Genomic DNA, 288,358 nt, shown 5'->3' on the forward strand with positions numbered 1-288,358 from the left:
TGATATTGCCCCCATCCCCTCCGAAGTTGAGTCAGTTGTTACCAGGTCAACCATGCACTTTATGCTCTAACAAGGGAAGTCCTATGTTTGTCCCTCGGTCCCACTTTTTCCATTATCCCTGGTGTCAGTCCATTAGTCACATTACTATTTTCCATCATGCCTTAGTTGAGGATCCTCATTGCCTCATCTATTGCAGGCCCTATTCTATCGACATCAGCTCATTTATTCCATAAGAATGGCCTAGAGGGCAATGTATCTTGGTTCCAGCTTCCATTCTTGTTCGGAACCTTGGATCGATCAAAGGGACTGATTATTTCCCTTTGACTTGGTTGTTTCATGTTCGTGATTCATACACTTGATGGTCCAGTGATGCAACAGATTGTACCAATGATTCCTAGGTCTGTGTGAGATGTTTCAGACCTCATGAGGGGGTGGCCCTTCAGATAGCCCCCCACATGCCCGGATGCACTCCTATTATGCTACATCCTCAGATGTAGTTCTACAAAGTTGATGGGTTTGGTTCCTACAGATCAGAGTATTCATAGCATGCACGTCTCCTTTAGATGATTCATTCAATTTTTCAGAGCCCTTCCCTGTTCAGCAGGACTTCTTCGGTTGTTTTACCCTCCCTCCCACCCATTTATTAAGGGAAGGGCCTTTGTATCTCATGTACTTAGGTATTATTGTATTCAGTCCTGGCTCATATTTTTCTAGGTGCATTATGTATATGGGACACATTGTATTATTTTATGGCTCTATTATGCCAGCATGTCATGTATCATTCAGTAGGTACTTCATTGCTCAATTTTATTTTTCTGGTCGAACCATTATTTTTGTACTAAGTTATCTCGGCAAGTATGGGTATGCCTCCCCCACCTCATTGAGGTCCAACACCACAACATAAAAGGAGACCTGCATTAGTCTCACCCCCTTTGTCCCTATCCTCTTTCAATTTAGCTTCATTGGTCTCTCTCTCTCTTGGACTCCCCTGTGTTGTCTAATGATTGTGTCTTTACAACGTACTTCGGTCATACGTTTTTCTCCTAACACTCATACGTTGGGGGGAATTTTTTATCACCAAAAAATTCATCATCTAGCCTAATTTATTAGATGGATCGAAGTACACCATGTAAAGCCAATTTTACCATAGTAAAATTGCTTTCACTGTGAGAAATTACTTAATAACCCACCTTTGTTAAGTAATTTATAGTTAAACCCATGAAGAATAATTAAATAAATCATTATTTATTGGATTTTCTTCTAGGAATAATTAATTGAACCATTGTTCAATTATTATTCCTTGTCAATCCCACTTCTTCACCCCTGTGAGCATCACCCGATGCAATGAGTGCTAAGTGAACTATTCAAAAATCATGAGAAATTAGTCACTTTACGACTACCTCTCATGAAATGGTCATACTTTGAATGACTTACTTAACGCAGTTGAATCCCAAAAATGATATCTAATATAATGCACTGCGAAAATACCCCATTCTTAAATAAATAAATCATTAATTATTTTATTTTTCTCTAAGAATAATTAATTAATCACTAATTAATTATTATTGTCTGTCAAATTTGACTAAATCCCTTAGGAATAATTAAATAAATCCTTATTTATTTATTATTCCTTAACTAATTCCTTGAAATGATAAATAAATCATTTATTTATTTCTAAATAAAAGTTTAAATACTTTTTCCCTCCTAAACAAATATAATAAAATATTCCACATGGTTATTCCAAGAATGGGATCAATAATATTTTATTATTTCTCATTATTCGAGGATAACTCAATATTTTGTTATAAATAGAAGGGTTTTCCATTCATTATTCACTTTTGATTATTTTCAATGTTGCACTCACTATTGTAACTTTGATTATTTTCATTGTCACACAACATATTTTTGTTGGGTTTACACAATATAGAGGAGAGAGACTCTACACAAGACGAAGACGTTTGAGAATAGCCAAGAACCCATCCCATAGAGGGGGACTGGTGACATTTATTTGTTCCCTTTATAGGTGTTATAATAAAACAATTCTTTGTATATCTGGTTTCCATTGGATGATTGGAGTTATTACTCTTTCTTTTTGTTGTTTAACTATGATTGTGGCATAGATCCAAACTTTGGCAGGTTTTGTTTCTATCAGTTGCAGCAGATCTACAATGTTTAGGAGCCATTTATATTTTTGAGATTGTTTGTCATCCACAATCTTAAGTGGGTTCTTTTCGTACATCTTTGAGAAGAAAACACTACAACAAAACAACTAATAGCTTTCTTTAGCATGGGTTTGAGAGATTCTTCTCCTAAGTTCAATATTATGGAGAAGCAGACTTATGCATTAGTTAAAGCTTTGAAATATTTTAGATTTTATGTGCTTCAATCACATGTGATTGTTTATGTCCCAAATGTTGTTGTGAAAGACATTTTGACCCAACCTGATCCAGAAGGTAGAAGAACCAGATGAATAGAATTTATTCTTGAGTATGATGTGGAGATCAAGCCTACCAATCTCGTAAAGGGTCAAGGATTGGAAAAACTGATGGATAATTCAAATCTGAATGTTTTGGACATGAACTTTATGGCTATTTTGTCAGATGACAATGATTCAGAACCTTCTCAATAGGTATCTAAAAAAATTATTTCCTCTCCATGGTATGTTGATATAATTTATGTCTTGCAACACTTATAGGCTCCTCGAGGAATGAAAAAAATGAAGGCAAGATTTCTGAAACTAAAGGTTGTGAAATTATTCATAATGAATCAAATTTTGTATTGGAAAGACTCGGGAGGTGTCTTGTTGAATTGTTTACTAGAGGATGAAGCACAGAATGTTATGGAATAATTTCACAAAGGGGATTGTGGAGGCCACCATTTTTGGAAAGCCACAACTAACAAAATTTTGAGGGTTGGTTTTTACTAGCCAACCTTGTTTGTTGATGTTTATAAAAGGGTTTCAAGCTACCATGAATGTCAAATTTTTTAAGGAAGAAAGAAGCTTCTGCCTCTACCTTTGAAACTCATTACAGTTGAAGCACCATTTCAGTGGTGGGGTATGGATTTCATTAGATGAATCCATCCAGCATCTTCATCCTAGAATAAATGGATTTTGATACCCACATACTACTTTACAAAGTGGATATAAGAAATACCAACTAGGCAGGCAACAGACTCAGTCATCATTCAGTTTCTGGAAGGTAATATCATCTCAATATTTGGTAATTTGGTTGTCCCAGCAGAATAATCACTAATAATGTTGTTGTTTTCAAGTCCAAGAAAATGATTGAATTTGTCATAAATATCATATTAAACTCAATAATTCTACTACATATTACCCATGGGGTAATGATTTAGCTAAGTCTTCAAATAAGATTTTGGTGAATATTATAAAGAATTTGCTGAAGAAAATAAGAAAACATGGCACAATAAGTTGATGTATACACTGTGGGTTGATAGAGTGAACACAAAAAATTCAATTGGCATGTCACCTTTCCAATTGGTGTATTGAACAGATGTTGTTTTCCCTTCTTCCTTGGGAATTACAATAATGAAGTTGTTACAGGAAGTAGATGCAAAACCAAATGACTTGCAAAGAAGAATAAATCAAATGATTCAATTGCAGCAAACAAGAGAGGAAGTGTATAACAATACCCAAGCAATCCAAGATAAAATTAAGAAGAATTTTTATCGAAGAACAAAGGCTAAATATTTTCAGGCTGGTGACCTAGTTCTAAAGTGGGATGCTCGAAATGAAGACAAAGGTAAACATGGAAAATTTGAAAATATTTGGAAAGGACCATTCAAGATTGCAACTTTCCATGGGAGTAATGCATATTTGTTGCAGGATTTGACAGGAGAATTCCTTTTTGGAAGGCCTATGAATGGCAGGTTTCTCATGCTTTATTTTACTTAAAATCAATTGGTTTTGATCAGTGCACTGTATATAGCCATCTAAATTTCTAGCATTGTGGATGTGGGTAGTTGTCACAGAATTTGAAGCCCGAGGAGAAGGCCCTAAGATTTTGATGACCTACTGCAAATTTTTCAGAATGTAAATAAGTCATGAGTTAGTCATGAGTCAATCATGATTTAGTCATGACTCAGTTATGTGTGAGGTAAATTTTAAATAAAATACAAGGGATGGGCACATGGTCTATGGTGTTCTTGGCACCTCACAGGGAGGATGCAATCCCCATTGGAGCTAATGTTAGTGTCCTATATTATAGTAATCAAAAGAAAGCTTAGTATTTTCTATTATTTGGTAAATTTGTAAAATATTACCTATGATGTCATAGGGGTCAAGTCTTAGTGTTAGTTTGAGTGGAAAATAAAATCAAGTTGTCAATAGTTTAAAAAGGGTTTGGGTTTAATAAGTTTAGGGAAATATGTAACCCAAAGTCATGAGTAATCCAAAGTCATGGGTCATTATTCTCTCATCATTGAGACAAAATAGTGGTGTCAGTCCAGTCAGTTTTGTTGTCAAATCAAGCCTTTTCTATGACATCACCCTTCATTGCAACGAATATGAGACATATTATGCATCCTCCTTTGTTGCGCTTTCATGATTCAAGTTACAAATCACAATGATGATCCTTGAAGGTGGGTTTAAATCATATGGAGAGCTTAACAACTTGTTTTAGCATCCAAGAAACCAATGATATGCTCCTTTTTCAAATGAAAACATTCAGAATATCAGTTGGAGTTCATTGTGCTAAGTCTGCAGGGGAGTTGTTGCACTCAGGGACTTTCATTGCATTTCTGCAAAATTGAAGGTTCTCTTGTGCCACGATCACTCTCGGGTTCCAAAAATTTCTTCTCTAAGATAATTCATGTTGCATATTATTTATTTCATATTTTGTTATCAAGAAGAACACCCAGAAGAGATTTCATCCCTCATAAACTTGAATGTGGTGTGCTTTCTCATTGCGCCTATGCTTTTGAATTTCCGCTATAGATAAAAACAACAAACTGTTGCATTTTGGGTCTAAGAGTTGAGTTTTTCTTTTTGAATTTGTTAATATAGGGATTATCATTCAAATATTTCCATAATACCTCATCTAAAACCCTAATTCCATAGCTGCTACACTATTGATGTGCTTTCCTTCTGCGCTAGTTGTTAAACATTGTAATTCCATTTTAAAACCCTAGAATTCACCTTTATTGTGAGCCATGATAACTCCAAATAGGAAGAATGTTAGGTCCCTATACTACTAGTGTAGCCCCTTATTGTTATTGTTAGTGTAGCCCCCTTATTTCTATGTTGTTCCCATCTAGTCCCCATATTGTTATTATTGTGTCCCATAGAAGCCCACTATTGTTATTGTTGTACCCTTACATTATTATTGTTATGTAAGCTCTAATTATATTGTGACCCCTTAGACTCCGATATATAGAAAGGAGGTATTGTCATTTGTATCATCCAAGAATTATTTATTTATATAATGTAAAGGAGGTTTCCCCCTCAAAGAGGCTACTTTTTAAGTCGTTGATCTATCTTCTCTTCTATTTTGTGAGCTTGTTGCATAAAATTTGGTATCATAGATTTGGATTCTAAGGTTTCGCTGTTGTAAATAAGTCATCATGGAATTTTCACTATAAAAAAATTTCTATGAAGGTTTAGAAGCTAAAACTTTTACCACAAGGATCCTAAATCCTGATGAACGTCATGTAAAAACTTCATATCTTGGTTCGTTATATTTTCGGAGATATGGTCCAAATAAGTTAGGGTTTTTGCATGCTCTAGAATTTCGTCTCAAATAGGTGATATTGCGAAAATCATCATATCTTCTTCTATGAGAATCGGATTTGAATTTTGTAAAATGTTACCAAAATTTCACAGCCTCGAGTATATGGTATATCATTTTCAGGGCTGAAGATTGAAATAGTGACACGTGGAACTCCATACAATTTAGTTATACTTAACCATTCCATAATCAGGTCATCGTGGGATATTGGACATAAATTTGTCTTGAAGAATCCAAATTTGGTATGACTTGTGGAATAAGGAAGAATACTCATAGGGACCTAATTTCAAACCTTAGAGATCTGAATTTATAGAGATACAACATATTCAATGTCGAGCTCCTACAAATCAAGAAAAAGGTGTGTATTTTTTAAAACAATTGCGTAAGTTTTGTTTGAAGAATCAGTTTGAAGTGATTCGAGGGGCATAGTGAAGCATAAATATTATCATTTGATTCCAAAATGACTCAAAGAAATAAAATGGAAACACCTAGTAAGCAACCATAAATATCTACTATGATGCATGAAGAACAAGAAGAAATGCAACATGATATATCAAAATTACGAGACCAAGTACAACAAATTTCACTCTCGCAAAGGGTAACCAAAAATGAAATGGAATATAATATGGATGGTTTGAATAATGGTTTAAAAGAAACCATGGAAGGTTTGAAGCATGGTTTAAAAGCAAACATGGAAGATTTGAAAGAACATTTGACAAAGTTGCTACAAGAAATCCTTCCTAATGGTGAAAATATAGTAGATGAAACTCATGATGAGAACAAAAAAATGTTAATCATGATTTCATAGACTCTAATGTTGGATTGAAGACCCGCCATATTCCAAATATCGATATGAGGAATTTTTATGGCAAGGATATGGTAACATGGATACTACAGATGTAGTGATATTTTTGTCTCTGTAATGTGCAACACACACAATAGGTACGCATTACAACTTTATATTTAGAACCCAATTAGTTTATATGGTATCGATGGATTTTTTCTCGTAAACCAATTGTCACTTGGTCAATTTTTGTGAAGGAAACTATAGCACATTATGAGGAAACAGAGAGAAACACATTCTTTATCCAATTGATAAATCTCAAATAAAAGGGTTCAATGGTGAAGCACATTGAGGACTTCCGGAAATTGAATATAAGGGTAAATGATATTCCAGAGGAACATAGGATTGATGTCTTCATATGGACTTTAACGGATAACATCTAACATGAGGTTTTCCTTTGGGAACCTGATTCATTGGAGAAGGCATTCAGAGTGGCAAGAAAATTTAAAAGACAAATTAGGGCAACAAGGAAGTCTTCCACTCACAACTATAAAGATGGAAGTGTCATTGCTCCTAGCCTTCCACAACCCACAAGGTTTACACTGTATGTTTTAACCCCATATAGAAATTACCTGCATACAAATTCTAAAAAAAAAAAAAACAATGGCAAGAGCATAAAACATAAAACAGATATACACAGAGATTTTCCCCTGAATCCCAAAACCGAGACTACCATATTTATTTTTCATTATGTTCCTTTCAATGTTACAATACATATATATACATGTCAAAGCATCCATAAACCCAAATCCATTAACCCTAGATTAGAACATAATCGTAGTTCCCTTGACCAGATCTGCAAAATACCATGGATAGAAAACCATCATGCCTAAAACCATGTGTGAAATCCATGCACAAAACCAAAGGTAGGTCCACCCACCTAATATAGGGTCCAAAAAAAAATTCCTGGGGCATTTCCCCAGACCCCATATAGCGGAGCTACTGCCCCCTATGCATGGGGTAGTCATGGAAAGAATATAACACAACCCAACATACACCACAACAATTGGCAAAAAAAAAGAGCAAAAGGGCTTTGTTACATTTGTGATAGCAAATACACTAAAGGTCATAAGTGTGTTGAGAAGAAATTATTTTACATAGATTGTGAAGAGGAGGAAGAGAAGGAACAAGAAACATCAAAAGAGGATATACACCAGGAACCAACCCTAAATAAAGAAGAAATGAATCTAACCATATCTTGTAATGCATTGGCAGGAATTAACACTTCTCAAAATCTCAATATATAAGGACATATCAAGAATAAAAAGGTAATAGTGTTGATTGATTCTAGTAGTACCCATAATTTTATTCATTGTAGGGTAGCCAAGGAATTTAATTGCTTCCTATATCCGGCACTGTTAGTGTCAGTCTTTCCAACCTTCCTCCAGTGATCAAATATGCTCTTACAAAGTGATTTTAAGGTGTCAAGGTCAATTTTGTCATTTCAAAGAGTCTTCAAGCAAAATTTGGTCACTAGGCATTAGGTCTAGGGTTTGTTTTCACTCTTTTCAAAGTTGTCCAAATGGCAGTCCATGTCATCATTCAGCTAAGTGTATCATCATTCAGAGGGTTTTCATCATCATGTCAAGTTCCATTGGGTCATTTTACAGCTTATTCATGCTTCAGTTGTGCCTTGGTAAGGTCCATTTCCCTCTCCTAGGGTTTTGGAGGTAATTTCTCTTGGATGGTCAAATCATCGGCAAAATTTGTATCCTGATGTTCATACACCTTCCCCTATCATTAATGTACCTTATTAAACACTTCCCATCACTGAGATTCCCCAAATTCCTCATTTTTCCACAAACCCTAGTTTCTTGCCACAACTTGGCAATTTTCTAGGCTAGGCCTGTCTTTTTCCCTTTTGGACTCCTTCCCCTCACTCGATCTCTGAGATTCCACTTTCCCCTACTTCCTAACATCCCTCCCTACTTCCCAAAATTTCCCCAAGAATTTAGAATCTCCCTATCCCCTTCATTTCGCTTCATTTCGACAAATCTCTTGTTCCACACATCGGGGTAGGTTTTACTCAAATGATGTCTCTGAGAAATCCAAGATGAATTTGGGAAAAATGAGAGATATTTTTTTCCAAAATAGGCCAATGAAGAAAAACCTCCTTCATTTTTTACACAGGTATAATGGTTTTGGAGAAATGTCAAAAATACAATCGCCTCGGGAGAATTGATGCACCTCTGAAGTGACCTTGGGAAAATCAATTTTTCTCCTAGCTTGGTTGGCCAAATAAATTTCTTGATGAGTCAAAGGATAACTAGACAAAAATATCTTTCCAATGCGTTATCATGAGCTCAATTTGGAGTTGAGGAAGGCATTCAAAAGTTGACTGCAACAGCACTCTGCCTTGAGGCAACCTCATTTGGCACATTTTGACTAGTCTTGGGAGATTTGATTTTTCGCAAAGAAAATGAACTCCAAATTGAAAAATTCGAGCTGTAGTGGAAATTAGACTCAGAGACCTTTCCAACGAGCTATCCTGCACCTGATTTTGACACTGGGAAGGCCTCCAAATGCCTCCTGTAAGGTGTGCGCTATGCACTAGGCCTCATTGGCCAGTGTAAAAATACATAGGCACTACGCACACAGGTGTGCGCTACACGTTGGGTTTGGGCACTATGCACTCAGTCACAGCACCAAAAATTTTTTTGTTAATATGACCAGATCTTGCCAAATCAACTTCAAAGCTTTCAAGTAGGTTTTCGATGGCTGCTCAGTCAATTTTAAAATGTTTGTAGTGTGTTTTAAGGTGGGAAACTTAATGTGTTGGGTGTAGAAAAGTGAAACCCTATGCTTCATACCAAAATCATTCCTTAGGGTTTTAAAGACATTTTGGTGGCTTTGTGAAGATTTTCCCAACTTGTATGGTTGATATAGGTACCTACGCATCTATTGTCAAAGTGTCACTGCCCTCACGCTGCAATTTATCATTTTACCACTGCTGTCATTGCCATTGTAGTACCACTGTCACTTCCACTGTTTCATTATGGTCATTATCATGTTTTTTTCCCATTCTCCATTGATGAAATACAGTCCCATACTCATTTGACAAATTTTAGCCAGCATTACAAAGGCTGCACATTACACTTTTTGCTCATTTGTCAAATTCCCTTGTGATCAAAGCAGTGACTGTTTTATGCCAATCTACTTAAACAGAGCTATTACCACTGTGGCTTGTTTCCTATGATGCTTTGGTACATATGTAACATGTTTAGGTTTTGAGCATACATTGAACTTTTGATTTCACTACACCTATATCAACATACATATTGCAGACATCTTGTTTTCAAAGTCATGTCAGACATAGATTCAGTTTATGAGCAGGAGGTAGAGGCTAACCGAGAGATTTGGCTTGAGAGGGTCAACATCCACTTAGAGAAGTTGCTGGCGAAGGCCAATAGAGACAAAGACATGCTCCGTCACATGAAACATCATTATTGGGCTCGCATGCATGTCGGCAAAGCAAAAATGAAGATTTTGAAAAGGAGGTTGAGCAAAGCACTAAAACGGCGAAAGAGGCTAGATCCACTTCGAGTTTTGGCCGAGGCTTCGCTGGCTGAGCATGACACATGATGGAGGGTCTTCACTCCAAATTTGAGCAAATTCGGAGAAATTTTTGTCATTTTGAAATTTTTGGTCCCAAAAACAGTTTTTTCCGCTCTACGAATAGCGCGTCGGCGCGCTCTCTTTTGATTGGGACACTTGCTGGAGGGAAACTTTGTATTTTTGGGTTTTTCATGGTAATTTATGCTTTCTCAGTTATTTTCGAAGCATTTCATCAAGTTCTGGATGATCAAAAGTCCTAAAAACACCATGAAAACCACCTTGCTGCCACCTTTTGCAACAGCAGGAAGTATTTCTGGGAGAATGCAATTTTGGAGGGGCAAATGAGCTCCAAATTGAAAAATTCCACTTGGGTTGGAAATTAGACATCTAGGGATTTCTAACGAGCTATCATGAGCTCAATTTGGATGCCAGGAAGTGCCCCAAAAATAGGCTGAAAGGTGCGCTATGCATAGAGATCAGGGCGCTACGCATAGAGGTTTTTGGGCAAATTTTCATCCTTCAGCTCAGGAATTCGGCCAGTTTTCACCAGTTTAACTTCTTGATGTGATTTTTGACCCAGATTGATGTAATTTGATGTGTATGAGGTAACTTGGCACTTATTTACCTTATTCTAGATGATTCATTCACAAAATAGCAAAAATTTAATGTAATGAATCAATTTCCTAGCATATAGGGGTTAGTTGTTTGGTCACCTAGATTCTTGCTCCATGTTTAGAATTTGTTCAAACTGCTCCTAGAAGGAGGAGCTCGACCCCTAGAGGTTAGGAAATGAGGTTAGCTTGATCTATATATGTAAATTTTCAGTCAGTAGCACAGGTTGGACTCTTGGGAAGATTTTGGCACACTATTGTACATATTTTTCATATTTTGGCTAAGGAAAGATCAGAGATTTTGCAGCACCTGTTGGGATCCTTGTGGCTTTCAGTTCTTGATGGTGTTATCTCTCAGTTTATTGTAATTTTATTCATGTTTAATGTATTCCATTCCCTTCTTATTCTTATGAAACTAAATGAATGAGTAAATGAGGTTGAATCCATTGTTTGCAGTGCTCTTCCTTTAAATTTGTTTAGTTTTACATGTTTTCGCCAGTTTGGAGAGGATCCATGTTCTCCCTTGCCCTCTTCAGCTCCTTTTCATTCTGGTCCATCCATACACCTGATTAAAGGCATCAAAACTACTGCCTACCTCGCCCCAACTCGAATTCTGCAAAGATCTGGCCTTATCCCCGGACCCAAAATTGTTTTTCCCATTTCTCCAACAAAAACCCAAAAATTTTAAATCAAACTTTCCAATTTCTTTACTAGCCTAAAATCAGTATTAATTTTAAGTCATCTCAGCCCTTTTGAAGACCTTTTGCTGAGATAGACTCGGAGAGAGCCCTCTCCTGTCCTCGTAGGGCTAGCTACGAGGCTGAGCGTGGTTTGATGTGGCCTCAAGTTTTGCCTTCTTCAGCCTGAGGCAAATTTGAGCGCTAACAGGCACTAGAGTGTCAAGTGATGGTTGCAAATGGAGGAACTATAAATTCTCTTGAAAGTGCCATAATATCAATCTAACCATGGGGGACTATGTATTGAATAGTCTAATATTTTCCATTCCAATGGGTGGTGCTAATGTTGTATGAGGAGTCCAATGGTTACAATTTTTGGGTATGATAGATTTTAATTTTCAAGAACTTTTCTTGAATTTTTTTGGGGAAGGAAAGGAAGTTGAAATAAGGGGTATCACAGGGAAACTAGGAAAGATAATCAACTCTAAGCTTCTAAAGAAATAAAAACAAAGTGTAATTGAATAATTATTCTCACTAGAGATTCAAACATCAAAATCATCTATATCTCCAAATATCCAAAAATTCATGTACAATCATTTGAAGGTATTTGAAACTCCCAAAGGCCTCCCACCTATTCATGATCATCATCATGCTATTCATTTGATTTTGGGAAGTGTTCCTCCAGAGATCAGGCCTTATAGATACCCCTATGCCTAAAAGAGTGAAATTGAATGTATTGTTGGAGAAATGATAGAGGTGAATGGAAGAATGATGAATAAGTGTGGATGCTCATTCAAAAGTTGCAGCAAGATCCAAGTACATCTGAGACATTTAGCTAGAAAAATGATTCATTATGGTACAAAGATTTCTTATATATTTGTAAGAATTCCCAACTCAAACAAAATATTATTTTGCAATTGCACACCTCTCCCTTAAGAGGGAACTCGGTATTTGGGAGGGCCTTAAATCTTATATTCAAAAGTTTGTGGTGGAATGTTTACTTTAGCAACAAAATAAATCTTAGACAATTAATACCATAGGTCTGTCACAACCTTTATATATTCCAAGTCAACATTGGGAAGAGGTTTCAATGGATTTTATCACGGGTTTACCCAAGTTCGAAGGAAAGAGTGCATTATGGTCGTAGTTGGTAGACTTGCCAAGTATGCACATTTTTGTACATTATCTCATCCATTTAAAGCTAGTACATTTGCTACTGCATTTATGGAAACAATTCAAAAGCTACATGGAAACCCAAAGATTATTGTAAGCGACATAGATACCAATTTTACTCTGAATTTTTGGATGAAATTGTTTTCTTGTCTGGGTACTCAATTAGCTCATAGATCATCTTATCATCCTCAATCTGATGGGAAAAATGAGACAGTGAACAAATGTTTGGAAGGATATATTTGTTTCTTTTTATTTGATAAACAAACATAATGGGTCAAGTAGTTACCTTGGGTTGAATGGTGGTATAACACTTCCTTCCATACTGCAGCAAAAATGACCCCATTTATGGCACTTTAGGGATATCATCCACCATCCATAAAATCATCTTTAAGAGAAAATTTTAAGGTTTAAGTAGTGGAAGATCACATCGAGCATCAACAAAAAGTTATCCAACTCTTAAATGATAACCTCACTTTGGCACAAAATCGAATGAAACAACAGGCAGATCAGCATTGCAGCGAAAGAAGTTTTGATGTAGGCAACTGGGTATTTTTATGGATACAACCATACAAACAAATGTCCCTCAAGAAAGTTAAGAAAGATAATAAATTATCACCAAAGTACTATGGTGTTGTCTTAGTGGGTCCTGACCCAGGTTCATAGTTAGTTGTGCCAAACAAATCCCTACACTACTAGCCATTTCGGCATCAATCCACAGAACAAAGACTGAAGTCTCACCCAAAGCAATATGGGGGGATGTTGGAACCAAGTTTTTGCACCCAAAGATCAGCGTGATGTCGTTTTGTGTCCTAGATCTACCCTTGCGCAAATCGATAAGCCTTTATGGCTTATCAATGGAACTCCCTTTAATCAGCCTCTAGACCTCCGCGAAGGTCTATGACTCGCTTTTATGGACCCTGAATAGGCTAATCAATGACTTACATGAATCCAAGATTATTCTTAACCCAGTATTTATTCAGATCTGCTTAAGTGTTGGATAACTTTAACATACAATGATATAATCTTCGCGTAAATACTTGACATCAATTGTGTTCACATAAAAATATAGATCTAGTAAATTCGCACATCAATACAACATTATTTCATAAACCCATCATTCATCACAGCATAAAGTGCATTATAACAAAAGTAAAAGGATAAACACAGGAATTTATGTAATAATCTTCTTTATTGATAATCAGTTAAGCTTACATATTCAAGACTTCCATGCGCACTCAACTGCAGGGATCTTCACACTCAGCTATAGACACTACTCTAGGCCTCTGCGTACACAGCTGCAGAGCCTTTCTTCTACCTTCTACACTAACTGAGACTCCTTCTCTCATACCATAGACAACTTCTGTTCTTCTATTATTATTATGCCTTAGACTCTCTAAGACACACCTATTTATACAATCCCATGGTCCGCATACCATGCATAGATCTTCAAAAAGCCAACTTAACTTACATAAAATAGGGTAAAAACCATTTATGACTCTTTACTTAACTACACACTCTGCAACCACTATTTGTGGAGACTCTCCATCCTTTTACATAAAACTTGGGCTTTTGCCCTAAAATTGACCTAGGGGACCCTATCCCAATAGGCCCCCAACACAAAGATCGATGACTCCCCCTCGAGTCACTCAGATGGTGCGGAGATCTTGCTGCGAAGATCCCCTAGCTCTACTTTTGCAACCACTACTTCAGCCGTGCTCTACGTGGATGCCTGCTTCATTTGTTCTACCAGCTGCTCTGTGGTTGGTCTTACGCTATCCTACTTAATATTCTACTGCATACTCTACAAGTTTTCCAACTTTTAATGTATGTTGGCCAACACTACATAGGCTTCATCCAACCAAGGCCCCAACCTGGCCTTAAGGATTGCCTCTTTTTTCTATGCTACTTCCACCTATGTAAGAAGATTCTTAGCCTCATGTAGCTTGGTGAGGCATTATGTTGTAGCAATGGTGTGTGTCGTCACCTTTACTTCGTTGTATTGCTATTGGAGCTTGCGAACCCCTATATTTAATACATGCATGGTGGGATCTTCCTTCAGGGTCATCACTACTTCCATGGCCTACTCAAATAGCACAGTGCAATCCACAACCATGGCATCCACCGTAGCAACTCCTTCCTTAACAGCGGCTTCACACTATTCCCTAACCTATGGCAAGGTTGAAGGTTGTGACTTCAATTCCAGTTCAATGATTTTCATGTTCAGCTCAAACTGAACTCTGGCCACCTCTGTCTTGGCATCACACACACCCGCAGCAAGTTTCCTAATCTTGACCTCTAATAGTGCTTCCTAAGCGAACATCTACTCATTTTTCACTCGATATTTGCTTATGAGGATTAAGGCATGCTGCTCCCCTGCTCTTAACTCTGTCATCACACTTGTTTGCAGCATGTGAAGATACTCATTGGGGAGCACGGTGAGGTTGACACCGATTTTCTTTAGAGAACTCACGATGACCTTGTCATCGGCAACCTCCATGCTCAATGATCCTTCTGGTATCATGACTGCCTGGAGATCCAGTGATCTGACCATCTCTACTACCTGACTAATCTTGGGTTGCAAGCTTGTTGGTGCAATGCTTACTTGCCCTGTGCTGATGTGAATCCTTTTGGCCTGAATCTACAACTTGCGCAGATCCTTTTGGCCTGAATCTACAACTTGTGTAGATCCTTTTGGATAGTACTTAGCACCTGTTGTTTCTGTTGTTCGAACCATTGTAGCAATTTCGTTTTGGTGTCGCACACCTTATCTCTAATCTCATTGAGATCACCTTCTGTTAGTGTGATCGGATCCAGTGATGGCTTTGTCACTTTCGACTTATTCTGGGGCCCCTCCTTCTACTAATCCCTGTACCATTTTATCTGGAAGGGAGTGCTCTGTTCCTCCTGACTGCCACCACCCTGCTCTGACTGCTCCTCTTCCTCTGTCTAGGGCGAAGGGGACTTACCGCTTTGCTTATAGTCATGCACTTCATGTTTGGCCTGTTGCTTCGTAGCGTGCTCCTTTTCTAGTCAGGCCTTCTTCTCAACTTCTTTCCTTCGCTTCTCGACCAACTACTAGACCGCCTTCTTCATTGCTTCCTTCTTTTTCTTCTCCATGGATTTGTTGGTGCTTGTAGCTAGATCAAATGGAGAATGCCAATCTGCCAGCCAGTGGTTGATAGTTTCCTGGATGGTGTCATCTATGGCCAAGTAAGGCAAATCAAACCATTCTTTTTGTGGATCTTTCCACGCTTGGATGTACACATGATGGAAGTCAGCTTTAAACTCCGCGTACTCTAATAATTTTTCAAACACCATTAGAGACCACCATGGATTCTGGTTGATTTCCATGCAAAGGCTCACCTCCATCAACGCCTAAAAAACTTTGGTCTTTGTGATCAGCACGGCATCCTTTGTGGCCCAAAGACAGGCAAACTGGGCAGCCTCCGGCAATCCTTTCTCCAGGGGAGGAAACTGACTATCCTCCAGTAGTTCCCAAGCCACTAGCACGATGGAGAGCAACAACCACACGTAGTGGAAGGTTTTACTCTCATCTTGATCCTCGCAACAACTCACAAGGAACTCGCTACAGAGGTAGGGTGACAAATTGAACTGCACACCCTCCGCCCAATGTGCAGCCAATGAAATTATGGGCACTGGAACCTCATCAGCGCAGCATTTTCTCATGACCTTTCCAACTAAGTTTTGTGTGGAAATTTTCACTGCAGGGTCGGTGATAGAAATGATGGAGTACTTGCATAGCCTTTTAACCAGCTTGAAGTTTTCCTTCATCTTCTCTGCCAAGTCATGCTCACTTGTCTTTCCACCAAACTCCGTGGCCAGATTCAATCTTGAGTGTAGTAATAGCGTGATCTAATGGATCAGCATATTTTTAATTGGGATCAACACGCTTAGCCAAAAACATCTATCATGCACCAGGGATAGCAACTACTTGATACAAATGAGGTTGATGTTGGAGCGGTGGTAGTGGGGCACCCACAACAGGTTCAACAACTCAACTGATTCACTCTGCGAATCCACTCAATTGGCTCCAACGCGGTGACATTGGATTCCTTGTAATATACCCTCTTCATATAATTCTCCGTTACAAGGTGGGGGAACCTCTCGTGGTCCACCAAATCCCAGTCTTCTAGCTTTAAGTGGGGCAACCACGCCAGGTGCAGTCCTTCAAATGTGATGCTGTTAGGTAGCAGAGGCGTGTGAATCAGGAATTTCTATGTGTCTGGGTCTTTGGTTATCTTCACTTTTCCCTTACACGGAGGGATATAATCCGTCCACTTAGAGATAGGCTCCACACCCTTAACATTTATATCCTCTAGCCTCTTCGACCTCCAAATCTACCACTTCCCCTTATCCTCTAGTTGTTTATCTTTCTTCTGGGCCTCAGTAGCAGAGTGCTTCCTTGGTGACTCACGCACTAGCATTGGTCTCTTTTGCTTGTCTTTCTTAGGCTTTGGGGCTTCTCTCACTGGTGTAGGCTTTGGCTGAGGAGACCTCAATGTCATAGGCATAGCAGCTAGAGCCTCCATTATCACAACCTCTGTAGCATCTCCCTCAGAGGTGACAGTTCCTCTAGTGCTTGCAGTTTCACCTAGTTTGTACATCGTGCTGAGAATAAACCCCTGGGTATCCTCAGGTAATTTATCAAATACAGAGCTAGTGACCAAATCTATGAAAACCTAAGGATTCATAAATGATGGACAGCACAGCACAAAAATTCTAAGGATGCAAAGTGTTCTGTGTTGGATGGCCACGCATAATTTTGAATTCAAATTTGATCGTTCCCCATAAAATCTATCCATAAATGTTGATTTGGCGGCAGATCTTCAAAGATTTCATTCCTAAATTCAGCCTTAAATGCCCCCCCCCCCCCCGCTCCTCTTAACTATCTCCTCACTATCAAATCATGAACAATGACTGTAACAGTCATTTTCTAGTTGTGTTGTATGATACCTCCCTTTGTAGCAAAACTCCCTTCGCACCTCTTCTAGTACTGTGACATCTCCCTTTTTCGCGTAGCCCCTCTATCGCGTAGCTCTACAAACCAGGCAATGTAGTTTATAGTCCGATGCTCCCTTGTAGCTACCTGGAGTTCTAAGACTATTCTATCATCATGTAGTCATCGGGCTGAATCCCTAGTGTATGGCTTCAACCGGCTTCTATTTACCCTTCCCGAAAATGGTTCTCCATTCAACTTTGCAAGCTGAACTACACCACCATCTGTAATTTCTTTGACGATATATGGCCCCAGCTAGTTCATCTGAAACTTTCTTAGAAAATTAGCGAACTTGCTATCATATAATAAAACCAAGTCATTTACCTTAAAGGTGCACAGTTTGATGTGCCAATCATGCCAAGATTTTTCACGTTCCTTTTGAAACTATTGATGGAATCCAACCAAAACCCTATTTTCTTCGAGCTCCATTAGTTACGTCAGCCATTCTTCTAAGGCTCTGTGGTCTATCATTCCTATGAAGGCCACTATGTGTAGACTCGAAACAATATATTCCATCAGCATTATAGCCTCTACACCATAAATCAGTCAGAAAGGCATCTAACCTGCTAGATTTTTGCAAGCAGTTCTATAGGGCCACAACACCATTGGTACATGCATGTCCCAATCATTCCACTACGTGTTGAAAATATTCATCAGCACATTCTCTAATATCTTATTAAAATCCTCAACTGTTCCATTATCCTAAGGATGATTGGGTGTACTTTTCTGATGGTAAAATTGGAACTCCTTTGTTAGTGCACTGATCATTTCATTGAGAAAATGTGTACCACGCTCACTCATCAATACCTTCGGGAAACTGAACCTTGTCAACACATATTCAAAAAAAACTTTGATCTGGTTGCCCCTATATAGTCCTTCACAAGCTGTGCCTTCGCCCATCTGGTCAAATATTATATCGCAGTGATGATGTAGCACGCACATGTTTTCTTACCTGGGGTTGAATCAGTCCTATAAAATCAATTGCCCATTTCTCAAATGGTTGCAATGAAACCTACGAATTCAGAGGTAGCTCATCCCTCTGCGATGGTCTGCCTGTTCTCAGAAATGAATCGCATGCCCTATAATATGCTTTAGAATCTTTATGCAACGTCGGCCACCACAACCCAACGCGCAAAACCTTTTGCGTTGTTTCTTTCACTGCATAATGTCCTCCCACATCTCCTCCATGAGCTTCATCGAGGATACTATTTCATTCAAAATCGTGTACATATCATCGAAGTATCTCATCCAATCCCTTCTTATTTAAATGGCCTACAATTACCGAGAAATATGTCACGTGCACTACCAACTCTTTCTTCTACTGACTGGTGTACCCTTCTGGAGTCATTCCTATGGTCAAAAAATGGATAATATCCATGAAGTGGTTATCCGCTATGTGCACAATGAAGAGTTGTGTGTTGGGAAGCCCTTCCTCCAAATTAGTAGGCTCCTCTCCTATCTCAATGTGCGACAGATGGTCAGGTCCTGCATTCAACCTTCCTGGCTTCACAATTACCTCAAAATCATATTCTTGGAATAACAATAGCCACCGGCATATTTCCCCCCCAACACAGGTTTATTGACTAGATACCTCAATGTAGAAAGTTCTATGTACGTCTTGAAATTTCCGCCTAGCAAGTAATGTCTAAATTTCTGGAGCACGTACACAATAGCTAGCCCTTCGCTCTCTGTCATCGAATAGTTCTTTTTAGCCTTCGACAATTTTCTACTCGCAAACGCTATAGGATGGTCCCTCCCCCCTTCACCATCCTGTGTTAGCATTACTCCTAGCACAATACATGAGGCATCCACATGCATGTGGAACTCCTTCTTCCAATCCGGGAATACCAGGATCAGCACGGTGACCATATTTTCTTTCAATATGTCCAGACTGCATTGAAATTCTTCGTTCCAATAGAATGTAGCATCCTTCTTTAGCAACTTTTCCATGGGCATGGTACTCTGAGCATAAGCCTTGATGAACTTTCAATAATACCTAGTATGACCCAGCATTGTGCACAGCTGTTTGACACTTCTTGGCACCTCCAAATTAACTATGACCGTGATCTTAGTAGGGTCCATCATTAATCCTTGCTTTCACACAACATGACCCAACAAAATTCTAAAAGGGACACAAAACAAGCATTTCTTCAGGTTCAGCATGATCTGATACCTTCGGCATGTATCCAAAATCAAGCACAAACTGGCTACATGGTGCTTTACTAGCCCAAACATTGTCCAATCATCAAAATATACCTCCAATAATTTGTGAATAAATTCTTTGAATGTCGCGATGACTACATGCGAGAAAATTGTTAGTGAATTTTTAAGTCCAAATGGCATCACTGTATACTGAAAGCACCCCCATTCTGTCGTGAAGGTGGTCTTACTCTTGTCTTCTGGCACAATCTTAATCTGATGGTACCTAGAGAACCCATTAGTGAATGAGTAGGCCTCTTGCCCTCCAACATTATCCAGTACTTCATCTATGAATGGTGTCAGAAAAGGATCATGAATGAAGGAATTATTAAGCTTCCTAAGATCTATGCAAATTCATATTTATCCCTTCTGTTTCTTTTCCTGGACTAGCATTGGGCTCACCCAATCAGATTCCTCAACTAGTTCAATAATGTTTGCCTCAAACATCTTATCCAACTCCAAGCGAGCCTTTTCTTTATACTTGGGATTAAGGTGATATGGCCTCTACTTAACCACCTTCACATCTGGCTTCAAGGTAATATTCATCATGCCTAAGTCTCCTATGATACCTTTCAGGTATGAAAACTTTGTAGGGATTAAATCCTGATATTTGCGGAGCAACTCAGCGACCTTATCTACTGTGGCATCATCCCAATAATCCCCAATCTTCGCAAACTTTGACTCCACTTCTATGCCAATGTTTACTTGCCTAGTTTTCAGTGGTGCAGTGATGTCTAGATTCTCTATTTGTGGTCCCTCAACTTCGTGGTGGCCTTCTGCTTCTAGGATGTTAATATTTCTTGGATCCTCATCCTCTCCTTTGACAATCACATTATAGCAATCTAGCACATGGCGCAGCTGGGTGCTCCAATCTGGTTGAATCAATTCTAAAGGATCCTGCGATATTCTAAATATTGTTGCCTTAACCTCCTACGACGCTTCGTCGATGCTTTCAAACCCATCCTCAAAGCTAAAGGTCATCAAAAATCCTTCCCTTAAGATATCCCACTTCATGGTGTCGTGGTGGAGCTCCATTTCCAGTTACCAATTCATAAGAATGATGTCCAAATTGTGACAGAATATATGCACCCACTCTAGTTGTGGCTCCATTCCATAAACCTTAGTCCACTTTGCTAAATGATCACGTCGAAAATTTCTCCCATCATATTTCTCAGTTAGCCAAACTTTTGGGTGACCAAACCACAATCTCATCATTCTTTGATACTTACGCCATTCTTCAAAACTATGCTTATCCATACCCCACCATAGTGCAGGCATAGCACGCAGCACCAAATCCAAGGCTTGAAAGCGATGCTTCTCAGGTGCCTCCCTTTCAAATGCATCCAAAAACTTATCTACATCAGTTAGACCATCATAATAAGGTAGATTTCTCACCTCTGATGACACACGGCGCAGTGATTTGGTCATCATATTACAGTGCAGTGTAGATACTTCGTCCAACCTATTCTACCAATGCTCTAATTCTTCATCTAAATCTAAGGTACAGGAGCTTTCGCGGTCCCATGCAATTCATCCATCGGCTATCAAATTAACCCAATCTTGGTCTCACATTGTTATCTTATAGATATGATCAAATCATCGTCACTTTCCTCATAGTCGTGGACCAGTTTAGTATAGCATGGTCCTTCTGTAGGGTCCAATGAGACTACAATGTAGAACAATTTCCTTTCAAATGACATTGTCCGCTTCTTCAAATTAATTACCCCATTCATGTCAATAGCCCAATCAATTCCTAGGAGTGCAGGGTATGGATTGTTATCATCAACAATCTCTATTACTTCAAAATCAACCAGCATGCTCGCACCTTCTATATCTACAATAACCCCTTGCATTCATCCCATAGGGATAAACTTCTACTGTTTTTCCATCCTCAGTTGAATTGGAGACCACTACAATGCAAATCTCCCCATCCTCTCCCAGGTTTTCTTAGGCAATACGTTTGCGTCATACCCCAAATCCAGAATAATCTATTCCATTTATAGTCTCCTATTTGCACAGTAAGCCTCATCTTGTGCCCTGTTCTTGCCTTATGCTTACCGATCTTTCTGACTATGTGTGGTCCATCAGAAGAATTATCCCTACCAGCACATTTGTTGATCAAATCTTGTAGCCCTTTTACAGCCTTATTGTCGCACAATAGTTTCATACAAGTCTCCAAAAAGGTGGTAAGCATAGAGGGGTCAACCTCTGTAGACATCTTATCCTGACTTCCTAAGGTATAGGCTTTAGCAAAGCTTTCCTTTGGTTCCATGAATGTTTCCTTCACATGCTCTAGATCAAACCCAACCTCCTTTTCTAGAGCCTTGCGAACCCACTCAATTTCTTTAGGTTGTTTCCCTTTATCATCACCAGTCATCATTCCACTTCGCAGCACAATATTCAAACTAGGATCCTCTTTGCGGGGCTCGGCCCTCATCATCTATAAATTTTGGGTAGGTTGTTGAGGTTACGCCTTCTTCTCCTACATTTTAGCTATCAATATAGGGAATCCTTCTTAAACTAAGTGTAGTATCAACATGACGGGTGTATCTGGTTTGTACACTTTTGTGCGTAGTATCCTGGCATTCCGCAATTATAGCAAATAACTTTACCTCAACCTCTCCTAGGTCTTCCTCCTCCTCAGCCTTGTCCACGGCCTTGATATACTCTGCGTCCTCTCCCAACACCCTGATCCAGAGCCTGAGTTTATACTTTCATTCAATACATGAGCGTTCTATCCATGATTAATTTGTAGTTGTGGAAATGGGGCTCATCATGGCCCACTAATTTATAGAAATCGTAGAATAATAGTTGTGGTGTCTGCACAAATTTTTGCAACAAGTGGAAATTGTATGTTACATGTTTTCTAGCTACCTAGAAGATAGCACACCATAGCGCAGACCCTGTACTTGGTCCTGCTGGAGCTTCCTACCCCAGAGGCATTGGCCCTCCCCCTATAATATAATTCGCGAAGAAAGGGTAGTGATATTTATCATGCCCCTGGCTTTTACACTTGAGGCACCAAACTTCTTCGCGCACCTCCAACCGAGCTACTTTTTCCTTTTCAAGCTCTACAACTCTAAGAAGAGTTTCTGCAACTCTGCATGAATATGTTGAACTCCAAAAGAAGTGTGCTGGATAGGTGTCTCATGCAATCTCATCGCGATTTCTAGAGCTTCCGCTTGAGTTCCTATCTTTGTTGTGATAAAACAACCCTTAGGTGGGGCAGGAGTGAGGCTACAACCATTCATGGTGCTGACTATTTGTGAGATTCATATTAGCTTCATGGATCTGGCACTTCAATCCTTGATCTAATTCCTAGGGCATTTCACCAGGACTCATCATGATTTCCTTGAATCTAATTACTAATTGCAGTTCAGACTTAGGCTTACCGAATTCTTTTTTCAAAGCAGTTTGAGTGTTTGCTAATGATGCTAGTGGGTTATCAGTGAAGTAATTAATGTACCATGTCAGTACGTGATCCTACAGAGTGGTAACCAACTACGCCTTCTTTATATGATCATTTATTTGTTGTGCTATCCACACAGCCTTCACAACGAACCAAAATTGATCTGGGTCCTCACTTCCCAAGCCCTTGAAAACAGGCAACTTCATGTTATTCGACATGTTGAACAGCAGCAGAGGCAGTGGTGGTATGGACGAAGGTGTATGTTGTGGAGGTGGTGGTGGTGTGGGTAAAGGTGTATGTTGTGGAGGTGAAGGTGGAGGTGGCGTGTGCGGATGAGGTATTCGTGAAAAACACTACCCTACCTTATCAACTGTACAGTGCTTCGCGTTGAGGCTTGTACCGCTCCCTCATCATCACTCAAAGGAGGTTCTATCAATGGGCTATATTCAGGACCTACTTTTAGATCCAAACATCAAAGCAGTGGCATAACCCGCTTTTCACACAAGAGCATTTTAATCCAAGTATTCAAAAATCTCAAATACTTACCTTGTGGTCCTTTGAAGAAGCGTCATTCTACTTCACTGTAGCTGATTGATGTATCGACTGTGAATTTTGTCACAAATCCTCCTATGACTCGATCAAGCCAATGATCAACAGCATGTGCAATATTATCTTTAGAAGCTTCCAACCTTTGCACTAGCTTTGGGGTCCACACTATTGGACCATCAAGCCTCCACCTACCTTGGTTGTCTGCCAATTTAGTGATCCACTAATATAGTTTGATTAGGAAGGTGCAGAAGAAAATCTCGTGTATATATGTGTAAAAATATATGCCCAACCATTGTTCCTTTGTCAGGCACAGGTTTCTGTTTTCTTGCACCACAAATTTGTGGATCTTTCTATCCAACCACTTCTCAATCTCTTTCTTTGTTGGATTCCAGTAATGTGACATCACACATCTCTTTATACAAATCCTAGTCCTGGAAATAGAACCATTTGTTGGCCTAGTGGGTCCTGACCCAGGTTCAGAGTTAGTTGCGCCAAACAAATCCCTACACTACTGGCCCTTTCAGCATCAATCTGCGGAGTGTGGACTGAAGTCTCACCCGAAGCAGTATGGGGGGATGCTGGAACCAAGTTTCCGCACCCAAAGATCAATGTGATTTCATTTTGTGCCCTAGATCTGTCCTCGCACAGATCGATAAGCCTTTATGGCTTATCAATGGAACTCCCTTTAATTAGCCTCTAGACCTCTGCGAAGGTCTACGACTGGCTTTTTCAAACCCTGAACAGGCTAATCAACTACTTACGCACATCCAAGATTATTCTTAACCCAATATTTATTTAGATCTGCTTAAGTGTTGGATAACTTTAACATACAATGATATAATATTCACATAAAGACTTGACATCAATTGTGTTCACATAACAATATAGATCCAATAAATTCACTCATCAATCCAACATTATTTCATAAACCAATCATTCATCACAGCATAAAGCGCATTATAATAGAAGTAAACGGATAAACACAGGAATTTCTGTAATAACCTTCTTTATTGATAATTAGTTAAGCTTACAGACTCAAAACTTCCCTGCGCACTCAGCTGTAGGGGTTCGCACACTCAGCTATAGACACTACTCTAGGCCTCTGCGCACACAGCTGCATAGCCTTTCTTCTACCTTCTGTGCTAACTTAGACTTCTTCTATCATACCCATAGAAAAAATCTATTCTTCTATTATTATTGTGCCTTAGACTCTCTAAGACACACCTATTTATATAATCCCATAGTCCGCGGACCATGGGTAGATCATCAAAAAGCTAACTTAACTTACATAAAAGAGGGTAAAAACTCTTTTTAACTCTTTACTTAACTATGCACTCTGCAACCATAATTTGCGAAGACTTTCCATCTTTTTACATAAAACTTGGGCTTTTTCCCCAAAATTGACCCAGGGGACCCCATCCCAACATATGGTCCTTATAATGAGTTGCAAAAGATTGGTAGTATGGCATACAAATTGGATCTTCCTATATCTTCCCAAGTGCACCTAACTTTTCATATTTCATTCTTAAAGAAGGTTATAGGTGACAAGATTTTGGTTCAAAACAATGTTGCTAGAACCTGATGAGGAAGGGAAAATCATATTGGAACCTAAACAGTCACAGAAACAAGAACCCAATAGCTATGAAATAGATCAATTTCAGGGTATCTCATCAAGTGGAAGAACTTACCCAATGAATATTCCACATGGGAGGATGACAATTTTATACAAAAGCATCCAAAACTACTCAAGCGTTAAGGACAACACTTTTTTAAAGGAGAGGGGCATGTTAGGTCGCTACAATACTAGTGTATCCCCTTATTTTTATTGTTAGTGTAGCCCCCTTATTGTTATTATTGTGCCCATGTAGTCCCCATATTGTTATTATTGTGCCCCATAGAAGCCCATTATTGTTATTGTTGTGCCCTTACATTATTATTGTTATATAAGCTCTGATTATATTGTGGACTCTTGGACTCCTATATATAGAAAGGAGGTCATGTCATTTGTATCATCCAAGAATTATTCATTTATATAATGTAAAGGAGGTTTCCCCCTCAAAGAAGCTAATTTTTAAGTCTTTGACCTATCATTTCTTATATTTTAGGAGCTCATTGCATAACAAAGAAGCATAAACGGGGAGACATAGTTACGTTTGAGCCTCAAGATCTTGCCTTGATAAACATAGATCCAGCAATTAGGTTTGATTTTGAACAAATTGGCTACATCAGGTTTCATGAGAAGATACAGGGTTATAATGTTCAGTTGACCAAAGAGTTTGCTTTGAATTTCACCTAGGTAGATGTTGAGATTGGAGAGTTGAGTTTTCTAGTGTCAGATGTCACCATTTCAACTGCTACAGAAATCCCTCTACAAGGAGAATGGTGGTTCAAGGGCATGCCTCTAGAAATAGTCAACTACAAGTATTTATTAAAGCCAAAGTACAAAAATAAGGAATATGGAGTTATTGGGCCAAGAGAATATCTGCTAGAACTCTACAGCAAACTTCTTATGGTCATTCAAAGATATTTCACTTGTGAAGGCAAATTTAGGAGAGTTTATCAGTATCATTTTAGTATATTATGTTGATCCATTTCACAGGAAAAATCACTTTGAGTCTACGTTTACACTTGTTGAGAAACCTTGGTAAGATGGAAGATAAGGTTTAAGGTAAGCAAAGTCAAGTAGAGCCTAGTCTCTTTCATTTCTCTCTTACTAAATTGTTAGTGGTGGAAAAAATGAGAAAGAAGAATCAGTCATGGCAAGCCTTCCTGGATTCTTCCAAGTTGACAGTTGAGTTTCCAAATAGCCCTTGGATTTAAAAGGATACACCTTCATCTATGGCAAGGGATGTTCAATCAGCAGTGGAGAGCTTAGTGAAAATACCATCAACTTCAGTTTACCCATCAAACAAGAAAAAGGGTAAGAAACTTCGTTTTTCTCCTAAGGTGGTGGAGATTCCTAAGAAACCAATCACAAGAACTATTGAGAATAAATTTCCCATGAAGAATGTTGGGTTGTGTTATATTCTTTCCACGACTAGCCCACATAGTTAACCGGGGGGTTAGAGGGGGGGTAGAGCCCCCCTTCGTTGCGCTGATTGTGTAGCGGGGGGGGTCATAGGGGGTTTGAGGCATACCCGTAACCCCATTTTATGGGGTCTGAGGCAGCGCCCCAGAAAATTTTGGTTTTGGACCCTATGTTAGGTTGGGCGGACCCACCTATGGTTTTGAGCATGATTTTCGCACATGTTTTTGGACGCCATGGTTTTCGGTCCATGGTATTGGACGCAATGGTTTTTGTTCCATGGTATTGGATGCTTCAGCATGTATAAATATGTATTATAACATTGAAAGGAACATAATGAAAAATCAAGGTGGTAGTCCGATTTTGGGATCCAGGGGAAAATCTCTGTGTATATGTGTTTTATGTGTTATTCTCTCGCATTGTTTATTTTCTGTGTTTTAGAATTCGTATGCAGGTAATTTCTGTACAGGGTTGAAACCTACATTTGGTATCAGAGCAGTTTTGGCTTCAAGGGGATGCCTTTGTTGCTGAGGGGTTTCGCTCAGGCGTGTGGTAAACTCTGTTTAGTGAGAGATCTACAAGATCGATTCTAGTGGTAAAAGAAGATGGCAAGCAGTGGAAAGATAGCGATCGAGAAATTTAATGGTCAGAGTTTTGAGTTTTGGAAACTCAAGATGGAGGATCTATTGGTGGATAAAGATCAGTGGATCGTGGTAGATCTAGGTACTAAACCAACGGGAGTGTCTGATGAAGAATGGAAGAAGTTGGATCAGAAGGCAAAGAGCACAATACGATTGTGTGTCTCAGATTCAGTATTGTTGAATGTATCAAGGGAGGCTACGGCGAAGACTTTGTGGGACAAGTTAGGGACTTTGTACCAATCTAAGTCTCTGGTGAATAAACTGTTCCTATGGAAAAAGATGTATAACCTAAGGATGAAAGATGGAGACTCGGTGACAGAACATCTAAACGCATTTAATACTATGGTAAGTCAGTTAGCATCTGTTGATATTAAAATTTCAGATGAAGATAAGTGCATCAGTTTGTTGTGTTCTCTACCAGATTCGTGGGATAGTCTGGTTATTGCAATAGGTAACAATGCAACTACCTTGCATTTTGATGAAATAGTCTCATTCTTTCTGATGGAGGAGATGAGACGGAAAAATATGGAGAGCCAGAATGGTGATGCCTTGTCTGTACAAGGACGATCCCAGAATAGAAACAAAAATAAGTCATCGAGTGGGAGATCTAAATCTAGAGGGAGATCTAAATCTCCAAGAAAACCTGTAAAGGTGGTGTGCTGGAAATGCAGAAAGGAAGGGCACTACAAAAGGGACTGTAAATCTAAAGCTCCTGATAAAGGAAAGGGATCTGATGATGCTCCTTCTGCAGAGGTGAAAACCACCTCAGATGAAAGTGGGGATGTGTACTTGGATTCTTAAAGTACACATGTAGATCATGAGGCATGGTTGATTGACTCAGGTGCATCCTTTCGTTTCACTACCCATAGAGAGTGGTTCTAAGAGTATGAGAAATACAATGGTGGTGATGTCTTCTTAGGGGATGATAGGAAGGCTAGAATCACTGGTCGTGGAAAGGTAAAGTTGAAGTTGCAAGGTGGAAAGGTTAGAACACTTCTGGGTGTTCTGTATATTTTTGCATTGGCCAGAAATCTGATTTCTGTAAGCAAGTTAGATGATGTAGGTGTAAAAACAGTGTTCGAGAAGGATACTTGCAAAATGGTTCAGGGAGCACTGGTATTGATGCGGGGAGTTCGAATTGGAACTCTATACAAGCTGTAAGGTAGCACTATTATTGATGGGTGCAACAATTCTGTAGTTCCTGAAAGTGGAGCAGAAAATCTAGTGGTCTCTGGAGAGAAGACCATGTTGTGGCATCAAAGGCTTGGACATATTGGAGAGAAGGGCCTTTGAATACTTCATGGTAAAGATATGGTAGAAGGCATGAGTAATAGCGCTCTGGATTTTGATTTCTGCGAAAATTGTGTATATGGGAAGCAGAATCGGGTGAGTTTCCCCTCTAGTAGTAAGAGGGTGAAATAGATATTAGAACTTGTGCACAGTGATGTGTTTGGACCTGTGAAGGTTCCATCACTGGGTAAGTCTGTGTACTATGTATCATTTATAGATGACTTCTCAAAGAATACATGGATATATTTCCTTAAGAATAAATCTGAAGCCTTCGACAGGTTTAAAGAGTTTAAGGCTCTCGTGGAAAATCAGACAGAGAAGAAGATAAAGGTGTTGAGGACAGATAATGGTGGAGAGTTTTGTAGCAAGGAATTTGAAGAATTATGTAAGAAGTGTGGTATAGCATGACAAAAGACTACTCCATATACACCTCAGCAAAATGGAGTTGCAGAAAGAATGAATAAGATATTGATGGAAAGGGCAAGAAGCATGCTCAGTGGTGTCAGGTTAGGACAGGAATTCTGGGCAGAGGCAGTGGATACTACATGTTACCTGGTCAACAGGTCACCTTCATCAGCATTGGAGGATAAGACTCCACAAGAGGTATGGACTGGTAAGAAACCCTCTCTTTCACATCTGAGGGTATTTGGATGTGATGCATAGGTACATGTTCCAAAGGAGAAACGAACCAAGTTGGATAGCAAATCTAAAAAGTGCATCTTTATTGGGTATAAGGATGGTTTAAAGGGTTAGAAGCTTTGGAACCGAGTCACACGGAAGGTTGTGTACAGCCGAGATGTGGTGTTCAGAGAGGTAAAAGATGTTATTAAACATGAATTCCAACCAAAGGAACCTAAGAAGATAGAGTTTGAGCTTAAGGAGGAAGAATCAAACTCTACAGCAAAGGAGGAATCAGAAGATGAAGATCCACAAACTCCGGGTGTCAGAAGATCAGTTTGAGAAAGAAGGTAGCCAGAAAGGTATAGTCCATCTGCTTTCTGTTCAAATTTTGCTTTATCTATTACTGCCGATGATCCCAGAACTATGAAGGAAGTAGTAGATTCAGAGGATGGAAAACTCTAGAAAGAGGCCATGGTTGATGAAATGGCATCTTTGCACAAAAAAGAGGCTTGGGATCTGGTGGAGTTGTCGGCTGGAAGGAAATCCATTGGCAGCAAATGGGTGTTCAAGAAGAAAACAAATGCAGAAGGAAAGGTGGAGAAATTCAAAGCTCGGTTGGTAGCAAAAGGTTATTCCCAGGTGTTGGGAATTGATTTTGGTGATATTTTTTCTCCTGTTGCCAAGGTAACTTCTATTAGATTACTTTTATATGTTGCTGCTGCTTTTGATTTTGAGGTAGAACAGATGGATGTGAAGACAACATTTCTTCATGGGGATCTGGAAGAGGAAATATACATGAAGCAACCTGAAGGCTTTGTGGTGAAGGGTAAGAAAGAACTGGTATGCAAGTTAAAGAAGTCTCTGTATGGGTTAAAACAGTCACCAAGGATGTGGTATCAGAAATTTGATACATTTATACGGGGACTTGGCTTCACTAGAAGCAAAGCAGATCACTGTGTGTATTTTAAATTAATTGGTGACCGTGTTATTTATCTGGTCTTGTATGTGGATGATATGTTGCTAGTTGGAAATGACAAAGAAATTATCTAGGATTTGAAGACCCAATTGTCCTCAAAATTTGACATGAAAGATCTTGGTGCTGCAAACTATATTTTGGGCATGGAAATTAACAGGGATCGGGCAAAGAGGAAGTTCTGGTTAAACCAAAGGAAGTATGTTGAGACAATGCTACAGAGGTTTAATATGCAGGATAGTAAACTGGTGAAGGTTCCTATTCCTGTAGGTGTGAGGTTATCTGCTGAACAATGTCCCAAGACACAAGAAGAGGAAGAGGACATGTCCCGTGTTCCATATGCAAGTGCAGTCGATAGCCTAATGTATGTAATGGTCTGTACTAGACTAGACATTGCACATGCAGTGGGAGCATTGAGCAGGTTTATGTCAAAACCAGGGAAGGAGCATTGGACAGCAGTGAAGTGGGTTTTCAGGTATTTGCGTGGCACTAGTGATTATGGTTTGTGCTACCAAGGAAGATCAGGATTGGACAGAATGTTGGATATTCATGGCTTTATTGATGCGGAATATGCTGGAGATCTGGATCAGAGAAGATCTACAAGTGGGTATGTGTTTAACCTATTTGGAGGTGCAGTTAGTTGGATGAGCAAGAAAAAATCTGTAGTGGCACTATCAACTATAGAGGCAGAATACATGGCAACCACTCGTGCAAGCAAGTAAGCAGTTTGGTTGCAAAGATTATGTTCAAGTATGGGGTTAGTACAGGGAGCTATAAGGATAGACTATGACAGCCAAAGTGCAATTTTCTTAGCAAAGAACCCCGCATATCATTCAAAGACAAAGCACATTGATGTTCAGTATCACTTTTTGAGGGATATGATAGAAGACAAAAAGGTGTTGCTAGTAAAGGTGGACACTTTGAAGAATACTGCAGATGCATTGACAAAATCTGTGAGCTCTGAGAAGTTCTCTTGGTGTAGAGAGACAATGGGCATTTCAGGGCTGGAAAAATGACTAAGCTCTCTTATGGTCCCCTGTGGAAAGAAAACAACAAGTGGGAGAATGTTGGGTTGTGTTATATTCTTTCCACAACTAGCCCACATAGTTAACCGGGGGGTTAGAGGGGGGGCGGAGCCCCCCTTCGTTGCGCCGATTGTGTAGTGAGGGGGGGTCACAGGGGGTTTGAGGTGTACCCATAACCCCACTTTATGGGGTCCAGGGCAGCGCCCCAGAAAATTTTGGTTTTGGACCCTATGTTAGGTTGGGCGGGCCCACCTATGGTTTTGTGCATGATTTTTGCACATGTTTTTGGACACGATGGTTTTTGGTCCATGGTATTGGATGCTTTCGCATGTATAAATATGTATTATAACATTGAAAGGAACATAATGAAAAATCAAGCTGGTAGTCCCGATTTTGGGATCCAGGGGAAAATCTCTGTGTATATGTGTTTTATGTGTTATTCTCTCGCATTGTTTATTTTCTATGTTTTAGAATTCGTACGCAGGTAATTTCTATACGGGATTAAAACCTACAGAGAAAACACCTGAACATCAAAATAAAGTTATAAATACCATACCATAGGATGTTGTTTCATATAACAAGGATAAGAAGATTGTAGAATTGTAGGAACAATTAAAAAAGGCTCACTTAGTCATTACCCAACTACAACATGATAATAGGGAGTTGAAGAAGATTGTTTTGGAGAAGACACCTAAGGCTGATGAAGTAGAACCAGTGATGAAAACAACTCCATATTCCACTAAGGCTAAAGGTAAATAAAATACAACAACAGAAAACATTTAAAATCTAGAGACCCCATTAGCAAGAATTCATGTAACTAGATATTTAGCTAGGAAGTTGTAGCTACAAAAGGAAGAGTCAGTGCAAGAAGAGAAGAAGGTCGAGATAGACAAAGGGTAGCATAATTTCCATAGGTTGAGGAAGTAGTTGAATAAATCTCAAAATCAAATCATCAGGCTAAGAAAACAAGATGAAAGGGCAAGATAGAAGATACATGACCATTTGAACATCTGTGAGCTAGCATTGTTTGAGGCCAAGTATATGTTGAAGAGAACTATGCCCTTACATAGACAGCTCAAGAATGTTTTCAAGAAAAATCTCACCTTGAAGAAGGAGATAAGGGCTGCAAAGCAATAGTTGCAGGAGGCATTGTAGGAAAATCAAAAAGAAGAAAGAAGAAATTTGGACTTGCTAGCTAAGGCAGCAAAGGTTTGAATTGGGACAAGAACTTAACACAAATTTTTATTTTTGCCTTTTTGTTTGAATTACATTAGCCTATACAATTCCATACTTGGTTCCTAAAGGAAGGAACTAAGTTTTTTTTATCTATATATGTTGTAATTTTGATTAAGAAAAGGTTTGGTCAAGGTTAGAGAAGGAAGACACTTGTAATGTATATATGAATTAAAGTTTCAATGAATGATGAAGGCTTAAGTCAACGTTTACAAGGAATCATGTGTCAATTGCCTATGGTGATATTTTCTCATGTGTATGTGATTTTCTCTTTTGTTACAATCAAGATTTAAATGTTATGTCTTCTTGTTTAGTTAAGCTACGATTTATTTCAAAATTCATTGTTAAGTGCTTTGTTATAGCTTACTAGACATTCAATGTTTTTCCTCCATTGTGACATCTAGAATTCATCCTCAGTTAGATGCTTTAGATGTTATTATTTACACTACTCCTCTGCTCACTATCTCTACAACGAAATTTGACAAAAAACACCATAAGGATTTCCTATCTTTCCCTTGTCTAATATTTCCTAAATTTCCCATCATATCACTAAAAACTATTAGCTCCATATGAATGTATTCCCAATGGATTTTCCCTCTTCTCTGCCTTCAAACTGTAAAACTTATTCCTTTGATATTAATACCTAGACTAAGACCTAAGTGACTAAATATTCATATAGAGAGAGCCCTCTTTGAAGCTGGAAGGGCTAGATTCTAGTTTTAAAGTGGTTTTTGGTTACCTTTAGGTTCCTCTCCTCATCCTGGAGGAATTACAAAGTGCTAACATAAATAATGTTGAAAATGTATAGAAAAATAAACAGAAAATCAAGCACATGAAACCCCACCCAAAAAGGTTATCAAGCAGCTAAGCAAGAGAAGGAAAACAAGCTACTTAAAGACACATAAATGGCCTAAAATATCTAATATCAAAGGGACTGTGATCTAGAGGCACTAATTTATTGTAAATGGTGCAAAAACATAACAAAAATTAGAGGTAAAAATTCTTCAAAGGATAGGAAAGAATCTCCAAAACCAAGGATACGCAATGGGGTCCTAAGGGGAAAGGAAAACACAAACTCTAGAGGGAGAAAAATGGTGAATAAACCAATCCAAAAGGGTTGTAAATTAATGGATTAGATCCTGAAAAGGTGGAGGTGTACTCTAAACCCTAGGGTGGGTTTTCCTTCCTCAAGGAGAAGAACTAAGAGAATATAGGCCTAGGGGATACTCAAAAAGAGAAAATAAACCCTTCCCAGTCCACACACAGCATTCTTAGCAAATTTGAGAAAATTCTGATTTTTCCCTGAAAAATGCAAAATGCAGGTTCTGACCAGGAATTAGTAGAAAACGTAGTAAACTAGCCAAAAAGGGATTTCTAGAACCCATATATGGGGTTGAAAAGGGTGTTTTTCTCCTAGGAATCTTGGGTTACAAATCTCACACAGATTGTATCGTCTCCTGCTCGGTTGGTACTTGTGACCTGCATAAAAAATTGGAAAACCACTAGAATCCAAAATTTTGATAGAAAAATAGAGGGATAAAAATAGAAATTGAGAGGCTTAAAATAGTTGAAGAAAATACTGAAAACCACTAAAATGACAATCACCAAGGATCTTAATTACTACACGAGTGGATTAGCCATTTTTTGACAATAAATGTAGCTAAAGACCTAGTGGAGTCGTCATTTGATAGTATGAAAACTTTTAGCAAGTGTACCAAAAATATATAACTTAAGTCACTGGCGACGAGTGACCCTAACAACAATATGTGGTTGTTTTCGCTTCAAATCTAAAATAATAAAATGAGAAAACCCTGCAGCAAAAAGATTGTATGTGATTCAAAACAGAAAAAAGGCAAGAAATATCCAATGTAATAACCTAATAGAATAAGACTTGTACATGAAAAATCTCTTATTAAAACACCTTATGAAGGAGATCTACAACAAGGGTCTACAAATCCCCCTCCATGGGATGGGTCCTTTCATGTTCTTGTACTTCAGCTATCTATTCCCTCTCTCAATGTGTGAAAAACCCAAAACAAAGAATGGAACTCAAGTGGGAGATCAAATGGCATGAGATGGTAATGGTGACAATGATAGTGATAGTGATTATGGTGAAGAATGAATGGAAAACCCTCTTATTTATAACAAAGTATTGGGTTGATCTCGAAAATGGAAAATAATAAAATAATATTGACCAAATCAAGATCTAAAATTATATGTTTTGGAGAGGGAAAAGATATTCAAAATGGTCAAATATATTTATTTAGATATAATTAACAAATAAAATGATTTACTACTTATTTTTCAAGGATTAAGAAAGGTGTGAAATTGAAATAATTATTAAATAGTGATTTAATAATTATTCCAAAAATAGAATTAAGGAACAATAAATAAATAGTGATTTAATCAAATGTGACAAGGAATAATTATCAAATAATGATTTAATAATTATTCCTAGGGAAAATTAAATAAATAATAATTTATTCAATTATTCTCATGGGGTTTTTTAATTTTAATCATAAATAATTTAATAAAAATGGTTTACTAAATTATTTCCCATGGTGAAAGTGATTTTACTATGCTAAAATTAATCCTACATGGTGTATTTTGATCCACCTAGTTAGAAATGGCTAGATGATCATTTTTTAGGTGATAACAATTCACATCCTAGCTCTTTTTATTCTTGTCTAACATCCTCTTAATTATTCTTACGAGATTCTTATTTGAGAATTATGCTAGCCCATTACCTTGTGGGTAATAGGTTGTATAATGTACCATTTCAATATCATAATCCTAGCAAAATTATATAATCCTAGATTATTTGAAGGCCTAGGAATTATCTATCATGAGCTTCCTCAAATATCTAAACCTTGAGAGAATGCATCCTTAAGGAATGTCATAATCATCCTTTCATCATCTTTTTGGGTCGGAATTGCTTCTACCCATTTTTTCAAGTAATTGTTGATCGTGAGGACATAGTTGTGTTGATCGCTTGAATTTGGATGTATTTTGTTAGGTTCCAATACCAATAGTAATCATAATTTTGAATGACTAAGGCTAAGCCTTGTAATATTGTACATACCTTTGCTTTCTGCAAATGTTTTCCATATTATTTAAAAATTAAAAAATGTAAAGAGGGTATGTCCTAAAAAAATATCAAAGGACAAAAAGGAAAAGAGAAGGTCAAAAAATGAAAATATATGAACCCCAAGAAACAAAAAGAAACCATGAAAGTGTGCAAGTCTAAATGCCACTACTATTTAATTTATGCATAATAATGATTGTGTGAAACTTGTTATTCATGACACAATTCATGATAATCAAATTGTTTAATCTTGGTTATTTCATGCTTTGAATTTTATGTTTGTAGTTAGAGAATAAAATCTGACCAAACATTTTAATCTTGGTAGATCATTAGATAGGTAGAGAAAATAAAAGGAGCTCATTAGTTTAATCTGAGCCCTTGGATGATATAAGGTTAGAATTAGATAGATTACTTTTCAAAAGAAAAATGGATGATAATGGTTTGCTAGCCTAAATGCACCCAATTAAAATGAAGAAAAAAAGGTAGGGTAAGTGATGGGTAAGTAGAAGAAAGGTTGATGAAGTATAAAGTTGATTGGATCAAAATACATGCATCATGCTTAGACACATATTTCAATATGTATGATCAACTATGGAAGCAAAAACAAAGGTTTGCAAATTAATATGTTTAACTCCCCCTCATTCATTTTTCCCCTTACTTACTAATTTCATATCCACAAATATGTTCTAATACTTTAAATCCTTCAAGTCAAAGAGGCTCAGAGCATTTCTCTAACTTTTGGTGGGACTGGACCCTCGACTTAATGACTTATGGACATCAAGTGTTAGAATCCCCTTCATGAAAGTCATCCACCTTCACTACCCTAATAAAACCCCTTTTCCTAAGGTTAAACTTCATTTGCCTAGGAAAAGAAAAGAAACTCCATGTTAAATCCCTTTTCATTCAAAAAACCCACAAAAACATCTTATCCTAAGTATTGAGTGTATGTAAATAAAGTGCACAAATATTACATTTTACATTATGCTAAGGATATACCCACTCCACCAATTTCATATTAATTTTTAATTTTTATTATATAAATCCCATAATACCTTTTCCCTTATATTAATTAAATCCCCTATGTAATGTCCCAACCCTTAGTTTTAATAAAAACTATACAATTCACACGATATCTCGACAAAACCATCTTAATACATCCCTGCATGATGAACCTAAACTAACTTCATCATTAAACCTCGACCGATCGATTAAACCATGATTAAGTCTTAAATAATCGCAAACCATTGAAGATTAAAGTCCTGGGACCACCCTGACACCTCAGTTCATTTCATCCATGCACCTCCATCGCCTGATTGCCATCTGATCACCATCCCCCACATCCGACAGTCCACAGCCATATCGGCCACGCCCGATGGCCGATCTTTACCCACTCGATAAAGCAGTTTTCCCCGGCCCTCGGACTACTACGTGTTAATCGCTGGAGTAGATCGGGTGACCCCCCCCGCCAATACCGCCTCCTCCACAAAAGCAGTGCGATGGCCTGGGAAATCACCTCCTCGCTCAACCTGATAAACCATCCACTATCCATTTATACAATTCACTGCCAAAAAGTGATCGTTGCTCCATAAAAAGGCTGGGAAGCCCTTTTTCGTCTTTTTTTGCTTGTTTTCTTTGTGAACCTCTGCGAACCAGTGCGACGTGTGCAAACCTAAAAACTACCAGTCAACCCCATTCTAGTCCTCAAAGAAGCTGCAGAGACCACCTACAAAGCTCTCAGAGCCCATTCAACCTTCCGTCGTCGTCCAGAACACCAATTTGAAGTCAATTCACCTAAACTCCAGGTATTTTTGAATGAATTACCAGACCCCCTTTCTAAATTTGAAAAAATTCACTCTTGAAGTATTTTAATTAAGTAAAATTAATTAAAAATTACTTTAAATTTAAAAGCCTACAACCAAACCCTTCTAAAAGTTTCCAGTTTCCATTTAAAAACCCCTGAATAAACCTTTAAAGCCAAATTGAAATCCACAAGAACTGAATTATGGCTGCCCCTGTTGCCATGGATATCAGACCTATCACAACTCCCATCTGGACCTAGACCACCTCCCCTTGGTCGACAGGGATTTCCAAATCAGAGATACCAGTGCATATGAGGTCCTGCTCAAACTTCATTGTTTGAGTAGGGATAGATATTTTAACCATTCTGATGACATTGGTCTTTGGGAATCCAATTTGCCCAAATACCAATTTCCCCAAGTACATGTTTTCCTAGAAATTGTCCATATTTTCCATGCTTGTTACATTCCCAGCCGGAGAGCAATAATGTCTCGAGACCATAAAATCATGTTTACCATCACAACTGAATCAATCAATGAGATGTTACAGCTCCAACCAGGTCCAAACCTAACCCAACTCTCAATTGGGGGTGTGTTAGACCAATACTCCAAATTGAGTTTGTCTAGGTTAGCCCAAATATTCCAAACATTCATTGTAGAAGAGTAGCATATTCCCAAAGATCCCCCTCCATATGTTTTTGCCATTTTCTCTGAAAGGGGCAAGCACATTGTCACTATGATATCATGCATTTTGGGTTGCACCACTGATGAATTTGTCGATGAGATTATCCTAGCCTTGATGTCTATTTACACCCCAGGACAGCCTCCTGTTGTTTTGTATGATTATGCCCAATTCATAGCTGAAAGAATGCATGAACAGTTCACCAGAATGCACAATGAGAGAGTATTTAAATACTCATATGTTCTCTACCATATGTTCCTATACTATCAGCCAGACACATTTCCTTTCACTCTTCAGAAGATGGATACCAGAGGATAGCCCAGGGCTATCATATTTTGGACCCCACTCTTCCACAAGTTTCAATCACCATATACCTATACAGATTTCATTGATTCTTTTGTTCATCTAGTTATGACCATGTTGATAGGAAGCCCTCCACCCAAAATAAGTCAAGAGATCAAAAGGGTGCTTTAGTTGTCTAAACAAAGCAAAGTGGGAGATTGGTACCTTTACCAAAATCACACAAAGATAAGAATCTATGGTTTCCAACTTGCACCATATAAATTTCCCAAATACCTCCCCATGAGGTTATCTACTCTATAGTAATATAGACAAATAATGAACTCTAATGAGATCAATTTTGTCTCAGCTAAGAAAAGATCACAATTTAAAGTCAAAAACCAATTAGGCCCCTTCATTTGCAATTCTAGAGAGGCAGGGGAGGAGGCAGACCAAATTTTGCAGCAAATGAAGTTCCAAAAGAGTTTCATGTGGAGGTATGACCCCCAGGAGTTTATGACCAAATTGAGAAAGAAGGCCAAGTTGGGACCTTATATTCATCACCTCATACCAGAGATAGAAAGATATGCCAATCAATCTGAGTGGGTGGAAAAGACTCTCGTAGACAGGGATAGTACAAAGGAAGATGTATAGAATACCTTGATTGACTTAAAAAGACATATTGATGAGAGCTCATTTCTGCAGGTACCTGAACAGCTAGAAAGGACCATGAGCACCCCTCTTATCATGCAAACTCCTCAAAATGAGGAAAAGAACCCTAAAAGGACTAGAGAGGAGCCCTTAAGTTTAGGAATGGACACATCAAATATACAATATGAGACCAGTCAGAGCAAAAGGCCTAGGCTAAATCTTGTTTCAGAGCAGGAAGACACGGAAGGCTCAATAGAAATAACTGATACTAAGCTAGACAGAAGTAAAGGCACAGCTCCATTTGGGGAAACATAGGGACCATCCACATCACAGACCCAGATTTTGGAAAGGCAGCTAAGTGTAGAAGTATCATCATTGAGTAGGCCTGCCAATAAGGATAAGGATATAAAAGATATATATAAAGAGATCAAGATGAGAAATGAGAAACTAAAGCCCCAAACTTATGCTCAGTATCTTAAACTCTCATCTACCAGTCAGACCAGATTGATGTCAGCTTTCGACATCAAAGAGGGAAAACTACAGTTGTCCTTCATAAAACCAACTGAACAACAGCCAAGGACATTAGCAGATTACAAGAAAATTGATTTTGAAGTGTTGGCAAGGGATACTCATCCCATAGACCAAATTGAGTTTCATAAAGAGGCTGGAGAAATGATTTACTCCACCCTTACAGGTAACACCATAGCTTCCCATCAACTGCAGAATTCATTGACCAACATAACATCTCAATATCAGTTAGAGAAGGCCTCCTCATAGGCCAAAGACACCAAAATTAAGTATTTTGAAGACTTAGTGATTGAATTGGGACATGATCCCAAAGACATCAAAGCCATTGATAAATTAATCAAAATGAAGAATGTTGACATTGCAGCATTTAAAAAACAATTGAAGATACCTCAGCTGCAGCATCCCCAAACACTGGAAGTTTTGGAGAACCAAACTAGACATGAAGAATTGATGGACCTAGTCCTAAAACTAAATGTTCAATTAAGGGAGACAGAGAAGGAATTGGACACTTTAATCCAATTGAATCAAAGTTATATTTCCACTACATCTGCAAATTTCATCCCAACAGTCTCAACAGTAGTCCCTTCCGCATTGCCAGCCTCATTGGCTCCCACAACTCCTATGCCTACAACACAACCAGTTTCCACAGAGTCTACATCAAAAATAGGTGCTTTAGGTGAGGAAGCAGCAAAGTCGGTCAGAGCCATGGAGGAAATGTCCATATAGGCTACAGAGATGAACAAAATGAAAGAAAATGTGTCAAGCTTGGAAACTGATTACAAGCTTTCCAAAATCATGCACAAGGAAGAAGTGCAGAAAGCAGCCAGAATGAATGAAAGATTAAAAGCCATGGAGAAAGATCTGACACTGAAGGAACCCCTTGGGCAAGCCAAGGAACCTCTATGGACCAATATCATTGACTCTGTCAATGATATTTGGCCATCTATTCAAGTAATCTTTGAATAGATAGATCTAATAAAGATGGCTACAGAAGCCATCCAAAAGGTAAAAGAGGAATTGGGAGAGATGCCTGAAGATGCCACCAGAATCATCTAATTCCTTAACAGTAAAAATAGATATGAGCTCTAGGAATTAGATATAGAGGATAGAACAAAAACAATTTTGGAAGTAAGGAAGGTCCTTTCCAAGAGAAACTTGATGTTAAACTTGGAGGACAAATGTCAAAATATGCAGGTAGCAGTTGATAGATTTATGCCAAGTTTCAAATTTTGAGAGAGAAAGGGTCACCCAGACCCTTGGTCATAAATGACAAGCTCATGACACAGCAGGATTATGACAGCAAAATCAGAGATCTAGCTAAAGAATAGGCCAGTACATCATCAATAAAGACATTTCCAATAGGGAAGGTTCTTTACCAAACGTTTGAAAACCTGTTTTTCCTCCAGTATGAGGTAAAACACTTATTCATCACTAAGCCTACTTTTTCTAAGTACACCGAGGAAAATGAAATATATAGAAGGATGTTGAAAATCAAATTACCTGATGCTGAATGGTGGGAAAAATTGACTGATTTACTGTAAGAAAATTGTAGTAAAAAGGTAAAAGCAAAACAGTCAGGTGAAAAGATAAAGACAGGTCAGCGGGGTCAAAGAGTATCAGATGAAAGCCAAAAGTGAATGAAGCTTCCAACATAAATAATCAAATAGCAAAGCGGCACAAAGGGTTAAAAATCAAACCATAAAGGCCAGTAGTACCACAATAAATGGGACAACATGAAATCAATTCAACAGTTGTCTCTATCTTCTTGCAAGAAGATATTTGTGTTTCCTAGATTAAATATCAAGTTAGTTTGAGATATTTTGTAATAATTTTTGTATAAATACTTCACAATTCGAGGTATGTGGGGTGGATTCTTAGACATTTCTATAGACTTCTTTATCAAAAGACTATAAAGCTATTATATCACTGACTAAGCCAGCAAGCTGGATTGATGAATAAAGACAAGATATTTCACAAGATTCATGTGTTAAGTGAAGTGTAGACAAGTATTTTCTTATGTTATCGTTATCTTTCTTAAAGTTTTTCCACAATTTTTAATGTATTTTTGAATCTTAATGCTATAACTGGAACAATATCTTAGAATTTGTTTAATTACACTGTTTTAACAGTTAGGCATATAAATGTTTTCTACTGATGTCTAAGTTAAGAAATTCTTAATTGCATCGTAGTTTAGGTTGTTTCTTGTTAATCTAGATCAAAGGATTCTTGAATGCCCTTTTCTTTCGATTACCCTCTATTCCTTGTTTATATCCTGGTCTGAGAACCCTTAATTTCTCTCTCACCCTGATTAAAATTATTTCACCCCCCTGTTCCAAAGACCTACACTTTACTCTGCTAGCTTGCCCTTTGAACATTCCCTTTAGTGATTTGATCCAGTTCTGTTGCCCTTATGTTGAATCCATAGCCCAATGGTCTGAAGACATCATTCTATCCATCTATTTTAAGGATCCCACCATCCAATATTGAATACAAATAAAAAACCCCCTAAATATTCATAACTAGCCTGAAATCATAGCAAACAAAGCTAAATCATATAGAGAGAGCCCTCTATGAGCCTAGGTTGGCTAAAGCCTATGCTCCAAAGCTAGTTTGTGGTTACTTCGGTCATTTTCTTTCTTCTAATAACTTCTAGAGAAATTTCTGAGTGATAACATAGTGGTGACCATACTGGGGACCATCGAATCCTCAGTCCTAATAAAGCTTTAAAAAAATTCTAAATCTACATTTTGAGCCTCTTAAATTCATTTGTTAGAAGTTATTTTGAAAATTTCTCACAAAAACAATTAAAAATTTTAAAATTTTGGCTTCTAGGAAGACTCATTTTACTAGGGCTAATCCAGATCCAAACCCTACCCCAGTAGTTGATAATCCCAACCTAATTTCAAGAAAATCAAAAAAAAAGGAAAGTTCGGTTAGCCAATTACCATTAGTTAAAGCCAATTCATGTCCTGATGAGTGGTTGGTTTTATAAGAACTCACCTTTGATGTACCATTTGATATTTCATTATTTAAAACAAAATCTGAAAATGCAATCGATGAAACAATTCTAGATCTTAATTTTATTGCAGACCTTGAAATTCAATAGGCCAGCAAATCAATTGATGAATACATTCTGAAATCTCCACAATCATCCATTAATACTACCACTACCCCAAAGCTTTTTGAACAATTGTCCACTACTTTGAGTTCACCATTGTTCCCTTCAAATTCAACAATAAAACCTTCTGAAGTCCATTCTTCACCACCATTTATACCTTCACTCCCTCACCAACCTATCATTACTCATTCATCATCTACTAGCCCTGGTTCTTCATCCACTATTGCATCATCTCCAAGTACCTCAACCCCACATCTCATCCCCTCCCAACTCACAGTAATGGCAAACATACATGCTCCCCTTGTTTTACCTGCCCAACTTCATGTTATGCCTGCAAATTATCAAAGTAAGGTTTTCCTGCTTGATGCTACTGGTCATTACATTGCCTAGCAGCATTTAAACAAGATGTCTGACTTTTTTGAACTACGTGAAATAGATGAAGTTGATGTCCAAATGAGACTCTTTGCCCAAACTTTTACTAGTGATGTCAAGAAGTGGTTTAAAGACCTTCCTGCCAACCACATTGTAGACCTAGAAAATTTGCAAAGGTTGTTTATTGATAGGTGGGAAAAGAAAAAGAATCCCTTACAAATCCTTTCAAAATATGAGAATATTAAAAGAGGACTTAATGAAACTGTTCAAGATTACTGCACCAGATTCAAAAATATATATAACGCTATCCCAGTTAACCTTAGACCCCCACCTGACTTAGAATTAATAAAGTTCCATGATGGTTTTGACACAGATATGGCATACCAACTTAGGGAAAGAAATCCCCCCAACATTAGAATAAATGCAAAGTGTAGCCGTTAGTGTAGAAGCTAATTTGTTTGCTAAAAGGGCTAGAGTTAGAAATGAAAGGAGAGGAACTGTAAAGGATGAAACTTCACCATCTAACATTAAAATAGATAGTTTAGCCAAAAGTATGGAAAGACTAATGGATAGAATAGAGAACATGGAGAGGAAACCTCAATGGGATAACCAACAAGCACCTCCAGTTAGAAACCCAAATTTTAGAAAAAAACCAAAACATTGGGAAAAATGGACCAGATCAAAACATTAGGCCTCCTTTTCAAGAAAATTATGCAGAGACATCCCATCCAAAAGATCCAGAACAAGATACACAAATTAACCTAATGGGAATAAATGATGAGGACACTATTTTTCTAACCCAAGATGAGTAGGAACTATATATGCTGCAACAATTACAAATACGGTCTGGGGAATCATTTGATTATAAAAAGGGATATGATTATGCCATTTTTGAAGTGCATAAACAGTATAATCTAAGAAGCAAAAAGAATGTTGATGTCCCTGACCAAACCAAGAAAACAATACAAAATCAACCCAAGAAAATAAAAGAAGCCCATGTTTCAAAAATCCTCCAAATTCTCCCTAGGGAAAACCCAAAACCTTCTAGCCCCACAATTGTAGACATAACCTCTAATCAACCTTTTGCTGATCAACCATCACCTTCAATTCCACCTAAGGAACCAGTGGACAAAGCTCAAAACATCAGATTTGAAAATCCACATAAGGAGGTCCCCAATAAAGGAAAAGAAGACAAGCCTACTCAAATCCCTGCTGCAAAAATTCAAAACCTTCAAACAAAAAAGGTCTCTTTGCCATTCAATTTGGGAACAGAGATAGAAAAGCTAAAAGTTTTAGTCCTTTTAACATAACTAATCAATAATGAAACTTATAAATCACAGATAACCTAGACCTTAAACATTGCTGAAAATGAGGATTTAGTCAACTTGTTTGATGACCAACCAGAACTCATATTTGGTCCAGATGTTAATGGAAAACCATTAAAAGGAGGAGTTCCACCTTTTTACATTAGCCTTAGTATCCATGACAAAATTCTACACAATGCAATGTTGGATTTTGGGGCCTCCCACAATTTAATGCCCAAATCAGTAATGGAGAAATTAAACCTAGACATTACAAGGCCTTACAAAGACTTATTCTCATTTGACTCCAGTCAGGTAAAGTGTCTAGGATTGATTAAAGACCTGTGTGTCACTTTAGTCCAATATCCTGCCAAAAGCATCCTTATGGATATTGTAGTTGCTAAAATCCTACCAAAGAATGGCATGCTGTTATCTAGATCATGGGGAGCCAAACTTCAGGGATCCTTACAACTAGATATGACATATGCAACAATCTTTGTTTTTGGAGAACCTAAGAAACTATACCGAGAAACCTTAATGAAATATATGGTAGTAGCCAGGATTGGCCTCAAAACAATCCCATCTACTCCATACACTTAGATATCAATTCTTTTATCTTGTATAATGCTGATCAAACCCAAGAAAAAAATTTAGACAGTACTAATACATAACCAAAATAAATTGCATTTTCTACACAAAATGAAACTAACCAGACTACAGAACTGTTCAATGAACAAGACGGTCAAATTGCTATAAATGATGAAAAGTTTGTTGCACCAGATAGTGTAAATATAGATCATGAGATATTATGGCATCTAGAATTTGATGGGTTAGTCAATAGGTTAGGAGCAGGAGCAGGAGTGTGGATATATAATTTGGAAAATAATTACTCAGAAGGCCATGCATTTAGATTGAATTTTAAATGTACCGACAATATGGCTGACTATGAAGCATTAATTTTAGGTCTTAAGTTAGTTAGGAATCTAGGAGCTAAAAGAGTTTCTGTCATGGGAGACTCTGAACTAATTATAAAACATATTGATGTTGTATATATGAAAAAGGACCCTAGATTAAGTTTTTATAAGGGAACTATCGTAGAAATACTTAACACTTTCCTAGAAACAAAGCTTGTATTAATCCCTAGAAAACACAATATGGAAGCCCATAGTTTAGCAATGTTTGCCAGCACCTGCAAATTACCCTTCCAACCTAACCATCAGTACACTGCTAAAGTTAGGCATAGACCTACAATTCTGGATAATTTGAAAAATTGGCAAATATTTCCTAATGGTAAACAGATAAATAACTTTTTAATTTCAGAAGAGGAATTTACCAATAACAATATAGATACGGATACATCAATAGATCCTAACACTAAATATGAGATAGAAATAAATGAGATAGAAGATGATGAAATAGATAGACTCAACCCAACTAAATTTACCAAATTAGATATAGATAACTTGGAGCAAATAGAGATTTATGAAATAATCAGTGAAGAAACCGAAGTAATTAATCTCAAGGATAATTTCTTACCAAAGGGATTAACCCCTCTAGAAGATTTATTTGATTCAAATGATGTTCCTAGGAAACCTAAAATGGAACCTTCAAGATCTGATATAGAGGAAGGTAATATAGGCACCAATGAAAGTCCTAAACTATTCAAACTTTCAAAATCATTACCCCCAACTGAAAAGTGAAATACATTGAGTTGTTCAAAGAATATCAGGATATCTTTGCTTGGAGTTATGAGGACCTCAAATCCTATGACACCAACATCATCCAGCATACAATTCCTATTAATAAAATCAAAAGCTTTTCAAACAAAAACTTAGAAGGATTAATCATTTCTTATTACCCGCAATTGAAAAACGAATTCAAAGAATGTATGATGCCAAAATAATTGCACCAATCAGATTTTCTAACTAAACTCAAACCTGGTGCCAACTAGAAAGAAAACTGGTGAGATCACACTCTGTGTGGATCTCAGAAACCTCAACAAAGTGTCACTAAAAGACAATTACCCTCTCCCCAAAATGGACCACATTTTACAGAGAGTAGTTGGATCAACCAGAATCTCATTATTGGATGGGTTTTCTGGTTATAATCAAATCTTGGTTCATCCAGATGACCAGCCCAAAACTTCCTTTACTACTTGTTTAGGCACGTTTATGTATGTGAAAATGCCTTTTGGGCTAATGAATGCAGGAGCCACTTTCCAAAGGGCTATGGATATAGCCTTCGTTAAAGAAATTCATGATTTCCTTGTGATATATTTAGATGATATTACTGTATTTTCAAAATCTGAAAATCAATATTTGGATCATCTAAGGCAAGTTTTTATTAAATCCAGGAAATTTGGAATCTCCTTAAACCCCAACAAGTCCTTGTTTCAGTTAGAAGAAGTAAAGTTGTTAGGTCACATAATTTCAAAAGATGGTATAAGGATAGACCATGCTAGAATAGAAGCCATCCTACAAATAAAACACCCTAGGAACATTAAAGAGTTACAAGATTTCTTAGGAAAAATTAATTTTTTTAGAAGATTTATATCTAATTTGGCAGAATTAATTAGATCACTAAAGAACATGATGAAAAAGGACTCCACCATAAAATGGACTGTTGAGGCTAAAAAATATTTTGAAGACATTAAACTAGCCTTGACTAAAACACCTGTGTTAATCAATCCTAAATTTGATAGATATTTCATCTTGTTTTCCTTTGCTTCTGAGCACACAATTGTTGCAATTATATTGTAGAAAAATGATGAGGGTTATGAACAACCCATTGATTTCTTCAGCAAAGCCCTGAGAGATTCCCCCTTGAAATATAATATAATGGAAAAACAAGCCTTGGCTTTAGTCAAAGCCATTAAGGACTTTAGGGTATACATCTTATGTTCTCATAGAGTACCCTACGTTCCTAATTCAGTAGTTAAAGATATCCTAACTCAGGATGGTCCTGATGGAAAGAGGGGAAAGTGGATTGCTACTATTTTGGAGTATGATATAGAAATCAAACCTACTAAGTTAATCAAAGGCCAAGCTTTAGCCAAGCTCATAGTTGAATCAAATTGTCAGGCCTTGGATATAAACTTTATTGCAGCAATAGATAATGAAGAGGAGATGGTGACTCCACTGATCAGCCAAGCATTTATTGAATCACCTTGGTATGCTTATATTATTTATGTTTTACTAAATTTACAAGCTCCTCCTGAAGTATCTAGGACTAAAAGCAGGTTTTTGAAGATGAAATCCTTGAAATTTTGTATATTAGACAATGCTCTATTTTGGAGAGATCATGAAGGTATTCTTCTTAATTGCTTATTGAAAGATAAGTCTGACAAGATTTTGCAAGAGTTTCATGTAAGTGACTGTGGAGGACACCTTTACTGGAAGACCACTGCAGATAAAATCCTTAGGGCTGGTTTCTATTGGCCTACCTTATTTTCTGATGTCAAAAAATATGTGACCCATTGGCATCCCTTCCTGCCACTGTAACTCCCTTCTGCCATTTTTTTCATAAATTTGTCCTGCATCCTTTGCAGACTAACATCTCTATCAAATCCCTTTGAAACCACCTCCCCTCCACCCGCATACCACTCCACTGGCTATACGCTAGCTATATGTTGGCACCAACCCACTTGACTTGGCCCTCCACCTTCCCTTGGCATATGTGAATCCGCTCCAGTATAACACTGTCCAAACAGAGCCCAAGTCATTCCCACTATCACCTACCATTGTTGTCGCATTGAGAAATGGCTCTTGAACTGTTTCATACATACGACGGAGCATGTTAAAGCCTTCAGTATTTCTCATCATCTCTCGCATGAGTTTAGGATTTCTTGCTGCATCCAAAGTCTGTCTAAGAGTGCCAAGGTCATTGAGTATGTGTGCAAGGTCTGGGTTCCTGTCAATCATTTTTGGCATCTGTGGATTACTCATAATCAAGTTTCACATTAAATCAGGGTTGTCCATAAGGTTCTGAATGGCAGGCATATTCATCATTTCACCACATAGTTGAGGTAAATATCTTCTCATGTTGCCTGAAATAGCCATGATGCTGCCCATAGCAACTTGTCCGAATATCCACTTGATGCATAGTACTTCTTTGCTACGTTGATACTCTCATCATATAACCCACGATATTGGTCCGTGAATGCAAATAACTACTTTTCATGTTGTAACAAGGTAGAGGAATACGTTGCATTCGATATTGTGAAGGCAATAAAGGTAGTTGCCATTGCAGCTGCAATTTCACTAGCGAGATCAACCACACTATCCCCACATACCACCTTCCATAGTGTGTGTGTCTCTCTAATAACACCTTCCCCACATAATACCTCTATCTTCATATATCAGAATCAAATTTTTTTTAAGAGTAAAATTTTGCAGCAGAAGTATTTTTTTTCCACGGTCCACAGATTTTACAATGCATTCATTAATATCTATTGTGGAAGTGGTTCTCAATGGGAAGGAGAATTATCCTGAATGGTCATGGAAAATCAAACACACTCTCATTTTTAATGAGCTGTGGAAAGGAGTGTATGTTGGAGATGGATACAAAGAGCCAAAACAGCCTACCTCGGACAAAGAATTCGTCATTTGGGAAAATAAGAATAGCAAGGCTTATGCATTGATTGCAGCATAAGTAAATGAAGAGGTGAGTCGCCATATTTCACCATTTTCAAATGCTTTCGAAGCCTTACAAAAACTAAAGGAACTTTATGACTCACACTCTGCACTTGAAGTTGTTCAACTCATGATTAAACTCTTCACCCTTGAATTACAAAATAATGATCCTCTTGCTCTTGCATCAAAAGTAAAATCTATAATGCATGATATCAAAGTCACTAATGTTGAACTGGATATTCCTTCGATAGCTTTTCTCAAGGCATTTTATCCCACTTACTCAAATTATCTTGAGTCATTGCAAGCAAATGGAAACCTCAAAGATATTACCTTTGACTCCCTTGTGAAAAAATTTCCTGAAGGAGAGAAAGCTTTTGGGAAGAAGACAGCTCCTGATTCTTCTGAGGAAGTTGTGTGCCTTGCTCATAGAGAAAATAATCTTGCTCAAGATTCTTCCAGAGGAAGAGGTGGTCGAAGAGGAAGAGGAAGAAATTTCAGAGGCAGGGGGGGTAGACACTCTCAAGGAGAAAAGTTAGATTTTCACTGCATACGCTACAAAAGAGATGGATCACAAGATGCATCCACATGCAAGTTGCCTTGGGACAAAATTGAGTAGGAAAGAAACCAACCCAAAGGTAAAACTAATGACAAAGATAAAGGTAAAGCACCTAAACTTGTTCACTATGTTGTGGCACACTGTAATATTGGAGTAAATGAAGGCTTATTTAATGCTTCACTTGATTCTTGGAAAAATGATTGGTTGCTTGATTCAGAAGCAACTTGCGACATGACTTTTAGAAGAGATTTTTTTTTAATAATTTACTGACAATTTTGATGGAGCAGTATACTTTGCAAACAAATCAAAACTCAAGCCATCAGGGCTTGGCACAATCAGGCTTAAATTGCCTGGTCTTCCAAACTTTCTTCTACATCATGTTCTATATCTGCCACAGCTAAGGAGAAACTTTTTGTCCTTGGTCCACATCCACTAGCAAGGACACTCTATTAATATGTTTGATGGCAAGTTTGAGGTAATAAAAGCATCAGACCACTCACTTGTCATGACGGTTATAGAAGAAGAAACGCTTCTCAAGCTGTAGGGTACCTCTGCTCGTACACAAAATCTCTCATACAATTCTCATTATGAAGAAGGTACATTTCCATCAAGTTTATTATGGCATGTTAGATTTGGACACTTGAACTATGACAACCTCCGCTTGTTGAAGAAAAATGGTGTTACCGGTTTGCCTACAATTCCTAGGAAACTTAAGCAATGTGATGCTTGCATTCTAAGAAAGCATAACAAATAGTCTTTTCATGATTCACATTCAAGAGCACATAGAAAACTTGAACTCATTCATTCAGATTTATGTGGTCCAATGCTTGTTCCTTTTGCAAATGGAAATAAATATATGATGACATTTATTGATGACTACACTAGAATGTGTTGGGTTTATTTATTGAAGAACAAATCTAATGCTTTTCAAACATTCAAGAATTTTCATACATGGATTGAAAATGATGCACAATCTCATATTGGCTCTATTCGCACTGATAATGGAAAAGAATACACTTCAAATGAATTTGAAAAATATCTTTGCCAACATGGGATCAAACATCAAACAAATGTGCCTTATAATCCCCAACAGAACGGAGTAGCTAAAAGAATGAATAGGACAATCTTAAATATGGTACGCTCCATAATGTTTTCCAAAAATGTAAAATTGATGTTTTGGGCTGATGCAGTTCTATGTGATGTATATGTAAAGAATAGATGTCCATCTAATGCTATTAGAAACAAGACTCCTTATGAAATGTGGTATGGGCACATTCCTTCGGTAAAGCATCTCAGGGTCTTTGGTTCCACATGTTATGCCTTGATACCAAAGGTACATAGAAACAAACTTGGTGCAAGAAGTCGTAAGTGTATCTTCCTGGGGTATTCAAACACCTCCAAAGCATACCATCTCTATGATGAAGTCAATAAAAAGTTTGTTGTATCTATAGATGTAATCTTTCTTGAATCATCCAAAACTGACAATGTTGTTGAGCGACAACTTGATCGCTTGGATAGATTCGCAAATGCAAAATCATTTCAAGAATTTGATAATCAGATTCCACATCTTGAAGGGGGGATTCCTATACTAGATCAACCTAGATCAACCTATGGAATCTTCTTTTGAAGCACTCTCTCCCTCGCATGAAACTCCAACAATGGATGATACTTTGAGTGATGTGATTGACAAAATTGGGAGACTCAATCTTGATTCAGTCCCAACTCAATCAATGGAGCAACTTGGACCATCTGAGAAAGGTCCCCCAAAGTGGTTGACAAAGACACTTGAAAGTGTTCATCCTGATGAGGTTGGAAAGATAGGAACTAGAAATTCAAACTGGCAAAATGGAGGTGATGTAGATGACTCTTATTCACCTATTGATATGGATGTTTCTTATGATTTTGAATTGAATTTGTTTACAGATTTTGTAGATTTTAACCCCGTCTAGAAATTACCTGCATACGAATTCTAAAACACAGAAAATAAATAATGTGAGAGCATAACACATAAAACACATATAAACAGAGATTTTCCCCTGGATCCAAAAATCGGGATTACCAGCTTGATTTTTCATTATGTTCCTTTCAATGTTACAATACATATTTATACATGCCGAAGCATCCAATACCATGGACCGAAAACCATAGGTAGGTTCGTCCAAACTAATATAGGGTCCAATGAAAGTTTTCCCGGGGTGCTACCCCGGACCTCGTAGAGGGGGGCTACCCACCCCCCTCAAACCCCCCCACTATGCAATCGGTGCAACAAAGGGGGGGCTCCGCCCTCCCTCTAACCCCATGGTTCACTACATAGGTTATTCGTGGAAAGAATATAACACAACCCAACATTCTCCCACTTGTTTTTTTCTTTCCACACGGGACCACAGGAGAGCTTAGTCATTTTCCCAGCCTTGAAATGCCCATTGTTTCTCTATACCAACAAAACTTCTCAAAGCTCATAGATTTTGTCAATGCATCTATAGTATTCTTCAAAGTGTCCACCTTTACCAGCAACACTTTTTTGTCTTCTATCATATCCCTCAGAAAGTGATACTGAACATCAATGTGCTTTGTCTTTGAATGGTAAGTAGGGTTCTTTGCCAAGAAAATTGCACTTTGGTTGTCACAGTCTATCCTTATAGCTCCCTGTATTAACCCCATACTAGAACACAATCTCTGCAACCAAACTGCTTTCTTGCTTGCATGAGTGGCTACCCTGTATTCTGCCTCTGTAGTTGATAGTGCCACTATAGATTGTTTCTTACTCATCGAACTGACTACACCTCCAAATAGGTTAAACACATACCCACTTGTAGATCTTCTCTGATCTAGATCTCCAGCCCAGTATGCATCAACAAAGCCACGAATATCCAACACTCTGTCTAATCCTGGTCTTCCTTGGTAGCACAAACCATAATCATTAGTGCCACGGAAATACCTAAAAAGCCGCTTCACTATTGTCCAGTGCTCCTTCACTGGTTTTGACATAAACTTGCTCAATACTCCCACTACATGTGCAATGTCTGGTCTAGTACAGACCATTACATACATCAGGCTACCAACTACACTTGCATATGGAACACGGGACATATCCTCTTCCTCTTCTTGTGTCTTGGGACACTGTTCAGCAGATAGCTTTACACCTACAGGAATAGGAACCTTCACTGGTTTACTATCCTGCATATTAAACCTCTGCAGTATTGTCTTGACATACTTCCTCTAGTTTAACCAGAGCTTCCTCTTTGCCCGATCTCTTTTAATTTCCATGCCAAAAATATAGTTTGCAGCACCAAGATATTTCATGTCGAATTTGGAGGACAATTGGGTCTTCAAATCCTAGATAATTTCTTTGTCATTTCCAACCAGCAACATATCATCCACATACAAGACTAGATAAATAACATGGTCACCAATTAATTTAAAATACACATAGTGATCTGCTTTGCTTCTGGTGAAGCCAAGTCCCCGTATAAATGTATCAAATTTCTGATACCACATCCTTGGTGATTGTTTTAACCCATACATAGACTTCTTTAACTTGCATACTAGATCTTTCTTACCCTTCACCGCAAAGCCTTCAAGTTGCTTCATGTAGATCTCTTCTTCCAAATACCCATGAAGAAATGTTGTCTTCACATCCATCTATTCTACCTCAAAATCAAAAGCAACAGCAATAGATAAAAGTAACCTAATAGAAGTTACCTTGGCAATAGGAGAAAAAATATCACCAAAATCAATTCTCGACACCTGGGAATAACTTTTTCTACCAACAGAGCTTTGTATTTCTCCACCTTTCCTTCTACGTTTGTCTTCTTCTTAAACACCCATTTGCTACCAATGGGTTTCCTTCCAGTCGATAACTCCACCAGATCCCAAGCCTCATTTTTGTGCAAAGATGCCATTTCATCAACCATGGCCTCTTTCTAGAGTTTTCCATCCTCTTAATCTACTACTTCCTTCATAGTTTTGGGATCATCATCAGTAATAGATAAAGCAAAATTTGAACAGAAAGCAGATGGACTATACCCTTTTGGTTTCCTTCTTTCTCGAACTGATCTTCTTACACCCGGAGTTTGTGGCTCTTCATCTTCTGATTCCTCCTTTGCTATAGAGTCTAATTCTTCCTCCTTTAGCTCAAAATCTATCTTCTCCGGTTCCTTTGGTTGGACTTCATGTTTAATAACATCTTTCACCTCTCTGAACACCACATCTCGGCTGTACACAACCTTCCTTGTTGCCGGGTTTCAAAGCTTATAACCCTTTAGACCATTCTTATACCCAATAAAGATGCATTTTTCTGATTTACTATCCAACTTGGTTCGTTTCTCCTTTGGAACATGTACATATGCATCACATCCAAATACCTTCAGATGTGAAAGAGAGGGTTTTTTACCAGTCCATACCTCCTGTGGAGTCTTATCCTCCAACGCTGACGAAGGTGATCTGTTGACCAGGTAACATGTTGTCTCCACTGCCTCTGCCCAAAATTCATGTCCTAACCCAGCACCACTGAGCATGCTTCTTGCCCTTTCCATCAACATCTTGTTCATTCTTTCTGCAACTCCATTTTGTTGAGGTGCATATGGAGTAGTCTTCTGCTGTGCTATACCACACTTCTTACAAAATTCTTCAAATTCCTTACTGTAAAACTCTCCACCGTTATTTGTCCTCAACACCTTTATCTTCTTCTCTATCTAGTTTTCCACCAGAACCTTAAATTCTTTAAACCTATCAAAGACTTCAAATTTCTTCTTAAGGAAATATATCCATGTATTCCTTGAGAAGTCATCTATAAATGATACATAGTAGACAAACTTTCCCAGTGATGGAACCTTCACAGGTCCAAACACATCACTGTGCACAAGCTCTAATATCTATTTCACCCTCTTACCACCAGAGAGGAAACGCACCCGATTCTGCTTCCCATATACACAATTTTCACATAAATCAAAATCCAGAGATCTATTACTCATACCTTCTACCATACCTTTATCATGAAGTATTCGAATACCCTTCTCTCCAATATGTCCAAGCCTTTGACGCCACAACATGGTCTTCTCTCCAGAGACCACTAGATTTTCTGCTCCACTTTCAGGAACCACAGAACTGTTGCATCCATCAACGACAGTGCTACCTTGCAGCTTGTACAGAGTTCCAATCCGAACTCCCCGCATCAATACCAGTGTTCCCTGAATCATCTTGTAGGTATCCTTCTAGAACACTGTTTTTACACCTGCACCATCCAACTTGCTTATAGAAATCAGATTTCTGACCAATGCAGGAATATTCAGAACAACCGGAAGTGTTCTAACCCTTCCACCTTGCAACTTCAACTTCACTTTTCCACGACTAATGATTCTATACTTCCTGTCATCCCCCAAGAAGACATCACCACCATCGTATTTCTCATACTCGCAGAACCACTCTCTATGGGGAGTGAAGTGAAAGGATGCACCTGAGTCAATCAACCATGCCTCATGATCTACATGTGTACTTGAAGAATCCAAGTACACATCCTCACCTTCATCTGAGGTGGTTTTTGCCTCTGCAGAAGGAGCATCATCAGATCCCTTTCCTTTATCAAGAGCTTTAGATTTACAGTCCCTTTTGTAGTGCCCTTCCTTTCCGCATTTCCAGCACACCACCTTTACAGGTTTTACTGGAGATTTATATCTCCCTCTAGATTTAGATCTCACACTTGATGACTTATTTTTGTTTCTGTTCTGGGACCATCCTAATATAGACAAGGCATCACCATTCTGGCTCTCCATATTTTTCCGTCTCATCTCCTCCGTCAGCAAGAATGAGACTATTTCATCAAAATGCAAGGTAGTTGCATTGCTACCTATTGCAATAACTAGACTATCCCACAAATCTGGTAGAGAACACAACAAACTGATGCACTTATCTTCATCTGAAATTTTAATATCAACAGATGCTAACTGAATTACCATAGTATTAAATGCATTCAGATGTTCTGTCACCGAGTCTCCATCTTTCATCCTTAGGTTATACATCTTTTTCCATAGGAACAGTTTATTCACCAGAGACTTAGATTGGTACAAAGTCCCTAACTTGTCCCACAAAGCCTTCGCCGTAGCTTCCCCTGATACATTCAGAAATATTGAATTTGAGATACACAATCATATTGTGCTCATTGCCTTCCAATCCAACTTATTCCATTCTTCATTAGACACTCCCATTGGTTTAGTACCTGGATCTACCATGATCCACTGATCTTTATCCACCAACAGATCCTCCATCTTGAGTTTCCACAACTCAAAACTCTGACCATTAAATTTCTCGATCTCTATCTTTCCACCGCTCACCATCTTCTTTCACCACCAGAATCAATCTCGCAGATCTCCCACTGAACAGGATCTACCACAAGCTCGAGCTAAACCCCTCAGCAACAAAGGCATCCCCTTGAAGCCAAAACTGCTCTAATACCAAATGTAGGTTTTAACCCCATACAGAAATTACCTACATACGAATTCTAAAACATAGAAAATAAAAAATGCAAGAGCATAACACATATAACACATATACATAGAGATTTTCCCCTGGATCCCAAAATCGAGACTACCAGCTTGATTTTTCATTATGTTCCTTTCAATGTTACAATACATATTTATACATGCCAAAGAATCCAATACCATGGACCGAAAACCATCGCGTCCAAAACCATGGACTTAAAACCATAGGTAGGTTCGCCCAACCTAATATAGGGTCCAAAAAAAAATTTCTCAGGGTGTTGCCCCAGACCCCGTAGAGGGGGGCTACCCACCCCCCTCAAACCCCCTGTGACCCCCCCACTATGCAATTGGCACAATGAAGGGGGGGCTCTGCCCCCCCTCTAACTCCTCGGTTCACTACGTAGGTTAGTTGTGGAAAGAATATAACACAACCCAACAGATTTTGAACCAACTTCCTTCAAAGAAGCTACTTCTCATCATGAATGGAAAGAAGCGATGCAAAATGAGTATGATGCCCTGATAAAGAATGGCACTTGTAATCTGGTTGATCCTCCATTGGGAACCAAACCAATTGGCTGCAAGTGGGTCTACAAGAACAAGTATAAAGCTGATGGCTCACTTGACAAGCACAAAGCCAAGCTTGTGGCAAAAGGTTTTGCACAGAAGGAAGGGTTTGATTATGAGGAGAATTTTCACCCATAGCAAAATGGGCTACCATCTAGACACTCTTTGCCCTAGTAGCTCAAAATGGTTGGAAAGTCCATCAAATGGATGTAAAAATTGCTTTCTTGAATGGAGATCTAAAGAGAATATTTTTGTGTCCCAGTTGTTCTCACTTAGGTTGTCCCTTGGCTCCTAAGGCATACATCCGAGGTAACCACAAACCAATCTTTGGATTGCAAGTCCTAGCCTACCTGCAATCAAAGAGGGCTCTCTCTTTAAAATTTAGCTTTGTTTTGGGGTGATTTTAGGCTAGTTATGATATGCATGAGTTTGTTTTGAGTTTGGTGGGATGGGTGATGTTTTCAAACAGAGATGGCATGCAAAGTGTGAGAAGTTCAGACCATTGAGCATGGAGTCAATGAATATGAACTGTCGGGTGTGTTTTCTTTGGTAAAAGAGAGGAATACAGAGCAGGATAGCTACACATGGAACAACTTTCAAAGCTAGAATTTAAGATGAAATGGAGGTCAGGGAATGAAAGGCAATTAAGGATCTTTCATTCAGCTAACAGAGGGAAAGTGAATGAATAATATCTAGGAGCAATGAAGGATTCCTAAACAGCATTCAGAAATGAGGGAACTAGCGTAAACATGATCAATGAAGTATACATATTCATGACTAATTCTGAAGAAAACATAGAAAAATCACAGAAATTGAGCACAGAGTACATAGAAGTAGAGTCTGAGCTATTCTTTCTTTCTGCAACTTAGATCATGATACATAGATGATATAGACACATAGAAACTGAAAATAGAGGTAAGAAAGACTTATTGAACCATGAGGAAGCACGAGAATTCCACATTTTGCTCTTCAGCCATTAAAACCACAACCGGCCAGTTCAAAAGCAAACATTCCAGCAATCTTTGATCATAAAAGTTCCCAAGCTTACAGCGCAAGTCTAGAATGACTTAATCAACCAACCAACCCTTATTACATAGCTCAGTGTGATATTTATAAGAAAAATATCTACAAAACAGATCTGATAAAAGATCTGGGGAAATAACTGCGATTAACCTAACTTCTACTGCAAGTAAAGCAAAAATATATATTTTGAGTTGCGCTGGAGACAGCTCCATCGAAACATGAGTTAATATACGTCCTTTTGGCTCTGTGTTGTTCATTCCACAATAACTGCTTCTTGATCTCTGATCCGCTACTCTTAGGTGGCTTTAATGTGCATTAATCTCGATCTGATGAGCCTTTAATGGCTTTAAAATCTCCACTAATACTCTTTGACTTGCTGCGATCTTCTTTAATGCTCATCTGCTTTGGCATTAAGTCTTCCACTGATACTCTTTAACTGATACACTTTTCAGCTATTATGATGCACTTTTTCTTCACTGATACACTTTAACTCTGCAAAATCGCCCTTGCCTACCACTTTATGGCAAAAAGGAACTGTTGCGGTGCTTTCTGCGGACTTTGGGAATGTTTCGGCACTGGCCGATCAAAATATTATCAAAAATCAAGAAATACTGCCTAATGGCGGAGGATTTGTGGACTGGTAGCTTGTGCTGAGGTTGTGCTCATTGTCCAGAGCAAATTTGGGCCAAGGTGATCAAAAATGGTGAAGAAATGACTAAGCTTCCTTTGAACTGGAAGCGCACGTGGGCGCAGATTGGGAAATATGAGGAAACTAGCCTTTTTACCTTTATAAGGCAAAAAACACTTTACATAGGAAATTTGAGCTTTGTGGGGGCGGGAGCGATCACTGTAGCGGAGAATATATCCGGGCCATTGGATCTAGCTAGGGCAGATCCAACGGCGGAGGTTAGATCGCAATATCGCATCGGTAGGGACATGGGAGCGGAGTGTTTTATATACATATGACTTGCGATATAGCGAAAGCGATATCGCATCGGCAATCGCATATCGGAGGAGGAATGGGTGAAGGCCTTTGAACAACAGCGATGAGCGATAGCGAAATGGGGCGATACGATATAATATGAGTCGTTGGATGGGCGGGGTGATCGGACGATGGTCGCGCGATCGCAATATCGCATCGGTGGGAAACAAGGGGTGCGGAGCCTTTACCTATGCGATAGTGATAATGCGATATAGCAATAAATGCATGATTTGCGATAAAAACATGGATTTTGCAGAAAAATGGGTTTTGCGGTAAAATGATAGATTTGCGGTAACCCATGGATTAACGATGAAACGGAGATATATGGAAAAAGCGGAGATTGCGGTAGAAATGGAATGCAATTGCGATATCGCTTCGGATGCGATAGCGATATCGCATCGGAGGATGGATCGGAGATGTGAAAAGGGGCATATATATATTGCGATTTCCGACTTGCGATTGCCGACATGTGAAAATCACATCGGAGGAATGTCATCGAGGCATAAACAAATGGGGCCAACACTTGACTGCTACCTCCGACTTCGATATCTCGTTGGAGTGGGGTTAGGATGGATCGGAGGAAGGTTATATGAATCGGAGAAGGGTTTTTATGCTTTAGAAGGGGTTTAATGCATCGGAAGGGGTCCAAATGCATTGGAAGGGGGTTTTTACTAAGTTTCAGGCAAACTTAGTAATTCCCAAGGCAATATTTATGGTTATATTTCAACCAAAGGAGGGGGTATGTACTTATGGGGATTTTTATCATATTTTTAATATGGGGAGGGAGAATAAGGAGGGATTTATATAATAGAGTTAGAAATTAATATGAATGTTGATCAGAAAGCGCTAAGGATAGAAATCTTAGGCTTTTAAAGGGGAAAAAGGAGTTTAATGGAGAAACCCAGGAGTATTGAGCAGATCTCAATATCCTTGGGGAAATTAGTGAATGATTTGGGGAAAAGGATGAAGGCGAAGTTATTCACGCCTCATTTAAGCTGCTCCAAGGGAATATGCCTTGCACTTGTGATCTGAAGTAAATAAAACACTTTGAAACACAAAATTGATCACAATCCTTCATTCTGCAACCTCAAAATTGCCTACCCTACCTACTTACCTAACATTTTCTCTTCTTTTTGTTTGGGTACACTTAGACAAGCAAACCCAGCTTTTCTTCTTTTCTTTTGGCTATCCTCCTATCTAAATCTATCCTTATTTCTTCCAGGGGCTCAAATTAAGCAGTTGAGCACCGTTGTTTCACTACCTATCTAATGATCTACCAAGATTAAACAGTTTGGACAGATTTTTATTCTCTATCTCTAAAACAAGAAATTTAAACCTAGAGAGGCCAAGATTAAGCTGTTTGGCCTTCCCTTAACTGTGAAATTCTTCAAAAATGGAATAGTAGTGGAATTTGAGCTAGCACACTTTCCTGGCTTCTTGATTGGGGTTCATTTTCTTTTATTTTTCTCTTGGCCAATTCATTCTTTTTCTTGCCCTTTGATTTTTCTTTTAGGGCATACCCTCTTTACATTTTTTTAATTTTTTTGGTTTTCTTGGAAATATGGAACCTTTGCAGCATGAAAAGATGACATTTTTGGAACTTTCACAGTCAATCATGAAATATGAAACCTATTGGTATAGGAGGCTAACAGTGGCTCCACTTGGGGATGGTTTTTCCAGATGAAAAGCCAAGAACAGCAGGTTAGACTACCTTATCCTTCAACTGTTGCTGTAATCTGAAAACTTCCTTCTCTTGGATGCTTTTGACTGAATTCTTGTAAGCTGTTATGCAGTATACTTTTTGAGCTGAATTGCAGAAAAATTACAACTCTGCTTCTTGCCTTCTGAGTGCTTATAAACATATTCAAATCTACCTGAGCACTTTCTTTGAGGTAAGTTCAAAACAGCGATCAGAATGGTGCTTTTCCTTGATCCTTCCTTCAAAATTTGTTGCGTTATTCCTTATCGGACTGCTGTAAATAAAATGCTGAAACTACAAATATTAATGTACAAATATAGATCTGATTTATATACATCAAAAGGGATCAAAGTAATGTTTGAGCATTCGCCCATTGACAGGGCCATTTTTAGCTTCTGTGCCATCCAAACTCTTCAGAAAGTAGGTGTTATTGCCTTGCACAGCTTGAATAATGAATGGGCCTTTCCACAGGAAATCGAATTTGCCATGCTTTCCTCTATCTTCTCTCCTTGAATCCCACCTTAACACCTTATTTCCTATGAAGAAGTCTTCGGCCTTTGTTCTTTTATCAAACATTCTTTTCAGCTTCTCTTGTAAAATCTGTGTTCTCTGATATACTTCCTCCCTTGTCTGCTGCAAGTGAATGGTTTGATTTATCCTCCTTTGGATATCATTAGGCTCAGCTTGAATCTCTTGTAGCAGCTTGATCATAGGGATTCCCAAAGATGAAGGGAATCTTGCCTCCATGCCATAGACTAACTCATATGGGCTTGTTCCAATGGATCTTTTGGTTGTTAATCTATCTGCCCATAGGGCATTCACAAGCTTCTTGTGCCAATTCTTTTTGTTCTCCTCCAAGACTTTCTTGATGATATTAATGAGGCTTTTATTGGATGATTCAGCCAGACCATTACCTTGAGGGTAATAGGCTATGGAGTGGCCTAAGGTAATGTGGTATTTGTGGCAAAAACTGATCATTCTCTTGGATTTAAAGGCAGTGGCATTGTCTGTATGTTGGCAATTTGGCATAGGTATGGCGCTATGGTACAGGTGTCAAAGGGGGAGATTGTTGGCAATTTGGCACAGGTATGGCGCTATGGTACAGGTGTTGTCCTTGATGGCAACTCACTTTGGTGACAGATCTCAGTTCAGGTGCTTAGATTGAAGGAAACTTGTATACGCAGGTACACCTTGCCGAAGACACGCATACACACGGTTTATACGTTCCGAAGTCGCGTATGCGTATACACGCACTTTTATGCACATAAAAGTGCATACATGATGGGAAACTTATTTTTGGTCCGTGGTTGTTAGTCCTTGGAATTTGAACCCATGGTTGTGGACCATTGTATCTCGTCAGAAGAGTTAACCCTAGGTTTTGGGCCCATGGTATTGTTTATTATGGTTTTGGCCCGTGGTATTGTGCAAGGCCTATAACTATAAAAGAGGAAGGAGATCATGTGGCAAGGCATCATTTGATTGATTGAATATCTGATATTGTGATAGATCTGGAACAATGGTGATTGGGTTATGGTGCAGATCTAGATCTGGATAAAGGAGGAACCTGAGCGCAAGAAGGATAAGGACTATTGATGGATCTAAATCTCAAGGCTTGAACAATTGGTATCTCTGTATGATTTTGATCTGTTATATGTGGCGCACTCTTGATCTATAAATCTGGGCTAACTAATGTCTGAATACTTAAAAGAATAAATTATCCTTTATAAGTCTATACGCAGGTTCAGTGAATTGAAGGTGCGTATACACGCGTTTTCTGTGAATGAAATACGCGTATACGCAGGTTTGTTGTGATACAGAAGCGTATACTTGCAGGTTGATGAACAGTAAAGTAGCGTATATATCTTGATTTATGTTCTAGCTGCTTCTGTTTTACTGCTGCAGTGCTCTGGGTTCAGAATTGGTGTATGATTACAGTTACTGTGTTCTGGGTTCAGTGGTCAGAGAAGTGCTTATTTGTTTCAGCTTTTGATTGGTGAAAAGGAGTTTGGGTTATGCAGAAATTCTTGATGTTTGATTGATGTTACTTGTGGATCCAGTCTGAAAATTTATGAAACGAGGTCCCTGAAAGCAAAGAGAAGGTTGCAGCCTTCTGCAGGTAGGAGCCTACGTACTAGTATCTCAAGCTAGTACAAGAACTAAGGGGGTTGGAGCTCCCTTCCAGGAAAGCTGGAAAACGAGAGAGAGCTATAGCTCTCTGCAGGTTGCAGCCTGCGTACTGGTAAAGTCTGCTCTAGTACAAGACATTGTAAGAGAAGTTTCTAATTAAAAAGAAGATAGAGACGAATTGCAGCAGGGGGTTTTCACCCACATTGGGTTTCCTCCTTATATCTTGTGTTCTTGTGTGTGACTGTCTTCTGCTCTATTTCACTGTTTTTGATACTGTTTATGAGCATCTGAATCACAGATTAATAACTGACATCTGAAAGATAATTCAAATTATAAGTCTGCTTGATATACACGGGTTTCTTTATCTGTAGTTGCGTATATACGCGGTTTTTATTAACTGAAGTAGCGTATATCTTCTGGAATTTAAAAAGGAAATAGTCTATTTCCAACAATTGGTATCAGAGCAGGTCCTTCTGAAATAGCTTGATTGCTTGAAGGAAGATCATTCATCATGAGCAACTACGAGAGGGAAGCATCAATCAGGCCACCAATTTTTGATGGGACAAACTTCAATTATTGGAAGGTAAGAGTTACTGCCTATCTTCAATCTCTTGGTACAGAAGTTTGGGATATCATAGATACAGGCTACACTTTTCCTTCAGCTACTCCTACAGATCCGGCTGAGAAGAAGAAATATGAAACAAATGCTAAAGCAGTCAATACTCTATTGGGATGCTTATCTCAAACAGAATTCGTGAAGGTCATGCAATATAAATCCGCAAAATAAATATGGGACAAGATTGTCTTGAGCTACGAAGGAGATGAACAGGTAAAGCGTGCTAAACTTCAAACCCTCAGGATTCAGTATGAGAATCTCAGAATGTATAATGATGAAAGTGTGGCTAACTATTTCCTTCGGGTAGACGAGATTGTTAATTGCATGAAAAACTTGGGTGAAGAAATAAAAGAGGCTATTGTGGTTGAAAAAGTTCTAAGATCATTGTCCCCCAAGTTTGAGTCTAAAGTGTCTGCAATAGAAGAAAAGGAAAATCTACGAACTCTTACTATGTCTCAGCTACACGAAATTCTAACTTCTTATGAAATGAGAAAAGGAGGTCCATCAAACAGGAGAGAAGCTGCTTTCAAGGCTTCAGGCAAAGGAGACTACTATGAAGCAAGTCACGTGCCAGAAGAAGAAGAAGAATCAAATTTTGTCAGAAATCTTCAACGGGGTACTAGAAGGTTCAGAGGTAAGTTACCTTTTAAATGTTTTGCTTGTGGAAGAGTAGGTCATTATGCTGCAAAATGTCCTCATAAGGATAAGATTGACAAAGGAAAGGAACCTGCTAGATGGAACAAGAAACAGAATAAGAAAAGCTACTATACTCATGAAGACAGTGATGGTCTATCAAATAGTGATGAAGATGAACGAGGTAATGACTATAAACTTTTAATGGCATTTGAAGATGATGATTACATGGATGCTATAGATGTGGATAGCTTTTATGAAGAGATTTCTAGACTCAAGACATGTATAGAAGAAAAGAATGTGATCATTGATACTCTACAATTTCAAATTGATGAAAAAGAAAAATTTCTTGAAAAGTTAGAATGTGAAATTGTTGGCCTTAGAAAAGAAATTGAGAAAACAAAGGCTATTAATCTTAAGTTTGTCAAAGGATCTGAAACTCTGGATGAGATCATCAATATACAGCGTTCTCCACTAAACAAGACAGGTCTGGGGTATAATGGAGAAACATCTCAAGCATCCACCTCAAGGAATTATCTTGATGCAGCAAGAAGGAATGAGCAAAAGCACAATGGAGATCACCAGGTAAAGCAGGGACGAATTATATCAAGAACAAACAAGGACTATCAGGTAAACCAGGGGCAATCCATCTTAAGGAACAAAAGCTACAACCAGCCACAGGTAAAATCTTCTCAATTTGCTTCAAGAATGGATGACAATAGAAATTACAATCATTTGGCCGGTAGATTTGATAATCGCAGAAGTTTCTTCAATGGACAATGTTTCTCTTGCCATAACTTTGGTCACAAAGCAGCTCAATGTGTTGCATATAAAACAATCATGACTAGAGAAGCTCAAAAACAAAGAAGTATGACCGGGATTACAAAAAGGACCTATAACAACTTTTCGGCTCTTGAAAATGAAGTTGAATGTTCTATTTGCAATAACTTTGGTCATGAAGATTCTGAATGCAGGAGCAGGTTTTAGCAGACAAAGGAACAAGCCTCAAGCACCAGAACATGGAGAATAAAGGAACCACAAATAGAAAAATGTGGGATAGCATTTTATGCAGAGGGACAGGAAAATCTATGGTACATCGACAGTGGATGTTCTAAGCATATGACAGGTGATAAAGAAAAACTTGAATCATATTCTACTTTAGAAAAGGGAAAGAAAGTTTCCTTTGGAAATGATACTCCTGCAGCTATAAAAGGAAAAGGCACTGCTCAGTTAAAGGAAAAGGTCAAAGCTGGAAATGTTTTGTATGTTGATGGATTGAAGCACAATCTTCTGAGTGTCAGCCAGATGTGTGATCAAGGAACCGAGGTAATATTTAGATCAAATGGATGTCGTGTTTGTGATCTTAATACAGGTGAAACAGTAATCAAAGGTAGAAGAACTCCAAATAATCTATACATATTTGAAGAAGGACAACAACAATGCTATTTGAGCAAGGATGATGAACACTGGTTATGGCACCGGAGGTTGGGGCATCTAAGTTTTTCACAAATAAGGAAAGCATGCAAATATCAGGCAGTTTGTGGTCTTCCAGATATCAAAATTCCAGACAACACCATATGCAAATCATGTCAGTTTGGAAAGCAAACCAGAACTAACTTCCCAGAGAAGGAAGGATCAGCTAGCATGCCTCTTGAGCTAGTCCATACAGATGTATGTGGTCCATTTAGGAAAAGGACACCTCGAGGAGAAGAATACTTGATATTATTCATTGACGATTTCTCCAGGTTTGTTTGGTTAGGACTTATGAAGCACAAAGACGAAGCATTCGAAAAATTCAAATCCTTCAAAGCCTTGGTTGAAAATGAATCAGGTTACAAAATTAAGTGCCTCAGGTCCGACAGAGGTGGGGAGTTTACCTCAAATGAATTTTTCGATTTCTATGAAGAACATGGAATAAGAAGGGAATTCTCTACAGCTAGGACTCCTCAGCAAAATGGAGTGGTGGAAAGAATGAACAGAACAGTCCAACAAATGGCTCGTGCTATGCTTGATGAGTCTGGAACTCCCGCAACTTTCTGGGGTGAAGCTGCATATGCTGCGGTTGTTATTCTTAACAAAACAAATGTCCGAGTGAACAGCACTCAAACTCCTCATGAGCTCTGGTATGGTGAGACTCCTTCGGTAAAGCATTTCAAAATTTTTGGGAGCAAATGCTATATTAAGAATACTGATGAGCAGCTTGGCAAACTTGAACCTAGAGCAGATGAAGGCATTCTTCTTGGTTATTCTCCTTTCAGCAAAGCATATAAGTGTTACAATAAAAGACTTGGAAGAATTGTTGACAGTATTGATGTAGTGGTTGATGAAAAAGGATACATCCCCAGGCAAGTAAATCATGAAAATATCGATGAGGATGAAGACTACTCTCCAAATCAGGCAGATGATGAAGAAGAACCCCAAGAGGCACCAGAGGAACAGATAAGGATAGAAGAGAAGACTCCATCCAGATATGTTCAAAAGAATCATCCAGAATCTCAAATTTTGGGGCAGAAAGAGGCAGGTATACAAACAAGAAGAACAATAGCAGAAGCTTCAAGCTATTTGGCATTGCTCTCTTCCACTGAGCCGCAAAATGTAAAAGAAGCATGCAAAGATGAGTGTTGGGTTAAGGCAATGGATGAAGAGATTGAGCAGATCGAAAAGAACAACACTTGGGAGTTGGTTCCTAGACCAAAAGACAAGAATGTCATAGGAACAAAATGGATTTTCAAGAACAAGTTGAATGAAAATGGGGAAGTTATTAGAAACAAGGCCAGGCTTGTTTGCAAAGGGTATGCTCAACAGGAAGGAATAGATTTTGAAGAAAATTTTGCTCCTGTTGCTAGACTTGAGGCCATCAGAATGTTCCTAGCCCTCTCTAGCTTTCAAAAATTCAAAGTATTTCAAATGGACGTGAAGTCAGCCTTTTTGAATGGAGACTTAGAAGAAGAAGTGTACATTGAGCAACCAGATGGATTTATCCTTGGAAATGATCCAAATCTTGTATGCAGACTTAAAAAGGCTCTCTATGGGCTTAAACAAGCTCCAAGGGCTTGGTACTATCGGTTGGACAAATACCTTCATCAACAAGGTTTTTCAAAAGGATCAGCAGATAGCAATCTATATATAAAAATTGAAAATAACAAATTGCTAATACTTGTTGTGTATGTAGATGATATTATCTTTGGGAGCAATGAAGAAGCTATGAGTCAAAGCTTTGCCTTGGTGATGCAGAAAGAATTCGAAATGTCATTACTTGGAGAATTGACATATTTTCTTGGATTGCAAATCCAACAAAATGAAGGCAGTATTTTCTTATCTCAAACCAAGTACCTCAAGCAGATCTTGAAGAAGTATGGCATGGAAGATTCGAAACCAGTATGTACCCCCATGGTTACAGGATGCAGCCTTAGTGCAAATGATGAATCAATAGCAGTGCATCAACCAACCTATAGATCCATGATTGGGAGTTTGCTTTATTTGACAGGTACCCGACCAGATATTATGCATGCAGTGGGAATAGTTGGAAGGTTTTAGGCAAATCCAAAAGAAACTCATCTTCAGGCAGTGAAGAGAATCTTCAAGTACCTTCAGGGAACTCAAAACTATGGCTTATGGTATCCTAGAGAGACAGATCTTACTCTTCATGCTTACATAGATGAAGATTGGGCCAGAAGCGTGGATGACAGGAAGAGCACAAGTGGCGGTGCATTCTTTATGGGTTCCAGATTAGTATCTTGGTTCAGCAAGAAATAGAGTTCGATTGCTTTATCTACAGCTGAAGCGGAATATGTGGCTACTGCATCTTGTTGCACACAACTCCTTTGGATGATGCAAACCTTGCAGGATTTTCAAATCACTTGTACTCCACCTATCTCTATCTTATGTGATAATACAAGTGTAATAAGCATTTCAAAGAACCCAGTCATGCATTCAAAGACCAAACACATACCGATCAAGTATCACTTTCTCCGGGAACAAGTGTTGGAACAAAAGGTCAAATTGGAGTATGTTCCTTCTAAGGAACAAGTTGCTGATATTCTCACCAAACCACTGCCTAGGGAAACTTTTGAATATCTCAGACATAAGCTAGGAGTAGTTGATGCTTCATCCTGCTGTTGAAGCTTGTCTGTTTCAAAGAAAAGTTTGTGTACGCGTGTTGGTTGAGGGGAATCCACGTACATACGCCAATTTTTCAGCAAGGACAGACTCTGGTTGCAGTAAATCTGATATGGGTCTGTCAGAGACCATCAGGCACAGGTTCAGGGGGAGCAAATAATCTTCTAATAATGCATTGTTGGCACTACCTTAGAAGTTCTTGGTTCGAGTACTCAAGCTGTTTTTGGTTCAGATGGATCAGCTGCAGAAAGAAGATCAGAAGGAGAACATGATTGCTGATAAATACAGTGATTATCAGATGCTGCTGATAGTAGTTATTGGTGATTTGCATAGTCTTGACATTTCGTCTCTATATCTATATATTTTTTTATCAAGGTCATGTAACGACCTATTTTTGGTTTCCCCACTATGCCTGGGATGATTGATGTGATTGGTTGTCATATGTAATTTTCTGATGTATCCCCACTTGGTTGGGTGGATGATCCCCACTTGGTTGGGTGATGGTTGTATGTATTGTCTTTTGGTGATAGGAAGGTCTTTTATGATATGGTTCTTCTTGAAGAACATCTTTTTGCAGATCTTGGGGGAGCATGTTCAGCACAGTAGAGCAGAGAGATCAGCATGTACTCAGGGGGAGCACAGCCCTTTGCCCTTGATGACAAAGGGGGAGAATGACTTTGAGGATCTTGGGGTTGCCATCAAGTCCAAAGGGGGAGATTTTTGGCAATTTGGCACAGGTATGGCGCTATGGTACAGGTGTCAAAGGGGGAGATTGTTGGCAATTTGGCACAGGTATGGCTCTATGGTACAGGTGTTGTCCTTGATGGCAACTCACTTTGGTGACAGATCTCAGTTTAGGTGCTCAGATTGAAGGAAATCTTGTATACATAGGTACACCTTGCCGAAGACGCGTATACACGCGGTTTATACATTCCGAAGTCGCGTATGCGTATACACGCACTTTTATGCACATAAAAGCGCGTACATGATGGGAAACTTATTTTTGGTCCGTGGTTGTTAGTCCTTGGAATTTGAACCCATGGTTGTGGACCATTGTATCTCGTCAGAAGAGTTGACCCCAGGTTTTGGGCCCTTGGTATTGTTTATTATGGTTTTGGCCCGTGGTATTGTGCAAGGCCTATAACTATAAAAGAGGAAGGAGATCATGTGGCAAGGCATCATCTGATTGATTGAATATCTGATATTGTGATAGATCTGGAATACTGGTGATTGGGTTATGGTGCAGATCTAGATCTGAATAAAGGAGGAACCTGAGCGCAAGAAGGATAAGGACTATTGATGGATCTAAATCTCAAGGCTTGAACAATTGGTATCTCTGTATGATTTTGATCTGTTATATGTGGCGCACTCTTGATCTATAAATCTGGGCTAACTAATGTCTGAATACTTAAAAGAATAAATTATTTTTTATAGGTCTGTACGCAGGTTCAGTGAATTGAAGGTGTGTATACACGCATTTTCTGTGAATGAAATACGCGTATACACAGGTTTGTTGTGATACAGAAGCATATACTCACAGGTTGATGAACAGTGAAGTAGCGTATATATCTTGATTTATGTTCTAGCTGCTTCTGTTTTATTGCTGCAGTGCTCTGGGTTCATAATTGGTGTTTGATTACAATTACTGTGTTCTGGGTTCAGTGGTCAGAGAAGTGCTTATTTGTTTCAGCTTTTGATTGGTGAAAAGGAGTTTGGGTTATGCAGAAATTCTTGATGTTTGATTGATATTACTTGTGGATCCAGTCTGAAAATTTATGAAACGAGGTCCCTGAAAGCAAAGAGAAGGTTGCAGCCTTCTGCAGGTAGGAGCCTACGTACTAGTATCTCAAGCTAGTACAAGAACTAAGGGGGTTGGAGCTCCCTTCCAGGAAAGCTGGAAAGAAATAGAGAGCTATAGCTCTCTGTAGGTTGCAGCCTGCGTACTGGTAAAGTCTGCTCTAGTACAAGACATTGTAAGAGAAGTTTCTAATTAAAAAGAAGATAGAGACGAATTGCAGTAGGGGGTTTTCACCCACATTGGGTTTCCTCCTTATATCTTGTGTTCTTATGTGTGACTGTCTTCTGCTCTATTTCACTGTTTCTGATACTGTTTATGAGCATCTGAATCACAGATTAATAACTGACATCTGAAAGATAATTCAAATTATAAGTCTGCTTGATATACGCAGGTTTCTTTATCTGTAGTTGCGTATATACGCGGTTTTTATTAACTGAAGTAGCATATATCTTCTGGAATTCAAAAAGGAAATATTTGGCTTGATAATACTGATTCACCCCCCCCCCCTCTCAGTATTATTTCCAACACTGTAATGATTTTTTCGGGACAGCCAAATCTAGACAGTATGTTGGTTTCAAGGAATTGGATGATGATTGAGTCATTGGCTTGCCTACAAGGGATGGCCTCTATCCACTTGGTAAAGTAATCTGTGGCAGTTAAAATCCATTTGTGCTAGCCTGAGGATGATGGGTGGATCTCTCCAATGAAGTCTAAACCCCACTGTTGGAATGGTTTCTCAGTTGAAATGGGTTTAAGGGGTAAGGGCAGCAGCTTTCTTTTGCCTTCAAAGATCTGGCACTTATGGCATGAAACAACAAATTTCTTCACATCAGCAAACAGAGAGGGCCAATAGTAACCAGCCCTTAGTATCTTATCAGCTATAGATTTCCAATATAAGTGCCCTCCACAGTCCCCTGCATGAAACTCCTTCATAACACTATCAGTTTCATTCAATGTTAGACAATTCAGCAAAATTCCTTCATGATTTTTCCAAAACAAAACATTGTCTAAGATACAAAACTTTGATGCCTTCATTTTTAAAAATCTTTTTTTAGTTCTGGACAACCCTGGAGGAGCATGCAGGTTTAACAATACAAAACAAATGTCGGCATACCAGGGTGATTGTAAAAAGGCTTGATTGATCTGTGGAGTCGCCAGCTCCTGTTCGTTGTCCAGTTCATTAATGTCAAGGGCTTGGAAATTGGTTTCGGTCATCAGTTTGGCTAAACCTTGTCCTTTTATCAGTTTAGTGGGCTTTATCTCAATGTCGTATTCTAGGATATTGGCAATCCATTTGCCCCTTTTGCCTTCAATTCCTTCTTGAGTTAAAATATATTTAACCACTGCATTTGGAACATATGCTATCACATGGGAGTATAAAATGTAAACTTTGAAATCTTTGATAGCTTTTACAAGGGCATATGCTTGTTTCTCCATGATTTGATACTTCAAGGGCACATCTCTAAGGGCTCTACTGAAGAAAGCAATGGGCTTTTCAGATCCCTGATCATCCTTTTGTAATAAGACAGCAGCTATGGCATGTTCAGATGCAAAGGAAAAAATGATGAAATCTTTATCAAATCTCGGGCTTGTGAGGACTGGTGTTTGCGTTAAGGCTATCTTGATGCCCTCAAAGGCTTGTTTGGCTTCTAAAGACCATTTAACTTTAGAATCTTTCTTCAGCATATTGTTTAACAATCTTATCAGCTCGGCCAAATTGGGAATGAATCTTCTCAAGAAATTAATCTTCCCTAGAAAGGCTTGCAGTTCTCTGATGTTTCTCGGATGAGGGACTTGGAGGATAGCTTGAATCCTGTCGGGGTCGATCCTAATACCATCTTTTGAAATGATATGACCTAGAAGTTTGCCTTCCTCTAGGCCAAACAGGGATTTCCTTGGGTTTAAAGATATGCCATATTTTCTACAAGTTAGGAATACTTGCCTTAGATGTTTTAGATGTTCTTGGTCTGATTTTGAAAATGGGGTAAGATCATCAAGGTAGACTACTAAGAAATCATGGATCTCTTTGGAAAAGGCTATATCCATGGCTCTCTGAAAAGTGGCCCCTGCATTTTTTAGTCCGAAAGGCATTTTGACATATTTAAAGGTTCCCCACGGTGTTGTAAAAGTAGTTTTGTCCTGATCGTTTGGGTGAACTAAGATCTGATTGAAACCTGAGAAGCCATCTAACAGTGAAATTCTGGAAGACCCCACTACCCTTTGTAAAATATGATCCATCTTGGGTAATGGGTAGTGGTCTTTAAGAGAGACTTGGTTCAAATTTCTTAAGTCAACACACAATCTAATCTCACCTGTTTTCTTCCTTGTGGGCACTAAGTTGGATACCCATTCTGAAAATCTGATTGGTGCAATAATTCTAGCTTCAAACATTCTCTTCACTTCTTTCTCAATCAAGGGGAGAAGCACAGGATTGATTCTTCTTAGTTTCTATTTGAAAGGTTTTTTATTTGGTTTCAAAGGTATAGTATGTTGGATGACTGAAGTGTCATAGGATTTGAGGTCCTCATAACTCCAGGAAAAAACATCTTGGAACTCTTTAAACAAGTCAACATATTTTGGCTTCTGATCAGCAGGCAATGATTTGGACAGTTTTATCATTTTGGGGTTTTCTGTGGTCCCAATATTACAGTCTTCAATCGCAGCATTTAAGGGTTGTATCTTTGGCTTTTTGGGGATATCATTTGAATCAAATATGTCTTCTAAGGGAGTCAAGCCTGTGGGTAGGAAATTGTCTTTCAGTTCAATAACTTCAGCCTCTGCTTCAGCTATTTCATCCAAATTCATTTGTTTGAGCTCTTGTATATTATTGTTATCAAAAGTGGTTGGGTGCAAAGTTTGTTTTGCTGCTTCAGCTGATATGGTATGCTCATTTTGGCTCATTTGCTATTGTTCATCCATGGCATCTGTATCAATGTTTAAACTTGAAAATTCTTCTTGTAAGGTGAGGAAATTATTGATCTGTGCATCATTTTCAAAGACTTGCCAATTCTTGACATTGTCTGGGACTGCAGGCCTGTTTTTTATCTCGGCTGTGAAATGGTGATTGGGCTCGAATGGCAGCTTGCATGTGCTGGCAAAAGTTGCCAAGCTATGTGCATGTAAGTTATGGCTTCTTGATATTTTAGTAAGTTGGGATTCTATGAAGGTATTGAGTATTTCAGTGGCAGCACTTCTATAGGCTCTCAACCTATTATCATTAGTGACAAAAATGCCTTTCATTTGTTGTATAATCAGGTCAGAGTCTCCTAGAATTGAAACTTTTGTTGCCCCCAATGTTCTGATCAGTTTGAGACCTAACAAAAGGGCTTCATACTCTACCATATTGTTTGTACATCTGAAATTTAGCCTATATGCATGACCCTCAGCATGGTCAGTTTGCATGTTGTGGATCCATACCCCTGCCCCTGCTCCTAGTTTGTTTACTGAGCCATCCAACTCTAAATACCACAAGATTTCATGGTCCTGACTAGCATTGGGAGTTTTAGAGAATTGTACAAGGGGTAGATTTGAATTTTCTGTTTCACGCCGTTTGCCTTGTATGCCGGTTACATCAATTATTTCAACAATTCCTAGGTTTTGGGCAACCGATTCTTCATTTATGCAGATTTTTTGCTCTAAAGCCAAAGTTTTATCATCAGTCGAAGGACACATATCAGCATTAAACAAGATGAATGAACCCATATCAGAATGGATAGAATAGATGGGAAAGTTTTGGGGCTTTTCTTCACTACTGACTACGTATCTCATTAATGTTTCCCTGTATAATCTCTTTGGTTGCCCAAAGACTGAAATAGTGGCATAGAACATGTCTAATTGCAAAGATCCTTGGAGTTTGGCCCCCCAAGATCTTGATAAAAGCATACCATATTTGGGTGGAATATCAGCTACCACCATGTCCATCAGGATTGTTTTTTCTGGATATTGGACTAAGGATACACAAAGGTCTTTGATTAGGCCTAGACACTTGACTTGACTGGAATCAAATGAAAACAAATCTTTGTATGGTCTAGTGATGTCTAGGTTTAGTTTCTCCATTACAGATTTGGGCATTAGGTTGTGTGAAGCTCCTGAATCAAACATTGCATTGTGCAACACTTTATCATGGATGTGTAAACTGACATAAAAGGGTAAAACTCCTCCATTTGCTGTTTTACCATCAACTTCAGGACCAAAAAGCAACTCGGGTTGATCATCTAAAACATTAACATCATCCCTATTCTCTGGCATTTGCAGCGACCTTTTGATTTGCTGTCTATATACATCGTGTTTAGCAAGTTCAGAGAGAGGAATAGATATCTTTAATTTACCAATTTCTACTTCTAAATTGAAGGGTTTCTCTGATTGAGTCTTTGTGTTGTGATTAGCAGATTTTCCTTTTTCAATTGCACTTTCAGCGATTTTCTCTTGGTCTTGAATGTTATCTTGAGGTATTTCTGTTTCGGAAGTATTTTGAGGAGCGCTGTTTAAATTCTCTTTTGAGGAAGGGAATGTAAATGGCTGGTTTTTAAAGGTCTGCATGTCTGATACATCTTCCACAGTCACTTGTTTTAGGTTTGGGTTTGTTCTATCAGAGGGTTCTGTGAAGATAACCTTGTCTTTTATTTTCTTAGGCTGTTTAGCATCCTTTGGTTTGATAGGTTTTGGTTCTCAATTTGTACTGCTTGTGAACCTCATATACTACTGCATCATAGCCTTCTCTAAAGTCAAATGATTCTCCGGACTTGGTTTGGAATTGATTGATATCATGATCATCTTGGTCTTCTTGGGTTAGAAAAATTTGTTGTTCGCTGTTAAAACCCATCAAGTTGATGTGAGAGTCCTCTGTTGGCTCACTAGATGTTGATGCTTCAGCATAGTTTTCTTGAAAAGGAGGTCTTATATCATGGTCGGGACTAGCCCTTCCAACATTTGGGTTTTGATTTTTTCTGAAGTTTGGGTTTCTGATAGTATTACTTTGTTGTCCTTCCCATAATGATTTTCTTTCAATAGTTCCCACTCTATCTCCAATACTGTCCATACCTTTCATTATTGCATCAAGTTTTTGCTCAAAAACTGAAGGTTCATCTTTAAAAGTAGTTCTTCTCTCAGCTCTTGCTCTATTTCACTTGGCAATTAGGTTTGCCTCCACAGTAACAGATATATTTTGCATGTCTACTAGGCTTTGAGGGGCTCTTTCCCTCAATTGATATGCCATGTCGGAATCAAATCCATCAGGGAATTTGTATAAAGCTAGATCAGGTGGAGGTCTAAGGTTTTGTGGAATAGCATTGTAAACATTGTTGAATCTAGCACAATAGTCTAAGACAGCTTCTTGTGGGCCTCTTTTGATAGTGTCATACTCAGATAGAATGTGCAGTGGATCTTTCTTCTTCTCCCATCTGTTAAGAAATGTTTGGTAAAGGGCCTCTGGGTCAGCTATGGAATTTGCAGGAAGAGCTCTAAACCAAGGCCTTACATCTCCAGTCAAACTTTGGACAAAAATCTTCATTCTTACACCATCATCATCTATTTCATAATTCTCAAAATAGTCTTACATTTTCTTGGTATGTTGCAGGGCTGTGTAAGAACCAGTACCATCAAAATATGTGATTTTGGTTTGATAATCCTGAGGCATAGCCCCTAGATTTGCAGGTAACTGTAAAGGTGCATAACGATTCGCCATATTTACAGGGATAAATGGAACAGCAGGAAGAAATGGAACAGCTGGAACAGCTGGGATGGAAGAGGAAATAATAGAAGGAGTATGTGTAGTGGATGAAGGTGTGGAAGAGGTGTTTTGGGAAGTGGATGATGAACTAAAAGAAGTAGGAACAGTGAGAGGATGGAATGAAACTTTAGCAGGGGTTGGAATATAGCTTTGTTGAACTATTTCAGAGCTTGAATCAGCAATATCTTCTTTTCGCTCTTGTTTCCTAAAGGTCTTTGGAATTAAATTAGGATTGTCAAAAATTGCTGGGGGATCTGGGTCTGGATTTGACCTGGTATTGCGAGTTTTCTTCTTTGGAGCCAGCTTCCGAACTTGTTTTTTTTTGGGATTTTCTGAAGATGTTCCCCAGTGGAGTCGCCAATGATGTTATCACTCAGGTTTTCCCTTGGCTCCTAAGGGATACGGCCGAGGTAACCACAAACCAATATTTGGATTGTAGGTCCTAGCCTACCTGCAATCAGAGAGGGCTCTCTCTTTAAAATTTAGCTTTGTTTTGGGGTGATTTTAGGCTAGTTATGATATGCATGAGTTTGTTTTGAGTTTGGTGGGATGGGTGATGTTTTCAAACAGAGATGGCATGAAAAGTGTGAGAAGTTCAAACCATTGGGCATGGAGTCAATGAATATGAACTGTCGGGTGTGTTTTCTTTGGTAAAAGAGAGGAATACAAAGCAGGATAGCTACACATGGAACAACTTTCAAAGCTGGAATTTAAGATGAAATGGAGGTCAGGGAATGAAAGGCAATTAAGGATCTTTCATTCAGCTAACAGAGGGAAAGTGAATGAATAATATCTAGGAGCAATGAAGGATTCCTAAACAGCATTCAGAAATGAGGGAACCAGCGTAAACATGATCAATGAAGTATACATATTCATGACTAATTCTGAAGAAAACATAGAAAAATCACAGAAATTGAGCACAAAGTACATAGAAGTAGAGTCTGAGCTATTCTTTCTTTCTGCAACTTAGATCATGATACATAGATGATATAGACACATAGAAACTGAAAACAGAGGTAAGAAAGACTTATTGAACCATGAGGAAGCACGAGAATTCCACATTTTGCTCTTCAGCCATTAAAACCACAATCGGCCAGTTCAAAAGCAAACATTCCAGCAATCTTTGATCATAAAAGTTCCCAGGCTTACAGCGCAAGTCCAGAATGACTTAATCAACCAACCAACCCTTATTACATAGCTCAAGATGGTATTTATAAGCAAAATATCTACAAAATAGATCTGATAAAAGATCTGGGGAAATAACTGCGATTAACCTAACTTCTACTGCAAGTAAAGCAAAAATATCTATTTTGAGTTGCGCTAGAGGCAGCTCCATCGAAACATGAGTTAATATGCGTCATTTTGGCTCTGTGCTGTTCATTCCGCAATAACTGCTTCTTGATCTCTGATCCGCTGCTCTTAGGTGGCTTTAATGTGCATTAATCTCGATCTGATGAGCCTTTAATGGCTTTAAACTCTCCACTGATACTCTTTGACTTGCTGCGATCTTCTTTAATGCTCATCTGCTTTGGCATTAAGTCTTCCACTGATACTCCTTAACTGATACACTTTTCGGCTGTTCTGATGCACTTTTTCTTCACTGATACACTTTAACTCTGCAAAATCACCCTTTCCTACCACTTTATGGCAAAAAGGAACTGCTGCAGTGCTTTCTGCGGACTTTGGGAATGTTTCGGTGCTAGCCGATCAAAATATTATCAAAAATGAAGAAATACTACCTAATGGCGGAGGATTTGTGGACTGGTAGCTTGTGCTGAGGCCGTGCTCGTTGTCCGGAGCAAATTTGGGCCGAGGTGATAAAAAATGGTGAAGAAATGACTAAGCTTCCTTTGAACTGGAAGCGCGCGCGGGCGCAGATTGAGAAATATGAGGAAAATAGCCTTTTTACCTTTATAAGGAAAAAAACACTTTACACAGGAAATTTGAGCTTTGCGGGGGCGGGAGTGATCACTGTAGCGGAGAATATATCCAGGCCGTTGGATCTAGCGAGGGCAGATCCAATGGTAGAGGTTAGATCGCAATATCGCATCGACGGGGACATGGGGGCAGAGTGTTTTATATACATATGACTTGCGATATAGCGAAAGCGATATCGCATCGGCAATCGCATATCGGGGGAGGAATGGGCGAAGGCCTTTGAACAACAGTGATGAGCGATAGCAAAATGGGGTGATGTGATATAATATGAGCCGTTGGATGGGCGGGGTGATCGGACGGTGGTCACATGATCGCAATATCGCGTCGGCAGGAAACAAGGGGTGCGGAGCCTTTACCTATGCGATAGCGATAATGCGATATAGCGATAAATGCATGATTTGCGATAAAAACATGGATTTTGCGGAAAAATGGATTTTGCAGAAAAATGGGTTTTGCAGTAAAAGGATAGATTTGCAGTAATGCATGGATTAACGATGAACCGGAGATATATGGAAAAAGTGGAGATTGCGGTAGAAATGGAATGCGATTGCGATATCGCTTCGGATGCGATAGCGATATCGCATCGGAGGATGTATCGGAGATGTGAAAAGGGGCATATATATATTGCGATTGCCGACTTGTGATTGCCGACATGCGAAAATCGCATCGGAGGAATGTCATCGGGGCATAAACAAATGGGGCCAACACTTGACTGCTACCTCCGACTGCGATATAGCGTCGGAGGGGGGTTAGGATGGATCGGAGGAAGGTTATATGAATCGGAGAAGGATTTTTATGCTTTAGAAGGGGTTTAATGCATCTGAAGGGGTCCAAATGCATTGGAAGGGGGTTTTTACTAAGTTTCAGGCAAACTTAGTAATTCCCAAGGCAATATTTATGGTTATATTTCAACCAAAGGAGGGGGTATGTACTTATGGGGATTTTTATCATATTTTTAATATGGGGAGGGAGAATAAGGAGGGATTTATATAATAGAGTTAGAAATTAATATGAATGTTGATCAGAAAGCGCTAAGGATAGAAATCTTAGGCTTTTAAAGGGGAAAAAGGAGTTTAATGGAGAAATCCAGGAGTATTGAGCAGATCTCAATATCCTTGGGGAAATTAGTGAATGATTTGGGGAAAAGGATGAAGGGGAAGTTAGTCATGCCTCATTTAAGCTGCTCCAAGGGAATATGCCTTGAACTTGTAATCTGAAGTAAATAAAACACTTTGAAACACAAAATTGATCACAATCCTTCATTCTGCAACCTCAAAACTGCCTACCCTACCTACTTACCTAACATTTTCTCTTCTTTTTGTTTGGGTGCACTTAGACAAGCAAACCCAGCTTTTCTTATTTTCTTTTGGCTATCCTCCTATCTAAATCTATCCTTATTTCTTCCAGGGGCTCAGATTAAGCAGTTGAGCACCGTTGTTTCACTACCTATCTAATGATCTGCCAAGATTAAACAGTTTGGACAGATTTTTATTCTCTATCTCTAAAACAAGAAATTTAAACCTAGAGAGGCGAAGATTAAGCTGTTTGGCCTTCCCTTAACTGTGAAATTCTTCAAAAATGGAATAGTAGTGGCATTTGAGCTAGGACACTTTCCTGGCCTCTTGATTGGGGTTCATTTTCTTTTATTTTTCTCTTGGCCAATTCATTCTTTTTCTTGCCCTTTGATTTTTCTTTTAGGGCATACCCTCTTTACATTTTTTTAATTTTTTTGGTTTTCTTGGAAATATGGAACCTTTGCAGCATGAAAAGATGACATTTTTGGCACTTTCACAGTCAATCATGAAATATGAAACCTATTGGTATAGGAGGCTAACACCAACCTGAAGTATTTGCTGTGAAAGGACATGAACATAAAGTATGCAAACTTGTGAAATCCTTGTATGGCCTCAAACAAGCATTGCGAGCCTGGGATGAAAAACTAACTGAGCATCTTCTAAAACTCAATTTCAAACATTATGATCTTGATGATGCAACTTTCTTTGTCAAGAAGGTTGGAAAAACAGGTGTATATATTGTGGTATATGTAGATGATCTTTTGATGATAGGGAACAATGAAAGCTACATTGCATCCATAAAGAAAGAATTGAGGAAAGGTTTTGAAATGACTGATTTGGGCTATGTTCATTACTATCTTGGTATTGAAGTAACTCAACATCCGAAGTCCATATTCCTTTCTCAAAAGAAGTACATCAGAGATCTGTTGAACAGGTTTAGCATGACTGAATGCAATCCTCTGACTACTCCAATGGAACAAAACTTAAAGCTCACATCCATTGAAGGAAAAGAATTTGATAATGCAACAAAGTATAGACAGCTTGTAGGAAGTCTCAACTACCTAACTACTACCAGACCAGACATTTCGTTTGCTATTGGAATCCTCTCCGGGTTTATGCAAAAGCCTTGTGAGGGACATTGGTCTACTACAAAAAGAGTTCTAAAGTACTTGAAGGGAACTCAAGACTTTGGAATCAAGTATACACAGGTGGGTGACTTCAGCTTGATTGGATACTCTGATTCAGACTTCGATGGAGACAAAGAAATTGGGGTATCTACTTCAAGTTATGCTATGAGTCTTGGATCAGGAACTGTCTCTTGGAGATCACACAAACAATTAGTTCCAACAGATTCCACAACAGAGGCAGAATATGTGGCAGCATGAGGCAACAAAAAAATTGTGTGGATTAGGAAAATTCTTGAATATTTGCAGGTAAAATAAGTACAATCGACTCCACTCATGATTGAAAATAACTCGGCAATAAAGTTGGCCAAGAACCCAAAGTTCCACGATTGAACGAAGCACATCAATACTAAATATCATCTGATTTGACATCATGTTGAGGCCAAAACAATCCATATCCACCATTGTTCCACTAATGAGAAAATTGTAGACATCTTCACCAAAGCGCTTGGAAGAGAAAAGCTTGAAAGATTCAAAACGATGCTTGGACTCACCAACATCCTTTCAGATTAAGGGGGGGAATGTTGACACCTAATCATAGGGATTGGGTGAATAACTATAATTAGTGTAAATAAATAATAGAGAAGATGGAGAGTCACCGGGAGATGAACTGAACAGTGACTCCCTCTTGTATATAATAATGAACAACCCGAATGAATAACATAATTTCATTTAAGGAGTTACCTCCCGGTTTGACATGACCTCCTATCACAAATGTCAAATTTTTTAGGGGAAGAAAAAGCGCTTACCTTTACCCCTCAAGCCAATCTCTGTAGAAATACCTTTTCAACAATGGGGTTTTGACTTCATTGGTGAAATTCACCCACCCTTCTCTTCCCAGCACAAATGGATCCTCACAGCCACAGACTACTTCACAAAATGGATAGAGACCATACCTTCAAGGCAAGCCATAGATATTATTATCATAAACTTCCTTGAAACCAATATTCTATGAAGATTTGGATGTCCAACTAAGCTCATTATTGATAATGCAGCAGCCTTTAAATCCAAAGAATGATAGATTTCTGCAATAAATACCATATCACCCTTGGCCATTCCACAGCATATTACCCTCAAGGTAATGGACTGGTAGAATCCTCAAACAAAATCCTAATAAATATCATCAAGAAGTTACTAGAGGACAATAAGAAAACTTGGAATAAAAATCTAGTAAATGCCTTATGGGCAGACAGATTGACTACTAATAAATCAATTGGTACTTCTCCCTATCAACTAGTTTATGGGATGGAAGCTATCTTTCCATCCTTTTTGGGAGTACCAGTACTAAAGATACTTCAAGAATTACAGGTTGAACCAAATAGTATCCAAAGGAGAATCAACCAAACTATTCATCTGCAACAAACCAGAGAAGAGGTCTATGTCAGGTCTCAAGTTGTGCAGGAAAAGATTAAAAAGATTTTTGACAAGAGAACCAAGGCTGAAGATTTCTACATTAGTGACAAAGTGCTCAAGTGGGATAAGACAAAGGCAAACATGGGAAATTTGATTTCCTATAGAAAGGTCCCTATGTTATTTATGCTTACAGATGAAATAATGCTTTCTCCTTGAGAGAAATTGATGGTACAGATGCAGAAGGTGGGCCAGTGAATAGTCGAATGCTAAAATAGTACTTTGAACCAAGTTACTAATTTTCATTTCCCATTTGTACATACTTTATTCACAAAGTCTAGTTTGGATTGGGTGGTGATCTTTGAAGTTGAAGCCCAAAGAGAAGGCCCTAAGCTTTAAAAGATTTAATGTCATAAGTATCAATAATGCAGATTCACAAAAGGACACTTTGCAAGGTAACATCAACAACAGTTCAAAGGCTACTGGTCTTTAGAGTTCTTGACATTTCACTAGAAAATTCCATCCCCAAGTGGAGCCATTGTTAGGTTCCTATACCAATAGGAGTCATAATTTTGAATGACTAAGGCTAAGCCTTGTAATATTGTACATACCTTTGCTTTCTGCAAATGTTTTCCATATTACTTAAACATTTAAAAATGTAAAGAAGGTATGTCCTAAAAAAATGTCAAATGAAAAAAAGAAAAAGAGAAGGTCAAAAAATGAAAATATATGAACCCCCCCAAAAAGAAGAGGCCATGAAAGTGTGCAAGTCTAAATGCCACTACTACTTACTTTATACATAATAATGATTGCGTGCAGCTTTTTATTCATGCCATAATCCATGATAATCAAACTGTTTAATCTTGGTTATTTCATTCTTTGAATTTTATGTTTATAGTTAGAGAATAAAATCTAACCAAACAATTTAATCTTGGCAGATCATTAGATAGGTACAGAAAATAAAAGGAGCTCATTAGTTTAATCTGAGCCCTTGGATGATATAAGGTTAGAATTAGATAGATTACTTTTCAAAAGAAAAATGGATGATAATGGTTTGCTAGCCTAAATGCACCCAATTAAAATGAAGAAAAAATGGTAGGGTAAGTGATGGGTAAGTAGAAGAAAGGTTGCTGAAGTATAAATTTGATTGGATCAAAACACATGCATCATGCTTAGACACATATTTCAATATGTATGATCAACTATGGAAGCAAAAACAAAGGTTTGCAAGTTAATATGTTTAACTCCCCCTCATTCATTTTTCCCCTTACTTACTAATTTCATATCCACAAATATGTTCTAATACTTTAAATCCTTCAAGTCAAAGAGGCTCAGAGCATTTCTCTAACTTTTGGTGGGACCGAACCCTCAACTTAATGACTTATGGACATCAAGTGTTAGAATCCCCTTCATGAAAGTCATCCCCCTTCACTACCCTAATAAAACCCCTTTTCCTAAGGTTAAACTTCATTTGCCTAAGAAAAGAAAAGAAACTCCATGTTAAATCCCTTTTCATTCAAAAAACCCACAAAAACATCTTATCTTAAGTATTGAGTTTATGTAAATAAAGTGCACAAATATTACATTTTACATTATGCTAAGGATATACCCACTCCGCCAATTTCATATTCATTTTTAATTTTTATTATACAAATTCCATAATACCTTTTCCCTTATATAATTAAATCCCCTATGTAATATCCCAACCCTTAGTTTTAATAAAAACTATACAATTCACCATGTATCCTGATGAAACCCTCTTAATACACCCCCACATGATGAACCTTAACTAACCCCATCATTAAACCCCGCCCGATCGATTAAACCAGTGATTAAGTCTTAAATAATCACAAACTGCCAAAGATTAAAGTCCTGGGCCCCCCCTGACACCTCAGTTCATTTCATCCGTGCACCTACATCACTCGATTGTCGTCCAATCACCATCCCCCACATCCGACGGTCCACAGCCATATCGACCATGCCCGATGGCCGATCATTACCCACACGATAAAGTGGTTTTCCCCAGCCCCCCAACTGCTACATGTCAATTGTTGGAGTAGATCGATGACCCCACCTCAATATCGCCTCCTCCACAAAAGTGGTGTGATGGCTTGGGAAACCGCCTCCCCGCTCAACCCGATAAACCGCCCACTATTCATTCACAAAATTTGCTGCCAAAAAGTGACCGTTGCTCCATAAAAAGGCCGGGAAGCCCTTTTCTGTCTTTTTTCACTCATTTTCACTTGTGAACCTCTGCGAACCAGTGCAATGCCTGCAAACCTGAAAACTACCAAATAACCCCATTCTAGTCCTCAAAGAAGCTGTGGAGACCACATATAAAGCTCTTAGAGCCCATTCAACCTTCCATCGTCGTCCAGAACACTAATTTGAAGTCAATTCACCTAAACTCCAGGTATTTGTGAACGAATTACTAGAACCCCTTTCTAAATTTGAAAACGTTCACTCTTGAAGTATTTTAATTTAGAAAAATTAATTAAAAATTACTTTAAATTTAAAAGCCTGTGACCAAACCCTTCTAAAAGTTTCCAGTTTTCATTTAAAAACCCCTGAATAAACCTTTAAATCCAAATTGAAATCCACAAGAACTGAATTATGGTTGCTCCTGTTTCCATGGATGGTAAACCTATCACAACTCCCCATCTGGACCTAGACCACCTACCCTTAGCGGTCAAGGATTTCCAAATCAAAGATACCAGTGCATATGAGGTCCTGCTCAAACTTCATTGTTTGAGAGGGGATAGATATTTGAACCATTCTGATGACATTGGTCTTTGGGAATCCAATTTGCCCAAATACCAATTTCCCCAAGTACATGTTTTTCCAGAAATTGTCCATATGTGCCATGCCTGTTACATTCCCAGCTAGAGAGCAATAATGTCCCGAGACGAGAAAATCATGTTTACCATCACCGCTGAATCAATCAATGAGATGTTACAGCTCCAACAAGGTCCAAACCTAACCCCACTCTCAATTGGGGGTTTGTTAGACCAGTACTCCAAATTGAGTCTGTCCAAGTTAGCCCAAATATTTCATACATTCATTGTAGAAGAGCAGCATATTCCCAAAGATCTCCCTCCATATGTCTTTGCCATTTTCTCTGAAAGGGGCAAGCACATTGTCACTATGATATCATGCATTTTGGGCTACACCACTGGTGAATTTGTTGATGAGCTTATCCTGGCCTTCATGTCTATTTACACCCCAAAACAGCCTCCTGTTGTTTTGTATGATTATGCCAAGTTCATAGCTGAAAGAATAAATGAACAGTTCACCAGAATGCACAATGAGAGAGTATTTAAATACTCATCTATTCTCTAACATATGTTCCTATACTATTAGCCAAACACATTTCCTTTCACTCTTCAGAGGCTGGATACTAGAGGATAGCCCAGGTGTGTCATATTTTGGACCCCACTCTTCCACAAGTTTTAATCACCATATACCTATACAGATTTCATTGATTCTTTTGTTCATCTAGTCATGACCATGCTGACAGGAAGCCCTCCACCCAGAATAAGTCAAGAGATCAAAAGGGTGCTTCAGATTTCTAAACAAAGCAAAGTGGGAGATTGGTACCTTTACCAAAATCACACAAATATAAGAATCTATGGTTTCCATCTTGCACCATATAAACTGCCCAAATACCTCCCCATGAGGTTATTTTCTCTAGAGTACTATAGACAAATAATGAACTCAAATGAGATCAATTTTGTCTTAGCTAAGAAAAGATCACAATTTAAAGTCAAAAACCAATTAGGCCCCTTCATTTGCAATTCTAGAGAGGCAGGGAAGGAGGCAGATCAAATTTTGTAGCAAATGAAGTTCCAAAAGAGTTTCATGTGGAGGTATGAACCCCAGGATTTTATGACCAAATTGAGAAAGAAGGCTAAGTTGGGACCTTATATTCATCACCCCATACCATAGATAGAAAGATATGCCAATCAATCTGAGTGGGTGGAAAACACTCTTGTAGATAGGGATAGTACAAAGGTAGATGTTGAGAATACCTTGATTGACTTAGAAAGACAGCTTGATGAGAGCTCATTTCTACAGGTACCAGAAGAGCTAGAAAGAACCATGAGCACCCCTCCTATCATGCAGACTCCTCAAAATGAGGAAAATAACCCCAAAATGACTAGAGAGGAACCCTCAAGTTCAGGAATGGACACATCAAATATACAATATGAGACCAGTTAGAGCAAAAGGCCTAGGCTAAATCCTGTTTCAGAGTAGGAAGACACAGAAGGCTCAGTAGAAATAACTAATACTGGGTTGGATAGAAGTAAAGGCACAACTCCATCTGGGGAAACACAGGGACCATCCACATCACAGACCCAAATTTTGGAAAGGTAGCTAACTATAGAAGTATCCTCATTGAGTAGGCCTGCTGATAAGGATAAGAATATAAAAGATAGATATAAAGAGATCAAGATGAGAAATGAGAAACTGAAGGCCCAAACTTATGCTCAGTATCTCAAACTCACACCTACCAATAAGACCAGGTTGATGTCAGCTTTCAACATCAAAGAGGGAAAACTACAGATGTACTTCATAAAACCAATTGCACAATAGCCAAGGACATCAGCAAATTATAAGAAAATTTAATTTTGAAGTGTTGGCAAGGGATATTCATCCCATAGACCAAATTGGGTTTCATAAATAGGCTGGAGAAATGATTTACTCCACCCTTACAGGTAAAGCCATAGTTTCCCATCAACTACAGAATTCATTGACCAACATCTCAGTGCAATATTAGTTAGAGAAGGCCTCCTCATAGGCCAAAGACACTAGAATTAATTCTTTGGAAGACTTTGTGATTGAATTGGGACATGATCCCAAAGACATCAAAGCCACCAAGTAACTAATCAAAAACAATAATGATGAAATTTCAACACTTAAAAAATAATTGAAGATACCTCAATTGCAGCATCCCCAAACACTAGAAGTTTTGGAGAACCGGACTAGACAAGAAGAATTGATGGACCTAGTCCTGAAACTAAATGATCAATTAAGAGAGACAGAGAAGGAATTGCACACTTTAATCCAATTGAAGCAAATTGATATTGCCACTACATCTACAAATGTCATCCCAATAGTCTCAATAGTCGTCCCTTCCACATTGGCAGCCTCATTGGCTCCCATAGCTCCTATGCCTACAGCACAACCAGTTTCCACAGAGTCTACATCAGCAGCAGGTGCTTTAGGTGAGGAAGCAGCAAATTTGGTCAGAGCCATAGAGGAAATGTCCATACAGGCTACAGAGATGAACAAACTGAAAGAAAATGTGTCAAACTTGGAAACTGATTACAAGCTTTCCAAAATCATGCACAAGGAAGAAGTGCAGAAAGAAGCCTGAATGAATGAAAGATTAAAAGCCATGGAGAAAGATCTAACACTGAAGGAACCCCTTGGGCAAGCCAAGGAACTGCTATGGACCAATATCATTGACTCTGTCAATGATATTTGGCCATCTATTCAAGTAATATTTGAGCAGATAGATCTAATAAATATGGCTACAAAAGCCATCCAAAAGATAAAATAGGAATTGGGAGAGATGCCTAAATATGCCACCAGAATCATCCAATTCCTTAACAGTAAAAATAGATATGAGGTCCAGGAATTAGATATAGATGGTATAACAAAAACAATTTTGGAAGGAAGGTCCTTTCCAAGAGAAACTTGATGTTAAACTTGGAGGACAAATGTCAAAATATGCAGGTAGCAGTTGATAGATTTATGGCCAAGTTTCAAATTTTGAGAGAGAAAGGGTTACCCAGTCCCTTGGTCATAAATGACAAGCTCATGACACAGCAGGATTACAACAACAAAATCAGAGAGCTAGCTAAAGAACAAACCAATACATCATCAATAAAGGCATTGCCAACAGGAAAGGTTCTTTACCAAATGTTTGAAAACTTGTTTTTCCTCCAGCATGAGGTAAAACACTTATTCATCACTAAGCCTACTTTTGCTAAGTACACTGAAGTAGATGAAATATATAGAAGGATGTTGAAAATCAAATTACCTGATGTTGAATGGTGGGAAAAATTCACTGATTTACAGTAAGAAAATTACAGTAAAAAGGTAAAAGCAAAACAGCTAGGTGAAAAGATAAAAATAGGTTAGTAGGGTCAAAGAGTATCAATGTCAAAGAGTATCAGATGAAAGCCAGAAGTGAATGAAGCTTCTAGCATAAATAATCAAACAGAAAAGCAGCACAAAGGGCTAAAAATCAAACTATAAAGGCCAGCAGTACCAGAATAAACAGGACAGCATGAAAGTAGTTCAATAGTTGTCTCTATCTTCTTGCAAGAAGATATTTTTATTTCCTAGATTAAATCTCAAGCTAGTTTGAGATATTTTGTAATAATTTTTGTATATACTTCACAATTTGAGGTATGTGGGGTGGATTCTTATACATTTCTATGGACTTCTTGATCAAAAGACTATAAAGCTATTGTATCACTGACTGAGCCAGCAAGCAGGATTGATGAATAAAGACAAGATATTTCATAGGATTCATGTGTTAAGCGAAGTGTAGACAAGTATTTTCTTATGTTATCATTATATTTCTTAAAGTTTTTACACAATCTTTAATGTATTTATGAATCTTAATGCTATAACTGGAATAGTATCTCAAAATTTGTTTAATTACATTCTGTTTTAATAGTTAGGCATATAAATGTTTTCTACTGATATCTAAGTTAAGGAATTCTTAATTGCTCCTTAGTTTAGGTTGTTTCTTTTTAATCCAGATCAAAGGATTCTTGAGCGCCATTTGCTTTCGATTACCCTCTATTCCTCATTTATATCCTAGTCTGAGAACCCTTAATTTCTCTCTCACCCTAATTAAAACTATTTCACCCCCCATTCCAAAGACCTGCACTTTACTCTACTAGCTTGCCCTTTGAACATTCCCTTTAGTGAGTTGATCCAATTCTACTACCCTTTGTTGACTCCATAGCCCAATGGTCTGAAGACATCATTCTATCCATCGGTTTTAAGGATCCCACCATCCAATCTTGAATACAAATCAAAAACCCCCCTGAACATTCATAACTAGCCTGAAATCCAAGCAAACAAAGCTAAATCATATAGAGAGAGCCCTCCCTGAGCCTAGGTTGGCTAGAGCCTATGCTCCAAAGTTGGTTTGTGGTTACCTCGGTCATTTTGTTTCTTCTAATAACTTCTAGAGAAATTTTTGAGTGATAACATATTTCTCCAATGAAATTGAATCCCCATTATTGGAACAAAGATTATACTTCACTAGGATATAGTGGAAGCAGCTTCAACTTTTGCTTTCCCATAAACATTTGGCACACATGACATGATCTTATAGTGGCATTAGTGTCTTTACACAAAGAAGGCAAGTAATATCTAGCTCTCAAAATCTTGCATGTTGTGGCTTTCCATGCTTGATGACCCCACATATTCCATGGTGAAAATATGAGATGACATCCTACATTCAATCTTCAGTAACACAAGTAAGTAGGACACCAGCAAGGTATTTCCAATAAAAACTCCCTCCTATGATACAATACTTGATTTCTTTCAGTTTCAAGGATCTACATTTGGCTTTAGCCATCTCATGGGGGCATTGTAAATTCTCTAGAAGAAATATTATGTCTCGGTATCAGCTAGAATGTTGGAACCTGCCAAGACTTTCTTGAGAGGTTACTTACGCGTCAACTTCTTCCAGTGGGAAATATTCATGTATATTCTCCTATATCAAAGTGGTGTAAATCGACCCATTCATACACATTTCTAATGCCACATAATTTTCTTCAGTAAGCAACCTAGACAATCCTTTACTTTTGACCAACTTTGTGAGTTTGATATCCATATCATACTCTTGGAGCTTGGCTATCCATTTTCCCTGTCTTCCATCACTATTAGGCTAGCGAGGATCTCCTCAACTTCTATTGAAGGAATATATGCAGTCACCTTTGAGTGTAGTACATATTCCCTAAAATACTTAAAAGCTTTCACGGTGATGTATGCTTCTTTATCCAAAATGATATATTTTAGTTCGGCCTCTCTCAATGCATTGATGAAAAATGATATATGTTGCTCATATCCTTCTTGATTTTTCTGTATGATGACAACATTGATTGTATGGTCCAACATGAAAGAAGAAATATGAAATTATTTTGAGAAATCTAGACTTTCCAAGGCCAGAGACACCATGATAGATTTCTTAATCTATTCAAATGTGTGGGCTCTAGGTTTCCATGTCACATCATTTTTGTTTTTTAGCATCCCAGTTATATACTTAAGAATTTCTTTGGAGTTTGTAATAAATCTATGCATGAAATTTATCTTACCCAAAAATGAATGAACTTCTTTCTTGTTCCTAGGTAAGCTAATCTTTGATATGACCTATACCCTTTTTGGATCAATATTAATTCCTTCCTTGGATACTATATGCCCTATAAATTTCTCTTCTTGTAGAGCAAAGGATGATTTCTTGGGATTTAGAAAAAGGTCAAACTTTCTACAATTTAGGAAAACTTGTCTCAAATGATCTAAATGTTCTTCATTTGATTTATAGAACACAATAATTTCATCTAAATAGATAACTATAATTAGTCCCTCTCTCCCAAAAATGTGATACCCATATCCTTTTGTAACGTCACTCCTGCATTCATCAAGCCAAATGGCACTTTATCATACATAAACATTTCCCAATGAGTGGTGAAAGCAATTTTCTTCTTGTCTTTTTCATACATAGAAAACTAATTATATCCATAAAACATGTCCACCATGGATATCCTATATGCTCCTAGCACTTTATAAATAGATGATCCATCTTCGGTAGTGGTTAGTTATATTTCAGCGAGAACCTATTTAAATTTCTGAAATCTATACATAACCTTATATCTCCATTATTTTTTCAATATAGAGACTAAGTTAGCTACCCACTCTAAGTATCTCAAAGGCACAATTATTTTGTCATCCAATATTTTTTTTATCTCTTTCTCTATTATCAAAAACAGAATAGGATTAAATATTTTGAGCTACTACACAAAAGGCTTAGAACCTTCCTTGAAAGGTATTCCATGTTGTATGATAGAAGTATCATATCTTTTCAAATCTTCATAATTCCATGCAAATACATCCTTAAATTACTGAAACAATTTAATGTAGCTTGTTTGGAATCACGATTTTCATTAAACCAAAACCCACAGGTGTTAGTCAACAATCACATCACCAGAGATAAGGATCCATGAGATGTGGTTAGTCCATGTCATGAAGCACATAGGGAGCATTGGTTTATCCAATGTCCAACAATCGCCCCCCCCCCCAATGCAATTCAGGTGTGTATCGAACTCATGACCTACACTCTGATACCACTTGTTGGGAATCACGATTGTCATTAAACCAAAACCCATAGATTTTATTCAATGATCACATCGCTAGAGATAATGATCCATGAGAGGCGGCTATTCCATGTCACTAAACACACGGGGAGCATTGTTTTATACAATTTCCAACATACCTTTGTTTGCATGATGGCTCCAAGTATTTGGCCATCTTGGCCTTCTAAGTATTTGTCTTTGTGCCAAGATTGTGTTCTTCCACGTTCTCAACCACTAGTTGCTGGAAAATGTGCCTGGTGGATATATCATTATGATCAAATATTTCTTCCAATGGGACTAGCCCCTTTTAGATAAAATCTCTTGTTTGGTTGAGAAATATAGGATCGTCTTTATGCGATTCATCTCTTGTTGATCTGTTTCAAGAGCTTGGTCTTCGTGATCTATGTTAATGGATAAAAGTTCTTCCACTAACTCCAGGAATATTTTTAATTGTTCATAATATTTGAAAAATTTCCAGTACTTAATGTTGTTAAGTAATGAAGGCTTGTACCTCATCTCAAATTCATGCTTCACTTTTGGTTTAGGAGGTGGCCTAAAAGTACTAGCAGTTATTTCCAATACATCTACCTACAGGTTGTCTTCCCTACGCAAAGTTGTAATGTTAAAAGCATCAAATTAATTTTCAACAATGTCCCATATTGCATTTTGGTAAGACCGCATCCTTAGACATTCGGTAGTGTATATTTTTCTTACATGTAATGCTACAAGTTTGAAATATCTAAATAATGCTATGTTTTTACTCATATTTTCTTTGTTGTATCAAAACCTAGAATTAATGCCTCATATTCAACAACATTGTTCATTCCATCAAACTCTAGTTTAAGCGACAGGGCTATGTTTTGACCTACATAAGGTATTAAGAGAACTCATTTCCCATCCCTTCTCTAGAGCATGCACCATCAAAGAAAAAATTCCAAATCGAATGTGGATCCTAAGATGACTTGATCTCAGTAGGGGGTTGGCCTACTTTGAGATCATCTTTGGGTTCATGAATAGGCTATAACATTGCATGGTTTCTTCTATGGGATACACAGGTTGATTCTTATACCTTTTAGCATTGCTCACAACATGTATGAGCTTAGATTCTTTGTATAGTCTCCTCTCCTAACCTCTAAAATAGGTATGGTTTATTAGAATAAATTGATCTACAAGGTTCCACCTAATTTTCTAGACCAAGACCTAGAAAGTAACATTTTATAGGTAGTTGGTATGTTAGCTACCATGGTATCCATAACTAGACTCTTACTGGGGATTTGGGTGATATATATCACTAAATATTTTATGAGACTTGGGCATTAGACCCTTCTGGATTCAACCGAATAAAGATCATGACAGGGTTTGGTGATATATAATCCCAACTCTACCGTAATTGACTTAGGCATGAGATTGTGGTACGCACCTAAGTCTAGCATAAACTTGTGAATAAGATTATCATGAACATTAAGGGTAATATAGAAAGAATGGCTAAATATGGAGTTGACAAATCGGAAAAATGGAAGGAGCTCAGGAAACCCTTCCGGCGTTTAGGGTTTCACCCTAGCCGCTCAATCTTTTCTTTGTTTGCATGGATTTTCTATAGATTGTTCAATGGTGAATCCTTGTGATTTAGTGAATAAATATTTTTCTTTTGGTGGTATGGTTGTTAGTCAAGCTAACTCTTCTTTGGTTTCATATAGCTCTATGCTAAATTTTGGTTTTGGTCTTTTGCTGGTGCAAGAAATTTCTTCCCCTAATTTTCCTATGGATGAGGAAGCTTTAGACTGTTAAAAATATTTTTCAGAGAATGGTTTGGTTTGTAGGTTTAATGTGTTCTGGTTGCAGCTGACTGATCTCCATAAAAGGATCTCTGAGACATAGAAGCCCCTTTTGGTGGATGAGTTGAATATTTACCCTATGGAATGAGGTTTCTTCACTATGATTTATGAAAATATTGAAGACAATAAGGCTATTTGTGAAGTTGGGTCACAGTTTTGGGGAGCATTGGCCTCTACATGCAACCCTTTTCTCGCACTTTTGCTCTGGTAATGGCATCAATTTCTACAACCCCAGTTTGGGTAATATTATTGAACCTTCCCTTTCATTTATGGAATCACACATCCCTTTCCTCCTGTTAACACTATGTAGTTTTCCTATGTTGAAAAGGAAACTGTAGAAGTAACAACAAACCACTTTTAAAGTTAGGATCTAGCCCTTCTAGCTTCAGAGAGGGCTCTCTCTGTATGGTTTTAATTTTAATGTTTAGATCTTAGGCTAGCTATGAAAGGTCAAGAAAGATTTTTCCAAATTTTTGGTTGTAGAATGAAAGAAAAGTCCATTGGGCATGGATCCATGAAAATCTTCAGTAATCAATCACAAATAAATAGAGTAGTTTAAGAGGGTGAGGTAGGAAAACTCTTGGATCTCATGAATTATGTGTAGTATGGATAATATGAATATAAGGTGAGAATATATTAAATATAAAGCATACTTAAATGAATTTTATCTTTAATCTCAGAAGGAAAATGTTAATGTTGTTTAAGCAAGCCAGAGCAGAGTATTGTAAGTAAATTCAGCTCGTAATATTCTTGTAACAATCAGGAAAGAACATCCATGTGAAAACTTAGAAATAAAAACACATTGATAGAGAGGAAAACATCACCATTTATTTGACATATGAATCCTAAAACAATACTTACTTTGTATTTCTGAATTGATTACTTCAAAATAAAGTTCACAGCTTACAATCAAAGAAAGATCTTCTGTTTTACATAATCCAACCCTTTCTAATTCATTTTACAAAATACTTATAGAGTTTGTCTTGAACTAATTCAGACTTCAAATAAAATTATTTACAAAATAATATCTACCAAAAAATGTAGATATTTAAAAGATATAACTAAATGATAGCAATCCTGGACTAATTCGAATGTTTTGTTCACACTTTGAGGAGTGTTGTTGTTTATTGTAGCTACATTTCTTATCCTTCTATTTCACTGTGCCTAATCTATAGGATTTTTGTTTGATTTTACTCAACCAGCTCCAACCATTTATCCCATCTTTCTTCACTCAAAATAGATAAATTTACCATATTTTAAAATCTTTCATCCACTTTTGTATATGTTTGAAAATTTGGTTTATTGAGAAAGAGATGATGGATTTCATGTTGAATGAAGAGGTCACATTGTAGGCCTTCCATGAAATCTTCTCCACTTATTATTCCTATCACTTTGGAAAATTTGGATGTATCTGCAGCTATATTACACAATTGGTCCTAGTAGTTCTCTAATGGAATCAATTTGTCATTAGAAGTTCTCAAAGGTAGAATCCCTTTGTCCTACAACAAATTAAATTTTCTATTAAACTTCTTTACTTGTAGTTCTAACTCTTTGCACTTGTTTTCAAGTTGTATCATCAAATTCCTCTTTTTTAGAACTCTTTTCACTTCCATGACTGTGTTTGTTATGTCTTGAATTTGAAGTTCTTCGAGTTCATCCCTAATCTTGGAGTTCAAAATCTTGATAATTTTGTGTGCTTCTGCGGGCCTGGGTTCAATTTCAACTTTGTTCTTTCTACTACTGCTTTGACATTTTGTAATAGTTCCTCCTACTCAAATATAATCTGGAATGATGACCACAGTTCTGTGATATTTTGATTAATGTTATGCCATATTCTTTGCTTGGCCTCTACCAACATTTGTGTTGTTAATGATTGAATTTCATACTTTCTAATCTGTTGAGTAAGCTTGAAATTTTTTTTCACTTCTACTAAATAAGAATTGTCAACATTGATCTTATTTTCCTCCATTATTTTCAATGATGATAACAATCATTCATTTTCTTGGTTGGTTAGTGATAAATCTCCCAGATCTTTCACTAAATTTTCAGAAGAATCTGCAATGGATGTTTTTTCCCTTTCTATTGAGGTCATTGTTGTTGTCTGTTGTATTATTTTCTATGTTGATGCACATGTAGTTGCCAACAATTATTTTTCTTTCAAAATTTCATCGTGTTTGTATCCATTTTTTGAATTTGAATGTTATGTTCGACTATCAACTTGAACAAATTTTCTTTCTCTACCTCTAGCTGAGTGATTTCTTTGGTCTGTGGGTGCTCTGTGGTTGGAATATTGAGCTGCTTTCTTAGAGCTTGAATATCAACATTCTTGTTTTTTATCATCTCTTCATCTACTTTGATGTCACTATGATTGTATCCTAGTTTAATCACCAAATTTTCAAGAGCTTTGGTTCTAGTGTCTTTGGCCAAGGATGACATTCACTCTATCTTTAGTTGTGAATGCATGTTGTTCAGAGAGGCCTATAGCTTGGATGATGCCATGGTTAAACTTGTTAATGTTGAGTATATCATTTCACCAGCCTTTTTATGCAAATCAATCTGATCGATTGCATGAATATTCTTGGTATCGAAAGAAAAGATACAGCCTTTATAGTCTTCTGCAACTTTAGGGACTGGAACTGTAGGTTCTAAGAAGGATAATTGGAATCGTCCCTTCCCTGTGTCAATTGTAGACAGTAATCTGTGTTGAGTAGTAGAAGTCTGCTTCTAAAATTATGAGTATGTTGTAGCCTTAAATGCTTCATTCTTCTTCTTAATCTCTCTATATCTGGAAAAAATATTTTGTTATGTTGTAATCTAGGATGTAGAAGATATAGGTGACTTTGTTGTCTCTTCAATGTGTGAGAAGGAAGTGGTGGGAAAACCTATTAAAATAAATGTAGCTTTCTCTTATGAGCCCTTTTCTTCTTATGATTCTTCTTGAGTATTTTTCTCAATGTCATTTTTAGTGTCAATCTTAGTATTTGTTTGAGGATTTGTCTTCTTTCTTCTCTTGAAAACATGAAAGTCTGAAGCTTGAGAGACTGAATCTATAGGAGACATACTTTCCCTTGATCTCTTAGCTTCTTTATCCTTCGAAATAGGATTCTGCAGAGATGTTTGACTAATAATTTTCTCTTCAGCCTCTTGTAGTGCATTCTTTGTCCACTCCTCTTGTTTGGCACACTACTCTATCTCTGTTCTCGGTGTATGTGCATAAGGTATGGTCTTCTGCTCAACTCTTAATTTTGAAATTATTCCTAATGGATCATAAGACTGTGTGAAATTCAGCTTGAATTTCATCTTCTTTAGTAATTCATCTACTTCCTTTTTTGTTTCTCAGGTGTTGACGATGTAAGGACAAATATGTGCCTTCAATTTAAATTGTGCTTTCTGTTTTCTTGACACAAAATGCAGGTCATCCATATTCAACATTTGCCTTATATATTCCAATGCAAATATTCTTATTGGAATAAAGGCTGGCAACCTGTAGGGAGGGAGTTCACATCCATAATTTCTAATTTTTGTATAATTCTTGTAAAGATACCAGTCTCTAGCCTTGGCTTGTTCTATAAGATGTAAAACTCTTTTGGTTTTTGGTGAAATCCTTGGTATAACATTGCTTCTATGAAGACATAAGGATACATGCAAAAACTAATCTACAAAATTACTAAATGAATAATACCCTATATTATTTATGACCAAGTAAGTCTAGTGAATAATTGATAGTGGTCTTCCCTATACATCCACCTTCTACCACTGAAATTTGATCCTGACTTCTTGATAGAACAACATCAAATACACAAGGACTGACTGGGTTTTGAATGCACCTTCAGCAGTAAACTTTAGAAAATGTTCATGAATAACATTTTATAGATATTTATTGTAGATGATAATAATTTATGGCTTCTAACCAATTGAAAATACTGACAAAAATCCTAACACTACTTCATCTACTCATTGATCTGTGGGATAACCTAATAGGCAAGTAACCATAGAAATAACTTGTTTTAACAGTTCAGGGAAAATAGAAGCAAAATATGGGGAATTATTTATGGGCAACTTAGAATTCTTAGGTAGAAAAGACTCAAAAATAAGGGCTCGTTGAGAAAAAGTAAGCTTCTAGTATATTTCCATGAGTGAATCAGTGGAATATGGATGTGAGGAGCTTGAGGATTAATCTGAAGAGCTCGGCAAATGGCTTCTGGTATAATTGAGAATAAGATTTCATTATTTTTGGTAATTATAGCATGTTGGCTAGGGGGATAACTAAGATGACACCATGTAACAAATTGCTAGAAAACATGAGTCTGGGGAAAAATAAATTGAGGTAAGAATGACTCCCAGATACGCAATTCATCATTGTTATCTAAAAAAATTTGATGTGCCCAGTTATGAAGCTCATATAAGTCAAACTCACATTGGGTTTTCGCTATTCTATACTGTGTTTCGATCAAAGGAAATTCATATAGGTTATGAACAAGAGGTAATATAGGACTTTCAACTACCATTTTCACCTTTCCTTTATGAGATAACATCTTTGATTGTAATGGAGGCTAAGGAAACAGAGTTACCATACTACAATTGATTGATTATAGATGTGAATGGTGTTGTAGAGGGTGTTGGTGCACTTGAAAATATTTGGGTCAAAACTGCACAAATCAAACGAATAGCAAAAGGGATTAATGCAGGGTGATGCGAGGTTTTTAAAATGAGAGGGGGGGATTAACGAAAACATTACCATTTTTTGAGTGTCACATTAAAAGAATTAAACGTTGGCAGGAGTCATTAATGGACAACATCCATATGACTATTGGTGGGAAGATTCAATGATTAATGGTAATATGATGTGGACGGATTAGTGGACAATGGGTGGCATGTCATGAATGGAGTGGAAGCGTCCGGTGTTTTTTGGGGGGGTGCAAACGGTAAGTGGTACAGGAGGGGAGGGCCCCAAAGTGATTGTAGAGCTGCCATGTGGGTTTCGATGGTTTATAAAAAAATGTATTTCGAACCCCCCCCCCCCACCATTCAATAAGTCCCAAAATATCGTGGGTGGGGGGGGACATTGTCCTCTGCCATTGATCCAGGCGTGGACGATCTCGTCCATTTAATCATACAAACATTTTATCAAAAAATGACAAAACATCTCATCCATTTTATTTACAACTTAAACGAAATATATTTCTAATTAAGCAAGATTAACTATAATACTTAAGGCAACATTTTAACTAGCACGCCCCTTTGGAGATTTTTATTTTTATTTATTTTTCACGTGATTTTATTTTATCCCTTTTTATTTTTCTTTTTCTTTCTTTTTTCCATTTTTATGTTTTTTTCTATTTTTATTTCTTTTCTATTTTTTCTTTTCTTTTTGCTCTTTGTCTTCTTTTTTTCTATTTTTTTCTTATTTTTTCTTTTTCAGAAGGATAAAAAACAACTAAAATAAAAATTAAGTTACAACATCCCTTAGGATAAATAGTTTGATAATCATAAAGTTATCACTATATTTATAGGACCCTAACACCTCCATTGGAAACATGCTAGGAAAATTCTATCGTAGTTGTCCTAAAATGGAAAAAAAATCAAGACTACTTATTCCTGCATTTGTGTGGAGATGGACTTCAGTAAGGGTTTTCCCACGAAGATTAATTTGATGGATCCAAACTATGTTTTGGTCCAAAATCTCAACTATGAGAATACCACATTTAGTTTGAATATTTCTATGGTAAGAATTTTGATGATGATGTTGATTCGGAATCTGATCCACAATAGTCATTTTTCTGTCAATTTTTCAATTCTATAACAAGACTCATCGTCAGGACCTTATTTAATTTTAGAGAATGCTATGAAATGGGCCATGTAATTAAAATTTTCCCCAAGAATTCTCAAAATAGCAAAGATAAGAAAAAACCTCAAAGGCCCAAATGGTGGGAAGGGGCACAAGGTGACCACTATATAGTATTCAAAGAAGAAGAACTTTCGAGCAAGAAAGAATCAGAAGACAAGAAGGAAGCAGATTCAATCAAAGAAAATGAAGCCATGGCAACAGAATCTAAGAAGGAAATTTTTCTTTCCAATGTGGATCCTCTGGTTTCGAGGAAGGATTCCCAGGATGTAGCATTAGAACAAAAGCGAAAAACCCTCGTGGAAAACAAATTACCTATGAAACCATTAGGAGTCTTTTTGAAAAGGAAACATCTTAGGAAGATCAAGTGGATGAGTAAGATTTTAAGGAAAATATTGTGCATTTTTCGAAGAAGGACCCACTAGAATTTACAGAAAATGTGGGTTGGATTCAAGTTAGGAAGAAAGGAAAAAGTTTTTTCCCAAGTTATATCAAAATAAAAATATAGTGAAAAATGGAATCTAAATGTGTTTGTATATTGGGGATTTTTTGGTAAATATTTAGTTGGAAAGGGAGTGAAGTATTTGTGTGATGGGGATCTCGTTTAACGATTTGGGTTGAGCCTTTGTGCTCAATCTAAAACCCACAAGGAAGATTGGAATATGTAAAGGTTTTTGCCTTGTAATCCATATTTTTTTAATACAAATCTATACCCATTTTGTTAAAAAATATATAGATAGAAAGGAAAGATATCATCATCATTTTCCTTTACATGTGGTCCACATACACTGGTAGGGTGATCTTCCTGAATATTCAAAGTATCATTATGAGAAGATAAATCTATGAGCTTCATTAACTTTTATATGTGAGACTGATATGTTAGATTTTGAGCTAGTTCTAGCAATGGTACTAGGACCTTTATCTTACACATATATTGTTCTAAGTTACACAATGAGACTATATTCCTTTCATTTTCTTAAGTTAGTTGAAGTCGTGGTTGAAACGGAATGGGATCTTGAGATTTGTTCACTACTTGGCTTTGGTTAGGCTTGGAATCTTGATTTTTATTATTCCTTGAATTTGAGGATCCTTGTGAGTTATTTAAATTTTTTAAAAGGGTGTTGATTATCACTAGGGGATGATTTTGAGTCAAGTGAAGGCATAGCAATTTTAGTCTGGCCTCCCATTTTGGTGAGTCTACCTAGTCTGGGAAATAGGTCATAATTCCTTTGGAATTATTCCATTACTATATATGTGATTCATTGATTGAATAGTGGGAGTATCATAATCATCCTATGAGTCAATTTTTATGATACAAAATCCAGGGTATTGATCTCCTACCAAAGTTATGTCTTCTTCCTAGTTCGGTTCATAAGAGAATTCATCTATTCAGAGATTCAAAACTCTTCTAATAGGGGGTTGGATTGGTTGGTCATGGACCCTATTTTCTTTCTATATTTTTTGTGGGTTGAATAGCATGTGAATTAAATTTGGGCTACGAGGTGGAATAACTTGATTTCTACTTGAACCTTCTGACTCAAGCCTAGCGATCTTATTAGACAAGTTTATTATCAGCCTAGTCATTTCTTCATTCTTTTATTTTGTGGTATCATTACTCTATGTGGAGTAGTTAGGTTTGTCTTTTACTTTATTTTTACATTTTTCGTTCCCGATTCCCTTATCTTGGTCCACTTTATATTTCTCATTCTCAATCTCAATTCTTCTCAACTTTCCTGCAGTGGTTAGATTTCCTTCTATTTCAACTATGTCAAATTCTATGTCTACCAGGCTTGTGGGTTTTATTTCTCTTGACATAACAGAAAAATTGGGTTCAAAGGTTGTAGCATAATTCACCATAGCAGCAATGGGTGTAGGTTTTATCTCATTTGGGATTTTTTTTATACACCTTATCGAACCTTTTAGTAAACTCTTCCATGTTTTATGAATATTTTTTCTTAATTGCTGAAAATTATGTGATGTAATACTGAAAGTCCTTCTTCTTACCCTGTTGCATGTGAAATGTTATTTCCTAGTCATCCCATGAGTTCATAGAGTGAGGGGGAAGGGTACAGAACCATTTTTTCACATCTCCTTCGAGGGTTTGTACAAAGAGTCTCATAAACACATCCTCTTCCTCAACCATGAAGTTATTGGTGAAATCTTAAAAAGCACTGATATGTTCTTCAACTGTTCTTTTATTTTCCCTATTGAATCTGGGTAAGAGTTTCAGATATTGCTTGGGCATGTCAAGTAAGACCTAAGGAAAATCCAAGAGTGCATACTAGGCTACCACCCAGGATAATGGTTGATTTGGAAGTTTTTGTAGGTTACGGGGTTGCCCTTGTCCAGCCATAATATGTTGTAGAATGAGTTCTCTAGCAACAGATGATATTTGGGTTTTGGATTTCTCTATTCCCTCGAGAGTTAGATAGGGTGTGGATGAGAGAGGAGTTCCCAATGTATGAGAATGGATCCGTACTCCAGTATTTTCATGTGTTTGGTACAAGGAAGGTGTATCAATTTGAGGTAATTTTGTGTGACCAAGTTGAGAGATCACGGTGGGAAAATACTAGGGGGAAGAATATGATATGAAAATATCTAAGAGTGTTTCTTATAGAGGCTTATTTTGTTGTTTGTAATGATAAATGAAATGCTCGAGATTGAAAAACAGCAGTGGTAGATTCAGATTTGAAGCACTACTTTGGTTATGTCTCCTCATAGAAGTCAGAATGTAACGTAAAGGATGTGTGTTCATAGATCAAAGAGTATGTGTGAAAAATATGTTGGATTTCAATGTGGAATAATTGTGAGTATGTTGAGGAAAATATAATGGAGTCGCTATGTAGAGAACCACAGTTAATCTATCATGATTTTTCCTACCCATAAAATTTGAGGAATATGTCGTTCTACCCAAGGAAATTTAATTCATAATTTATTTCCCCAGTAACAACGCCAATAGATGTTATGGTCCCAAAGTCAAACTGAGTTGTGAAAATTGCAAAGCCTAGGAAAATCTAAATTTCATGCTCAGAGTTTTCTTAATTTTTATTTTATGTTATTTTGAATTTATTTCATTTGTTTCTTCAAGGGTTTGTCAGATAACACTTGTAACCTTGAAAAGTACTATTGGGTTAATTTATTTTACCTAGTATCAGGTTGATTCACACATACACTTGGGGTTTGACTTACAAACTATGGGTATGTTGGAAATGTAAGAAGATGAATGATATGACAAGAATAATAATTAGGCAATTTAGAACCTAGTCATTTAACAAAGATGTAAAGTAAACTTGCATTTAAATTAAAACTCACATGATAATTCATAAGAACATGAATACTCCATAAATTCTTAGTTCAAATAAAGAAATAAGATGAACATAACATTGATTGAATTCTTCTCATGACATAGAACATACAATTATACATTAAACAACAAAGAGGTACCATCAAAATTTCCATGAACAACTGCATTTGTATTATCTAAAATTTCAAATTCAAATTACATTAGAAATTACAAGATCATAGAAGAAAGTATTTATAGACTATCATGTACTACATAATCCCATCCCTAATCTAAACTCTAGATTATAATCCCATCATAATTTAAAAAAATTGATACATTATCCATACAAAAATTTCCCCTCTTTCTTTTACATCAAAAATTGCATATTTATAGGGACAACCACCCTATGACTTAACCCTAAACCACTAGAGTTTATGGAAAACCACTAGACAACTTACAATAGACAACAAACAGTTTAGTAGTTGACTACTTACTTGAACCTCCAGCTATCAAGATGTGTCCCAGTTCTTTGGATCACCATTTTTTGGGATAGGGTCCCTAGGGTCAGTGTTGGGGTTAGTTTAACCCAATTTTGTAAAAGTTTTGTAAAGAATGTAAAGTCTCCGTGAAATGTGGATGCGAAGCATGCAGCAAGATAGGAGTCAAAGGGGTTTTAGCCCCTTGTTTGGGTAAATAATAGGTTGGTTTTGAGACTCACCCATGGTCCACAGACCATGGTATTGTATTGGAAAAATCTATATATAGCTAAGTCATAGTGAGTCTAGAGGTAGTAGTTAGTAACTTTTGAAGGAATATTGTTGTTTTGGGCAAGTGCTAAGGCAGGAAAGCTCTGTTTCATGTACTTAGGCGAAGGGGGGAGGCTCATGTAGCTGATTGCACACGAGGCCTTGGTAAGTCCGCAGCTAAGTGCACAGACCCTTGCAGTTGAGTGCACAGAGTGGAGAAGTCTGTAAATTGAATGTTGGAACTGAATAAACATTTATTTTGAAGAGATATCTTGCATATGAGTATTATTAATTTTGTTTATGTTATGTTATGTTGCTTAATAATGTGTTTTCTATGAAATAATGTGCAAATACTGCACGAATTTGCCGAATCTATAATATTTATGCATGAATTAAGTGATTATCTATTTTCGCGAAGATAAATGTTGAATCTGGTATGAATTCTAGTGAATTGGGTAGATCTACGTGAAGGAAAATCTAGGTTAATTAACTAGTGCACAAAAGTAGATAGATTGCTTCTTTAGGGTCTATAAATTCTGATCGCCAACCTTTGCGAAGGTCCAGAAGCCGTTTCCTTAGAGTTTTAGTAGCGAGCCCTAGAAGGATATGATCTATGTGAAGGCAGACCTAAGCTACATGAGCTTAAGACCACTTATCACACTGTCTCTAGATGCAGAAACTTGGTTCTAGCATCCCCCAATACTACTTCGGGTGAGACTGCAGCCTGCGTTATGCAGGATGTTGCCGAAAGGGCTAGTAGTTAGCATTTTTTTGGTTGCCGTGAACAACTCTAAACCTAGGTCAGACCCCCTTAAGCCAACAAATGGTTCTATTGCCAAGATCGGGATCTATCTAAGATATGTGCGATAAATGATTCCCTACGAAGAAAGAGATTGACAAGTGGATTAATCAAAACGTGCACGCGTTCGTGACTTAAGAGAACAAGAGCCCTAAATTGTCCAAGGAGCAGCGGTTGGAGATATTTTTGTACACAGACAAGACCGTCGCATTATTTTGTTTCTTCACTGAAGAACTACTGGAGTGGTTGTCTAAATTAGATGATAGTCAAGGGACGTGGAGGCTTAATAGTCCTATAGTGTGGACTCCTGAGCTAGTGCGACATCTGGAAGCATCAGAAAGAAATATCGTGTGAGCTGTGGATCACTGGGTTGGTCGCACATTGGGAAGCTTTGTGACTTATTTCACGATCGATAGGAATATCAGCTATAGCGAAGTGGAATAAAGGCTCTTTATAGGACTGCGAGGTAAGTATTTGAATTCATTAAAGGTTGTGATTAAAATGTTGTTATGTGAAAAGATGGTTATGCAGTTACCTTGATGTTTGGGTCTATGCGAATCAGGAGATTCTTTAGAAGAAACAGAGGATATAGCCCAGAATATAGTCTACTCATTGAACCCACTTCAAGCGATGATGAAGGGATAGTGCTGACTACACCTGAAGTGCAATTCAGTTAATTACACAGGGTATTCTGAGGATACCTCATCTGTCCACTCCACCTCCACCTCCACCCCTGCCTCATACACCTACACCTTCACCCCCCCCCCCCACCTCCATTTCCACTGTTCAACATGGTGAACGCAATGAAGATGTTGATTTTTAAAGGAACAGGGAGCAAAGATCCAGAACATTTTTGGTTTATCATAGGAGTTGTTTGGATAGCAAAACAAATTACGAATGATAATATTAAGAAAGTGTAGCTAGTTAGAGCATTACAAGATCGCACATTAACATGGTATATCAAGTATTCCACTGATAACCCCAACGCAACGTTGGCAGATACCCAGCTAGCTCTGAACCAGGAGTTTAGTAATCCTAAGTCAGAGGCACAGTCAGTAATTAAATTTAAAGAAATTTAACAGAAGATATATGAGACACCTTGGGACTTTGATTAGAGTTTGAAGTGCCTGATCAAGTAGGCCAATATGGTAATCACATATTCCCAGCATCGTGACTTGTTTATAGAATAGCTCTTGCCACATTTAAGAGTACCTCTGTCACAGCAAAATATAGAAATGCAAGCGAAAGCCTTGGAGATCATGATGAGGCTGGATGCCTCGCCCATACAGGATACAAACCTAGGAGTGCAACAAATTCATTCACATCTGGAAAGCCTCCACTTGGAGTTTTAGAGCTTGAAGAAAGAAAAGGAAGCTCAGTCGGAGGTGAGCGCTAAGGTCTGGTATCTAAAGTGTAAGATCCATGGACATGATAAAGATCATTGTCCGGTCTATAAGAACTATATTATAAGGGAAGGGCCTGTTCCCCTGAAACCAGAGAATAATGTTGGGACGAGTGCAAGAGATGCACTATGGTGCATTATTTGTCAGCTTACAGGACAACATTCTACTAATAACTGCCATTTATTGTAAAAATTTGTACAGAACCCTCAGCAGTTGTTTTATAATTTTTGTAAGTCCGTAGGACACGATGAACGCCATTGTAGGAGTTATGAGCTGATGATGGAACCTCCTGGATGCAGGGAGAGAACCAGCCTCGGGATTAGGGCACAGGAGCTGCGCGTGGAGGATTCCAAGGCCAAGAATGAGGAAGAGGCGTTGGACCAGGTTGAGGGCATGGGCAGGTAATCTGCTATAACTATGGCGAAGCAGGGCACTTCGCATGAGATTTTACAAATCCCACACATCCATAATGTCAGTATTGTTGACAAATTTACCGTGTCATAGAGGAATGTCCAGTCCTTATGGAAAAAATGCAAGAAAAGAAGATAAAGCCACAACATCCTATGCAAAACATTCAGATGATGAGGGCTGAACCCCGCAAAGAAGATCATAGCACCAATATTGTGCTGAGAAGTGGCATGTCAACTGGTGTTGATAAAGGTAAGAACCCTGAGGATGAAGGGTGGGTGCGTAAGGCTGCTGAGAAGGAAGTAGACTTTGATCTTAATCGCCCTAAAGAAACCTTCATGGAATCCAAAACAAACTTCACTGAGGCCTCTACCTTAGGAAGTTAAGAGAAAATGCCAACAACTAGTGTGACATAAGAAGTAGATCCTTCAATACTAGCTACTTTCCTAAATACTTGTATGAAGTTATTGCACAATCAGAAAGTAGTATAAGGGTTGCAAGAGTTAATAGACAAGTGCACAAATAAAGAAAAGACTCCCATTGAACAATGCACAGTAAGAAAGATTGGTAAGCATAAGATGTGAACGGGGTGCAAGATGAGGCTAACTACGCAGATAGGTGAAATAGAAATGGACCAGGTGATCTTGGATATAGGGTCTAATGCAAATTTCCTACCTAATAAAACGGGGGAAAGGATGGGGAGACCTACACTGCAGTGGTCTCCTATTTAGTTTTGCACGAAAAATGAATAGAATGTTATTCCCATGGGGCACTTATATTGTGTAACAGTGGACATTGAGAGTGCGAGCATGTTGGCTGATTTTGAGGTCATTGAAATAGTGGATGACAGTAACCCATACCCCGCGTTACTAGGGATTGATTGGGCTATTGATATGAATTGGGTAATTAACTTGAAGAAGTGGAAGATGATGTTTCAGAAGAAGTCACTCAAGGTTGTAGTGCCACTAAACCCTGTAAAAGGATGCGTTCTACTGAACCTGTCTGAAACTATGTAGAAAGTGATGATGATATGGATTAGATATACAAGATAATAGTGTGAGATGAGGATTGGATCAATCCTACAGCAAATGGATGAATTTTGTGGGATAGGGATAGCTCCTACACATCATATTCGAATGAAGAGTTTGAACACTAGCAGAATCAGTAACATGAAGTATCTACGCTCTATTGCAATATCATGACCAAGTCATTGCGGTGTGTCTTGAATGAGGTAAGAAATCTTCTATATTATGATGGTTTGACTAATGTGAAGTTGTTTTTGGATGAATTTGAAAAGGAAGTACTGGAAAAACATCGCTTCCAAGCACTGGAATTGGCGCTGCATGCTATGCCTACCCATTGGTGGGGTACAAAAAAGGAGAACTTTGTTGGATGGAAAGAATACAGATGGATGATGAAATTATGGTTTGGATATGCTAATACTAGAATGTTAGAAAAATAAAGTGGGAAGGATGATCTGCGTGATCATTTGGCATGATGGACTAAGGCCTGGGGAACAGAACCACAACCAGAATGGGTGCAAATTTTTTGTCATACATTAGATACAATCCCAATGAACTGGTATCTGGAGATGGAGCTTCGCCATGGAATGGTTGAATGGGGAATTTTAAGGGAAATATTTCTATTGACCTTCAGCTTCGAGGATGGGTTTGAGAGAATTGATGAGGTTCTACAATAGATAAAAGCAACTATATTCAAAATGCTAAAGGAACCAGTAGAATGGGCTTAGCTAGATTGGAGTACACATCTATGCCATGCGTTTGAATGTTACAATTTGACTGCTGAAGAAAAAGAAGATTATCCATGGAATATTAGCATTCCAGAAATAGAAGGATAGTGTGAAGTCGAAGGATTGAAGGTGGAAAACCCAAATGTATCAGAAACTTTGAAAACTCAACAAGTAAACATAAGCTCTGAAGCCGAGCCTAAGTTCGCAAAGATCGGAGACTTTGGGATGAAGATATGATTAATAAGGTAGCTGAGATATTGCATAAGTACCAGGATTTATTCCCAACAAAATTTTTAGATTTGAAAGGAATCATCGGAAATTTAGGTGTTATGAAGATCACTTTGAAGCTGGATGCGAAGCCCGTTAAGCAGAGGCCTTATTAGCTAAATCCCAAATATAAAGAGAAGGTGTGCCAAGAACTAGATAAGATGTTGGATGTCGGTATTATTAAGCCATTCAAAGAATCAGATTAGGTAAGCCCAATGGTGGTACAAGAAGAGAAACTGAAAGGCGATATTCGTATATGTGTAGATCTAAGAAAGTTGAATGATCTATGCATGTATGATTTGTTTCCAACATCGTTTACTGACGAAGTGTTAGAGAATGTTGGCGGACAGGAGACATATTCGTTCACTGATGAATTTTCAAGATATCATCAAATAAAGATTGCGCCAGAAGATCGAAGCAAAATAACCTTCACAACTGAATGGGGTTTTTTTCAATATACAGTTATGCCATTCAGATTGAAGAACGCACCTATAATATTTTCCCGGGTTGTGATTGTGGCATTCAAAGAGTTTACTCATAAATTATTGGAGGTGTATTTTGATGATTGGACTGTGTTTGGATTAGTGAAGCACCATGTTGTAAGTTTGTGACTTATGCTGGATACATGTCAAAGGTATCAGATCACGCTGAACTTGAAGAAGTGCATATTCTGTGTGTCCTTTTGGATTTTTCTCAGTCATGTCGTATGTAAGCAAGAATTGATGGTGGACCTTGCAAAGATCACTGTAATTGTGAATTTGGAGGCTCCTAGGAGTGTAAAACAAATTTGTGCGACATCGAGGCACACTGGGTATTACCGGAAGTTTATCAAATCATATGCCCAGATAACCACACCAATGGAGAAATTATTAAAGAAATATGTGATGTTTTGTTAGGATGAAGACTATCAGTGCAGTTTAGATGTCTTGAAGGAAAAGATGGTGACAACGCCTATTTTGGTATTTCCAGACTAGAAGAAGGAGTTCCATGTGCATGTAGATGCCTCTTGCATTGTGCTAGGAGCAATATTAACACAGGCAGGTGAGGGATATATTGATCATCTAATAGCTTTTGCGAGAAGAAAGTTTTCCAAAGTTGAGAAGAATTTCTCCACTACAAAGCGCGAAGGGTTGGTGATGTCTACACACTTCAAAAGTTCAGGCATTATTTGTTGGGTGGACACTTTAAAATGTACACAGATCACTCTGTGCTGAAGTATATGTTCAATAATCCTATGTTGGGGGGGAAGATATGCCGATGGTTACTATTGTTCCAGGAATATGACTTTGAACTGATTGTGAAGCCTGGAAGGCTGAATATAGGCCCAGACCATCTATCACAGATTGAAATAAGTGAGGAACCAAGTAGTTTGGAGGAAGGACTGTTGGACGCACATCTCTTTGCGGTACACATCACGGATGATCATTTTTCTGATATCATTCAGTTTTTAACAATGGTAATAGGTCTGGAAGGTTATTCCACTCAGAAAAAGAAGGAGTTGGTAGTTCACACTGTAGATTTTTCGGTGATTGTGAGTCATTTGTATAAGATGGGAATGGATGAGATACTACGAAGGTATGTTCCAAAGTTTGAATGTGCTAGTATCCTAGCTGAAGCCCATGGAGGAGTGGAAGGAGGTCACTATGTAGGGAAATAAACTACGCAGAAGATTTTGCATGCTGAGTTATGGTGGCCGACATTACACAAGGATTCTAAGGCATACGATGCTTGCCAAAGGATAGGGAAGCCTTCACGAAGGGATGAATTTCCTTTAAATCCTTAGGTTTCATTGCAGGTATTTGATAAATGAGCCACTAACTTTATAGGTTCATTACAACCACCAGGTAAGAAGATATGTGCGTGGTACATCATTACTGCAACAGATTATTTAACTAGAGGGGCAGAAGCACAATTAGTGAAGGATTGTACAGCTGCTACTGCTACAAAGTTTTTGTTTGAATATGTCTTAACACAGTTTGGATGCCCTAAGATATTTATGAGTGATAGGGGTACACATTTATTTAATGAAATGATCAGCGTGATTCTTGAAGAATTCCAGGTGTATCATCAAAAGATCATGCCCTATCACTCACAGGTGAATGGAACGATGGAAGATTTTAACAAGATTTTGGAGCATGCATTGACGAAGGCCTGCAACGCACAGAGGAATGACTGGGACATGCGCATACCTGTTGTTTTATGGGATTATAGGATGACCTACAAGAATTTTACAGGCCAAATACCATTTATATTGGTCTATGGGATTGAAGCAGTAATGTCTATGGAGTATATTGTCCCAAGTTTACGTATTGTAGCATTGACAGAGATGGAGATCACGAGAACTTGGAGGAACATCTTGCGCAGATCATGGAGTTAGAAGAAGACCACTTTCTTGCATGATTTCACTAGCAAGTGAAAAAGGAACGCAAGAAGGCATGGCATGATCGGCATATTAATCTGTGCATGTTTAAGGTAGATGATTTAGTGTTGTTATACGACAGCAAGTTCAAGAAATTTCCAGGAAAGTTTCAAATGCACTGGTTGGGGCCATATGTTATTAAGGAGATCACGGATGGTGGTGTAGTTCAACTCGCAAAGCTTAATGGGGAACCATTCCCTGGAAAAGTGAACGAAAGTGGGTTGAAGCTGTACACAGGGGATCCTACCCCTGCGCAATGAATATATGGAAGTAGGATAGTCTTAGTAATCCAGGTAGTTGTAAGGGATTGCGGAACTAGAAACTAGGCTTCCCGACGAAGTGAAAAACGTGGTAGGGAGGCTACGCAACAAACGACAGAGAAGTTGGTAGAGGAAGTGCAGTAGGCCATAGTGCAGAGTTTTGCTGATATCATAGCATTATAGGTTGAGCTAGGTGGTCTCCACAGCAAGATCAAGGTGCCAGCTAAGTGACTCGAGGGTGAGTCACCATATTTGTGTTGGGGTCCTATTGGGATAGGGTCCCTAGGGTCAATTTTGGGGTTAGTTTAACCCAATTTTGTAAAAGTTTTGTAAAGAATGTAAAGTCTCCGCAAAATGTGGATGTGGAGTGCGCAGCTAGATAGGAGTCAAAGGGGTTTTCACCCCTTGTTTGGGTAAATAATAGGTTCGTTTTGTGACTCACCCATGGTTTGAAAACCATGGTATTGTATTTGAAAAATATATATATAGTTGAGTCATAACGAGTCTAGAGGTAGTAGTTAGTAACTTTTGAAGGAAGATTGTTGTTTTGGGAAAGTGCTAAGGTAGGAAAGCTCTGTTTCTTATACTTAAGCGAAAGGGGAAGGCTCTTGTAGCTGAGTGCGTAGGAGGCCTTGGTAAGTCTGCGACTAAGTGCGTGAACCCCTACATCTAAGTGTGTAGGGCGGAGAAGTTTCTTAATTGAATGTTGGAACTGAATAAAGACTGATCTTGAAGAGATATCTTGCATATGAGTATTATCAGTTATGTTTATGTTATGTTATGTCGCTTAATAATGTGTTTTATATGAAATAATGTGCAAATATTGCATGCATCTATTGAATATATAATATTTATGCATGAATTAAGTGATTATTTGTTTTCGTGAAGATAAATGATGAATCTGTTATGATTTCTAGTGAAATGGGTAGATCTACGCAAAGGTAGATCTAGGGTTATTAACTAGTGCGTGAAGTAGATAGACTGCTTCTTGAGGGTCTATAAAGTCTGATCGCCGACCTTCGTGAAGGTCTAGAAACCATTTCCTTAGAGTTTCAGTAGCGATCCCTAAAAGGATATCGATCTGTACAGAAGCAGATTTGCGCTACACAAGCTTAAGACCACTTATCACATTGTCTCTAGATGCAGAAACCTGGTTCTAGCATCCCCCAATACTGCTTCGGGTGAGATTGCAGCATGTGTTATGCAGGTTATTGCCGAAAGGGTGAGCAGTTAGGGTTTTGTTGGTTGGCATGAAAACTCTAGACCTGGTTCAGGCCCCCTTAATCCAACACCATTCTTATTGATCAAATTTTGTGAGTGAATCAACAAAGCTTGTGGATTGTCGATGGGTGTTTTTCTTCCTTGTTTTAGATGTTGATGGCATTAGTTGGATGGAAGTTAATGTTGTTGGCGCTACAGTTTTCTTTAATTGCATTTTATACCATTTCTGGTTTGCAAAATTATGTGATGAGATCAAGATCCAATATTTCATTAAGGGGAACCTGAAATTCAAAGTTGTTTTAATAGCAACAACCTAATCAGTAATTGAGCCATATTTTGGAGGCTTCAATCCCTTAAGAATCTCTTTCACCTTGAACATAATGTAGAATGAAGGTTAAAAATGAATGATGAGCTATTTTGGTTTCTTTGCATCTCCTTCCCTTTCAAATTCCAGGGGTTCATTTTTGGTTACCTCCAACCTAACCCAATAATCTTCCCTTTGTGCAACCTTTCCATCCATGTCTATGAATTTGGGTAGACCTTTTATGAATAATGGCTTGAAGTCTCCTATAATATTCATCAGATGATATGACATTTCCCTTGACTTTTTCTCAATCTCATTTATTAGCTTCAATTTAAAGAAAACCATATTACATTGACGGACCAAGAAAACTTTGTCATGTAGTGATATCTTTACTAGTATTTTTGTTGGGAAAAAGTGAACCAATATTCTGCACTGGTTTGATTTGTTCTCTAGCATTGTTTTGGAATTGTCAGCTTCCTTTCTGGTTTCTATGACAAAAGCCCATTTCTCTTGTAATAATGAAATTTGTTCCTAATTCTCATAATTTGTCGTATATTTTGTAATCTTATCCCAAACGGTGTGAAAAGTCACCTTGAGGTTTTCTTGAGAGGCATGATTCTTCCTCATGGCATCCAATTCCTGGTTGACTTAATCAACCGATCTCTCTCACACTTCAACTCCTTTATTCAAATATTCAATTTTTTTTTTGTTTTTGAGCCAATTATTCATCTTTGATATCCAATAGAGTATTGATCTTATTGACTTAATCATTTACTGACAAATTCTCCACAGGTGCAGCCAAATTGTCTGTTGGGGTATAGATGACAATAGTTTCTACACTAACCTTGGCTTTCATATCAGCCCTTTCTAACTTCAATAATAGGACTTGGTCCTTGTATTGTTGTGATTCTTGGGTGACTACATATAACTTCTTCACCAACTCCTCCTTTTTCTTCTCGACCTCCAATAGCTCCGTTGTCTAAATTAGATAGGCCTCCCAGTTTCCTTCTCTCCTTATGAGCTTAATTTCTTTATTTTTCTATTATAATATCTTATTGAATTCCTAAAACTAACTTTTACAAATAGAAATATTCAAAATTACTTTCTCTAAGGCTTCAATATTTAGAATTCTCACCCCATGTAACACCCTCCTCCCATGTCTACCCAAGCAACCGGCCAACCAGGGTAAACATGCAACGAGAGGCCACTATGACATGATTCAACCTTCTAAGTCACATTAAGGAAGTGGAACTGATAGAAACACACCATACAGAAAATAATTATCAGCTATAGGACACTCATGAGACATGTCAGCCGCTTAGATAGCCTGTCCCTGTGTCCCACTGATGTTCTAGATATCTTAGGCCACATTTTGTCTCATGCTATGGGAAAGGGAGTGACCAAAAACCCTAAGTTGTTATCACAAGCTTGCCTGCCAGCAACCAGAGACCAAAGTTATCAGTGCTATACCAGCAACTCCAGGATTTTAGCCACTTTTTCAGGCCCAAATCCCAAGTCACTACCCAGAATTGAACCATCTCTTCAAATCAGTAAAATACCATGGAAATGATAGTATTAAAGTAGATACTTGTTTAAGACCTTGACTATACCCCTACTAGCCATGACAGGCATTTTGTCAAACATATTACAAATGTGTAATCTACAGGTGTAATTAACAGTTCTGAGCATAGGGGTCTCATACCTAGCTGAGAATTTCTAAGAACCTTTGATGCCTCAAAACATCAACTACCATTCCATCCATTAGGTCATAGATACTTTGATCATTCAATTACAATTAAAAACATGATGAGAGCCACACATGGCTATTGTCATAAAACACATACATAACTAGCATAATGGTAGCAAAAATACTCATGAAAGTACAACCATATAGACCACATGAAATCCATCAAAATGCTCATATAAATACAAGGAGAAATAACATTTCATTAATGATGCAAAATCCAAACCCGAGATGGGACTTCCACATTCCACCCGACTATAGAATGGTTGAGCCAAATATCCACATGACATATTCCAAGAATGAATGTGGGATCTCATAGAACACATCAATCAAAAACCATCCAAGGTTTCCAAATGCCATCCACCTTAACCCATCAAAAATCTATTCCACCTCACAGTCAGACATCACAAAACCATCATCTGATCAACCTCTATTCTAGCCATCCAAGGCTCCAAAGCGTTTGTTCCAACCAAGGCTCCAGGACTAGTAACTCAACCCACCAAGGGCTCCAGAGCATTTTACAACCAAGGCTACAGGACTAGTAACTCAACCCAAGTTGTTACAAGGCTCTAGATCAGTTTTCTAACCAAGGATCCAGGAACTAGAAACTCAACCCAAGCTAAGGAAACATGAGAACCAACCAAAAAGAAATAATGAAAGTAAACCCACAATCACCATGGCTATCCATAAAATAGCAAGTCTATGCAATCCATTATCAATCTAGGCAATCCTCCATGTTGTTGGCTTGAAGGAGCCTAAACCAGGTTTGGAGTTAATTAGCCAAAAAAATCCCTACACTACTAGCCCTTTCAGCAACAGCCTGTGGAGCGCGGATTGAGGTCTCACCTGAAGCAGTATGGGGGGATGATGGAACCAAGTTTCCACACCCTTGAGATGTCTGAGCAGTCAGTTTAGTCCAACTATGAATACCTTCGCATAGGTCACTTCGCGCACTACCCTAACCTGAGAGGCCTTCGCGATCTGTTATAATCGCCTTCGCATAGCCCTAACCAGGGGTTGAGGTGCTTTCACGCTACTAAAGCAGTGATCTACGCTATTTCCCCAAGTTACACCATAGATCTTACTTATCTCCTTATAATTGTTATTTAACTTTGCATAAATAGATATTTTATCGTATATTCACTTAATCACACAATCATATAAGTTTGCGCATCATATAAATAGTGGAATTGCAATTTATACACAATACATTCAATGCACAAAACAGGAAATAAATACATAGGAATAGTATAAAACTTCTCTTTATTAATGCTTCAATCAATTACATACTCAACCTACCCTGCGCACTCAGCTGCAACTGTCCGCGCACTCAGCTGCAGAGCCTTCTCCTACTCTACGACCCAAAGACTCAACTCGACACTTAGATAAGACTCAATTCTTCATCCTTCATTCATGACTATCATTCCATTATTTTCAACTTAGAACCTCGCTCTATTTATACAATCTCATGGTCCACAGACCATGGGTAGATCTCTAAAGCCAACATTACATTACAAAGATGAGGGTGGACAACCTATGACTCATTTACAAGCTCGCGCTCCACACCCACAAAATGCGGAGAATTTACATCGTATTTAGTCAAAATCTGGGTTTTAAGCCCCAAAACTTCCCTTGGAGGATCCCACACCCAACAGGCCCCCAACACAAACATTGTGACTCACCCTCGAGTCACTCTGTCGGTGCGAGATCTTCACAAGGAGACCTCCCAACTCTGCCTGAACTACTGCAAGATCGACAATGCACTGAGCAATTGCCTATTGTATCTCCTGCACACGTTGTGCAGAGACTATTGTATCTAAACTGCTTCCTTGCATCTGCTCCTGTGTTCCTGGCACTTGGTTATAGTCCCATGCCTCCTTTCAACTACCTGGAGTGCTAAGATTGTGCTTTGGTCAGCTAGTCAGATAGTCGAGCCACCCGTGTATGGCTTCAACTGACTGCCATTTACTTTTCCTGGAAAGAGTTCTCCATTTAACTTTACCAACTACACCGCACCTCCATCTGTGACCTCCTTAATAACATACGGTCCCAGCCAATGCATTCTGAATTTTCCCAGGAATTTATCAAACTTACTATGATACAGTAACACCAAGTCGTTCACCTTGAAGGTGCACAACTTAATATGTCGATCATGCCAGGCCTTTTCGCGTCCTTTTGTACCTGTTGATGAAATCCAGCTAGAAATCGTTCTTCCTCAAGTTCCTCCAACTTCGTGAGTCTTTCCTTAAGGGCTCCACTGTCCGTCATACATGTGAGCGCTACTATGTGCAGACTAGGCACGATGTGTTCCATCAGCATTATGGCTTCCACTCCATAGACCAACCAAAAGGTGTCTGTCTCGTCAATTTCTTGCATGTCATCCTATAAGCCCATAATACTGCAGGTACGTGCAGGGCCCAATCACTTCGCTGCACATTGCATACTTTGGTCAGCGCAGTCTCCAGTACTTTGTTAAATGCTTCTACATGGATAACCTTCTCCGCGATCGTTCTTTCCACATTCTGTCATTCCAACTTGAGGGGCCGTTTGTGCAATTACCCCCCCCCCCACCAACACATGCTTATTGACCGTTTCTCCCAACGCAAAGTTCATGTGCATCCACGTAGGTTGTTTTCCATATGTCGGCATCCACCTAGCTAGATGTGCATGCGGTTTATCCTGCCCATTTCATTTATCTGTCAATCGCACTCTAGGCTTCCCAAACCACGTGCGCATCATTCTTCTGCATTCACGCCAGTCCTCAAAGCTCCCTTTGTGCATACCCCACCACCTTGCGGGTGTAGCGCAGTACCCAATTCAAGGCCTAGAAACGTTGCTTTTATGGCACCTCCCTTTCAAACTTATCTAGGAAATTATATACCTCACTTAACCCATCATAAGTAGGAAGATCCCTCACTTTTATTGATACACAACATAATGATCTTGTCATCATATTACAGTTCAGAATGGTTACCTCGTGTAACTGATTTTGCCATCGCTCTATCTCTTCATCAGAATCTAACATACAGGAGCTTTCGCACTCCCATGAGATGCATCTATCCGCAGTGGGATTTACCCAATCTTTCTCTCACACAGTTATCTTGTAGATGCAGTCCAAATCATTGTTTCTTTCATAGTCACGCACCAGAGCTATGTAGCGTAATCCCTCAGTAGGGTTTAAGGGTTTAACTAAATGCAGAGACTTTTTCTCAAAAATCATCTTGTGCTTCTTTAGATTAATCACCTCTTTCATGTCAGTGGCCCAATCAATTCCTAAGAGTGTAGGGTAGGGATTGTTGTCATCAAAAATATCTATTACTTCAAAGTCTGCTAGCGCACTCGCTCCCTCAATATGCACTGTGATTCCCTGCAATCTCCCCATAGGTATTATTTTTTGCTGGTTTCGACATTCGCAGCTAGATAGGAGACCATTACAACATAGGCCTCCCCATGTGCTCCCATGTCTGCTTTGGCAGAACATTCGCATCTAATCCTAAGTCTAGAATTACTTGGTCCATCTCATATTCTCCAATCTGTGCAGTTAGCCTCATTTCTCTCCATGTCCTAGTCTTGTGTTTTCTAATCTTCCAGACTACACGTAGTTCTCCTGGCGTGGTCCCAGTGCATCTGTTAATGAGTTCCTACAATCCTTTTACATCCTTACTGCCACACAGTACCTTCATGCATGTTTCCAGGAATGTCGTAAGCATATATGGGTCCAAGACTAGTAACTCAACCCACCAAGGGCTCCAGAGAATTTTCCAACCAAGGCAACAGGACTAGTAACTCAACCCAAGTTGTTACAAGGCTCTAGATCAGTTTTCTAACCAAGGATCTAGGAACTAGAAACTCAACCCAAGCTAAGGAAACATGAGAACCAACCAAAAAGAAATAATGAAAGTAAACCCACAATCACCATGGCTATCCATAAAATGGAAAGTCTATGCAATCCATTATCAATCCAGGCAATCCTCCATGTTGTTGGCTTGAAGGAGCTTGAACCAGGTTTGGAGTTAATTAGCAAAAAAATCCCTACACTACTGGCCCTTTCGGCAATAGCCTATGGAGCGCGGATTGAGGTCTCACCTGAAGCAGTATGGGGGGATGATGGAACCAAGTTTCCGCACCCTTGAGATGTCTGAGCAGTCAGTTTAGTCCAACTATGAATGCCTTTGTGTAGGTCACTTCGTGCACTACCCTAACCTATGAGGCCTTCGCGATCTGTTATAATCGCCTTCGCACAGCCCTAACCAGGGGTTGAGGTGCTTTCACGCTACTAAAGCAATGAGCTACGCTATTTCCCCAAGTTACACCACAGATATTACTTATCTCCTTATAATTTTTATTTAACTTTGCATAAATAGATACTTTATTGTATATTCACTTAATCACACAATCATATAAGTTTGTGCATCATATAAATAGTGGAATTGCAATTTATACACAATACATTCAATGCACAAAACAGGAAATAAATACATAGGAATGGTATAAAACTTCTCTTTATTAATGCTTCAATCAATTACAGACTCAACCTGCCCTGCGCACTCAGCTACAACTGTGCGCGCACTCAGCTGCAGAGCCTTCTCTTACTCTACGACCCAAAGACTCAACTCGACACTTAGATAAGACTCAATTCTTCATCCTTCATTCATGACTATCATTCCATTATTTTCAACTTAGAGCCTCACTCTATTTATACAATATCATGGTCCACAGACCATGGGTAGATCTCTAAAGCCAACATTACATTACAAAGATGAGGGTGGACAACCCTATGACTCATTTACAAGCTCGCGCTCCACACCCACAAAATGCGGAGAATTTACATCGTATTTAGTCAAAATCTGGGTTTTAAGCCCCAAAACTTCCCTTCGAGGATCCCACACCCAACAGGCCCCCAACACAAACATTGTGACTCGCCCTCAAGTCACTCTGTCGGTGTGGAGATCTTCACAAGGAGACCTCCCAACTCTGCTTGAACTACTGCAAGATCGACAATGCACTGAGCAGTTGCCTATTGTATCTCCTGCACACGTTGTGTAGAGACTATTGTATCTAAACTACTTCCTTGCATCTGCTCCTGTGTTCTTGGCCCTTGGTTATAGTCCCATGCCTCCTTTCAACTACCTGGAGTGCTAAGACTGTGCTTCAGTCAGTTAGTCAGATAGTCGAGCCATCCGTGTATGGCTTCAACCGACTGCCATTTACTTTTCCTGGAAAGAGTTCTCCATTTAACTTTACCAACTGCACCGCACCTTCGTCTGTGACCTCCTTAATAACATACGGTCCTAGCCAATGCATTCTGAATTTTCCCAGGAATTTATCAAACTTACTATGATACAGTAACACCAAATCATTCACCTTGAAGGTGCACAACTTAATATGTCGATCATGCCAGGCCTTTTAGCATCGCTTTTGTACCTGTTGATGAAATCCAGCTAGAAATCGTTCTTGCTCAAGTTCCTCCAACTTCACGAGTCTTTCCTTAAGGGCTCCACGGTCCATCATACCTGTGAGTGCTACTATGTGCAGACTAGGCACGATGTGTTCCATCAGCATTATGGTTTCCACTCCATAGACCAACCAGAAAGGTGTCTGTCTCGTCAATTTCTTGCATGTCATCCTATAAGCCCATAATATTGCAGGTACGTGCAGGGCCCAATCACTTCGCTGCATGTTGCATACTTTGGTCAGCGCAGTCTCCAGTACTTTGTTAAATACTTTTGCGTGGATAACCTTCTCCACAATCGTTCTTTCCACATTCTGTCATTCCAACTTGAGGAGTCGTTTGTGCAATTACCCCCCCCCAAAACATGCTTATTGACCATTTCTCCCAACGCAAAGTTCATGTGCATCCACGTAGGTTGTTTTCCATATGTCGACATCCACCTAGCTAGTTGTGCATGCAATTTATCCTGCCCATTTCATTTATCTATCAATCACACTCTAGGCTTCCAAAACCACGTGCGCATCATTCTTCTGCATTCACGCCAGTCCTTAAAGCTCCCTTTGTGCATACCCCACCACCTTGCGGGTGTAGCGCAGTACCCAATTCAAGGCCTAGAAACGTTGCTTTTATGGCACCTCCCTTTCAAACTTATCTAGGAAATTATATACCTCACTTAACCCATCATAAGTAGGAAGATCCCTCACTTTTATTGATACACAGCATAGTGATCTTGTCATCATATTACAGTTCAGCATGGTTACCTTGTGTAACTGATTTTTCCATCGCTCTATCTCTTCATCAGAATCTAACATACAGGAGCTTTCGCACTCCCATGAGATGCATCTGTCCGCAGTGGGATTTACCCAATCTTTCTCTCACACAGTTATCTTGTACATGCAGTCCAAATCGTTGTTTCTTTCATAGTCATGCACCAGCTCTGTGTAGCGTAATCCCTCAGTAGGGTTTAAGGGTATAACTACATGCAGAGACTTTTTCTCAAAAATCATCTTGTGCTTCTTTAGATTAATCACCTCTTTCATGTCAGTGGCCCAATCAATTCCTAAGAGTGCAGGGTAGGGATTGTTGTCATCAAAAATCTCTATTACTTCAAAGTCTGCTAGCGCGCTCGCTCCCTCAATATGCACTGTGATTCCCTGCAATCTCCCCATAGGTATTATTTTTTGCTGGTTCGCCATTCGCAGCTAGATAGGAGACCATTACAACATAGGCCTCCCCATGTGCTCCCATGTCTGCTTTGGTAGAACGTTCGCATCTGATCCTAAGTCTAGAATTACTTGGTCCATCTCATATTCTCCAATCTATGCAGTTAGCCTCATTTCTCTCCATGTCCTAGTCTTGTGTTTTCTAATCTTCCAGACTACACGTAGTTCTCCTCGCGTGGTCCTAGTGCATCTGTTAATGAGTTCCTGCAATCCTTTTACAGCCTTACTGCCACACAGTAGCTTCATGCATGTTTCTAGGAATGTCGTAAGCATATATGGGTCCATTTCTAGCTCTGGCCTATCTTTGCTTTCTGAAGTGGAGGCATCAACGAAGCTCTTCTTAGCTTCCATGAAGGTTTCCATAGCACGCTCCAAATAAAACTCTGCTTCTTTTGTCAGAGCCTTGCGAACCCAAGTACTATCTTCAAGCTATTTTCCTTTATCATCCCCCATCACGATTCCACTTCAGAGCACAATGTTCACATTTGGATCTTCCTCACGTGGCTCAGACCTCATCATCTATAGGTTTTGAGTCAGGGGAGGTGGTAGCACTCCCTTGTCGCATATCCTAGCTATCAGCGTAGGACAATCCTCCGTCTCATGATCAAACAAGGTACAATACAGACATGATGGATGTGTTGGGTTCATACAATCATGGGCATAATGTCCTGGCCCTCCACAATTATAGCATATCAACTGTCCGCAACCTCATCCAAGTCCTCCTCCACCTCAACCTCGTCTGCGCCCCTGAAATCCAGTTCGCGCCACTCCTACAGTCGGGTCTAGGGGCCGCGTTTCGGCCTGAACTCTATAGGTGGGAGTTCTATCCATCATTAGCTCATAGCTTCTACAATTGCACTCATCATGTCCCACTGACCTACAAAAGTTACAAAAAAATTGTTACGAATTTCGAGTATACTTCTGTAACAAATGGCAGTTGTCCGTAGCATGCTTTCCTCCTATTTCACAAATCGCGCACCACAAAACAGGTGCCACGCTAGGTCCTGCTTGCTCTTCCAGCCTTAACGGCATCGGTCCTCCTCCCGCGAGTTAATTTGCAAACACAGGGTAGTGGTCCTTCTCATGACCCTGACCCTTGCATTTTATGCACCACACCTCTTCGCACACTTCTAGTCAGGCTACCCTGTCCTATTTCAAACTTTGCATCTCAAGGCATAAGTTTTTCAACTCCATGTGGATCTGTTGAACTCCCAAGTTAAAATCCTATATTGGGATCTCATGCAGCCTCATTATAATCTCCAAGGCCTCTACCTAAGTCATTAACCTCTATTGTGATAGCGCACTCCTTAGATGTGGCGTTAGCAATGCTACAAACCATTTGCAGTGTTGTCCATCCGTGAAATTCATATTAGCTTCGTGAATCGTACACTTTAGTCTATGATCCAACTCCCAAGGAGTCTCACCTAGTAGCATTGTGATCTCTTTGAATCCAATGATTGATTGCGCTTTTGACTTCGACCTACTAAATTCTCTGTTTAGCATAATTTGGATATTCGCGATTCCCACATTCGGATTGTCATTAGAATGCTTAATATACCAAGTCAGTGCACGATCCTACAGAGCACTGACCAATGTCGCTTTCTTTATATTATCATATGTAACTCCCTACGCTTCCCATATGGCTCTTATCACGAACCAAAACTGGTCTAGATCTTCATTTCCTACTCCCTTGAACACAGGCAACTTTATCGTGCTTGCCATATTGACTCGCGGTGGTGGCGGAGGTGGTACGGGTGAAGATGGAGGTGAAGGTGGTGAAACTAGTGGCGGTGTGGGTGGGGGTGGTATGTGCAGAATCCTTTGCCTTATTAAATGGATCGCACTTCATGGCAAGACCTTCGCAAGCTCTTCCTCATCCCCTCATTGAGGTGAAATCAAAGGGCTATTCTCTGGTCTCTTACTTCCTTCATTTTTGTAGGTTTTTCTGCTTCGCATGGCTCAGGACATCAAGGTAATTGCATAACCCCGTTTTCACACAATAACATTTTAATCCAAATATTCAAAGACTTTACGTACTTACCTTGTGGTCCTTTGAGAAACCGTCACTCTGCTTCGCTATAGCTGGCTGAAGTATCTACCATGAACTCAGTAATGAATCCTCCTATAATCCGATCTAGCCAGTGATCAATAGCACGCGCAATCTTATCCTCTGATGATTCCAATTTTTGCACCAACTATGGGGTCCACACAATAGGATCATCGAGTTACCACCTTACTTGGCTATATGCTAGCTTCATGATCCACTCATATAACTCAATAGGGAAATATGCGAAAAATATTTCGTGGATCTTGTGTATAAGTAGCAGTCTAACCACTCTTCTTTTGTCAGTCGTTGGTTCCTATTCTCCTACGTCGCGAACTTGTGAATTCTTTTGTCCAACCAACCTTTGATTTCCTTCTTAGTTGGATTCCAATAATACGAAATTAGACATCTCTATGCAAATTCTGGTCCCAACAATGGAACCATTTTATGGCTTGAGGGGGCTTGACCCAAGTTCAGAGTTAATTATCCAAACAAATCCCTACACTACTAGCCCTTTCAGCAACATCCTATGGAGCGCGGACTGAAGTCTCACCCGAAGCAGTATGGGGGGATGCTAGAACCAAGTTTCCACACCATTGAGATGTCTGAGGGGTCGGTTTAGTCCAAATGTGAATACCTTCGCGTAGGTCACTTCGCACACTACCCTGACCTATGAGGCCTTCGCGATCTGTTATAATCACCTTCACATAGCCCTAACCAAGGGCTGAGGTGCTTTCGCGCTGCTAAAGCAGCAATCTGTGCTATTTCCCCAAGTTACACCACAGATCTTACTTATCTCTCTATAATTGTTAGTTAACTTCACATAAATAGATACTTTATCTTATATTCACTTAATCACACAATCATAAGTTCGCGCAGCATATAAATAGTGGAATTTGAATTTATACCCAATACATTCAACGCACAAAACAGGAAATAAATACACAAGAATGGTATAAAAAATCTCTTTATTAATGCTTCAATTAGTTACAAACTCAACCTGCCCTGTACACTCAGCTGTAGGGGCCCACGCACTCAGCTGCGGACTACCAGGCCTTTGCGCACTCAGCTACAGAGCCTTCTCCTACTCTACGACCCAAAGACTCGACTTGACACTTAGATAAGACTCAATTCTTCATCCTTCATTCATGACTATCATTCCGTTATTTTGAACTTAGAGCCTCACTCTAATTATACAATCACATGGTCCACGGACCATGTGGTAGATCTCTAAAGCCAACATTACATTACAAAGATGAGGGCGGACAACCCTATGACTCATTTTCAAGCTCGCACTTTGCACCCACAAAACGTGGAGTCTTTACATCGAATTTAGTCAAAATCTAGGTTTTAAGGCCCAAAACTTCCCTTGGGAGTTCCCACACCCAACACATTCCAATGACATATCAAAACCAAGAAACCATATGCATGTGTTATGCATGCCAAAGCTAGTGAAGGAAGCATACATGCAACTCAGTAGAAGCAAGCAAATTAATGTAGTTGTTGATCCTGATGCCTTCTTGCACTTTCCTGCTCTTCCTTTTCCTTCTTGCTCCAAGAATTCAAGTATTCCACGCCCACCAAGAGTGCTCCAAGAAAAATCTAAGTCTCCAAGAGTATTAGAGAGAGAGAATAATGAGAGAGCTCCAAAAATGAACTGACAAAAGGTTACCAATTGATCCTCATAAGCCTTTTCATGAATGAGGCCTCTATTTTCTTCATTTTCCATTATTTTCCTTCAATTTCATCCTCACATGCAACCTGTGACCTTTCACCTCCCTTTTCTCCTAATTTTCATTATTTTCATAAATAATTGTGCCAAATTTCAATTTTACCTTTCCAAATCCTTAGCCAATGCCTTTTCCAATTTCCTTAGCCATAAACAATCACAAGTGATCCCCATCACTAGTATTTTTCCCAAAATTCAGCTTGGAATAAGTGTCCATCATCTATGGTTATTATTTTGCCTTTATTTACATTTAATCACATGGAATTTTCACCAAGGCTATTACAGAACCCTCCTCCTTTGGGGAACACTGTCCTTGGTGTTCAACAACACCTATAACCACAAAAATGTTGTAAGTAAAATATGTATTGCCGATGGAGCTTTATAACTTAGCTCGATGTAGTATTTACAATGATCACCCTACTGAAGGTAAACCAACATAATAACATAACATCATAACAACATACCGCATAGTGTAGCTTTATAACATAGCTCGTGGTAGTATTTACATCCATATACATATGTACATAAACCAACATCATCAAAACATATACCAAAGCATATACCAAAATACCAAGCCAAAACTGCTTTGTCTCAATTGGAAAACAAGGATACATAGCCCACATCTAATCTTTCATCTCCCATGTAGCTTCATCAAGTCAAAAGTGCTTCCACTACACCTTAACTTGCTCTATTTCTTGGTTCTAGAGCATGAGCACCTTTTTCTATAATATACACTGAGGCGCCGGTTGGTTCTCCATTTAGTTCCACTTGTAATACAGACCATTCAATCACATGATCAGCATCCTTAACATACTTCTTAAGAAAAGATACATGAAAAACATCATGGACTTTCACTGTTGGAGGCAATGCAATTCGATAAGCTACTAGCCCAATCCTATCAATAATGTTGAAGGGTCCATAAAACCGTGGTGCTATAGTGGCACAAGATCCAATCCGCAAGGATCTCTTCTTCGGTTTGATGTGCAAGTACACAGGTTCCTCAACCTGGAACTCCTTGAACAACTTGTTCCTATCTGCATAACTCTTTTCCTATCATGTGTTTCCATTAGATTCTTCTTGATTACCTACATTTCATGTTCCATGTCTGCCAACATATCTGGTCCAATCAACACCTTATTAACCAGATCACTCCAACTGATGGGAGTGTTACAACTCCGCCCATACAATGCCTCAAAAGGACTCATCCTCAATGACTCCTGATAACCATTATTGTACGCGAACTCAACCAGTGGAAGATACTCTTCCAACTTCTGTTGTTGATGCATCACATACATTCTCAACATGTCCTCCAATATCCTGTTGACCCTCTTTTTCTATCCATCAGTCTGCAGATAATAACTTTTGCTGAAGGAAAACTCTGTGCCCAAGCCTGCAAACAACTCCTTCCAAAACTTGGAAGTGAACTTCACATCCCTGTCTAACACAATATTTTTTGGAACACCATGCAATATGACCACATCTCTGATGAATACCTATGCTACATCGCTAGCTAAGAATGTAGACATAACCGGAATGAAGTGTGCAACCTTTGTCAAACTACCCACAATGGCCATGATGGAACCATGTTGTCTCAATATCTTCAGAAAACCTGTAATGAAGTCCATGTAAATTACCTCCCATTTCCACTCTAGAATTGTGATCAGTTGTAGTATTCCACCTGGATGCTTACATTCTTCTTTCACTCGCTGACAATCAAAACATCAAGCCACAAACGTTTCTACATCCCTCTTCAAATTCGGCCAATAATAAAATTTCTTCACTGCAGTTAATGTCTTATGATAACCCAAGTGACCTAAATAAGGTTTCATGTGAAACTCTCTCAATATCACCTTCTTGAGCTCATTGTTATCCAGTACATATATCATGTCTCGGAACCTAACCAACCTATCTCCTGTAAGACAATAATCCATACTATATTCACCTGCGCTTGTACCTGTACCTATTCTTGTACCTATACTTCCACCTATACCTGTACCACTATTTGTACATGTACATGTACCAGCATGATGCTGTAACCTATGCACAAGCTCCATATACCTAATACCTTGTTGACCTACCTGCAAGATCCTATCCTGTAAGTCCATCCCATAAGAGCTCATAGCTACCAATTGATTTACTTGTACCCGTCTGCTAAGAGCATCTACCACCCTTTTCTCTTTAACTTTGATGTACCTCATCTCTAAATCAAACTCACTAATCGTGGCCAACCATCTAGCCTACCTGGCATTCAGATTTGACTGGTCAAACAAATACCTCAATCCAATATGATCACTCATAAGTACAAACCTCCTACCAAGAAGACAGTGTCTGGTGAGTGCCAGTATTGCAGCAATAATGCTGCAACTCCTAGGCTACCAACTTTACTTTTATCAACCCAGTAGTTCATAACAAACTTGGAAGCGTCGGTGCTATATGCACAAGTACTAGTTCTCACTGCAGTTGTCACTTGGTCAGCCAGAGCGAGATCACTAGGAGCTCAAGCCAACTTCTATATATTTCAAAGAAGCTATATGTGTGATGAAAGGAAAGAAAAATTACTCTACATATGCTATTCTAACTGCAGAAAGGAGAAAGATTGGAATGTAAAGCAAAACCTAGTAAACCCTAATTAACAAGCTAATTCTACTTTTGCCAAAAACACTATGAAAACCATGAAATAAATGCCATTACCTACTCAAGGAAGTAAACAACATCTAACCATGCTATTTCTGGAAGTAAATAAGCAAAAAACATATTTTTGGATTTTTATGTGTTTTTATGTGAATTTAACATGCATCTAATTTATTGTGTGTGAGTGTGGCAGCGAACAGGTGGTGTTAGAGGGTGGTTTTGGAGCTTGGGATGATGTAGGATGGTGTGCATGGGTCCTAGGAGGTCTTAGGTGGCCTTCTGGAGGCTTTTCGCACACTCAGCCTTCAAAAGAAATCTTACAGGAAAAACTACAGGAGGACACAGGAAAACTACAAGAGGCCTACAGGAGGAGGATGAGAGAAATTTTCGTTGTTTTTAGGGTGTGAGAGTGGGTGGAAAAGGTGTATGAAGGTTGGAATGAGGTGTTAGGGTACCTAAGGTCTACCATGAATCACCAAGAGAGAGAAATATGATTGGGTTTGCTCAAGGAGAGAGGAAGAAGTTCTATGAAAAATGAAGGAAACTAGGGCAGAATTGAGGTGAGATTTGGGAGACCTATAAGGCATGGATCAGATGGAGGGTGTGATTACTGGTAAGCTGGCCTACTACTGGAAGAGATCTGCTTCATAGAAACTGACAGTCAACCAAAAAAATCAAGCAACCAATGAAATGAGTGCATCTTAGGAAAAACAGAGTTTTGCATTAAAATGGCATAAACTATGATGTGCGGAAGGAAATGTTGGGAAATGTTGTATGAAATGAAAGCATGCAAAAGGACTATTGCAAATTAGGAAGTGAACATGATAAAGAAGATCTAAAGCAAAGCAAAACTGGACTATCAACCTACTAGAGAGCTGCAAACACTAGAAGTCCTAGGAATGAGGAAAATCTATGTTTTTGGGGCAGCAAGAGAGTCTTTGACTCAAATCATGGTCCCAGAGGGAGGAAAAGAGGCCAAGGCACTATTTCTAGCCTTTTGAATCTTCTCTTATCACTGCTTAGCCTACTACAGAAAGCACAAATGGAAGTAAGCTACTAAATCATCAAAAGCAACCTATTCTTAACCATAAGAGAAATACATCTAACAGCAAACTAATCTACAAACTAAAGTAAAGCATACAAATACAAGTAAAGAGAATCTTGGCTACTTGGATTGGGCCCTAACCCAAGAGCTTCAGCCCTCTGAGGTAACTCAGTGCTAGCTCAAAAAGGATTCCATCTTCATTATCAAAAAATAGCAAGATTACATAAAACTGTCATAAAATTGTAAGCTCGAAATTTGAGAAGAGTTTACACAAGAAAAAAAAAGTTGACCCTAGTGAGGCCCTAGGCCTCTCTACTTATACATATGAAGCTACCAACAACTTCCTTAAAATCAGGGAGGCTTGGCTCCCACAACTCGAGATAACTATCAATCATCTTCCACTTACTTGGTTGCCTTCTAATGCATGATTCGACTGCTTGTACTCCGAGCTGAATGAAGGGGAATTTGAAGTGAGGAGAAATAAATGAGGGGGATTCCCTCCTATAAGTCCTCTCCTCTATCTACTTCGAGTTATTTTTGTAGTTTGACCACTAGATCCTTGACTTTGACCTTGAAATCCATCAATAATCTGCATTAAATACATGTTAGACCACATGGCATAATAACTAACTCAACTCACCCTATAAGCATAAATATAATCAGAAAATCATACAATAAGCTAAGAGAATGGTTGATTTGACTAGGTTAGGAGGTAAAATGAGCCCATATAATTACCCATTTATGAGGCTCATCATCACCCCTACTGAAGGTGTTGCTCATCCTCTGAGTAACCTAGTCAATCTCTTGGTCTTTCATGGCCGTGGTGGCCTCCCTAGCATTCTAGGCTTCTGATGTGGTCTGCTCATGTTCTCCATAAAATCCTACCTTTCTGTCTATTTCCTTCCACTACTCCTTCTCTTCTTCTTCTCTTCTACCTTCTAGCATGCCTAATATGAGTGGAGGACTCAATTTGAGGCCAATCTAGTTGACCTTCAGCCTTTGCATGGAGCGCTTGTACATTGGCACTCTTTTCAATGCCTCCTTCAGCCTCATGGGGGAATGGTATTCTCTGATCTAGAAGCTGTGGCGTAGGGTGTTCCATCTTCTCATGCATGCATGCACACATTCATCCACAAGTAGCCTAAGCTTATCTTCAAAGTATGCAATGGCTTGTTCCTAATTGGCTAGATATTTAGGGACGATCTGAGGGTCATTGGCAAGCAGGTTGAGTGTGCTAATGAGTGCCATAGGATCTGATGGATCAGCTCTTATCATCAATGGTTCATTCTACTCTTTTATTAACAATCTTTTCATTTCTGCTACCCTCAATTCTTCATGGTTCATCGATGACGCCATGGTCATTAATTGTAGATCCCCTAGCTTGGCATTGGCATCCCACACATTCAGGTCTGTGAGGGCCATGTTGTGTAGATAGAACTCTGCCATCTTTGCTTTGTCCTCGGAGGTGCTTTTGTCACACAAATCCATGAACTACTTGTAGTCTTGGAAAGGCATTATGTCTCTTTGTGCCACAGTTTTTATTTAGAATTGAAGCCATTGATCCTTCAGATAGAGGCCATAATATTTGGCTGGTGTTCTGCATTATAATGCTTCTATGGATAATCTGGCCATGTATGCCAAATGAGTCTCTTTCTCCTGAAGCTGCCTCCTTAGTAATTCATTCTCATTCTCAAGGTGGCTTCTTGTAATGGCTTCTCTGTCTCTAAGAGCACTCAATTCCCTACCCATTTCCCTGAGTTTGTCTTCCATGTGGCCAATATCCTCAACTCCTTTGGACTTGTCTATCTGCATCCACCTATGCATTCTCACTCTCTCTTTTTCCAATTCGAAAAATAGTGGAATTGCAAATTTCTATGGGATTATCTTACCTCCCTCAAGTAGTCTATAATAGGATTCAAGATTAGGCTAAGGGTCAAGTTCTTGTAGCTCTTTTTCTTTCTCTTTCACCTCTGGCTGTCCCCCTATATTTTCCTCAAGTTTTTGTGTCTCCTGTATTTTGGATAGTGTCTCCTATAAGACTGTTTTAGCCTCTTGTAGATCTAGTTTGGGGTCCTGTAGAATTGCCTTCCCCTTCCATGTAGAATATCTTGTAGTCCTCCTTTCATAGGTTATGGGTGTCTTGGAAGGAGATTCTTTCACCTTGGCAAATGGTGGATCTTCAATGTTAATGGGAGTCTTTGATGAGAGCTGAGGTTTTCCTATTTTAATTCTGGTACTCTTCCTTGCCCTGAAATACATGGAGGTTTTTCTTTTCCTCTTCTGCTTCTCCTTGACTAGTGTACTAAGGGCAGTGAGAGCAGCTGCTACTTCTCTTTCCAAAGTTTCAGTGGACTCTTCTCTTTTCTTTGCCCTCTCTGTTTCCTTTTCTCCCTCTTTTGTCTCTTTTTCCTCCTCCTGCTCTGTCTCTTTTTCTACCTCTTGTTCTGTCTCTTCAACTCTCCCCTCCTGTATTTCTTTTCTTTCCTCCTTCCTCTCTTGCTCTGCTATGTCACCACTGGCTTCATCTTCTCCTCCTTGTTGTTCTCCCTCCTCACTAACAACAGGACTGACATCATAGGTTAATGCCTTGATGTCATCCTCAGCTATCATATTTTTGAAAAATTCCCATGCTATAAGGATTGTAAGGGTATGGAGGAATTCTTCTACTAGGATATTTATTAAGCCATGGTGGGATAGCTGCTATGAATTTCATTCTTGTACCTTGGTGTTGGAGTCAATGAGGGACTGAAGGAGAAAGTAAGGGATACTGAGATTTTGATGTGCTGGGGTATCCATGCCATATCTCAATTCTTGGAGGATTCTGAAATGATATCCATAAACAATATTGTGCCTCCCCTCACAAGAAATGTATTTGATCACTTGGTAGCTAACCTCATCCCAGGGATATGGTACATTATCCCTCTTAATTCCATTTTTTTCTTCAACAAGGGTTTCATTATCTTAGAAAAATTTCCTCTTGGCAGCCTAGCCAATTATTTTCTCATCTTTACTCCAAGGCAACCCAAGAGGAAGGGTAGTGACCCTACTGATGAATTCAGGGGTTATTTCAATGGAGAGGCCTCTAATGGTTACAGTAGCATGAGTTCTTGTGTGAGGGACCAAAGAGAGAGCAATTTCATGGGCAATTTCATCATCAAACCCTCTAAACTTCTCAAAGAAATTCATCTAGTTTTCCCTTGTAAATATTTCCACCACTTGAGGATGTGCATGGAGTCTAGTGGAGTTAGTGGGTGCTTTTCTCATAAACTCCCCAGTCATACTACCTGTAATTCTTTTGAAAAACCAAATATGGAGGTGGAGACAAAGAATTTTGAGTGAAATAGAAAAACAAAGGGGACTGTGTTTTTTTTTAAACAGAAATTTTTTATGTATTTCTACCCTCATAAAGACTCATTTTATCTTCAATTTGAGACCAACTCTTTCACATTTTGATATTCAACAGAGGGAATTCATGAACCCTACCTCTTCAGACTGAAATTCGTGCCAAAAATCACATTTCCTCCCTTCAAAATGACTCATTGTCCCTCCTATAAAAGCCCGTTGTCCCTCCTATATATTTCCTGTAGGTGCTCCTGTAGAAAACCTGTAGGGCTCCTATAGAAGATGCCGAGAACAAAAATATGGAGGAAATCAATGGAGGATGGTGGATACGAGGCTGTGGGGGCATAAGAAGACTGCTATGTGGTTGTGTTACAAGGAGAAACTGAAGAAAAGGTGGTGAGAATGTGCGGGGAGGAGTGCTCATTGCCTTTTATGGTTGTTTTCGGTTATGAGTGTTGAGCTGGCAGGGTGTACGTTGCCTAGATTAGGACCGTTGGTCCCCACCTACTTGGTCATCATGACCCCTCTCGTAATCATCCCCTCATTATTGCATCAAAGTTAACTCTTCCTCCCACTCCCTGTCCTTCGCATATTTTGCTTGAGTTGACTGTGCGCACGTGTGGGTGATATCTCAGTTAAGTGGAGTCAACTAAATGAAGGTGGCCAAGTTAACTGGCCACCTTTACCTCTTTTGATTTCAAACATCTCGTTGCCTTCATATGATTCCTAATTACACAAATGTAGATAGAGGAGTGACTTAGCTACTTACCTGTAATCCAAGTGTATTTGTTGCCATCGACTATGAGGTGTTGTGGCTTTCTCTGCTGCATGCCTTCATTTTCCTTCATGCATGCTGTCTCTACTTGCTGATGTGTTGTTGTGTGTTTTTGCAGGTTCTTCTTTTGCTGGAGCTGAGCTGCATGTGCCTTTTCAACCTTCAAATGTGTTGTCCCTTGCTGCTGGTGCTGGACTTCTATGGGATCAGCTGCTACAGGAATTCCTACAGGAGCTCTTGTAGCTGCTTCTCCCCTTGAAACTTCAGCTATTTCCCTGTGCTTGGAGCTCGAGAATGATGCCAAAGGTGGAGATGAATGATGGAGGGATAGTAGGTAAGCTTCAGATAAAGTTAATGGTGCCTTTTCCTCCTTTTATTTTTGTTTTTTTTCAAAACTGAAAAACTGTTTTTCTGTGTTTTTCCTTTGAAAGGAAAAAAATAATAATAATGATGCTTGGAGTGTGATGCAGGCTTGGAAATGATGACAAGGAGGTTTGAAGATGGTAAGAGGGATTATAGGTTCCTCATGAAGCTTTTCTTATCCCTCAAACTGCCTCCTGTAGACACTTTTGGCTCTCTGTAATTCCTATAGGAGCCTCCTGTAGAAAACACAGTTTTGGAAGAAGAGGTACAGTGGGGTGAAAGAGATGCCAAAAATGATGGAGGAAGGTATGGAGAAGATGAGATGGATGCTGGTATGAATGTTAGGGTCCCCTTGGCACCTTCTTCTACTCCTTGTAGTCCTCCTGCAAACCTGCAATGCAATGAAAATTCATTTTTTCTTTCTTTCTTTTTTCTTTTTTCTTTTTTTTTTTAAACAACTAGGGTGCCTCAGAGAGGTTTTCACCTTAATTACCTGCACTAGGCGCCTCCAAGGGAGGTTTTCACCCAGGGATCTTATTCTTTTCCCTTCTTTTTTTACATCACTAGGCTGCCTCAGAAGAGGTTTTTAACCCAATGATGGGACTCAAACGCCTCATGGAGGCTTTCATTTGAGTCCTTATTTTTTCTCTTTTTTCTTCAATGAGTGGGTGAAGTGGAAGCTAAGACATGCTCCACTACCATCATTGTTCTATTCAAATCTTCAATAAACTCTTGCTTGGAGAGGGGTTTCTTGTAGACTTTCTATCGATGTCCATTGACAAGCATGGGGATGGCTTCATCATCAATGGTTCTGATCAGAATTGAACCATTATCATTGCATTTCTCTATAGTGTAGGGTCTCAGCCATCTTGTCCTCAGCTTGCCTTTGAAATCCTTGTATCTTGAATCATAGAGTAGTGCCCAATCTCCCTCTTGAAATTGCTTCTCCCTGATATTTATGTCATGCCATATCTTTCTCTGAAGCTAAACTACCTCTATATGGACAAGGGCTTGCAATCTGTATTCATCCAAGCCATTGAGCTAAAGCAATCTCTCCTTATGTGCATGGCTGAGGTCTAGGTCTAGTTGAGCTGCCATCCTTAGGGTATTGAATTCAAACTCTATTGACAGCAAAGCCTTCTTCCCATAGACCAGTTCATAGGGTGTGAACTCGGTGGTGGTCTTCCATGTTGTGTTGTAGGCCCAAGTGGCCTCAACTAATCTATCCACCCAGTCTTTTCTGCTACTACTCACTACCTTGGTTAGGATCCCTTCCAATGCTTTGTTAGTGACCTCCGCTTGCCCATTGGTTTGTGGATGGTAAGGGGTGGAAGTCCTCTACTTGATCTTATGATGTGTGAGTAGGTCTTCCCGAATTCCCCTGAGTAGGACCAACTTCAGAGACTCAGGGTCAAGTATACACCTGGCCCTTTTGTAACTGAGCCAGAACCTCTCTTCATAGTCTTCCAAGTACCCATCACTTCCTATGGTCATTCAAAATATTTCTTCTTTGGTATCTTTTGACCTACAATATTCTCGATACTTGTTGTTAAAGGCCTGCCGCATCTGAGCCCCCAAGTTGTGATGATATTGCCAGGTAATCCCATGAACCAACGCAATGTTGCGTCCTTGAGAGTAGAAGGGAACAGTTTCAACTTTTGCTCTTCCTCTGCATAGTCATAAGTTCGCTAGATGAAAACAAACTCGAACAAGAAGGTGTCGGGATCTTCTGTAGTTAGACCATGGAAGTTAGGTAGGGCTGAAGGACTTATATTCTTCATTTTGGTGTCCCCATTGGTCTTCCAAATGGGTAAGGTACCCTTTATTCTCTCTCCATTTCCCCTAGCATTTCTGTTTTCAGCCATTGGCTCCAGAGGAATGTTTTCTTCTTCTTCTTCCCCTATAGGTTCTTCAAATATGTCTGGATGTTCACCTAAGGGTTCTTCTTAATTACAGCCACCAAAGAAGAGAGAAGGTTGGCTATGTGAAGTAGTGAGGGTGTTGGGAAAAAAATTTCCTAAGTTATCTCTACTCCTACGAGGCATGAAAGGAAATATTTTTGGTTGGTTTTTTGTTTCTTTTTCCCCACACTGAAAGTACCTGCAGAAACTGAAATTGTGATTGAACAAAACAAATTGCAACTAGCTAAAATGAACTTGCTAAATGGAAATTTTCAGAATTGAAAAGGAAAGCAAGGAAATGCAAAACTGAAAGAAAAGAAATGACTAGTCTACTTTTGCCGAAATAAACTATTAGCAGAATGTTGCAATAGGAAATAGAAGAAAGTAGTAATCACATAATACTCTGATGCTTCCCCAACAATGGCACCAAAAAGTGGTGAGCATCAGTATTGCAGCAATAATGTTGCAACTCCTGGGCTACCAACTTTGCTTTTATCAACCTAGTAGTTCATAACAAACTTGGAAGCGTTGGTGCTATATGCACAAGTACTAGTTCTCACTGCAGGTTGTCACTTGGTCAGCCGGCGCGAGATCACTAGGAGCTCAAGCCAACTTCTATAGATTTCAAAAGAAGCTCTATGTGTGATGAAAGGAAAGAAATATTACTCTACAGATGCTATTCTAACTGCAGAAAGGAGAAAGACTGGAATGTAAAGCAAAACCTAGTAAACCCTAATTAACAAGCTAATTCTACTTTTGCCAAAAACACTATGAAAACCATGAAAGAAATGCCATTACCTACTCAAGGAAGTAAACAACATCTAACCATGCTATTTTTGGAAGTAAATAAGCAAAAAACATATTTTTGGATTTTTATGTGTTTTTATGTGAATTTAACATGCATCTAATTTATTGTGTGCAAGTGTGGTAGTGAACAGGTGGCATTAGAGGGTGGTTTTGGAGCTTGGGAGGATGTAGGATGGTGTGGATGGGTCCTAGTATGCCTTAGATGGCCTTCTGGGGGCTTTTCCCACACTCGGTTTTCAAAATAAAGCCTACAGGAAAAACTGCAGGAGGACACGGGAAAACTACAGGAGGCCTACAAGAGGAGGCCAAGAGAAATTTTCATTGTTTTGAGGGTGTGAGAGTGGGTGTAAAAGGTGGATGAAGATTGGAATGAGGTGTTAGGGCACCTAAGGTCTACCATGAATCACCAAGAGAGAGAAAGATGATTGGGTTTGCTCAAGGAGAGAGGAAGAAGTTCTATGAAAAATGAAGGAAACTAGGGCAGACCTATAGGGCATGGATCAGATGGAGGGTGTGATTAATGATAAGTTTGCCTACTATTGGAAGAGATCTGCTACATAGAAACTGATAGTCAACCAAGAAAATCAAGCAACAATGAAATGAGTGCATCCTAGGAAAAACAGAGTTTTGCATTAAAATGGCCTAAACTATGATGTATAGAAGGAAATATTGGGAAATGTTGTAAGAAAGGAAAGCATGCAAAAGGAATATTGCAAATCAAGAAGTGAACATGATAAAAAAAATCTAAATCAAAGCAAAACTGGACTATCAACCTACTAGAGAGCTACAAACACTAGAAATCCTAGGAATGAGGAAAATCTGTGTTTTTGGGGCAGCAAGAGAGTCTTTGCCTCAAATCATGGTCCCAGAGGGAGGAAGAGAGGACAAGGCATTGTTTCTAGCCTTTTTAATATTCTTTGATCACTACTTAACCTACTACAGAAAGCACAAATGGAAGCAAGCTACTAAATCATCAAAAGCAACCTATTATTAACCATAAGAGAAATACATCTAACAGCAAACTAATCTACAAACTGAAGTAAAGCATACAAATACAAGTAAAGAGAATCTTGGCTACTTGGATTGGGCCCTAACCCAAGAGCTTCAGCCCTCTGAAGTAACTCAGTGCTAGCTCAAAAAGGATTCCATCTTCATTATCAAAAAATACCAAGATTACATAAAAATGTCATAAAATAGTAAGCTCGAAATTTGAGCAGAGTTTACACAAGCAAGAAAAAGTTGACCCTAGTGAGGCCCTAGGCCTCTCTACTTATACATCTAAAACTACCAACAGCTTCCTTAAAATCAGGGAGGCTTAGCTCCCAAAACTCAAGATAACTATCAATCATCTTCCACTTGCTCGGTTGCCTTCTAGTGCATGATTCGATTGCTTGTACTCCGAGCTAAATGAAGGGGAATTTGAAGTGAGGAGTAATAAATGAGGGGGATTCCCTCCTATAAGTCCTCTCCTCTGTCTACTTTGAGTTATTGCTATAGTTCGACCACTAGATCATTGACTTTGACCTCGAAATCCATCAATAATCTGCATTAAATACATGTTACACCACAAGGCATAATAACTAACTCAACTCGCCCTATAAGCATAAATATAATCAGAAAATCATACAATAAGCTAAGAGAATGGTTGATTTGACTAGGTTAGGAGGTAAAATGAGCCCATATAATTACCCTTTTATGAGGCTCATCAGTGTCTCCACATATTCAATGCATGTATGATCACTACTAACTCAAGATCATGCATGGGATAGTTCTACTCGAGCTCTTTTAGTTTCTGGGACTCATAGCATACCACTTTTCCATCCTACATAAGGACTCTACCAAGTCCTCTCTTACAAGAATATGTGCATGCTACAAATTCTTTATCTAGATCTGAAATTTGTAGTACTAGTGCATGCGTCAACAACTGCTTAAGTTGTTCAAAGCTAGCCTCACACTCCTCAGTCCATTCAAACTTCTTACCTTTCCTCTCCAATGATGTGATAGGATAAGAAATATGTGAGAAGTTGATCCGGATTTAAGTAGGAACGCAATAGATTACAGAGATAACCATAAATACAGAGATGCGATAACCATAAAAATAGAGATGCAGCGGAAATAATACTTCATTTCATTAATGGAGAATACTGAAATATGCTTACAAATAGAAATAACCCAGCTAGGGCGATGGTAGCTTATCTCTGAGAAGAGATGTGTCGGCTACATGCCTCTGAACTGTTTCGAACTGTGTTTACAATGAGGCTCAAAGGCTTATTTATTATTGAGAAACAATGGAAAACCCTTCACATTCCAAAACCTAACCCTAGAAGATGAAACGCCAAATTGTGGGCCCCGTTTTGGGGTGAGTTGGACAGCCAACTTCCTGGGGTCGCGAATTGGTCGTATTATCTCCGTTTGACGTGCATGATAGCCTGTTGGAAAGATCTCTCCAAGGACTACGACAGAAAAGATGATTTTTATCAAAAAAATCACTGGCAGTGGATTTCCCAAAAAACGTCGTTTAGGGCCTCAAAACGGCTCCGGAAGTTTAGGACCCGAAAAACTGCTAAAAATAGTAAACTGTGCTATAATTAAGGAAACAGAAAAACTGAAAGAGACAGTTATGGGGGTCCAAATGGGATAGGTGGGTGGCCACCAACATCCACCTGGATCATTCCTCCCCCCTTAGGAAGCAATGGTCCCATTGCGTTGAGTTCCTCCCTGAGATGAGGAAGCTTCTGCTGAGCTGGGTCTCTGGTGAGCTGTTCTGCAATCTCTGATGTGTCCAGAAATGGTGGGGAGCATGGTCGGTGACGGTCCACATTGAACACTCGGTGCAAGTGAAGGAATGGAGGAATGTTGTACTTCAAAGCATTGTTTCCCGTAGCCTTGTTACTGGTGTAAGGACCATGTCAAAGTGGTCTGAGTTTCTGATGGGTTCTGGTAAGGCGCTCCCTCTGCAAATGTAACCAAGCTTTGTCGCCCACCTGAAACTTGTGTGGTACCCCTCCGGGTAAGGAGAAGTTGTTCCTGTGTTCTGTCATGACTGTATCCCTCTGTTGCTGCTGCTGTGTGGAGGAACCCTTCGCGGGAGTCATGGATGTAGCAACGATCTTCCCCTTACTTTGGGAGCGAACCAGACAGAAAATAAATTTCCTAGTCTGTGAGATGAGCTTGCTGCCTTTCTTAGCAGTGATCAAAGAGGTGGCGGTAGGTGGGGCTACCTCTGGTATCCTGTATAATGAATTATCCAAAGAAATGATGACAGTGCGAGGCCTTGACTCATACACAGCATGTCACCTCCACAAGTATGGTTGGCCTAATAGTACATCACAAACATCTAGAGGTGTAACATCACACAATACCTCGTCTGTGAAGGGCTTGATGCTGTAGGGAAGGCGGCACTGCTGGCGAACTTTGAGATCTCATCCTTCGTGAAGCCAAATGATACTATACAGCTGTGGGTGTGGTGTAGTTAGTAGGCCCAACCGCTTCACGACCTCTGCTGAAATGAGGTTCTTTTGGCTGCCACTGTCGACAATGAATTGCAGCAGCAAACCCTTCACCCACATCTGTGAGTGGAAAAGACGTTCCCCATCCTCTGGATCTTCGAGCTCATTTTTCTGGATCTTGGCAGTAACAACAGTGGCGCTGGGATCCGCATCAATGACCTGCTTCCCCTTGTCATTCCCCTTGTCGGGTTCTGACTCAGAGTCGGAACATGCATCTGATTCGGAAGCCTTCAACTCGGCCACCAGCGACTGCTTGGTCCGACACTCACTTGTGTTATGAGTGGGACTCTTGTGGAACTCACACCACTTTCCTGTGTCCTTCTTCAGCTTCGTGGTGTTGTTCTTTTCTTGCGGCTTCGATGGGTTGTCTTGGGTCACCCCGCCTTGGCTTTGTCCTTTGGGCTTTAGATTTGCAGATCCAAAGTCTCGCTTCTTCTGTTTGAACTTTTGCTCGATTTTGACAGTGTATTGGTATGCTGTGCCGAGTGAGGAGACGTTCAAGAACTCCATCTCTTCCTGGATGTATCTGTGTAGGCAGCCGCGGTATTTGAGTACCAGATGCAGCTCAGAATCTTTGATACCCAATTGTGTGCGAAGGGTATGAAAAATGTTTGTGAACTCCGGCACATCTTGGTCTCGTCCCTGCCGCAGTGTGGTCCATTTGATGTATTTGTCCTCATAGCTTTTGACAGGGTAGTATAGCTCCTTGATGGCATCCCGGAAGTCATTCCAAGTGGGTGCGGCTGAAAACAGTGAGCCTGTACTTTCATCCTTCTGTTCGCAGTAGGTTTCCTACCAGTCCTTGACGTGGGGGGCTGCTTTGAGAAGAGCGAAAACAATCTTTTCCCGACTTGAAAATTCATGAACAGAAAAATACCCATCGAGCAGATTTAACCATTTATCTACGGCATCTGTGTCTATTTGACCCTCGAAGATGGGGATTTCAAAATTAACTTGTACCTTAAACGGTGTGGCGTTTCCATAGTAGTTGTTGGAAGCCGATGCGTCGCCTCTGGGTAGCCGCTGAAGGATCTGCGCAAAGCTATCCATCATCGCGTTCCTTTGCCGCTCAAGGGCTTCTTCAAGCAAGATTCTGATCGGATCTCCTGCCCCCTCATCTTTCTTCTCATCCACCATGGGAGGTCGTCGAGATTTGCGAGGCTGGTCTTGCAAAGGTTCGACCAATTCAAGCCCTAACTCCTTATATCCCAACCTCGTTGGGGACATGCAAAGAAAAACAGAGAAAAAGCAGACCACTCTGATACCACTGATCCGGATTTAAGCAGGAACGCAATAGACTACAGAGATAACCATAAATACAGAGATGCGATAACCATAAAAACAGATATGCAGCGGAAATAATACTTCATTTCATTAATGGAGAATACTGAAATATGCTTACAAATAGAAATAACCCAGCTAGGGCAATGGTAGCTTATCTCTGAGAAGAGATGTGTCGGCTACATGCCTCTGAACTGTTTTGAACTGTGTTTACAATGAGGCTCGAAGGCCTATTTATTATTCAGAAACAATGGAAAACCCTTCACATTCCAAAACCTAACCCTAGAAGATGAAACGCCAAATTGTGGGCCCCATTTTGGGGTGAGTTGGACAGCCAACTTCCCGGGGTCGCGAATTGGTCGTATTATCTCCGTTTGACATGCATGATAGCCCGTTGGAAAGATCTCTCCGAGGACTATGACGGAAAAGACAATTTTTATCAAAAAAATCGCTGGCGGTGGATTTCCCAAAAAACGTCGTTTAGGGCCTCAAAACGGCTCCGGAAGTTTAGGACCCGAAAAACTGCTAAAAATAGTAAACTGTGCTATAATTAAGGAAACAGAAAAACTGAAAGAGACAGTTGTGGGGGTCCAAATGGGATAGGTGGGTGGCCACCAACATCCACCTGGATCAGAAGTTTCTGATGAACCTCCTATAGTAGCCTGCCAAACCCATGAAATATCTCACCTCATCTACATTCTTAGTAGCTACCCACTCCATGATGGCCCTTATCTTTTCTGGATCTACTACAATTCCCTCCTTAGAGACAACATTCCCCAACTAGTGTACCTCAATCTAAAAGAAACTACACTTGTTGAGATTAGCATGCAACTGATTCTCTCTCAACAACCTCAACACTACTGCTAAATGCTCAACTACTCTTCCTCATTTTTAAAATATACCAATATATCATCAATGAACACAATAACAAACTTATTCAAATATGGAAGCAACACGCTATTCACCAAACACATAAATGTAGTGGGAGCATTATTTAATCCAAATGGAACAGCAATGAACTTGTAATGCCCATACTTGGTCTAGAACACAGTCTTGTAAATGTCCTCCTCTTTGATGTGTACGTGATGGTATCCGGATCTCAAATCAATCTTTGAGAACACTGCGGCTCCCTTCAGATGATTGATCAAGTCATCAATCCTCAGAAAAGGGTACCTGTTCTTGATGATCACTTCGTTCAACTATCTGTAGTCAATGCATAATCTAAGAGTACCATCTTTCTTCTTCACAAAAAATACTGGTGCACCCCATGGTGATACACTTGCCCTAATGTACCCCTTGTCAAACATTTCCTTCAACTGCAACTTTAAATCGACCAACTCAGGTGTGCCCATCCTGTAAGGTGATTTTGATGTTGGAGCTTCCCATGGCAGTAACTCAATAGAAAATTATACCTCCCTGTGAGGTGGAAACTCTGTAATGTTCTCCTTGAGCCTTTTCCTACTATATGACCCAAAGACACACTTTACCCTTGCGACTCAATCTCTTAGACTTGTTCTACCATTCCCTTTTCCCTTACACTTAGAGCCTCACTCTATTTATACAATCCCATGGTCCGCAGATCATGGGTAGGTCTATCCAGCTGACATTACATTCCAAAACTAGGGTGGACAACCCTGTGACTCTATCGTACATTTCGCACTTCGCGTCCTCAATTCACTGAGTCTTTACAACAATATTGTGTCAAAACTTGGGCTTTGAGCCTTGGGGGCGATTCCATGCCCAACAGGCCCCAACACAAACATCGTGACGTGCCCTCGAGTCACTCTGTTGGCACGGCGATCTTTGCATGGAGTCCCTCCAACTGTTCTCGAACCATGTGGAGGTCAACAGCACATTGAGCTGCTGCTTGTTGGATTTGCTGCATGTGCTATTCCGAGACCTCTGTGTTTGGGGTGCTTCTCTACATCAATGTGTGCATCCCTGGTATGTGAGAAAGCTTTCCTTCGATGTATGTCGTGATAGTGAAGGCCTAGTTGATCCAAGGCTGGATGTGCACTTTTAGAACTACCTCCTTATGCCGTGCCGCATCCACCTACTCCTTCAGTGCTTTATCTTGCTGCATCCTTGCAAGCCACTAGATGAGGACCACTGTCTGTGCAGTTCCTCAGACACTATCATACTACTGTTGGAGTTCTCGTGCCTCTGTCTCTAAGCGCTGGATGTTGGGATCCTCCTGCAGAGTTGTGAGGACCTCAAGTGCTTCTTCCAACATGTTGGTGCAGTCTCGCACTACATCTCTGATTTCCTCCAATCCCACTGTGATAGCACTAGCACACTGTTCTCTGACTTCCTATGGAGTGGATTTTTGTGCCTTTAACTGCAACTTGGCGATCTGAAGATTCAGCTCTAGTTTAACCTTTGTCATTTCTTCCCTAGCCTCACGGACTCCTGTTGCTAGCCTGTGGATCCGCACTTCCACTGGTATATCTGCTGGGATGGCCAGCTCCAGGACGCTTCGGCAAGCGTCGTCTACCACCTGCACCAACTATTTATTTTGTGACACCAATTTGTCGCGCTGCAAGCTGAGTTGTTCCATATTTATCTTTTTCTCATTGAGGACTTGGATCGCGTGGCTCTCCCTAATGTGCAGCTCTGTCGTTATCCCATCCCACAATAGATATAATGTCTCACGCGGAAGGGTAGATAGATTAACGCTGAGGCCTTTCATCGTGCTAACTGAAAACCTATCGGCCTCATTCGATGTCATTGGATCCCCTTCTGGTAACACTATTTTGTTTTCCATCCGCACACGCAACATCTGCTCTGCTACTGAGGATCCTACTACGAGGTTGGTTGAAAGGGTACCAACCTGAGGGGGGTGCACCTGTAACTCCTGCAACTGTGCTCTAAGGGCCCCCAACACAGTCTGGTGCTCTTGCATAAAATCCTGAAGAGCCTTGTTGGTGACATCATGCACTGTCTCTCTAATGTCATGCATAGCACCCTCAGTTAGGGTGATCGGGTCAATGGACAATTTCAAGGCCTTTACCTTCTTCCTCGATCCTGCTCGCTCTACCAGGTGTTGGTGTTTCAACTGTGTGGACACGATCCGTGGGTCCGCACCTCCTTCTTCTATTTCTACTTCCTCTACTACCTCCCCCTGTGAATGTGTTGCTTGGCCCTCGCCCGCCTTCATGGATTCTTCCTGTGCTACTGCAGCATTTTCCTGCTCAGGTGCCTTCTGTACCGCTTCCTATGTTGCCCACACCTCGGCTACTGCTATTTCCTTCTGCCTTTTCTCGGCCAACTGTGCGATGCGTAGCTTGGCATCATTTTTCTTCTTCTATGCTACCACCCTCTCAAGTTCTACAAGATTTGGGGCACACCATTCCAGAGGCCATGCCTCCAAGACAGTGAAAATGGCGTCGTCAATGGATACAAAGGATAGTTTTGTCCACTACTTCACCGGATCCTTTCGTGCTCAAATGTATATGTTGTGCATGTCTGCCTTAAATTTTGCAAAACTCTATAGACTATTGTACACCGTGAGTGACAAGCGTGGCTTTCGGTTGATCCACATTCGGATGTTCATATCCATGAGCACTTAGAAGATCTTGCTGTCGCGTATCTTGGTAGCATCCTTCATGGCCCAGAGTGAAGCGTACTTCGCGGCCTCTGGTAATTCTTTGTCAATTATAGGGAATTGACTGTCCTCCAGCAATTCCCCTGCTATGAGTACTATGGATAGCAATAGTCACACATAGTGAAAGCTTTTACCTTGCTCCTGGGCTTCGCGGAAATTTTATAAAAATTCTATGCAGAGGAATTCAAACCAGTTAAACTGGACCCCCTCCGTGCACTGTTCGGCCAATGTGACCATCGGCGCAGGTACCTCGTCGGCGCGGCACTTGTGCATAACTTTGCCTGTGAAGATTTGGGTAGCTACATAAACTGCTTTGTCCTTGATGCTAGAGATGGCGTAGCCCCTCTTCTTCTTTTCCAGCTTGTACTTTGTTTTCATGACCTCCGCAATGGCCAAATCACTACCCTTTCCTTTTGATATGGTCATGGGGTCATTTCGTTTGTATGGAAGCTGGGAGACACAATGAATCAGATCTACCATGATGGGGATCGGCTCCTCCAGCACTAAATACCCATCATGTACCAGGCAGAGCAACTGCTTGATGATGAAAATGGTGATTGGGGTGCAGTGGAAATGGGGTACCCATAGTAGGTTCAACAACCTGGCCTTTTCCACATAGCACAACCACTTTCGTGGCTCTAATGTCATCACCACCCTCACAGTGTTCTGCTTCATGAGATTTCCAATCTCAAGGTGAGGGAACTTCTCGCGGTCAATGAGGTCCCAATCTTCAAATTTCAGGCACGTGGCCCATGTGCATGCCTTCAAACATAATGCCATATGAGAGGAGCGGGGTCTGGAGCGAACTCTTGGTCTCGTCTAGGTCTTTAGACACTCTAGCCTTCCCTTTTCATCGAGAGACATAGGCAGGCAGTTTTGTCGTAGAGTGTGTAGGTTGAATATCGACCTCCATGCCTTCGTCTTCTTCCTCTATAATGATAAGGGCCTGCAAATCTTCTTCTTCCTCATTTGTTTCTATCGTGACAGCTTTCCCCTTCTCTTCCATCGATAGTTTGCTGTGCAGCGGGTTCCACGGAGACATGCGTACGGGAGCCATTGCTTGTTTATCCTTCTTGGGTTTTGGCATAGGCAGTGATTTGGGGATCTCTGCCACAACCCCAGCACCTTCTGGAACATCCTCCACAGTTAGCGCCTAAACGGCATCACCGGCGGTCACCTCTTCTACTCCCAGACCATCCTTAGTTGCTTTCATTGTATCTGGGTTGTAATCTGTCACTTGTGAATTCAGGGGCTCAATCGACACTCGGCTCACAATGCTCAGGGCTCTGCTCAATCACTCAATTCGCAAATGAGCAAGTGTTGTTTGTTGGGTAGCCCTTTGTGTTTTATAGCACTTTTTGAATTCGAATTCAACCATTCCCCCCAATTATGGTTCATTAATTCTTTCTTGGTGGTAGATTTTCCCAAATCTTGCCCATAAATCATGTCTTAAATGCCTACCGCCCACTCCATTTGGCCTCAAGTCGAGCATCCCATTGTGAATAGTGACTTCAACGGTCACTTTCTGGCCAACCCACATAGCAGCGCAACCCCCTGTGTGTGGTCGCGGACCTTGTGATTCTCGGCTTTTGCGCGCATTTCCAATATTGTGCAGCTCCTAGGAAGGATAGTTTATAGTCCCACGCTCCCTTCCAACTACCTGGAGCGCTAAGACTATCCTTCCCTTGGCTAGTCAGGTGGTTGCACCACCGTGTAGCGGTCCATCCTGTCCTTTGTCATGGTTCCTGTAGAATCCCCACCTTGGATTGTTATAGTCGGCATCGTGCACTTCACCATTTACAACGTGCCACCCTGGTCACTATGCTTAGCGATATGCAGTCCAATCCAAGGCATCAGACTGATCAATTCACAGCAATCGGCCCTACCCCTATCATTGTGATCACACACCTCCTGTCTTACCATTCTGGTCTTTTTGCCGAGAAAATCTTTCTTTATTTCGTCCTCCATCTTCTTGACTTCTACGTCTATCAAAGCACTTCTCTTCCTTAACCATACCCTTTCTTTTTCAAGTTCGTGGAGTCTAAGGTTTCCCTGTTGGATTTCTTCCTCAAGTCCCATGCATTTTGTTCCTTGTGGTTGTGTGATCTCTCCTTTTCGGGCTTCGCGAACCATCGTATCTATGGGTGCTACTATGCGCAGTCTAGGCTTTGCATGTTCCATAGGGATTACAACATCTGCTTCATACTTCAGCTTTGGAAGTGCCCGTGCAGTCATGGTTTTGCACATGGTCCTATAAGTCCATAAAGCCACTAGTACACACAGGTCCCAGTCAGTTCGTTTCACATGGTGGACCTTGTTTCGTACTTCACATACTTTGTCAAAGGCTTCCATGTGGATAATCTTCAGCAAACTTGGTATTATAATACTTCGTCGTTCGCGCCATTTTCTTGCCCGCTCCTTCTTGTTGGTCATGTTTCCTATTGCAAGGATGGTGTGTGTCCATGCAGGTTGCGCACCATATGCCTGTACCCATCTAGCGAGGTGGGTGCGCAGGTTGTTTCATTTGTCATACCCAACTTTCATTCATATCTGAGGCTTTCCAAACCGCCTGAGCATCGTCCTTCTACATTCGCGCTAGTCCTCAAAACTTCTTTGATGCATACCCCACCATCTTGCGGGCGTATCACACAATGCCCATTTCATAGGGTCAAAACACTGTTGTTTTGGTACTTTGCTTTCAAATTTGTTCAGGAAATCATCCACCTCACTCAACCCATCATACATAAATAGATATCTTGCCTCTGTTGTCATGCAGTGTAGTGACCTTGTCATCATGTTGCAGTTGAGTGTGGTTACCTCATGTAACTGGTTCTGCCATCGTTCTATTTCTTCATCCGAATCTGAGGTGCAGGAGCTTTTGCGCTCCCACAAAATCCTGCCATCCACTGTTGGATTCACCCAGTCCTGGTCCCAAATGGTTATCTTGTAGATACAATCTAGATCGTCGTCGCTCTCATAATTTCACACTAGATCTGTATAGAGCGATCCTTCTGCAGGGTCTAAATGCACCACTATGTGCAATCACTTTTTCTCAAAAGTCATCTTGCACTTCTTTAGATTTATCACTCCATTCAAGTCAATGGCCTAATCTATTCCTAGTAGTGTGGGATAGGGGTTTCTCTCATCAACAATCTCTATCACTTCGAAATCTTCAAGCGTGCTCGCACCTTCGATATCCATCATTATTCTCTACAATCTTCCCATGGGTAGGATCTTTTGTTGGTTTTCCATTCGCAATTGAATCGGAGACCATTACAACGAGGGCTTGCCCATGTGATCCCATATCTGCTTTGACAGGACATTTGCATCCAATCCTAGATCCAAAATCACTTGATCCATTTCATATTCCCCGATTTGTGCAGTCAATCTCATCTCCCTTCTTGTTCACATTGTGTGCTTCCCGAGCTTCCAGACTACACGTGTTTCTCCTGGCATTGTCCCAACACATCTAGCTATGAGTTCTTGCAGTCCCTTCATAGCTTTACTGTCGCGCAGTAGCTTCATGCATGTCTCCAAAAAGGTAGTGAGCATTGATGGGTCCATTTCTAGTTCCAGTTTGTCTTTACTACCTAAAGTGGAGGCCTCCGCGAAGCTCTTCTTAGCTTCCATGAATGTCTCCTTAGCACGCTCCAAATCAAATTCTGGTTCCCTTGTTGGAGCCTTGCGAACCCAGACACTCTCCTAGGGTTGTTTTCCTTTTTTCATCTCCTATCGTAATACCACTTCAGAGCATGATATTTACATGCGAGTCTTCCTTGCGTGGCTCAGACCTCATGATTTGCAAGTTCTGATTTGGGGGAGGTTGGAGCGTTCCTTTATCGCGCAACCTTGCTATCAGCATGGGACAGTCCTCCGTCTCATGATCAACTAGGTACAATATAAGCATGATGGTCTCGTCAGGTTTGTACAATCACGGTCGTAATGCCCTGGCCCTCTGCAATTGTAACAAATCAGCTATCCGCAACCCCTTCCTAGTCCCATTCCACCTCGACCTCTTCTGTGCCCCTGAAATCCAGTGCAATCCATCCCTACATTTTGATCGAGGGCCCATGTTTTGTTCTAAACTCTATAGGTAGGAGTCTGATCCATCATCAGTTCATAACTTCACAAGTGTGCTCAATGTGGCCTATGGACCTACAGAAATTACAAAACAATTGTTGGGAACTCTGCGTATACTTCTGTAATAGATGGAAATTATCTGTAGCATGCTTTCCTCCTATCTGACAAATCGCGCACCATAATGCAGGCACTACGCTCGGCCCTGCTTGTGCCTCTGGTCTCAATGGCATTGGTCCTCCTAACACTAGGTAGTTCATGAATACTAGACAATGGTCCTTGTCATGTCCCTAGCCTTTGCACTTTACACACCATGCCTCCTCACGCGCTTCTGGGCGAGCCGTCCTGTCTTGTTTCAAACTCTGCATTTCAAGGCACAAGTTTTTCAACTGCGCGTGGATATGTTGGACTCCTAGGTTAGGATCTTGTATCAGGGTCTCATGCAGTCTCATTGTGATCTTTGAGGCCTCAGCCTGGGTGGATAAATTTTGCTGTGACAGTGTGTTCCTTAGATGCGGCATTAGTGACACTACAAACCATGCGCAGTGTTTCCCATCTATCAAGATCATATTGGCTTCACGAATCATGCACTTCAGTCTCTAATCTAGCTCCCAGGGGGTCTCACCTGGAAGCATCGCGATCTCCTTAAATCCAGTAATCGACTACATCTCTAATTTTGGCCTGCTAAATTCCTTGTTTAGCGCAGCTTGGATATCTGCGATCCCTACATTTGGATTGTCATTGGAATTCTTAATGTACCACATCAGTGCCTAATCCCTGCATTTGGATTGTCATCAGACTGCTTAACGTACCACATCAGTGCGTGATCCTGCAAGCCACCGACCAACGTTTCTTTCTTTATATTGTCATTTGTAACTCCCTGTGCTTTCCATACAGCCTTTACCACGAACCAAAATTGGTCCAGATTTTCGTTCCCTAATCCTTTGAACACCGGAAACTTTATCACGCTCACCATATTGAACTGTGGTGGTGGCAGAGGTGGTGTGGGCGAAGATGGGGGTGAAGATGGTGAAACTGGTGGGGGTGTAGGTGGGGGTGGTATGTGCGGAATTCGCTGCCCTATCAGACTGATCACACTTCTTGGTGAAACTTTTGCAAGTTCCTCCTCACTTTCCCATGGAGGTGAAATCATGGGACTAGTCTCTAATTCTACGCTACCTTCGTTTACGTCGATCCTCCCACTTCGCGTAGCCCCAAACATCAATTTATTCACATAACCCGCTTTTCACACAGTAGCATCTTCATCCAAGTGTTCAAAGATTTAACATACTTACCTCACGGTCCTTTGAGGAAGCATTGTTCCGCCTCACTATAGTTGACCGAAGTATCTACCGTAAACTCAATGATAAATCCTACTATAATTTAATCGAGCCAATGGTCCACAACGCATGCGATCTTATCTCCTGATGCTTCGAGTCTGCACACCAACTCTGGAGTCCACACAATAGGTTTGTCAAGCCTACACCTTCCTTGATTGTTTGCTAGCTTCGTGATCCACTCGTACAGCTCAAAGGGGAAGGATGCAAAGAAAATTTCATGGATTTCTGTATATAAGTAGCAATCTAACCACTCTTACTTTGATAACTGCATATTCCTATTTTCCTGCGTCGATAACTCGTGAATCTTCCTGTCCAAACACTCTTAAATTTCTTTCTTTGTAGGATTCTAGTGACACGACATCATACATCTCTTATGCAGATCCTAGTCCTGGCAACAGAACCATTTGTTGGCTTATTGGGGCCTAACCCAGGTTCAAAGTTAAGTTATCCAAACAAATCCTGGTACTACTGGCCCTTTCGCAATAGTCTGTGGAGTGCGGACTGAGGTCTCACCCAAAGTCGTATGCGAGGGTGCTAGAACTAGGTTTCCGCACCCTGGAGATTTCTGATGAGTTCAAGTGGTCCACAGTTCGACCCTACACACTCCTCTCTACACGCACTTTCTCGTACCTTGCAACCTGAGATGATACCTTCGCGCAGCCCTACTCGAGGGCCAAATGTTGTTATTACCCCAATCCTTACTAGTATTCTAACATTAGTTGATTATTTTAACCTACTTGCATGATTTTAAGTTATACTTAACAACATAAATCATTCATACAGATGCGCGCAGTAAATAAATAGTATAATTGCAATTTATATCAAACATGCATTAACCCAAGAACAGATATGCAAATTGATAACAAACTTCTCTTTATTAATCCCTTCTTTGGTTACAGACTCGACTCCACCCTGTGCACTTAGCTGCAAGGGTCCACACACTCAGTTGCGGACTACTAGGCCTCTGCGCACTCAGCTGCAGAGCCTTCTCCTACTCTATGACCCAAAGACACACTTTACCCTTGTGACTCAAACTCCTAGACTTGTTCTACCATTCCCTTTTCCTTTACACTTAGAGCCTCACTCTATTTATACAATCCCATGTTCCATGGACCTTGGGTAGGTCTATCCAACCCAATTACATTACAAAACTAGGGTGGACAACCCTATGACTCTATCATACATTTCTCACTTCGCACCCACAATTCGCGGAGTCTTTACAACAATATTGGGTCAAAACTTGGGCTTAAGCCCCAAAACATGCCTTGGGGGGGATTCCATGCCCAACAATACATGTAACCAAGCATACAAGAATGTAGCCAAACACGCAAGAATGTAACCAAGCATAATACAATGATACATGTAAGTGACATAAATCGACATGTAACCAGTCATACACTCACAGTGATGCATTCCTCAACAAAACATCAAGTTTCACTTGATGACATCACTACAACCATGAACAACATTATGCAGATGCAACAAGCACATGGAATGCAAGGGTGATTGTTGGGCGCAAGATCCCCCAAGTGAATTTTTGGGGCTTAGAGCCCAGATTTTGGTCAAAGATTGTAATTCCGATGTAAAGACTCTGCATTTTTTGGGCATGGAGCAGGTAGTTTGTAAAAGATTCATAGGGTTGTCCGCCCTTAATTTTGTTATTGTAATCTCAGTTGTAGAGATCTACCCATGGTCTGCCCTAAGTAGTTAATATATCAATCTAATGATGATAAGGATGAAGAGTTGAGTCATATCTGAAGTGTAAAGTCTAGTTTTGATTCGTAGAGTAGGAGAAGGCTCTGCAGCTAAGTGCGTAGAGGCCTAGTAGTCTGCAGCTGAGTGCGCAGGGTGAGTTGAGTCTGTAACAGTTGGAAGTATTAATAAAGAGAAGTTTCCTATCAGTTCTATGTATTTATTTCCTATTTTATGCATCTATTATCTTGGGTATGAAATTCACTTCTAATACTTATATGATGCATGAATGTGTATAATTGTATTGATTAAGTGAATACAAGATAGAATATCTATTTACACAAAGTTAACTAAGATCTGTTAAGAAGATAAGTAAGATACGTCGTGTAGTTTGGGGAAATAGTGTAGGTCGCTACCATAGCAATGTGAAAGCATCTCAGCCCCTGGTTAGGGCTGCGTGAAAGATGATTATAACAGATCATGAAGGTATTGAAGGTTAGAACAGTGCGTGAAACGACATTCATGAAGGCAGACATAGTTGGACTAAACCAACATCACAGACATCTCAAGGGTGCAGAAACTTGGTTCCAGGATCCCCCCATACTGCTTCTGGTGAGACTTCAGTCCGCGCTCAGTGGGCTGATGCTGAAAGGGCTAGTAGTGTATGTATTTGTTTGGCTAAATAACTCTGAACCTGGATCAGGCCCCCATAAGCCAACAAATGGTTCTGTTGTCAGGACCGGAATATGCATAGAGATGTCTAATGTCGTATCATTGGAATCCAACTAAGAAAGAAATTGAAGGTTGGTTGGACAGAAGAATTCACGAGTTCGTGGCACAGGAGAATAGAAACCCACGACTGTCAAAACAAGAGTGGTTAGACTGCTATTTGTATACAGAGATCCACGAAATATTTATCGTGTCCTTCCTTACTCAACTATACGAGTGGATCGCAAAGCTAGCAGATAGCCAAGGAAAGTGGAAGCTAGACGGTACTATTGTGTGGACCCCAGAGTTAGTGCGAAGGTTGGAAGCATCAGAGGATAAGATCACATGTGTCGTTGATCATTGGCTCGATCGTATTATAGGAGGATTCGTTACTGAGTTCGCGGTTGACACCTCAGTTAGCTACAGCGAGGCAGAGTGATGCTTTCTCAAAGGACCACGAGGTAAGTACGTAAAGTTTTTGAATACTTGGATTAAAATGATATTGTGCGAAAAGAGGGTTATGCAGTTACCTTGATGTTCGGGGCTACACAAAGTGGAAAAGCTTATAGGAATGAAGGAAATAAGGGACCAGAAGCTAGCCCCTTGATTTCACCTCTGCAAGGGGATGAGGAAGAGCTCGCAAAGGTCTCACCGCAAAGTGTGATCCACCTGATAAGATAAATAATTCTGCAAATACCACCTCCACCCACACCACCATCACCTCCATCTTCACCCATACCCACTCCACCACCAGCGCAATTCAATATGGAAAGCACAGTGAAGTTGCTTGTGTTCAAAGGTTTGGGAAATGAGGGTCCGGACCAATTTTGGTTCATGGTAAGGGTTGTATGGGAAGCGTAAGGAGTTACAGATGAAAATATAAAGAAAGTGACACTGGTTAGTGCCCTGTAGGATCACATGCTGACCTGGTATATTAAGCACTCCAATGATAATCCAAATGTGGGAATCACGGATATCCAAACAGCACTAAATAGAGAATTTAGCAGGTTGAAGTCTGAAGCACAGTAGATCATTGGATTCAAAGAGATCACGATGCTACCAAGCGAGACTCCTTGGGAGCTAGATCAAAGGCTGAAATGTACAATTCGTGAAGCTAATATGAATCTGATAGATGGATAGCATTGCAAGTGGTTTGCAGCTTCGCTAATGCCACATTTAAGGAGTGCACTATCACAACAGAAGATAACAACTCAAGCAGAAGCCCTAGAGATTTCCATGAGGCTGCATGAGACCCCAATGCAGGATCCTAACTTAGGAGTTCAGCAAATCCATGCGCAGCTGAAGAATTTATGCCTTGAGATGCAGAGTCTGAAACATGATAGGATAGCTCGATCAGAAGTGCGTGAAGAGGTATGGGACGTAAAATGCAAGGGTCACCATCATGACAAGGACCACTACCCAGTTTTCACAAATTACCTCGCAGGAGGAGGACCAATGCCCTTAACACCGGAAGCACAAGCAAGACCTAGCACGGCACCTACTTTGTGGTGCGTGATTTGTCAAATAACAGGAAAACATGCCACGGACAATTTTCTATTGTTACAGAAGTATACGCAAAATTCGCAACAATTGTTTTGCAACTTTTGTAGGTCAGTGGGACATGATGAGCGCACTTGTGGGTTTTGGCCTGAACGTGGCCCCTTGACCAAAATACAGGAATGGCGCGAACAGGATTTCAAGGGCGCGGACGAGGCCGAGGTGGAGGAGGACCTATAAGAGGTCGCGGACAGTTGATATGCTACAATTGCGGAGGGCCAGGACATTATGCCCATGATTGCATGAATCCAACGCACCCATCATGTTTGTATTGCACCTTGTTTGATCATGAGACAGAATATTGTCCTACATTGATAGCTAGGATACGCGACAAAGGAGCGCTACTGCCTCCCCCGACTTAGAACCTATAGATGATGAGGTATGAGCCGCGTGAGGAAGATTTGAATGTGAACATTATGCTCCGAACTGGAATCGCGACGAGAGATGACAAAGGAAAATAGCCAAAAGATAGTACTTGGCTTCACCAAGATCCGACGAAAGAATCAAAGTTTGATTTGGAGCACACTTAGGAAACCTTCATGGAAGCTAAGAAGAGCTTCATTGATGCCTCCACTTCATGAAGAAAAGATAAACCGGAGCCAGAAATGGACCCATCTATGCTCACAACATTCCTGGAAACATGTATGAAGTTACTGCGCAACAGTAAGGTGGTGAAAGGGTTACAGGAACTCATCAACAGATGCAATGGGACCACACCAGGAAAACCTCACATAGTGGAAGATTGGAAAGCATAAGACAAGGACGGGATGAGAAATGAGGCTAACCATGCAGATCGGAGAATATGAGATGGACCAAGTAATTTTGGATTTGGGATCAGATGCAAATGTTCTATTGAAACAGACATGGGAGAGAATGGGGTGACCCATGCTACAGTGGTCTCCAATTCAGCTAAGGATGGTGAACCAGCAGAAAATAATACCAATGGGGTGATTGCAGGGAATAACAGTGGATATTGAGGGAGCAAACGCGCTGATGGATTTTGAAGTGATAGAGATTGTTGATGATAGAAATCCATACCCTGCACTCTTAGGAATTGACTGGGCCACTGACATGAAAGGGGTAATCAATCTAAAGAAGCATAGAATGATTTTTGAAAAGAAGTCACTGCGCATAATTGTACCCCTGGACCCTGGTGAAGGATCATGCTATACGGAGCCGGTGCACAACTATGAAAGTGATGATGATTTGGACTGCATCTATAAGATAACAGCACGAGACCAGGACTAGGTGAATCCCACCACGGATGGGTGGATTGCATGGGAGCGTGAAAGCTCCTATACTTCAGATTCAGATGACGAAATAGAGCGGTTATAAAATCGGTTACATGAGGTAACTACACTGAATTGTAATATGATGACAAGGTCAATGCACTACGTATCAATAGAAGTAAGAGACCTGCCTACTTATGATGGTTTGAGTGAGGTAGATACCTTCTTGGATAAATTTGAAAGAGAAGTGTAGGAAAAGCAATGATTCCAAGCCTTGGGCTAGGTACTACGCACTACGCCCGCAAGATGGTGGGTATGCACAAAGGGAGCTTTGACGACTGGCGCGAATTTAGGAGAATGATGCGCACACGATTTGGAAAGCCTAGGGTGTGCCTGACAGATAAGTACAATGGACAGGATGGTCCACGTGCACATCTGGATAGGAGGATGCAGACCTATGGAAAAGAGCCCCAACCTGCGCGGATGCACATGTACTCCGTGCTAAAAGACTTAGTCAATAAGCGTGTGTTGGGGGGACAAAGGTGCAAATGGCTTTTAATGTTGGGAAGACATTATACAGGAGGTGTTATCGCACAAAATATTCTACGTGCCAAGGTGCTCAACAAGGTGTGCAATGCACTGACCAAGGTATGCAACGCGCAGCGAAGTGATTGAGACCTACGCATACCTACAGTATTATGGGCTTATAGGATGACATGCAAGAAACTGACGAGACAAACACCTTTTAGGCTTGTCTATGGAGTAGAAGCCATGATGGCCATGGAATACATTGTGCCTAGTCTACACATAGTAGCTCTCACAGGTATGATGGATCACGGAGCCCTGGAGGAGAGGCTCACGCAGTTGGAGGAGCTCGAAGAAGAACGATTTTTGGCTGGATTTCACCAGCAGGTCCAAAAGCAACGCGAAAGGGCTTGGCACAATCGACATATTAAGTTGTGCACCTTAAAGGTGAATGATTTGGTATTTTTGTATGATAGTAAGTTTGATAAATTCCCAAGGAATCTTAGAATGCATTGGCTAGGACTGTATGTTATTAAGGAGATCATGGATGGTGGCGCGGTGCAATTGGTAAAGTTAAATGGAGAACTCTTCCCGGGAAAAGTCACTGGCAGTCCTTTGAAGCCATACACAGGGGGCTCGTCCATCTAACTAGCCAACAGAAGCATAGTATTAGCACTCCATGCAACTGAAAGGAGGCACGGGACTATAAACTACTCTGCCCGAGAGCTATGTGATGTCAGGACTGCGCGCAGTAACGAAGTGTCGCAGGGTCTGCAACAGCACGAGGGTAGCTGCACTGCCATGTGGGTCGGCTAGAAATTGACCGTTATGGTCACTATTCATGATGTGATGCTCAGTTTGAGACCAAATGGAGTAGGTGGTAGGCATTTAAGGTGAACTTTATGGGCTAGATTCTTGAAATTATGCCCCCAATCGAGCATTAATGGACTGAATGTGGGGGGAACGGTCAAATTCAAATTCAAAAGACACTATAAATTACAAGGCTATATAGCAAACAACACTTGGAAATTTGAGAACTGAGTTGTTGTGCACTCAGACATTCATGAACCCAAACTTGTTTGATCTTCTGAAGGTGAATTCGTTGCTTGAGCAATTACCCGAGACATTGAGAGAATTGTGGAATCACACTATGGCAGCACCTGAAGAAGCCATGGATACCAGAGTAGTGACTACCAAGGAAGCTGCGTAGGCCATTACGGAAGTGGACACCCCAAAAAGTGTCGGGATAGTTGCAGAAATCCCTAAATCACCGCACACACCAAGACCCAAGAAAGACAAGAAGGCCATGTTACTGGTGCGTGTATCACCTAGAAAACTGCTGAGGACTAGGTTCACCATGGAATAAAAGAGGAAGGCTATCAATTTTGAGGTCGATGAGGAGGAATAATTTGAAGAAGTCCTGGTAGAGGAGGAGGAAGTAGAAATGGAGGTTGAAACCCAAGGTGCGAACCCTCTTACCAGGCTACTCGCATATGTTCATCCGCGGAAGGGTAAAGAAAAGGTGCCCAAAGATATAAATGAGAGAAAGAGCTCTCCGCAGACTCTGCTGCTCCTTAACAACATTATTTTTGAAGGAGCGCACTTTGGATGAGTGCCTGTACTAAAGTTTGAAGACTGGGATCTTGCATACCATGAGAAGTTCGCACATTTGGCAATCGTGAAACTATTGCACCAGAAGATAGACACATTGGCTAGAATAATAGAGTTGGAGCCGCGCAAATGGCTGAGAGGAGTTGAGAAAGTAGTGTTGCTAAACCTACTCTGGGTGCCGCATTACCATTACACCCCAGTGACCATTTTTGTCATCAGGTAACTACTCTGCCTGGTACATCATGGGCGCTTGTGGCTGGAGGAGCCCATCCCCATCACAGACCATTTGATTCACAAAATTACCTAGCTCCCTTGCAAAGGGGAGGACCCAACAAACATGTCTGAGGGAAAGAGTGATGATTTGGCCATCGCAGAGGCCATGAAGAAGAAGTTTAAGCTAGAGAAGAAGAAGAGAGGGTACACCATTTCTAGCATCAACAACCCTATGGTTAAAGTCGCTACGCAGATATTGGCAGGGAAGGTTATGCGGAAGTGTTGCACAGATCAGGTGCCCACACCAGTGGTTGCCCTAGCAGTGCAATGCGTAGAAGGGGTCTAGTTCAACTAGGAAAACTATTTATGCTAAGAGTTCCTTGAGAACTGCCGAGAGGCACAGGAGCAGGGAAAAAACTTTTCACTATGCATGGCTTTTGTTTTCAATAGTACTGGTCGCATGGGAATTGCCTGAAGATAGCCAGTTCCCAATGATCACGCAAGACCTTTCGAAGATAGTGAAGTACGCCTCGTTGTGGGCAACCAGGGATACACAGAGGTTAAGGAATAGTGCACCACCGCAATCACAACAGCAATAGTGGTGGTCAACAGTGGAGTGACAGACTACACAAAGTTGTTCGAGCAGTCATTCGAGGTCCTCACCACCCTGCAGGAGGACTCAAACATATAGTGCATAGAGATAGAGGTGCATGAGCTATAGCAGAGATATGATGAAGTAAAAGGGACCGCGTAGATGGTTTCCCTTACACAGAGGCTTGCAAGGATGTAGTAGGCTAAAGCGCTCAAGGAGCAGGTGGATGCTACTCGACATAAGGAAGCTATTTTGAAGGTGCGACTACAGCCATGGATCGATGAGGCGTACACCATAATAGCCTCCATTGAATCAAAGCTCACATAGTTGAAAGAAACACAGGAAAGGATCCAGGGCAACAATTCAGACATAGCGATCACTAAACAACATGTCGAGGAAGTACAGCAGGTAGCTGCTCAGTGCGCTACCGAACTTGTAGTGATCCAGTCAGAGTTGGGAGGTCTTCGGGTAAATATCTCGCACCGATAAAGTGACTCGAGGGTGAGTCATGATGTTTGTGTTGGGGGCCTGTTGGACGCGGGATCCCCCAAGGGAAGTTTTGGGGCTTAGAGCCCATATTTTGGTCAAAGATTGTAATTCCGATGTAAAGACTCCACATTTTTTGGGCGCGAAGCGCGTAATTTGTAAAAGAGTCATAGGGTTGTCCGCCCTTAATTTTGTTATTGTAATGTTAGCTATAGAGATCTATCTGTGGTCCATGGACCATGGGATTGTATAAATAGAGTAAGGCTCTAAGTAGTTAAGAAATCAATCTAATGACGATAAGGATGAAGAGTTGAGTCAGATTTGAAGTGTAAAGTCTAGTTTTGAGTCGTAGAGTAGGAGAAGGCTTTGCAGCGGAGTGCATAGAGGCCTAGTAGTCCGCAACTGAGTACGCAAACCCCTGCAACTGAGTGCGTAGGGTGAGTCAAGTCTGTAATAGTTGGAAGTATTAATAAAGAGAAGTTTCCTATTAGTTCTATGTATTTACTTCCTGTTTTATGCATCTATTATCTTGCGTATGAAATTCACTTCTAATACTTATATGATGCGCGAATGTGTATAATTGTATTGATTAAGTGAATACAAGATAGAATATCTATATACGTGAAGTTAACTAAGATCTGTTAAGAAGATAAGTAATATACAGGGTGTAGTTTAGGGAAATAGCATAGGTCGCTACCATAGGAGCGCGAAAGCATCTCAGCCCCTAGTTAGGGCTGCATGAAAGACAATTATAATAGATTGTGAAGGTATTGAAGGTTGGAACAATCCGCGAAATGACCTGCGCAAAGGCAGACATAGTTGGACTAAACCAACATCACAGACATCTCAAGGGTGCAGAAACTTGGTTCCAGCATCCCCCCATACTTCTTCAGGTGAGACTTCAGTCTGCACTCCACAAGCTAATGTTGAAAGGGCCAGTAGTGTAGGGATTTATTTCGCTAAATAACTCCGAACCTGGTTCAGGCCCCCATAAGCCAACAATGATAGACACACATGCAACTGACATGCATGCAAAACCAACACAGAGCCCATCTAGTCCGAGGGGTGAACCATGCTATGTTACCACTCTGTAACACCCTCCTCCCACATCTACCCAATCAATCGATCAACCAAGGTAAACATGCAACGAGAGACCACTATGATATGATTAGACCTCCTAAGTCATGTTAAGGAAGTGGAACCAAAGGAAACACACTATAAAGACATTAATTATCAGCTACATGACCCTCAGGAGACATGTCAGCCACTCATATAGCCTCTCCCTAGGTCCCACTTATGTTTTGGATCTCTTAGACCATAGTCTCTCATGTTGTGGGAAAGGGAGCGACCAGAAACCCAAAGTCACTCTCACAAGCTTTCCTGCCAGTGACCATAGACCAATGTGTCCAGTGTTATGCCAATGACTCCAAGATTTGACTTTTTTAGGCTCAGAGCCCAGGTCATTGCCCAGAGACTGAACCATCTCTTCAAATTAGTAAAATAACATGGAAATGACAGTGTTAAATAAAATACTTGTTTAAGACGTTGACTGGACCCCACTTAGCCATGATAGGAATTTTGTCAAACATATTGCAAATGTGTAATCTACAGGTGTAATTAACAGTTTTGAGCATAGGGGTCTCATACTTAGTTGATAATCACTAAGAACCATTGGTGCCTCAACACATCAACCACTATTCCATCCATTAGGTCATAGATACGTTGATCATTCAATTACAAGTAAAAACATGATGAGAGCCACACATGGCGACTATCATAAAACATATACATAACCAACATAATAGCAGCAGAAATACTCTTGAGAGTATAGCCATATAGACCACATACAATCCATCAAAATTCTCATAGAAATACAAGGAGAAATAACCTTTCATTAATGATGCAAAATGCAAACCCGAGATGGGACTTCCACATTCCACCCAAACGTAGAATGGTTGAGCCAAATCTCTCTTCAACCATTCACCCCCATGCCATATTCCAAGCATGAATGTGGGATCTCATAGAACACATCAATCAAAAACCATCCAAGGCTTCCAGAGGTCATCCACCTCAACCCATCAAATAGTGATTCCACCTCATGGTCGTACATCACAAAACCACCATCTGCTCATTCTTTATCCCAACTATCCAGGGCTCCAGGGTGTTTGTTCCAACCAAGGCTCTATGATTAGTAAATCAACCCACATTTTTCATCGAGCTCCATAGCATTTGTCCAACCAAGGCTCCAGGACTAGTAACTTAACCCACCAAGGGCTCCAGAGCGTTTGTCCAACAAAGGCTACAAGACTAGTAACTCAACCCAAGTTGTTACAAGGCTCCAAAGCATTTGTCCAACCAAGGCTCCAGGAATTAGTAACTCAACCCAAGCTAAGGAAACATGAGAACCAACCAAAAAAAACAATGAAAGTAAACCCACAATCACCATGGTTATCCAAAAAATGGAAAGGCTAGGCAATCCACTATCAATCCAGGAAATCCTCCATGCCAATGACAGATCACAACTAAGAAACCACATGCATGTGCCATGCATGCCAAAAATAGTGAAGGAAGCATACATACAACTCGGTACCTGCAAGAAAATCTAATGTAGTTATTGATCTTGATGCCTTCTTGTGCTTTCTTGATCTTCCTTTGCCTTCTTTCTCTAAGAATACAAGTATGCCACACCCACCAAGAGTGCTCCAAGAAAACTCTAAGTCTCCAAGAGTATGAGAGAGAGAGAGAGAGAATAATGAGACAGAACCAAAACTAAACTAACAAAAGGTTACCAACTGATCCTCGGGACCTGTTTTATGAATGATGTCTCTATTTTCTTCATTTTCCATTATTTTCCTTCAATTTCCTCCTCACATGCAATATGTGACCTTTCACCTCCCTTTTCTCCTAATTTCCATTATTTTCATAAATAATTGTGCCAAAATGCCATTTTGCCTTTCCAAAGCCTTAGCCATTTCCTTTTCCAATTTCCTTAGCCATAAACAATCACAAGTGATACCCATCACTAGCATTTTTCCCAACATTCATCTTGGAATAAGTGTCTCATCATCTGTGGTTATTATTTTTCCTTTATTTATTTTTATTACATCGAACTTTCACCAAGGTTTTTACACCCTAGTTGCCACTTTTTATTTCTTTAAATTTTTCCCTACCCTACTATATTCTTCTCTTAATCTCTTCAAGGGTGAATGGGGCTTCTAGCATTCATTATATATGATGTCATTCAAGGCCTTAGAAATTTTGTAAGTGTCAGGTATAGGTATCTAAGATAGATCAAAAGTGATCTTAGTGGCCTCATAATCTTCAGCAGAGTTAACCCCTTTGCATTTGGTCTTCAGGACCGTCGAATTCAGCTTGTCTCCTTTGTAATCTAGGAAACTTAGAAATTGAGTGTTTGGAATCCTTCCTCTTTCAGTAAGCCAAATATATTTCTTCATTTCCAACTTGAATTCCTTTTTTTTACTCTCAAATTATACCGTGAGGGATGAGGGTTTCCTGCCAATTTAAATATCAGAAGTATCTATGGCCTCTGAAGAAGTCATAGTTGTTGATATGTGTTGCATTATGACTAGCAAGCCTTTAGGTATTATAGGCTTGTTGGATGGACATAAAACAATTCCTACAATTAATTCCAAGGCTTTCTCAATGCCCTCATCATCATCATCATCATATTTAATCTCTATCATCTTGAATCTCTTAGAACAATAATATCTTTCCTCGTCTATATCCATATCATCAGTATAGGTCCTCTTAGTACCAAACAGTTGAGAGGACTGCGATTATGTCAGCAGAATCACTTCTTTAACTTCTTCAAAAGTCATCTCATTTTCCACTTTCTTCAACAGAGGTCATGGTTTATGGCAATGTGCCTCTCTATCTTTGTCCTTCCCCTTATTGTAAATTATGTCCAAAGGATCATAGACCCATTTAGATCCTTGCGGAAAATGAGGATCCTTTAGCATATTTTGGACTATCTCTTGAGCCTTTTTAGTTTTATAAATTAATGGCCCAACTTCATGTGGAAGATGGAATGTTATTACTTGTTTTTTGGATTGAAAACGTAGCCAATGACTAATGAACTTTTGAATTATGAATTTCAGTGAAAAAATATGGGGTGTAAGGAAAATGGGCAACAAGTATGGCTTCTCCTCGAAGCCATAAACTCTGATCATAGTGCAATCTTCTAGGAGATATCAGTCTCCTATCCTCCATATTTCATTCATCTCTCCCAACTTAGAGATGACCCTGGGTAGAGGTTGTTCATGTACTAGTTGGTAAAAAATTGATACAAAGGACTAAAGATAATACAGAATTCCCATTTTTTGTGGGGTTTTTCTTACTGTGAGAATCCACTCAATGGTAGGAAATACATTATTAGTAGATTCAACTAACATTGGGGCTAGGTATTCCAAGGAGTTATACTTCTAGCACATGAAAAGTTATATGATATATGAGTAGTATTTGAAGGAGTTTGTGGAATGAAAGTTTTTGAAGTGGTGATCGATGGCATCTAAAAGATAATGGGGAAAATCAAACAAGGAGTAGGCAGTGGTGTCACGGTGACACAAGGCTACTAAGAAGCCTAGCATAGTCTCATCAACCTTTGAATCTATGTCCATGCAAAGCACTTGAGTGATCATAGAAATGGCTATCTTGGCATGTTTAGAAAAATTCACTATGGTATAAGGTGGGGGCCATGTTGGAGCTACCACTCCTTTAGGGACATGTTTAGCCAACACCTTAGCTTTTTTCTCTTCAGTGAGACCCTTCCAAACCCAAGCAAGGTGGCATCTTCTAGCTTTTATAACCCAACTCAGTCCGGGAAGTATAGCATTGTTGTTATTTCTTCCAAATTCACTGATACAATCACCTTAGATCCTATAAATAAATAAATGGTCATGTTATCAAAATTGTACTGAGGTGAAATCCAGGTAATGATTTCTAGGAAATGATAGATTGAGGGCACCACAGCTTTCACCAAGTTACTTATAAACAATTTGTCCAAATCTAGACCTGTATGCACATTGAAATAAATCTACCAGATGGCAGCATACATGAAATTTGTGTTGAGGACGGGATCATATATTTTAAAATGTGCATCCATGATTTCTTCTTCACGTGGATTTTCCCTTGCTAAAGAAGTCACTAAAGCCACGTAGTGAGACACGTTCACTTGGATTTCTATGAGGTGACTTTAATGAGAGTTCAATCTTGGAGAAACTTCTAGGGCTACTTTCCTCACTAATGTTTCAGGGATAGGGGATAGAGGTTCCCTCCAAATTCCTTTTTTAAATATGTTTCGAAGCTTGGAATTGATAGACGTTGGTAAATTGGGGTTAGATTTTGAATAGATGGTAGAACTAGGTAAATTAGCATAGTTTTTGTAGGCAATTTAGACACACAATGAACTCAATGGGATGGAGGGTGAATGCCAATTAGAAATTGGTAGGTGTTTTATTAGTGGGTCTTGACCTAGGTTTAGAGTTAGTTGTGCCAAACAAATCCCTACACTACTAGCCCTTTCAGCATCAATCCGCAGAGCGCGGATTGAAATCTCACCCGAATCAATATGGGGGGATGCTGGAACTAGTTTCTGCACCCAGAGATCAGCATGATGTCATTTTGTGCCCTAGATCTGCCTTCGCACAGATCGATAAGCCTTTATGGCTTATCAATGTAACTTCCTTTAATCAGCCTCTAGACCTCCACAAAGATATACAACTAGCTTTCGTGGACCCTGAATAGGTAAATCAACTACCTACGCATCCATATAACAATATAGATCAAGTAAAGTCACGCATTAATACATCATTATTTTATAAACCCATCATTAATCACAACATAAAGCACATTTATACATAACATAAGGGGATAGATAAAACACAGGAATTTCTATAACAATATTCTTTATTAATATTCATTTCAGCTTACAGACTTAAGACTTTCCTGTGCACTCAGCTGCAGGGGTCCACTCACACAGCTGCGGACTCTACTCAAGGCCTCTATGCACACAAATGCAGAGCCTTTTCCTCCTCCAAGACTTCTACGATATTCCTTCTATTGACCCATTACATTTGTATTCATCCTCTATGTCCTCTTCCCCTTCTTCTTTAGACTCTCTAAGACACACTTATTTATATAATCCCATGGTCAAAAATCTAAATTACTTACATAAAAGAGGGTAGAACCCTTTTTTACTATTTAACTATCTATGCACTCTGTGACCACAATTTGTGGAGGCTTTACATTCCTTTACATAAAACTTTGGGCTTTTGCCCCAAAATTCACCCAAGGGACCCCATCCCAACAAGCCCCCAACACAAAGATCGTGACTCGCCCTCGATTCACTCGGCTAGCGTGGAGATCTTGTTGCAAAAATCCCCAGCTCTACTTGTGCAAATGCTACTTCAGTCGCGCTCTACATGGTTGCCTACTTGATTTGTTCTATCAGCTGCTTTGTGGCTAGTCCTACACTGTCCTACTTGATCTTCTACTGCGTGCTATGAAAATTTTCCAATTTTTCTTGAATATTGGCAGAGACTATGTAGGCCTCATCCAACCAAGGTCCTAATCTGGGCTTAAGGACTTTCGCTTTCTTCTGTGTTGCTTCCACCTATGTAAGCAGCTTCTTAGCCTCCTATAGCTTGGCAAGGAATTGTGTTTTTGCAATGGTGCACATCCTCAACCTTACTTCATCATATTATTGTTGTAGCTCACGGACTTCTATTTTCAATACCTGTAGGGTGGGATCTTCCTACAGGCTCGTCACTACTTCCATAGCCTACTCAAATAGCACGGTGTAGTCCACCACCGCAGCATCCACCATAGCAACTCCATCCTTGCCAGCGGCTTCGCGTTGTTCCTTACCTCTAGCAGGGTTGACGGTTGTGACTTTAGCTCCAGTTTTGTTATCTTCATGTTCATCTCGAACTAAACTCTGGCCACCTCTGCCTTGGCATCCTGCACACCCGCAGTAAGCTTTCTGATCTTTGCCTCCAACGGTGCCTCCTCAGGGATATGTAATTATGGAACCGTCTTGCATGCTTCTTCCACCACAGTTGCTAACTGAGCGCTCTGTGCCTGGATTATGTATTTTTCTTTCAAGGTCTCCATCTTTTCAGCAAACAACTGCTCGTTCTTCACTTGATACTCATTTATGAGGCTGAGCAGGTGCTGCTCTCATGCTCTTAGCTCCACTATCACACCTGACTACAGTGTGTGAAGGTACTCATTAGGGAGCACAGTCAGGTTGAGTTTGATGTTCCTCAGACAAATTACGATGACCTTGTCATCGACCACCTCTGCGCTCAAGGATCCTTCTAGTAACTTCCTATGGTCTACGCAGATCCTTATTTCTCCTTTCTCCTTCTTTTCCTAGACTACCATTAGGCTCACCAAATCAAATTCCTCCACAGATTCAATAATTCCTACCTTAAGAATCTTATCCAACTCTAAGTGGACCTTTTCCTTGTATTTGGGATTAAGGTGATATGGCCTCTGCTTCACAGGCTTCATGTCTAGCTTCAGAGTTATTTTCACCACTCCTAAATCGCCTATGATGCTTTTCAAGTCCGAAAATTTTGTAGGTAAAAGTTCCTGATATTCATGGAGTAACTCAATGACTTTATCTACTGTAGCATCATCCTAGTAATCCCCAGTCTTTGCAAATTTCAGCTCTGCCTCTGTGCCAATAATTACTTGCCTAGTTTTCAATGGTGCGGTGATGTCTGGATTCCCTATCTGCGATCCCTCTACCTCATGGTGGCCTTCTATTTTTGGAATGTTAATATTCCTTAGATCCTCATCATCTCCTTCAACAGTCACATTATAGCATTACATCGCATGGCATAGTTGGGTTCTCCAATCTAGTTGAATCAATTCCAAAGGATCCTACAGTATTTGAAAGATTGTTGTCTTAACCTCCTACAGCACCTCATCAATGCTTTCGAACCCACCTTCAAACTTGAAGGTCCTCACAAATCCTTCTCTTAAGATATCCCATTCTGTGGTGTCGTGGTGGAGCTCCATCTCTAACTACCAGTTCATAAGGATTATATCTAGAGTGTGACAGAATAAATGTACCCATTCTAGTTGCGGCTCTGTTCCATAAACCTTAATCCATTTTGCTAAATGATCACGTTGATCATTTCTCCCACCATATTTCTTAGTTAGCCAAACTTTTGGGTAACCAAACTGCAGTCTCATAATACTTCGGTACTCATGCCATTCTTTAAAACTATCCTTATACATACCCCACCACCATGCGGGCGTAGCGCGCAATGCCAAATCTAGTGCTTGGAAGTGATGTTTCTCAGGTACTTCTCTTTCAAATGCATCAAAAAACTTATTTACATCAGTTAGACCATAATAATGAGGTAAATTTCTTACCTCCGATGATATACAATGCAGCGACTTAGTCATCATATTGCAGCACAGCATAGATACTCCGTGCAACCTATTCTACCATTGCTCCAATTCCTCATCTAAGTCTGATGTACAAAAACTTTTGTGGTCCCATGCAATTCGTCCATCAACTATCAGATTGACTCAATCTTGGTCTCACGCTATTATTTTATAGATTTGGTCCAAATCATCACTTTCCTCATAGTCACAGACTGGTTCAGTATAGCACAGTCCTTCTGCAAGGTCCAATGGGACTACAACACAGAGCGATTTTCTTTCAAATGACAATGTCCACTTCTTCAAATTGATTACCCCATTCATGTCAATAGCCCAATCAATTCCCAGGAGCTTGGGGTATGGATTGTTGCCATCAACAATCTCTATCACTTCAAAATCAGCTAGTGTGCTTGCTCCTTCGATATCTACGGTCACTCCATGCAATCACCCCATAGGGATAATCTTCTGTTGGTTTTCCATCCTCAATTAAATCAGGGACTACTGCAGTGTAGGTCTCCCCATTCTTTCCCATGTTTGTTTAGGCAAAACATTTGCATCTGACCCTACATCTAAAATAACCTGGTCCATCTCATAGTCTCCTATTTGCATCGTGAGCCGCATCTCGCACCCTGTTCTCGTCTTGTGTTTGCCTATTTTTCTAACTACGCAGTGTCCTTCAGGAGCACCTTCCTTACCAGCACACTTATTTATCAGTTCTTGTAGCCCTTTTACAGCCTTTCTATCACATGGAAGCTTCATACAAGTCTCCAAGAAAGTGGTAAGCATGGAGCAGTCAACCTCTTCAGATAGCTTATCCTGACTTCTTGAGGTAGAGGCCTCAGTGAAGCTTTTCTTTGCTTCCATGAATGTTTCCTTCATGTGCTCCAGGTCAAATCCAACTTCTTCTTCTGGAGCCTTGCGGACCCATCCACTTTCGTCAAACAGTTTCCCTTTATCATCGCCAGTCATCATTCCACTTTACAGCATAATATTCACATGGGGATCCTCCTCACGGGGCTCGGTCCTCATCATCTATAGATTTTGGGTAGGTTGTTGAGGTTGCAACTTCTTCTCCTACATCTTAGCTATCAATATAAGGCATTCCTCTACCGTTTGGTCAAACTAAGTACAATATTGGCATGACAAGCATGTTTGGTTCGTAAACTCCTGCACATAGTGTTTTCGAACTCCACAATTATAGCAAATAACTTGTCCCCGACCTCTACCAAGTCCTCCTCCTCCTCGGACTCATCCATGCCCATGATATCCTCTGCACTCTCCCCCAATACCTTGATCCAGATGCCAATTTTATGTTTGCATTCGATACGTGGACATTCTTTCCATCACTAATTCATAGCTATGGTAGTTACGCTCATCGTGGTCCACCAATTTACAAAAATTGTAAAATAACTTTTGCGGCGTCTGTACAAATTTTTGTAGCAAGTGACAATTATCTGTTACATGTTTTCTAGCTACCTAACAGATAATGCACCATAGCACGGGCCCTGTACTTGGTCCTGTGGCAGGCTCCTGCCTTAAAGGCATCAGCCCTCCTCCCATAATATAATTCGTGAAGACATGGCAGTGATCTTTATCATGCCCCTGGATTTTACATTTGAGGCACTAAACTTCTTCGCACACCTCTGGCCGAGCTGCTTTTTCCTTTTTCAAGATCTGTAATTCCAAGTAGAGATTCTGTAATTCTGTGTGAATCTATTAAACTCCTAAAGCAGCGTCCTGAATAAGTATTTCATGCAATCTCATCACAATTTCCAAGGCTTCCGCCTGGGTCCCTATCTTTTGCTATAATAAAGCAACCCTTAGGTGGGGCAGGAGCGAGGCTACAAACCATTCGTAGTGCTAACTATCTGTGAGATCATGTTAGCTTCACGGATCTAGCACTTCAATATTTGATCTAATTCCCAGGGTGTTTTTCCAGGCCTCATCATGATTTCCTTGAATCCAATGACTGATTGCGATTCTAACTTGGGCTTACCGAATTCTTTATTCAGAGCGGTCTAAGTGTCTGCTAATGATTCCAGTGAGTTATCAGTGCAATACTTAATGTAACATGTCAATGCGCAATCTTGTAGGGTAGTAACCAAATGCACCTTCTTTATATGATCATCTGTAATATTTTGTGCCATCCATACAGCCTTCGCAACGAACCAAAACTGATCCGGGTCCTCACTTCCCAAGCCCTTAAAAACGGGCAACTTCATGGTATTCAACATATTGAATGGTGGTGGAGGTGGTGGTGGTGTGGGTGAAGGTGTATGTTGTGGAGGTGAAGGTGGAGGTGGTGTGGGCGGATGAGGTATTTGTGGAAACCCCTATTTTATCAACTGTACAGCGCTTCGCGGTGAGTCATGTACCACTCCCTCATTGTCACTCGAAGGAGGTTCTATCAATGGGTTGTATTCAGAATTGCTCTCTCCTGATTTCTAAAGAATCATCCACTTCACGTAGATCCAAACATCAAGGCAGTGGCATAACCCGTGTTTCACACAAGAGCATTTTAATCCAAGTATTCAAATATCTCAGATACTTACCTCGCGATCCCTTGAAAAAACATCGCTCTGCTTCACTGTAGCTGATTGAGGTATCGACCATGAATTCTGTCACAAATACTCTTGTGACTTGATTAAGCCAGTGATCGAAAGTGCGTGCAATATTATCTTCAAAAGCTTCCAACCTTTGCACTAGCTCCGGGGTCCACACTATTGGACCGTCAAGCCTCCACCTTCCTTGGTCATCTGCCAATTTAGCGGTCCACTCATATAGTTTGATTGGGAAGATGCAGAAGAAAATCTCATGTATCTCTGTGTATAGATACCTGTCCAACCACTGCTCTTTTGTTAGGTGCGGAATTTTGTTCTCTTGCATCGCAAATTCATGTATATTTCTATCCAACCACTTCTCAATTTCTTCTTTTCTCAAATTCCAGTGATGCGACATCACACATCTCTTTATGCAGATCCTGGTCCCTGCAACAGAACCATTTGTTGGCTTAGTGGGTCCCAACCCAGGTTCAGATTTAGTTGTGCCAAATAAATCCCTATACTACTGGCCCTTTCAGCATCAATCCATAGAGCGCAAACTAAAGTCTCACCCAAAGCAATATGGGGGGACGCTGGAACCAAGTTTCCCCACCCAAATATTAGTGTGATGTCATTTTGTGCCCTATATCGGCATTCACGTAGATCAACAAGCCTTTATGGCTTATTGATGTAACTTCCTTTAATCAGCCTCTAGACCTCCACGAAGATCTATCACTGGCTTTCATGGACCCTAAATAGGTAAATCAACTACTTACGCGTATCAAATATTACTCTTAGCCCAGTATTTACTCAGATTTGTTTAAGTGTTGATAACTCTAACATACAATGATATAATCTTTGGGTAAACCCCTAACAGCAATTGCGTTCATATAACAATATAGATCAAGTAAAGTCGTGCATTAATACATCATTATTCTATAAACCCATGATTCATCATAGCATAAAGTGCATTCATACATAACAGAAGAGGATAGGTAAAACACAAGAATTTCTATAACAATCTTCTTTATTAATATTCAATTCAGCTTATAGACTCAAGAATTCCCTACGCACTTAGCTATGGACTCTACTCTAGGCCTCTGCACACATAGCTGCAGAGCCTTTTCCTCCTCTAAGACTTCTACAATCTTCCTTCTATTGACCCATTACATTTGTCTTCATCCTTTATGTCCTCTTCCCCTTCTTCTTTAAACTCTCCAAGACACACTTATTTATACAATCCCATGGTTTGTGGACCATGGGTAGTTCTTCAAAAAGACAACTTAACTTACATAAAAGAGGGTAAAACCCTTTTTGACTCTTTAACTATCTACGCACTCTGCAACCACAATTTGTGGAGACTTTACATTCCTTTACATAAAATTTTGGGCTTTTGCCCCAAAATTGACCCAAGGAACCCCATCCCAATAGTAGGGGCGGAGGATGCAGTGATTTCTAATGGTTGTTCTCTCTATTTTGACACTCTTGCATAGTGAAAATGATCAAAATGGTCTCTTGGCAGCCAATTTATAAAAGAATTTTTTTTTATTTTCATGCCACCCATGTCAATTCTGCTTGGGTGTGTTGATTCCATGATTATGTCACCATATGATGGTGATGTGATCATGCAAGGCATGGTGCTGATGTGGGTGGTGACGTACATGTGATGTGGCATATGGATGACAACGTGGCAGATGATATGGTGATGTAGTGGTTAATGTGGCAAGTTTGACCTTCCCCACCAAGAATTTTTTGCATTGCGATGACGGTGGTTGTTTGCACCACCCACCTGGGTGTGTGGCCAATGGTGCCTGATCCTGCATCCGTGTGGTTTTACCATGCACCTCCTATCGATGTTAACCATCGTGTAGGCCAATGGATCCCCACCATTGATTTGCGCAGCTGCAGATCATCAAATCTCGAGGACGTAACCCTCAATCCTACATCAGGGTGATGTCATACTAATGTCATATGATGTGATTTATTTTAGAAAATTATGTCAGTCCCCTTAAGAAAAATTACATCCTTTTGAGCAAAAATTAACATGATTCTTCTAGATAAAAATTAGGTCCAACAATACCCAAGAGGACAACAACTCCTTAGAGGATAATAATGAACAATCTTTTTATGAAGAATGGATCTGAATGATTTCATGCTCATATTGATAGAAACCCAAGATAAAAGACATGATGAATGTGAATTAAATGAAGAAGAGACTGAAGTATATTTGGAAGGTGAATTAATTGGTGCCTTAGAAGAAATTAATAGACTTAGGAAAAAGAATACGAAACAAAAAATTTTATTGACTTAATATGAAAGAGAATAGCACAAACATGAATATTCATCACTCATTTTGAAATTTAATGTGAAGGAAACAAAGAATATTCATTACATTATATTACAACAACTGAAATAGAAGGGGAAACAGTGTGAGAAACTAGAAGAAAAAATTGTCTCCATTTGAAAAGAATTGGAAAATAATCAGGCAAAGGATCTAATAAATTGGATGAAATTATAAGTATTCAAATATCTACCCTCATAAAGATTGGTCTGGGTTATAAAGGATAAAAAAGCACCAAGAAAATTGAACACAAAGAACCAATCAACTTTATTGAAGCACTCAAAGGACCTAACAACAATACAACCAAAGGAAATGATAAAAATTAGCAACACCAAAAAGAAGAAAATGACAGCAATGCAATAAGAAACATTAATAATATTCAGTAGCAGCGGAGGAGGTAAAATTATAGCAATTTGAATAGCCAATGTTATGTGAAATTTATGACTATGGATAGAAGTGTCTTCCCTAGACCTAGTGGACTAGTCTAGAACAATAGAAAGAAAAGAATATAAAGTTTCCCTTAGAAAAATTGAAGAATGGAAAGAGGCTCCCATTGGAATCCATCGCAAGATTTTTTTTCCTCTTGGCTTGTAATCTCCAATCATAGCTATGATTGCTATAATCAGAACCTACACATACAATCAACACAAGCCAAAGATCTATGACATCTATGTAGCATTATCCAATTACTCTATTCAATGGATCAGCAAAGCATTGAAATATATGAATGTAAAAGTAACATAACATATATAGGAAAACGATATGCTATTTGCATTAATATAGGTAGGAGAGATTTTACAACCAAGAAACGTAGTTGATATTGTAAAGATCTCCCCAAGTTGACTTGGCCTTCCTTATCAATTAATGTCACCCTAATGCATGAAGATGATGACTCAGATTCAAGGCAGCAACATGAGGGAATGATTAGTCTCCAAAATCCAACCCTGATGTTGTAGATGGAAGTAAATTTATAGGATATGGATGGTAGTTTAGGAATTATTATCCATTTACCAATCTAGGCTTAATATCCACTTAAGATGGGAGTATGAGCTCAAGGGATAAGAGGTAAATTATCCAAGGTAGGATCAGATAGGACTCAAGCTTCTTATCCAAGATAAATGGTTAAAACAACCCCTGGAAGCTTTTGGAAGAGGAATCTTCAGAAATATTTTTAATTTTCCTGAATTTCTATAATCAGTGCACCCCCAGCAAGGAGCAAGCTATTGTTGATCATCATTGGTGTAAAAGGGAGAAACAAGTGTTGAACACAGATCTTTGAAAGGGGCAGGGTGAGTTGGGGCTTAAAAGCTTAATTTTGAGTAGCTAATCCCAAAAACTCAAACTTTTTGGAATGGTCATGCTTAGGGATTTGTGTATGGATGATGAGAACATGTTCACGGATGTGGATTGATCCGGTTTGTAGGCATATTGACCAGATGTAACAAAATGGCCTATAACAACCAAAAAAATCAAGAAAGAAATTAGCAGAAGCCTTATCCCCCTAAAAGAGAAAGTCATCGGAAATTTAGAAGAACATATCCTCAAAAGAAAAATGATCTGAGATATTGAAATGTATTTTATGTTTATTGTTATTCATGTACGACTTTTGGCCACAAGGTTGTAAATTGTATAGCCTATCTTAGAAATAATTAAATTAGGAATAAAGGAAATGTATCTTATTATTCAACAAGAAATAGAGGTAACATATTTTTAAATCCACATAGGAATGATCCCAAAGATAGCAATAATTTTAATCCTTTATTTGATTATATTGAATGTTTTAGTTTTCATAATTATGGACATAAAGCAATTGTTTGTAGAACCAGAAAAATTAAATCAGCTTCTTAGATCAAGCAAGCACAAGAGGAACCCAAGACATGGAAGAAGAAAAGGGAAGAAAGGAAAGAAGAATGTGGCATTTTTTTTTATGCCCAAAACCAAGTTAGTCATTGGTACATGGACAGTTAATGTTCTAAACACATGACTAGTGATAAGAGAAAATTATTGTCGCTAAAAGATGGTAAGATAGGCAGTGTTACCTTTGGTAATGATGCTCCAAGCAAAATCATGGGCAAAGGCACAGTTAGCTTGGAAAATGGAAGAGGAAAGGTTGAGAATGTTCTTTTGTGGATGGTATCAAACACAACTTGTTGATTGTGAGTCAAATGTGTGACGAGGGGTATGATGTCACTTTTCACTCCAAAGGTTGTGAAATAAAGAAGGAAAACACGGGAAAAGTTGTAGCAAAAGTTGCAAGTACAACAATTATTGTGTACATAATAAATGAAGAAGATAAGAAATTTTATTTGGGGAATCTTGATGAGATTGGCTATGGCAAAGAAAGTTAGGACATTAAATTTTGATCATATGGTGAAGATCAGTACAAATAAGTTGTAAGGGACTTTCTAAAGATTTCAAAGACTAACAATGCAGTCTGCAAATCATGTCAAATTGGTAAACAAGTTCAAGTACCCTTCAATACTAAGGAACAATCATCAACTAGGCCTTTGTAGTTAGTTCATAAAAACTTATGTGGACCTTCAAGAATTGAAACACCGGTGGAGAATGATGCTTTATGTTTATTATTGATAAATGTACCAGGCTTACATGGGTTGCATTTCTAAAAGAGAAATATGAATCTTTTGAATAGTTCAAAGTCTTTAAAGCCCTTACTGAAAATACAACTAATTAAATATTGAAATTCCTAAGGTTTGATAGAGGTGGGGAGTTTACTTCAAGAGAGTTTGATGATTTTTGTGAAAAACATGGAATAAAAAGAAAATTCTCAATTAAAACCACCCCACAACAAAATGGTGTGGATGAAAAGAAAAATAGATCAGTCTATCAAATGGCAAGAGAATTATCATATGAAATAAATATTCCAAATTCCTTTTGGGATGAAGTTGTTCATACAATAGTCCATATTTTAAATAAATCACATCTCAAGCCTAACATTGACAAAACTCCATACGAGTTATGGTATGGAAAACTAGCCTCAATAAATCATTTCAAAGTCTTTGGCAGTAAGTGCTACATCAAAATTAATGATGACAATTTTTCTAAGTTTGATACAAGAGCTGATGAAGGAATATTTTATGATATTCAACTAAGAGCAAACGATATAGATGTTATAATAAAATGGTATCCATAGTTGGAGATAACATTGATTTAAAAGTGGACGACTCTTTACCTATCAAGGAGAAACAACCAAGATGTCCCACCCATATTAATCAAATTGGTAATGAGTGTGAGGAATGACAATATAAGGAATCGAAAGTGGAAGAAGAAGTAGAGGCAGCATGCTCTCATCCAAAACCTCCTTCAAGATATGTGCAAAAGAATAATCCTAAAAATCAAATTCTTGGTGACAAGAAAGTGGGAGTTCAAACTAGAAGAAAGCTAATAGGCACTTCTAGTCAAGCACATATTTCCCTGTTGTCCACAATTGAACAAATATAATTGTCTCAATAAGTCAAGATAAGCATTGGATAAGTTCCATGAATGAGGAATTAGATCAAATCAGAAAGAATTAGACTTGGGAACAGGCTCCAAGAAAAATAAATAAAAATGGCATAGGTACAAAATGGGTCTTCAAGAACAAGTTAAATTAGGATGGACAAGTCAAAACGAACAAGGTGAAATTAGTTTAAAAGGATATGCCCGGGTTGAAGGAATAGACTTTGAATGGCAACTCACTTAGATGAAAGCTCACAGTGCAACAGGTCAAAGAATTACATATTAGACTATAAAGAATGAAGAAAGAGAGGTATGCACAGGTTCACCTTGTCCAAGCTGCGTATACACGCAGGTTTACTGAACAAAAGGAGCGTATATGTACACATGCACTTTCACAGAAGGAAAAACGCATATATCTTGGAAAATAATTTTTTTGGTCCAAGGTAATTGGTCCGAGGTATTTGGTCCAAGGTATTGGTCCTAAGTAGTTTTGGTCCATGGTATTGAGAAAGGCCTAAAACTATATAAGGAGGAGAAGATCATTAGCCCAGGTGTGCAAGTACCTTGAATATCTCATGAGGTGTTGGATCGTATATGCAGGTTAATGAGCTTTTGATGGTTTGCTTGATTTGATCTAAGGAGGCACCTATATGGTTGATGAAGGTTGATGGACCGGGATCATAAAGGCTTAAAAGTATTCTCATTATGTGGTTTGATCTTGAACAGTCTAGATCTAAATACTGACACATGTTTTATTTTGTAAATGTGATGATCTGGGTATTACTGAAGTCTGGAATAGTTGTGATGTTTTTAAGTTAGCATTTATAGATCTGTACACAGGTTCACTTTAGTAAAAGAGTGTATGCACGCTGGTTTAGCATATCAAAGTAGCGTATACATCATAAATTGGAATTTTTAGATCTGTACACTGGTTCCCTTCGGTAAGAGGGCGCATACATGTTGTTTCGACACATGGAAGTAGAGTATACCTTATGAAGCATGATGTTTAAAGTTTCAATAGTCTCTGTTTGTTGTTGCAGAGTTCTAGGTTTTGTTCTGATGACTGTATTCTGGTACCAGTGTTCTGAATGATCAGATTGATTAATTGTGATTTTCTTCAGTGATGATGGGTTGTCAGTAATTGATTCAGTTATGGTTGATTCAGAAAGTGATGATTAAGTTTCATTGATTGGTTGATGCATATGTATTTGATGGGTGTATTTCAGTTATGATTTTCTGAGTTTCAATGTTGTTCATGGGTCCAGTGTGAAAATTGGATGAAATTAGGCCTTCATGTGTATTATTGTGTACCAGGAGCATCCAGTCTGAAAATTTATGAAATGTGGTCCCTGGAGGAAGAAAGAAGGTCATAGCCTTCTGTAGGTCGGTGCCTACATACTAGTAACATATCGGGTAGTACAAGAGCTAGGGGGTTGTAGCTCCCTTCTAGTAGTAGCTGGAGAACGAGAGAAGGTTGTAGCCTTCTGCAGGTGGGTGCTTGCGTACTAGTACGAGTCTGCACCAGTACAAGATTGTAAATAGATTTTCTTATTATTAAAAGGAGACAAAGACGACGGCAGTAGGTGGTTTTTACCCACATTGGGTTTCCACCTTATATCATGGTGTTCATGTGTGTTTCTTATGTGTGATGCTTTATGCTGCTTTTACTGCACTATCTAATAAATCTCTTATATAGTGGTTAAAGCTCAATACATGATAAATTGTCTAAATCAAAAGTTCTCTGCATATACGTTGGTTTCTTTAAGTACAGTCGTGTGTACACGCTAGTTCACTTAGCTGAAGTAGCGTATATAAATATGTTTGGGAAATAAAATTATAGATATGACAATATTGATTCACCCCCCTCTTAGTATTATTTGCAACAATTGGTATCAGAGCAAGTCCCTCAGAAGAAGCTTGATCGCTTGAAGGGAGATCCATCAACATGACTAATCAAGAAAGCATGGGATCCATCAAACCGCCAATCTTTGATGGGAGCAACTTTGTCTATTGGAAAATAGGAACCACAGCCTATCTACAATCACTTGGAACGGATGTCTGGGAAATTGTGGAAGGAGGATATACATTTCCAACAACAATTCCTACAGATACTGTAGGTAAAAAGCAATATGAAACCAATGCCAAAGTTGTCAATACTTTATTGGGAAGTTTGTCACAATCAGATTTTTTTAAAGTCATGCAGCTCAAATCATCCAAAGAAATATGGGACAAAATCATTCTGAGCTACGAAGGAGACTCTTAGGTAAAATGTGCTAAGCTTCAAACTCTCAGAATTCAATATGAAACTCTTAAGATGCATAGTGATGAAAGCATAGCTAGTTACTTCCTGCGTATAGATGAGGTTGTCAATTATATGAAGAATCTAGGTGAAGAAATTAAGGAAGTTACCTTAGTTGAGAAAGTACTGAGATCCTTGTTTGTAAATTTGAATCCAAAGTGTCTGTCATAGAAGAAAATCAGGATCTGCAAAATATCATTATGACGCAGCTTCACATAATCTTAACAGCCTTTGAGATGAGAAAAGGAGGACCATAAGATATGAGAGAAGTTGCATTCAAAGCTTTAGCAAAAGGAAAGGAAGAACACAATGAATCATGACATATTTCCGAAGAAGAAGATGAGGTAAACTTTGTCAAAAAGATTCAACAGGGTTCTGGAAGGTTTAGAGGTAAGTTACCCTTCAAATGCTTTTCTTGTGGCATAGTCGGTCATTATGATACCAAATGTCCTCATAAAGATAAATTTGAAAAAGGAAAGGAATATGCAAAAGGAAATAGAAAACAAGTTGTGAATAAAAGGAGTTATTATACTTATGAAGATAGTGATGGTTTATCTAATAGTGATGAAGATGAAACTGGACAAGATTACAGACTTCTCATGGCTTATGACGATGATAATTTTTGGGATGCTTTAGAAGAGGAAGACCTTCATGAAGAAATATCTAAACTCAAAATCTGTTTAGAAGAAAAGAATATGATTATAGATACATTAATGTACCAACTTGCTGAAAAAGAAAAACACAATGAAAAACTAGAATGTGAAATTGTGGGTCTAAGAAAGGATCTTGAGAAAACGAAATATCTCAATCTTAGATTTGCTAAAGGATCAGAAACTTTAAATGAAATTATCAAATTTCAGTGTTCTCCTCTGATAAAGACAGGTCTTGGATATACTGAAGAAGCATCTCAATCACAGAAGTTGTCAACCTCCACCAAAAGCTATCTTGATGCAGCAAAGACCAGTGAACAGTATGACAATCATCAGCAAAGGCATAAAGCAGATCACCAGGTAAATCAGACTCAATTTACTCCAAGGATGAATAGAAGCCACAACCAACCTCAAGTAAATCATACTCAATTTGCTCCAAAGATGAATATCAATAGAAACTACAATCACCGGGTCAATAGATTTGATAGTCGCAGGAACTTCTTTAATGGGCAATGTTTTTCATGTCATAATTTTGGACACAAAGTTGCTCAATGTGTTGCTTACAAAACCATCATGACTAGAGAAGCACGAAATCAAAGGAATGTAATAGGGATCAAGAAAAGTTCCTATAATAACTTTTCTCTTCTTGAAAATGAAATAGAATGCTCAATCTGTAACAACTTTGGTCATGAAGAATCTGAATGCAGGAGCAAATTTCGGCAAACATCTCAAAAGGAGAAAACTCCATTAAATCCCAAGATATGGAGAAGGAAAGAATCTCAAACAGAAAGATGTGGTATAGCCTTGTATGCAGAAGGACAAGAAAATCAGTGGTACATCGACAGTGGATGCTCAAAACACATGACAGGTGACAAAGAAAAACTTCACTCATATAATGCCTTAGAAAAGGAAAAGAATGTCTCATTTGGAAACGACACTCCTGCTGTCATAAAAGGTAAAGGCTTTGTTTTCTTGAAAGAAAAGGTTAAATTTGGAAATGTTATGTATGTAGATGGTTTAAAGCATAACCTGTTGAGTGTCAGTCAAATGTGTGATCAAGGAAATGAAGTGGTGTTTCGATCAAACGGATGTGTTGTTCGTGAGCTTGATACAGGAGAGACCATGATCAAAGGTACAAGAACTCCAAACAACCTATATATACTCAAGGGAGGACAACAACAGTGCTATCTAAGCAAAAATGATGAAAACTGGTTGTGGCATAGAAGATTGGGACATCTAAGCTTTTCTCAAATAAGAAAAACATGCAGATTCAAGGTTGTTCATGATCTTCCAGATATCAGCATCCCAGAAAATACAATATGCAAAATGTCAAATTGGCAAGCAAACCAAAGTTCACTTCATGGAAAAGGAAGGATCAGCTAGTAAGCCTCTTTAACTTGTCCATACTTATTTATGTGGACCATCGAGGAAAAAGTCACCTCGTGTAGAAGAATACTTTATTTTGTTCATTGATGATTTTTCCAGAATGTGTTGGATAAGTCTTCTAAAGCATAAAGATGAAGCATTTGAAAAGTTCCAAGCCTTCAAAGCTTTGGTTGAAAATGAATCAGATCAAAAAATCAAACGCCTTAGATTTGATCGAGGTGCAGAATTTACCTCAGATGAATTCTTTGACTTTTGTGAACAACATGGAATAAAAAGGCAATTCTCCACCGCAAGGACTCCTCAACAAAATGGAGTAGTAGAAAGAATGAACAGAACTATTCAACAAATGGCTTGAGCTATGCTAGATGAATCTGGAACTCCTTCAACTTTCTGAGGTGAAGCTTCATTCGTTGTCGTAACTATTCTCAACCAAGCAAATGTTGGGGTAAATAGCACTCAAAATCCACATGAAAATTGGTATGGTAAGACCCCTACTATAAAATACTTTAAAGTTTTAGGAAGTAAATGTTATATCAAAAGGACTGATGAAAAACTTAGTAAGCTTGAACCTAGAGCAGATGAAGGTATTCTTCTTGGTTATTCTTCCAGAAGTAAAGGATATAAATGTTATAATAAAAAACTTGGAAAAATTGTTGAAAGCATTGATGTTGTAGTTGAAGAAGCATGAAAAAATCAAAAACAGATAAAATCAACAAAAGATTATGACAATGAAGAAGATTTGGATTATTTTCCCACATCAAATCAAAATTATATTGAAGAAGAAACCAATGAAGCACTAGAAGAAGAGATAATGGTATAAGAAAATACTTCGTCCAGGTATGTTCAGAAAAATCATCCAGAAACTCAAATTTTAGGGGAAAAGGAGGCAGGTGTACAGACAAGAAGAACTATTACAAGGACCTCAAGCTATCTAGCATTACTATCCTCCACTGAACCTCAAAATGTAAAAGAAGCATGCAAAGATGAATGTTGGGTCAAGGCCATGAATGAAGAACTTGAGCAAATTGACAAAAATGATACTTGGGAATTAGTTCCTAGACCTCATGATAAAAATATTATAGGAACTAAATGGATATTCAAAAACAAGCTGAATGAAAATGGAGAAGTCATTAGAAACAAGGCCAAACTTGTTTGTAAAGGGTATGCTCAACAAGAAGGTATAGATTTTGAAGAAACTTTTGCACCTATTGCCAGACTTGAAGCCATAAGGATGTTTCTTGCTCTTTCTAGCTTTCAAAAATTCAAAGTATACCAAATGGATGTAAAATCAGCCTTCCTGAATGGAGATTTAGAAGAAGAATTTTATATTGAATAGCCAGAAGGATTCATTCTTGGAAATGATGAAAAACTTGTATGCAGACTCAAAAAGGCCCTCTATGGTCTGAAACAAGCTCCAAGGGCCGGGTATTACCGCCTTGATAAATATCTACACCAACAAGGTTTTACAAAAGGTTCAGCAGATAGCAATCTATATACAAATATTGAAACTGATAAATTGCTAATTATTATTGTTTATGTTGATGATATCATTTTTGGTAGCAATGAAGAATCCATGAGTCAGAATTTTGCTTCAGTAATGCAGCAAGAATTTGAAATGTCCTTGCTTGGTGAACTTACCTATTTTATTGGTCTACAAGTTCAACAAAATAAAGATGGTATTTTTCTTTCACAAACCAAATATCTCAAACAAATCTTGAAAAGGTACAGAATGGAAGTTTCTAAACCTGTATGTACCCCAATGGTAATAGGATGCAGTCTCAGCTCAAATGATGAATCAGCAGTAGTACATCAACCAACTTACAGATCTATGATTCACAGTTTTCTTTATCTAACAGGTACCTGACCTAACATCATGCATGTAGTAGGAATAATTGGAAGATTCCAAGCAAATCCAAAGCAATCACACCTTCAGGTAGTCAAAAGAATTTTCAAATATCTTCAAGGAACTCGGGACATTGGTTTATGGTATCCTAGAGATGCAGATCTTACTCTTCATGCATATACAAATGCAGATTGGGCAGGAAGTGTTGATGACAGAAAAAGCACTAGTGGTGGGGCATTCTATATGGGTTGTAGGTTAGTGTCTTGGTTCAGCAAGAAACAAAGTTCAATTGCTTTATCTACAGCTGAAGCAGAATATGTGGCTGCTACATCTCGCTGCACACAGTTACTGTGGATGATGCAAACCTTGCAAGAAATTCAGATCACATATACTCCACCCATCTCCATTCTATGTGATAATACAAGTGCCATCAATATTTCAAAGAATCTAGTCATGCACTCCAAGACCAAGCACATACCTATCAAATACCATTTTCTACATGAACAAGTGCTTGAACAAAAAGTCAAATTGGAGTATGTTCCCTCCAAAGAACAAGTTGCTGATATATTCACTAAACCATTTCCCAAAGAAACATTTGAATATCTCAAACAAAAGCTAGGAGTAGTTGCTACATCATCTTGTTGTTAAATCTAATTTTTCCAGTGAAAGGTCATTATACGCGTGTTTCATGAATTTGACTCGCGTACACATGTGGGTTTCTATGAGACAAGGAGCGTATATGTTTTTCAGACAAGAAAAACAGTGGGTCAGGCTCTGATATGGGTGCTCTATCTGATGTTGATGATCACAATCTATTAATATGCTCTGTTCATTAATTGTTGTCTAACTGACAAAGATGCCTTGATCATCGACTTGTTAACAATGTACAGGTAGCACAAGTTCAGGGGGAGCATTAACCTTCACTCACATTCTGCATTGTTGGCATTATGGTTGCTAAGTCCAGCTATGGCTTCAGATGGTTATACCTTTTGTTGCTTAAGCCATATAAAAGTATAGGATGTGATATATCTTCTCATACATTTGAATGAGTCCTATTGAACAAATGATGTAATTTGTATCCCCACTTTGCATAAGATGGATGATGTAATATTTATTGTTTCTGTCATGTATAAAAAATTGGTATATCCCCACTTGGTTGGGTGGATGAGTCAAGTTTGGTATATCCCCACTTGGTTGGGTGGATGAGTCAAGTTTGGTATATCCCCACTTGGTTGGGAGAATGGATGTATGTATGAGTCATTGGTGATAGGAAGGTCATACTCACATAGTTGAGTTATAGAGTCATGTTATTCTTTTGGAAAATATTTTTTCAAACTCTACTTGTGCTCAAGGGGGAGCATGGACGGTTTCAATGCATCTTAGCATGTACAAAAGGGGAGCTCAATCAGAGAATTCAGCATGTACTTAGGGGGAGCATGAAGAACATAATGTATGTCAAAAGGAGAGAATATATTGGTCTGCCCTTTGCCCTTGATGTCAAAGGGGGAGAGTGTCTTGGTGTTGTTGTTGCCATCAAGTCCAAAGGTGGATATTGTTGGCATGATGATACAGGTGTTGTCCTTGATGACAACTCACTCAGATGAAAGCTCACAAGGCAACAGATTAGACAACAAAGAATGAAGAAAGAGAGGTATACTCAGGTTCACCTTGTCCAAGCTGCGTATACACGCAGGTTTACTGAACAAAAGGAGCGTATACATGCACACGCACTTTCACAGAAGGAAAAGCGTGTATATCTTGGAAAAACAAAGTTTTTGGTCCAAGGTATTTGACCCAAGGTAATTGGTCTGAGGTATTTGCTCCAAGGTAATGGTCCTAAGTAGTTTTGGTCCATGGTATTGAGAAAGGCCTAAAACTATATAAGGAGGAGAAGATCATTAGGCCAGGTGCGCAAGTACTCTGAATATCTTATGAGGTGTTTTATCATATATGTAGGTTAATGAGCTTTTGATGGTTTTCTTGATCTGATCTAAGGAGGCACCTATATGGCTGATGAAGGTTGATGGACCTGGATCATAAAGGCTTAAAAGTATTCTCATTATGTGGTTTGATATTGAACAGTCTAGATCTGAATACTGACGCATGTTTTATTTTGTAAATGTGATGATCTCGGTATTACTGAAGTCTGGAATAGTTGTGATGTTTTTAAGTTAGCATTTACAGATCTGTACGCAGGTTCGCTTTAGTAAAAGAGTGTATGCACACTGGTTTAGCATATCAAAATAGCGTATACATCATAAATTGGAATTTTCAGATCTGTACATGGGTTCCCTTCAGTAAGAGGGTGTATACATGCTGGTTTGACACATGGAAGTAGCGTATACCTTATGAAGCATGATGTTTAAAGTTTCAGTAGTCTCTGTTTGCTATTGCAAAGTTCTGGGTTTTGTTCTGATCACTGTATTCTAGTAACAGTGTTCTGAATGATCAGATTGATTGATTGTGATTTTCTTCAGTGATGATGGGTTGTCAATGATTGATTCAGCTATGGTTGATTCAGAAAGTGATGATTGAGTTTCAGTGATTGGTTTATGCATATGTATTTGATGGGTGTATTGTAGTTATGATTTTATGAGTTTCAATGTTGTTGATGGGTCCAGTATGAAAATTGGATGAAACGAGGCATTCATGTGTATTATTGTGTACCAAGAGCATCCAGTATGAAAATTTATGAAACATGATCCCTGGAGGAAGAAAGAAGGTCGTAGCCTTCTGTAGGTCGATGCCTACGTACTAGTAAACATATCAGCTAGTACAAGAGCTAGGGGGTTGTAGCTCCCTTCCAGTAGTAGCTGAAGAATGAGAGAAGGTTGTAGCCTTCTGTAGGTGGGTGCCTACGTACTGGTTTGAGTCTACACTAGTACAAGATTGTAAACAAATTTTCTTATTATTAAAAGAAGACAGAGATGATGGCAGCAAGTAGTTTTTACCCACATTGGGTTTCCACCTTATATCATGGTGTTCATGTGTGTTGCTTATGTGTGATGCTTTATGCTTCTTTTACTGCACTGTCTAATAAATCTCTGATATACTGGTTAAAGCTCAATACATGATAAATTGTCTAAATCAAAAGTTCTCTACATATACGCTAGTTGCTTTAAGTACAGTCGCATGTACATGCTAGTTCACTTACCAGAAGTAGAGTATATAAATCTATTTTGGAAATAAAATTATAGATCTGATAATACTAATTCACCCCCCTCTCAATATTATTTCCAACAGGGGATTCACACCCAAGGCCATCAATGAAAAACAATGTTTAGTGGTGTTTCCATCACTACCAAAGGGGGAGATTGTTAATTATGTTGGCAGATTGTTATGTATGTTTTGTCAATGACATCAAGTGTTGTCATTGATTTCAAGTTCGGGGGGGCGTGTTGATGTATGTTGCCATGGCTTATTGAGTGTAAATTTTTTAGCTTGATGTCATGGATGGAGTTGCACATACTAACTTTTAAGTCCTTTATTATTTAGTCCCTTAGTCCAAATGTGAGTGCAAAGTGTACAATTAAGTAGTCCATTCAGCTACATTTCCAATGGTATGGCACTTTTCCTAACTCCAAAGGAATTAAGAGAAATCTCAGGAAGGAGTATGACAGCTAACAGGTGGTGGAGTAGCAAGGTCGTCGATCACATCCCCTGGTCAGAAGGGGCTTAGCATCTAGTAATTAGGCACTTATTATACTACCCTAGCTAAACGATGTGCACACAGAAGAATAGGTAGTGAGCCACATACTAACACATTTTGCAGTAAAGGTGGCACATCCACATGGAAATTGATGATGTTATGGATACAGCTAATAGGAATGTGTGGCCATGGTGATGACATGGTAGTTTGAGTGGATGACACATAGAAGGTGGATTATGCACTTTTGGGTGGCCAAGTGGCCCTTTTTTGAGAGACACATGGTAGTGTGTGTAGGAAGACATGTTGCAGGTCCTCATTGGTTTCATTAGATGACATGTACATTGTGTGGTGGTTGAGGTGGAATATGGGACCCTACAACATGCTACTAGGGCACCAGTCCATTGGAGCATGAGTTAGTGTTGTAGCATGTCCAACAAGTGGTGAGCAGCATGTAACAAGTGGAAAATGAGTTCAAGTGGTAGGTGGTGGGTTGACAAGAGATAAGTGCTAGGTTCCAACTAGTCCTCACATGCAACTTAGATGTAAGAGTCGAAGGGCCTACCAGGAACCACCCACTACCCACTAGCATAGGAACAAATCATTGTGAATGATTGATCGAGCAGTGGTTGACTAATGGTAATTTGGATGTCAATTGTTGTATACATCAAACAACAGAGTTCGAACACTCCCTCCTTGGTCAAAAATAAAAAGGCAAGGGGCATTGAATTCATTTCTATGTTGTTGGATAAGATCCACTTATAATATTACTTAACACACTCCAAAAAGGTAAGGATGAGTTAATTTGTGCATACGACAAATTTTGGACCCCCCCCTAGGTTAAATGTCAAATAGGTGAGAGGGCTCGAAGTGTCATTTATGTTTTCTATTATGATCAAATATCCTAGCATGCTTTAGAAGTTAATGGCTATTTAACATTGAGCATAAAACTTTTATCTGACATGAGACCCACACTAACGACTAAAGGTGACATCCAATCATCTGGTCTCGCTAAAGAGAAAACAACCTTGGGATATTTGAATCCTCTAGATACTAGATATAGGCATGAGTAGAAGGAAATCTAGGCAGGTTGGAAGGTGATCCTACCAAGAAAGCAGATCCAGAATTTAGACAATATGATAACATGAGATCAAACCAGAAACCTAAATTTTGAAATCTCAATTATAACAATGTCAGCGCCAAGCATGAAATTTTGAGATTTGAGTGTTTTTGGCATATAACCTAAAAACATCAACAAGTCATGGGTGAACGACTTGGCACCTAAAGTTAAGATCATGGTTCCAAGCCCATGATTTTATGAAGGCTTTGAATTAATCGTTTGAGCTGAGGGGATATAGGAATTTGAGGACTTGCATGGGATTATGCATTATTTGTGGTTGTGGAAAAGATATAAAGGGAAGTGCTCAAGGGTACTAAATAATTGAAGTTGATCTACAGTATTGATTGCATGGCAATTAAAATATCCAAAATAAAGGTGACTCTCAAAACCTAAGAAATCAACAAAAATCAAAAGATGAGATAATTTGAAGTGCTTTGTATTCTCATGATTATGAAGGTGAAAAGATTGTAGAACAAAAATGGTATTGTGGCAGCTTGTGAGAGGGAGAAAAATTTTAGGAAATTTATATAAGTTGAGTTCGTAATTTGGAATATTAACGAAAAGAGAGAGAAAGAGAGATAGATGGCAAGAGAGGACTGGGAAAATTTAAAACTATTTAATGTCATAAATATTAAGCAGATGTGATACAAGAGTGTGTAGAGAAGAGTTGAGTAGAGGTTATAAGTGGAGATTGGGCAAGATCTAAATTTGTTGTGCACAAGAACATTGCAAAGAGTTGGAGACAAAGAGGGTGTTGCAAAGAGAAGATCAAAGAAGCTGGGAAGACTAATATTATGTTTTTCTATCAAGGGATTGAAACCTCCTTCGGGTGGGTGCCTAAAAAGATCAGTAGGTTGGTGTATGCAAACAATGGGATTTAGTGCTTCTAACAAGTGGGTACTTTCAAATAAAAGTGGATCGGAGCCTCCTATAAGTTGGTGCCTACATAATCTTATGTAAATTGAAGTTGGAGCTTGATTTTACACTAAAATTAAAATAATATTTGTGGTTTTCTCTCTTTATGGGTTTCCACATATATATGGGTGTCTCCTAATCTATGTATGTGTATCTAATTTATGGTGTTGTTATGTGATTAATTAGTAATAATTTAAAACATCTTATAGATTGTTTTAAATTGTATAATATTGATTGATTAATAATAATTTAAAACATCTTATAGAACTTTTTAAATTGTATAATATTGATTGTCATTAATCCCGAGAGAATAATCATAGTTAATTTCACTTGGGGCTTGGTTCTCATTCAAACAACTAGGTTTAAATGTATGGAATTATCCAAGGTTTGTTTATTTTCATGAACATTAATGTGGATGATATTGTTATATTAAGAGACTCTTAGATCGTGATTCAATTTTAGTTAATGGTTCTTATCCGAAAGGCAATATTCTCACTAGCATTTTGGCTCAGATCTAGGGCTCCAAAGATGGATTTTGATCTGTGGATTTCTTCCATATTCTTAGGAACAATAACTTAGAGGTGGATAAGATGGCTAAATTTACTTATAACCTTGTTGAATCTAACTTGGTCATTAACGATAATACCCTTAAATGTGTCATTCCCTAAGGGAAAAAGTATGATTAATATGAGCCTTATAATAATTAATGATGCATACATGATTGGGAATTTCGCTTGGATCATGGCTGTAAAATTATCAACCACCTTAGGGCTTGCAAGTAGGGTAATTAAGGGAAAATTGATGGTTGTTGGGATTAAGGGCAGCAGGCTTATGGTTTTAAACATAGTAGTGTATTATTTCAATTGCGTGCACGCTTGTTGATGTCGTTCTCGCATGACTTAACCTTTAAATCTTTGGTCTAACATTTTGCATCACGCTAGTTCATGATGGAATTTGAGGTTTGCTCCTATAGGAAATTTAATGCAGGTCTGAGTGCATACATAAGGGAAATATCAACTCATGATGACTCTAGGTGGGAATATCTCCATAAATTCGACTTTGTAGTTGCCCTCATGATGAGTGATTTCTTCAGTGTCAGCCTTCTGGTGCAAGGTCTAGATAAGGAATTGGTCTCGTTGGGTGTCCGATGGTAGCTTGGGTGTCATAGGATGGAAAATCGGTGATGTCTCAATGTTGCTCTAAGTAAGACAGGTAGTTGATTTTGGAAGGGTGTTGGGCCTGCTATTTTGGATGTTGTCAGTTTGGTTGGGTTGGGTAAACGCTTTCTGTACGTGTCTCGGTATCAAATTCATTGAAAGAGCTCCAAAGAATATGGATTGATTATAGGATGGTGGAGGCTCAAGGGCTTGGAATGGAAGTGTGGGTGTCAGTGTAATATATGTTAAGGGGGATCTAATTATGCCTGAGAGGCTCGATGGGTTGTTCCTAGGTTCTCCCTCTTGGTTGCGTGGGCTCTAAGGAAGTTTGTGCTCTTATTCGGTCACTCTGGTCTCTATAAATTTGATGTTTGAAGGGTTCTATCACTAATTGGTAAGTACCTGTCTATGGCACTCGGGAGTGTTTGTATTTCTTGTCTCTTTTGTGCCTTACAGTGTCTTGCTAAAGCAGTGGACAGCATAATGTCAAAGGATAGTCTCATTGGTGGCTCTGTGCATGTTTTAGAGGGTAGTGTTCATGACTCCTGTTATCACCTAGAACTACAGTCACATGTATATAATTTTTGTCCAAAGTTCACTGTCAAAAATTGGTGTCAAATGGGTTTTGTCCTATGTTTCTTACTTAGGGGTCATGTTTCTAAAGGGTCTTGATGTGAATCATTATCTAATACTATTGGTCATCCTCCATCATGATTGCATAAGCCATGTCTTATCTTGTACATGTCACTGGTCCTTTCCGTATTTTCGCAACGCAGTCTTATTGGTTGATTTTGCAGCGCAATTATGTTTTAGCCTTTTCGCAGCGCGTCAACATTCAGCCATTTTGCAGCGCATTTTGCTAATTTATAACTATCTGCGCTACGAAATCGTAGTTTCGGGCATTTTGCAGCACAGATTCCTAAAGGGTCACGTCTGGGGATGAGTCATTGTCTCCGTCCGGTTATTGTCAGTTGGCGTACCTCCCAAACACTTATGAGCCATCACTCCACCAATAGATTCATAGGCATGCAAATAAAAATCATTTTAACGGTTTTATCATGCATGGATGTTTTATGATGTTTGTAAATGATGCATAAAGTGGCCAGCTTGTGTGATAAGATATTCAAATTGCAAATGAGCCCGAGTTTCTTTGTCAAGCGAGCCTGCGTTCTAAAAAATTGAATTTTCCATTTGAGCTGAGGCTGGGGGTCATTCTCTGTGCAAAAATTTCGAAAGCGGAATGGAGAGGAAGGAGCATAGGTCTGGGAGATGTCAGAGAACAGAGCCTGAAGGATTGGACCTTGCATTGAGAGACGAAGGTGTCAGGAAAGCTTTCAAGGATGCTGGCTGTTGGAATTTCTGTGAGAAGCTGTAGGGTGGCCATGCTCAGGTAACAAAGGAGTTTGCCTTGAACTTTACAGGTTTAAATTCTAAAGTATCTATGTTAGAATTTCAAGTATCTCCAGAGGCAATTGCTAATGTAACTGAGATTCCAAGAGGGGGGCAGGAGTGGTTTAAGAACTTTAAATTTGATTTGAACCCCTGCAAAGAATTTCTTAAAGAGGCATATGTGAATGAGGATTTAACAAAGGCTGTACCTAGAAATTATGTTAAAGAGCACTATGCCCTTCTGCTTACTTGTATTCAAAAGTATTTAACCTGTGAGGGTAGATATAACAAGGTTTACTCCTATCACTTTAAGTTGTTGTTGCATTTTACTGGTAAAGCATCCATAGATATTCCATTTTACCTGTTTCGTAGTCTCAGCAAGATGTGTGATAAAGTTCAATTAAGGAAGGATGACTGTGAGACATCATTATTTCACCATGGTTTAGTGAAACTGTTAGTGTTGGATGGTCTTCAGAAAATTGGTAGGGATTGGAACTCTTTTATCTTTATGGCTGGTTTCCAGAGTAAAACAGGCCTTACTCCACAGCCGGTTAGAGAAAGAGAAGAATCAGTTGAGGAACCCACAATAGCTGAGCTTAGAAAGGAGGTAAAGGATAAAAAGAAGACCAAGTCTAAATTGAAAAAATCAGTGAAGCCCTTGGTTATTAAAGAGCCACCTCAGCCATCATCAAAAGAGGAGGTCAAGCACAAGAAAGATGTACCTGGATCAAGTGGGTCTGAAAAAGTATCAAGAGTTAAGACAAGGAGTCAATTAAGCAAAGAGAAAGGCAAATCAGTAGTTGTTGAGAAAAGTCCAATATCTAAGGCCATTTTGAGTGATTTGCTTGAGGCAATTGAGTTTGAGCAGGTTGAACCAGTACATATTGAACCAATGCACATTGATTTGACTCAATCATCACCGGAGAACACTAAAAAGTCCAAAGCTTCAAAGAGACTAAGATTTGATGAACCTGGTGAGGAATTTATTTTCAAACCACGAAGGCCGGTTACAAGGAGACAAGTCAGGGAAGCTGAGAAGCTGCATAAAGGAGAGAAAGTTTTGAAAATGCCCAGAACAGAGGTAATTGAAGAGCTGTCTAGAACAGAGGAGGCAAAACAAATCAAGCAAAAAGGCAAGAACAGAACAGTCATTATTTCCCAAGGGGGAAATATCATAGCCATAAAGGGCCAGATGGAGACAGCAAAAGATGAAATTGCCAAAGCAAAGAATGTCACTAGGGAGCTTGCAGTCAGGTATGCCAACTATCGAAGAGCTGTGTTAAAAGGTAGTAAAAACCTAGTGAGTCAAGTGGATTCAGTGGCTGATGTATATACATGGACAGTTCCAGCTCTCAAACAAGCTAAACTCATCAGAAAAATGAACATGCGTTTAAGAGCTGAAAACAAAGCTTTAAGGAGAGAGGTTGCAGATTTAAAAGCACAGCTAGGTTAACTGGCTGCTTATTGATGGTGAGAAAGGTGTGTTCTAAGTTTTGTAAAATTTTGCTTAGTTCCTTATTTTGAAGGCATGTAGACCCTGCTATACATATCCAAGGTAAAAAGGAGTTTTGCAATCAGGTGGCAGAGCAGTAGAAATCTCAAGGGAAATGAAAATTGTTTAAAACAGTTTCGCAGTTTCGTAGCGCGCTACGAAATTGCGAAACTGCTGTAGGTGTTGTTTTTAAAACGCAGGCAAACAGTTTAAAAGAAGAATCAGAAATTTGCAAAGGGAACACCTCAGTGACATGAAAGGGATCAAAGGAAGCTGCTACAGCCATTCAACATATGCCAGGTGTACCTTTAACAAAAGGTGAAATCTTTTAACCTAAGTTTAAGATTTTTGGTTATAAAGCCACTTTATTCTCGGTGATTAGGGTTTTGAGGGAGCTGCATACGAGAAGTTGGTTGGCACACCTGTCCATCAAAGAAACTTCCAGCACATTTGGGAATATGGTGATGCTCGTTATTTTTGGGGTATTAAAGAGCTGGGAACATGCTGCTTAATTTTTGAAGAATGGTGGGAGACAAGGACCGGAAAAACAGGGGTTTTATCCTTATGATTAATGAACCACCAGCGCATTCAGTATCCAAAGCTAGCTTGTTCATTGCATCCTTCTCTCAGCTATCTCGGCCAAACTAAAAGGAGACAGGTGTCAAGGATCAAGAAAGAATCATGCTACGAGGAGAATAGAATCAGAGTTTTAGTTTAATTAGGACTCTTTGTAATTACAGCTCAGCACTTAATGTATTTAATGAGTTAGTTAAATGGTAGATAGGGGTAATTAGTAGCAGTCATCGAGCTCCCCTCATGCTGGAGGAGGAAGCTCAAATTAGTTAAGGGTGTATCTCTATATATAGATCAAACTTTGATGTAATGAGGGTTGGATGTTTTTGAGAAACAGAGTTTATTTTGGCTTATGTAAGAACTTGTTTCAGTAATACAAATGACTGCTTTTTCTTCTCAGGATTCATACATTGTTTCAGATGCTCAAGATATATGTGGTTTTGTTTTATCCTTATGTTTTACAGCTTTATAGATACACAATCACTCAGAATTCACTCTGCTGCTCTGATTTCCTGTGTGTATTTGTAAGTTGAGGTTTATTTGAGAGGTGTCTTGAGTGTTTAAACATTACATGCCCTGACTTCTATGAATGAGTGGTTTTATAGTTTGCTGAAATGATGATTAACTCCATGAGCCCAATGGAAATCTTTGTAAGGTCTGTCCAGCCAATTTATATGTTAGATTTACTTTGCAAGAGTTAGCCATCTCATCAATATTTAAGATCAATAACCCTTTGAGAGAGCCCTCTCAGGCTAAGGAGGCTAAGCCTTAGTCAAAAGTCTGGTTTGAAATAGTTACACAGAGTCTGACTGATTAGCAGCCTTCAGTGCTTGATTTTGTGATAACAACTCCATGGATATTGATTCGGGTTTTAGCTCCTCCTAGGATGACAGTGTTTTCTCTCATTGTAAGAAATCCCACAAGGCTTTATAACATGCAAATTACCACTTGCAAGTACTGGTTCTCTAGTTGTCCCATTCTCAAATTCAATTCTCTGATAAATTAATGGTCATTCAAACTTCGTTTAAGAGGGTAATGGATGAGATATTTTCTCTCTAGAGCATAATTCTAGACATCAAATTTGTCTTTGAGGCTTAGCTCGACATGCCAGATGACCTTTTGGTGGAGGGAAAAATGGAAATTGATTTAAACCAGCCCATTTCAGGCTTAGAATAGGTCCTTTGTTTTCATTTTTTCATTGATGTATGGATTTCATTCATCAAGTGCGTTGTGCAGAGGGTCTGTATAGGTGTTTTTAATCCTAATATGTTTGTTGTATGTCTCAGTGTCCTTAGTCCCTGATAGTTATATAGTGTATAATGGTGTTTATCATGTAATATTGAAGTATTGAGCATCAGTCGCTCTAAAACATTTAGATGTATCCCCCATGTACTTCATTGCGACCAGGTGCAGATTTTTCAATACAATATACTCATGTTTGTTTAAAATAATAAAAATAAAAAATGTGTAATACTGATTCAACCCCTCCTCAGTATTGTTTGTTTCCAACAGATTTACCAATCTTTTAATTTATATTATTTTTTATTTATTAATTATTTAACAAGTTTACCAAATTTTAAATAAACTTACATTATTAAAAAAGTAAATTTAAATTCAAAATTCATGAAAAATCTAATTTTGAGCTACACTCAAAAGCCATATCGTTATCCATTCATGATTTTCATGGGTATAATGAACCCCACCATCCATCATGCATTTCAATTTGATGTTTGCGATCTAAAATTGTAGTTGCATGATTTAATTAAGAGAAAAATGGAAACTCCTTGATGGAGTGACCTAGGAAAATCCAAAGTGCATTCAAGTCAATACTCGGTACACTAATGTAGAATTTAAGGAAGGTATGCAGTGCATAGATCAAATCAGTGGAAATCTAGTGGCCAATCAATGAAAGGTGTTTGCACCCTTTTCAAATTAGGAAGTGCCTAGATTTCACATTAAATTTATCTCGAGTGACTTCACGCTTGAGAAGTTAATCAGCCCCAAGTATTCACTTTGAAATGATGAAAAAAAAGATTTTAATCTTGTGGGTAATGTTTCCAACACCATTCATGAAATGTGTAGGGTATGTTTATGATGTTTCTATTTATCAGCCAATATTTATGTCACCTAGCTTGTCAATTTCAGTGAGCTAGAGTAAAAAAGCCTTTCTTGTAGTGTAATCGCTTCTATGCAAGTTGAAGGACAAGCCTAGGAGGTCCTGATAACTTTCTTTCAAGAATGTTTTTCATTCATTGACAATATCCCCCTCTAATCTTTCTGGTTATAGATGAAGCAATTCTATTTATTAAAGTGGCAAGCACCCTCTACTCTTTAATTCTAGAATCATTTGAGTTTACCATATCTCTATGAATTTTCATACCACCCTTAGATTTTGGTTTGATTCTTATCACATTGGATTATATTATTATGTGTCTAATATTCTCTCTCCATTCATATTCTTCCTCATGGTATTCCTCCCTCTTGTTCTAGCTTCCCATCATGATCTCCTCACTTATACTCTTGGCCCCTTATCCTTTTGTTGCTTTATTTTTCATCTTCTCTTCCTTTTGATTCTTTTATGTTGTCCCTGAAGGGGTCCCTGTGCCTGAATATGTGGCACACTTTAGAAGAGGGGTTGGGAGCCATGAACCAATAAAAAATTATCATGCTTTGGCCCAATCCCAAGCCTCATCAAATCATTATCGTGAGCACACCCCTTTTTGTGGTGCAACATAAAACATTAAACATTGCGCAGAAGCTAGTAAATAAAAGGAATTAAATGGTTGATTATGAGGTTATGTTGAAAGTGGAGGATTGATTTCCAAACTTGGCACTCCAAAAGCTCATCACAATCAATATTCACATGCAATGGATTTATACTAGCATGTCTAGAATCTATTGGAAAAATGCATTTAATTGCAACAAAAGAAGAGATGAGATCCTCCTTCACATAGAGGAGAACCATCCACTTTATCAAATATGGATGGAAGAATGTAGTGAATGGATACATCATTATAGATCGCATATCTTATTTTATTCCTGAGTATATTTATAGTTAAATAGTGTTAGATCAAGATATATGCATGTGGTTATTATTTATATTAGATTATGTTTAGTTGAATCATTCCCCATTACGTCTTATATCATCCCATAAACATTATCAAATCAATCCTCTTTGGGAAACTGGTCCCATTATCCACAATCGGAGCCACTACACCAAGTGGAAAAGGATTTGTTTCAGGGTCTGGACCAGGTGGTTATCCCCCATGTTGTCACAACGAATTTCAAGGCTTCAACAGAGTCATAAGGAGGAAGAAGAAGAACGTGCATCATATTTTCGAGAAGACACAAAGAATGCAACAGTAAATAATGGCTTGGAACTTCCACATCATCATGCATTCCATGTCATCTATGTCATGTCACTAGTCATCATGTGCCACATCATTTGTGGATTACGTAATTATATATTGGAAAATGTATTGTAAAGTGGAAGTCCAAAGGACACATTGAGAATATGAAGAGTCATGTAAATCTAAAAATTCATAGGAAGTCAAATAGTCATGGGGGTAGTCAAAGAGTCACAAGGAAGGTGAAGCATCGCCTCTTGTTTATATGTACACCCTCATTGCATTAGCAAAGGGCTTTTCACCTTGCCTCCTCCCGCAAGGCATTAGAGAGATAAACTAGTTCTTTTTGGGAGCAAGGAGTGGCTCCAATGCTCCACTATTGGAGCTAGTGGTTTTCATTGTATACATGTGTCTTGGAACTTTTACTTAATATCAGAAGCATTATTATCATCATGTTCTTCATGCATGGATTATGAATATTTGTAAGACTATTATGTGAATGTTTGTAATTCATGTTTGCTTTCATCTATGCTAAAGTAGTCAAACTATTTCAGTTATTTTAGTACTTATCATATTGATAATGTGTTGTAATGGTAATTATCAATGTTGCATCCTCATGGAATATTCCCCTAGATAATAGACAAATCTTTCTTGTTATAATTGTTGCAATGACTATCGCATATTTGTGGACTATTTTGTTGGATTTTGAACGAATTCTTATTGTTTATGTGTGTCTATACTAGGGTGTTACTATTACCTCTCTCCTATATGCTCACCTCTCTTCCCATTCCACAGTAAAAAAAACTTTAACACACATATGACCGAAAACTCACTAGGCACACCCCCTTGCTTTTCGAAGGCACATTTTCACTCCTCTCTCTTGTTGATAGTTAGAGCCAAGGAAAATCTATAAGAATATATGGAACTCAGGTCGATACACCAGATGGGGATCCTATTCCAAATAGTGTGAGGTATAATTGGGACTTAACATCAAGGATACCTGCTTGGTTGATGAATTTCGAGAACCATCAACAAAATGGTGCTAAAACGAGGGCCAGATGCAAGTTGTGCCTGTTGAATCTGTTTTGAACCTGTTATCTAAAATGACTCACCCTCAAATCTTACTCTCGGGATGTTTCTCCAATTTATCTATTTGTCAGTTTTCAATCCCTGATGAGCCTCTCTATCACCTTTTTTAGTTAAAGTTTGATGGTGAGGATGGAACATCCATAACTGAGCACATTTCTTATTTTTTCAAATTTTGTGAATATTACGAAATCGATGATGAAGAGTTTGCTTTTGTGTTTTTCTTTCTCACCCTTGAAGGTCATGTTAATCGATAGTGCCATACCTTGCCACTTGCTTCCATCCATTCTTTTCATCATTTCCTTGGGGATCTTCATCATGCTTTTGATAGGTATGGTTACTGAGATGTTTGTAAAAGAATCAATCACTTAAGAATGAATCCTAATGTTATATGTTATTCTTATCGAGAGTGTACTAAAAGAAACCACTTTAGACTGGGGATGACATACATCCTTAACAATAAAAATGGTTGTAAAACAGTGTGTATCTACAGCAAATGATAGAAACAAAACTTTCCAAAGTCCTGATCTATGCAACATAAATAGTTAAACAACAAGATGAAATAAAGAATTAAGCGCAAATAACTCCAATAACTCAATGGAAACCAGATATAAAGAATAGATTTTATTATATGACACCTGTGAAGGGAACAAATGATGTTACCAGTCCCCCTCTGTGGGATGGGTTCTTGGCTATCCTCAATGTCTTCAGCTCTATAGAGTCTCTCTTCTCTATAATGTGTAAACCCAACAAAAAATGTTTGAGCTCAATGGGAACTCAAATGGAAAAAGCAAATGGTAAGCGACAGTGATTATAATAAAAGTTACAACAGTGAGTGCAACAATGAAAATGATCCAAAGTGAAGAATGGATGTAAAACCTTCCAATTTATAACAAAATATTAGGTTATTCTTGAATAATGGAAAATAATAAAATATTATTAACCAAATTCTAGAATTAACCATTTGGAATATTTTATTATATTTGGTTGGAGGGAAAAAGTATTTAAATTGGTTAAATACTTTTATTTAGAAATAATAAATAAATAAATGATTTATTTATCATCTCAAGGAATGTGGTTAAGGAATAATAAACAAATAATGATTTGTTTAAATATTCCTATAGGATTTAGTCAAACGTGACAAGTGATAATAACTAAATAATGATTAATTGATTATTCCTAGAGAAAAATAAGATAAATAATGATTTTCCCATGGGGCTTTGGATTGACGGTGAATGGGTGCACTGTTAAGGCACTCCTTGTGATAGGTCACTGGTTCAAATCCCCCGTGGGTGCTTACCTACCAAAAAAAAAAAGGATAAATAATGATTTATCTAATTATTTCTCATGACTGGGTCAAATATGACAAGGGATATTAGTTAAACAATGTTTTAATTAATTATTCCTAGAAGATAATTAAATAAATAATGATTTATTTAATTATTCTTCATGGGTTTAACCAGAAATAACTTAACAAATGTGGTTTATTAGGTAATTTTTTATAGTGAAAGCAATTTTACTATGGTAAAATTGACCCTACATGGTGTACTTCAATCCATCTAGTAGGTTATGTCTAGATGATCCATTTTTGGTGATAACACCTAATGAATCAATTGAGGACTTTTCTGATTGATTCCTTCACTTTGTTATGAATTTTTTGAAGAAGATATGGATCAGGATTTCTTGAAACAAGAGTTTGTGTTGGCTTAGTGGGTCCTGACCTAGGTTCAGAGTTAATTACGCCAAACAAAACCCTACATTACTGGGCCTTTCGGCATCAACTCACACAGCGCACGCTGAAGTCTCACCCTAAGAAGTATGGGGGATGCTGGAACCAAGTTTCTGCATCCAAAGATCAGTGTGATGTCTTTTATTGCCCTATATCTGCCTTCGCACAGACCTATAAGCCCCTAAGGCTTGGTACTACAACTTCACTTAAATGACCCTTAGACCTTCGTGAAGGTCTATGATAGGGTTTTACGGACCCTTAACAAATGAAACATCCACTTATGCACACCATCAAGCAACCCTAGATCTGAATTCACATAGATCTACTTAAGTATTCAATAAACCCCGCGAATGTATTATAATCTATGTGTAAATATTTAACAAGCGTTGCGTACATTTAGCAAGACTTATCCAACAGAATCGCACATCAATACATCAATATTTCATAAAGACATTTATTCCATCATAGCATATATCGTAAACATAAATAACAGAAGTAAATACTTGGTAATATTCTTCTAACCAAGGTCCCAACCTAGCCTTAAATACTTCCTCCTTCTTCTGAGCGACTTCCACCTGTGCAAGGAGATGCTTCCCCTCCTGCAACTTGGTGAGGCACTGCACTATAGTAATTGAGTGTGTCATCACCCTAACCTCGTCATATTGCTTTTTAAGCTCATGAATCTCTATATTCAGTATCTACAAGTTTGGGTTTTCCTGTATGTTGGCTTATTGGGGCCTGACCAAGGTTCAAAAATGTTTAGCCAAACAAATCCCGAAACTACTGGCCCTTTCGGCAACAGTCTGCGAAGCGTGGACTGAGGTCTCACCTAAGATAGTATGGGAGGGTGCTGGAAACAAGTTTCCGCACCATAGGGATGTCTTGATGAGGTCTGGAAGTACGCGAGCTGATCCTGTGCACTGTGCTACTTCCGCGCAATCGCCTCTTCAGAGTGACTACCTTCGCTCGGCTTGGAGGATGAGCACAAATGTAGATCACCTTTTCTGTGCTTAATATTATTATAGATCTTGAATTAACTTACTAAGGCACAATAATTTCAGTTACTATTTAACATAAACATACATGTGCGCAATTAAACTGTAAACAAACGCATAAGATAGAATATAGAATAGATACGAAATATTCCAAAACTAACTTATCTTTATTAATGCCTTTTTCCAATTAAAATGCACTTCCTGCCCTGCGCACAAAGCTGTGGACTCTATCAGGCCTTTGCGCACACAGTTGCGGAGCCTCTAACTCCTACTACAACCCTCGACTCAAACTTATAGACTCAGAGCGACTATCGCTGTTAACAACCCATACACTTTAGATCTTCTCCAAAACCTCCAAAAACTATCTTCTACACCTAGAGCCTTGCTCTATTTATACATTCTCATGGGCCGTGGACCATGGGCAGGCCGACTCACTTTCTATTATTTTACCTTATTTTTGGGCGGACTACCCTTTGACTTGACTCATTACAACTCACGCTCCACGCATTTTGCAGAGCCTTTACAATACCAATATCCAAAAATTGCAGGCTTTAAGCGTTACGCAGGGGACTTGTTGCCCAATAGGCCCCTAACACAAACATCGTGACTCATCCCGAGTCACTCGGCCGGTGTGGCAATCTTTGCTCGGAGTCCTTTCAAAAACCTCTACACTTCATGGATGTCGGCCTCATATTCCTCCACTGTCTATTGTATCAATTATGTGCAACGCTTTGATGCATCATTGTCAAAGGCGTCCTCTTGCCTTTTCGCATATGTGTCCTTCATCTGGGCCAACTTGCTTTCGATCATGGCAGTGACCGTGAACGCTTCCTCGAGCAAAGGCTGGATTCATGCTTTAAGCACTAATTCTTTCTGTCGTGCAGCATCCACCCGTTCTTTTAGATCCTGGACCTCCTTTATCTTGGCCAATCTCTGGGTGAGGGCAACCATATGCATTGTTCCCCAAACATCATCATAAGCCTGCTGTAATTCCCACGCTTCTGTCTCTAACTGCTGTAGCGTTGGGTCCTCCTGGAGTGAGGTGAGCATTAAGAGGGACTGGTCCAACAAGCCAGTGCAATCTTGTACAACCTGCTCTATCTCTTTTAACCCCGCTTGAATGGCTTGGTGGTGTTGCTCTCTAACTTCTGGGGGTGTAGAGGACTGCGCCTTCAGTCGTAGCTTTGCTATCTACAAGTTCAGCTCCAACTGAACATTCGCAGCCTCCTCCTAGGTCCTGTGGAATCCAACTACCAGTTGGTGAATCTTTTCTACGGTGGGGAGTGTTGCTGGTACGGCCAACTCCACAATGCTACTACAGGCTTCCTCCACTACCTATTCTAATCCCTGGTTTTGGGAAACCATGCTATCGCACTGTAGGTTGAGCTGTTCTAAGTTTACCTTGTGCTCACTCAAGACTTAGAGAGCGCGGCCCTCCTTAGCACAAAGCTCAGTAGTTACCCCATCCTGCAGCTGGTATAGGGTTTCTCTGGGAAGGGCAGCCAGATTCAACCCCCAGCCCCTCATGTCACCTTCGACTGCTACTAAGACGGCTCCTTTTGGTAACACCAAAATGTTCATTGTGTGTGCGTGCAGCATCTGTTTAGCCTCGGTTATACCTTCCGCAAGGTGTGTGTCATCATTCCTAGGGGTCGCACCTGTAATGCCTGCAATTGCACTCTGAGCACCCCCAACATAGTTATCTACTCTGTCATCAACTCTGCCAGAACATCCTTGTCAATAAGGGTTCCTTCCATGGTCTTCGTTGTCTTTGTCCTTTTGCATGTTGGTGGTTGGTCTTGGATGCACGGCCTCTTGAGTTGGGTCACGTTTGTTGTAAGGTCCGTGCATTCCTTTGTCTCCACCTCCCCCTGTATGTCCTACTTCGTGGACATTTCCTGGACCTCCTCGGCCTCCTCAATGGGCATGGTTGTGGTTTGTGTCATCTGCTCTAGTGTTGTTGCCTCAACCACCTTCTGCTGTGTGGCCGCTTCCTGTTCCTGACGCTTTCTTTCCACCAGCTTCGCAATGCGTAGCTTGGTCTCCTTCTTCCTCTGTTGTGCCGCAATATTTTCCAATGCCGCCAAGCCCAGGGCGCACCACCCCGGAGACCATGACACCATTACTTCGAAGATTGCATCATCTGTGGCAATGAATGGCAGCTTTTCCCATGCTTGGGTTGGATGCTTGCGCGCCCGGATATACAAGTTATGCATATCCGCCTTGAATTCCGCCACACTCTGTAAAGTGTTATATACCATCGGGGACAAACACAGCCTACCGTTGATCCACATTCATAAACTCACCTCTACAAATGTCCAAAATACCTTTATCTCTCGAATCCTCGCCACGTCTTTTATTGCCCAGAGCGAGGTGTACCTCATGACCTCGAGTAGGTTCTGTTCCATGGCGGGAAACTAGTTGTCCGCAAATAGTTCCCCAGTGACCAATAGGATGGATAAGAGAAACCACATGTAGTTGAAGGTCTTACCATGGTCCTGGGCTTCCCTGTAATTCATCAAAAATTCACCACAGAGAAATTGTGCCCAATTAAACTGGACCCCTTCTGCACACTGCTCCGCCAACGCAATTACTGACGTTGGCACTTCGTCTTCGTGGCATTTCCTCATGATCTTACTAGCCAGTAGCTGGGTGGTGATGTGCACCCCTCGGTCCTTGATGCTTGCTATTACGTACCCTAGCTTCCTTTTCTCTAGCTTATATTTGGCCTTCATAGCTTCCGCGAGGCCCAAATCGCTGCTCTTTCAGGCAATGTCTGCAGGATTGCTTCCTTTAATGGGCAGTCATGAAATTCGGTGAATTAAGTCGGCCATGATAGGAATTAGCTCCTCTAGCCAGAGATACCCATCATGTAGTAGACACAGTAGCTGCCGAATGAAAAAAATTGTGATAGGTGCGTGGTGGTAGTGGGGTATCCACCGCAGATGGAGCAACCCAGCCTTCTCCACACCTCGCAACCATTTCTACTGTAGTAATTTTTCCGCGGCCAACTATGGGAACTTCTCACTATCTACGAGGTCCCAGTCTTCAAATTTTATATTTGGTACCTGTCCCAGCAGTGGACCGTCAAACCTTATGTCATCTGGAAGAAGTGGGGTCTGGAGCGCACTCTTCGTGGCCTCCAGGTCCTTCGGTATCTTGGTTGTCCCTTTCCACGGGGTAATGTAGGGGGGTAACTCTATCGCTGAAGGTACTTGGGAGACATTTTCCACCTCATTGTCCTGTGCCTCAATTTGGGCTATCAGGGCTTGCAAATCTTCCTCCTCCTCCTTTGTTTCAATGGTGACAGCTTTTCCCTTCTTTGTCCTTGATACTCTACTAACTCTTGGGTTCTGTGGTGATACCCAGACTAGCCGCTTAGGCTATTTTTTTTTCTGCAATCACGGCATGCATGGGGACTTTGGTACCTCTGGTGCGCCTGCTGCCTCTCTAGGCTCCTCCTGGGTCACTCGGGATTCTGGGCTAACTCCCATAACTCGCACCCCGGTTCTCGACATTGTGTTTATACTAGATTCGGTCGGTCACATACTCATGGGTGGAAGGGTAGTGTTAGATACCTATAGTAATAGGTTTCATATTTCATGATTGATTATTGAAAGTCCAAATATGCTCTGCTTTGCTACTACAAAGATCCCATATTTCCAGAAAATCAGAGGTGTGTGAAGTATTTCAAATATTGAGGACCTTATTACAATTTTTTGGGTGATTCAACAGTTCAAACTGGATCATGCCATGTTTCAATTTTGAGTTGTAGAATAGAGAAAGAAGTCTGTCCAAACAGCTTAATCTTGGCAGACAAATAGTTCAGGTAGAGAAACAAAGGTTCCCAAAAGTCTAATCTGGGACCTTGGAAGAGATAAGGGTAGAAGTAGATAGGGAGAAAAGGAAAAAAGCCAAAGAAAAGAAAAGGCAATTGAGGGTTGCAAGTCCAAGTGCCCCTCCAAGAAGAAACAAAAAAATGTTAGGTGAAATAGTTGGGTAGGCAGTTGTGGTAAGAAAAGAAAAGGCAATGGATATATTAGCAAAAAGGTGGTGAAATTCATGGTCTCACAGCAGAGCATCACTAACTTCTCTCTTCCCCCCTACTCCATTGCTAACACCCCCTTTCTAAATCCCCCACCTTCACTTATACTAACTCCTAATTCTACTATTTAGCTCCCCTATTTTACCCCTACCCCTAATAATACTAACACTAAGGTGTATAAAGCCCCAAATTTTATGTATATTCCCTCCCCTAGGCATAATAGCCATGTATTTTCAAAAGGGACCAAATGGCACCTGGCCACTTTGGTGAACCTTTTCCACCCCTTTCCCCTCTGCTGCAAGTTATTTTACCCTCAAATTCACCTCTGCATGGGCAAAACCCCTCTCCAAGACCCTTTAGCCTACAAAAATCTTTGCAAAAGTCCCTAAGGTAAAAACCCCGCCTCTGGCACGTTTCCCAATCCCACCACATTACGGGTTAAGCGAGAAAAGATGAAAAACCATTCAAAACCCACTAACCTATAGTTTTGCGCCCAAATATTAAATGGAATATTTTATTCCGCTGGCGGGACCCTTCCCCAACATGCTCGACCAGTCGGGAGGCCCGCCAGCCGTCAGATCTCCAGCGCCCAGATCTAAGGGTGGGCGGTCAATTTCAGATCTCGATGTGCCGACATTTAGCGTCCGGGGAAAGCGGTTTTACCTATCCCGTACAATGGACGCGTGGCGGGCGGTAAGGTTGTTCGGAGCCCTCCTCCCACTTACCGCCTTTGCCCAAAGGTGGTGCGGGGAACCCACTTGCCGCCACCCCGTATACCGCTACCCCACACGTCATGCCTACACGTCATGTCCACGCCGCTCTGACGTCACCCCGCCGGTGCCCGCCCCATCGTCCCTTGGTCCTCCACGCGGGCCCGCCTTTGCGCCCGCCCGCCACCGTGTCCTGCCGACCTGGCTAACACCTCAGCATCCACGTCACCCCTCACCTGGGCCCCGCCATGACGTCATGCTGACGTCATCGGCGGAAAAGCGCCAAATTCATACTTTTGCCAAATTTACCGATTTAAACGGCTAAACGCATATTTTTCGCTTATTTTGCATGCGAAGCTGAACTAGCCGTTGTCAAGCCTGCTGCCGCGAAATCTTGCATTCAGCCATCAAATTCGACAAGTAAACCGTTCAAAGTTCGAGGCTTGACTGCATTAAGCCTTTGCAACCCAGCCCGCAAGCTTCCAGGTCGATTTGCCAGGTATTTTGCCGTCTTCTCCCATTCTGCCCGTGAATTCCAATTTTCTGCAAAATCACCATTAAAGTCTGCTAAAAACTCTAAATTTAGCTCTACCTAAGCACCCAAATCAGACATAAGCAACCTGTGCCATCCATTAGCCCCAATTTAGCTCTGTACAAACCAGCTCGCGGGTTAAAACTGCAGAAATCGCCCTGAAGTACCCGGCATTGTTCCTTTTTGCCAAGTACTGGTTACCTACACTCTTCCTGTACAAATACTAATACCTCAGTAAGCATTCCCTTAGACAATCCACATTCCTGAAAATCATCAGTACTTTGCTAGCTTCAGAACAACTTCACACCAGAAGAAGACATCACACCAATTGCACCTACCTGCTGCTCAAAGTCTTCAAGAGATTCATCAAAGCTCTGCATCCTGCTGCACACTTTCAGACTGTATCATGGCAGCATCTGCATCCTCCTCCCTCAGTGTCACTCCACTGAGTCAAACCAATAAGGAACTGGAAGCTATGCCATTAGTTGACAAAGACTGTCTCATAAATGATTTTGAGGGAAACAGAAACTTTTTGAAGACCTTCACCACATTAAGGGAAGACTATAAGGCAGGACTTGGTACAGATGGGATATGGGAGTCAAACCTGCCCTATTACTGCCTCCCAGCTGTGAATGTTTTCCCTGAAATCATTCACTTATGTGCTCAAAATTATGATCAGGAGCACAGAGCTGTCAACACTCAACTAGGGAGGATTTTGTTCTATATAAACGCTGACACCATCAACAAAATGCTGCACTTTGAACAGACAGAGTTATTAGTCCCTTTCTCCATGAGATCTTTAATGGAAGCAGGTGAGAAGATGACCAGTGAAGAGCTGCAGAAGGTCACCAGGAACTACATGTGGCCTGAGAACCAGCCTACAGGGCCACCTCCTTATCCACATGAGCACTTCAATGACTCAGGCAGGCTACTCCTGGACATGATAGCCTATGTGCTAGGCTACCAGAACAGCAAGCATGTGGATCTAGCCATGCTCGTAATGCTATCTGCCTACAGCCCACGACAACCCCCTGCCCGAAAGTACAACTTTGCCAAGTTCATAGCCAATAGGATCCATGATCAATTGTGCAAATTGGACAGACAAGGAGTCTTTAAATATTCAGCATACATCTACCACCTGTTCATGTATCATCACTCTGAAGCTTTCCCATGCTACATCAGAAGGCTGGACAACAAAGGGGAGAGAAGATCAGTCATATTCTGGACCTCAGTCTATCATGAAATCACAAATTCACCCTACAGCTATTGTGAATTCGTAGATCAGTTTGTATACCCAGTCTCCAGCATACTTATGAAATCCCCTCCACCTAGAATATCAAATGAGATCAAGAAAGCTTTACAGCTTTCTAAGAAGTACAAAATAGGTGATTGGTACCTATATGAACACCACACTGTGTTCAGAGTGTATGGGTGTGAGCTCTGTCCATACAGACTACCCAAGTATGTTCCCATGAGATTATTTGCCTTGGAATATTACAGGCAATTAATCCAGTCAGACCTCACTCACTTCCACAGCTCAAAGAAAAAAGCACACCTTAACTTCAAAAATGAGCTGGGCCCTTTTATCATGAATAAGAAGGAAGGATGGGAGGCTGCAGATTTGATCCTAAAAGACAAATATAAGTTGTCTTACAGTTTCCGGTGGGTCCCATATGACCCTCAAGGTTTCATCACTGCCAGGAGAACAAAGTACAGACTCCTAGCCATCAAACACTGCCACTATCCACATCTAGAACAGTATGCAAACTTACAAGAGTGGCAGTTGGATACCCTTGTTGAGAGCTTGTCTGAAGAGGAAAAAATAGCTAAAAATATGAAAGAACTTGTAAAAACTATTGACCTGGACTATGTGATCCAGGTACCTTTCAGGCTGCCTCAAACATCAGGAGGAGGAACCTCAGTTACCAGGACAGCGCCGCCAACAACAGCACCAGGCTTGGATAAGGGAAAGGGAAAAATGGACGCTGAAGATGAAGCAAAAAAGCAGCAGTCAGAGCAGGGAAAGCAACAACCAGAGCAAGAAACAGGGCAGCAAGAAGAACAAACCGGTCTGACACAAACTGGGCTGCCAGAAACCACCTTATTGCAGACACCACCCCCTCAAGTGGAGCCCCTAACCACTTCAATTTTACAGACCCCGGCACATGAAGAAAGGGGGACCAAAAGACAAAGAGAAGAGTCCACTCCCCTCAGTGGATCCTCCCAACAACCAGAAGCTAAAAGGCAGAGGGCAGACTCCCCAGAAGTAGAAGACATTACTGAAGATGTCTTCAATGATACAGCCAAGGATAGGGAGGGCAGCCAACACACAGGGACTAGCTCCTTTCAGCAGGAGCAGAATTTACAACTTGGCTTGGAGGTATCATCTTCTTCTCAACAAAGCCAGAAGCTCAAAGGTGCTAAGGCCACCTTCAAAGAAATCAAGGCAGCAAATGAACTATTGAGGGCTGAGGTTTACAAGCAATTTATAGATGCCACTCCAGCCCAACAAGAAAGATTGATGTCGGTCTACGACTTCAAAGAGGAGAAGATGATATTCAGCCATTTCAAACCTAAGGGGCCCAACCCAATGTCCACTGCTGATTTCATCAAAACAAGGGTGGAGGTCTTGGCCAAAGACATACATCCTATGGACCAAATTGAGCTCCATAAGCAGACTGGAGAAATGGTCTATGCCACCTTGGTAGATAAGGCCACATTAGCTCATGAGCTGAAAGAATCCTTGAAGCACACAAATACTCAACTGGATTTTGAGAGATTGTCTTCCAGGGCCAAGGATAACAGGATAAAATCTCTTGAAGAGATTATTGTTGATCTAGGGCATAACCCTAGTGACCCAACCGGGGTAAAAGCCCTCCTGAAGAAAAAAGAGGATGATCTCAATGCCATGAAGAGGAGATTGAAGCTGTCACCTACAGAACATCCTCAGACAGCTGAACTGCAAAAAGAAAAACAACTTGATCAACAACTTGATCTACTATTGCAGCAGGATCAAAGGATCCAAGAGCTAGAGAAGGAGCTGGAGAAGTCATTACAGGACAAACAGGGAGAATCCACACTACCAACTCCCCCAACAGATTCTACAGCAGCAACAGGCTCTGGGGCAGCAGTGGCCCCTACAACAGCAAATACAGTTGACCAGCCCAGCATAGAAGAACTAACTAAGGCTGTTAAGCAAATGGAGCTACAAGCAGATGAGATAAGGAAGGCAAAAGAAAAACTGGCAGAGATAGATGCCAAGTATGACCAGTCTAAAATGACAGTGGCAGAACAGGGCAGACAGATCAAGACCCAAAAGGACAGAATCAAAGCCCTGGAGAAAGAGCTTGATCTCAAAAACACCATGGCTGAGATCAAGAGGATCTTATGGAATAAAATCACCCAAAGCATGATTAAACAGTGGAAATCACTCAAAACAATCCATGAACATATGGATTTAATTGTGCAAGCTCAGATAGATATCCAGAGGGCTAAGACAGCACTAGGAAATAGACCTGAACAAGCTAGCCAACTGATAGACTTTCTGAACAGGCAAGACAAAGATGAGCTGGCAGCAGTTGGAATCACCAACAGAACGGAGGCCATCCTTATGACCAAAAAGGTGCTAACACTCAGAGGATATGTGCAGACAGCAGAAAGGAGGAGCTATGAGATACAGACTGAAGTTGAAGACTTCAAGCTCAGAATGGGGATGCTACAGGCAAGAGGAATGCCTAGCCTATTGAGCGGTACAGGGAAATTGATCAACAGAGATCAATTTACAAATAGGATGGCCGCGTACATAGAAAATCAAATCATTGCATCCAGCAGTGCTTCTGAAGAAACTATTCCTCCTACAGGACAGAGTTTGTACACTCAGCTTGAAGGGTCATTTTTTATTGAAAATGAAGTTAATCATCTATTTGAAACTCCTCCCAGTTTTTTCAAATACACAGAGCTTGATGAGACATTGATTAAAATGCGAAGGCATCAAATGCCCAAGGAGGACTGGTGGCAAGCCATGCTCCAGATTCTGCCACGGTAGTTTCAAAACTCCAGGTCAAAAGCCAGCTCAGGTCACCGCAAGACAAGTATAAAGTGGTCGGTGACTGGAAAATATCTAAAAAGTGATTCATCACTAACAGTGACAGCTAGCCACATTTTGAAACACACGCCTTCAGCCGACTACAACTGCTACAAATTCAACAGCATCTGACAGATTTTGACAGCTAAAGGACTAAGAGCTATTACTGCATTTACTTCTTCATTTACTTCTTTGGCTACTGCTCACTAGCAGTTGGCAGCATATTTATGAGGCATTTACTCTTCTTTCAGATATTTTTCCAAATGTAAATCTGTATATATACCCCCCTTAGTAACGCATAAGGGGTTGCTGGAATTTTCTCTTGGATAACTTCCATCTGCTGTAATATTTTCAGAGAATTAATACAAAGGAGGAATGGAACTTCCAGAAGTTTGGTGTATTTGATGTCTGGTGGTGAAGGATGCATGTTACAGGATTCCATGGGTGTTGCATAAAACTATAAGTATTTTCAAATCTTCTGTTATGTGTTTTTTTGAGTCTTTTGTTCTCTTTGGTTGTTTAAATGTCTTACACTTGATAGTAAGGTGAAAGAATAGTTTCAGGATTTAATCAAGCATTACCCTGAACTCAAACCTGAACTGTCATCTATGTTTTCTTCAGAAACAGTAATAGAAATTGCAATTCTTAACTGCTGCACTTCAATCTGTCTCTTTGCTGTAACAGACTATTCCCAGGGATTCAAATTATTGCCCCTGTGACCTCTGTTTTCTGCTCCAAATTCTGTCACGTGGAAATATGTAAACAATAAGTGGAAATTCTTAAATGCTTTCACTTCGTGCTGCCTGTTTCCTGTCACTTAGCCAAAATATGTTTTAACAAAGCACTCAAAAGGCCCTGTAAGTTCCATCTTTCATCTCACAGATTCAAACACATTAAGCCACAGACTCCATTGCCCAATGATATTCAACATATCTACAAACTACATCACTGAAGTCTAAGGGAATTTCATCAACCGAAACACAAACATAACCTGTACTCAATACCTAGCCTAAAACACCATCACTGTAGATATAAATCATAAAGAGAGAGCCCTCTCTGATCACTGTTTGGCTAGAAACAGTGATTAAAAGATTGGTTAGTGGTTACCCCGGCCGTATTCCCTTGGGAGTCATAGGGAACAACCTGGGTGTTAACATAATTGGCGACTCCGCTGGGGACTAAGACTATTCAATCACTATCTATCTTCCAAAGCTTTCATCAAGCCTGAAACTAGCCAAGACATCTTAGGACTGTTTCTCTAATACAGGGGCAGTCTTAGGGAAGAGCTAACTAGGGAAACTTATCCTAGCCTTGAAACATATACAGTCATTCCAGAGTTCTTATTTTGCCCTTGTAAATACAAAACTTCTGTATAAAGTTCTGAAAGAACACTTAGAAGCTGGCTCCTAAAAGAAACCCAAGGCATACTAGGGCACACCCTGACCCTGATCAACCCATCATTGTTGATAACCCAAATATCATCCCAAAGAACATAAGGAAACAGCACAAGCAGGATAAACCTGCTGATTCAGATATAAGGTCAGACCAACCCATCCTCATTCCCACTCCTTGCAAAGTCCTTTTTCGTTCCACACCCAATTCCCCTAGTTCATCTTCAACCCCTCAAAGTCCTACCTTTCCATCTTCACCATCTGCACATACTCGCTCAACCAGTTCTCCACTTGTTACCCATCCTATTAACCCCAGTACACCCGTAATCCCAGTTGTCCCATTTGTTCCTATCAACCCTATTAACCCTATAAACATGGCTAACAGATATGCACCATTGCAGATTCCAGCCAATGCTCCAGCCCTACCCCAAGATTATCAAACCAGACTCTCATTTTTTGATTCCCATGGCCCTTTGACGGCCATCCAGCATGCTAAAAAGATGCAAGACCACTTTGAGACCTATGAAATTGATGATGATAGTGTCAGGATGAGAATCTTTGTTCAAAGCTTAACTGGGGATGTCAGAACTTGGTTTAGGTCCTTAAATGCAAATTCAATTGCAACCCCTGAAGTTTTATACCAGGAATTTACTAACAGATGGGAGAAAAAGAGAGATCCCCACCACATACTTGGTGAATATAACACTATTAAAAGAGGTCCCCAAGAGACAGTGTTGGAATATTGTGCCAGGTTTAACAACATATACAATGCTATCCCTCAGAACTTAAGACCCCCTCCTGATTTGGCTCTTTATAATTTCCCTGATGGTTTTGATTCTGATATGGCCTATCAGTTGAGAGAAAGAGACCCTCCAACCCTTGCAGAAGCTCAAAGGGTTGCAGTCACTGTAGAGGCCAACCTAATTGCCAAAAGAAACAGGGCAAAGCTGGAAAAGAAAACTGGCTTCAAAGAAGAACCCTCGGGTTTTGACCAAAAGCTAGATGCAATTCTAAATAGCATGAAGAGGTTGGGGGAGAGAGTGGAATCAGTAGAAAGAAAATCATCATGGGAGGCACCACAAAACAATCCTCCTAGAAACCCAAATTTCAGGAGAGTCCAGAACCCCAATATAGGAAAGACTAATGCTGACCAAGATATCAGACCCCCTTTTCAAGAAAATTATGCAGAAACTTCTACTGCAAATCAGCTAAATGAGGACCCTGAAATCAATCTAATAGGTCTGGATGGCAAAAATCATGTATTCTTAACCCAAGAAGACCATGAGGAGGATGAGAGCAATACATTTCAAACTAAGTCAGGGGAATCCTTTGATTTTAAACAAGGATATGACACTGCTGTCTATGAAGTCCACAAACAATACAAACTAAGGAGTAGGACTGTAAATGTAAATCAACCCGAAAAGATAAAAGAAAAACAGCAAACCAAAGAAAGCTCAGTCACTGAACCTGATCATGTGCCAAACTTGCCTACAAAGGAAGTAGTGGTTGAAGAGGTTACTGAACCACTGTCACCATCAAAACAACCCATGGCAACCTTATCCTCTGAGCCTAACCCAAATATTGCCCCTCAAGATATCAATATTAGGGGCAGGTTCCAAAATCAAGATGAAATCCCACCAGAAGATGTAATAAACAAAGAAAGAACTGCTACCCGTGATCCCAAATTGCAAATTGACAAACCCTTTGACCTAGGAGTAGAGATTGGCAAGTTAAAGGTAGCAATTCCCCTCTCAGAGCTAGCAAAGCATGACATGTACAAACAACAGATTAAAAAATCCCTTCAGCTCACCAATAGCAAAGATGATGTAAATGTATTAGATGACACTCCAGAGTTACTATTTGGTCCAGAGGTAGATGGAAAAACAGTAGTCACAGGGGTTTTACCGTTTTATGTCAGCTTACATGTACATGACAAAATTCTGCACAATGCAATGTTTGACTCAGGAGCCTCTCATAATCTGATGCCAAAAGCAGTCATGGAAAGATTAAACTTAGATATCACAAGACCATACAAAGACTTGTTTTCTTTTGATTCTAGTCAAGTCAAGTGCCTGGGTCTAATTAAGGATTTGTGTGTGTCCCTGGTCCAATTCCCCAACAAGACCATTTTGATGGATGTTGTTGTTGCTGATATCCCACCCAAGTATGGGATGCTATTATCAAGATCATGGGGAGCAAAGCTTCAAGGCTCCCTGCAGTTAGACATGTCATATGCAACCATCTCTGTCTTTGGACAACCAAAAAGACTTTATAGGGAAACACTCATGAAGTATATGGTTAGCAGTGAAGAAAAGCCCCAAAATTTCCCAATATATGCTGTTCATTCGGACATAGATTCTTACATCCTCTTTAATGACAGCATTGGCTTCTCCGACAGTCACATTAGCACAGAGACATTTAAACCAGAACAAAACATCATTCTAACAAGTAGCACCTGTCAAACATCAATCAGTACAACAAAACACTTTAGCTCTCCCCTAGGGGTCAAAGATGGTCAGGCAAATGATGAAGCTATCCTAGAAAACAAATGGGAGAAGAAACCCCAACTCATGCTCACACTACCACCCCATGAACAGAACCTCAAACCTCCTGACCAGCAAGGCATCTTGTGGGTCTTAGAATTTGATGGCTCGGTTAACAAGTTAGGAGCAGGAGCGGGAGTATGGATACATAACAAAGAGAAAGGCTGTGCAACAGGCAAGGCCTACAGATTGAATTTCAGATGCACCAACAACATGGCAGAATATGAAGCTGTATTACTAGGCCTCAAGATTGCAAAATCATTACAAGCACCTAGCCTCTCTATCAGGGGAGACTCTGATCTGGTCATTCAACAAGTAAAAGGCAATTTTGTCACTAATGACAAGAGGCTGAGATCCTACAGGGCTGCTGTAATCGAAATATTAGAGACCTTTCATGAGTTTGCTATCACAAAAATTCCAAGGGGCCATAACCTCCATGCACATAGCTTGGCAACATTTGCCAGCACTTTCAAATTCCCACTGGAACCTAATAATTGTTTCACAGCTGAGGTCAGGTACAGACCCTCTATTCCAAACAATGTCAGAGAATGGCAAGTATTTGAGGATGACATGCAAATAAACAATTTTTTAACCCTGCAACAGGAGTTCACAGGATTAAATATTGATCTTGAGACAGCAAATCAATCACAAATGCTTGAGACAGCAAGTCAATCACAAATATTTAATGAAGCATGTCAATCACAAATACAGTTTCAACAATCTGCTCACCCAATGTCACCTAGGACAGCAAAACAACTACTCAGCCCAACCATTTTCAACAATGAAAACATTCAACAAATTAAACAAATGGACTGTGAAGAGATGAGTAACATTGAAACTGAAATCATACAACTCAAAGACAACTTCCTCCCAGTGGGCCTTACCCCATTAGAGGATATTTTTGACTCAAATGACATCCCTAGGAAGCCAAAGATGCAGCCATTAGATGCAAGAATTGAAGAATGAAATATTTGCACTATGGAAAGGCCTAAGATAATAAAGCTATCTGCCTCTTTGCCCCCTGATCAAAAGCCCAAGTACATTGATCTCTTTAAAGAGTTTCAAGATGTCTTTGCCTGGGGATATGAAGATCTCAAGTCCTATGACACATCTGTCATCCAGCATACCATCCCTCTCAAGCCTAATCAAAAACCATTCAAACAGAAATTGAGAAGGATCAATCCTGTGCTCCTTCCTTCCATTGAAAAAGAGTTGCATAAAATGTTCAAGGCTGGTATTATAGCACCAATCAGATTCTCTGAATGGATCTCAAATTTAGTCCCTACCAGAAAGAAAACTGGTGAAATCAGACTTTGTGTAGACTTAAGGAATCTGAATCAAGTTTCACTCAAAGATAACTACCCTTTACCAAAAATGGATCACATCCTCCAAAGAGTAGTAGGAGCCTCAAGGATATCACTGCTTGATGGATTCTCAGGCTTCAATCAAATTTTAGTGCACCCTGATGATCAAGACAAAACTGCATTTACTACCCCATGGGGAACTTTCAAGTATGTGAAAATGCCATTTGGATTGAAAATGCAGGGGCAACATTTCAAAGAGCAATGGACATTGCTTTTGCAAAAGAAATTCATGATTTCTTGGTCATTTACTTAGATGATCTTACACCCTTCTCAAAATCTGACCAAGAACATTTGAAACATTTAAGACAGATTTTCATAACATGCAGAAAATATGGCATTTCCTTAAACCCCAAGAAGTCTTTATTTGGTTTGGAAGAAGGGAAACTTTTAGGACACATCATTTCAAAAGATGGCATAAGAATTGATCCAGATAGGATACAAGCGATCCTACAAATGCCTCACCCTAGGAATGTCAAAGAGTTGCAAGGATTCTTAGGAAAACTCAATTTTTTAAGAAGGTTCATCCCAAATTTAGCAGAATTGATCAGACTACTAAACAATATGCTAAAGAAAGATTCAAAGGTTAAGTGGACTGTGGAAGCAAAGCAAGCCTTTGAAAGCATAAAATTGGCTTTAACACAAACCCCGGTATTAACTAATCCTCAGTTTGACAGAGACTTTATTATTTTTTCTTTTGCCTCCCAGCATACTATTGCTGTTGTTTTATTGCAGAAAGATGATCAAGGGAATGAAAAGCCCGTTGCTTTTTTCAGTAGAGCTCTTAGAGATGCTCCTTTGAAGTATCAAATAATGGAAAAACAAGCCTATGCATTAATCAAAGCTATCAAAGATTTTAGGATCTATATCCTTTACTCTCATGTTGTGGCTTATGTGCCAAGTCCTATTGTCAAGGACATTCTCACCCAAGAAAACTTAGAGGGTAGAAGAGGAAAATGGATTGCAAACATACTTGAATTTGACATTGAAATAAAACCTACAAAGCTGATTAAAGGGCAAGGTTTGGCCAAGTTAATGACAGAAGCAAATTTCCAAGCCTTAGATATCAACCAACTGGACAGTGAAACAGAGATGGCGACTCCAAAGATCAATGTAGCCTTTGAACAATCTCCTTGGTACTCTGATGTCTGTTATGTGTTACAAAACCTGTGTGCTCCCCCAGGACTGTCCAGAACTAAGTCTAGGTTTCTGAAAATGAAAACATCTAAGTTTTGTGTGATGGATGAGAATCTACTCTGGAAAAACCATGAAGGTATTTTGCTGCACTGTCTTATTGAGAGTGAAACTGACAACATCATGCAAGAATTCCATGCTGGAGACTGTGGTGGACATCTATACTGGAAGTCCACTGTAGACAAAATATTAAGGGCTGGTTATTACTGGCCCACTATGTTCTCTGATGTGAAGAAATTCACAACATCATGCCACAAGTGCCAACTGTTTGAAGGCAGAAGACAGTTGCTGCCACTTCCTTTGAGGCCCATTTCAACAGAAAGACCTTTTCAACAATGGGGTTTGGATTTCATTGGGGAGATTCATCCCTCATCTTCAGGACAACACAGATGGATTTTGACTGCAACAGACTACTTCACCAAGTGGATTGAAGCTGCCCCATGCAGACAAGCAAATGATTCAGTGATCATTCAATTTTTGGAGAATAATATACTGGCTAGATTTGGCTGCCCAGATAAGATAATAACAGACAATGCTGCTGCCTTCAAATCCAAGAGAATGATAAACTTCTGCCATAAATTTCACATTACTTTGGGCCATTCTACAGCTTACTATCCTCAGGGAAATGGTCTTGCTGAATCATCAAACAAAAGCTTGATAAACATCATAAAGAAAGTATTGGAAGAGAACAAAAAGAACTGGCACAAGAAACTAGTAAATGCTTTATGGGCAGATAGATTAACCACCAAAAGATCAATTGGTACCAGCCCATATGAGTTGGTCTATGGATTAGAGGCCAGATTTCCTTCATCACTAGGGATGCCAGTTATGAAACTTCTACAAGAAAGTCAAGCAGAGCCAAATGATATGCAAAGAAGGATCAACCAGATAATCTGTTTACAGCAGACCAGAGAACAAGTTTTCAGCAGAGTGCAAATATTACAAGAAAAACTGAAAAAGGCCTTTGACAGAAGAACCAAAGCAGAAGATTTCAATATGGGAGACAAAGTTCTAAAGTGGGATGCAAGAAGAGAAGAGAAAGGGAAACATGGGAAATTTGATTCTTTGTGGAAAGGACCATTTGTTGTCCAAGCAGTACAAGGTAATAACACTTATTTCCTTAAAAGTTTGACTGTAACTGAACTGGATGAAGGTCCTGTCAATGGCAGGATGTTGAAGCACTATTATGATGGTTCACTATGATAGGGATCCAAAGGTTCATTGTATATATGCAGGCCTACATATGTTTTTTGTTTGTAAAAAGATGTTTTCAAGTGCTGCACCTAGCAGCAATAGGCAGATAGAATCAAAGGTTCCCCAAGGAAAAGCACACAATTTTGACAGGTTGCATGCATCAGATTCCAAAGATTAAGATGGACAGTCAAGGAACAAGGCAATCTGACCTGCTGTTCTTGGTCTTTCAAAAGAAAAACCATCCCCATGTGGAGCCACTGTTAGATACCTATAGTAATAGGTTTCATATTTCATGATTGATTATTGAAAGTCCAAATATGCTCTGCTTTGCTACTACAAAGATCCCATATTTCCAGAAAATCAGAGGTGTGTGAAGTATTTCAAATATTGAGGACCTTATTACAATTTTTTGGGTGATTCAACAGTTCAAACTGGATCATGCCATGTTTCAATTTTGAGTTGTAGAATAGAGAAAGAAGTCTGTCCAAACAGCTTAATCTTGGCAGACAAATAGTTCAGGTAGAGAAACAAAGGTTCCCAAAAGTCTAATCTGGGACCTTGGAAGAGATAAGGGTAGAAGTAGATAGGGAGAAAAGGAAAAAAGCCAAAGAAAAGAAAAGGCAATTGAGGGTTGCAAGTCCAAGTGCCCCTCCAAGAAGAAACAAAAAAATGTTAGGTGAAATAGTTGGGTAGGCAGTTGTGGTAAGAAAAGAAAAGGCAATGGATATATTAGCAAAAAGGTGGTGAAATTCATGGTCTCACAGCAGAGCATCACTAACTTCTCTCTTCCCCCCTACTCCATTGCTAACACCCCCTTTCTAAATCCCCCACCTTCACTTATACTAACTCCTAATTCTACTATTTAGCTCCCCTATTTTACCCCTACCCCTAATAATACTAACACTAAGGTGTATAAAGCCCCAAATTTTATGTATATTCCCTCCCCTAGGCATAATAGCCATGTATTTTCAAAAGGGACCAAATGGCACCTGGCCACTTTGGTGAACCTTTTCCACCCCTTTCCCCTCTGCTGCAAGTTATTTTACCCTCAAATTCACCTCTGCATGGGCAAAACCCCTCTCCAAGACCCTTTAGCCTACAAAAATCTTTGCAAAAGTCCCTAAGGTAAAAACCCCGCCTCTGGCACGTTTCCCAATCCCACCACATTACGGGTTAAGCGAGAAAAGATGAAAAACCATTCAAAACCCACTAACCTATAGTTTTGCGCCCAAATATTAAATGGAATATTTTATTCCGCTGGCGGGACCCTTCCCCAACATGCTCGACCAGTCGGGAGGCCCGCCAGCCGTCAGATCTCCAGCGCCCAGATCTAAGGGTGGGCGGTCAATTTCAGATCTCGATGTGCCGACATTTAGCGTCCGGGGAAAGCGGTTTTACCTATCCCGTACAATGGACGCGTGGCGGGCGGTAAGGTTGTTCGGAGCCCTCCTCCCACTTACCGCCTTTGCCCAAAGGTGGTGCGGGGAACCCACTTGCCGCCACCCCGTATACCGCTACCCCACACGTCATGCCTACACGTCATGTCCACGCCGCTCTGACGTCACCCCGCCGGTGCCCGCCCCATCGTCCCTTGGTCCTCCACGCGGGCCCGCCTTTGCGCCCGCCCGCCACCGTGTCCTGCCGACCTGGCTAACACCTCAGCATCCACGTCACCCCTCACCTGGGCCTCGCCATGACGTCATGCTGACGTCATCGGCGGAAAAGCGCCAAATTCATACTTTTGCCAAATTTACCGATTTAAACGGCTAAACGCATATTTTTCGCTTATTTTGCATGCGAAGCTGAACTAGCCGTTGTCAAGCCTGCTGCCGCGAAATCTTGCATTCAGCCATCAAATTCGACAAGTAAACCGTTCAAAGTTCGAGGCTTGACTGCATTAAGCCTTTGCAACCCAGCCCGCAAGCTTCCAGGTCGATTTGCCAGGTATTTTGCCGTCTTCTCCCATTCTGCCCGTGAATTCCAATTTTCTGCAAAATCACCATTAAAGTCTGCTAAAAACTCTAAATTTAGCTCTACCTAAGCACCCAAATCAGACATAAGCAACCTGTGCCATCCATTAGCCCCAATTTAGCTCTGTACAAACCAGCTCGCGGGTTAAAACTGCAGAAATCGCCCTGAAGTACCCGGCATTGTTCCTTTTTGCCAAGTACTGGTTACCTACACTCTTCCTGTACAAATACTAATACCTCAGTAAGCATTCCCTTAGACAATCCACATTCCTGAAAATCATCAGTACTTTGCTAGCTTCAGAACAACTTCACACCAGAAGAAGACATCACACCAATTGCACCTACCTGCTGCTCAAAGTCTTCAAGAGATTCATCAAAGCTCTGCATCCTGCTGCACACTTTCAGACTGTATCATGGCAGCATCTGCATCCTCCTCCCTCAGTGTCACTCCACTGAGTCAAACCAATAAGGAACTGGAAGCTATGCCATTAGTTGACAAAGACTGTCTCATAAATGATTTTGAGGGAAACAGAAACTTTTTGAAGACCTTCACCACATTAAGGGAAGACTATAAGGCAGGACTTGGTACAGATGGGATATGGGAGTCAAACCTGCCCTATTACTGCCTCCCAGCTGTGAATGTTTTCCCTGAAATCATTCACTTATGTGCTCAAAATTATGATCAGGAGCACAGAGCTGTCAACACTCAACTAGGGAGGATTTTGTTCTATATAAACGCTGACACCATCAACAAAATGCTGCACTTTGAACAGACAGAGTTATTAGTCCCTTTCTCCATGAGATCTTTAATGGAAGCAGGTGAGAAGATGACCAGTGAAGAGCTGCAGAAGGTCACCAGGAACTACATGTGGCCTGAGAACCAGCCTACAGGGCCACCTCCTTATCCACATGAGCACTTCAATGACTCAGGCAGGCTGCTCCTGGACATGATAGCCTATGTGCTAGGCTACCAGAACAGCAAGCATGTGGATCTAGCCATGCTCGTAATGCTATCTGCCTACAGCCCACGACAACCCCCTGCCCGAAAGTACAACTTTGCCAAGTTCATAGCCAATAGGATCCATGATCAATTGTGCAAATTGGACAGACAAGGAGTCTTTAGATATTCAGCATACATCTACCACCTGTTCATGTATCATCACTCTGAAGCTTTCCCATGCTACATCAGAAGGCTGGACAACAAAGGGGAGAGAAGATCAGTCATATTCTGGACCTCAGTCTATCATGAAATCACAAATTCACCCTACAGCTATTGTGAATTCGTAGATCAGTTTGTATACCCAGTCTCCAGCATACTTATGAAATCCCCTCCACCTAGAATATCAAATGAGATCAAGAAAGCTTTACAGCTTTCTAAGAAGTACAAAATAGGTGATTGGTACCTATATGAACACCACACTGTGTTCAGAGTGTATGGGTGTGAGCTCTGTCCATACAGACTACCCAAGTATGTTCCCATGAGATTATTTGCCTTGGAATATTACAGGCAATTAATCCAGTCAGACCTCACTCACTTCCACAGCTCAAAGAAAAAAGCACACCTTAACTTCAAAAATGAGCTGGGCCCTTTTATCATGAATAAGAAGGAAGGATGGGAGGCTGCAGATTTGATCCTAAAAGACAAATATAAGTTGTCTTACAGTTTCCGGTGGGTCCCATATGACCCTCAAGGTTTCATCACTGCCAGGAGAACAAAGTACAGACTCCTAGCCATCAAACACTGCCACTATCCACATCTAGAACAGTATGCAAACTTACAAGAGTGGCAGTTGGATACCCTTGTTGAGAGCTTGTCTGAAGAGGAAAAAATAGCTAAAAATATGAAAGAACTTGAAAAAACTATTGACCTGGACTATGTGATCCAGGTACCTTTCAGGCTGCCTCAAACATCAGGAGGAGGAACCTCAGTTACCAGGACAGCGCCGCCAACAACAGCACCAGGCTTGGATAAGGGAAAGGGAAAAATGGACGCTGAAGATGAAGCAAAAAAGCAGCAGTCAGAGCAGGGAAAGCAACAACCAGAGCAAGAAACAGGGCAGCAAGAAGAACAAACCGGTCTGCCACAAACTGGGCTGCCAGAAACCACCTTATTGCAGACACCACCCCCTCAAGTGGAGCCCCTAACCACTTCAATTTTACAGACCCCGGCACATGAAGAAAGGGGGACCAAAAGACAAAGAGAAGAGTCCACTCCCCTCAGTGGATCCTCCCAACAACCAGAAGCTAAAAGGCAGAGGGCAGACTCCCCAGAAGTAGAAGACATTACTGAAGATGTCTTCAATGATACAGCCAAGGATAGGGAGGGCAGCCAACACACAGGGACTAGCTCCTTTCAGCAGGAGCAGAATTTACAACTTGGCTTGGAGGTATCATCTTCTTCTCAACAAAGCCAGAAGCTCAAAGGTGCTAAGGCCACCTTCAAAGAAATCAAGGCAGCAAATGAACTATTGAGGGCTGAGGTTTACAAGCAATTTATAGATGCCACTCCAGCCCAACAAGAAAGATTGATGTCGGTCTACGACTTCAAAGAGGAGAAGATGATATTCAGCCATTTCAAACCTAAGGGGCCCAACCCAATGTCCACTGCTGATTTCATCAAAACAAGGGTGGAGGTCTTGGCCAAAGACATACATCCTATGGACCAAATTGAGCTCCATAAGCAGACTGGAGAAATGGTCTATGCCACCTTGGTAGATAAGGCCACATTAGCTCATGAGCTGAAAGAATCCTTGAAGCACACAAATACTCAACTGGATTTTGAGAGATTGTCTTCCAGGGCCAAGGATAACAGGATAAAATCTCTTGAAGAGATTATTGTTGATCTAGGGCATAACCCTAGTGACCCAACCGGGGTAAAAGCCCTCCTGAAGAAAAAAGAGGATGATCTCAATGCCATGAAGAGGAGATTGAAGCTGTCACCTACAGAACATCCTCAGACAGCTGAACTGCAAAAAGAAAAACAACTTGATCAACAACTTGATCTACTATTGCAGCAGGATCAAAGGATCCAAGAGCTAGAGAAGGAGCTGGAGAAGTCATTACAGGACAAACAGGGAGAATCCACACTACCAACTCCCCCAACAGATTCTACAGCAGCAACAGGCTCTGGGGCAGCAGTGGCCCCTACAACAGCAAATACAGTTGACCAGCCCAGCATAGAAGAACTAACTAAGGCTGTTAAGCAAATGGAGCTACAAGCAGATGAGATAAGGAAGGCAAAAGAAAAACTGGCAGAGATAGATGCCAAGTATGACCAGTCTAAAATGACAGTGGCAGAACAGGGCAGACAGATCAAGACCCAAAAGGACAGAATCAAAGCCCTGGAGAAAGAGCTTGATCTCAAAAACACCATGGCTGAGATCAAGAGGATCTTATGGAATAAAATCACCCAAAGCATGATTAAACAGTGGAAATCACTCAAAACAATCCATGAACATATGGATTTAATTGTGCAAGCTCAGATAGATATCCAGAGGGCTAAGACAGCACTAGGAAATAGACCTGAACAAGCTAGCCAACTGATAGACTTTCTGAACAGGCAAGACAAAGATGAGCTGGCAGCAGTTGGAATCACCAACAGAACGGAGGCCATCCTTATGACCAAAAAGGTGCTAACACTCAGAGGATATGTGCAGACAGCAGAAAGGAGGAGCTATGAGATACAGACTGAAGTTGAAGACTTCAAGCTCAGAATGGGGATGCTACAGGCAAGAGGAATGCCTAGCCTATTGAGCGGTACAGGGAAATTGATCAACAGAGATCAATTTACAAATAGGATGGCCGCGTACATAGAAAATCAAATCACTGCATCCAGCAGTGCTTCTGAAGAAACTATTCCTCCTACAGGACAGAGTTTGTACACTCAGCTTGAAGGGTCATTTTTTATTGAAAATGAAGTTAATCATCTATTTGAAACTCCTCCCAGTTTTTTCAAATACACAGAGCTTGATGAGACATTGATTAAAATGCGAAGGCATCAAATGCCCAAGGAGGACTGGTGGCAAGCCATGCTCCAGATTCTGCCACGGTAGTTTCAAAACTCCAGGTCAAAAGCCAGCTCAGGTCACCGCAAGACAAGTATAAAGTGGTCGGTGACTGGAAAATATCTAAAAAGTGATTCATCACTAACAGTGACAGCTAGCCACATTTTGAAACACACGCCTTCAGCCGACTACAACTGCTACAAATTCAACAGCATCTGACAGATTTTGACAGCTAAAGGACTAAGAGCTATTACTGCATTTACTTCTTCATTTACTTCTTTGGCTACTGCTCACTAGCAGTTGGCAGCATATTTATGAGGCATTTACTCTTCTTTCAGATATTTTTCCAAATGTAAATCTGTATATATACCCCCCTTAGTAACGCATAAGGGGTTGCTGGAATTTTCTCTTGGATAACTTCCATCTGCTGTAATATTTTCAGAGAATTAATACAAAGGAGGAATGGAACTTCCAGAAGTTTGGTGTATTTGATGTCTGGTGGTGAAGGATGCATGTTACAGGATTCCATGGGTGTTGCATAAAACTATAAGTATTTTCAAATCTTCTGTTATGTGTTTTTTTGAGTCTTTTGTTCTCTTTGGTTGTTTAAATGTCTTACACTTGATAGTAAGGTGAAAGAATAGTTTCAGGATTTAATCAAGCATTACCCTGAACTCAAACCTGAACTGTCATCTATGTTTTCTTCAGAAACAGTAATAGAAATTGCAATTCTTAACTGCTGCACTTCAATCTGTCTCTTTGCTGTAACAGACTATTCCCAGGGATTCAAATTATTGCCCCTGTGACCTCTGTTTTCTGCTCCAAATTCTGTCACGTGGAAATATGTAAACAATAAGTGGAAATTCTTAAATGCTTTCACTTCGTGCTGCCTGTTTCCTATCACTTAGCCAAAATATGTTTTAACAAAGCACTCAAAAGGCCCTGTAAGTTCCATCTTTCATCTCACAGATTCAAACACATTAAGCCACAGACTCCATTGCCCAATGATATTCAACATATCTACAAACTACATCACTGAAGTCTAAGGGAATTTCATCAACCGAAACACAAACATAACCTGTACTCAATACCTAGCCTAAAACACCATCACTGTAGATATAAATCATAAAGAGAGAGCCCTCTCTGATCACTGTTTGGCTAGAAACAGTGATTAAAAGATTGGTTAGTGGTTACCCCGGCCGTATTCCCTTGGGATTCATAGGGAACAACCTGGGTGTTAACAGGTAGCTCGGGGCTCGCTGCTCTATTCTAACTCAATTCTCAAACACCCTAGAGTTGCTTCGAAACTAACCCACGGAATTTTATAGTAACATTCGGATTTGAATTTGGCCATTCCCTCCATTTTTGAGTCATTAGTACCTACTTGGCAGCAGATCTCCCCGAATCTAGCTCATAATTCATGTCTTAATGGCCTACGACCCACTCCTTTCAGCATTAAATTAGCCTTCTTGTCATGAACAGTGTCATCAACAGTCACCCCCCAGCCTATCCGTGCAGCAGCGCATCACCGTAAGCGCAACCGCAAGCCTAGTGACAGATGGGCCCTACGCGGAACCTCCTTTCCGTGCAGATTTCCTGCAGCCTTGTTTATAGTCTCACACCTTCTTTCAACTTCCTGGAGCACTGAGACCGTGCCTTCTACAGATAGTCAGGTGGTCGCACCTCTAGTGTGACACTGTGCTTTTCTCGCTAGCCCGAGCTGCAGGCACCTTTCACATGCCTTTGCGTCCTATTCCTCTATGTATAGTACCTTCCCTTATTTAGTAAGGTGTGGTTGTAGCCATGATAGCAGGGTCACAACTCTTTCTGATGTAGTAGTAGGGCTAGCTAGACTCAGTCTCATCATACTTAGTTTCTCACAACCCGCTTGCGCGACTTCAGTTTCTAGTTTGCGGATTTCTTCATCCAATGTCATACTTCTCTTCCTTAGTCGTGCCCACTCATCATCGATCTCACGAAGTTTCATGCTTCCTCGCCAAAGTTCTTCTTGCAACTACCTAATTCCTTTACCCAGGTCCTCACGTCCTATTCCTACTGCGGGAGCCATGGTCCAGGGCTTCTTCTCTGTCCTCCTGGTCTCTTCTCTTCTTATCACTATTGGGATCATTTCCGTGCTTCGGTTTATGCTTATGGTCCTATAGGCCCATCAAACCACGGGCATGCTAGGTCCCAATCCGTTCATCCCACCTGGTAAACTTTCTTCATGATCCCACATAGCCTTGTTAATGCTCCATCGTGGGGTATTTGCGGTGTGCGTCGTTCTTTCTGCTGCCACATCGGGTCTTGATTTTTTATCCTTAGCCTGGGTTGTGCCTGCCCAGCACGCGACTGCACCCATCGACATAGGTGGGTGCGCAAACTACTTTTCCCTAGTTGCCCGGCTCATTTTGGATGCTAGGGACTTTCAAACCATAAGTTCATCCTTCTTTTGCATTCGCGCCAACTCCCAATATTATTCTAGTGCGTCTGCCACCCTTATGCGAGCGTCACGTACAACGCCCAGTCCATCACATCGTACCACTGTTGTTTTGGTACTGACCTTCCTACATAGTCTAAGAGTTCATCCCCACCTGTGTCCCGATCGTATGTTGGCAGTTCCCTGGCTTTAGTCATCACGTACCGTAGTGATCTAATCATCATCTTGCAATTTAGCATTGAGACTCCATGCAACCAGTTCTGCCAGTGTTCTATTTCTTCGTCTGAATCCAAAGTACAGGAACTGTCGCGCTCCCATGAGATTCTCCCATCTTCAGTCAGTGTGATAAAGGGAAGTGTTCCCTCTGCAGAGAGAGGCAACCCCTCTAACCCTAGAGTGGGTCTAGCCACAACAAAGACAAAACAACAATCGATTCCCTTAAATAGTCATTGTTGGAGGCCTACCTCAAACCAGTGGTTGATGAATTTTCCGTCGCACTGCTCCAGCTTCCATTTCTTTCTCCTCAATGAGCAATCAACCTGAAACACCACAAGAAAACAACAGAGCATATAACCGAGAACAACAAAGATCTGTTTAATTATAAAGTCAAGAAATCATAAGCTATCAAGTAAATTATACACAAGATATAGGTAATCATCATTGATTGTATTAAAATGAATCAAGAGCAAAGCTTACAACCAAGTCTTGACGTCGCAAGCCTTCTCGAAGGGTCCAGCCAGTATGTTTCTTCAAGCATTCACTCTCAAGAATGGGTCTCCCAAATAGATGATATCTGTCTCTCACTCACAAGATCTAATACAAGGTTAAGGCATTCACAACCTCTTACCAAACTATTAGCAATCCCACGCTTATCACACTCACACCAAAGCTATCTACTTAGTTTCAAAGCAAACTCAAAAGAACTAACCAGCACTGTCCAACTAAAAGAACTAGCAGATCATAGCAATGGTGAGTGATTTTATAGGAGAAGAAGTCTCTATGAAATGAGGGGGATGGAGCTTATCCTCAAGGGAGGTTGCACAAGAGGTGGAACCACCATCCCAGAGGAGGAAAGGCGACCCAAACTGACCTAACAACCAGCTCTAGAAACACCCAGAAGGCCGACTGTTTGAACAAATTCACTAATTCTGGATCGTCGCAGGTCATGAACTAAGGCTCAGCAACGACATCGCAAGGAGGAAATGCATTCAGACCAATCATCGCAACAAATAGCTGGAAGCCTTGCTCCAAGCCTAAAATTCAACCGTCATGAGAAACACTTGTACACCTGTGACGGTGTCGCAACTAGACTGTTCATGACAAGGGATCGTCGCGCCTTTTAATGTCTTACTAGCGAAAATGTAGAAACTTAGGAAAAAGGGTCAGTTCTTCAGCATTAGAGAGCATTGTTTAATCTTTTTGCATAAGTGGGAAGATATGAACATGTTTATTTGATACATGACACAGCAGAGGGACTAAGGTGAGGACAGTGACAAATTACTGTGTAACAGATGCCCCCTAAAGCATGAAGCCTGAGAGAGTGGGAGGGGTGAAATGCTTTATGAAACCATGACCAAACTGGAACACCACTTTGAAGAACCTGTAGGTGCAAGTACAACTGATATCTCTAATAGTGAAATACATGTAGTCTAGGCATGGGCGCAGCCATCCAAAAGACATATGAAACTTGGTCTGTGGTATGGACGCAACCACCCAGTTGATAAGAACATGATAATGATAAAGGTATGGTCGCGGCCATCCATGAAGACTCAGGTATGGTTGCATCCATCCAATCAAAGAGTCATGTATGTAATCACGAACCAATCCACGCAGCTCGAACATATGTAATCTTAGTTTGGGGTTTTGAAACCCTAACCGATCTTAGTACAAATTCTAGCATGCAAACAAATGTGCTGAGGTCGAGCATGATAGAAAATCGCTTGATTACCGGTCAATAATGAAAACCGTTAACAAGTGCGAGAGAAACCACCAATAATGCCAATGGCTCTCAAGGTACTGTCCAGTACAATCCACTAAGTGTGAAAAATGCACTAAAATCGAACACTCATGGAATCACCCAATAGAATACCAATGATGAAAGTCTATCATCAGGCGTGAAGAACTTTCCATTGAGGCATGAAAGATCCAAGGTACCGAAGGGGATCTCTAGATCAATCTCCTGGATAATGAGTTGGTGTTGACAAGAAACGATCCATCGTAGGAGGGCCATAATGTTTCCCCCATCAACGACGCGAGATAAGGAACAAGTGGTAGATGGTGAAATAGAGCATCAGAGGAGGAGGTAAGGGTGTGAACTGTAGAAGGATTATACTCTTGAACATATCGGTGATATGACCCAGGAATGCGGCAGCATTTTAGTACCAAGGGATCGGAGGTCTGACTGAGACAACATGGACCAGATGGAATGAGGAAAAATGACAACCCAAAACCCCGCAAGGCCAATGATGATGTGAGGATATCCCAACTTGACGAGAAGCAAAAGTGTCGATGTTCAAGAGTGACTAGCTGCCGTAGGTAACCAATGACAACTTCCAAACTTTTCCCCACCATTGCTGGCAAGTACCCCAATTATTTTTGAAAAACAAACTTGAAGGGGATAGCATATGCTTGCGATATAAGTTCGACCTTTGGAAGAATCCAACCTAGTAATAGTTTAATGAGCCCTAGGGAGGAGAAGCTTGAGTCTCGTCATGGTGACAAGTCCAATGTCGTCAAGGTTTAACAAATCTGACATAGGCAAAACACAGAGTCTTTTTCATGTTTAGAGAGTTTGAAAAAGATACAGAAAAGAAAACTCTAGGGGGGTCCTTTTTCATAAATTTGTGTCCCTCAAGCCCGAAAAAGTAGAAAATAATACCCGAGAGAACCGCTTGACCATTACGATCAAGGAGTACTTTTCGTAATTAGTGGCCCCGATCCGAAAAAGTAAAAAAGTGATCGAAAACACGTTGTTTCATAACTAGTATCGAACTCGAAACAACAAAAGTCCGATGATCTTTTCATGTTTATATGGTCAGAAAAGCGCTGAAAGTGGACCGCCTTTTATTCCATTTAATGAGTTAAAAGGGAAAACTCGGCAATCTTTTCATCTGTTGTAAGTCGGAAAATGGCTGAAAGAAGACTTGTAGAAAATATGGACCAAGGATATATTAATCATTAAATGTATCCATTATCCCTGTTTCTGAATAGAAAAACCACAGTATAAGATCCATTCGACAAAAAATGCACTATACATTTGAAAATTAGGTTAAAAAACCCTAAAACCATAGGAAAAACCCCAAAAAATAACACAAAACCCCAAGCCCTATAGTTTAAAACCCTAAAATTTTGGAAAAATCACTATATAAAAGGCTCATGGCAATTCATTTTCACATTTACACTTTGATTTTTTACCCTTGGTAACTTTTGAGTGCATACCTGTGCGATCTTGAGAGTTCAATTCAGCACTGGTGACCCACCATTCCACCCGATGCTCCTACCAAGTAAGTATACCATCCTTTGCGTTGCATTTTCATCATTTTTAAGGTCAATTTCATGTTCCATGGGTGGATTTCGATGGATTTTTGGTTTCAAATTCGCTCCTCAGTCATCGCGGAAATCCCTCACAAGTTAGTGACGACTGAGCATGCTAACACACACCACCATCGGGGTCGTCGCTAGAGATAGGTGTACTGTCACGAAAATTGAGGAAAAAATGAACTATGATTTTGAGCCGTCACTACTATTTGAAAAACAGTCGCGACGACGCCCCAAAGTTTGAACTTTTTATAAATTGTGCATTTTGGCCCATAAAAATGATTCTAATTTCAGTTGTTCTTTAATGCAAAGCAATAATGGCATTTGTATGGCAAGAGAGAACCCACAATGACAATGACGAATGGGCATTTAATAACCCTGAGTGTAGAAGAGCCCTATGTGACTGTGGATTATTGAAATTCTTCCTTACACCACACCTTCAAGCACAGCCAGACTTGCTCGAGCTGCTGATCCGCTCCTGGAACCCGACAAAGGGCAAGTTCGTCATCCGTGGTCAGGACATTGAGTTTGATGCGATGGACATATATTTCTTGACAGGTTTGTCTTGTCACAGTGAGAGACCAATCATGGAGGGTGTACAGGCTACCGGCGAGACTCTTGATATGTTGATAGCGCGGGTGTGCCCAGGGGCGCGCAAATCATCCACTAGCGGGAAACTGCAGATCCCGACAGTGGGGGATTTGACCCTTCGCTCAGTACTGTTTATGGTTACGAGAGCAGTGGGCTCTCAAGCACAGCATGAGGCAATGAAGACCCATCTATGGTTGGCCCTTGATTGCCTCACTCCAACCATGCACAACTGGGTAGACGCAGTGTCTGTTAACATGAAGAGGCAACTAACTAAGTGTCGACTGGGGGAGACCAAATAGTTTGGATATGGATCCATTCTGATACCGCTCATGCTAGAGTGGGTACCATCACTTCAGCTACAGGATATGGACCTATATGTGCCAAGACCACGAGAGACTCGCATCACCCGATGGGCACACATGATGCCATGAGGAGGTGGTGGTCGGCCAGTATCATGGGGTGTACTATTTCAAGAGTGGCTGGATCGTCAAAAGATCAATGTCAAGGATTGGCCTTATGTGGGCACAAACTTCCGAGGAGATCCTGACATGCTGCTCCCACCAGGCGAGCAGTGGGATGAGGGAGGTAAAACACTTGGTCAAACACTACACTACTTATGTGTTTTTTTTTTGTAATGTTTTTTGATTTTCACAAGCATATGTCTTAATTGTCGTTTCTGTCATTTGCAGATGTGGGACCAGAGAGACTAGTGGGACTGGCTCCTGTGGCATGGAGGGAGGGCAATAGAGAGTTGGCTCTGGCTCGCCCGGGCGGTAATGCGGAGGAGGAGATTGCCGAGAACATTGAGGGCCTGACTGATGGGATCCCAGATTACAGGGGGACTGAGGAGGTCTCGGTGGAGTATCAAAGACATACTGTTAGTGTGACACCTAGGATACACAGACTCTTGAGATGAGTAGTGTGGGTAGTGGTTTGCTATATGGAGCAGAACCCACCACAGTAGACACCTAGGCTTTACTTTCTTGCTAGTTTTGAGAGACATGTGTCTCAAATGTATTATGAACACAGACTCTATTTTTGACATACACACTTATTTTTTAGTGTCTCGGTGTGCCACACGATATTTATATATGCTATCTATGGTTTATTACTGTGTCTAACTGCTTGCATACAATGTTTGATTATATATTGCGTAAATGTCTGTCTAATACATGATTTGCCAATGCATCAGTTAATGTGTTTAATCATCTTGGAATGTGTTGATATGTGATAAAATCAAAATTTCTTTCCAATAATATGACACGTAAATACAACCTTAAAATCTGAGGATTTCTGACGGAATAACGCCAGTTAAGTTGGAGGACAACAAGTTAAGAATCCAGATTCAAAACCAATTCACGAATATCGAGTTTAACAGCCTTGGTCAATAATTCAATGATAGCGCTATATTCAGCGACATTGTTTGTGGTACAACCTAGACAAACACCTTGAAGGTCTACTAACTCACCGTGAGGATCATAGATCACCCATGCCACAGAGGAAAGATTTCGGGTACTATGGCAGGCACCATCAGCGAAACCAATGTAAGGTGTACCAGACATCTGCACAAGAAGTAAAAAGACACAATAAGTGGCAATTATGCCTACACACCAAGCCACACATGCACACACACACTGAAAACACACGTATGTACATAGCAGATGCATGAAGTTCATGCATAATATTTCTTAAGATAAAGCCCATTCTAGGGCTTATCTAGAGGATTCCCTTCATAATCGATCAGCTCATAGGCCCCTTTTTGCAAAACGTGTTTCACAATGTAAGGCCCATGCCACATAGGCTCGAATTTGCTTGCCCCCAACTTATCATTTGCTTGATCGTAGAGCAGGACTAGGTCTCCTTCAATGAAAGAATGAGGGGCAACAGTTTGGTCGAAGTGAGTTTTCACTCTCTTCTTCTATGCTTCAATGACTAAAGAGGCTAGTCAATGGGTCTCATCTAACTGCTCTAGGTAAAGAAGACGTTCTTCTACTGGAGTAGTGTTTGGGAGAAATTCGACAGCTAATTTAAGAGAAGGGATCTCGCATTCAATTAGAAGGGTAGCCTTCAGACCGTAAACCAGTTGAAACGGGGTGAATCCGGTGGAATCCTTCACTGAAGTACGGCATCAAACTATCATGACACAAGCCCAGTTGGGTTGTTAACTCAGTCATCATATGATTACGGAAATGAGAACCATGATCAATGACAATAGCCTGAGGGACTCCGAATCGAGAAATTACATGATTGAATAAAAACTGAGTTGTTGTCTTACCGTCATTAGATAATGTAGGCATCGCCTTGGCCCATTTCATAAAATAATCAACGGCAATGATGATATACACATGTCCCCCGGCCGAGCGAACATTACAGGTCATATAATCAATGCCCCATTTGGAAAAAGGGCTGACGGTAATGACAAGGTGTAAAGGAGAGGGAGGTGCACGCATCTTCCGTTGGTAGATTTGGCATGCATGACAAGAGTGAACGATGAGAATGCAATCCTTAAAAATAGATGGCCAAAAATAACCTGCGCGGAGGATCTTTTGGGTAGTAGCATACCCAGACATATGAGCACCACAGACGCCAGAGTGGCAGTCATTCAAAACTCCTTCTGCTTCCTCGAACTTCAAACAACGACGGAGAATAGAGTCAATGCCGAGACAGTATAGGGTGTCCCCACTAATGCGATAATGCTGAGAATGATGGCGAATATGTCACCGAGCATCCTTGGACAAATCAAGACAAAAAGAGGATGTTTGAAGGTAGACAATAATATCCTCATACAAGGGATCGAGGGTGCTAATCAAGAACAAAAACTCGTCCGGAATATGGTCCTATAACCAAGAGGGTGTGGTGGCGAATGGTAGTGAGCAGAGCAATTCATCAAAAACGAGGGATTTCTTAGACTTGGCTGTAGTAAAATCCAATCAAACTCTTGAAGGATGACAATCCATTTCGAGTATTTGCCTCCCAGCAACTGGCATGACAAGATGTACGTCATCGGGTTGCAGTCAGAAATCACCGTCGTTGTACACAATAGTATATAATGATGGAAACGTTGGACAACATGAATGGCTGCCAACACAAGCTTTTCAACATAGGCATATCGAGTTTTTGTATCAAGTAAATTGCGACTAAGATAATAGACAACATGCTCAGTACCAACATCATCATCTTGAACCAAAACCATGGCGCTGGTGCTATCGGCGGTGACCAGATAAAGAGTATAGTCGCAGTGATAATTAGGTGGACGTAACAACAGAGCATAAACAAGGAGGGCCTTGAGTTGCTCGAATGACTCTTGTGCAGCGGCATCCCAAACAAAGGAGGTATCCTGCTTTAATAACAACGTATATCCCTTGGCAACTTCAGCATAGTTCGGAATAAAACGGCGTAAAAAATTTGCTTTACCCTGCAAACTCTGCAATGTCACAAAGAAGCAGGAGGAGGAAGATTCAAAATGGCTTCAACCTTGAGGGGATCCAATCAGATTCCCTCCTTGGAGACGACAAACCCAAGAAGTCTACCAAATTCAACGCAGAAAACACATTTATGTGGATTAAGACGGATACGGTAGTGTTGACAGCGAAGAACCATTTGGCAGAGGTGATTTGGATGGTCATGGCGCTTTACTGAATGGGCCGAAAGGTCATCCAGGTAAGGCTACACAATGTGACGAATATCATGAAATGCATAAGACATTGCACGTTGGAAGGTAGCACCAGCATTTTTAAGACCATAAGAGAGTTTCTTATAGGCGAAGGTACCCCACGGGCAGATGAAGGCAGTCTTGTGTTGATCTGCAGGCGATATATTCATCTAGTTGTAACCAGAAAAGCCATCCATAAATGAATAAATCTCACTTCCAGCACAATCGTCAATGAGTTGGTCAATGAAAGGCGTAGGATAGTTATCTTTGGGATAGGCACGATTAATGTCGCAGTAGTCAACACAAAACCTAATATTGCCCTACTTCTTGGTCAGAGGGACTATTAGAAACCCAATCAGTGAGCGGGATAGGGTAAATAAACCTAGATTTAAGAAGTTTTTCAACTTCTCCTTTAATGGTTGCAGCCTTTTGGGGGTGCACGGGGCATAAACGTTGTCGAACAGGTTTAGCACCTGGATATTGTGATCGGGAAATCTAGTGTCTATGCAGAGCTGCTAGTCCCACTAAGGCTGGTAGCTACCTTAGAAACAAACAAACTAAAACCACTTTCATTTTCCTTTATGAGAAGTAGATAAGAGGGGAAAGAAGGAGACCAACCTCTGTCTTGCGCTTGGTTCCTTGCTTGATTCCTCTCCCTTCTAATGGATCTTTGCCACTTGCTTCCTCGTCTACATAGCTTCAAAGAGCACCTGTAGAATCAAAGCAGCATAACACTATCCAAGAACAAAGATCTACTATCATAAGCAATATAGGACCAGATATATATTGACCACAAAAATGCATATATCATCAATCATACAAGAATGTGGAGGAAAACTTGAATAGCTTTATTAATAATCAAGAAAAGCAAAGAGGATTACAACCAATTGTTCTGACCCAGCATCATCCTCCCAGCAAGAAAGCCCTTCTTCACCTCATGAAAAGCTTAGATCACCCAACATTATGATGTCACACCAAGAAACCAGAAGTGTTGGAGCAATCAGTGCGCAGCAAACTAAAAGACAACAGCAGCAAATAAATCATACACAGAAGACACAGAGTTTAACATGGTTCACCCAACCATTCTGGGCTACGTCCACCAAACATAGGCATCGGCAAAATTTTATTATCAAACAGGATATTACAAGATAAACCAGTTCCTCACAAACTCTCACACACACACCAATCCGTATGGACACCTGTTTTATAGCTAAGAGAATCTAATTGCCTCATAAATCCTCTTACAGCAAATATAGGATGCATTAACTCTCTCCAAAACAAAAAACGAGCTAATATAGCAACCAAATCAGATTGTTGTCACCTACTGAGATTTTTGCCTATTTGACTAAAACCAAAAATCTCAACAATCTCCACCTTGACAACAATTAGCCTGATGCCCTGTTTCTTTATTATTTATTTTTTCTGCAAGCCAAGAGAAGCCAAACACCAACGCAGCTTCTCTAACAAAACTAGTTTCGTGAACATGTCTGCACAGTTTTCCTTTGTATGCACCTTTTCAAGAGAGACTCCCCTTTCAGTGATAACCTGTCTTACAAAATGGTACTTAATTGGAATATGCTTTGATTTACTATGATAGGCCGGATTCTTAGCCAAATGTATTGCACTTTGACTATCACAAAGTAACTTGATGTTGTCCTGTAACCTACCAAACTCACCAAGCAAACCTTTCAGCCAAACCGCTTCTTTGCAAGCATGCGAAGCAGCAATGTATTCTGCTTCAGTAGTGGATAAAGCAACAATTTTTTGTAGCTTTGACATCCAGCTAATAGCTCCACCTGCAAGAGTAAAGACATACCCTGAAGTTGACCTTCTCTTATCCAAATCACCTGCAAAATCAGAATCAACATACTCGCAAACAAATTCACTACTCTTATTGTAAGTAATACAATAACTACTTGTGCCTCTCAAATACCGAAGCACCCATTTCACTGTTGACCAGTGTTCTTTACCCGGATTTGCCATATACCTGCTGACAACCCCAACTGCATGTGAAATATCTGGTTGCGTACAAACCATCGCATACATCAAACATCCTACTACATTGGCATATGGAATTCGAGACATATAATCCTTTTCTTCATCTGTATTAGGACATAAACTGGAAGAAAGCTTAAAATGGGAAGCTAAAGGGACTGACACAGGCTTCACATTGTTCATACCAAACCTCACAAGTATTTTCTCAATATACTTCTATTGTGATAGCCACAGCTTACCATTGCTTCTGTCTCTAAAAATCTCCATGCCCAAAATCTATCTTGCTGCTCCTAGATCTTTCATATCAAATGTCCTTGCCATCTGAGTCTTTAACTTGTTGATTTCTTCAATGCTTTTGCTTGCTAAAAGCATATCGTCAACATACAACACTAAGATAATGAACATGCCATTACTTAACTGCTTAAAGTAAACACAATGATCATATTCACTTCTTATATATTTTTGACTCAACATGAAAGAATCAAATTTCTTGTACCATTGTCGAGGCGACTGCTTCAGACCATACAATGACTTCTTGAGCCTGCAGACAAATTTCTTATTGCGATGCTGAACAAACCCTTCCGGTTGTTCCATATAAATTTCCTCATCTAAATCTCCATGTAAAAATGCAGTCTTAACATCTAGTTGTTGTAATTCTAAATCAAGCAAAGCGACTAATGCTAACACAATGCGAATTGAAACTATTTTAACAACTGGTGAAAATATCTCATGAAAGTCAATGCCTACTTTCTGAGAAAACCCTTTTGCAACTAGCCTTGCTTTGTATCTATCCTCCGTATCATTCACACCCCATTTTACCTTGAAAACCCATTTACATCCCATAGTTTTCCTACCTTTGGGAAGTTCAACCAGATCCCATGTGCCATTCTTACCTAAGGCCATCATTTCTTCCTTCATGGCTGCTTTCCATTTGTCACTCTGTGAACCTTCTACAGCTTCCTGACAACACAAAGGTTCATCATCATTAGCGGTCAAAGCAACTGAAGTAACATAATCATCATACCTTCTAGGAGGGCGTTTGATTCTTGTAAACCTCCTTAAGGATATTTCTGGTGCTTCCGCAATTAGCTGACTACCATCTGTAGGAACTTCTTCATGATCACCATCTGAGACCTGTTCATGACCTACATCTGAACCCTGTTCATAATCTGATTCTGAAACCTGTTCATGACTAAAATCTGAACTATGGTCATCATGACTATCATTAGAAGTGCTGTCAAACTGAATGTGCTGAAAATCAGATACACCATCCTGTTTCAATTTATTATGTACATCTAATTGTACAAGAGAGGATTCATCAAACTTTACATCTCTGTTGATGATGATTTTGCGGGTAGTAGGATCCCACAATCTAAATCCCTTTGTTCCATCACCATACCCAACAAAGATATACCTTTTTGATTTCGGATCTAATTTAGTTCGCTAATGTTTAGGCACTAGAGCATATGCATCACAACCAAACACTCTGAGTTTAGAATAATCACAAGGGTGACCTTTCCATACCTCTTGAGGAATCTTGCAACCTATCACTGTCGATGGCAACCAATTTATCACATAACAAGTTGTAGCCACCGCTTCTGTCCACAACTCCTTTTGCAAACCAGCGTTACTCAGCATACTCCTTGCTCTCTCCAAAAGAGTCCTGTTCATGCATTCAGCAACTCCATTTTGCTGAGGAGTATAAACAGTAGTCTTATGTCTCTCGATCCCTGCATCCTTGCAATAGTTGTCAAACTCCTTGGAAGTAAACTCACCACCATTTTCAGTTCGTAAACATTTTATAGTTCTACCAGTGATGTTTTCTACCAATGCTCTAAACTGCTTGAAAACTGTAAAAACATCAGACTTCCTTTTCAACATGTAGACCCACACTTTCCTAGAAAAGTCATCAATAAACGATACAAAATACGACGAGCCACCATACGAGGTTGTAGGTGTTGGACCCCAAACATCTGAATGGATATAATCAAGTATTCCTTTACTAGTGTGTTTGCCTGTTTTAAACTTTTGATTACTTTGTTTACCAAACAGACAATGTTTACAGAAATCTAACTTTCCAGACCTTTGTAAACTTGCATTACTCCACCTTGAATGACAGTTTTATATCCATTTGTGTCAAGTGCCCCCAGTGAAATTAGATTTTTTCTTAACTATGGTACATGTCTTACATCAGTTAACATTTTGGTTGTCCCATCAAACATTTGCAGTTGTATACTCCCTATTCCCACAATATTAGATGTGACATCATTACCCATGTACACGACTCCATCATTAACTGATCTATATGTCTTAAACTAGTCTCTATGAATACACATGTGATTTGATGCACCGGAATCTAACAACCAATGTTGATCATGATTTGACAAATTAACTTATAAGACTTCGTCGCTCATACCTGAACCAGATGCCGAACCTGTATCAGTCATGTTCGCTTCCTTCTTTTCTGTTGATGAAGCTTCTTTAGAAGTTTGTTGTCGCTTCCAGCAATCCTTCTTCAAGTGCCCCGATTTGCCGCAGAACCAGCACTTTACTTTACTCTTCTTTCCTTTTGACTTTGAACGCGAATCACTGCGCTTACTAGAGCGTCTTTCTCTAGAAAGACCTCTAGCCATCATTGCCTCTTATGTAGAGGTGTCAGCATTCGACCGCTTCCTGGTCTCCTCGGACAACAAAGCTCTGACGACATCATCAAATTCAATGGTTTCGGATGAACTAAGACTTATAGAAGTAACAAAATGATCCCACGACTCGGGCAACGAGCACAATAAAGTTATGGCTTTATCCTCGGATTCAAATTTTACTTCTATGCTTTCTAATTGCACCATTAGAGTATTAAAAACATTCAAATGATCAGTAATGGAAGTACCTTCCTTCATTCACAAATTGTATAGCTGTCGCTTCAGGAGAATCCGATTTGTCAAGGATTTTGTCATATACAGCTTCTCCAACTTCGTCCACAAACCAGCAGCAGTCTTCTCTGACACGATGTTAAATAAAACATCATCAGCCAAACACAGTCGAATACCGCTCAAGGCTCTTCCATCCAATTCATTCCATTCATCATCTGTCACGGGGTAAGGCAGTTTGGATCTACCCAACAACACCTTCGCCACACCTTGTTGTACCAGCAGATCATGCATCTTTACCTTCCAGATCTCGAAATTATTTTTGCCATCAAATTTCTCGATTTCAAATCGGGCACTCTGAGTTTTCGCCATCTCGTTTAAAAAATCAAAGAATCTCCAATTCCAACTTTTTAAAAAAAATTAATATATTACACTGCCTTTGCCTTTAAAAAAAAAAAAACTTTTTGTTGTGCGAATTACAATACAAAACTGAGTAGCAAATTTTACCAACAAAATTAGCGTGTTGGCGCTATCGCCACTCCAGCAAAACCGTGCCGATAGCAAAATCACTTAGAGTGACAAAAATGGCGCGCTTATCCCCTTCAGATCCACGCTAATTGGGAAATTGGCACATTGGCGCACTTAATAAAACTTTATCCGCGCCTTTCTGATTGTTGGCGCTACTATCTTACCATATTCTGCACCAATCCCAAAACAAAAAACAAACGCAGCAAAAATGATGTAATCAATACGCACCAGCAGTCTATATGCACCCTCAATCAATACGCACATGCACCAGCAACCAATACGCATCTGCACACAGGTCTACGGCAACTCCAAGCACAGCAGCACACCCACGCCGTTTTGGTTAAATTCCACGCTGCTCCGTTATGGTTTAATTCCACTGCTTTGGTAACGCTGTCACATACAACACGCAGCAGCTATAAGTCACGAAACAGCAACTATAAACCACCGCATGCAGCCTGATCCAACGCACAGGCACCTCCAGCACCACTGCACCAGCCGATCTGCTCACGGTGCAAGTATTATTTGCGTATATGCTGCTGATCTCCACGCAGGTGCAATAAACAGTTCCAAAACAGCACGTCTGAATATCCAAACATGCCAGCACTATTTCAACGTTGTTTCATACGATTTAATCCTCCCACGCCAATATGGTTTACCCACGTGTTGTTTGAGTGGTCTTTAGAACTGACGCGTTTGCTGCTCTTTGATTTATTGCAGTTTATAGACAGCTGCTAACATCATTTGCGCAGTTCAGCCTTACGCACAATATCAATGCGCAGGTCCACCTCTGCATTCAACGCAATCCATAGTACCTCAGTACCGCTGCGCGCTCCTCCAACTTGCTCTGATACCAATTGTTGGAGCAATCAGTGCGCAGCAAACTAAAAGACAACAGCAACAAATAAATCATACACAGAAGACACAGAGTTTAACATGGTTCACCCAACCATTTTGGGCTATGTCCACCAAACATAGGCATCGGCAAAATTTTATTATCAAATAGGAGATTACAAGATAAACCAGTTCCTCACAAACTCTCACACACACACCAATCCGTATGGACACCTGTTTTATAGCCAAGAGAATCTAACTGCCTCATAAATCCTCTTACAACAAATATAGGATGCATTAACTCTCTCCAAAACAAAAAACGAGCTAATATAGCAACCAAATCAGATTGTTGTCACCTACTAAGATTTTTGCCTATTTGACTAAAACCGAAAATCTCAACAAGCAGCACTTCCTTACAAGATACAAAATTCCAGCCTCCGAATCTCTGGGATGAGGGATCCATATATAGATGTTTACAAGGCGGGTGAGTCAGCTTTTGAGATTTGATTAGTGTCCTCTCTCTGATAGTTCTTGATTCCACTTGGAGATTGATGATCTCTTACTCATCCCTAGGCGAATGCAGAGAGGCAAGTGTCACGGGAGAAGTTTCTGGAAGATTCCATGATCCTCCACCTTGCAGATTGACCCTACCATTTGTCCACTCTCGCCCATCGCACCCCATAGAAGGGCTTTTCAAGATGCATTGCACCTCCCGTGTGTATTTAGGTGGGATGCAGTGCACTTTGACCATGGACTAGGTGAGATGGTCCAGTTTTGACCACTTCTTAGTAGTTTTTCATGGAGAACTTCTGGAAGAAGATGTAATCAGTTGACCTTGTTCTTTTAGGGGTTGGAACAACACTTTTAGGGACTTAAGAGCCCTTGGTTTATGGACATTTATGATTGGGGTTGCAGTGCCCAAAAATGTCTATAACAGTTTCCCCCTAAAGCATGAGGTCGTTAATCTTTTTTGATGTCGGGTGAAATGCTTTATCATGAGGATCTGAAGTTTTTTCAAGCTGGAAGGCGACCTGTAATAAGATACAATACAACACATTATCTTCATAACATTTTCATGATCTAGCTGAGGCGAGCATTCCCATGCTCAGATTTATAAATTCATTTTCATGTACATAAGACAGACAATCGTCTGAGTGCAGACTGATGATTCTGGTAGAGCCATCATCCCTTGGATTGGATGATTATCTGTGCAGCAATGATGTACATTTGATGTCTTTATATTCCTGAATATATATCACAACCCGGATGGATGAAACTAGATCCGGGGTCTTCAATCTCGTTCGATCTTCACTCAAAGTACAAGTCGATCCATGTGAGAGATGTTCTGGAGTCGAACATGGAAAGACATCACCTGATTACCAGCCAATGATGTAAGCTGTTAACTGGCGCGAGAGGAATCACCGATAATGATGATGACCCTCAAGGTACTATAATACAATTCATGTGGTGTGAATAAGGGATTTTGTGTCGAACACCACGCAAAATCTTTCGGTCGAAGGCCATTGATGTAAACCTATCGCCGGAAGTGAGAAACTTGCCATTGAGGCATGCAAGCTTCAAAGTACTGAAAGGGTTATTCCTAGATCGACTTCCTGGATAATGAGCTGATGTTGACAAGAAGCGATCCATCATAGGAGGGCCTTAGTGAATCCCACATCAATGACACGGAACGGAGAAAATGATTTTAATGGAGGTGAAAACAATCTGATGACATAAGGTTCAGGGTGGCGGTCATGAAAGAATGGAGCGTAAATGTATTGCAGTGGATGAGACACAGGTGAATTCTCTGAGCGACTTCTCTTGAACATACCAGCGAAACTGACATGATAGATTGGTAGCATTAACCCCAAATATGGATGGTGTGATGGAACCATGGTGATATGACTAGTGAATGGAACAACCCAACCCGACTCGGATGCGGAGCGAAAGTGTCATGTTCAAGAGCGACTTGCTACCAATAAAGTTTCTTCAAGTTTTCTTCCCAATTTTTCCCCAATCATTGCTGACCAGTACCTCTTTATTTTTGTCAAGCTTGAGGAGGATAACATATGCTTGTTCTATAATTTTCCCTTTGGGCAAATCCATCGCTATGTTTTAACGAGCCTAGCGATATTGAAACTCGTTCTTGTCTGTATGGACAAGTTTGTCGCTATTTGGGTTTTAACGAGTTTAACGACAAGGATAAGTCGGTCCTTTTCAATTTTAGAGAGTCTGAAAAAGGGACGTAAAGAAAACTCCAATAATCCTTTTTCGTCATATAATCCCTTGAGTTCAAAAAAGTATAAAACAATACAAAAGGGATGAATTTTCGGTACTTTTAACGAACCGAACAAAACAAGCGCTCGATATTTTTGTGTAATAATCCCTCAGGTCCAAAAAGATTAAAATCTAAAGGAGGGATAGCACTTCCGGTCCCTTTAACGAGCTGGAGAGGCCAATTTCTCGGCAATCTTTTCATATTTTATGAGTCAGTTGAAAAGAGCTTAAAGGAGACTCATTTTTTGAGGAATGAGTGAGAAATTTGGGTAGCAACTAATTCCAGGTAAGGCTTGGAATTTTCCAATCATGGCAGCGTCACAAGGATGGCTAATAGGATCACTCTTCACAGCTGTTCCTCAAAAAGGGTAAACAATCAAATGGAGGTGAATAATCGGCCAAAATAGAGTGGAGGTGATGATGAGAACACGACCAAGGCTTCAAAGGCTGATGATAATACATTCACGATGGTTATTTACTGAAATTGGTTCATTTTTTAATGAGCTTAAACTCTGGGGAAACATCTGCTCATTGCTTATGTTTATTTTTTAACGAGCTTGAATTCCGCGTTAAAACTGCTCGATCCAGTCGTATAATAAGGATGTCTCATATAACAATGGCATTTTTTCAAGGCTTTGCCCCACATCCTTTCTTTATGCAAGTTAGGAAACGACCAATCCTACGAGTTTAAAGGATTAGAGGACCTACAAATTTAAAAAATAAATGGTCGCTCTTCGCTTGCACACCAAAAGGTTTGCATGCCCTCAGGTATAGTGAAGTAGAGTTTCCCAGGTTACCCCTCAATTTGCATACAAAACATTTGTTTTATCGGGAAAGGCCTACCTTTTACAGGTTACCCCTCAATTTGCAGACAAAACATTTGCTCTATTGGGAAAGGCCTACCTTCTGACAAAGGTACCTTATTCCGGTCTAACCCCATTTTCCTAAACGGATGGGTGTGTCAACCAGTCATATATCCTTTGCGGAAACCTACCCTATACTCAAGGTTTTCCTGTCGAAACAGGCCAGGGTGCATGCCCCCTGGGTTTCAGTCATGTCCTCTGAATCACTCGCACTCATCTGGAGGATGGACTAGGGATTGATGAGACATTCCTTGCGTGAAAAGACCATTCAGGGATGGTATATGACTATTTGCTATGTGTGAACCGGGAAATGAAAGCTGGTCTACGAGCTTGACCACTCTTCCTTCATGCGGAAAACACATTACTCTAAAGAGTAAGGAGACAATGGCTCCCATGCAATAAATATAGTCACGTACAAGGAGTAGATTATAATCCAGGGGTCCTTGGACTACCATTACGTTCATGTGAACAGTTTTCCTTCTCAATGTTATCAGCACATTGGGAAGGATCCCTAACGGTCGACTGGTTCCTTTGTCAAAGCCTGATTTCTCATTTCAAGCAAAAGCGATGGCGAACCAAGCGCTTTCCAAGCAGTTGAGGAAAGGATACTCACAGAATCCCCTTTGTCTATGATGGTACCGGCCATGACCATTCTATATATTTGAGCAATGATTTGAAATGGTACACTAGCCGGTAAACGGGGTCTACCTAGTAGATTCCAATCGAAGGAAACAACTAGGTTGCTTGGAGGTGGGACCGAATAGACGACCAGATACGACTCTGACAAACTTCCTTCCTGCGGTAAAGGAATAGGTAGACTGCCCCCATGTTCGTCGGAGTCTGTGCTTACGAAGAGAATTTGGACGGTGTCATTCTTGTTCTCTCCGGTGACTGTATCATCTAAAGATGGATCCTCTGAAGGCAAGACCGGGTCAACTGCTGCCTCGACCTTTTGACTTTCATCTGGTGTGGATTCAGATGGTTTATCTTCAATGATAGACGCTTCAGCCGACCACAACGGCGTGTCGGCTGTATTTTCAACTATTGATGGACTCAGCGAGAGTTTCTTATATCTAGGAGGAAGATGTAATGGTGAAACCGGATGGTCATCCAAAACTCTTTTAGCCTCGTCTAAGAAGGGACAACGATGGACGGCGTGATCGCCTTCACACAGTTTACAAGGAAATTTACATTTCCCTTTTTGTCCAGGGGCTTCACTTTCACTAGTTGACGGTGTATCTTCAACATGATCATCAAAGGTTGATGACACTGGATTGTGCAAACGAGGAGACCAGTCCCTTAAGATCCGAGGGATGCAAGGACAATCTCGATGATAGTGGTCTCCTTTGCAAATGACACATGGCGATTTAGGCCTGGACGGTGCAGTGTGTGGATTTTCGTCAAACGATGCCTAGTTGCCCCTTTTCGCCTTGGCTCCTTCTTCTTCTTCTCTTTCTTCTTATTCTCCTTCTTCTTCTCATTTACTTGATTTTTGGCTTTACCGGCTTTATCAAGCGAAGAGGAAGGAGGAGATGGAGAACTAGACAAAGTAGAAGGTTGGGGGTAACTTTGGTATCGTTTAGTTGCTGACTTGATTATTCAGGAATCACGGTGTTCTGAACGATAGAGGTCGAGAAGAGCCATACGGGCAAGCCGATTGTCAATCCTGGAAGCGACAATGTGGCCATATGGGGCGCACCAACATTTCCCCAAGAGGAGAAAGGACTAGGATTTCCTCCAAGGGGAACTCCTTGGTTGGTGGACTCCATTTTTCTCAACCTAAGACCAACGTAGGAAAGGTGATATTTATTCCGATTAAAATAAATTTTAGACGCTTTGACACAACTTGTTTTTTCAATTTTTAAGAGTCGAGAAAAAACAAAAGATGACTCTAGTCGCCTTCGATTTTTAATGAGCCTGAAGTGACAAGTGCTCAGATGGACCTTTTCCTTTAAGGAGTCTGAAAAGGAATGAAAGAGACTACTTTGGAAATCTATACAGAGGGATTACCAAACCAATTGCAAAACTGCAGAATACTTTTTACGGTACGGCAGTCAATCTTCCCGAATGTTGTGTTCAGTGCATTGCAATCAATAGGGCGGCAGACACGGCTTCCTATGGATAAAGGATAAAGCCTATTGTGGTCTCCCAATATATACTCGATGGTACGTGGGAGCACAAGTCCGTACTAGCACTTATCGTCTCAAAGTGGAGGAATCACCCAACCAGCAATGAAAACAACAGTTACCAGGATTTGCGACGCCGGAATACGTCTCTAGCCTAGACTTCTAAATGTTGTGCGTTAGGTTCCAAAGCGTTTTTAGATTCATTAAATTTATTTTACAGTTGATCTTTCCTAAGAAATTTGTCTTTCAGGTTCACCGCATGATGTAGATGTACAATTCCTAAATTGCAATCTAAGATGAGAAACAATCGTTTAATCTTCTTTTTGCAATGAAAATCCTAGCTACTAAGGAAAGAAAGATGACATTCTTTCAACATAGAGCAGAGAGCACACACTATATGCACTGTCCTAAATCAAACCAACAAACAGTCTAAATGCAAATGCACATGCATGTATTTGTTTCAAGCCTTCTTAATTTGTGAATGATAAAAAGAAAGCTAAGCGCAAATCTGAATTATTTTCAAAGCGACTTTACTAACAAGTTTCTTTTCAAGACAAAATGAAGACAATGACGACACTTTGTGATTTGGAATTGAAAACTTGCTTTCGACACTTGAAAAACTAATAATTCAAATCAAATACAAGAGTAACAGTGTAATCAACTATCAAGAACAATTGGATTCTCTTCTATGACTGAAAATGACACTTGCGACACTTTCAAATCAAGAAACGATTGTTCAATTACGCTACTTATTTGTAAAAGAGAACTGAAAATGGCTCAAAATACATAAAAACATTTACAGTTCTTTGCACAATGGAGGTGGAATAATGGCAAGGAAGGGGGTTTCAACAGAGGTATACTGACTACAGACAGCAAAACACCTAAATAGAGATGAAAAGAGTGAACACAGAAACCAAAAACTAAGAGCATGAGATACCTTGTCTGATCAGCGCACCTGTAACACAGGGAAAGTGAGATGCAGTGCACCTACCACACTCGGGAAGTGCGATGCATCCAGATTCCAGAGAAGAGACAATGCGATGATCCAGGGACGAGACTTCAACTGGGTTCCAGGTCATAGTTTGTAGCTTAGTTCAGGGATTTAGGCCGAGCAAGTGGTAATCAGTAAATCAATCACAGGGGTAGATCTAAGGAGGCTACTAGAGCCACCATAAGGGAAATTAGAGAGCTTGTAAATCAATTGTTCAGTTTATAAACAAAACCCGGAGATAGACTGAAGCAGCGTTGATCTACTTTGCATTTGCAGAGCAAATGTAGTTCGAAGGCTAGCTGGCTTGACTTCAGGCTCCGTCTATAAGTTTATAAAGCAAACAAATATAGACAAACAAACAATCTATTCGCTCCCCAACGGAGTCACCATTTTGTTATCAGGAAATCTAGTGTCTATGCAGAGCTGCTAGTCCCACTAAGGCTGGTAGCTACCTTAGAAACAAACAAACTAAAACCACTTTCGTTTTCCTTTATGAGAAGTAGATAAGAGGGGAAAGAAGGAGACCAATCTCTGTCTTGCACTTGGTTCCTTGCTTGATTCCTCTCCCTTTTGATGGATCTTTGCCACTTGCTTCCTCGTCTACCCAGCTTCAAAGAGCACCTGTAGAATCAAAGCAGCATAACACTATCCAAGAACAGAGATCTACTATCATAAACAATATAGGACCAGATATATATTGACCACAAAAATGCATATATCATCAATCATACAAGAATGTGGAGGAAAACTTGAATAGCTTTATTAATAATCAAGAAAAGCAAAGAGGATTACAACCAATTTTTCTGACCCAGCGTCATCCTCCCAGCAAGAAAGCCCTTCTTCACCTCATGAAAAGCTTAGATTACCCAATACTATGATGTCACACCAAGAAACCAGCAGCACTTCCTTACAAGTTACAAAATTCCAGCCTCCGGATCTCTGGGATGAGGGATCCATATATAGATGTTTGCAAGGGGGGTGAGTCATCTTTTGAGATTTGATTAGTGTCCTCTCTCTGATAGTTCTTGATTCCACTTGGAGATTGATGATCTCTTACTCATCCTTGGGCGAATGTAGAGAGGCAAGTGTCACAGGAGAAGTTTCTGGAAGATTCCATGACCCTCCACCTTGCAGATTGACCCTGCCATTTGTCCACTCTCACCCATCAGACCCCATAGAAGGGCATTTCAAGATGCATCGCACCTCTGGTGTGTATTTAGGTGGGATGCAACGCACTTTGACCATGGAGCAGGTGACATGGTCCAATTTTGACCAATTCTAAGTAGTTTTTCATGGAGAACTTCTGGGAGAAGATGTAATCAGTTGACCTTGTTCTTTTAGGGGTTGGAACAACATTTTTAGGGACTTAAGAGCCCTTGGTTTATGGACATTTATGATTGGGGTTGCAGTGCCCAAAAATGTCTATAACAGATACGTAGGTATCTCATGCACCACGATACTAGGATCAATTTCGGGCATTTCTTCGTACGACCAAGAAAAAACGTCACAAAATTCTCTAAAAAGATCAGTATAAAGTTGAATCTCCTCAGGATTACAGGTTACTCCGATGTGAATATTCTCGACAACCCCCGGTTTAACAGAGATGTCGAAAGGTATGGTTTGCGTAATGTTCCCCATGTTGCCTTCAGAGAAAACTTGATGGATTTGAATAGGTGTCTAAAGGGGTTGGGAGGGGACATAGGAAGCAAACTGCTCAAGACAAGTAATCATAGCCCCGTGGCTAGGGAGAAACGAGGAGCGATGGTGATGATCAAACCAAGGAGGTTCCTTGAAAGACATAGTCTCGATAATTACTTCATCAGAAGGAAAGATTTCCTGTAAGGGATCCGAAGAAGTGCTATCTCCGAGCCAAGGGGATTGTATATATGTGTCGAGAGCCCTGCTCGAAGGAGTAGGTTCAGAAGATGAAGCCGAGGCAGAAAAAATTTCGACATAGTTGAGCTCGGCTGGACTCAACAGCATGACATCACCCCAAGATTCTACCTGATCAATGGGAGGAAGGACCCAAGGATCAGAACGGACAGAGATCATATTGATGGGAGCGATGTTGGGAGGTGGGAGTGAAAAAACACCCATGAGGGCAGGATCTTTAAAATGTCCAACACCCACACTCTCGTATGGAACGGATGTATGCTCCACAAAAGGCACGTTGCCATCGGAAGAAGAAGAAGCGAAGAAGGACAATTGGTCTACCGTGACAATTTTCCCTTGATGGGGAAAACGAAGGACACGAAATAGAGATGAAGCCACGGCTCACATGGCATATGTCCAGCTTCATCCTAAGAGGAGGTTGTAAGTTAAATTCACATCAACAACTTTGACCTCAACTTCAATGGTCTTTCCTTCCAAAGCAATAGGCAAATGCGGGAGAATACCATAAGGACGGGAATCTCTTCCATCGAAGGCTTCCAAGGTATTGGGAGACTGACTCAGGGTTGGGGAACTAATAGCCTTCCAACAAGCAACTGACATAATGCAAGTGGAAGCACCCTCATCAATAACAGTGCAGTGAATATTCTTAGAGTTGATGATGACTTGAATGAGGAAGGAAATCTGGTGAGGTAGTCTCGGTACATGATTATCCAAGTCAAAAGTGATCAAATCTGAGTCGGCCAGGTCAATGCCACCAATGGCTAATAGCGGAGACTTCCTCTGGGAGGGACAGCTCTAGAGGACTTCTAATGCAGACATAGCCAAAGGAGCTTGGGCTAAGTCCTCAACAATTCTATAGTGCTGCGCAACACGAGCATTAGGGTTGTAGGAAGACTTCCGGAGCACTCCTTTGGGAGGAGGTCGAATGACTGACTCAATACTAGGCCACTCGATATGGAGGGGACCAGTACTGGATGAAGGAATACTGGAGGGGACTTCAGTTTCCTTCCCGGCGGGTGAAGGATATTCCTTTGACTACATACTAATATGGATGGGAATCATCCCAGCCATGAAGACTTGAGAGCCGAAGGTGGAAGAAGATTGAGGTTGATCAGCCACCATTTGAGTCTATTGCGAGGGAAAAGGCTCTTTGAGCACAACAGGAGTCCCAGGGGTGCCTTTTAGCAAATGACTAACCTCAAACCACCTAGGGTAGTCTTTAGTATAGTGATCCTCATCACAAATGATACAAGGGTACTTAGGCTTGCGCTTGGCACCTTCTTCGCCGGAGGCTTAGGGGGATCCTACTTTGGTTGATTGGCTTTATTCTTCCCTTTTCCCTTTTTCTTACCTTTCGAATTTTTATCCACCACGGTGGACTCGACGGTGTTAACTTTGGAAGTTTTACTAGGATTGGGTGGGGCCTAGGAAGCATTTTCAGTTGGATCAGTAGACTTTTGCTTCGTAGGGTTAGCAAAAGGTTTTCTGGAGGACGCATTAACGGAACCAATGACACCATCAACAGATGGCGTTGACAGAGCTTTGGAACTTTCGGGTCACGGAGCATCAGGAAAATAATCATATAGCATACAGGACTGGGAGTAAACCAAGTCAAGATACTAAGCATGCACAATAGCTTGCTCTTCAGTTACACATGCCCCCATAGCAATGTCCCGAGCTATCAGACCGACGAACAAGGTTGTAAACCAGTCAGTTAGAAGTTGATCAGGGATCCAGAACTTAATTAGACGACGACGCCTCTTCCACTCATGGATATGATCGAAGATATGTGTGGCCATGTCCTGCTTCAAGGATGTCAGGAAGTGCGTGCCCATTTCATATCGAATCGGCAACTGAAAATGAGTTAAAAATGCCATAGAAAGCGAGTTAAAGTCCTGAAAAGTTCCACGAGCTAGCTCAATATACCATTTCGTGGTAGAGCCAATGCGAGTCCATTGGAATAGATGGAGTCGGATGGAATCATCAAGCCATGAATTAGATGAACACCATAGGTGATAGGTCATGACATGAGCTTGGGGATCTTCTCCAGACTTACCATCAAATTTGGGACAATCACCGGGAATCTTGGTTGGAACCGGTGGCCAATATGGATTATGAAGAATGGGATCATTTGTCAGTTTGGACACATCTGGTAGTTCCAACGTCACCAAGAAAGGTAATTGAGGATTGAAGGACATCTGAGGCCGCGGGTAAGAAACAGCATTAGAATTCCATCCAGTTCCCGGTTGCCCCCATTGATTTTGCCCAGACGGATTTTGCCCATAAGGGTTTTGTCCGTAAGGGTTTTGTCCATAGGGATTATAAGTGTAACCGGATGGTTGACCCTGGTTTTGACCACCAGCAGTCCACTGATTACCAACCTAACCAACAGGAGCAGCATACAGTTGCTGAAAATTCTGATAGGGATTAACCTGTGGCTGCTGATAATTTTGATATGGGGAAATTTGAAGTTGCCCTTGGGGTTGCTGGAGGTTTTGAAACCATATGGCAGCTGAGCTCCAAACTGTGCCTGGAATCCAAGCTGCATTAGATAAGCAGGTTGGGTTTGAAAGCCAACTTGAGTTTGGAGACCGCATTGGGTCTGGAGCCCAGACTGGGTCTGGAAACTGAGTGGAGCTTGAGAAACAATGAGCGTTTGAGTGCCCGGTTGAGCAGGTCCAGATGGATGTCCTTGTGAGAACTGAGGTTGACCCATCTGGCTAGAAGGTTGGCCTGGTTGAGACTGAGGTTGACCCATTTTCCCAGAAGGTTGAGCTTGCTGGGTAATGGGTTGACCTTGCAGAACTGAAGGTTGTCCTGACTGACCAGATGGTTGAGCTGGCTGAACAATTGGTTGGCCTTGCTGGATTTGAGGCTGACCCACTTGTCCAGAGGATGGACCACACTGGATAGTACGTTGGCCTTGCTAAATTTGAGGCTAACCTACTTATCCAGAGGATGGACCAGGTTGGACAGTAGGTTGGCCTTTCTGAATCTGAGGCTAACCTACTTGTCCAGAGGATGGACCAGGCTGGACAATAGGTTGGACTTGCTGAATCTGAGGCTGACCTACTTGTCTAGATGGATGACCTTGCTGGGCACCAGGTTGGCCTTGTTGGATGTAAGGTTGTCCTAGTTGACCAAAAGGTTGCCCGAAGTAAGTAAAAGAGGAACCACTGAAGGCCGAAGGTTGTCGCTGTAAGGGTTGTCCTTGTGGGCCAACAGGTTGCCTTAGATAAGGTTGCCTATAATACAGTTGTCCGTAAGACAGTTGGCCATAAGATGGCTGACCTTGATAGGGTGGACCTTGAAAATTTGAAGGTTGTGCTTGGTCGTCGTGATAACTGGTTGGGCCCCAAGCAACAGATATTGGAATGGAAACCTCAACCGTAGGCTGAGATGGGATAGATCCAGGGTGATAAATATGGGCTCCTCGAGAATCATAGTAATGAAATGGATTCTACGGATCCAAATTCTAAAGAGCATGCATGTACTGGTCATACGTCCACCCTGCCAGAATGGAACCGGAAGAAGGTGGGACACTATTGGTGGGATTACCAACTCCAGGTGCTGACGCTGACATACCACCATCAGGAGGACAAATTGAAGGTCTAGCAATAGTGGTCACGACTAAAGATGCAGTGACAGCACTAACAATGGGAGTTGAAGAAGCCACACAAACAATCGGAATAGTCAAGAGAGATGTGACAGTCACATTGTGAATCTGGGGTGTGAAAGGTTCTGAGGTCGGAGTGATGGTATGAGACCACATGGAACTTGTAAGGGGAGATCTGGAACTCATGATATCAGCCAAAGCATGGTAGCATAAAGGCAATGTGATACCAAGAGGGGTGACATGGAAGGGTGAAGTTTTCATAGGTATAGGGATTTCACCACTTTCCATAAAGGTTTATTCACCAGAGACGGGGTTCATCTCATCCATGTCAAAGGAAGACATCGGGACTGAAACACCAGAAGGAGTAACGGGGAAATCTTCTTCGGAAGGTTCCCAAATGGGGTTCCAATGAATATCATAAAACTTGTCTTCTGGAGCATGAAATTTAAGTGGTTGAATACTCAGAATAACAGGAAGAGTATCACTAACAACCGATACCTCAGAAGCAACAGAAGATGGAGAGCCTTGGTCACTTGGTATGGGAGACGGGATCGGTGATTCCGCCAGGATGATTTAACTCAAAAGTTCTAGGAAAAATAAACGAGTAGGGAAAACAATCCTATGCAAACTAAAATGTAGTCAAGATTTAACAAGGTAAATGTGAACGTGGTCGAATAAATTTTATGACGCAGGAACAGAACTTGACCTTTTCATTTTTAAAGAGTCGAGAAAAGGACAAAAGATGACTCTAGTCGCCTTCAAATATTTAATGAGCCTGAAAGGACAAGTGCTCAGATGGACCTTTTCTTTTAAGGAGTCAAAAAGGAACAAAAGTGACTACTTTGGAGAGTTAGGCAAAAGTTTTACCAAACAACCCATAAAACTGCATATACACCTTGGTGATCAAATGAAAGAAAAAATGAACAAGGACTTTCCGTAGAGCAGTCAATCTCCCCGAATGTTGTGTTCGGTGCATTACGGTTTGTAAGGCAGCAGACACAACTTCCTATGGATGTAGGATGATAACCTAGTGGGGTCTCCCGATATATACTCGACAGTACGGGGAGCACAAGTCCGTGCTAGGTAGCTATTGAGTCACAGAAGGAGGAATCACCGAACCTTAAGGCAAAAGCAATAGTGACTAGGTTTAACGATGCCGGAGCACGTCTCTAGCCTAGACCTCTAAATAATGTCTGTTAAGTTCCAATGCGTTGTTAAGTTCATTCAGTTAATTTTAGAGTTGATCTTGAATTAGGTTTCAATTTCCAGGCCCTACTGTATGTATATCAAAAACCTTAGGATGCAACTAGAATGAGTAAAGTGTTAGAGTCGGTCTTGTCAGTCCTCCGTCAGAGATAAAAACTCTTTCTGCATTTCATTTTTAGGTGTCTCGCTCCATTCACTCAGCTGCATCCTACTAGGGGCATGCCATAATCTGACGGAAGGGCCTTATCATTCATTCCCCTCATGTCTTGTGCCTGCTGGCTTAGGTCTTTTCATCAATGTTTATTAAAGTCCATGACAGTCAATGTTTGATCTTTTAATGTACAAGAGTCATTTCAGTCATTAGGTCTAGGGATTAGTCATTTGGTCTTCAAACAATGTCCAATAAAGCCAGCAAGGCCAGAGGGAGACTCTTATAAAGTTGGGATTCAAAGATTTTTATCGTCATGTTGATAGATTACAACTGTTCTTCAAAACTCTGTTTTGAAGAAAAGTCAACAGTTTGTCATTTGTAGTAATTTTCAAAGGTTTCTCAGTTGATTTCTCCAAGTGCAGCCCTAGTCACCTTAGCCAAATTCCATGTCGGCTACCCCTGCAAAAAATTGCCAAAAATTTCGTCATTTTAGTCAAAGAAATCAAAAGTGTGAAAAGCAGAGTTGTATTAATTGTGAAAAAGTGCCAAAATGAAAAACATTACAAAATGGGTTTTGGAGGAAGAAAAAATCAAATCCAACTCTTGCAAGATATTTCTCCAAGTTATATAAATCATTTGTGTCAAGTTACATTCATGAAATCTTATAGCAAATTCAAATTTGGAGGTTGAAGAACAAACTGCAGTTTGAAAGGCCGTGACTGTGTTAAAAGTTGGAGCGCGGCGCACAAGTGGAGTGGCGCGGTGCATTGGGCGCAACCACATAGTGTTAAATAACATGGGCGCAGCGCACTCAAACGGCGTGGCGCACTGGGTATGCTGCGCGGCGCATACACATAAAAGCTCGATTTTTCTCAGAATTGCAACAAATCGCCTTTCAATCCCTTGAATTTGCCAGGTGGGATCGATCTCTCAGTGTTTAATCTATTTTTATGTTAGTATGATGATGGTTTATGGCTGCCTATGGTTGAAACAAAAACTCTTAAACCCTACCACTTAAAGTCATCAAAACAATTACTGTTAGGGTTGCAAATTCATTGTTTTGGTGCCAAGGTTCCTCCTCCGTTTCATTTTTTCCCTCCTTTCCATCATTCCCTTCTTCCCTATTCCATTTTTCCCATTTTTCCCTATCCTAAATGTTACTAAACTCCTATTCCCTATCCCCTCCGCTCATTTGTCATATGTAAAACCCCAAACCCTACACTATGTAAAATTTCCTAAACTCCCCTACATGTCCCTAAATAAAATTCCTCCTCATAGTCCCTAATCCCTCATATTATTCCCCTTCCTAACAGTCCCTTGTTGCATTTTTCCCCTTGGTGGCAGATTTCAACACATCACAAAAGCAGTCCAAACACAGTTTTATCATCAGCATCTTTTTCTCTAAGGCAGTGGAAAAACAGCAGTCATGGCATCTGAACATGCATCGGATTATGAAATGGAAACCCAAAGCGACTCATCCTCAGAAGAACGGGCTCCCCAGAGGCCTCACAAAAGTGGCAGACATGTTAGAGAAGAACCGACCACCCTTACAGAATTGCAGGCCTGCCCTCTTGCTATGTCGTGTTTCCAGCGTCAGTCATGCTTTGAGTTTTTACAAAAGGTGGATAGTGTTCAATTTCATCATGAGCTGGCTCATTTATTCGTGCTGCACTTACATGGAGATCAGGCTACTTTAGCTGGTGTCACCTTCACACTTACACCAGAATCTGTCTCATTAGCAACCGGCACACCGAACATTGGAGAACCATGGAACAAGAAGCAGAAGATTCATTGGAATCATTATGAGCCATATATTAAAACCACTTTCTTGAGGCAGCTCAAAAGAGTCTTTCCATTCTGGTATCTGAAAGATGAATATGCTCCACTAATGAGATTGATTATGAAATATTTCAGCTGTGAGGGACGATTCTCTCATCTTTATGCTTATCACATCAGGTTGCTCATGCATTTCACCAGGGTACGGATGATGAACATCCCGTATTTCATTTGCTGGAACATAGAGAGGATGACCACCTTTATACAGCATAAAACCCCTCAGCAGCAACTTAACAGTGTTTATCATTTTGCTCTAATTAAGATTTTCATGGTGCATCAGCTTGATCTATAGGGTATCACTTGGGATGATTTCATCTCCCATGACTTCTTCTGAGCTTCACAAGGACCTCCAAAGACTAGATTTGAGACAGGGGAACCTTCTCATCAGTACGAGCACCATGAGACCGCCAGTGTGCCGGTATTCGTCACATATCAGAGGGGTGCTAGACATTTGTTTGCAGCAGCAAAGCAAGTGTTATCTCCACCTGAGGTGGAAGGGGCCTCGCTTCCGACATCAGCACTACAGGTACAGGATAGAGGTAAGGAGCCAATGCATGATGAGGGGCCATCAGGTGAACGAGAGACTGAATTCGTTCTCCTTCATGATGATGATACAGATACAGATCCGCAAAGTGCACAGCTTAAAGAGATCATCCAGGAGCAGCAAACAGAGATTCAAGCCTTGTCCCTTGACTTGGAAAGAGCCAAATGGAACATGAAATATCTAGAGCAGAGGAACAAACAACTTGAGGATCGGCAAGTTGAGATAGAGTTGCAACTGATCAAGGAAAATCGGCAACACATCATGGCAGCACAAGGTAGACCTATGGAGCAAAGAGATGAGGACCGGGAGTATGTTTTAGAGAAAGTGAACGTTCACTTGGAGTAGCTGGTGGAGAAGGATAATAGGGAAAAAGCAATGCTGAGGCATATGAATCACCATTACATGGCCCGAAACATGAGCTCCAAAGCAAGAATCAAGAGCCTAAAGGCGAAATTGAGGAAGGTAACAAAAAGACAAAAGAGGCAAAAAGAGCAAGATCGGCTCTGAATCTTGGCCAAGGCTTCATTGGTCCAGCATGACATGTGATAGAGAAGGTATAGCCCAAATTTCAAGAAATGTTGGGCACATTTTTGCATTTTGAAATTTTGTGCACAATACAGAGGTTTTTTCTCCCTGTGCGCCGCGCCACCTGGCGCGCGCTTTCGCTAGGGAGCTCGAAATGACAAAAAGTTTACATTTTTGGATTTTCCATGGAAAATCATGACTGTTGGTGCATGGCCAAGAAGTCTGGGCCAATTTTAAGTCCTCGAGAGGTCAAAAACACCCAAAAAGTGACTTCTCTGCCCCTATTTTGACACACAGGAAGCAGTCTTGGGAGATTGTAGTTTTGGAGGGGCAAATGGGCACCAAATTCAGAAATTTCACTTGGGTTGGAAAGTAGACAGGCAGGGATTTCCAACAAGCACACTTGGGCTCAATTTTTACTTCATAAAGTGCCTCAAAACCAGCTCCAAAGTGGCGCGACGCATACAGTTTTTGGCACGGTGCACAGAGACCCAAAGGCCAAAATCACTCCCGCTCTGCGAAATTTAAACTCGCAATTTTCTCCAAGTGGGCCCGCTCATTTACAATACATTTTTCCCGGCATCAAAGGCAAATTTTAAAAAACATTTTTGGCTTCTATCCAAGTGGCTAAATGAAGGCGAACAGCCACCCAAAAAATCTATGCTCATGTTTGCTTTTTTCTAATTGGTCATCATAGAAAATCAAATGTAACTGCTGATGGTTGGCTCTTCATTTCCTGGGTTGATAGACTTTCTCATGGCAAAGCTTATTTATTGTATTGAGAGTCATTTTGTAGAGGGTGGAAATTTCTGGGAAACTGTGGGAGAGAAACCCAGCCACTCACTGTACATTTTGACAGAGAATTAATGAAAGATTGCAGCTCTGGTTCATGAGATTCCTGTGGCATGAGTTTTCAAATTAATTTCAAAATACCAGAACATGAATTTGATGAAATTTGAAAACTAAATTTGAATAACTAATCTAATGAATACCAACCTGTCCGCTCTGCTGCGAAGCTCTTCTACAATTGTTCTGCTATAATTTTGTCCTGGTTGCAGTTCTTGTCCCGACTACGTTACAAAAACAACCAAAACCACCCTGCCGAACTAGGTACAACCTGGGTACACAGTCTCAGAATGCTTTCCAATCGAATTGGAGGCCTATGCTCTTGTTGAGGGCCTTTATTCTTTTTCCATCTATCATTTGGCCTAGGTTGGAATCATTGCACTTGTGATCTCTCCATGGCCACCAATCTATTTTGCATGGCTTGCATTTCTTTAATGTGATTTGCTTCCATGCTCTTGATCAGTTGAGTTAATTCTTTAATAGGATCATTCATATTCATTTCCAGTGAAAGCTTCTAAGTAAGAAAAGGTAGAATTCAATTTTACTTCTCTGCCTTGGGAAATTTTTCGCGTTCTATGTTTTCTTCTATTGAAAAGGATTCATGTATTTATGCCCTTTTCACCCTCTTAGACAGTCTCTCCATTTCATGTTATTTCAAATTTAATTTCTAGACTTTTGTCCTGTCTTGCCTCATGAAATAATCTACGTCTTTGAGTTAAATTCCCTGCTCATGATGTTCCTTGGTACCATACATCCCAGAAAACTCAGTCATTCATCAAAATACTCTTTTCATATTTATTTACCTAGCCTAAAATCAATATCCATTTTAAGTCACTCTCAAACCCTGTTCGTCTATTTTTCACTGAGCGTGACCTGGAGAGAGCCCTCTCCCGTCCTCGTAGGGCTAGCTATGAGGCTGAGCGTGGTTTGTGGTTACCCTGAATTTTGCCTTCCTTCAGCCTAAGGCAGATTTAGGCTCTAACATAGTGGCGACTCCACTGGGGATGAATTCTGTGTTTGTTAATCTTCTCCGTTGCGTAAACCTACAAACACCCCAGTACTTCCGATAATTCTAAGCTTCCGGATGATAAGTTTAGGATTTGATAGGCTGAGTAAGTTGTTTATGTCCTTTTGATTGTTTGAAAATAGCATGCTGGATTCAAGAAGATATACCAGAGCCAATCCAGATCCAGATCCTCCTCATATCTACGAAAACCCCAATTTGATTCTAAGACTCCTTCGTCAAGAGAGCTCTATAACTCCTATGTTTAAATCCCATTCATGTCCTGATATTTTTGAGTATCTTGAAGAGCTTGAGTTTGATGAGCGGTTTGAAATATCATTGTTCGAGACCAAATCCGAAAGGGCTGTTGACTCTACTGTCCCCAATCCACAGTTTCTTGTAGACCTAGAAACTGAAAGGGCTAACCGGTCAATTGATAATTATATTGCGACACAACTTCAAACTCAAATTGTTAATTCCCTACAAACTGCACACACTCCTCCAACACCTCCAAGACCAAACCCACCAAGAGTGATGGCTGCCCGTTTCGCACCTCTTGTGCTGCCTCAAGTTTTAGATGATATGCCTGCAGATTATCAAAGCAAAATCCCTTTGTTTGATGGCGCTCCTAACAGCATTACTGCTCAACAACATGTGGACAGAATGGCAAATTTCTATGACCTTCATGAGATCAATGCAGAAAATGTGGCAATGAGACTCTTTGTACAGACATTTGCAGGTGAAGTTAGGAAATGGTTCAGAGGTTTGTCGGCTGCACGTATCGCTACCTTGGCCGAACTGCAAAGACAATTTTTAGACCGTTGGGAAGTGAAAAAGAATCCTCTTCAAATTCTGGCTGAATATGAACAAATCAAATGAAACGCTGGTGAGTCGGTCCAAGACTACTGCATTAGATTCAATTCCGTTTATAATGAAATTCCTGATCATCTAAGGCCACCTGTGGGACTAGCCATGATGAAATTTCCGGATGGTTTTGATGCTGATATGGCTTATCAATTAAGAGAAAGAGAGCCGGCCACAATGGAAGACATGCAGAAAATCGCGGTCAGCGTTGAAGCAAATCTGCTGACCAAGAGGGCTAGAGCAAAAGCAGAAAAGAAGGTCACAGTAAAGGAAGAGTCTTCCTCGATGGATCAATTACTCAAGAAGGTAGAGCAAATGCTTGAAAGGGTGAAACTCGACAAACCGGAGCCACAAGTTAGAAATCCTAACTTCCGTGGCCAGCAGTAGCCACAATATAGGATAAGGCAGAGAGATCAGTGAGCCCAAGATCAGACAGCACAGCAGCCAATACAGCCACCTCTGCAGCAAAATTTTGTGAATGGACCGGAGTCTGATGAGGAAGGGAAGGTAATAGGGGAAGAAAACCACTTCTTTAATCCGGATGATTTGCCTACTTACATTACTGAAGAGGAGGAGTATGCGGAAAGTTCAGCTACACACAAAGACGCAGATTTCATTCTAGCAAGTGACACAATTTTGGAAGAAGAATCAGAGGAGTATCAAAGAGGTTATATGAATGCTCTATCCACTCAGCAGCGGCAATATTCAATTAGAAATAGAGATGTGCCAGTTAACCCAATTTAGAAGAGGAAGGAAGTTTCGGCATCAAAGAATGATTCGTCAGTTGCACAAAAGAAAGGCAAAGAGGCACTTGGACCTGACAGCAAAAATTCACCATCAGCAGAAAAATCAAATCAGCAAATTTTATTGAGAGAAAAGGAAAGGAAAGAAGTCCTGGTCAAAGAGGTAGAAAAGAATTCCGTCTTTAGTTTAGAGAATGAAATTTCTAAATTGAAGGTATCCATCCCCTTGACTGAAATAATGAAGTTTCTAAAATTTTAAATTGTGATCCAATGTCTGATATGGTGAATATCGAAGATGATCAACCCGAAATGATTTTTGGGCGAGTGTTGAATGGTGAGTCTCCATATAGTGATGTGCCACCTTTTTATATCAGTTTACGATTGCATGATTTTGTGTTACATAATGCCATGTTTGATTCCGGAGCTTCTCACAATCTCATGCCCAAAGCTATCATGGATAAGCTGGGTTTGGACGTCACCCGGAAATACCATGATCTCTATTCATTTGATTCTAGCAGAGTGAGATGTATCGGGCTCATCAAAGACTTGGTTGTGAGTCTGGATCAAATCCCAATGAAGAATGTTTTGATGGATATTGTTGTAGCGGATATTCCTCCCAGGTTCGGCATGCTTCTTTCCAGGTCTTGGGCAGCAAAATTGAAAGGGACACTACAACTAGATTTCTCCTATGCAACAATTTCGGTGTTTGGCTAGATGAGAAAACTGTATCGGGAACAAAAAATGAAATACATGATTACAAGCAAGGAGAAACCCATTAATCATCCAATTAATTATGTACATACAGATCTAGAGTCTTTTGTTTTGTATTCAGATAGTTTTAATGATGTTGATAGTCAATTAGTAGAAGCAGAAAGTATTCCAGAAATAGTAGAAAATTTCAGAGAAGTTTTGAAGAAAGAAGGACGAGAACAACAAAACACCATTGAGAAATCAGCTGAAGGTAATGGACAGCAAGCAGGAAAAACAGAGCCAGCAGAATTTCGGCACTTGGAAGAAGAGGAAGAAGGTTTGTGGACCATGGATTTCGACGGTGCAGTGGGAAATGATGGTGCTGGAATTGGTATTTGGGTATGCAGTCCTTTCTTCGCCCCGAACAAGGTGCCTAGTAATGTGCGGGTATGCTCCTACAAATTAGCTTTTGATTGTTCAAACAATGAGGCTGAGTATGAAGCTCTGATTGCTGGCCTAAAGATTCTAAGAAAGCTGAATGCTAAGAGGATTGCAGTATATGGCGACTCTGAATTGGTGATTAAGCAGGTCAGAGGCGAATATCAAGCAAAGCATCCTCGGATGCGGGCTTACCGAAATGCAGTCCTAGACATCCTGAAATTATTTTCATAATACACCTTGACATGTGTGCCTCTTGTTCAAAACAGCATTGCTGATGCTCTTGCTAAGGTAGCCAATAGTTTGAAGATTCCAATGAACTCCAGTAATAAATTCAAAATCCATGTCAAGCATCGTCCGACTGTCCCTGGCAATCAGATATATTGGCAAGTTTTCCAAGATGATGAGGAGATCGATGATTTTCTGCAAAACAAAGGTAAGTTCAAAGAGACCTCAATTGATGTAGAAAATGATGATGGCAAAGATGAGGTGTAGATCAATCAAATGGACGTGTTGCAGCTAAAGGATAACATTATTCCTAAAGGCTTGATACCTTTAGAAGAACTCTTTGATCAAGATGACGTAGCCTACAAACCAACATTGTAGCCAACAGAAAAGGGTGTTGAAGAGGTCAATATCAGAACAACTACTAATCCTAAAATGGTAAAACTGTCTAAAGCATTGCCACAAAAGATGAAAGCCAAATGCATCAGTTTGCTGTCTTCATTTGCTGATGTGTTTGCTTGGGATTATTCTGACTTGAAGACATACGATACCAATATAATTCAGCACACTATACCCATTAAGCCTAATCAGAAGCCGTTCAGACAGAAGTTGAGAAGGCTAAATCCAAAACTGCTGCCATCAATTGAAAAGGAGATAAACAGGTTGTACAAATCAGGAATCATCGTTCCCATCAGATTTTCAAACTGGATCTCTAATTTGGTGCCCGTACGAAAGAAGACAGGTGAGATTCGCTTGTGCATTGATTTTAGGAATCTCAATAAAGTGTCATTGAAAGATAACTACCCACTGCCCAAAATGGATCATATACTTCAGCGAGTAGTTGGAGCATCTCATATGTCACTCCTTGATGGTTATTCTGGATATAACCAAATTTCTATCCATGAATATGACCGAGACAAGACAGTGTTCACCACTCCGTGGGGAAATTTTCATTACGCTAAAATTCCTTTTGGTTTGAAGAACGCGGGTGCCACCTTTCAACAAGAAATGGACTTGGCTTTCGCAAATGAGAAGGATGTCTTTTTGGTTGTATACCTTGATGATCTAACCGTGTTTTCCAAATCTGATGAAGAAAACATGTATCATCTGAAAACTGTCTTTCAAAAGTGCATAAAATATGGTCTATCGTTGAATCCGAAAAAGAGCTTGTTTGCCATGGAGGATGGCAAACTACTTGGGCACATTATCTCAAAATATGGCATTTGTATCGATCCAGCACATGTACAAGCTATTCAGCAAATCGATCTGCCCCGGAATAAGAAGGAGATTCAATCGTTCAATGGTAAAATGATTTTTTTACGCCGCTTTGTACCTAATCTTGCTGAACACCTAAGAGAGATCACGAACATGCTTAAAAAGGATAGCCAAGTGAAGTGGACGGAAGAGGCTATAAAATCTTTCAATTTAGTCAAATTGGCTCTTTCTTCAGCTCCAGTTCTAATCAGACCGGAATACACTCAGGATTTTATATTGTTTTCATTCGCTTTGGAGCATACTATGGCAGCAGTGTTGATGCAGAAAAGAGATGATCATGAAAGACCCATTGCTTTCTTCAGCCGGGCTATAAGAGATGCAGCCTTAAAGTACAACATCATTGAAAATGAAGCCCTCGCACTTGTGAAAGCATTGAAAGATTTTTGGGTATACATTCTGCATTCTCATATTTTGGCTTATGTTCCTAATGCTGTTGTCAAGGATGTTTTAGTGCAGACCAATCCGGAAGGAAGGCGAGGCAAGTGGATTGCAGCGTTGCTGGAGTATGATGTGGAAATAAAGCCCACAAATCTTGTTAAAGGAAAGGGATTGGAAAAGTTAGTGGCCGAATCAAACTTGCACGCCTTAGATATAAATCTGATCGTTGTTATGTCCGATGAGAATGAGGAAGGTTCGTCAATTCAGGTATCTGAAATGTTTGCTCTTTCTCCGTGGTATTCAGATATCATATATGTGCTTCAAAATTTGTCACCACCACCTGGCATGACTAGAAACAAAGCTAGAACTCTCAAATTAAAGGCTGCCAAGTTTTGCATTCTAAATTCTACACTTTATTGGAAAGATCCCGGTGGCGTTCTTTTGAATTGTTTGGTGGAAGAAGAAGCAAAGCAGGTCATGGAGGATTTCCACGAAGGAGATTGTGGTGGTCACCTTTTTTGGAAAACAACAGCAAATAAAGTTCTGAGAGCAGGATACTATTGGCCGACATTGTTTGCTGATGTATATAAGGTTGTCAAGAGCTGTCATAAATGCCAGATTTTTGAAGGAAGGCAGAAATTATAGCCTTTTCCGCTTAAGCCCATTGAGGTGAGTGCCCCTTTTCAGCAATGGGGGTTGGATTTCATTGGTGAAATTCATCCCGCTTCTTCCGGTCAGCATCGATGGATTCTCACAGCAACGGATTACTTTACGAAATGGATCGAAGCAATTCCCACCAGACAAGCCACTGATGCGGTAATTATTTCATTCCTTGAAAATAACATCTTGTCTCGCTTTGGTTGCCCGAATAAGTTAATCACTGATAACGCAGCAGCTTTCAAATCAAAAAGGATGGTAGAGTTTTGTCATAAATATCACATCATTTTGGGTCGCTCAACTGCCTATCATCTGCAAGGCAATGGATTGGGAGAGTCTTCTAACAGATCTTTGGTCAACATCATTAAGAAGCTGCTGGAAATCAACAAGAAGAGCTGGCATAAGAAGTTGGTCAATGCACTTTGGGCATATCGGGTCAGTCAAAAGAAATCCATTGGTATGTCCCCCTTTGAGCTTGTGTACGGAGTTGATACATTGTTTCCTACCTCTCTCGCAGCCCCGATAGTCAAACTTCTTCAGGAAGTTGGCAGTGAAGACGATCCTATGCAGAGAAGATTGAATCAAATGATCCATTTGCAGCAAACCAGAGAAGAAGTTTTCCAAAACACATCCAAGTTGCAGGAAAAGATTAAGGAGATTTATGACATAAAAGCAAAGGTGGACAAATTTCAGCTGGATGATGTAGTGCTGAAATGGGATGCAAGGAATGAGGAAAAGAGTAAGCACGGTAAATTCGAGAATCTCTGGAAGGGTCCCTTCAAGATCACAGCATATCAGGGTCAGAATGCCTTTCTTCTGAAGGAAATGAATGGGGAAGATTGTCCAAGAGGGCCGATCAAGGGTCAGCTGCTCAAGCGGTACCACTTCTGAGTTGTTTCTGCTGTTTCCATTGTCACTGTAAATACAATTTTATTTCAGTTTTGGTTAGAGTCTGTCAAGTCAGTCTTCGAGTCATTTTAAGATCAAATTTGAGTCAGTTTTTCGATCATTTTGCTTTCATAATTGAGTCGGTTTGAGTCAGGTTTTAGTCAATAAATGAGTCAGAGTCTTGTGATGTTTGTCGAAATAATGACTCCATAGCCCAATGGACGAAGGCACTGTCTACTCTCCCAAAGATCTGTCATTCTTGGCACCTCCAAGGAGCTACCATCCCCCATTGGATCCAATGTTAGAGTCGGTCTTGTCAGTCCTCCGTCAGAGATCAAAACTCTTTCTGCATTTCATTTTTAGGTGTCTTGCTCCATTCACTCAGCTACATCCCACTAGGGGCATGCCATAATCTGACGGAAGGGCCTTATCATTCATTCCCCTCATGTCTTGTACCTGTTGGCTTAGGTCTTTTCATCAATGTTTATTAAAGTCCATGACAGTCAATGTTTGATCTTTTAATGGACAAGAGTCATTTCGGTCATTAGGTCTAGGGATTAGTCATTTGGTCTTCAAAAAATGTCCAATAAAGCTAGCAAGGCCAGAGGGAGGCTCTTATAAAGTTGTGATTCAAAGATTTTCATCGTCATGTTGATAGATTACGACTATTCTTCAAAACTCTGTTTTGAAGAAAAGTCAATAGTTTGTCATTTGTAGTAATTTTCAAAGGTTTCTTAGTTGATTTCTCTAAGCGTAGCCCTGTTCACCTTAGCCAAATTCCATGTCGGCTACCCCTGCAAAAAATTGCGAAAAATTTCGTCATTTTAGTCAAAGAAATCAAAAGGAAGTGCGAAAAGCAGAGTTGTATTAATTGTGAAAAAGTGCCAAAATGAAAAACATTACAAAATGGGTTTTGGAGGAAGAAAAAATCAAATCCAACTCTTGCAAGGTATTTCTCCAAGTTATATAAATCATTTGTGTCAAGTTACATTCATGAAATCTTATAGCAAAGTTGAATTTGGAGGTTGAAGAACAAACTGCAATTTGAAAGGTCGTGACTGTGTTAAAAGTGGGAGCGCGGCACACAGGTGGAGTGGCGTGGTGCACTGAGGGAGCGCGGCGCACTGGGTGCAACCACACAGTGTTAAATAACACGGGCGTGGTGCACTCAAACAGTGTGGTGCACTGGGTATGTTGCGCGGTGCATACACATAAAAGCCTGATTTTTCTCAGAATTGCAACAAATCGCCTTTCAATCCCTTGAATTTGCCAGGTGGGGTCAATCTCTCAGTGTTTCATCTATTTTTATGTTATTATGATGATGGTTTATGGCTGCCTATGGTTGAAACAAAAACTCTTAAATCCTACCACTTAAAGTCATCAAAACAATTGCTGTTAGGGTTGCAAATTCATTGTGTTGGTGCCAAGGTTCCTCCTCCGTTTCATTTTTTCCCTCCTTTCCATCATTCCCTTCTTCCCTATTCCATTTTTCCCATTTTTCCCTATCCTAAACGTTACTAAACTCCTATTCCCTATCCCCTCCGCTCATTTGTCATATGTAAAACCCCAAACCCTGCCCTATGTAAAATTTCCTAAACTCCCCTACATGTCCCTAAATAAAATTCCTCCTCATAGTCCCTAATCCCTCATATTATTCCCCTTCCTAACAGTCCCTTGTTGCATTTTTCCGCTTGGTGGCAGATTTCAACACATCACAAAAGCAGTCCAAACGCAGTTTTATCATCAGCATCTTTTTCTCTAAGACAGTGGAAAAACAGCAGTCATGGCATCTGAACATGCATCAGACTATGAAATGGAAACCCAAAGCAACTCATCCTCGGAAGAACAGGCTCCCCGGAGGCCTTACAAAAGTGGCAGACATGTTAGAGAAGAACCGACCACCCTTACAGAATTGCAGGCCTTCCCTCTTGCTATGTCGTGTTTCCAGCGTCAGTCATGCTTTGAGTTTTTTCAAAAGGTGGCTAGTGTTCAATTTCATCATGAGCTGGCTCATCTATTAGTGCTGCACTTACATGGAGATCAAGCTACTTTAGCTAGTGTCACCTTCACACTTACACTAGAACCTGTCTCATTAGCAACCGGCATACCGAACATTGGAGAACCATGGAAAAAGAAGCAGAAGATTGATTGGCATCATTATGAGCCATATATTAAAACCACTTTCTTGAGGTAGCTCAAAAGAGTCTTTTCATTCCGGTATCTGAAAGATGAATACGCTCCACTAATGAGATTGATTATGAAATATTTCAGCTATGAGGGACGATTCTCTCATCTTTATCTTATCACATCAGGTTGCTCATGCATTTCACCAGGGTACGGATGATGAACATCCCATATTTCATTTGTCGAAACATAGAGAGGATGACCACCTTTATACAGCATAAAACCCCTCAGCAGCACCTTAACAGTGTTTATCATTTTGCTCTAATTAAGATTTTGGTGGTGCATCAGCTTGATCTACAGGGTATCACTTGGGATGATTTCATCTCCCATGACTTCTTCTGAGCTTCACAAGGACCTCCAGAGACCAAATTTGAGACAGGGGAACATTCTTATCAGTACGAGCACCATGAGACCGCCGGTGTGCCGGTATTCGTCACATATCATAGGGGTGCTAGACATTTGTTTGCAGCAGCAAAGCGAGTGTTATCTCCACCCAGGGTGGAAGGGGCCTCACTTCCGACATCAGAACTACAGGTACAGGATAGAGGTAAGGAGCCAATGCATGATGAGGGGCTATGAGGTGAACGAGAGACCGAATTCGTTCTCCTTCATGATGATGATACAGATATAGATCTGCAAAGTGCACAGCTTAAAGAGATCATCCAGGAGCAGCAAATAAAGATTCAAGCCTTGTCCCTTGACTTGGAAAGAGCCAAATGGAACATGAAATATCTGGAGCAGAGGAACAAACAACTTGAAGATCGGCAAGCTGAGATAGAGTTGCAACTGATCAAGGAAAACCAAGAACACATCATGGCAGCACAAGGTAGACATATGGAGCAAAGAGATGAGGACCGGGAGTATGTTTTAGAGAAATTGAACGTTCACTTGGAGTATCTGGTGGAGAAGGCTAATAGGGAAAAAGCGATGCTGAGGCATATGACTCACCATTACATGGCCCGAAACATGAGCTCCAAAGCAAGAATCAGGAGCCTAAAGGCGAAATTGAGGAAGGTAACAAAAAGACAAAAGAGGAAAAAAGAGCAAGATCAGCTCCGAATCTTGGCCGAGGCTTCATTGGTCCAGCATGACATGTGATAGAGAAGGTACAGCCCAAATTTCAAGAAATTTGGGGCACATTTTTGCGTTTTGAAATTTTTTGCACAATACACAGGTTTTTTCTCCCTGTGCGCTGCACCACCTGACGCGCGCTTTCGCTAGGGAGCTCCAAATGACAAAAAGTTTACATTTTTGGATTTTCCATGGAAAATCATGACTGTTGGTGCATGGCCAAGAAGTTTGGGCCAGTTTTGAGTCCTCAGGAGGTCAAAAACACCCAAAAAGTGACCTCTCTGCCCCTATTTTGACACACAGGAAGAAATCTTGTGAGATTGCAGTTTTGGAGGGGCAAATGGGCACCCAATTCAGAAATTTCACTTGAGTTGGAAATTATATAGGAAGATCTTTCCAACAAGCACACTTGGGCTCAATTTGGACTTCAGAAAGTGCGTTAAAACTAGCTCCAAAGTGGTGCGACACATACAGTTTTTGGCGCAGCGCACAAAGACCCAAAGGCCAAAATCACTCTCGCTCTGCGAAATTTCGACTCGCAATTTTCTCCAAGTGGGCCCACTCATTTACAATACATTTTTCCCGGCATCAAAGGAAAAGTTTAAAAAACATTTTTGGCTTCTATCCAAGTGGCTAAATGAAGGCGAACAGCCACCCAAAAAATCTACGCTCATGTTTGCTTTTTTCTAATTGGTCCTCATAGAAAATTAAATGTAACTGCTAATGGTTGGCTCTTCATTTCCTGGGTTGATCGACTTTCTCATGGCAAAGCTTATTTATTTTATTGAGAGTCATTTTGTAGAGGGTGGAAATTTCTGGGAAACTGTGGGAGAGAAACCCAGTCACTCACTGTACATTTTGACAGAGAATTAATGAAAGATTGCAGCTCTGGTTCATGAGATTCCTGTGGCATGAGTTTAGCAAATGTATTTTCTTTTTGTTTCATATGTATTTCGTTATGTTTTATAGTCCATTCATATTCATTTCCAGTGAAATCTTCTAAGTAAGAAAAGGTAGAATTCAGTTTTAATGCTCTGCCTTGAGAAAATTTTCGCGTTCTATGTTTTCTTCTGTTGAAAAGAATTCATGTATTTATGCCCTTTTCACCCTCTTAGACAGTCTCTCCATTTCATGTTATTTCAAATTTAATTGCTAGACTTTCGACCTGTCTTGCCTTACGAAGTAATCTGCGTCTTTGAGTTAAATTCTCTGCTCATGCGGTTCCTTGGTCCCATACATCCCAGAAAACTCAGTCATTCATCAAAATACTCCTTTCATATTTATTTACCTAGCCTAAAATCAGTATCCATTTTAAGTCACTCTCAAACCTTGTTCCTCTATTTTTCACTGAGCATGACCCAGAGAGAGCCCTCTCCCGTCCTCATAGGGCTAGCTACGAGGCTGAGCGTGGTTTGTGGTTACCCTGAATTTTTCCTTCCTTCAACCTAAAATGAATTAAGAGAAAAGCTTACAACCGAGTCTTAACGTCGCAAGCTTTCTCGGAGGGTCCAGCCAGTATATTTCTTCAAGAATTCACTCTCAAGAATGGATCTCCCAAATAGATGATATCTCTCTCTCACTCACAAGCTCTAATACAAGGTTAAGGATTCCACAACCTCTTACCAAACTATTAGCAATCCCACACTTGTCACACTCACACCAAAGCTATCTACTTAGTTTCAAAGAAAACTCAAAAGAACTAACCAGCACTGTCCAACTAAAAGAACTAGCATATCATAGCAATGGTGAGTGATTTTATAGGAGAGGGAGTCTCCATGAAATGAGGGAGAGGGAGCTTATCCTCAAGGGAGGTTGCACAAGAGGCGGAACCACCATCCTAGAGGAGGAAAGGTGACCCAAACTAACCCAACAACCAGCTCTAGAAACACCCAGAAGGCCGATTGTTTGAACAAATTCGCCAATTCTGGATCATCGCAGGTCATGAACTAAGGCTTAGTGATGAAATTGCAAGGAGGCAATGCATTTAGACCAATCGTCGCAACAAATAGCTGGAAGCCTCACGCCGAGCCTAAAATTTGACCGTCGCGGGAAACACGTGTACACCTGCGACGGTGTCGCGACTGGACTATTCATGACAAGGGATCATCGTGCCTTTTAATGTCTTACTAGCGACGATGCAGAAACTTAGGAAAAAGGGTCAGTTCTTCAGCATCAGAGAGCATTATTTAATCTTTTTGCATAAGTGGGAAGATATGAACATCTTTATTTGATACAGGACACAACAAAGGGATTGAGATGAGGACAGTGACAAATTATTGTGTAACAGACGGGTTTAACCTATCCTGGTCTTGCACCATTATCTGGTAAATGTAGTCCAACTCATCGTCATTATCATCTTCGCGCACAGTTTTAGTGTAGTGCACTCCTTCAGCTAGATCCAGCGGAACTACTACACGTAGAGACTTTTTCTCGAAAGTCATTTTTCACTTCTTCAGGTTGATGACTCCATCCATATTCATAGCCCAAACTATCCCTAATAACGTGAGGTAAGGGTTACTATCATCCACAATCTCTATTACCTCAAAGTCCTTCTGGCGGCTCGCACCTTCAATATCCACTGTTACCCCTTGCAGTCTTCCCATGGGCAGGATCTTTTGTTGGTTCACCATCTGTAATTGAATAGGAGACCACTGTAACATGGGCCGGCCCATTCATTCCCAAGTCTGTTTGTTAACACGTTCACATCTAAACCTTGGTCAAGGACTACCTGATCCATCTCATATTCGCCAATTTGTGCCATCAACCGCATTTCCCTCCCAGTGCGCAAAGCATGCTTCCCCATATTTCGAACTACGCGTGGTTCCCCTAATCCTGCACACCTAGTGATCAGCTCTTGGAGTCCTTTAACTACCTTATTGTCTCGTAGCAACTTCATGCATGTCTCTAAAAAGGTAGTAAGCATAGACGGATCCATTCCCGATTCAAGTTGATCCTTACTACCTGAAGAAGAGGCCTCCTTGAAGCTCTTCTTATCTTCCATAACCATTTCCTTTGTGAGTTCTGAGTCAAGCTCAGATTCCTTCGTAGGGGCCTTACGAACCCATGTATTTCCCTTGGGTTTCTTTCCCTTATCTTCCCCTATAGTCGCACCACTTCTAAGCACCATATTCACGTTGGGTTCTTTTTCACGTGGTTCAGACCTCATCATTTCGATATTTTGAGTTGGAGTAGGCTGTAGTACCCCTTTCTCACGCATCTGTGCAATCAATGTCAGACAATTTACTACTTCATGATCAAACTAATAACAATACAGACAACATATTCTAGTCAGATTCGTACAGTCCCACACATAGTGCCTAGGTCCTCCGCAATTGCAGCAGATTAACTGTCCGCACCCTCGTCCGAGCCCCATTCCTCCTCGTCCTCGACCTCGCCCTTGAAATCCCCTCCGCACGATTGCTGCAGCTAGATCGAGGCCTCACGTTGTTATCTACATTCAATAAGCTGGGGTCCTATCCATCATTAGCTCATAGCTCCAACATGTCCGCTCATCGTGACCCACTGATCTACAGAAATTACAGTATAGTTGTTGCGGAGTCTGGGTATACTTCTGCAACAGGTGACAATTGTCTGTCGCATGCTTTCCTCCCACCTGACAAATCATGCACCAAAGTGCGGGGGGCACACTCAGCCCTGCTTGTGCCTCTAGTCTCAATGGCATCGGTCCCCCTCCCGCCAAATAGTTCGCGAATATAGGATAGTGATCCTTATCATGACCTTGGCCTTTACATTTTACACACCACACTTCTGGCCGGGGCACCCTATTTTGCTTCAAACTTTGCATCTCCAAGTATAGGTTTTGTAGTTGCGCATGGATTTGTTGGACTCCCAACCCTGGATCCTGTATTAGTGTTTCTTGCAACCTCATCGCCATTTCCAATGCCTATGCCTGGGTTGAGAGCTTCTGATGTGACAGTGGCGTCCTCAGATGTGGTGTCAAAGACGCCACAAACCACGCACGATGTTGCGCATCTATCAATGTCATATTAGCCTCACGGATCATACTTTTCAGCCTCTGATCCAGATCCCAGGGGGTTTTGCCTGGAAGCATCGTGATCTCCTTGAATCTGATGATCGATTGCGTCTCCAATTTCGGCTGGCTAAATTCTCTGTTCAATGCAATCTGGATCTCCACTATTCCAAAATTTGGGTGATCATTCAAGTGCTTGATATACCATGTCAGTGCGTGATCCTGTAGTGCACTTACCAATGTGGCCTTCTTAATGTTATCATTCGTAACCCTGTGCGCTTCCCACACTGCTCTTACTATGAACCAAAACTGATCTGGATCTTCGTTCCCTACTCCTCTGAATACAGGCAACTTGATCACGCTTGCCATGCTAAACTGCTGGTTTGGTGGAGGTGGTGTGGGCGAAGATGGAGGTGAAGGAGGTGACGGGAGTGGTGGTGTTAGTGGGGATGATAACTGTGGAATGTGTTGCCTGATCAAACTGACCACACTCCTCGGAGAAACCCAAGCGCGCTCTTCCTTGCTTGCTCACGGAGGTGAAATTAAAGGACTATTTCCTAACCCTTCTATCCCTTTGTAGACCTTTCTACTCTATGTTGTTCCACTCATTAATGTATTTGCATCACCTGTTTTTCACATAATAGCATCTTAATCCAGGTATTCAAATACTTGATGTACTTACCTCGCAGTCCCTTGAGAAAACATCTTTCTACTTCACTGTAGCTCACAGTTGTATCTATCACAAATTCAGTGATAAACCCTCATATTATCTAATCCAGCCAATGGTCTACAGCCCGCACAATCTTATCTTCCAATGCCTCTAGCCTGTGCACCAACTCTGGAGTCCACACTACCAGTTGATCGAGCTTGCACCTTCGCTGGCTATTTGCTAGCCTCGCGATCCAATCATACAGTTCCGAAGAGAAGGTCGCGAAGAAGATCTCGTGGATTTCTATATATATGAGGCGATCCAACCACCTCTTCTCAAATATCTGTGGTGTTTTGTTTTCCTGTGTTACAAACTCGTGTAGCTTCTGATCCAACCAATCTTCAATTTCTTTCTTTGTAGGGTTCCAATGTTCTGACATCAGACATCCCTTAGGTAGATCCCGGTCCCGGCAACGGAACCATTTGTTGGCTAATTGGGGCCTAACCCAGGTTCAGAAATGTTTAGCCAAACAAATCTCGAAACTACCGGTCCTTTCGGAAACAGTCCGCAGAGCGCGGACTGAGGTCTCACCCGAGGTAGTATGGGAGGGTGATGGAACTAGGTTTCTGCACCCTAGGGATGTCTTGATGAGGTTTGGAAGTACGCGAGCCGATCCTGCATGTTGCGCTACTTCTGCGCAATAACCTGTTCAGAGTGACTACCTTCGCTCGGCTTGGAGGACGAGTGCGAATGCAAATTACCTTTTATGTGCTTAATATTATTATAGATCTTGAATTAACTTACTAAGGCACAATACTTTCAGTTAATATTTGACATAAACATACATGCGCACAATTAAACTGTAAACAGACACATAAGACAGAATATAGAACAGATACGAAAGATTCCAAAACCAACTTATCTTTATTAATGCCTTTTTCCAGTTACAATCCACTTCCTGCCCTGCACACATAGCTGCAGGGGTCCACGCACACAGCTGCGAACTCTACCAGGCCTTCATGCACATAGCTGCGAAGCCTCTATCTCCTACTACAACCCTCGACTCAGATTTACAGACTCAGAGCGACTATCATTGTTAACAACCCATACACTTTAGATCTTCTCCAAAACCTCCAAAAACTATCTTCTACACCTAGAGCCTTGCTCTATTTATACATTCTCATGGTCCGCAGACCATGGGCAGGCCGACTCACTTTCTATTATTTTACCTTATTTTTGGGCAGACTACCCTTTGACTTGACTCATTACAACTCACGCTTCGTGCACTTCGCAGAGCCTTTACAATACCAATATCCCAAAATTGTGGGCTTTAAGCCCTAAAACCATTACATGGGGGACCCACTGCCCAACATTGTAGAGTTGTTACCAACTCCATCACCTGTTCAAACAAGGTCGTGCAGTTAGTGACTGCTCCATCTAAATTGGCCATCCCTTCCTTGATGGCGGCTCCACGCTGCTCTCTAACTTGGGTGGATTTATGGGCTATAATTTAAGCTACAACTCTGTGATTTTCATATTGAGTTCAAATTGAGCTCGCCCAACTTCTGCCTTAGCCTTGGGCACCCTTGCAGCTAATTTTCAAATCTTAGCCTCCGGTTGTACATCCTCTAGGATGTGAAACTTTGACATTGTTCTGCACGCATCTACAACACGGCCTGCAGCCAGGAACTCTACGCCTGGATAGTATCCTTCTCCTTAAAATCATGCGTTTTCTTGGTGAGCATCTGTTCATTGTTCACCCTGTACTCGCTTATCAAGTTGAAAGCACGCTACTCCCGAACTCATAGTTCCTCCATTACCCCTGCCTGCACTACATGAAGAAATTCACTAGGGAGCGCTACAATGTTCAGCACGATGTCCTTAAGGGTACTTAGTATGACTCAGTCATCAGCTGACTCCATGTGTAGGGACCCTTCCGGTAGAGCAATTATTCAAAGGTCCAATGTCCTTACCAGTTCTGCAGCTTGACTTGTCCCCAGTGCCAGGCTCATTTGTGTTGCACTCGTTTAACCTACGCCGACCTGTATCCTACTAGTTTGGATCTGCAGTTCCCGCAGATCCTTCTGGATGCTCCACAGTGTCTGCATGTACTGCTACTCGAACTATTACAACAACTTAGTTGTAGTATCCCTAACTTTGTTGTTAATCTCATCAAGATTGCCCTTCGTCAAGGTCATGGGATCCACCTGCATTTTATCTGACTTTTGCTTCTTGCAGGAACCCTCTTGCTGTTGTTCTCTACGCTTCCTTAGCCGAAATGGGGTGCTCTACCCCTCATCTCCTTTGCCACCCTGTTTAGATTGTTCTTCCTCCTCTATCGTGGGTGAAGGGGATTTACCACTTTTCTGTGATTCGCGCTACTCTTGCTCAGCCTACTCCTTGGCAGCACGTTCTTGTTCCATCCGAGCCTTCTCGGCGACTTCCTTCTTCCACTGCACAGATAACTTTTGTGTGGCCTGTTTTGTTGCATCCTTCCTCTTTTTCTCAGCCGATCTTTCCGCACCCTTACTAGTTCCTGCATCCAAATCTGATGGGGCACGCCACTCTCCCAGCCAATGCTTGATTGCCTCCTGAATGTCATGATCTGTGACCAAGTATGGTAAATCATACCATTTCTATTGTGGTTTCTTGCGCGCATGAATGTAGATGTGTTGGAAGTCAGTTTTAAATGCATCATATGCTAACAACTACTCATAAAAGGTTGGGGACAACCTTGGGCACTAGTTGATGGCCATGCAGAAGCTCATTTCCATCAAAACCCAAAATATCTTTGTTTTTGTGACCCACGCAGGGTCCTTTGTGGCCCAAAGGGAGGTGAACTACATGGCCTTCGGAAATCCTTCCTTCAATGGAGGAAACTAGTTGTCCTTCGATATCCCCCATGCGACCGGCATGATGTAGAGAAATAGCCATGCATAGTGGAAGGGTTTTCTCTCATCCTGGATCTCACGACAATTTGCAAGGAATTCACTGCATAAGTACCGCAACCAGTTAAAGTGCACACCCTTCGCACATTGTGCAACTAACAATATCACAAGTGTCAGAACCTCGTCCGTGCGGCACTTCCTCATAACCTTTCCAGCCAGTATTTGGGTGGAAATATTCACCGTAGGATCGTTGATAAACATCATGGAATAACTGCACAGCATTTTCACAAGCTCAAACTCCTTTTTCATTTTAACCACCAAGTATTTTTCTCTTTCCTTTCTTCCAAACTCCTTGGATGGATTCAAGCCCTCATGCCGCAGATGCGTGATCCTGTGGATGAGCATGTCCATGATGAGTATATGTGCTCCTAGCCATAAGCACCCATCGTGCACGAGAGTAAGTAATGGTCGCACACATGTGGTATTAATAGTAGTGCAATGATAGTGGGGCACGCATAGTAGGTTCAACAGCCCGGAATTCTCCACTCTGCAGATCCATTCCACCGTCTCCAACTTGGTGATACCTGAATCTAGGTAGTAAACATGCTTCATGTAATTTGTGGTTTCTATGTGTGGGAACCTCTCATGGTCCACTAGGTCCCAATCTTCCATCTTCAGCAGGGGGATCCGCGTGAGGCGCGGACCTTCAAAGGGGACCTGCTCTGGTAGCAGGGGCGTAGAGATGACGAAGTTTTCAGAATCCGGGTCCTTGGTGACCTTTGTCTTCCCTTTGCATGAAGGGATGTAATTAGGTAACTTGGTAAAGGGCTCCACTCCCTCAGTGTTAATATCTGTCGTGACCTTTCCCTCCTCAGCCTCCAAATCGACAACCCTTTCGGGTTTCTTATCCTTCTTCTACTTTTGAGTGGCAGAATGTTTTCTGGGTGACTCGCACACTAGCACCGGCTTCTTCTGCTTATCCTTCTTCGGCTTCTGGGTTTCTCTAATAGGTGTAGGCTTTAGCCTCAGTGAACTTGGCATCATAGCCACAGGCACCGAAGCTTCCACACTCACAACCTCTAGAGCGGCTCCTTCCGACGTGACATCTCCCCCAGTTCTCATAATCTTAGTAGGGCTTGGTCCTAACATGGTTTCAAGGATAAAATTCTGGTTCAACTTTGGTAGATTGGTAAACGTAGGGCTCATGACCAAATCTTCAAAGAATGAGTGGCTCATAAGCAACAGACAACGCAGCTCAAAAATTCTAAGTGTGCAAAGTGTTCTCTTTTGTACTGACACACGTAATTTATAGGGTTTTTGAATTCAAATGCGGCCATTCCCCCCAAAACTCAATCATTAATGTTGTTTTGGTGGCAGATCTTTAAATATTTTGGCCTTAAATATTGCCACCCCACTCTTCTTAACTGTCTCCTGGCTACCAAGTCATGAACAATGAATTGAACAGTCACTTTCCTACTATGTTGTGCAATACCTTCCTTCGGAGCGCAGCTCCCTTCGTGCAAAGTCTTAGCCTGTGACTTCACCATTTTCCACACAGCCCGCTTGCCACATAGTCCTCCAACCCGGGCAGTGTAGTTTATAGTCCCGCACTCCCTTGGAACTGCCTGGAGCACTAAGACTCTCCTACCATCATATATTCATTGAGTCGGATCCCTCGTATATGGCTTCAATCAGCTGCCATTCACTCTTCTCAAAAAAGGTTCTCCATTCAGCTTCAGGAGCTGAACTGCGCCTCCATTTGTAATCTCCTTGGTAACATAGGGCTCAAGCCAGTGCATCTGAAATTTCCCCAGAAACTTAGTGAACTTGCTATCATACAATAAGACCAAATCATTTACCTTGAACGTGCACAACTTGATATGTCAATCATGCCACGCTTTTTCACGCTCCTTTTGTACTTGCTGATGGAATCCAACCAAGAATATGTCCTCTTCAAGCTCCATCAGCTATGTGAGTCATTCTTCCAAGGCTCCATGATCTGCCATACCTATGAAAGATTCTATGCGTAGACTAGGCATGATATATTCCATGGGAATCATAGCTTATATGCCATAGACCAATCTAAAATGTGTTTGATTGGTCAGCTTCTCACAAGCAGTCATGTACGCCCATAGCAATGTAGATATGCACATATCTTAGTCATTCTGCTATGTGTTGCAAATATTCGTCAATGCATTCCCCAAGATCTTATTAAAAGCCTCAACTATCCCATTATCCTGAGGATGATACAGTGTACTCTTCTGATGATAAACCTGGAACTCTTCAGTCAGTGCCTAATCATTTCGTTTAGGAGGTGCGTACCCCGATCACTCATCAATACTTTTGGGCAGCCGAATTTGGTTAACACATACTCAAACAAGAACTTCATTGTTGTAGCCCCTGTACAATCTTTCACTAGGTGTGCCTCTGCCCATCTAGTTAAATACTCTGTCACAGTGATGATATAGTGCGCACTTGTCTTTTTTCCTGGGGGATGAAAGGGCCCAACAAAATCAATTACCCATTTTTCAAATGGTTGCAATGATACTTGAGGATTTAATGGCAACTCTTCCCTCCGTGATGGTCTTCCTATTCGTTGACATGCATCGCATGCCCTAAAATATGCTTTAGGATCTTTATGCAGCGTAGACCACCATAAACCTGTGCGCAAAATCTTATGTGTTGTTTCCTTTCCTACATAATGTCCTCAGCAGCCCCTCCATGAGCTTCAGTGAAGATGCTATTTCGATCAAAATCCGGCACATATCATCACAAGATCTTGTCTACACCCATCTTATATAAATGTCCTACAATTACTAAGAAATTCGCCGCATGCACTACTAACTCTTTCTTTTGCTGACTGGTGTATCCTTCCGGTGTCGTTCTTGTGGTCAAAAAGTGGATAATATCAGCAAAGTGGTTATTGGCTATGCGCACCATGAAGAGTTGCATATCAGATAATCCTTCCTCCAGATTAGTAGGCTCCTCGCCTGTCTCGATCCACGAGAGATGGTCAAGTCCTACATTCAACCTTCCTAGCTTTACAATTACCTCAAAGTCACACTCCTAGAATAGATGCAGCCATTAGCAGTTCTTCCCCCCCAACACAAGCTTATTGACCAAGTATTTTAAGTCAGAATGATCTGTGTACATTTTGAAATGTCTGGCCAACAAGTAGTGCCTAAATTTTTGAAGCGCGTACACCATGGCCAACCCTTCGCGCTCTGTCATTGAGTAATTCTTCTCAGCCTTTGATAATTTCCTGCTCACGAAGGCTATAGGGTGGTCCATCTCTCCTTCACCAGCCTGTGTTAGCACTACTCCCAGGGTAATGCAAGAGGCATTGACATGTACATGAAATTCCTTTTTCCAATCTAGGAAGACAAAAATCAGTGTGGTGACCATCTTCTCCTTTAATACATCTAAATTGCGCTAACATTCTTCATCCCAACAAAATGTAGCATCCTTCTTCAGCAGTTTCTCCATGGGCGCGGTAATCTGAGCATAATCCTTGATGAATTTCCTGTAATATCTTGTATGCCCAAGCGTTGCGTGTAGCTGCTTGACACTTTTCGACAGGGTCCACCATCATCCCTTGCTTGCACACCACATGACCCAACAAGATCCCAAAGGGGACACAGAATAGACACTTCTTCGGGTTCAGTGCAATCTAGTATCTGTAGCACATATCCAGCATCAAGCTCAGACTTGCTACATGGCACTTCACTAATCTGAACATCATTAGTCATCAAAATACACTTCTAAGAACTTATGGATGAACTCCTTAAATGTTGTTATGACTACACAAGAGAATATCGTGAGACCTGCATTCTTGAGTCCAAACGGCATGATAGTATACTAAAAACAATTTCATTCAGTCGCGAAGGTCATTTTGCTCCTATCCTATGGCGTGATCTTGATCTAATGGTACCCCGAAAATCCATCAATGAATGAGTAGGCCTCCTACCCTCCAACGTTGTCCAATACATCATCAATAAATGGTTTCGAAAAAGGATCATGGACACAGGCATCATTAAGTTTCATGAGATCTATGCAAATCCTTATTTCTCTTTTCTATTTCTTCTCTTGAGCCACCATTGGGCTCACCCAATTAGATTCCTCCATCGATTCGATAATGTCTGCCTCAAGCATCTTCTCCAACTCCAAGCGGACCTTTTCCTTGTATTTGGGATTAAGGCAATACGGCCTCTGCTTAATAGGCTTTGCATCTGGTTTCAGAGTGATTTTCATCACACCAAAGTCACCTATGATTCCTTTTAGGTCCAAAAACTTGGTAGCAAAAAGATCCTAGTACTCGTAGAGTAACTTAGCAACTTTATCCATTGTGTCATCATCCCAATAGTCCCCGATCTTTGCAGATTTTGGCTCTGCTTCAGTACCAATCTTTACTTGCTTGGTTTTCAATGGCATGGTGATGTTTGGGTTCTCTATTTTTGGTCCTTCAACTTTGCAATGGCCTTCTGCTTCTGGAATATTGATATTTCTTGGATCTTCATCCTCCCCTTCAGCAGTTACATTATAGTATTCCAGCACATGGCACAGCTGGGTGCTCCAATTGGGCTGCACCAACTCCAAAGGATCCTGCAGAATTCTGAAGATTGCTGCCTTAACCACCTACAGAGCTTCATCAATGCATTCTAACCCATCTTCAAAAATGAAGGTCATTAAGAATCCCTCCCTTAATATATCCCACTTCGCGGTGCCATGGCAGAGCTCCGTCTTCTTCAGGTTGTTTTCCCTTATCATCCCCAGTTGTTACGCTGCTTCTCATCACGATATTCACATTCGGATCTTCTTCGTGGGGCTCAGCTCTCATCATTTATAAGTTTTGTGTACGTTGTTGAGGCTACGCCTTCTTCTCCTGCATCTTAGTGATCAACAGAGCGAATTCTTCTATAGTGTGGTCAAACTTGCTGCAGTATTGGCAGGACGAGCGTGTTTAATTTTGATGCTCCCACTCGTAGTGCCCATAGTTATAGTAAATAACTTGACCGTGACCTTTACTAAGTCCTCCTCCTCCTCCTCGCCCCTGATATCCTCCGTGCGCTCCCCCAGCGCCCTGATCTGGAGGCCAAGTTTCTGCTTGCATTCGATAGGTAGGCATTCTTTCCATCATCAACTCGTAGCTATGACAGTGGTGCTCATTGTGGCCCATCGATTTGCATAAATCACAGAACAACTGTTCTGATGTCTGAATAAACTTTTGCAACAAATGATAATTATTCGTTACGTGTTTTCTAGCCACCTGACAAATAGCGCACCATAGTCCTAGCCCCATACTCGTTGTTGTTGGGGCTTCCTGCCTCAGGGGAATCGGTCCCCCTCTTGTAATATAATTTGCGAAGACAGGGCAATGGTCTTTATCATGCCCCTGGCTCTTACACTTGAGGCACCAAACTTCCTCGCGCACCTCCGGCCTAGCCTCTTTCTCTTTTTTCAAGCTCTACAATTATAAGCAGAGGTTCTACAACTGCAAGTGAATCTATTGGACTCCCAAAGTCACATCTTGAATAGGTGTCTCGTGAAATATCATTGAAATTTCTAGGGCTTTTGCTTGAGTTCATATCTTCTATTGTGACAAAGAAACCCTCGGGTGGGGCAAAAGTGAGGCTATAAACCATTTGGCCATCTATGAGCTGCATATTAGCTTCGCAGATCACACATTTCAACCTTTGATCTAACTCCCAAGGTGTATCACCAGCCCTCATCATGATTTCCTTAAATCCAATGACTGACTGCGAGTCATACTTAGGCTTACTAAACTCCTTGTTTAAAGCATCCTTAGTATCTGCTAGTGTTGCTAAAGGATGATCAGCACAATACTTAATATACCACGTCAGTGCGCGATCCTGCAGATCAATAACTAAGTGTGCCTTCTTTATGTTATCATCTGTGATCTACTACATGTTCCACACAGCATTCACAAAAAACCATAACCGATACGTATCTTTGCTCCCTATACCCTTGAAAATCGGCATCTTTATTGAGTTTGACATGTTGAACAGTGGTGGTGGAGGCGGAGGTATGGGCGAAGGTGTATGCTGTGGAGGCGAGGGTGGAGGTGGAGTGTATGGATAATGTATCCACGGAAAACCTTGTCTTATCATCTAGACCACACTCTGCGGTGAGGCTTGTGTCTTTCCTTCGTCGTCACTCGAAGGAGGTCCAATCAACAGGCTATATTTAGGGCCTGCTTTCTCTCGATTTCTGAAGATCCATCCACTTTGCGTAGATCTGAATATCAAGGCAACGACATAACCCTTTTCTCACACAAGAGCATATTAATCTAGGTATTCAAAGATATCATATACTTACCTCGCGGTCCCTTGAAGAAGCATCGCTATGCTTTGTTGTAGCTGACTTAGGTATCAACTGTGAACTCTGTAACAAATCCTCATATAATTCAATCGATTCAGTGGTCAATAGCATGCACAATCTTGTCTTCAAAAGCTTCCAACCTTCACACTACCTCTGGAGTCCACACTATTGGACCATCAAGCCTCCAACTTCCTTGGTTGTTTGCCAACTTAGCTATCCACTCGTATAGTTCAATCAAGAAGGTGCAAAAGAAAATTTTGTGTATTTTTGTATACAAATATTTGTCTAACCACTACTCCTTTGACAGGTGTGGGTTCCTTATTCTCTTGCACCGTGAATTCATGAATCTTCCTATCCAACCACTTCTCAATTTCCTTCTTGGTCGGATTCTAGTGATGTGACATCACACATCTCTTTATGCAGATCCTGATCTCAGCAACAGAACCATTTGTTGGCTTAGTGGGTCCTAACCCAGGTTCAGAGTTAATTGTGGCAAACAAAACCCTACACTACTGGCCCTTTCGACATCAACCCACGTAGCACAGGCTAAAATCTCACCCGAAGCAGTATGGGGGGATGCTGGAACCAAGTTTCCGCATCTAGAGATTAGTGTGATGTCTTTTATTGCCCTAGATCTGCCTTCGTGCAGACCTATAAGCCCCTAAGGCTTGGTACTACAACTTCACTTAAACGACCCTTAGACCTTCATGAAGGTCTACGATAAGGTTTTGTGGACTCATAACATATGAATCATCCACTAACGCACACCATCAAGCAACCCTAGATCTGAATTCACACATATATACTTAAGTATTCAATAAACCCCACGGAATGTATTATAATATTTGCATAAATATTTAACAGGCATTACATACAGTTAGCAAGACTTATCCAACAGAATTGTGCATCAATACATCAATATTTCATAAATACATTTATTCCATCATAACACATATCGCAAACATAAATAACAGAAGTAAAAAAGATAAACACGTGAATTTCTCCAACAATATTCTTTATTGATATTCAATATGATGTTACATACTGGTGGGTTGGCTGTAGGTGTTAAGGATAATCGTTGAAAACCAGAAACAATCTCTTCAAGTTCAGGCGGGACTTCTTCTCGGGTTTCCTTTGGAGTATCAATCATCAACCTTTAAATTTTAGATATTCTTGCTAAAACAGCAGAACTGTTAAATTTACCCGAAATATGACAAACCTTCACTTTTTCTATGGAATCAAAAAGAATTAAAACTTCAGTTTAAAACCTTATCACATTCGTCATTCCACAAATATTTAGTGCGTTAAACCTCCATCGTCAATTTCATTCTCCAATCTCACATTTATCGCTTTCCCCGCTCGTAAACTAGCTGGATGATCTCCACGTTGATTAATCCCACTTGATCCAACTGTTGACACGTAATCTCGTGTGGATTCTTGCGCAATGTTTAACGAGCTGAGAGCATGCGAGAAAAGTAGTTTTCTCGTGCTACGCGTCAACTGCTAAGTGTAATCACGTGAAAATTCCAAATACAACTTACCACCTTGAGACTACGCGAGAAACAACTTTCTCCTACGAAGACCTCCTTTCTATTATGTCTAATACATGTGCTTTTGGTACACGATGACCATTAGATATGTTGGGTCTATTGATCGGATGGTTCAGATCTTTTCCTAGTTTCCTCACAAAATTTGTCAAGTTTTCCTCATTCCACCAAGGTTTTAGCGCTTCCGCCAAGTTTAAACTATGTCTAAGTTATATTTAGGATATTGCTAACTAAACTCTTTGGGTTCGAAATACATCCCAATTAACTCAATACACAGTGAATGAAGATTTAAACGTGATAACACAAGATTATATAAAATCTAGTTCTAAGGAGTCCAAACTGGAAATCAACAGTATTCATAAATATTTCGAAGAAAATTTAAAACTTTGGGGATTGACCATTCATGTGCAAAATACACAGAGACATAGAGAGATTTCAAATTTTACAGTCAAATCCTCCTCGGCCAAATCCCCTTTACATTAATTCAAAACTTACATAAATACCATTACATACAACAACCAGATCCTAAATCAATGGATCGAAACTGCCTAATCCTATCTAATCTGCATGATATTCTCCTCAAGAATCTCAACTAAGCCTAACTACTTGAATTAATTACAAGATAATCCAAATCCCTAAATTCTAGCTCAAATCCTATCTAGAAAGCTTTGTAAACTGGCAGCTAAAGGATCCCACTCCTTTGCTTGTAAACTTTCTTTTGTATTTTTGGAATAAAATTGAAGTCTTTTGTCTTCAAGCCTCATGCTCATGCATCAAACTCCTGAGGACAAAATTCTTCATGGGCTCCTGTCCATGAGCTCTTCTACAAAACTGCCCAACTTCTGTAGCATGGTATCTGTCATCCAGGTAGCATCAGCAATTGGTTGATCCTTCCATTTGACCAAATACTGAAAATACTCTTGTCCCCTTGTCTTCTTAAACAATCTCTTATCCAAAATCTTTTCTGGTTGCAATGCCTTTGCTGTAGGTAACTGTTTTACCCAATCAACCTCTTATTCTTCCTTGTCTTCTATGGTATCCTATGTATTTCCACTTTCATACCTGTACAAATCAGCAACATTGAAAATTGGAGATATTCCAATATCAGGGGGTAATTCAATTTCATATGAATTTGTAGAAAATTTCCTCAAGACTCTGCATGGTCCAATTTTCTTAAATTTTAACTTGTTATACTCCCTTTTGGAAATCATTCCTTCCTCATGTGTGCCAAAACCAAATCTCCAACCTCAAAATTAACTTCTCTCTTCTTCAAATATGTTCTGCTCTTGTACTTTATGTTTCTATCCTGTAACCGGTGTTTTACCTGTTCATGTATTGCTTGAATCTTTGAAGCAAAGTCTTCTCCTTTATCACTTCTCATTTCATCTTTTCCCAAGTCTCTTAATTTAGACACTACTCTTGGGTGCATTCCATAAACTATATGGAATGGACTCTGCTTTGTACTCTTGTTAGGGGAATCATTATAAGCATAGTCAGCCTGTGCAAAAATTTGATCCCATTGTTTTGGATGTTCACCTGCAAGACTTCTCAGAAGATTACCCAAGATTATGTTTACAAATTTAGTCTATCCATCAATCTGAGGTTGATAAGCTGAACTGAAACTCACTTTAGTACCAAGTTTCTTCCACAAGGTCCTCCAGAAATGACCAACAAATCTAGTGTCTTTGTCTAAAACAATCCTCTTAGGTAACCCATGCAATCTTACAATCTCCTTAAAAAACATATTATCAATGTGAGTAGCGTCACTAGTTTTATAACATGGAATAAAATGTGCCATTTTAGAAAATCTCTCAACCACAACATAAATTGAATCATTTCCTCTTTGAGTTTTTGGTAAACCCAAAACAAAATCCATACTTATCATATCCCAAGGTTTATCTGGAATAGGTAATGGAACATACAAATCTGTGTTTTGGCTCCTTCCCTTTGCATACTAACAGACTTTACAAATTTTCACATACTTCTCCACTTCAGATCTCATCTTCCACCAGAAATAAAACCAGTTCAACTACTCATAAGTCTTGTCTGCAACAAAATGTCCTCCAAGTCCACCACTATGTTTCTCCTTGATTAAATTTTCTCTCATAGAACAATTTGGTATGCACAACTAATTTCTTTTAAACAACAATCCTTCTTGCAAAAAAACATCTAGCCACTTACTTATGTCTAACAAAATAGGACTTTTACAAGCTTCAAATGCCTCTTTAAAATCTAAATCTTTCTCATACAATTCTTTAAGAAAATCAAACCCAACACTTGAATTTGACTTTCCTGAGCTAAGATACTTTTTCTTCTTAAGGCATCTGCTACCTTCTTTGATTGGCTAGTTATATGCTTCAATAAAAAATTAAAACTTTGAAGATATTCTACCCATTTTGCATGTTTCTGACTAAGCTTTGGTTGTTGCATAATGTACTACAATGCATGATTGTCTGAATAAAGTATAAACTCTTTAGACATCAAGTAATGTCTCCACTTTTTCAATGACTATACAACTGCATAAAATTTCTTGTCATAAGAAGAATATTTCTTCTTTGATTCATTCATTTTTTCACTAAAATAAACTACAGTTCTATCCTCCTGACTTAAAACTCTGCCAATAGCTTCCCCACTAGCATCACATTTCACTTGAAAAGGTTTATTAAAATCAGGCAAAATTAAAATAGGTTTCTCAGTGATCTTCCTTTTCAACAACTGAAAGTTCTTTTCTACTTCAATAGTCCATATAAATGGTTGTTTATCCTTCTTTATAGTGTCAATAATAGAAGCATTGATCTTACTAAAATTCCTTATAATTTTTCTATAAAAACTAGCGAGACCATGAAAACTTCTTACCTCAAAAACACTTTTCGGCAAACGCCACTCTATGATTACCTTTATCTTCTCTGGATCCATCTTTAATCTGTCAGCAGAAACAACAAAGCCCAAATATACCAACTCTTCCTTCATGAATGAACATTTCTTTAGATTTAGCAGCAACATTTCTTGTTGAAGATTTTGTAAGACATAACTCAGATGTCTCATATGTTCCTCTTTAGATCTTTTATAAACTAATATATCATCCAGATATACTATTACAAATTTACCAATAAATTCTTTCAGCACTTCATTGATAAGCCTCGTAAATGTACAGGAGCATTTGATAACCCAAAAGGCATTACCATCCATTCATACAGTCCTTCATTTGTTTTAAAAGAAGTTTTCCATTCATCAACTTCTCTAATCCTTATTTGATGATAACCACTTTTTAAATCCAGCTTTGTAAAATATCTTGCTCCACTTAAACAATCCATCAAATCTTCAATTCTAGGTAAAGGAAATATGTACCTGATTGTTATTTTGTTGATTGCTCTTGAATCAGTGCACATTCTCTAGCCTCCATATTTCTTTGGACTCAACACTGTTGGCACTGCACAAGGACTCAAACTCTCTCTAACCAGTCCTTTATCTAACATTTCCTGCACCTGTTTCCTAATTTCTTCATTTTCTGTGGGATTCATCCTATAAGTTTCTTTATTTGGTAGATTTGCCCCTAGAATCAAATCTATATGATGACTAATTTTTCTAATGGGTGGTAACTCATTAGGAAAATCATCTACAATGATATCACAATAATTCTCCAGCATCTCTTGAATTTCAATTGGAAAATCAAAAAATTTAGTGGAAGTAATTATTACCTTGGGTTTGCAAATCAATGCAAAATTTACCTCATCCTCTTCAATCTGCTGTGGGTATTCTTTTCCACTCAGCAATAGAGTTTGGATCAGATTTTCTTGATGCATCCTCTTCTTCCATAGGCAGCAATGTATGATTAATACCATATTTACCAAATTTTTATGTGTTCTTTTTCCCATCATGCATAGCTCCTCTATCATACTGCCAAGGTCTTCCCAGCAATATGTGACACACATCCATAGGCATCACATCACACAGAATTTTGTCTTTGTATTTTCCCAACTGCAACTCCACTTCACATTGTTCATTCACTAACAACTAATGTCCTTTTTGAAGCCATGACACCATATAGGGTGTTGGATGTTTCTTTGTCTTTAATTTCAACTTCTCCACCACTTTTGTAGAGACCAAATTATCAGTATTGCCACTATCAATTATCATTTGACAAAATTTTCCTTGAACCTTGCACACAGTCCTGAACAAAGTCTTTCTCTGTGCTAGCTCAACAACTTCCTTTGCTGGCTTTAACAAAACTTTGTTATATACCAAAGATTCACCTTTCTCTGGTACATTTTCTTCTTCTGGCACCTTTACTGCTTCCTTTTCAGTCTGAGCAGCAATTATATTTCTCTTATTTGTCCCTACATTCTCTAGGCACTCATAGGTTCTGTGTCCCAGCTTGTTACATCTGTAACATCTGATTTCTCTTCCTCTACCTTTGCCTCCTCTTCCTTTGAAAAAACTCCTTCTACCACTTGCATCACCTTCTATCAGTGTATGCTGACTCGAGCTGTTGCTAGCTCCATCTCTAGGTGTTGTAGATCTTCCTCTACCACCTTAACTTCCTCTTCCTCGGAAAGTACCTCTACTTCTGGCAGATTACTTGCTCATGAGTTTTTCTTCAGCCTTCAATAGCATCTGATAAGCCTCTTCCCTGTTTTAGGAGACATCAAACTTATCTCATCTTGGATCTCCATTCTAAGACCATTTATATATATTGCAACCTTCTCATCTGTATCTTGAATTTGCCCAGCTCTTATGCTTACTTTGTAAAATTCCTCTATGTATTCTTTCACTATCAAAGACCTCTGTCTAAGATTCTGCATCTGTCTATATAATGAAAGTTGATAATCACTTGGCAAAAACTTACCTCTCAACTTTTCCACCATCATGTTCCAATTTTTAATTGGCTTCTTACCAATTCTTTTTCTTTCTGCCTGCACTCCATCTCACCAAAGTGCTGCATGCCCCTTCAATTTTGTGACAACAAATTTCACTCTCTTTCCTTCTTCCATTTCTTCATAATCAAATAATTTTTCCATGTCATTAATCCAGTCTATCAACTCCTCAGGGATTAAACCTCTTATATAAACTAAACCCTAAAGTCTAGGTTTATATGTGGATCCCAACACTGATTTAAAGAATCTCATTTCAGGAGTAACTTCTGAAGCTTCAACTTTGGGCTCACTGACAAATCCATCTCTTTGATTTCCCATTTCCACTGCTTCTAGTCTAGCTTGCATCTATTCCATAGCTTCCAACACTTCAACATTTGCAACTGGTCTTCCTTTTCTTTGACGACCACCACATCTTCCTCTAACTCTGAAAGCCATGTTGGACTTCTTTCTCTGATCTTTGAGATCCTGATCAATGTCAAAAAGTTGCTCTGATACCACTAATGGTGGGTTGGTTGCAGGTGTTAAGGATAATCGTTCAAAACTAGAAACAATCTCTTCAAGTTCAGGTGGGACTTCTTCTCAGGTTTCCTTTGGAGTATTAGTCATCAACCTTTAATTTTAGATATTCTTGCTAAAACAACAGAACTATTAAATTTACCTGAAATATGGAAAACCTTCACTTTTTCTACGGAATCAAAAAGAATTAAAAATTTAGTTTAAAACCTTATCATGTCCGTCATTCCACAAATATTTAGTGGGTTAAACCTCTGTCGTCAATCTCATTCTTCAATCCGACGGTTATCGCTTTCCCCGCTTGCAAACTAGCTGGATGATCTCCACCATTGATAAATATCGCTTGATCCGATGGTTGACGCGTAATCTCGCGTGGATTCTTGCGCGATGTTTAACGAGCCGAGAACATGCAATAAAATTAGTTTTCCCATGCTACATGTCGGCTACTAAGTGTAATCGTGTGAAAATTCCAAATACAACTTACCACCTTAAGACTGCGCGAGAAACAACTTTCTCCTATGAAGACCACCTTTATATTATCTCTAACGCATGTGCTTGTTGGAACGCGATGACCATTAGATCTGTTGGGTCTATTGATCGAACGGTTCAGATCTTTCCCTAGTTTCCTCACAAATTTGTCAGGTTTTCCTCATTCTGCCAAGGTTTTAGCGCTTCCGCCAAGTTTAAACTATGTCTAAGTTATATTCAGGATATCACTAACTAAACTCTATGGGTTCAAAATACATCCCGATTAACTCAATACACAGTGAATGAAGATTTAAACGTGATAACACAAGATTATATAAAATTTGTTCTAAAGAGTCCAAACTAGAAATCAACTGTATTCAGAAATATTTCGAAGGAAATTTAAAACCTTTGGGATTGACCATTCATGTTCAGAATACACAGAGACATAGAGATATTTCAAATTTTACAGTAAAATCCTCCTCAGCCAAATCCCCTTTACATTAATTCAAAACTTACATAAATACCATTACATACAACAACCAGATCCTAAATCAATGGATCGAAACTACCTAATCCTATCTAATCTACATGATATTCTCCTCAATCAACTAAGCCTAACTACTTGAATTAATTACAAGATAATCCAAATCCCTGAATTCTAGCTCAAATCCTATCTAGAAATCTTTGTAAATTGACAGCTAAAGGATCCCACTCCTTTGCTTGTAAACTTTTTTTTGTATTTTTGGAATAAAACCGAAGTCTTTTGTCTTCAAGCCTCATGCTCCTACATCATATACTCAAAATTATCCCATGCACTCAGCTACGGACTCTACTCTAGGCCTCCGTGCACTCAGCTGCAGTGGTCCACGCACTTAGCTGTGGACTCTACTCTAGGCCTCCGCGCACTCAGCTGCAGAGCCTTTTCCCTTCTATCTACACACTGCTACTTTCCCTTTTTCTCAGACATAGACATAAGCATCCATCTTTATCATCTCTATCTGCCTTAGACTCTCTAAGACATACATATTTATAGCTTTTTACATACAATCCCATGGTCCGTGAACCATGGGTGGATCTCAAAACCGAATCAACTTTACATAACCAAGGGGCTAAAACCATTTTTGGCTTCTAACTATCTACGTGCTCCGCATCCACAAATTGTGGAGACTTTACCAAAATTTACATCAAAACTTGGGTTTTTAACCCCAAAACTACCCCAGGGGACCCCATCCCAACAGTATGAGCGCTTGGTTCTTATCTCTTTATATGGTGATTCTATACCACCTTATGTTTCTTCGTCCCCAACTCTTGTAAACCAAGAGATACCCCTAATTTTAGAGGAGGAACCTATTATTCCTTTTGTTCCGTGTCCTCCTGTTTTTTTGTTCTGATGTGGGTGTCTCCTTGCAATGATTGTAAAGTTGGTAAATTTTCACATCAAATCCCTAAGCCATCTTCTCATCCTCATTCTTCTTTTCATGATTCAAATCCAATAGAGGAAATCCCATAACGACTCATGAAGCCTATGGTGAAAACCAATTTTTATATTCCTCAAGATGGTATTAACACCCATAACTTTAGTCTTGAATCTGATTCGTATTTTTTTTATCCTCTATCATCTACATGTCGTGACTCTTTGTACCATGATCTACTTGATCAATATTCTCCATCGGCTAGTTTTCCACACTCTCCAAATTTTCAAATTGTTGGCCCAAATTGCGATCAGGTTCAAGATAGTCACATTACACAAGTAGAGGAGCAGGAAGGTGAAGGTTCATTCAATTTTTCTTCTTCTTTTAAAATCCTCTATGTGAAGATGGTGTCTCCTCATTATTGGCTGATATTGAATCTGTTCATCTTGATAATGAACTAAATGAAATCAGTTTGTTTAGATTTGTAGTATTGAGAAACAATCATTATGATGATGATAACTTTCTTGATGTATGTCATAATGAATGTCTAAGTACACTGGTTGATCTTTTGGTTTCTCATGAACAATTTTAATTTGAAAGATTTAATTCTAGAATATGTTTTAGTTGCAGAAAATTCTCTTATCAAATTTTCCTCTTTTTCCCACTATCCCTTGTGCTCTCTTGTTTACGATGCATCTACATGCAATGAGTATACTCAATTCTCTTTGAGTTATTCATCGTATGACCTCACTTCTCAATTGATAGAAGGTAGTGAGGTTTTCCATGATGAAAGAGAGAACAATCAAATCATTTAGTATACTTTCTATCATATACCATCTCTTGTTTTGCATGAAGACAACTCTTCAAATCAGCTTGCTCATGAAATTTCTCCATCTCTAGATTTGCGATTAGAAGAATATTTCAGCTTGAATAATCTGGTTGTCAAATTTGTAAAATCTAATCAAATCACTGACAGATATGGTTTCCATATGGTTAATAGTGATCTCATTCAAATCAGTGAAAGCAGTTATCCTCACACCATGCATGATTTGGTTCAATCTTCGGAATGCGATTTTACAATCCTTGAAAGTTCTGGGACTTGCTAGAGAGTTGAGGCACTTCAAAATCCATTGATGGTTATGTTAGGACCTCACAACTCTTGTAAGACCCCCAAACTGATTCAGGTCTGGTTTTCTTTGCAAAACTCTTATTTTTGCATGGTTTCACTTGATGTAAAATATTTCTTGAAATATATTTGGCATTGCAGAAATGATATTTCAAACCTTAAAGATTCGATTTCTGATCAGATTCAATATTATTCATATTCATGTGAATATCATGTATAAAACTCAAGTTTGGAATGTCATGTAACTGTGAAGTTGATTATTATAAATATTATCTTTGGCCAAAGGAGTCATACATGTCACACTCTTTTGAAAACAATCATCTCTTTATCCTTCTTGTGAATATTATGAGGCTAATTTTTTTCTTCATCGCACCTGAAAACCTCCTGAGTGTTAGGGAATGCATGGATTGTTTGATGAATCAAATTATTCTTCACTTTATTTACCCTAAATAGTTTCAAATTGTGTTTGTTATACTAGAATTCCTTTTTAATTCTTTCGACGATTGCGATGCTATTGCAGTGTGTAACCAGTGACAAGAAAATGGTTTGTTACACTCATCATGTGAGGAAGATGATCCTATTATGTAAAGCATTTGCAGAACTCTTCAATTTGATTTATCTTTATTAATTCCTAATTGGGAATTTGATGCTTTAATCAGTCCATCTAATAGTGATTTTGTTTCTGATTTTTTTTTCAACTTACTATTTTCCCATAAACACATCCAATGACAGTCGTTCTACAACCTTTGATTTCTATGGTTTAATGTCTCACTATCTGGGTACTTTTCAAGCAGTTGAGGCACTTCTGCACTCGTGAATGGTTATGTCAAGTCCTCCCCGTCTTGTCATGCTTGCTAAATATGATTGGATCTATTTCTCCTTGCAATGTCCTC

This window comes from Pinus tabuliformis, chromosome 2_2 (genome assembly GCF_031772625.1).
Source record: "Pinus tabuliformis cultivar Carrire ecotype Pingquan chromosome 2_2, CPIR1, whole genome shotgun sequence".
NCBI classification, from domain to species: Eukaryota; Viridiplantae; Streptophyta; class Pinopsida; order Pinales; family Pinaceae; genus Pinus; species Pinus tabuliformis.